Raw genomic sequence first — 288,358 nt, 5'->3', positions numbered from 1 at the left:
TGAACTAATTTTGAAAATTTATTGAACGAAGTGAGTATATTGGTAGCATAACCTAAGTAGCATACAAATCAAAAGGTTGTGTTTTTATGTGTAAACTAGCGGACCCGGCGCGCTTCGCTGCGCATTTCAATAAGTTTCCCGCGGCTTCGCACGCAATTTCCCGTTGAAAACAGTACACTATATTCACTTATTCATTTTCTATCACATTCTAAACATTGCTGAGATAATTGATAGTCGTTCCTTCGTGAGCTTCTTGGGCGCATTATGAAGGTATGTACCACATTCCTGATACTTCTGTCAAAAAAAAACAACTAAGGTTGATTTTATAACATTCTTTATATTTGTAGCCAACGTAAGATAGTAATTATGATATCTGCATTGCTCTTCTGATCAAGCATGAGCATGGTTTATATTAAATAAATATTGCAGTTAAAGGTGAATTTTTACGTCAAATTTGAATTGTATTATCTGGATAGTAAAGTCTATGTTTAACAGTGATTGCAGAAACAGTTTAAACAAAATTTGTCGTTTCTCTTAAGCTTACTCTATGCTTTAAAACTATAAGTGTAGTAATTAAATTATATATAAATATATTTTTTTGTCGCATTATATATATTTACAAAGAACAGCTGATTAAAAATTTGAAAAGACTCTTTCACTTAATAACATATGTTTGCTGCAATGCATTTCTTACGGGTATTTCTGTAACCAGTGGGGCGGAATCCTGAATCGGGAAAGGTATAAAAAGTATCCTATAACCTTCTACAGATCAAGACGAACAAATTTAAAAAAAAAATAGGCGAATCCGTCCAGCCGTTTGTGAGTGATGCTGTTACACACGAACAGTTTCATTTTTATATAATAGATAACTATTGTTAACAGTTTGGTCACATAAGTTCAAATTAAGTAGCATACAAATCACATGATTGAATAACTATTATTAATAGTGTAGGAATTGGTTTTAAATTAAATTCTGTTGGCTAATCAGATATAAATATATACAGTATATATATATATATATATATATATATATATATATATATATATATATATATATATATATATATATATATAAGTAGATAGTAATATGGGGTTCCTGGCGCACTTTCGGAGCCAACCGAAAAGCAATGTAAAATACTGTTCAATGTACCATAAAGGAAGCTGAGAAATAACACAGCAAATCTCAATGAAAAATTAACCGAATCTACAGTCGTTCGTCTCCAAAAGCGATCGGTACATTACTCTGTGGAATGAAAAATTAACCAAATCTGAGCTTCTACTTTCTTAAGCTGTGCTTTTGTAAAATGTCAAATCTGCTACGAATAAAGGATTTATCTTAATAAAATTTAATCAATTTAAAACATTTTTACTAAAAACATACTTTAATAAAAAACTTTTCTACTAAATAAACAACATGAACTCACCAAGCTCTCTACAATTTCTAGCATTAAAACAGTGCAACAAAGATGAATTCAGTGAATTGCCGGTTTATTCTCAACAACAGTTGATACCGTCTTTAAATGAAACAGAATTAAAAGAACTTGTAGAGTCTTTTGCAGAAAGAACGAAAACTGCACACGTGTACACACAAAAAACGAAAAAAATAAGGGATTATATATTTAATATAATTACGAAAGATATTGAAAAGAAAGTAAAAAATAAACAAACAGAGAGTTTTTCATCGTTTTTTTATGACATTTTTCATATATTATACGTCCTTTCAAGATAATCAAGACTTAATTGATGAATTTCTTAGGAATTTTTGTGAGTATCAAGATTTATCAACACAATTCATTAAAGAGCATTATAGAATTTTTCTTATAGAATATAGCCACATTTTGTGTGAAACAAAAGGTATTACTGTAGATAATATTCCATGTGATTCCTATGAAGAAAGACACCAACTATGGTTATCAAAACAGTACTATGACGTGGGGAGGGACTGCAAGTTTTAGAGTTAAGACTTTATTCTACAAAGTTAATTGTTATAATTTCTTTATCTTTAATAGTCTTCTTTCCAGTAACAATCAAGTGTAATTTTTCATTTTTGTTTAATTCTTTAATCTTTTTTTCATCCAAAACAAGTGCAAAACCATTTCTCGGTCGACCTTTTCTCCTCGGGAACACAATTTTTATTCTTAAAAGCAAATCTGCATTACCGACATTTTAGTTCCGAAAGATTGCGCTGTGTGTATCAATGACAGTCGAGGTGTGCTACTACTGACCGACCATCACGATAATCGCTTCGCCTGCGTCATATCCGTAGTGATATCACGCCGTGAGAGGCGCAATCGTTGTTTACAAGCACCATTTAGTTAAATAAATTTTTCTATCTAAATGGAGCGCTATAAAATATCATGTCCGTTCTGCAAAATAGAAATTTTAAGAAAAAACTATGATCGCCATTATAATTCTAAAAGTCATGAAAAAAACAAGCAAATTTACAATAATGAACTAAATTATTTAAGACAGTGGGCTAGAGAAAATAAAATTGCCGATCACGAAAACATGTTTAATATTGAGAAATTACGTGAATTAAAGAGAAATTTCAAAGTTGAAAAGAAAAATCTCGACCTATTTAATGATGAAAAACTTCATTCAATAGCTGAAAAGTTGGCTATCGGTACTAACGATAAAACCAAGTCTGAAATGATCGAAGAAATTGATAAAACTCTTAAAGTAAAATCCGAAAATATCATTGATGTAGAAGTTTTATCCTCAATACACGGTCTTTTCAAGCAATACATTTTAACAAACTTGAACGACAGTTCCATGTCAATTTACAAATATCTTTCAATTATGCGGTCAGAAATTAAAAGTTTAATCGAGAAATTTCAAGAAAATGTTAAAAATATGAAGGGCTATCTCTCTTTGGAATGTGAATACGAACGAACTTTAGTGAATGGTGAACCGCAAACATGTCTAATGTATTTTACTATCAAAGCAGACGAAATCTTTGACGTAAACGACTTTATTACTAAGCAATTTAATAAATTAACACATCGAGAACAAACGAATAATCCAAATAAAGGTTCCGGATGGACATTTAAAAGTTGTAAACAACTAGTTTTGAGCCTTAACAAACACGAAATGATGAATGCAGGATCATACATCGATTTACCAAAGAATATCAAAGATAAAAAAGCTTGTATAAATATAAAAAATAGAGATGATTTTTGCTTTATTTACTCAATAAGATGTGCTATTGAAAAACCAGAAAGAGACTGTGAACGTGTAAAGCAATACGAAAAATTTGTGAATGACGAAATATTTTCAGGTTTTGAGTATCCAATGTCTCTGAAAGATATACAAATATTTGAAAAACGAAGCTACAATTCCAAGTATAAGTATCCAACAATGTCTATCAATGTCTACAGTTTTGATGAAAATATTAACATTGTTCCCGTTACAAATTTCTGAAAAATATGACGCTGAAACAAACATTGATTTATTGTATGTTAAACAAGATGATAAATCTCATTATGTTTTGATAACCGATTTAAATAAGCTTGTTTCTTCGCAGTTGTCTAAACATAAAGAAAGAAAATTTTTGTGTAGAAGATGTTTTAAGCCATTTTTACAAATCTGGAGATTTAACAGATCACTTAGAAATTTGTAAAAATCATGAAGTTTGTAAGCCAATTATGCCATTTCCAGGTCAAACAACTAAATTTACTAATTATCAAAAGAAATTTAACCATCCGTACATAATTTATATGGACTTTGAGAGCATATTAGAAAAAATTCCGACATGCAAGAACAATCCACAAAGATCGACTACAACCAAGATTCAGAGGCACATTCCTTATGGTTTTTACTCTATATTTAGTGTCGAATGTGACCAATCGCATGTACAAACCGATATGTTATCGTGCCAAAAATGAAGAAGATTTGAAAATCGTCCCGACAAAATTGTTTGAAGAACTCAATAAATTATCGAAATACATAGCGAAAAAATATAATTCTAAGAACATGAAACCTATGAAATTGACAGAAGAAGAAGAAATTTCGTATCAAAATTCAAACGTTTGTCATATCTGTGAATGGTCTGCTTATGATGTTGGGTCAAATCAGTATGGTTTTACTCCTGATAGTTGGAAAGATAAGAGTTATAATAAAGTGAGAGATCATTGTCATTTAACCGGCAAGTTTCGAGGCGCAGCTCATGCATGTTGCAATCTAAATTTGAAATTTCCTCAGAATATTCCCGTTTTCTGCCACAATATGTCAAATTACGATACTCATTTGTACATAAAAGAATTGGCTAAACAATATGGAAATGTTGATTTGATTGCAAACACCGATGAAAAATATATAAATTATTCTGTAAATTCTGGATATGGCTATGAATTCGAAGGTGATAAGCCAAGAAAATTCGTCAAGTTTTCGTTTGTAGACACGTTCAGATTCATGGCCTCGTCTATAGAAAAGTTAGCTAAAAATCTAAAGAGAGAAGACTTCAAACATACAAATCATTTTATACAAGATGGACTGAATGAGATAATAGAAAGACAGCCAAATGACGACGACGAGATTTTTAAAATTCTATCTGGAAAAGGAATATTTCCCTATGAATTTATCGACAGTATTGAAAAACTTGATTACACAGAAGAATTGAGAATTCAAGATTTCTATTCACTTTTGACAGATGAGAGCATATCTGAGAAAGATTTTCAACACTACTTAAATGTTTGGAACAAATTAAAAGAGAAAAATCTAGGAAATTACTCTGATTTGTACAACATTCAAGATGTTTTATTGCTCGCTGATATCTTTGAAAATTTTAGGAATATTTGTTTGAATTGCTATAAGCTTGATCCAGCACACTATCTAACAGCTCCCAGTCTCGCATGGGACGCAATGTTAAAATTAACGAAAATTGAGCTTCAGCTAATTAACGATTATAATATGTATTTGATGATTGAAAAAGGCATTCGCGGGGGCATTTCTCAGTGTATTAAACGATATGTGAAAGCAAATAACAAATATTTAAAAGATTTTGATAAGACAAAGCCCGAAAACTATTTACTCTATCTCGATGCAAACAACCTTTATGGGTATGGTCTTATGCAAAAACTGCCGTTTAGTGATATCAAGTGGATGGATCCTAAAACGTATACAAAAGAAGAGTGGCAAGAAACAATTTTAGAACTCACTGGCGACGAAGATTATGGCTATATTCTCGAAGTCGATCTTGGATATCCAACAAATTTACACGAACATCACAAGGATTTACCTCTTGCTCCAGAACATTTTAAAAACAAACTTTGCACAACTCTACTGGATAAAACTGAATACGTTGTTCATTCGAGAAATTTGAAGTTCTATTTGGAACAAGGTATGATTTTGAAACATGTGAATAGAGTTATTGCATTCGATCAGAAGCCTTTTAATGAAAGAATACATTGATTTTAACACAAACATGAGAACCAAAGCTACAAGCGACTTTGAAAAGGACTTTTATAAGCTGATGAACAACTCAGTTTTTGGAAAATCTATGGAAAATGTGAGAAACAGATGTGATATTAAGCTTGGAAATGAAGAATTTTCAATGAAACAAGCTAAGAAAACAAATTTCAAATGCTTTAACATCTTTGACGACAACTGTATAGCGAGTCACATGTACAAACAAAAGGTTAAATTTAACAAACCGATTTACATAGGATTTTCAGTTCTCGACCTCTCAAAATTGCTAATGTACGAGTTTTATTACAACAAATTAAAGAAGTTTGATCCAGATTTGAATCTGTGTTACATGGATACAGACAGTTATTTTCTAGAATTGAAACGAGATCCTTTTAAAATTATTAAAGAAAATATAGATGACTTTGATACAAGTGATTATCCAAAAGATCATGAATGTTTCACTACTAAAAATAAGAAGGTAATAGGGAAATTCAAAGATGAGTTAAATAGCGAAGTTTTAGAAGAATTTTGTGGTTTAAGGTCTAAGATGTACTCGTACAAATATCTAGATAAAAACCCAGTTAGGTGTAAAGGAATTAAGAGAAGCGTTGTAAATAAAACAATAAATATCGAAAACTTAAAGAGATGTTTGTTCGAAGATAAAGAAGAATTTAGGGAGATGACAGTCATCAAAAGTTATAAACATGAGTTGTACACTGTTACCATAAACAAGCTGGCACTGAACGCCAAAGATGATAAGAGAATTGTCCTAGAAAATAAGATCGATACAGTACCGTATGGCTATAAAAATGAAGCGAAATCTGATATTTTAGAAGAGTTAAATAAACTTGGAAACTTTGATATATAAATGGAAGATGATTTAATTCACTGTCACAAGTGTAAAAAGAAAACGAAAAATATAGATTCTAAGATTGTTCAAACTCAAAACGGATTGTATAGAATTGCAGCAAAATGTTCAAAATGTAAGACAAAATAAGAGTAAATTTATAAAGAATCCTTATGAAAAACAAGTAAAGAAAGAATCTAAGAATAAGGAAGAAATCGAGATTGAAGCTAGAGAAATTCATGCACCAGTACGAAAAAAGTTTAAAAAGAGAAAAATTATAACATTAGGAATTGACGATTTATGGGCAGCAGATTTAGTTATAATGTCTAACTATTCAGATCAAAATGATGGATTTAAGTATATGTTAAATGTTATTGATACTTTCTCAAAATATGCTTGGTCAAGAGCTATCAAAAGAAAAAACGGCAAGGATATTTCAAAAGCTTTCGAAGATATAGTAAAAGATGCCATAAGGATCAATCACAAACCTCCTAACCTACTTCATACAGATAAGGGTTTAGAGTTTAAAAATAAAGAATTTAACGATGTTTTGAGAAAATACAACATTAAGATTTATCATACTGAAAACGAAGAGAAATCAAGTATTGTAGAGAGATATAACAGAACTCAAAATGAAAGAATGAAGGTTCTTTTTGAGATTAATAAAAACTTTAAATGGATCGATATTCTTCAAAAAATCGTAAACAATTATAACGATACAGTTCACAGCACAATCAAAATGAAACCGAAAGACGTAGATAAGGATGCAGAAAAGGAGTTATTAGAGACCGTTTTCAAGTATGTTCCACCTGAAATTCACACGAAAACTAAATTTAAAGTCAATGATCATGTAAGAATTGTTAGTAAAAAACAAACATTTTCGAACAAATATAAGAACAATTGGTCAAGAGAAATCTTTGTGATTTATCAAATTAATAACACAGATCCTGTAACTTATAGTATAAAAGATTTAAATAATGAAGAAATAACCGGAAAGTTTTATGAATATGAATTGAGAAAGTCAAAGCTGTAATTTTTTTCTATATAAATGGAGTCTCAAAAGAAATGTACAAAGTGTCAAGAATTTAAAGATTTAAATGAATTTTATAAAGATAAAAATAGGAAAGATGGAATGCATTATAATTGCAAAGATTGTGAAAGGGAATATCATAAAGAATTATATGATAAAATAGAAAAATTAACTTTGGAAGATAAAGAATGTCTTAAATGTAAAGAAACTAAAAAAATTTCAGAGTTTAATAGTGATCACTATAGTAGAGATAAGAAAGACTCATATTGTAAAGATTGTGTAAAGAAGAATCACCATAGATTTATATTATGAAGATACTCAATGTGAATGTGGAAGAACTATAAAATGGTTAAATAATTATCAAAAACATTTACAAACAAAATATCATAATTCAAGAGTTTAACATTTTCATCGTGTAATAATTTGTTCTATATAAATGGAGTCTCAAAAGAAATGTACAAAGTGTCAAGAAGAGAATAGAAAAGACTGTTATTGTAAGGAATTATACGTTAAAATGAACAAATTAACTTTAGAAGAGAAAAAGTGTTACTTTTGTAAAGAAATTAAAAATATTTCTGAATTTAATAACTGGCAGTATAGTAAAGATAGAAAAGATGCTTTTTGCAAAGATTGTGCTAAAAAAATTTTCAGCGAAAGTTATAAAAACGAAATGCCTTGTGAATATGAAAAAAGAATTCTACAATGGTTTACCTAGTTATGCTAAACATTTACAAACAAAATATAATAAATCGAGAGTTTTTAGTAAAATTTAGAAACATTTTCATCGTGTAATTTAGATATTCTATAAATCAGTCGAGATTCTGCCATATTTGTAGTAAAATGATTTCCGTTGTATAAAATATTCAAAGATTCTTTCATTTGGTTATACAGATTGATAGAATTTGGTTCGTCATCAATGAACAAAATCTCTAATTCAGGATATTTTATTTTTAGATGTTTTAATCGGTTTGGTATTTCTCGTTTCTGAGCTCTGATAACGTAATAAGGATATTCCCACATGTGATTCTTCTTAATTAACACAAAAAACATGGTGTTTTTTCTTATCAAAATCTTTACATACCATATCTCTCTTCATTAATTCCATTCGCAATTCTTGATTCTCTATTTTCAAGGATTTCATTTGACCTGAAATTTGTAACTGTTTTATTTCATCTTTTAACTGCTTATTTTCGTTTTTGAGTTTGTACTCACCATATTTTCTAATGGAAGGTAATACTTCTTTCGTAACCCAATTTTTAAACAATTTCGCTTCTGGTTTATGCGATCTCAAAATTAAAGAATAAAGTCCAGATTCATTAACGAAAACAGTGTTATTTTGGAAGTTTGAAGGTAAGCTATTTATAGCCCCCCTTATATTTAGATTAAAATAGAAGTTTTTATCATCTTCGTCAACGTTTATTCTGATCGTTTGCATAGTATTTTCATATTCTAGAATTTTTGCTACGTCTTTAGCCTTAAACCAGATCACATTGTTTTCGTCAACAATCGTAAAGATATGTTTGTTATTGAATTTTAGTTGATTATTGAGTAGGTCTACAACTGACTCCATTTAGATAGAAATAAAATTTAACTAGTAATTTTTATTTCAGTATAAAGTCCAGATTCATTGATAAAAACAGGGTCAGGATGAAGATTGTTAAGGGGTCTATGGGATAGACTCTTGTAATTTATACATTCAAAAGTTGTTTTCTTGAAAATTTGAAGGTAAGAACGATTCGTTCCCCCCCTTGATTCATCATTCTTTCGACAATCTTAAATATATTGTTGTTTTTACTCTCATTATTTAATAGATTTCCTTCAGAGTCTTGAATAGTCAGAACGATTTTTTGAATTCTTTTAATATTTTTTCTAATTGGAATATAATCGATTTCATTCGGTTTTTCACTGATTTTTGATCCATAAGCAACATTTGGGAAAAAAGTGTACAAAATTTCAGATTCTTTGTGAAGATGTTCGGTATGATTTTCAAAACTAGGTTCAACGAGATTACAATGTACTTCAATTACATCGAACGGTCTAAATTTTGGCGTTTTATTTCCTAAATATACCTGATTTGGCTCAATAGTTTCTTGAACAAACCCTAATAAATCTACAATAATTGCTGAAAACATTATTCTTACTGGTGATTTTATTTGAATTTTATTAGAGAGATAATTTTTTTGCATTTCAAACTTGTTTTCGTCAAAGTTTAAAGATTTATCTGATTGTTTGAATGTTTTCAGATAATTTTTAAGGGAATTTTTTATTTGATCGAAAGTATAATATCCTTTGTTTAAAACCATAATATTTTGTTATGTTTCTTCTCACTAAATCCTATACAATAAGGAGAACTTTCACTAATATTTATTACAAAATTGTCAGAATAAAAAAAAAACCGCTTAAACCGATAAAATAATTTGATTCTTCCTCTAAGTGTATAGGATGTTCCAAGTTTAAAACTAATTTAGAGCTTTTCTGAAGTCAACTTGAACAGCTTCATTTTCGCAAGCGTTGCTTCAAGATGAAAATCTTCTATTTAAATGGAGAAATTTTTAAAGCAAAAAGATCAGATAAAACTTCAAACGTTTGAAGAAAATAAGAAAGATCAACCAATCAGATTGTTAATTGTTGGTTCAAGTGGATGTGGAAAAAAACAACTTTATTATTGAATTTTATCTACAATAGGTTGATTCCTTATTCCAATTTGTATGTTTTTAGTAAATCTTTAGAACAAGACGCCTATAAAAAATTACAAGAAAGATTTGAAAATATTGAGAAAAACTTAAACAAAAAAATATCACATTTTTATAATGCTTCTGAGGACATAGTTCCGTTAAGCGAATGTAAACCCAATTCGTTAATCGTTTTTGATGATTGTATTTTGGAAAATCAGGACGTTATTAAGGAATATTTCGTAATGTCTCGTCACAAAAACATATCTTGTATCTATCTTTCCCAATGCTTTTCAAAGGTTGATAAAACAAGTTATAAGAAATAACCTGAATATGTTGTGTATTTTTAAGCAAGACGATCACTATTCGAGAAAGATTTACAACAATTATGTGGGATCTGATATGAGTTTTTAACCACTTTAATGAATTGTGTGATAAAATTTGGAAAGAAGACTATGGATTTTTAACTATTAATCTAACTTTGAAGCCTAAAAATGGTAAATATTTGAATAAATTTTCCAATATAAACGTGTGATAATCTAGTTGTTTTCATGTTTTTACGTTCACGTTTACGTTTCGTGTTCTCGTTTTTACGTTCCACGTTCACGTTCCACGTTCACGTTCATGTTTCACGTTCATGTTTCACGTTCGTGTTTTAAACGTTTCACGTTCATGTTTTACGTTCGTGTTTACGTTTCACGTTCGTGTTTCACGTTCGTGTTTTACGTTTCACGTTCGTGTTTCACGTTCGTGTTTCACGTTCCACGTTCACGTTTTACGTTCCACGTTCACGTTTTTACGTTCCACGTTTCAAAATTTTCCTAAATAAATAACGAACGTAACTTCTGAAGAAGCGAAAAAACTTGATCAAATAGAAAAGAAATTAATCAAAGAATTTAAAGAACAGATTCGAATTGATGAAAAAGAACAAGAATTTATTCAAAAAATTAATCAACCTGTAACTTCTGCAATAAAAAATGTTGAGGGCAAAATTGAAAATGTTTTAAGCGATAATCAAAATTTAATGAATTTGGTTCCAGTTGTACGACAATTTGCTGATATTTCGATTCCAGAATCTGAGTTTGAATTGCCAAAATTACCATCTTCAACACCATTTAGACCTCGAATCATTGAAGACTCTACCATAGTTGAACCAATAAGTCCTGGAACAACGGATATAATAATTGGTGAAATTGGTAAAAAATTTCTTCCTAGAGCAAAGGATGATAAATTTGGTTTGTATTGGGACAGAAAAAAGAAAAGTTTTTATGATTGGAAATTTGCCCGTGAATTTTGAGCATAATGATATCATTATTAATGAAAAAACATATGAAGGAACTCAAGGTTTATGGAGATTATTAACAGGCACTGATGTTCCAAAAGACGGTTTATATTCTGAAGAAGACTTGAAAAAGTATACAGAAATTTTATGGAAATCTGATTCAATTTACAAAAATAATGATCCATCAACTAAGAAACCAAAGTCAAGTAAAGGTAAAAAATATCTCAATTTGATTAAACCAATTTGGGAAAAAAGAATCGAAGGATCAGGTGTGAGAAAATACAGTGATAATAAGATTGAATACAGATATATCGACGATTTGACAAAACTCGATGGAATTATTAATTATATTTATGCTCAAGAAAAGGCTGGAAACAACAATTTTTTGAACGAAAAGAAAGCGATTAAAGATTTTATTTCGAACAAACTTGATGAAATGATTGAAAAACCTGATGGAATTAAATATTTAAAACGAGTTTTGCCGGCAATAAGTTCATCTATGATTGAAGGTAGTGGACTTTTGAATGATTTTATCAACAATTTACCTTTTGAATTACACGTACCAACTTATCAGTATCTGGGGCCTGGCACAAAACTCGAAAAAAGACTAAAAAGAGGAGATCCTGGTATAAATAAATTAGATCAAGCTGCTATGGAACACGATATTTTTTATGCAAAACATAGAGACACAAATTCCAGACATATCGCAGATAAAGTTTTGCAAGATAAGGCAATGGATAGATTTTTATCAAAAGATGCTAGTTTAGGTGAAAGATTTGTTGCGCTTCCAACAGCTGGAGCAATGTTTTTGAAGAGAAAACTAGGAATGGGAATCGAAGAGAACTTGAAATTTTAACTATATAAATGGAGGTGAACGTAAACTTCAGCGAAAATCAGAAAGAAAAAATAAAATCCGCTTTTAAGAAGAAAATACCCGTTAGTATTCAATTTAAAATAGATCAACTAAAAAATGGCGAAGATAAGATATTTTTAACAAATAGACAATACAATAAACTCGAAAAACATAAGAAAAACAATAAAGGAACCAGAATAGAATTTTCTTATAATCAGTTGAAAGAACTTAAAAATGGTGGACTTTTGAAAGATTTATTAGATTTTGGAGAAAATATTCCAGTTGTTAAAAGTGTTGTTCCTTATGTTCGTAAAGCTGCTCCAATCGTTAAAAAAGATGTGATTCCTATTGTTCGAAACATTTTAAATTGGTTAGATAAAGAGTTGGAAGATGTTACAGGATCTGGATTAGATGAAAAAACTTTGAATTACGTGAAATCAAACATTGAAAAAAAAATTTAAACCTTTAAACATTCGGGGAATTGGAAGAAATCTGCAAAAATATTAAACATTTTAGAGGAATCTTCATGAGAGATACATTACCTGAAAAAGTTAAGAAATTTAAATGTGGAATTGTGAATTTAGACTCGATTATGGGAAGTGGAACGCATTGGATTTGTTATTATAAAAATGATAAGAATGCATGTTATTTTGATTCGTATGGAAGAATTGAGGACAAACCACCTATAGAATTGATTAAATATTTGAAAAAATCAAGCGTCTACTACAATGATTCTCAGATTCAAGACTATAAAGATCCCCCAATTTGTGGTCATTTATGTGTTTTTTGTTTTGAATGAACTGAGTACTGGTAAAGATTTTAAAGAAGTTGTTAACAAATTATTGCTTAATAAATATGGATTCACAAAATATTTTTGACGTATTTGGAACACAAATTATTCAAAATGTAGATAATAGTTTGAATTTTGATAGTTTGAGAAATGAGTTTGATAACAAGTTAGAAAATGTATTACAAAACCTTCCAGATTCAGATATGTTTGCTGTCGAGATTGAAGATTTTAAAGCAGAATATGATAACAAACTTGCAAATTTCATGAGTTCAAATGAAGTTGCTGATAAAATAAAAACATTGGAAAAAGAAGTTGATGATGGTGTAAAAAAATTATTTACCAATTTAATGTCTCACATCGAAAAAAGCTGATGAAATTACTGAAGCGATCAAAGTTGAAAAAGAATTATGTTAGTTTGGCTAATAAAAAAAGAATTGTCGGTGTTCGACCTGGTATTGACAAACATGATGTTGTTGTTAAAGAACAAATTTTAAAACCTCTAAAATTATCAGAAAACATCGATATTGTTGATTTACATGATCCGAATGTTAAAAATGCCTTAGATTTTAAAGGAAAAAGAATTAGCGGTGTTAGTAAAGGAATTAATCCATTTGATGTTGTTGTAATGATTCAATTAGAAGATCCTATTAAAATGTTTAATGAACTAAAACAAAATTATGAGAATCATAAACAGCATGTTAAAGATTTTACAACAGAAGTCTATGAAAAACTTGATACAAGAAGTAAAAGATCAGTAGACGATGTTGGTGAATTACTTGATAAAGTAAATAAACTAGAAGAAAACTTTAATACATATAAAAATGATGTTAATGTATTAGTTGGTGAAGTAATTAACAAAATTCTGGAAGATTTTTATACACATTTCAATGAGGAAGTAAACTTTTTTAAAGATTTTGATACACGTTTCAATGGGAAAATAACACATAATAATGAATTACTTAAAAGTATAGATGATCGATACTCTTTATATCTCGATAAAGTAAATAAACTAGAAGAAAACTTTAATAAATTTAAAGAAGATGTCGATAAAACTTTTGAAAACATCGACAACAGATTTAATGGAGTAGGTGGTTACGATGACTAATTTTCCTTATATAAATGGCGCTCATATACTGTGTGAGGTGCAAAGAGAAAACTGCCACAAACGATATAAAATACTATGCAAACATTAACGGAGTTAAGAGAATTTCTGGAAAATGTGCTGAATGTAACTCAAAAAAGAGCCAATTTATAAAAACTTGATTTTGAAATTTTTTCTTAATAAATAGAGATGGCGGGACATTACAGTGCTTTCGATCTTTTTATCATGCAACACGAAAGAGATTTGAAAAAAGAACATTGGGATGACATTTCTCAAAAATATGAATTATCCGAAGATATGATGAGATTATACGTAAACAAATTGAATTGGTATAACGTTGCTAAATATCAAACTTTATCATCAGAGTTCATTCAAGAAAATATACATTATCAATTAAAAGATCATATGTCTGTTCTTTGTCTCTATCAACACTTGAGTATAAAGTTTTTTGGATGAAAATAAAGATACAGTTGATTGGAATAATATTATAGATAGCGGTTACTATCCTGTGCAGATTTTATTGAAATATGTGACCGAGATCGCAAAATTTAAGGAAGAGAATCCTGAATATGACGAAGTAGATCATTAAAAATGACTCTAATCTTTTTAATTATTTTACTAAAATTTATATCTTTTCTTATAAAAACGTACATTAGATCGATGAAAAAATGATACACGATGTTTAAAAATTTCTAAATTTTTCTCTTATTAAATGGCGGACTACAGAAAATATGCTAGTGATATTGAAAGGGCGGAGTTTAAAAATTTCTATCCAATTAGTAAACAACATTTGAATGAACCGAATAAAAGAACTGAGTTTAATATTGATTTTGGAGATAACTTTTGCTCGTCTAACTTCCAGTTTTATATTTCTGGAACTTTAAACAAAACAAGATGGTCAAGCATATCTTGGAACTGATAATGTTAGATTAATCGATAATTTTATACCGTTTTTATTTTCTAAGATTGAAGTAAGAAAACACAATAAATTGATAGAAGAAGTCGAAAACTGTGGCCAATTAAGCACAATTAAAGGAACTATTTCGTATTCAAAAAGTGATGTTATTTCTCAAACTTCTAATGGCTTTGAATCAGATTTTAAATTTGGTGTTTTTGAAGCAGCTGGAAATTTATCTCATTTTGGATTAGGATTTTTTGAAAATGTTACTATTCCGATCTATAAAGGAGGATTTTATCTAAGTTTTATAAGAGCAGAAGACGATGATGTGATTCTGAAGACTGCAACTGGAAATGTTATGCCTGTTGATGGAAAAATAACAATTACAGATTTTTTTATTAGAGTTCCAATGATTGATTATAAAATCACGAGTAAAATAAGGTTGATTGATGAAATTACAAAAAGTCAAAACATTATGTTTAATTTTCTAGATTGGCAATGTATTGAACAAAAAGGTATTTCCGGAACAACTTATTCGTTCGATATTACAAACATTTATAGAAATATCTTCAATCCCAAGTTCGTTATTATAGGTTTTCAAACAGATAGACAGAATAATCAAGAAAAAAATCCTTCAAAGTTCGATAGTTTTGAATGTAAAAAATATCAGAGTAAAATTGAACGGTTCTTATTATCCAGATGAATTACAAAATTTAAAACATTTCCGGAGGTCTTTTCAGAATCATGTATCAGATGTATCAAGATTTTAAGAAAGTTTACTGTAATAATAAGGAAATGTATTACAATCCTAAAGAATTTTTAGCGAATAGACCTATTTATGTCATTGATACAACAAAGAGTTTGACAAATATTTCTGGTTCAAAGAACGATATAATTATCAATATGGATTTTCAAAAAGCTGTTACAAACGCGATTTGTTATGTGGTTGTGGTTTCTGAGAAATTTTTAGCCTATGATGTGATTAAGAACGATATTAGAGAAATTCAGTAAAAATCACGTTATTTTCACTATTATTCATCGGATAATTTTAAAACTTTACAGAATTGTTAAAGACATTGATATAAGTATTCATTTTTAATTTCAAAAGAATATCTTAAAAAATGGGGATGATATTAACAAAAAACTATTCCAAGGTCATCTTAAGGGTTGGACCGGAAGTTATGATTTTAAAAAATACTTTAATATTTACTGATCCTATATACCAAATTTCAGCAAAAAAGCTCCAATAGTTCTCGAGATATAAGAGTTTTAAGATAAGGGATGATTGGGGTAGTTTTTGAAAATTTTGTTATTTTCATGAAATTTTAAGTTGAACTCGCTTGTTTTTGAAGTTTCAGATTTTTCTGATAATTTTTTTTATTTTTTTATGAATATTAAGAAATAGGGGATGATTTCACCCTTATGGATAAGTTAAGTCGAAAGAGTTAAGTATTTACTATATGTGTACCAAATTTCATTAAAATCGGTTGAGTGGTTTTTGAAATATAAAATTATTAATAAATTTGTAAACTAGCACTCCTAATTGAACAACTTATATAGCAGAGATATAGCTTATAACTTTCGAGACTCTCCGTAGCTCAGTTGGTAAGACGCTTGCCTTCAAAGCCTGAGGTTCTGGGTTCAAATCCCAGAGCTTCAGGCGCGCTTTTTATTGAGGAAGACATGGTTGTCGTTCAGTGGTTGGGGACAAGTCTTTACACGAGTGGCCATAGAGTAATGACTATAGAACAAGCCGAGTAATGACAACTGTGGTTGGCGCGCCATTTGCTTCCTCACCTTTCCACTTCATTCCTTAATTCCTTCTCTTCCTTAATTCGTACATTCCTTCTCTTCCTTAATTCGTTCATTACATTCATCATTCACATCATTCATTAATACAACATTACACTTACAAAACACCCGACACAAATTCCCTAATTGTATCTCTCCATCAACTTCTACACAGTAGTTACCAAAGAAAAATGAGACTTGGGAACAAAAAAATTCCAGAGTCTAAGACCCGAATTACAGCTCCTAACCATTAACTTGGTTGGACAGTAGCAGTGCAGGGCCAAGTCTCTAAACAATAGACACCGTAGAAGTTGAATGTGATGTGATTCCCCATAGCGCAAACACGCACACTAACAACACTACACCAAAGACACAATCATTCATTTTGTCTTTTACAATAATTGATGATGTTCATATTATTCTCTTTCATTCCTTCTAAAACTTCAAAAATATACTCTTTCGCTGATGAAAAATCTCGATTTCTTCCGGAATAATCTTTGTAATCGTACACATAATATCCTAAATAGTTGTACAATAGAATGAAATTATTTCTATTTATCTCTGTTGTAGAAATGTAAACACAAACATTTGCGCTGAAAAATTTATATCTCGGCAGACTTAGTTCCATAATCTCCATTTATAAAAAAATCTTTTTGTTTAAATGGAAGAGTATAATGCCAACTGTTACAAGTGTTCTAATAGAGGAGAAATTATCGATAAAAGATATTTAGTTTGTAGAGGTTGTAATTTAATTTTGTTAGAAAGACCTAAACCTAAGAAATTTCGAAATAAATTAACACATTTGAATAACCTGCTTACAAAATTGCAATATGGAGACAAGAAGCAAACAAAATTTGTTACAGAATTTAGAAAACAGAATAAAAATTTTTACTTATCTCTTGGAACCATTGACAAAATTATTTTCCTTTTCAAAGAATACATTAGGTTTGTAGGTATCGATACACACGTTTATTATGAAAAGATATTACCTGTATTTTTTCATTATCTGGATGTTGAATTTGTTTATGATTTTGAACCAGAAATCCTCGATGATTTTATAGTACATTTGGAGAAATTAAACGAAGAACCTCTTGAAAAGAATGCGGTTTTACTCACATTCTCCCCGACTTCTCGAGTGAAGGTTAGCTAATTTCATTTTTTCCGTCTTTAAATTTTTTCTATTTAAATGGAGTTCTTGAAAGAGTTAAATGATATTGGAGAATGTAAGTTTAAAGTGTATAAGAAGTTAAATGAATTGGAAGAAAGGAAGAAACATAGAATCTTGAATTTGGAGAAAATGAAAGATAAATTCGGGTTTACAATAATTGCCGAGTTGGAAGATTGTAAAGTACACTTGCCGAACAGATTTTTGACTGTTTTGGATGAAAAAAAGATTAAAGAATTAAACAAAAATGAAAAATTACACTTGATTGTTACTGGAAAGAAGACTATTAAAGATAAAGAAATTATAACAATTAACTTTGTAGAATAAAGTCTTAACTCTAAAACTTGCAGTCCCTCCCCACGTCATAGTACTGTTTTGATAACCATAGTTGGTGTCTTTCTTCATAGGAATCACATGGAATATTATCTACAGTAATACCTTTTGTTTCACACAAAATGTGGCTATATTCTATAAGAAAAATTCTATAATGCTCTTTAATGAATTGTGTTGATAAATCTTGATACTCACAAAAATTCCTAAGAAATTCATCAATTAAGTCTTGATTATCTTGAAAGGACGTATAATATATGAAAAATGTCATAAAAAAACGATGAAAACTCTCTGTTTGTTTATTTTTTACTTTCTTTTCAATATCTTTCGTAATTATATTAAATATATAATCCCTTATTTTTTTCGTTTTTTGTGTGTACACGTGTGCAGTTTTCGTTCTTTCTGCAAAAGACTCTACAAGTTCTTTTAATTCTGTTTCATTTAAAGACGGTATCAACTGTTGTTGAGAATAAACCGGCAATTCACTGAATTCATCTTTGTTGCACTGTTTTAATGCTAGAAATTGTAGAGAGCTTGGTGAGTTCATGTTGTTTTATTTAGTAGAAAAGTTTTTTTTATTAAAGTATGTTTTTAGTAAAAATGTTTTAAATTGATTAAATTTTATTAAGATAAATCCTTTATTCGTAGCAGATTTGACATTTTACAAAAGCACAGCTTAAGAAAGTAGAAGCTCAGATTTGGTTAATTTTTCATTCCACAGAGTAGATAGTAATGTACCGATCGCTTTTGGAGACGAACGACTGTAGATTCGGTTAATTTTTCATTGAGATTTGCTGTGTTATTTCTCAGCTTCCTTTATGGTACATTGAACAGTATTTTACATTGCTTTTCGGTTGGCTCCGAAAGTGCGCCAGGAACCCCATATTACTATCTACTTATATATATATATATATATATAAAGATATAATCATTTTATGAGAGACGCGCGAAATCTAAACATATTGACATTTTACTAAACCTCGTTCATATCTTTCTATTTTGCTATGCAATTCATGACGACAGCATACGATAACAGCTGCTATTTGGACGGCATACAGATTGAACGATCCAGTTTTATGGAAATTATTCTAATACCGCAGTCTTCTGTTGGAAATTTACAATTATGTCTGCTTGAATCCCTAGAAGCAAATTCTTGTGAGCTACCATTACAAATAAACTTCCCACTTCGTAGCCTTAACTTGAGAGAAATACATTCTCTAACTTAAAGTTGTAGATTGTTGAGTCTGGGAAACAGCTGGTTCGAATATTTAGAAATTTTCTTACACAATCATCAACTTCCATAGCACGGGTCAACTACAATTGATATTAAGGAAGAAAGAAATGACTTACTTAATTTCTATGACATATGGTGGAAGTTGTTCTGGGAATCTCTCGATTAAATCTAGATGAGAGGTAGTCAGATAATTTTATCAATTTTCTGCTCATAATTTTGTTCGGCTTTGCAACTGCTGACTAAATTTCGCTTTAGTGCGTACTAGGCCTCATCTCTTTAACTTATAATTCACGAGAAATGGGTGTGAAACTGGTGGTCATCTTGGTTCCCATCAAAACAATATTAAACCCCGTATTAGTTTTTAGAAATATTAGTCCAATATCCATATTCATTTTAAGTTTTTTAGAGAGACATTTAAATAATACAGTATTTATTTTTTTTTCATTACATTGCTGTCGTATTATTTTATGTGTATACATATTTCTCACTATCCTTTCTAAAATTTATGACATATAGACACATATACGGAAAAAAGTTTAAAACTACGTAAATAATCTTCAGTTTTGCTCTGAGATACTCAATAGCTGAATACAACTACTACATTTCAAAGCCTTAGAATTTAGAATTATACTGAATTACTTTCAATAACAAGTGTTGCTTTTAAATGACTTAGTATTAAAAAACACGGTTAATTTTCCCTCTTTACTGTACATTACCACAGGTAAAAATATTAAAAATAAACGGGAATCCGCCTCTATATTGAAACAGATTCCAGAAAGCAAGCCAAACACTTTATGAAGTTGTAGTCGTGTGTATACCGTTCCCATTCTAATTTTGAGCCAAATATATCATATTCTCTAAAAGTGTTTGTTTTAAAAGTTTTCAGTATGTGTTAAATAAGCTTCTGCCCCAAGCCCACACTTATACAAAAGTACATAAATGATCTAACTAGGGATGGTTTTCTTTACCCATCAGTTATAATTATTGACCGAGATATCCAATAACTATACAGAAATTCTGTAATACAATATAACTCTAAAACCTACCTGCAATAACTGCATACTAAAAATTCCAGTATAAATAATATTAGGAGTTTAATACAATCTGTGCATCGATATATTACAAATAAATAACAGTGTTAAATATATAAATTGAAAATTCATACATATTCATACCGTATATGGAGATTACTGTATTATTCTTGGTTTCTACCACAAAACACTGTATCTTTGTGGTTTTACACTTACTATTATACAATTACCTATTAGCTGTCTAAACACCCATGACTGCCTGGAAGCTAATAATATTCCGTGGAATTAATTGCATCTTTTTCGTTTATTTAACCTATTATTGTTATAAAAAAAATATGTAAGGAAAGTTAGCTAAATATATCAAGATTAAAAACCTTTTACTCATAATGTGTAAATAAATATAAATAAATTTTGAAAAATGAGAGTATTAAAAAAAGTCTTGAAAGATCCCTTTTTATTCATTTTGGTGTAATATAATCATGAATATGGTTTATAATATTTATGTAAGAACTCAAATTCCCTCAATATAAATAAGTAATATAAATATAGGGAAATATATTTTCTATTACCACATACTCTCCCTTTGTTAATATTTAATGCTTCAGAATTATTTAGGTACAATGAAAGTTGGAAACCGAATTGAATTTTGTAGGGCAGCATTCATAGGAATTCTTAGAATCGCCAAGCATCGGTAGAAGGGACCTTTACTCACTACATGAAGCAGGGGTGCGATGTACCTCATAACACTACAGGAGGATACCGTAAAAAGCGGAAATAAATGCAAAATAGAATATGAAATAGGAAAACGGAATAGGAAATTTTGGGAAATAGGTCCAAAATTGAATCAGCAGTTGAATTTATAAAGCAATTTAAAGAATTCGAATCCCATTACTCTAGAAAAATACTCATAGTTTATACTGTTATTCCAATTTCAGCATAGCTAAAATTTAGCGTATGTATAAAAACTCACTATGAAATATGTTTAAATTGGAACGAAGTTTTTATGTTAAGGATTTTGTAGGGAATATCTGGCCTTTTTGAGTAGTATGCAGGCTACATAAAAAATGAAGTAATTGAGAAATGTTATATAGGTTACGTAGCAAAACCCATTTATTTATTACCTCAGGAGAGCGCCGTCTCTACAGCAACTCGGTGTGTAATAAATTAGAATTATAGAAACACCTTTTATTTATTTATTTCTTTTTATATATAAAAATTTGCGTTGATTTAAATATTCATATAGAGTTATTTCTGGACTTAATTGTTTAAATCAGAGATCATTGAGTCTAGGAGTATCGCATTATCTATTCATACATACTGACCTGTATTTCATAAATCGGGAGTCCAGTTCTTACGACAGCTAACATTTCCATAGATAACATTTATGTCATAGAATTACAACTACGCGTCTAACCCAATACGTTTTATTGGAGTTAAACCCTCAAGAAGTTATATTGCTAAGAAAAGTGTTAAACTCCAGTTACCTATCATAACTACCTAACATAACATACAAAACGTGTTTGCTTTTATTTATATCCGAATCAAACCTGTCATATTAGTCAAAAAGCATTATTTCATGAAGATTATTCGCTTATTAATTTAAAAACAAACACGCCAATAATATAGGTTTTTATTTCAGTGAGGCCTTTTGTACTCAACGAGGACGTGCACGTGCCTTTCATTGATGGGAAGGCCTCACAGAACTAAAAACCTATTATATTGGAGTGTTTGTTTTAAATTAATAACTAATTTCCAATAAAAAGAGAGCTTCTAAATTGAATTATTCGCTATAGTTGTAAGTAACTTTAAAAAGCCACGAAATATTATTCATATTTATATCGATATCATAGCCAAGCAGTACAAATTGTCTTTTTAACTGAGATATTTCTGTACTCTGAACCCATCATTATTGGTTATTTTTAACTAATTAGACTTCCTGACTCTCTTTTACATTCCAACTCTGAAGAATATACCATATTTATATATCACATTTGAAAATTTAGAATTTTTGTCCCCAAAACGGTATTAAGGACTTCGTAATATACCCACAACAATGAATAATCCCCGTCAAAGAAGACATAAATATTATCCATGATCATGTTCTGTACAAGTACAGCGCATAAAACCGTGACCACGTGGCTATATTAGAGTTTTAAGGGTGAAAACCTGATATACTAGATAGTTGACATATTACGTCTGATGTTAATATATTCAATGATCATATTCCATTTAAGTACCTCGCAAGCAACCGTGACCACATGGCTAAATTATGGTTTTAGGGGCGGAAAAAATTGATACACAAGCTAGTTTACCCATTACATATGATAATATAGTCCATGATCATAATCTGAGAAAAACTTTCTTAACGAGTGTGTTTACCTACTCAGAACGTCATGAGCTTCTCGGAATCCTTAAGAAAGTCAATAAGAGTGATTCAAATCCTACTCTCCATCTGAGAAAGCAACATCGTTAACCTTTGATAAATTATTCTATACATTTATTCGTAACGCCAAATGGTTTATTTATAATCCGAAAACAAAAACATTCGTATGTTAGAAAAAATATATTTATGATGGATTATTTTATCTTATAGATGTTTCTACACACACACACACACATATATATATATATATATATATATATATATATATATATATTATATATATATATATATATATGTGTTTCTAGATCGTTCATTTCCAAGGTTCTGATGAATGATTTGCTGTTTCTATAATACATATTCCTTTTTTCTGTAGTTTCTGTGAAATTTGGAAACGTAAAATCAGTATCCATTAGGTATATCCTATTTACATCGTAACTACATGAGCTCCAAAAAACAATTTATGCCTGACGTAGGCTGTTTTTTTACCCTGTAAGTATTGTGTATGTATGTTTCTATATATATATTATATATATATATATATATATATATATATATATATATATATATATATATATATATATATATAAGTAGATAGTAATATGGGGTTCCTGGCGCACTTTCGGAGCCGACCGAAAAGCAATGTAAAATACTGTTCAATGTACCATAAAGGAAGCTGAGAAATAACACAGCAAATCTCAGTGAAAAATTAACCGAATCTACAGTCGTTCGTCTCCAAAAGCGATCGGTACATTACTATCTACTCTGTGGAATGAAAAATTAACCGAATCTGAGCTTCTACTTTCTTAAGCTGTGCTTTGTAAAATGTTGTCAAATCTGCTACGAATAAAGGAAAAATCTTCGAAATCTTAATAAAATTTAATCAATTTAAAACATTTTTACTAAAAACATACTGTACTTTAATAAAAAACTTTTCTACTAAATAAACAACATGAACTCACCAAGCTCTCTTCAGTTTCTAGCATTTCAAAAACTTACAAAGAAAGACAATTTTAACGAGTTCAACGAATTACCAAAACATTTTAAAGAACAGTTGATACTTTCCTTAAATGATACAGAATTCAAAGAACTTGTAAAGTCTTTTGCAGAAAAAACGTCTAATGGAGTGTTTTACTATCGGCAAAAAACTAAAAAAGTAAGGGATTACATATTTAATATAATTACGAAAGATATTGAAAAGAAAGTAAAAAATAAACAAACAGAGAGTTTTCATCGTTTTTTTATGAAATTTTTCCCATATTATACGTCCTTTCAAGATAATCAAGACTTAATTGATGAATTTCTTAGGAATTTTTGTAAGTATCAAGATTTATCAACACAATTCATTAAAGAGCATTATAGAATTTTTCTTATAGAATATAGCCACATTTTGTGTGAAACAAAAGGTATTACTGTAGATAATATTCCATGTGATTCCTATGAAGAAAGACACCAACTATGGTTATCAAAACAGTACTATGACGTGGGGAGGGACTGCAAGTTTTAGAGTTAAGACTTTATTCTACAAAGTTAATTGTTATAATTTCTTTATCTTTTATAGTCTTCTTTCCAGTAACAATCAAGTGTAATTTTTCATTTTTGTTTAATTCTTTAATCTTTTTTTCATCCAAAAACAGTCAAAAATCTGTTCGGCAAGTGTACTTTACAATCTTCCAACTCGGCAATTATTGTAAACCCGAATTTATCTTTCATTTTCTCCAAATTCAAGATTCTATGTTTCTTCCTTTCTTCCAATTCATTTAACTTCTTATACACTTTAAACTTACATTCTCCAATATCATTTAACTCCTTCAAGAACTCCATTTAAATAGAAAAAATTCAAAGTCAAAAAGTGCAAAACCATTTCTCGGTCGACCTTTTCTCCTCCCTCTGTCTCTTTCTCTCTCCCTCTCTTTTTATGCCTATGACACGATCACTTCTGCCGTTTATAGGCTAGGATCTATATTCAGGCTAGAGAGAGAGAGAAGAGCGAGATACGGATAGAGAAATGGTTCCGGAATACGATCTGAATACTTCTGAACTTGGTGTTTCTCCGCTATGGCCACTCGCATTGAAACAGTTCAGAAGTAAAACTTCCTAACCGACCAAACCGAATTCGCGGACATATATACTCAGCAACACAATACAACAGCCCATCGAGAAGTAAAAATTTAAGAAATTAATTTAAAATATAATTTGAAAATTACAAGTAACAAAATGTACGCATATTTAAAATAGGTAAAATTATCTAACATTTTGAAAAAGAAAATGTTATAATAGTAAACGGGAACACAATTTTTATTCTTAAAAGAAAATCTGTATTACCGACATTTTAGTTCCGAAAGATTGCGCTGTGTGTATCAATGACAGTCGAGGTGTGCTACTACAGACCGACCATCACGATAATCGCTTCGCCTGCGTCATATCCGTAGTGATATCACGCCGTGAGAGGCGCAATCGTTGGTTTACAAGCACCATTTAGTTAAATAAATTTTTCTATCTAAATGGAGCGCGAAAAAATATCATGTCCGTTCTGCAAAAAAGAAATTTTAAGAAAAAACTATGATCGCCATTATAATTCTAAAAGTCATGAAAAAAACAAGCAAATTTACAATAATGAACTAAATTATTTAAGACAGTGGGCTAGAGAAAATAAAATTGCCGATCACGAAAACATGTTTAATATTGAGAAATTACGTGAATTAAAGAGAAATTTCAAAGTTGAAAAGAAAAATCTCGACCTATTTAATGATGAAAAACTTCATTCAATAGCTGAAAAGTTGGCTATCGGTACTAACGATAAAACCAAGTCTGAAATGATCGAAGAAATTGATAAAACTCTTAAAGTAAAATCCGAAAATATCATTGATGTAGAAGTTTTATCCTCAATACACGGTCTTTTCAAGCAATACATTTTAACAAACTTGAACGACAATTCCATGTCAATTTACAAATATCTTTCAATTATGCGGTCAGAAATTAAAAGTTTAATCGAGAAACTTCAAGAAAATGTTAAAAATATGAAGGGCTATCTCTCTTTGGAATGTGAATACGAACGAACTTTAGTGAATGGTGAACCGCAAACATGTCTAATGTATTTTACTATCAAAGCAGACGAAATCTTTGACGTAAACGACTTTATTACTAAGCAATTTAATAAAATTAACACATCGAGAACAAACGAATAATCCAAATAAAGGTTCCGTATGGACATTTAAAAGTTGTAAACAACTAGTTTTGAGCCTTAACAAACACGAAATGATGAATGCAGGATCATACATCGATTTACCAAAGAATATCAAAGATAAAAAAGCTTGTATAAATATAAAAAATAGAGATGAATTTTGCTTTATTTACTCAATAAGATGTGCTATTGAAAAACCAGAAAGAGACTGTGAACGTGTAAAGCAATACGAAAAATTTGTGAATGACGAAATATTTTCAGGTTTTGAGTATCCAATGTCTCTGAAAGATATACAAATATTTGAAAAACGAAGCTACAATTCCAAGTATAAGTATCCAACAATGTCTATCAATGTCTACAGTTTTGATGAAAATATTAACATTGTTCCGTTACAAATTTCTGAAAAATATGACGCTGAAACAAACATTGATTTATTGTATGTTAAACAAGATGATAAATCTCATTATGTTTTGATAACCGATTTAAAATAAGCTTGTTTCTTCGCAGTTGTCTAAACATAAAGAGAGAAAATTTTTGTGTAGAAGATGTTTAAGCCATTTTTACAAATCTGGAGATTTAACAGATCACTTAGAAATTTGTAAAAATCATGAAGTTTGTAAGCCAATTATGCCGTTTCCAGGTCAAACAACTAAATTTACTAATTATCAAAAGAAATTTAACCATCCGTACGTAATTTATATGGACTTTGAGAGCATATTAGAAAAAATTCCGACATGCAAGAAACAATCCACAAAGATCGACTACAACCAAGATTCAGAGGCACATTCCTTATGGTTTTACTCTATATTTAGTGTCGAATGTGACCAATCGCATGTACAAACCGATATGTTATCGTGCCAAAAATGAAGAAGATTTGAAAATCGTCCCGACAAAATTGTTTGAAGAACTCAATAAATTATCGAAATACATAGCGAAAAAATATAATTCTAAGAACATGAAACCTATGAAATTGACAGAAGAAGAAGAAATTTCGTATCAAAATTCAAACGTTTGTCATATCTGTGAATGGTCTTCTTATGATGTTGGGTCAAATCAGTATGGTTTTACTCCTGATAGTTGGAAAGATAAGAGTTATAATAAAGTGAGAGATCATTGTCATTTAACCGGCAAGTTTCGAGGCGCAGCTCATGCATGTTGCAATCTAAATTTGAAATTTCCTCAGAATATTCCCGTTTTCTGCCACAATATGTCAAATTACGATACTCATTTGTACATAAAAGAATTAGCTAAACAATATGGAAATGTTGATTTGATTGCAAACACCGATGAAAAATATATAAATTATTCTGTAAATTCTGGATATGGCTATGAATTCGAAGGTGATAAGCCAAGAAAATTCATCAAGTTTTCGTTTGTAGACACGTTCAGATTCATGGCCTCGTCTATAGAAAAGTTAGCTAAAAATCTAAAGAGAGAAGACTTCAAACATACAAATCATTTTATACAAGATGGACTGAATGAGATAATAGAAAGACAGCCAAATGACGACGACGAGATTTTTAAAATTCTATCTGGAAAAGGAATATTTCCCTATGAATTTATCGACAGTATTGAAAAACTTGATTACACAGAAGAATTGAGAATTCAAGATTTCTATTCACTTTTGACAGATGAGAGCATATCTGAGAAAGATTTTCAACACTACTTAAATGTTTGGAACAAATTAAAAGAGAAAAAATCTAGGAAATTACTCTGATTTGTACAACATTCAAGATGTTTTTATTGCTCGCTGATATCTTTGAAAATTTTAGGAATATTTGTTTGAATTGCTATAAGCTTGATCCAGCACACTATCTAACAGCTCCCAGTCTCGCATGGGACGCAATGTTAAAATTAACGAAAATTGAGCTTCAGCTAATTAACGATTATAATATGTATTTGATGATTGAAAAAGGCATTCGCGGGGGCATTTCTCAGTGTATTAAACGATATGTGAAAGCAAATAACAAATATTTAAAAGATTTTGATAAGACAAAGCCCGAAAACTATTTACTCTATCTCGATGCAAACAACCTTTATGGGTATGGTCTTATGCAAAAACTGCCGTTTAGTGATATCAAGTGGATGGATCCTAAAACGTATACAAAAGAAGAGTGGCAAGAAACAATTTTAGAACTCACTGGCGACGAAGATTATGGCTATATTCTCGAAGTCGATCTTGGATATCCAACAAATTTACACGAACATCACAAGGATTTACCTCTTGCTCCAGAACATTTTAAAAACAAACTTTGCACAACTCTACTGGATAAAACTGAATACGTTGTTCATTCGAGAAATTTGAAGTTCTATTTGGAACAAAGGTATGATTTTGAAACATGTGAATAGAGTTATTGCATTCGATCAGAAGCCTTTTATGAAAGAATACATTGATTTTAACACAAACATGAGAACCAAAGCTACAAGCGACTTTGAAAAGGACTTTTATAAGCTGATGAACAACTCAGTTTTTGGAAAATCTATGGAAAAATGTGAGAAACAGATGTGATATTAAGCTTGGAAATGAAGAATTTTCAATGAAACAAGCTAAGAAAACAAATTTCAAATGCTTTAACATCTTTGACGACAACTGTATAGCGAGTCACATGTACAAACAAAAGGTTAAATTTAACAAACCGATTTACATAGGATTTTCAGTTCTCGACCTCTCAAAATTGCTAATGTACGAGTTTTATTACAACAAATTAAAGAAGTTTGATCCAGATTTGAATCTGTGTTACATGGATACAGACAGTTATTTTCTAGAATTGAAACGAGATCCTTTTAAAATTATTAAAGAAAATATAGATGACTTTGATACAAGTGATTATCCAAAAGATCATGAATGTTTCACTACTAAAAATAAGGAAGGTAATAGGGAAATTCAAAGATGAGTTAAATAGCGAAGTTTTAGAAGAATTTTGTGGTTTAAGGTCTAAGATGTACTCGTACAAATATCTAGATAAAAACCCAGTTAGGTGTAAAGGAATTAAGAGAAGCGTTGTAAATAAAACAATAAATATCGAAAACTTAAAGAGATGTTTGTTCGAAGATAAAGAAGAATTTAGGGAGATGACAGTCATCAAAAGTTATAAACATGAGTTGTACACTGTTACCATAAACAAGCTGGCAATGAACGCCAAAGATGATAAGAGAATTGTCCTAGAAAATAAGATCGATACAGTACCGTATGGCTATAAAAATGAAGCGAAATCTGATATTTTAGAAGAGTTAAATAAACTTGGAAACTTTGATATATAAATGGAAGATGATTTAATTCACTGTCACAAGTGTAAAAAGAAAACGAAAAATATAGATTCTAAGATTGTTCAAACTCAAAACGGATTGTATAGAATTGCAGCAAAATGTTCAAAATGTAAGACAAATAAGAGTAAATTTATAAAGAATCCTTATGAAAAACAAGTAAAGAAAGAATCTAAGAATAAGGAAGAAATCGAGATTGAAGCTAGAGAAATTCATGCACCAGTACGAAAAAAGTTTAAAAAGAGAAAAATTATAACATTAGGAATTGACGATTTATGGGCAGCAGATTTAGTTATAATGTCTAACTATTCAGATCAAAATGATGGATTTAAGTATATGTTAAATGTTATTGATACTTTCTCAAAATATGCTTGGTCAAGAGCTATCAAAAGAAAAAACGGCAAGGATATTTCAAAAGCTTTCGAAGATATAGTAAAAGATGCCATAAGGATCAATCACAAACCTCCTAACCTACTTCATACAGATAAGGGTTTAGAGTTTAAAAATAAAGAATTTAACGATGTTTTGAGAAAATACAACATTAAGATTTATCATACTGAAAACGAAGAGAAATCAAGTATTGTAGAGAGATATAACAGAACTCAAAATGAAAGAATGAAGGTTCTTTTTGAGATTAATAAAAACTTTAAATGGATCGATATTCTTCAAGAAATCGTAAAGAAATATAACGATACTGTTCATAGCACAATCAAAATGAAGCCTAAAGACGTAGATAATGATGCAGAAAAAGAGTTATTAGAGTCGGTTTTTAAGTATGTTCCACCAGAAATTCACACGAAAACTAAATTTAAAGTCAATGATCATGTAAGAATTGTTAGTAAAAAAACAAACATTTTCGAGCAAATATAAGAACAATTGGTCAAGAGAAATCTTTGTAATTTATCAAATTAATAACACAGATCCTGTAACTTATAGTATAAAAGATTTAAATAATGAAGAAATAACCGGAAAGTTTTATGAATATGAATTGAAGAAGTCAAAACTGTAATATAAATTTTTCTATATATAAATGGCGCATCAAAAGAAATGTACAAAGTGCAAAGAATTTAAAGATTTAAAATGAATTTTATAAAGATAAAAATAGGAAAGATGGAATGCATTATAATTGCAAAGATTGTGAAAGGGAATATCATAAAGAATTATATGATAAAATAGAAAAATTAACTTTGGAAGATAAAGAATGTCTTAAATGTAAAGAAACTAAAAAAATTTCAGAGTTTAATAGTGATCACTATAGTAGAGATAAGAAAGACTCATATTGTAAAGATTGTGTAAAGAAGAATCACCATAGATTATATTATGAAGATACTCAATGTGAATGTGGAAGAACTATAAAATGGTTAAATAATTATCAAAAACATTTACAAACAAAATATCATAATTCAAGAGTTTAACATTTTCATCGTGTAATAATTTTTTCTATATAAATGGAGTCTCAAAAGAAATGTACAAAGTGTCAAGAAGAGAATAGAAAAGACTGTTATTGTAAGGAATTATATGATAAAACGAACAAATTAACTTTAGAAGAGAAAAAGTGTTACTTTTGTAAAGAAATTAAAAATATTTCTGAATTTAATAACTGGCAGTATAGTAAAGATAGAAAAGATGCTTTTTGCAAAGATTGTGCTAAAAAAATTTTCAGCGAAAGTTATAAAAACTAAACGCCTTGTGAATATGAAAAAAAAAATTCTACGATGGTTACCTAGTTATGCTAAACATTTACAAACAAAATATAATAAATCGAGAGTTTTTAGTAAAATTTAGAAACATTTTCATCGTGTAATTTAGATATTCTATAAATCAGTCGAGATTCTGCCATATTTGTAGTAAAATGATTTCCGTTGTATAAAATATTCAAAGATTCTTTCATTTGGTTATACAGATTGATAGAATTTGGTTCGTCATCAATGAACAAAATCTCTAATTCAGGATAATTTATTTTTAGATGTTTTAATCGGTTTGGTATTTCTCGTTTCTGAGCTCTGATAACATAATAAGGCCATTCCCACATGTGATTCTTCTTAATTAATACAAAAACATGGTGCTTTTTTCTTATCAAAATTTTTACATATCATATCTCTCTTCATTAATTCCATTCGCAATTCTTGATTCTCTATTTTCAAGGATTTCATTTGACCTGAAATTTGTAAACTGTTTTATTTCATCTTTTAACTGCTTATTTTCGTTTTCAAGTTTGTACACACCAAATTTACGAATACTTGGTAAAACTTCTTCTAAAAACCCAATCTTGAAACATTTCTGCTATTTTCATTTTAGATTTCAAGATTTAAGAATATATGCCTGCTTCATTGATGAAAACAGTGTTTTTTTGAAAGTTTGAAGGCGGGGGCGAATCACCCCTACCTTCAGAATGTATGTTTTCGAAGCTTTTTTTTATATTTTTCTTTGACATGTTCTTTAATTGCTTTCTTCGTATCTTTATATTCTAACACCTCTGCAACATCTTTCGCCTTAAACCAAAATTCATTATTTTCGTCAACAAATGTTAAAATTTCTTTATTATTGAATTTGAGTAGATTCACAACTGACTCCATTTAGATAGAAAAAAAAATTTAACTAGTAATTTTTATTTTGAGAATAAAGCCCAGATTCATTGATAAAAAACAGTGTCAGGATGAAGATTTTGAAAGGGTCTATGGCATAGACTCTTGTAATTTATACATTCAAAAGTTGTTTTCTTGAAAATTTGAAGGTAAGCTATTCAATAGCTCCCCTTGATTCATCATTCTTTCGACAATCTTAAATAAATTGTTGTTTTACTCTCATTATTTAATAAATTTTCCCTCAGAGTCTTGAATAGTCAGAACGATTTTTTGAATTCTTTTAATATTTTTTCTAATTGGAATATAATCGATTTCATTCGGTTTTTCACTGATTTTTGATCCATAAGCAACATTTGGGAAAAAAGTGTACAAAATTTCAGATTCTTTGTGTAAATGTTCGGTATGATTTTCAAAACTAGGTTCAACGAGATTACAATGTACTTCAATTACATCGAACGGTCTAAATTTTGGCGTTTTATTTCCTAAATATACCTGATTTGGCTCAATAGTTTCTTGAACAAACCCTAATAAATCTACAATAATTGCTGAAAACATTATTCTTACTGGTGATTTTATTTGAATTTTATTAGAGAGATAATTTTTTTGCATTTCAAACTTGTTTTCGTCAAAGTTTAAAGATTTATCTGATTGTTTGAATGTTTTCAGATAATTTTTAATTTGATCGAAAGTATAATATCCTTTGTTTAAACCATAGTATTTTGTTATGTTCTTCTCACTAAATCCTATGCAATAAGGAGAACTTTCACTAATATTTATTACAAAATTGTCAGAATAAAAACCGCTTAAACCGATAAAATAATTTGATTCTTCCTCTAAGTGTATAGGATGTTCCAAGTTTAAAACTAATTTAGAGCTTTCTGAAGTCAACTTGAACAGCTTCATTTTCGCAATCGTTGCTTCAAGATGAAAATCTTCTATTTAAATGGAGAAATTTTTAAAGCAAAAAGATCAGATAAAACTTCAAACGTTTGAAGAAAATAAGAAAGATCAACCAATCAGATTGTTAATTGTTGGTTCAAGTGGATGTGGAAAAAACAACTTTATTATTGAATTTTATCTACAATAGGTTGATTCCTTATTCCAATTTGTATGTTTTTAGTAAATCTTTAGAACAAGACGCCTATAAAAAATTACAAGAAGGATTTGAAAATATTGAGAAAAACTTAAACAAAAAAATATCACATTTTTATAATGCTTCTGAGGACATAGTTCCGTTAAGCGAATGTAAACCCAATTCGTTAATCGTTTTTGATGATTGTATTTTAGAAAATCAAGACGTTATTAAGGAATATTTCGTAATGTCCCGTCACAAAAACATATCTTGTATCTATCTTTCCCCAATGCTTTTCAAAGGTTGATAAACAAGTTATAAGAAATAACCTGAATATGTTGTGTATTTTTAAGCAAGATGATCACTATTCGAGAAAGATTTATAACAATTATGTGGGATCTGATATGAGTTTTAACCACTTTATTGAGTTATGTGATAAAATTTGGAAGGAAGACTACGGATTTTTAACTATTAATCTAACTTTGAAGCCTAAAAATGGTAAATATCTGAATAAATTTTCTAATATAAATTCTGCTCAGTGGTCTGACAAATCTACTTGATAAAATATTTGTTACAATTATTTTTATATTATCTTTAATTTTTATTTACATTATGAAAATAACAGAAAAACGGTAAATCTGTTCACGTTCCACGTTCACGTTCCACGTTCACGTTCGTGTTTACGTTTCACGTTCATGTTTCACGTTCGTGTTTACGTTTCACGTTCATGTTTCACGTTCGTGTTACGTTTCACGTTCATGTTTTACGTTCGTGTTTACGTTTCACGTTCGTGTTTCACGTTCGTGTTTCACGTTCCACGTTCACGTTTTTACGTTCCACGTTCACGTTTTACGTTCCACGTTCACGTTTTACGTTCCACGTTCACGTTTTACGTTCCACGTTCACGTTTTATCGTTCCACGTTCACGTTTTTACGTTCCACGTTCACGTTTCAAAATTTTCCTAAATAAATGGCGAACGTAACTTCAGAAGAAGCAAAAAAACTTGATCAAATCGAAAAGAAATTAATCAAAGAATTTAAAGAACAGATTCGAATGGATGAAGAAGAACAAGAACATATTCAAAAAATTAATCAACCTGTAACTTTTGCAATAAAAAATGTTGAGGGCAAAATTGAAAATGTTTTAAGCGATAATCAAAATTTGATGAATTTGGTTCCAGTTGTACGACAATTTGCTGATATTTCGATACCAGAATCTGAGTTTGAATTGCCAAAATTACCATCTTCAACACCATTTAGACCTCGAATCATTGAAGACTCTACCATAGTTGAACCAATAAGTCCTGGAACAACGGATATAATAATTGGTGAAATTGGTAAAAAATTTCTTCCTAGAGCAAAGGATGATAAATTTGGTTTGTATTGGGACAGAAAAAAGAAAAGTTTTTATGATTGGAAATTTGCCCGTGAATTTTGAGCATAATGATATCATTATTAAAGATAAAACATATAAAGGAACTCAAGGTTTATGGAGATTATTAACAGGCCCTGATGTTCCAAAAGATAATTTATATTCTGAAGAAGATTTGAAAAAGTATACAGAAATTTTATGGGAATCTGACTCAATTTACAAAAATAATGATCCATCTACTAAGAAACCAAAGTCAAGTAAAGGTAAAAAATATCTCAATTTGATTAAACCAATTTGGGAAAAAAGAATCGAAGGATCAGGTGTGAGAAAATACAGTGATAATAAGATTGAGTACAGATATATCGACGATTTGACAAAACTCGATGGAATTATAAATTATATTTATGCTCAAGAGAAGGCTGGAAACAACAATTTTTTGAACGAAAATAAAGCGATTAAAGATTTTATTTCGAACAAACTTGATGAAATGATTGAAAAAACCTGATGGAATTAAATATTTAAAACGAGTTTTGCCGGCAATAAGTTCATCTATGATTGAGGGTAGCGGACTTTTGAATGATTTTATCAACAATTTACCTTTTGAATTACACGTACCAACTTATCAGTATCTGGGGCCTGGCACAAAACTCGAAAAAAGACTAAAAAGAGGAGATCCTGGTATAAATAAATTAGATCAAGCTGCTATGGAACACGATATTTTTTATGCAAAACATAGAGACACAAATTCCAGACATATCGCAGATAAAGTTTTGCAAGATAAGGCAATGGATAGATTTTTATCAAAAGATGCTAGTTTAGGTGAAAGATTTGTTGCGCTTCCAACAGCTGGAGCAATGTTTTTGAAGAGAAAAACTAGGAATGGGAATCGAAGAGAACTTGAAATTTTAACTATATAAATGGAGGTGAACGTAAACTTCAGCAAAAATCAGAAAAGAAAAAATAAAATCCGCTTTTAAGAAGAAAATACCCGTTAGTATTCCATTTAAAATAGATCAACTAAAAAATGGCGAAGATAAGATATTTTTAACAAATAGACAATACAATAAACTCGAAAAACATAAGAAAAACAATAAAGGAACCAGAATAGAATTTTCTTATAATCAGTTGAAAGAACTCAAAAATGGTGGACTTTTGAAAGATTTATTAGATTTTGGAGAAAATATTCCAGTTATTAAAAATGTTGTTCCTTATGTTCGTAAAGCTGCTCCAATCGTTAAAAAAGATGTGATTCCTATTGTTCGAAACATTTTAAATTGGTTAGATAAAGAGTTGGAAGATGTTACAGGATCTGGATTAGATGAAAAAACTTTGAATTACGTGAAATCAAACATTGAAAAAAAAATTTAAACCTTTAACATTCGGGGAATTGGAAGAAATCTGCAAAAATATTAAACATTTTAGAGGAATCTTCATGAGAGATACATTACCTGAAAAAGTTAAGAAATTTGAATGTGGAATTGTGAATTTAGACTCGATTATGGGAAGTGGAACGCATTGGATTTGTTATTATAAAAATGATAAGAATGCATGTTATTTTGATTCGTATGGAAGAATTGAGGACAAACCACCTATAGAAATTGATTAAATATTTGAAAAAATCAAGCGTCTACTACAATGATTCTCAGATTCAAGACTATAAAGATCCCCCAATTTGTGGTCATTTATGTGTTTTTGTTTTGAATGAACTGAGTACTGGTAAAGATTTTAAAGAAGTTGTTAACAAATTATTACTTAATAAATATGGATTCACAAAATATTTTTGACGTATTTGGAACACAAATTATTCAAAATGTAGATAATAGTTTGAATTTTGATAGTTTGAGAAATGAGTTTGATAACAAGTTAGAAAATGTATTACAAAACCTTCCAGATTCAGATATGTTTGCTGTCGAGATTGAAGATTTTAAAGCAGAATATGATAACAAACTTGCAAATTTCATGAGTTCAAATGAAGTTGCTGATAAAATAAAAACATTGGAAAAAGAAGTTGATTGATGGTGTAAAAAAATTATTTACCAATTTAATGTCTCATATCGAAAAAGCTGATAAAATTACTGAAGCGATCAAAGTTGAAAAGAATTATGTTAGTTTGGCTAATAAAAAAAGAATTGTCGGTGTTCGACCTGGTATTGACAAACATGATGTTGTTGTTAAAGAACAAATTTTAAAACCTCTAAAATTATCAGAAAACATCGATATTGTTGATTTACATGATCCGAATGTTAAAAATGCCTTAGATTTTAAAGGAAAAAGAATTAGCGGTGTTAGTAAAGGAATTAATCCATTTGATGTTGTTGTAATGATTCAATTAGAAGATCCTATTAAAATGTTTAATGAACTAAAACAAAATTATGAGAATCATAAACAGCATGTTAAAGATTTTACAACAGAAGTCTATGAAAAACTTGATGAAAGAAGTAAAAGATCAGTAGACGATGTTGGTGAATTACTTGATAAAGTAAATAAACTAGAAGAAAACTTTAATACATATAAAAATGATGTTTATGTATTAGTTGGTGAAGTAATTAACAAAATTCTGGAAGATTTTGATACACATTTCAATGAGAAAGTAAACTTTTTTGAAAATTTTGGTACACGTTTCAATGAGAAAGTAACACATAATAATGAATTACTTAAAAGAATAGATGATCGATACTCTTTATATCTCGATAAAGTAAATAAACTAGAAGAAAACTTTATTAAATTTAAAGAAGATGTTAATAAAACTTTTGAAAATATTGATAACAGATTTAATGGATTAGGCGGCTATGATGACTAATTTTCCTTACATAAATGGCGCTCATATATTGTGTGAGATGTAAAGAAAAAACTGCAACAAATGATATAAAATACTATGCAAACATCAATGGAGTTTAAGAGAATTTCTGGAAAATGTGCTGAATGTAACGCAAAAAAGAGCCAATTTATAAAAACTTGATTTTGAAATTTTTTCCTAATAAATAGAGATGGCGGGACATTACAGTGCTTTCGATCTTTTTATCATGCAACACGAAAGAGATTTGAAAAAAGAACATTGGGATGACATTTCTCAAAAATATGAATTATCCGAAGATATGATGAGATTATACGTAAACAAATTGAATTGGTATAACATTGCTAAATATCAAACTTTATCATCAGAGTTCATTCAAGAAAATATACATTATCAATTAAAAGATCATATGTCTGTTCTTTGTCTCTATCAACACTTGAGTATAAAGTTTTTGGATGAAAATAAAGATACAGTTGATTGGAACAATATTATAGATAGCGGTTACTATCCTGTGCAGATTTTATTGAAATATGTGACCGAGATCGCAAAATTTAAGGAAGAGAATCCTGAATATGACGAAGTAGATCATTAAAAATGACTCTAATCTTTTTAATTATTTTACTAAAATTTATATCTTTTCTTATAAAAACGTACATTAGATCGATGAAAAAATGATACACGATGTTTAAAATTTTTAAATTTTCTCTTATTAAATGGCGGACAACAGAAAATATGCTAGTGATATTGAAAGGGCGGAGTTTAAAAATTTCTATCCAATTAGTAAACAACATTTGAATGAACCGAATAAAAGAACTGAGTTTAATATTGATTTTGGAGATAACTTTTGCTCGTCTAACTTCCAGTTTTATATTTCTGGAACTTTAACAAAACAAGATGGTCAAGCATATCTTGGAACTGATAATGTTAGATTAATCGATAATTTTATACCGTTTTTATTTTCTAAGATTGAAGTAAGAAAACACAATAAATTGATAGAAGAAGTCGAAAACTGTGGCCAATTAAGCACTATTAAAGGAACTATTTCGTATTCAAAAAGTGATGTTATTTCTCATACTTCTAATGGCTTTGAATCAGATTTTAAATTTGGTGTTTTTGAAGCAGCTGGAAATTTATCTCATTTTGGATTAGGATTTTTTGAAAATGTTACTATTCCGATCTATAAAGGAGGATTTTATCTAAGTTTTATAAGAGCAGAAGACGATGATGTGATTCTGAAGACTGCAACTGGAAATGTTATGCCTGTTGATGGAAAAATAACAATTACAGATTTTTTTATTAGAGTTCCAATGATTGATTATAACATCACGAGTAAAATAAGGTTGATTGATGAAATTACAAAAAGTCAAAAACATTATGTTTAATTTTCTAGATTGGCAATGTATTGAACAAAAAGGTATTTCCGGAACAACTTATTTGTTCGATATCACAAATATTTATAGAAATATCTTCAATCCCAAGTTCGTTATCATAGGTTTTCAAACAGATAGACAGAATAATCAAGAAAAAAATCCTTCAAAGTTTGATAGTTTGGATGTAAAAAATATCAGAGTAAAATTGAACGGTTCTTATTATCCAGATGAATTACAAAATTTAAACATTTCCGGAGGTCTTTTCAGAATCATGTATCAGATGTATCAAGATTTTAAGAAAGTTTACTGTAATAATAAGGAAATGTATTACAATCCTAAAGAATTTTTAGCGAATAGACCTATTTATGTCATTGATACAACAAAGAGTTTGACAAATATTTCTGGTTCAAAGAACGATATAATTATCAATATGGATTTTCAAAAAGCTGTTACAAACGCGATTTGTTATGTTGTTGTTGTCTCTGAGAAATTTTTAGCCTATGATGTGATTAAGAACGATATTAGAGAAATTCAGTAGTTAATGATGTTCATATTATTCTCTTTCATTCCTTCTAATATTTCAAAAATATACTCTTTCGCCACTGAAAAATCCCGATTTCTCCCGTAATAATCTTTATAATCGTACACATAATATCCTAAATAGTTGTACAATAGAATGAAATTATTTCTATTTATCTCTGTTGTAGAAATGTAAACACAAACATTTGCGCTGAAAAATTTATATGTCGGCAGACTTAGTTCCATAATCTCCATTTATAAAAAAATCTTTTTTGTTTAAATGGAAGAGTATAATGCCAACTGTTACAAGTGTTATAATAGAGGAGAAATTATTGATAAAAAATATTTAGTTTGTAGAGATTGTAATTTTAATTTTGTACGAAAGACCTAAACCTAAGAAATTTCGAAATAAACTAACACATTTGAATAATCTGCTTACAAAATTGCAATATGGAGACAAGAAGCAAACAAAATTTGTTACAGAATTTAGAAAACAGAATAAAAATTTTTACTTATCTCTTGGAACCATTGACAAAATTATTTTCCTTTTCAAAGAATACATTAGGTTTGTAGGTATCGATACACACGTTTATTATGAAAAGATATTACCTGTATTTTTTCATTATCTGGATGTTGAATTTGTCTACGATTTTAAGCCAGAAATCCTCGATGATTTTATAGTACATTAGGAGAAAGTAAATGAAGAACCTCGTCAAACAATGAAGATGTTGGCAATTCCCTCGACTTCTCGAGTGATTGTTAGCAAATTTCATTTTTTCCGTCTTTAAATTTTTTCTATTTAAATGGAGTTCTTGAAAGAGTTAAATGATATTGGAGAATGTAAGTTTAAATAGTATAAGAAGTTAAATGAATTGGAAGAAAGGAAGAAACATAGAATCTTGAATTTGGAGAAAATGAAAGATAAATTCGGGTTTACAATAATTGCCGAGTTGGAAGATTGTAAAGTACACTTGCCGAACAGATTTTTGACTGTTTTGGATGAAAAAAAGATTAAAGAATTAAACAAAAATGAAAAATTACACTTGATTGTTACTGGAAAGAAGACTATAAAAGATAAAGAAATTATAACAATTAACTTTGTAGAATAAAGTCTTAACTCTAAAACTTGCAGTCCCTCCCCACGTCATAGTACTGTTTTGATAACCATAGTTGGTGTCTATCTTCATAGGAATCACATGGAATATTATCTACAGTAATACCTTTTGTTTCACACAAAATGTGGCTATATTCTATAAGAAAAATTCTATAATGCTCTTTAATGAATTGTGTTGATAAATCTTGATACTTACAAAAATTCCTAAGAAATTCATCAATTAAGTCTTGATTATCTTGAAAGGACGTATAATATGGGAAAAAGTTTCATAAAAAAACGATGAAAACTCTCTGTTTGTTTATTTTTTACTTTCTTTTCAATATCTTTCGTAATTATATTAAATATGTAATCCCTTACTTTTTTAGTTTTTTGCCGATAGTAAAACACTCCATTAGACGTTTTTTCTGCAAAAGACTTTACAAGTTCTTTGAATTCTGTATCATTTAAGGAAAGTATCAACTGTTCTTTAAAATGTTTTGGTAATTCGTTGAACTCGTTAAAATTGTCTTTCTTTGTAAGTTTTTGAAATGCTAGAAACTGAAGAGAGCTTGGTGAGTTCATGTTGTTTATTTAGTAGAAAAGTTTTTTATTAAAGTACAGTATGTTTTTAGTAAAAATGTTTTAAATTGATTAAATTTTATTAAGATTTCGAAGATTTTTCCTTTATTCGTAGCAGATTTGACAACATTTTACAAAGCACAGCTTAAGAAAGTAGAAGCTCAGATTCGGTTAATTTTTCATTCCACAGAGTAGATAGTAATGTACCGATCGCTTTTGGAGACGAACGACTGTAGATTCGGTTAATTTTTCATTGAGATTTGCTGTGTTATTTCTCAGCTTCCTTTATGGTACATTGAACAGTATTTTACATTGCTTTTCGGTCGGCTCCGAAAGTGCGCCAGGAACCCCATATTACTATCTACTTATATATATATATATATATATATAATATATATATATATATATATATAAGTAGATATGAATATGGCGGTTCTGGCTCACTTTTGGGACAGACAGAAAATCAAGGGAAAATACTGTTTAAAGGACAATAAACGAATCTGTAAAATCAAACAGTATGGCGGTTCTAGCTCACTTTTGGGACAGACAGAAAATCAAGGGAAAATACTGTTTAAAGGACAATAAACGAATCTGTAAAATCAAACAGTATGGCGGTTCTAGCTCACTTTTGGGACAGACAGAAAATCAAGGGAAAATACTGTTTAAAGGACAATAAACGAATCTGTAAAATCAAACAGTATGGCGGTTCTGGACCACTTTTGGGACAGCCCAAAAATCAATACAAATACTGTTCAATACACCATAAATATGTAAAAACAAGATAATAATATGGCGGTTCTGGACCACTTTTGGGACAGCCCAAAAATCAATACAAATACTGTTCAATACACCATAAATATGTTTAAAACAAGATAATAATATGGCGGTTCTGGACCACTTTTGGGACAGCCCAAAAATCAATACAAATACTGTTCAATACACCATAAATATGTTAAAACAAGATAATAATATGGCGGTTCTGGACCACTTTTGGGACAGCCCAAAAATCAATACAAATACTGTTCAATACACCATAAATATGTAAAAACAATTCACAATACAATTTACTTAAATAAAACTATGGTAAACTGTATTCAAGCAATTTTTCATGACAGTATGACAACATAAATTGTGGAATTTATAATACTCGAATGTTGAATTTAGAATATGTTGGCATTACCGTTGAGCGAGAAATGTTGGTAGCACTGCGCGGCACACAGGAGAGAACAGCCTTTCCCGTCCAGACCTCACACTAGTCAGTCATATTTAAATTTTACTCTATACTTTTGATCCAGGAATGTTAAAAGTTCACTGTTTACTGGTTTAATATCGCATTCTCTTCATCTTCAGCTCTATTTGGAACAAGACTTAGTGAAATTAATCCGTAGTGACAAGTTCAGTGCTTTATATTCTACAATTTTAACCACGTTACACCATCTTTAAGACTCATCCATCATAACATCTCTTCCTTCAAGACAGTGTGAATCATTCAGTTCATCAAGACATTTTCTAATCATGCCTATTTCATTACTTCAAGCGACACTATGATGTGGTCTACAGTCACTGATCTGCGTTGTGCAACATCTCGAAGCAGCGGACGTGTTATCACCATGACGTGATCTGCAGTGTTGTGCAACATCCTGAAGCAGCCGACGGTCAAGGACTTGTTATCAACCGCAGCCTCACACTCTGAACATCTGGCTACACTGCCTAAACACTCCGCAAACACCTTGTTTCATCACTCGACCCCTTTCTGCACCCTCCAACCACGTCATCGCAACCCTCACGAAGAATGAAGATCACAGATGAGTTCTTAAAGAAATTAAGCTTAATCTATAGATTTAATAATGTAAATAGCGCTTATCAACACCTTCATGAACTAATTTCAAAAACCTTTCTAAAAAATAACAAACCAAAATTCAAAATTCATTCAGATGACAAAAATTGGCTTACAATTGGCATTCAAACCGCCGTTAAAGTTAGAAATAAACTGTATAGACAAAAGAGATTTGAACAAGCAAAATTTTATAAATCGAAAATTAAACATTATAGCAATATTTTAAAAGAAAACTATTATAAAGAAACTGATTGAAATGTCATCTGATTCAAAAACCAAATGGAATATTATAAACAAATTTTTAAATAAATCCAAAAAACCTTGTAGATACACAGGTGATTTAAATACAATGAACAAATTCTTTGCAAACATTGGTTCAGAATTGGCTTCAAAGATTCCAGATCTAGAAAACGAAAAAAATGAAATCAAATCCGAACTCTATATATCTCTCTGAAATTACCAAACTATAAATTGAGACCAAAATTAAACTTTTAAAGAATGATAAAGCAAGTGGATCAGATAAAATTCCAATCAAACTAATCAAAAATCTTGTATACATAATAAGTGAACCACTAGCATACATTTTTAACTTAAGTATTCAAACTGGCATTTTTCCCGATAGATTAAAAATAGCAACAATCAGCCCAATCTACAATAGTGAAGGAATTTTATCAGATCCATCCAATTTTCGACCAATCAGTCTACTACCAATAATTGGCAAGATATTTGAGAAATGTTTGTATGAGAGATTATATAGCTTTTTGGAAAAATACAACCTGTTATCAAGAAAACAATTTGGCTTTAGAGTTAACAAAAATACAGAGGAAGCAATCAATTTAGTTGTTAACAGTATTGATCAAAATACACTAATCTCATTTCTAGACCTTAAGAAAGCCTTTGACACTGTAGATTTTAAGATATTACTATACAAATTAGAACATTTAGGAATTAGAGGTAAATGTTTAGATTTATTTGCTAGTTATCTTGATAACAGGTACTGTAATACAAAAATTGGCAACAAAATTTCAAATTTAGAAAAAATCACCTGTGGAGTTCCTCAAGGAAGTTGTCTTGGTCCTCTTTTGTTTATAATATATATCAATAGTATAACAACCCTTAATTTACATGGCGAATTAGTACTCTTTGCCGATGACACAGCCTTAATAGTTAAAGGTAACGATTTATATAAAAAAACAAACGAGGACCTGACGAAAATTAATAATTGGCTACAACAAAATAAATTAACTTTAAACTTTCAAAAAACAGAATATATAGATTTCTCCAGAACTAATGACCAATTACCAATAAAAAAAGGTAGAATGTTATAAGTACTTAGGCTGTATCATAGACTTAGACTTAAATTTTAATCAACATATTAACCATATAGAAAAACAAATTAAAAAAGCTTTGAAACCGTTATATGTATGTAAAGAAGAAAACTTCAAAAAGTCAGTATTTTCAGCATTTGTCATGTCTTTTCTAAATTATGCAATAACCATTTGGGGTAACAAAAATATTTCAAACCTTTCTAACATTCAAAAACATATTATGACTAGATTCAAGATAAAAAATATTATATCTTTAGATTCTTTATATACATATAACAGGATAAAATTAGCCCGTAAAAACAAAATAGATGTAAGTAGTTTAAGTAACATAGAATTAGATATTTTTAATAAAAATTTAAGCGATACCAAACTTAAGGCATATTTTAACTACGAATATATACCAACTAAAAGTTATTACAATCTGTAATTATCTTGTTTCAAAATTATCTTATTTCAAAATTATCTTGTTTCAAAATTCTTTAGGTTCAATTGGGATCACTTGGCCATTACTTTAAAACAGATTTGATTGTAGGAAGTATGGCCGAGTTTTTCTCATTGTATCTCCCTTATATTACTCCTGATTACATCATATTCAAGCAATTTATCAGAGACAACGACAACATAACAAACCGCATTGGTAACCGCACTCTGAAAATCCATATTGATAATTATATCGTTCTTTGAACCAGAAATATTTGTCAAACTCTTTGTTGTATCAATGACATAAATAGGTCTATTCGCTAAAAATTCTTTAGGATTGTAATACATTTCCTTATTATTACAGTAAACTTTCTTAAAATCTTGATACATCTGATACATGATTCTGAAAAGACCTCCGGAAATGTTTAAATTTTGTAATTCATCTGGATAATAAGAACCGTTCAATTTTACTCTGATATTTTTTACATCCAAACTATCAAACTTTGAAGGATTTTTTTCTTGATTATTCTGTCTATCTGTTTGAAAACCTATAATAACGAACTTGGGATTGAAGATATTTCTATAAATATTTGTGATATCGAACGAATAAGTTGTTCCGGAAATACCTTTTTGCTCAATACATTGCCAATCTAGAAAATTAAACATAATGTTTTGACTTTTTGTAATTTCATCAATCAACCTAATTTTACTCGTGATGTTTTATAATCAATCATTGGAACTCTAATAAAAAAATCTGTAATTGTAATTTTTCCATCAACTGGCATAACATTTCCAGTTGCAGTTTTCAGAATCGCATCATCGTCTTCTGCTCTTATAAAACTTAGATAAAATCCTCCTTTATAGATCGGAATAGTAACATTTTCAAAAAATCCTAATCCAAAATGAGATAAATTTCCAGCTGCTTCAAAAACACCAAATTTAAAATCTGATTTAAAGCCATTAGAAGTTTGAGAAATAACATCACTTTTTGAATACGAAATAGTTCCTTTTAATAGTGCTTAATTGGCCACAGTTTTCGACTTCTTCTATCAATTTATTGTGTTTTCTTACTTCAATCTTAGAAAATAAAAACGGTATAAAATTATCGATTAATCTAACATTATCAGTTCCAAGATATGCTTGACCATCTTGTTTTGTTAAAGTTCCAGAAATATAAAACTGGAAGTTAGACGAGCAAAAGTTATCTCCAAAATCAATATTAAACTCAGTTCTTTTATTCGGTTCATTCAAATGTTGTTTACTAATTGGATAGAAATTTTTAAACTCCGCCCTTTCAATATCACTAGCATATTTTCTGTAGTCCGCCATTTAATAAGAGAAAATTTAGAAATTTTAAACATCATGTATAAGAAAGATATCATTTTTTCATCGATCTAATGTACGTTTTTATAAGAAAAGATATAAATTTTAGTAAAATAATTAAAAAGATTAGAGTCATTTTTAATGATCTACTTCGTCATATTCAGGATTCTCTTCCTTAAATTTTGCGATCTCGGTCACATATTTCAATAAAATTTGCACAGGATAGTAACCGCTATCTATAATATTGTTCCAATCAACTGTATCTTTATTTTCATCCAAAAACTTTATACTCAAGTGTTGATAGAGACAAAGAACAGACATATGATCTTTTAGTTGATAATGTATATTTTCTTGAATGAACTCTGATGATAAAGTTTGATATTTAGCAATGTTATACCAATTCAATTTGTTTACGTATAATCTCATCATATCTTCGGATAATTCATATTTTTGAGAAATGTCATCCCAATGTTCTTTTTTCAAATCTCTTTCGTGTTGCATGATAAAAAGATCGAAAGCACTGTAATGTCCCGCCATCTCTATTTATTAGGGAAAAATTTCAAGTTTTTATAAATTGGCTCTTTTTTGCGTTACATTCAGCACATTTTCCAGAAATTCTTTTAACTCCATTGATGTTTGCATAGTATTTTATATCATTTGTTGCAGTTTTTTCTTTACATCTCACACAATATATGAGCGCCATTTATATAAGGAAAATTAGTCATCATAGCCGCCTAATCCATTAAATCTGTTATCAATGTTTTCAAAAGATTTATTAACATCTTCTTTAAATTTATTAAAGTTTTCTTCTAGTTTATTTAATTTGTCATGAAGTAAAGAGTATTGATCATCTATTCTTTTAAGTAATTCATTATTATGTGTTACTTTCTCATTGAAACGTGTACCAAAATTTTCAAAAAAGTTTATTTTCTCATTGAAACGTGTATCAAAATTTTCCAGAATTTTGTTAATTACTTCACCAACTAATTCATTAACATTATTTTTATATGTATTAAAGTTTTCTTCTAGTTTATTTACTTTATCAAGTAATTCACCAACATCGTCTACTGATCTTTTACTTCTTTCATCAAGTTTTTTCATAGACTTCTGTTGTAAAATCTTTAACATGCTGTTTATGATTCTCATAATTTTGTTTTAGTTCATTAAACATTTTAATAGGATCTTCTAATTGAATCATTACAACAACATCAAATGGATTAATTCCTTTACTAACACTGCTAATTCTTTTTCCTTTAAAATCTAAGGCATTTTTAACATTCGGATCATGTAAATCAACAATATCGATGTTTTCTGATAATTTTAGAGGTTTTAAAATTTGTTCTTTAACAACAACATCATGTTTGTCAATACCAGGTCGAACACCGACAATTCTTTTTTTATTAGCCAAACTAACATAATTCTTTTCAACTTTGATCGCTTCAGTAATTTTATCAGCTTTTTCGATATGAGACATTAAATTGGTAAATAATTTTTTTACACCATCATCAACTTCTTTTTCCAATGTTTTTATTTTATCAGCAACTTCATTTGAACTCATGAAATTTGCAAGTTTGTTATCATATTCTGCTTTAAAATCTTCAATCTCGACAGCAAACATATCTGAATCTGGAAGGTTTTGTAATAAATTTTCTAACTTGTTATCAAACTCATTTCTCAAACTATCAAAATTCAAACTATTATCTACATTTTGAATAATTTGTGTTCCAAATACGTCAAAAATAGTTTGTGAATCCATATTTATTAAGTAATAATTTGTTAACAACTTCTTTAAAATCTTTACCAGTACTCAGTTCATTCAAAACAAAAACACATAAATGACCACAAATTGGGGGATCTTTATAGTCTTGAATCTGAGAATCATTGTAGTAGACGCTTGATTTTTTCAAATATTTAATCAATTCTATAGGTGGTTTGTCCTCAATTCTTCCATACGAATCAAAATAACATGCATTCTTATAATTTTTATAATAACAAATCCAATGCGTTCCACTTCCCATAATCGAGTCTAAATTCACAATTCCACATTCAAATTTCTTAACTTTTTCAGGTAATGTATCTCTCATGAAGATTCCTCTAAAATGTTTAATATTTTTGCAGATTTCTTCCAATTCCCCGAATGTTAAAGGTTTAAATTTTTTTTTCAATGTTTGATTTCACGTAATTCAAAGTTTTTTCATCTAATCCAGATCCTGTAACATCTTCCAACTCTTTATCTAACCAATTTAAAATGTTTCGAACAATAGGAATCACATCTTTTTTAACGATTGGAGCAGCTTTACGAACATAAGGAACAACATTTTTAACAACTGGAATATTTTCTCCAAAATCTAATAAATCTTTCAAAAGTCCACCATTTTTAAGTTCTTTCAACTGATTATAAGAAAATTCTATTCTGGTTCCTTTATTGTTTTTCTTATGTTTTTCGAGTTTATTGTATTGTCTATTTGTTAAAAATATCTTATCTTCGCCATTTTTTAGTTGATCTATTTTAAATTGAATACTAACGGGTATTTTCTTCTTAAAAGCGGATTTTATTTTTTCTTTCTGATTTTTGCTGAAATTTACATTCACCTCCATTTATATAGTTAAAATTTCAAGTTCTCTTCGATTCCCATTCCTAGTTTTCTCTTCAAAAACATTGCTCCAGCTGTTGGAAGCGCAACAAATCTTTCACCTAAACTAGCATCTTTTGATAAAAATCTATCCATTGCCTTATCTTGCAAAACTTTATCTGCGATATGTCTGGAATTTGTGTCTCTATGTTTTGCATAAAAAATATCGTGTTCCATAGCAGCTTGATCTAATTTATTTATACCAGGATCTCCTCTTTTTAGTCTTTTTTCGAGTTTTGTGCCAGGCCCCAGATACTGATAAGTTGGTACGTGTAATTCAAAAGGTAAATTGTTGATAAAATCATTCAAAAGTCCACTACCCTCAATCATAGATGAACTTATTGCCGGCAAAACTCGTTTTAAATATTTAATTCCATCAGGTTTTTCAATCATTTCATCAAGTTTGTTCGAAATAAAATCTTTAATCGCTTTCTTTTCGTTCAAAAAATTGTTGTTTCCAGCCTTTTCTTGAGCATAAATATAATTAATAATTCCATCGAGTTTTGTCAAATCGTCGATATATCTGTATTCAATCTTATTATCACTGTATTTTATTACACCTGATCCTTCGATTCGTTTTTTCCCAAATTGGTTTAATCAAATTGAGATATTTTTTACCTTTACTTGACTTTGGTTTCTTAGTTGATGGATCATTATTTTTGTAAATTGAATCAGATTTCCATAAAATTTCTGTATACTTTTTCAAGTCTTCTTCAGAATATAAACCGTCTTTTGGAACATCAGTGCCTGTTAATAATCTCCATAAACCTTGAGTTCCTTTATATGTTTTATCTTCAATAATTATATCATTATGTTCAAAATTAACGGGTAAATTTCCAATCATAAAACTTTTCTTTTTTTTATCCCAATACAAACCAAATTTATCATCCTTTGCTCTAGGAAGAAATTTTTTACCAATTTCACCAATTATTATATCCGTTGTTCCAGGACTTATTGGTTCAACTATTGTAGATTCTTCAATGATTCTAGGTCTAAATGGTGTTGACGATGGTAATTTTGGCAATTCAAACTCAGATTCTGGTATCGAAATATCGGCAAATTGTCGTACAACTGGAACCAAATTCATCAAATTTTGATTATCACTTAAAACATTTTCAATTTTGCCCTCAACGTTTTTTATTGCAGAAGTTACAGGTTGATTGATTTTTTGAATAAATTCTTGTTCTTTTTCATCAATTCGAATCTGTTCTTTAAATTCTTTGATTAATTTCTTTTCGATTTGATCAAGTTTTTTCGCTTCTTCAGAAGTTACGTTCACCATTTAATTAGAAAAATTTTGAAACGTGAACGTGGAACGTAAAACGTGAACACGAAACGTGAACACGGAACGTAAAACGTGAACGTGGAACGTGGAAACGTAAACACGAAACGTAAAACGTGAACGTGGAACGTGGAAACGTGAACACGAAACGAGAACACGAAACGTGGAACGTAAAACGTGAACGTGAAACGTAAAACGTGAACGTGGAACGTAAAAACGAGAACACGAAACGTAAACGTGAACGTAAAAACATGAAAACAACTAGATTATCACACGTTTATATTGGAAAATTTATTCAAATATTTGCCATTTTTAGGCTTCAAAGTTAGATTAATAGTTAAAAATCCGTAGTCTTCCTTCCAAATTTTATCACATAACTCAATAAAGTGGTTAAAACTCATATCAGATCCCACATAATTGTTATAAATCTTTCTCGAATAGTGATCGTCTTGCTTAAAAATACACAACATATTCAGGTTATTTCTTATAACTTGTCTATCAACCTTTGAAAAGCATTGAGAAAGATAGATACAAGAGATATTTTTGTGACGAGACATTACGAAATATTCCTTGATAACGTCTTGATTTTCCAAAATACAATCATCAAAAACGATTAAAGAATTCGGTTTACATTCGCTTAATGGAACTATGTCCTCGGAAGCATTATAAAAATGTGATATTTTTTTGTTTAAGTTTTTCTCAATATTTTCAAATCTTTCTTGTAATTTTTTATATGCGTCTTGTTCTAAAGATTTACTAAAAAACATACAAATTGGAATAAGGAATCAACCTATTGTAGATAAAATTCAATAATAAAGTTGTTTTTCCACATCCACTTGAACCAACAATTAACAATCTGATTGGTTGATCTTTCTTGTTTTCTTCAAACGTTTGAAGTTTTATCTGATCTTTATGCTTTAAAAATTTCTCCATTTAAATAGAAGATTTTCATCTTGAAGCAACGCTTCTGAAAATGAAGCTGTTCAAGTTGACTTCAGAAAGCTCTCAATTATTTTTAAACTTGGAACATCCTATACACTTAGAGGAAGAATCAAATTATTTTATCGGTTTAAGCGGTTTTTATTCTGACAATTTTGTAATAAATATTAGTGAAAGTTCTCCTTATTGCATAGGATTTAGTGAGAAGAACATAACAAAATACTACGGTTTTAAACAAAGGATATCATACTTTCGATCAAATAAAAAATTCCCTTAAAAATTATCTGAAAACATTCAAACAATCAGATAAATCTTTAAACTTTGACGAAAACAAGTTTGAAATGCAAAAAAATTATCTCTCTAATAAAATTCAAATAAAATCACCAGTAAGAATAATGTTTTCAGCAATTATTGTAGATTTGTTAGGGTTTGTTCAAGAAACTATTGAGCCAAATCAGGTATATTTAGGAAATAAAACGCCAAAATTTAGACCGTTCGATGTAATTGAAGTGCACTGCAATCTCGTTGAACCTAGTTTTGAAAATCATACCGAACATTTACACAAAGAATCTGAAATTTTGTACACTTTTTTCCCAAATGTTGCTTATGGATCAAAAATCAGTGAAAAACCAAATGAAATCGATTATATTCCAATTAGAAAAAATATTAAAAGAATTCAAAAAATCGTTCTGACTATTCAAGACTCTGAAGGAAATCTATTAAATAATGAGAGTAAAACAACAATATATTTAAGATTGCAAGTAACTAGTTAAATTTCTTTCTATCTAAATGGAGTCAGTTGTAGACCTACTCAATAATCAACTTACATTCAATAATAAAGACATTGTAACGATTGTTGACGAAAACAATGTAATCTGGTTTAAGGCTAAAGATGTTTGTGAAATATTAGGTTATGAAAAAACAAAACACGCAATTAAATTAAATGTTGATGATGATGACAAAATTCAATATTTTTACTTAAAAAACAAGGGGCTATTTGAATGGCCCCTTAACAATCTTCATCCTGACACTGTTTTTATCAATGAATCTGGACTTTATTCTTTAATTTTGAGATCACATAAAAAAGAGGCAAAAATCTTCAAAAATTGGGTTACAAAAGAAGTTTTGCCAAGTATTCGTAAATTTGGTCAGTACAAACTTGAAAACAAGATTAAATATTTAGAGGACGAAGTTAAACACTTGCAAATTAAAGATGAAATAAAAACGGAAATAATCGCAAAACAAAGTGTAAAAATTGACTTAATGAAACCAGACCTTGTTTGTAAAGATTTTGCTAAGAAAAAACACCATGTTTTTGTATTAATTAAGAAGAATCACATGTGGGAATATCCTTATTACGTTATCAGAGCTCAAAAGAGAGAAATACCGAAAAGATTGAAAGAACTTGAAATTGATTACCCAGAAATGGAAATTTTATTAAGACATGGAGATCCAAATAGTATAAATCTCTACAACTAAATGAAAGAATCTTTGAATATTTTATACAACGGAAATCATTTTACTACAAATATGGCAGAATCTCGACTGATTTATAGAATATCTAAATTACACGATAAAAATGTTAAACTCTCGATTTATTATATTTTGTTTGTAAATGTTTAGCATAACTAGGTAACCATTGTAAAATCTTTTTTTCATATTCACAAGGCATTTCGTTTTTATAACTTTCGCTGAAAATTTTTTTAGCACAATCTTTGCAAAAAGCATCTTTTCTATCTTTACTATACTGCCAGTTATTAAATTCAGAAATATTATTAATTTCTTTACAAAAAGTAACACTTTTTCTCTTCTAAAGTTAATTTGTTCGTTTTATCATATAATTCCTTACAATAACAGTCTTTTCTATTCTCTTCTTGACACTTTGTACATTTCTTTTGAGACTCCATTTATATAGAAAAAATTATTACACGATGAAAATGTTAAACTCTTGAAATTATGATATTTTGTTTGTAAATGTTTTTGATAATTATTTAACCATTTTATAGTTCTTCCACATTCACATTGAGTATCTTCATAATATAATCTATGGTGATTCTTCTTTACACAATCTTTACAATATGAGTCTTTCTTATCTCTACTATAGTGATCACTATTAAACTCTGAAATTTTTTTAGTTTCTTTACATTTAAGACATTCTTTATCTTCCAAAGTTAATTTTTCTATTTTATCATATAATTCTTTATGATATTCCCTTTCACAATCTTTGCAATTATAATGCATTCCATCTTTCCTATTTTTATCTTTATAAAATTCATTTAAATCTTTAAATTCTTTGCACTTTGTACATTTCTTTTGATGCGCCATTTATATATAGAAAATTTATATTACAGTTTTGACTTCTTCAATTCATATTCATAAAACTTTCCGGTTATTTCTTCATTATTTAAATCTTTTATACTATAAGTTACAGGATCTGTGTTATTAATTTGATAAATTACAAAGATTTCTCTTGACCAATTGTTCTTATATTTGCTCGAAAATGTTTGTTTTTTACTAACAATTCTTACATGATCATTGACTTTAAATTTAGTTTTCGTGTGAATTTCTGGTGGAACATACTTAAAAACCGACTCTAATAACTCTTTTTCTGCATCATTATCTACGTCTTTAGGCTTCATTTTGATTGTGCTATGAACAGTATCGTTATATTTCTTTACGATATACCTAGAAATGTTTAGCATAACTAGGTAACCATCGTAGAATTTTTTTTTTCATATTCACAAGGCGTTTAGTTTTTATAACTTTCGCTGAAAATTTTTTTAGCACAATCTTTGCAAAAAGCATCTTTTCTATCTTTACTATACTGCCAGTTATTAAATTCAGAAATATTTTTAATTTCTTTACAAAAGTAACAATTTTTTTTCTTCTAAAGTTAATTTGTCCATTTTAACGTATAATTCCTTACAATAACAGTCTTTTCTATTCTCTTCTTGACACTTTGTACATTTCTTTTGAGACTCCATTTAAATAGAAAAAATTATTACACGATGAAAATGTTACTAAATTTTATTAAAAACTCTTGACTTATGATATTTTGTTTGTAAATGTTTAGCATAACTAGGTAACCATTGAAGAACTCTTCAACATTCGCAATGAGTCGGTTTATTTTGACTTTCTCGGAAAATTCTTATAGCAAAATCCTTACAAAAGCTTGTTTTTTATCTTTACTATAATGCCAGTTGTGAAATTCTGAAATATTCTTAATTTCTTTACAAACGCAACATTTTTTCTCTTCTAACGAGTGGAATGTCTTTTTGTTTAACGGAAATTATTTGCTAAATTCATATTATTTTCTTTCATTCCTCCTAATACTTCAAAAATATACTCTCTCGCTGCTGAAAAATCTCGATTTCTTCCGTAATAATCTTTGTAATCATAGACAAAATATCCTAAATAGTTGTACAATAGAATGAAATTATTTCTATTTATCTCTGTTGTAGAAATGTAAACATAAACATTTGTGCTGAAAAATTTATATCTTGGTAGACTTAGTTCCATAATCTCCATTTATAAAAAAATCTGTTTTGTTTAAATGGAAGAGTACAATGCCAACTGTTACAAGTGTTATAATAGAGGAGAAATTATTGATAAAAAATATTTAGTTTGTAGAGATTGTAATTTAATTTTGTACGAAAGACCTAAACCTAAGAAATTACGAAATAAACTAACACATTTGAATAATCTGCTTATAAAATTACAATACGGAGGTGAGAAACAAACAAAATTTGTTACAGAATTTAGAAAACAGAATAAAAATTTTTACTTATCTCTTGGAACCGTTGAAAAAATTATTTTCCTTTTCAAAGAATACATTAGGTTTGTAGGTATCGATACACACGTTTATTATGAAAAGATTTTACCTATAATCTTTCACTATTTGGATATTGAATTTGATTACGATTTTAAGCCTGAAATCTTTGATGATTTTATAGTACATTTGGAGAAATTAAACGAAGAACCTCGTGAAAAGAATGCGGTTTTACTCACATTCTCCCCGACTTCTCGAGTGATTGTTAGCAAATTTCATTTTTTCCGTCTTTAAATTTTTTTCTATTTAAATGGAGTTCTTGAAGGAGTTAAATGATATTGGAGAATGTAAATTCAAAGAGTATAAGAAGTTAAATGAATTGGAAGAAAGGAAGAACATAGAATCTTGAATTTGGAGAAAATAAAAGATAAATTCGGGTTTACAATAATTGCCGAGTTGGAAGATTATAAAGTACACTTACCGAACAGACTTTTGACTGTTTTGGATGAAAAAAAGATTAAAGAATTAAACAAAAATGAAAAAATTACACTTGATTGTTACTGGAAAGAAGACTATTAAAGATAAAGAAATTACAACAATTAACTTTGTAGAATAAGGATTTATTTCGTGGCTTGATCAATATACTTCCAACTCCTCGGGGCTCCAACCGCCATGTAAACGCTTGAATTTTTCAAGAATTAGATTTTCTCTTTCTTCTTTAGAATCACAAGGAATATTACGAACATTAATGTGTTTCATTTCATCCAAAATGTCATCAAAAATGAAAAGCAAGAATTCTTTGTTTTGTTTAACGAATTTTATTGATAAATCTTGATATTGACAAAGAGTCTCTAGTAATGCTGTATAATTCCTACATCCTCTTTCATAAACACTTCTGTAGCTCCAATCCTTCATAGTTTTGATCAAATTATGGTGGATGAAGTTATAATAGTGCCCAAAAAACTCCATACAAAATTGCTTACAATATTCTGTTTGTTGTTTTTCTTTTAAACTTTTTCCAAGATCTTTTGAAATTAATTCATACATGTCCGCTAGAGCTATCCGTGTTGAAATATATTTGGAATCCAAGTCCTTTAAATTTAATGCTGATATCAATTGTAGTTTGCAATATTCTGGTAACTCTTGGAACTCTTTATAATTTTTTCCCTTGGTAACTTCTTGAAATGCTAGAAATTGTAGAGACTTTGGAGAGTCCATGTTGTTTGGTGACTATTTAGTAGAACAGATTTTTTAAAAGAAATATCTGTTCATTAAAATTTGTAGAATATAAAGCACTGAACTTGTCACTACGGATTAATTTCACTAAGTCTTGTTCCAAATAGAGCTGAAGATGAAGAGAATGCGATATTAAACCAGTAAACAGTGAAATTTTAACATTTCTGGATCAAAAGTATAGAGTAAAATTTAAATATGACTGACTAGTGTGAGGTCTGGACGGGAAAGGCTGTTCTCCTGTGTGCCGCGCAGTGCTACCAACATTTCTCGCTCAACGGTAATGCCAACATATTCTAAATTCAACATTCGAGTATTATAAATTCCACAATTTATGTTGTCATACTGTCATGAAAAATTGCTTGAATACAGTTTACCATAGTTTATTTAAGTAAATTGTATTGTGAATTGTTTTTACATATTTATGGTGTATTGAACAGTATTTGTATTGATTTTTGGGCTGTCCCAAAAGTGGTCCAGAACCGCCATATTATTATCTTGTTTTAACATATTTATGGTGTATTGAACAGTATTTGTATTGATTTTTGGGCTGTCCCAAAAGTGGTCCAGAACCGCCATATTCATATCTACTTATATATATATATATATATATATATATATATATATATATATATATATATATATATATATATATATATATATATAGAAATCATGGTTCCTAATTGATGTCACTAAACAAATATTCTATGGTGACTTCTGTTGGAGTTCCTGCCGGACATTTCAAATGAGAACATGTAGTGACATTATAAGAATAGAGCAGATATCCCTCAAATATACCGTTTAAGTATCATTACAGAAAATCAATGTCGGCACTTCCTATCGCCTCGTGGCGTGTCATCTGAAAACAGTGAGAAATGAAGGCAATAGTCGGCATGGAAAAGGGTAAAGGCTGCCACCCCCGGCCCTATTAAAGATCCTAGAGCCTAATTCTATGGTGTGTGTGTGTGTGCGTGCGCGTGCGCGCGTGCGTGCGTGTGTGTGTGTGTGTGTGTGTGCGCGCGTGTGTGTGCGTGCGTGCGTGTTGTGTGCGTGTGCGTGCGTGTTGTGTGCGTGTGCGTGTGTGTGTGTGTGTGTGTGTGTGTGTGTGTGTGTGTGTGTGTGTGTGTGTGTGTGTGTGTGTGTGTGTGTGTGTGTGTGTGTGTGTGTGTGTGTGTGTGTGTGTGTGTGTGTGTGTGTGTGTAGTGTTGCTTGAGGTTTGTTTGATTTTTAACATCTATTTTGTTTTCTAGTTAGGTATTTTTTATACTAGTACGTAAATTGGTCTAATTTAAATCAAATGTTTACTTAATGGTAGGTCTTTTAATTTTATATACAAAGCCTTTATAATATGTTCTAAATAAATGGAGTATTTTGTTATCTCCATCACTTTTTATGTGATGGTTTCAGATTGCCAATTTTGAACAGTTTTAGAAGTTTAGAATTGTACACTAATTCTTTTTATTTGTTTGTATGTTCCTTAATTCTCAGACCTAGTCTTTGTCTATGCTAATTATTCCCCATTAACAGGTTTTTGAACCCTTAGTTGAGTACAAACCTGACGAATACAGTAAATGTCTATCCTCGTAAAGTAGTATTCTACATTATGAAACATATGATTAAAGACCTTAACTTTTCAGCTAACGCAACTTATGATACAAAAAATCACCCTATGTAATTTTGAAACGGGACTTAATGCTTAGGAGAGTTAGATGTTAAGTTAAATTGAGAATGGTTTTATTTCAGGCTTTGCACTTGTATGAGGATTTCTGGTTCCAATAAAATTGATTGTATTTAGTATGAGGTGATTTAGTTTGCCCTCTTGTCCCGACCTAGAAAATACATATTTGTGCAATTCTGAGATTCTTAATTTTGTAAAAAGATAACTAAGGTCGGATACATAACAGTCAAAATTTTAGCAATAATAAGATATTAAATATGTCTGTGATACCTGCATTACTCAAGAGATCAATGGCATACTTAATATATCATAAAATATATAGTTTGAAAGTGTACTACATCTTCAAATTTTATTATATGGATAACATTTCATAATTACATTTGATTACAGAAAACGTTGAAACAATAATTATTTTACTCGCTTACTATATTCTTGCAAGCTATAAATAGAATGAAATGAAACTGATATACACATATGATAATGTTTCTACATTTTAATATTTTAAAGGAACATTTTTTTTTATATTTTATATTTTAACGGGTTTTTTCAATAAATACCATGTAGTTGACGCAATATATATCTTATAGGAATGTTCACTGCCTTAGAAGCCAGTGGTGCAGAGCCCTGATTTCGGTGAAACTTTAGGTCACAACATAAACTTATGTAACTTATTTCATGTCTTTATCTTTCATAGTTTTTGCTGGATGTTTTTGAATCATACTTTTCATACATATTCAATACTTTTATCACTTGTATGATGTTATTTTATATGCCAAATTAAATAAATGTTCCAGAATTTCATATCATAAATCAATTATTCATTATGCGAATATTGAGTTTACCAGCATTCTAACTTTTGTTCAGAGTAGTGTCTAAAACGTGCCTCTGTCATACATATACTTAACACCTCTAATCTAAAGTCTACTTTACTCAAAAGCTGCCCCCAAAAGTCGACTACTAAAATGTAAAAAAAATAGTTTGACATATGAGACAAGTAAAATAAAAAAAAAAACTCTGTCTCACTTAATTGGAAGTCTCTTGGTGTAATCTAGATGGTGAGGTATTCTCATTGTCTGTTAATGTGCACAATTGCGTGAGATATCCTACAAATGTCAAAATTACAATAATTTGAAATAATATTAAATTTCAATATATATTATCTCTGATTATTATCATATTATCTGTATAATTACACAGTCACTTTGACTTCGGGAGACGTTATTTTGCGAGTTTTATCATACAACCATAATGAATTTATTTTTGGTATAATTATTATGTGTTGATAAATAATCAGGAAACCATACAACGTCCAAACTGTGCCAGGGACCAATAAAGATCAGATGTTTACCTTACTTGGCACCAATACACTTGAATGTTTTCTCCCCAGATCCACGTGGCCTGTGATACTCTAAATTAAATACAACCATCTTTAAGTGGCATGGTACATATATGAAAGGAAAGACAACAGATCGTGGCAAATGTAGCTATTGTTATCACAAACTACTCATAACGTTGTGTTACTTGTGTTTATTAAATGTTCCCATTCGTCATTCCAACCTAAAAAAGATTTAAATATTTTTCAATACTATCGAATAATTTTTGGAAAAGACTTCAAACCAAAGGTGCTGAATAAAATTCAATTTTGTTTTTATATCTCAATCGCAGGTATAACAAGGCATAAGTAGGCCACAATACGTGTTACGTGAAAGTATTTGATGAGGTCACTTGCATAATCTCATATGTATAGTTCATTTAATTGTTGAGAAATACGGAGGGACAGAAAATCATTTAAAACATTTTTAAATTTACCGGCAGGTGATAGATAAATTTCCATCAATTACACTCAGCGAAACTCTACGGCTGGCACCATCATAAAATTATATAATGTAAAGAAAGCATTATGCAAAATTTAAATTCTTCGGATGAAATCTTCTTTAATATCTTGCCTTATCATAAATTGACTTTTTGTTCATTAATATGAGACTCATACCAGTATTAAAATTATGAATATCCCTTTGAACTAGAAAGGGGACTACAAATCAAGAGCGCTTTAAAATATAAATTTACTACTGATTGAAATTTACAGTCTGTTATTGTTTTAATATTTACTCTAAAAATAAAATGTCAATTGTTAAAATATCGTATGCTTGGTTGTATTTGAATTGTTAGCACATTTATTTGATTTTACTATTATCTTTTTTCCATCATAGATACCAATCATACTAGTTTAAAAATATTTGTTAACATTTAGCCTAGTCCTATATAGTAACATGAGTTACCAGTAAATTTAGTATTACATATATAAATTAATCTTCATGTAACATTTAAAATTTATATGTCAAAAATATGTAATTGTTTTCCGGCATCATATTTGACACTTCGCTAACGCTCTACTAAAGAACCACTCACACTGTAATACAACATTTAGACACGTAATTTAGTTGAAGTGAAAACACTTAGTTTAAAGATTACATAGAAAGTCTCGCCGAGCTCCAGTTGTGGTAACAACTAAATAATAAGTTTTTCGACTACAAGTATAACACGAATGTCTTATTTTAAGGAACCACATTACACACATTCTTTGCGTGAAACTATGTATATATTTTTCTTGTTATGGAGCTTTTAAACGATTTGAGGTTTTCACAGTGCAAGAGAAGTGTGGGTAAAAATACATGTGTGTTTTAAAATATTTCGGAAATATGTATTTATATTCAGACTCTGGAAAGCTTAATAGCTAATTAATAATGTATCCCAATACTACAGTAAGATACCTCGATTGCTACGCACCCCATTCAAAGATCCGAAGAAAATATTATAAATACTGGATTCGCAAATTTATTTAATTTCTGTTTTAAGAAGAAGCAGCATAATATATTAAACTTAACCTTGTATAAGTATTACATGTGTTAGTTTATATTTTTAATAGGTGCAATAAAGATGTATATGAAAGGACTAAGTAAAAGTACCAGTGAAAATTATTGTAGAAAACGTCTTATTTTTAGCACAAACAGTAGCACGTTAATGTAATCCATATTATTTTTAATCTCTGTTATTTTTGTCGTAACGCACTTTATTGCTACTCATTTAAAAAATAAATATTTGTATGGTTAATACAGCATATGAAAATATCCTATTTGTCTTTTGTTTAAAATAGTTACGGGACTTTGCATATGAGATGAGCGCTACTAGTGAAAACGACGAAACATTAAATTAGTTTTCATTATTTATTGCTGTGTAAAATATTGTTGCTAGGATCTGTAGCGATAACATAAATACACAGTATCGTAGACCTTTTGAAATAAACTGTGTGCACATAGAATGTACAATATGCATTATTGTATAATTAATTATAAATTATTGCTAAAACAAGTTCTACAAGAAAGTATCTAGGACACGAAATCCAATTTTCACTGTATTACCCAAAAAACTGTGTTTCTTGATATCTACAAAATGTGTGCTCTTAGAAAGAATCAACAATAGTGCTCATGAAAATTACAAGAGGAGTATACAGAAAGGGTTCAAGAAGATTCAAACTAGGTTATCGATATTTTGAGCTGGTAAAGAATATTTGGAAAACTAATAACATTTTCACAGGTACTCCTCCTGCTATAGCTCTAAAATGAGTTGTTTAAATCCTTATAATTGTACAATTCTTGGGCATTATTTAGGAATAGCTGGAGGTATAAATTCTAGAACATTAGCTAGGCCAATAAATTACATACATTAAATTACTTCAATAACTCTCAAACTATAATACATAGAGGTTAAGTTAACCATTTTCTTAGTTCTTAACAACTATAATACATGTAGATAAACTACTGTACAAAACTTTCAACCTATAATACATTATTGTAAAAAACTGTCTAGCTTTAAACCATGCAGTCACAATACAGTATTTCATATCTACACGTCAATGTTTTTATTACATACATTGAAAAGTAGATATTAAACTTAAAAATTTGCAAGAAGCATCAGTTTTATATTTCCAATAGTGAGTTCGTCGTAAGATAGTATCCTCATAGAATATTTTACATTTGTTTTACGGGTAACCATGATTTTTAGATTATCCATATGTCTACAAATGAATATTTATCTGAACCTTCTCAAGAATGAAATGAGCTATACATTAGAAAACTTGCAAGCATCCTCAGCAAAAGCTGACTCAAGACACTACGTGTGGGCGTACTTCTGTGTTAGTACTGATAAACATATTATTTTTGGAAATTATTCAAATGCGAGTAAAGTAAACATAGCAAATACCAAATTATAAATTTTTTTAACACAATTTTTTAATTATACGTGAAGTTCCAACTGGCAGAATCCTTATTTATTGTTTTCATATGCGTCAGCCAACAAAACAGCTAGAAAGTCGTAATATTCAGCCACACTCTTCAGCCAAGTGTCTCTCCCTAATAAAGTTCATAAAATAATTCCACAAGTTAAACAATATACTTCTGGGAAATTATACATTAGCTCACTGTATTGATAAAACAGTTTCATAATTTTAAAAGTGATATTTATCCTTAGCAGTTCTTTGAATGAAAAATTTCCTCCATTGCCTATGAGAGTTCGGATGTTATTGAACTCCTTACTAGGTATCCAGCCATTGGTAGATCCATATATTAAACTATGTTAAAGAAATTAAGTTTTATCAAACAAGTAAAGGAGCCGAGCTGTTCAATATATCAAGTGGCGCGTCATGACAGGTTAATAAATTAGGTGACGTCACATGTGATGTATATTGAGTGACGTCACTGTAGTTAAGGTAAAATTTACACGTTACGTTATTTTTGGCCAATTTCAGTATATAAAAACACTTTTGTTTATTAAACTGTCCCGTTTATATTTAGTAACTGTTTTAAAAACATTCACATCCATAACATACGATAATTCTTCGGATGTATGGAGAAATCATAACAGTTCTAGATCAACTATCTGTTAGGAATTTATGGTGGAGTAAACACATAATTACACACGTTTAGCGGTTTACTTGATTACGTGTAAATTTACTGAAAAAGTAAGTACCTGTATGACGCAAATCAATTAGTGACTTCATTTTGGGAATTTTGAAATATGGCTAAAGATACGGCAGAATTTGTTTAGTAACTGCAGATATCTATGTTACGTAACGGTAGATATTTTTCGTTTACTTTCATTAAGGTGAACTATCCCATCTTCCTGATAAAGAAATAATGAATTGAAATGTAAATTTAAAATTAAATTCATAAAAAAATATTAGAAATAAACACATATACATGTATTGCAAAACGTATATAACTAATCGTACAAACACACAAAAACCATGCTTGAAACCATATGCCAGAACGTAACAATATGATACTTATACATAGGTAATTATTTCGTATTACATATAAACTATATATAACTTAGAAATTCTATTTAAATTCGAAAAAAATGTGAAGGAAAAGAAATTGTAATATAATTTGGAAGAGCATACTTGAGCCTAGGCCCTATTCGTAGGAACATTGGATTTCAATATTTATAATAGAACAAATAATATGTTAGGAAATATTATAAGAATGTTGATAAAACTTAATGCATTGTATACCTTTTAGCATGGTGGAGTGAGTTATAAGTAGGCCATATCCGAAAATAAATACTTTTGAGTTCTTATTATGAAATGCACAAGCATGTTTATACAGGTGGTAAACACATCACACAGTTTATGACCAGACGTGCATAGTAAACATAGCTACAAATGTCAGAATTTATTGCTTAATGTATTGTTGTACCTCATTGTGTAACTACCCCTAAGACTTGAAAATGTTATATCATGACCGTTTTAAGTGATACTCAAGAAAATTATGTCCTAGATTTAGGTACACAGTTTTAATAATGTTTTATATAGAACATAAAAAATATTGTTGCCGGAATGAATTTATTTGAAAACAGTATAAATTTTAAACATGCAGTAAAAATGTATTCCTTAATGTATAATAGGATACAATTTAATAATACAACATAAAAACTATTTTAGTAACTTACGAGTATTTATTATATAGAAAATTTTAGTCTTTTCTCTATGAAAGACAATATAAGAATCTTAATATACTATATTAAATAGAAACGGATGGACTTGGAATTTGCATTCTGTATATATGTTACATAAAGCTTTACTCTGGTTTATTTATATTGTATAAATATTTATGTTTTGAAATTAAAATATAAGCAACTTTAAAGGAACCACCACCTACCTGAACACATGAAAAGTGAATTAGGCATATCCCGTTAAAAAGCTGAAGTTAACGAACGCAACTATTCACGACCTGTCTAGTCAGCTCAATGGGGACAGTCCAAATCACCTGGGAAGCAATATAATGGACGGATATTGACAATGCCAAGCCGGTTGGATTACATGTGCAATTACAATTACTTAGTGATGAATTCTTATGTAAGCAATGTGCTTTATTTTTAAATCAAATAGTTATTTCTTATACAATTATGGAATACGAATAAAAAATATTTTTCTGATAAAACATTATTTACGGATATTAACAAATTTAGATTTTTTAATATTCTATACACTATTTATGTTAAACTATTATACATAATATCTTCAATTGATTTTAGCATAATTTTTTATGTTTTTTGCCTTTAAGTTTTTCTGAATTATACCATTACATTTATTAATTGAATTGCAAATATTACCCTAACATTTTAATGTTATAAACATATAAATCATAATGTGGAGTAATTTTATAATTTAGAGGGACAGATTCTGACACCAAGGAACATAAAAACCAATTCTGTACTAAATGATAAATTTCCAACACTAATACAAGGGATTACAATTGGCCACTTAAGTACAGTTTATGACTGATGGGTGTTATGTTTTATCGCAAATAATTCTTTCTCAACCAATAAATCAGGTTGCAAACATTCGATAAGGATTGTGTTTACCAATACATATAGCTTGACAATTCTTGGGAATAATCAAAAAGTCGAAATAAATTACTTAATTACAAATGTCTTAAACCTAGAAAAACTTCTTTATATTTTAAAATGTTCATCGCAACTCACGCAAAAACTAAAGCTAGAGGAACAATATGGGTATTGAATACATGAGTTTATGTTGGTAAATCGATCTGTATGTATTATATTTATATATATTTATCCCGATAAACCTTATTTGTTAGTCTAATGTTCGATACTTTTCCAAGTAATATTCTTATAATATATAATTCATATCCTACAACAATAATCCATAAAAGCTTATATGATGGTAGCTTTATAAGAGAGAATATAACACTTAAAATGCAATTAATGGTTTTTTAATTATTTTGTTTATAATCTTTTACTAAATTAAAAATATGAAAATGACAATTTTTGTATAATAAAAAATTTTATTTGAAATTAACTCGCCAATACAAAAGGTAAACATTCCCGTTTTCTAAAAGTAAATATTTTAGTAGCTCATACTAGTATTTTAATAGTCAATACTGGAGTTCTTGCAACGTACAATGATCTTTTGGTTTGGATGGATTTATGATAAAATAAGGTAGTCAGTGGACTGAAGAGGAACTGAGAGAAGAGTTACAGGGAGTGTTTGATCACAAGTCGTGGAAGGTTAGTCTATCTGCATATATTCAATATTCAACAATTTTAAATGGAACATTTTTCGTTTTGAACAGCTTAAAATTAATGTAATTAAAACACGCTCAAATATAATAAAAAATTGGATACACTACAACGTAAAATCTTTATACATTTTATCTGTAATCGGAGGGTCAGAATCTATTAATTAATTCATACCTTTAAAAAAAATCTACGCAATTTTCTTAAAATAATAATAATTATATATATATGTGTGTGTGTGTGTGTGTGTGTGTGTGTGTGTGTGTGTGTGTGTGTGTGTGTGTGTGTGTGTGTGTGTGACAGGTTGAAAAGAATGAATTTAAAGTCAAATAAAGTTAAATTACAAAGATTGTGTTGGAAGCCGGAGGACTATTTAACGAATCACACTGTCAACGAGTTAATACAGTCTACTTTGAAGAAAGCGATATTTATTTTTCCTCTGAACTATAGATTTGATTCACGTCAAAGACAGCAAATTTTAGTTAAACTGAAGCAATAAACTCAATATTATTTGAACTATGCATAGCAGGTAAAAACGTACCGGTAATGGTTATACTGCACGTTACGGAAGCGAGCTGCACACATATTGTTCTTATTATTCTCATCTTAGTTATGCTTACCACAGTTTTACATTTAACACAAGCACATTTTTAATTATTCTCTTTGATTATTTTCGTTCCAATGACAACTAGACTATATAAAAACGTATATTCCAACAACAATTTAACATATTTTGAATTTTATCATAAAATGTTACGATGCCTAGTTAACATTGTCTACTTGTCCAAGCGTAGCACCGTCCTGTGTTATTATATAAGTTGAGGAAATTCCCCATCGTTCAGTGATAGAAGAAAGTTAGAAACGTTACTAGATATAAAGCCTGGTCTCTTCCTCAGGTGGATAAAAAATATACAATGCATTTCAGAATTGCCGGCCTATATTATTATTAATATATAATAAATATATTATTAAGATAAAACTATTGTCAAGGAGTTCCATTATGCATTAAACCTGCTACACGTTTTATTCAAAGCTACTTATTGCACATAATACTCCCTCGTAGTAAGTCTATATACCAAAGTATTATGGATACCATTAAGTACTACTGTCTAACTGTCACCTTAATCCACTTAAGCACGGAAGGAATTATTATATACTATATGAACAACGGTGCTTAGTTTTTAGCAGGTTTAATGCTCTTATTTCTGCTTAAGTTTTATAACACAATAAATATGTACCAAGAATCTTTGTGTTTTGATCATAAAACTGTAATAAAGGACTGTGTCATATAAATATAAATCAAATCAACGGAGGTGTATCAAATGACCCTACGTAATGTTACGAAAGTCCACAGTGAAAAACATTTACCGCCTTTAGCGGAGACCTATGAAAAAGACATTGTACGTTAAATTCAATTAAAAACAAACTTTTTTTTAATCCCTTGAAGGTAAAGTATTTAATTCCTAAACACCTTGCATAAAATACGCCTATTTATCGGGATACTTATTTTTATATGGATTACCCCAATTGCCCCGAGATATTTGTTTAATGCAGGTAATTCATGTGTTCCATTCTTATCAAATTAAATATTTCAATAAAATAACTTCACCACAAAGTTTTTAACCTGTAACTTTAACGATCCTTATATTACAAAAATTTAACTCACTTATCTTTATTATTATTAATGTAATACTTAAAACAAAGATACACTTTAATTCCCAACTGTAAACTAAATTTAGTCCACGTGTTTAGTGCTTTTAGAATTTGGTGCCTGTTGAATTATCTAGATGTCAAAATTGAATAATATATTGTAAGGATAACAAAATCATCATGGCACATTTTAAAAAGCTTATTTCGTTCGACACAAATCAATTACGTCATCATCAACTATAGATATTTAAAGCTTGATTGGTTAATTTGAAGAAGATTATTTCTATATTAACAGTTTCGACCACCAGTAATAATTTCTGAGAAATTTGTACTTTTTCAAAGCTATTTTTGACAATTTTAATTAAGCTTTGATTATGGCAGATAATTGTTTTATTATTTAAATATCCATTTAATCTTTCTATTTTTACAGTCCATATCGTGCTCTTCCTGGGATTTAAATTGCTCTGCTAGAGAGCTGCAAATTTATTCATCAGTCTACAGAGGAGGATAAGTTTAACCAATAGTATTTACTGTTTTTCAGAAATTTGCCTCCACTAGTGATGCCATTAAAAATGCTCAAATAGGCTACTAACTCTTAAATTTAAAATAAAATGTATTTGCACGTGATTAATCGTAATGTGTTATGTTTTGCCCGTAACCTATTATAGTTATTGAAAACTCCTAATTCAAAATTTTACTGACTGTGATTTAGCACAATTTTCTGAAAACTACATTTTGGGATTCTTTTATACAAAAAAAGACAAAAACACGGAAACATTTTTCCATTTTGAGAATACGTTTTTACGTGTTTAATATTGTACATATAAAAATATATTATTACATTAAAATACTAAAATACTACATACTATTTATTTTGCTTGTATTTACAATATGTGCATTGTTCAGTATCTCTTGCTATTGAATCTCCTTAAGAATATATTGAATGGACATTAGGAATAGTATTGGCTCTTGAAATTTTTAAATTCTATTATTATGTAGCAGCCACTTTAGTATAAATTCATTAAAAGATACAACAATAGTATTTAACGTCAGAAACTTTAATCGTCGAAGACAAAAGAAGTCAAGTGCGCGCGTTAAATGACAATAATTGTTGCTAACGCTGTACAATAGCTTCTTGTCGACCATCGCAGGCAGACAATAACGAGGATTGTATTACGTCTTTTTAAACTTTTTTTACTTTATAGCTGTACAGTTTTAGTTGGCCTAGCTACTTATTGAAACTAATAAGATGTTGGCTTTCCAACGTTCACACGTGAAACTACTTTTTTCATAGGAGAGGTACCAAAAATGAGATTTATTAGTTCAATAATGAACACAAGCAGAGCTTGAGTTATATTTGCTATTAAAATAAGTATCTATTGGTACGATATATAAGTAAATTTTAAAATTTTCAATAACAATCCCTGGATACAAAGACGATAGTTGTTGACAACTCATTAATAATACTTCAGACTTAGTAACCCAATTTTTTTGAATTTAATCCCACCCAAACTCTTCAAGAACAACTCGGTTATCTCAATGATTTTAAGAATCAGTTGGTTTAATTAAGTTCTGACTAATGATATGATACACTGAATGATATGATACTTTTATTCACAACTAATGCTACTTGATGTGCATTGCTTGTATTGCTAGTCCACTGGCCTAGTGGTATAATCCAATAGACGTTTCATATTACAATTTTCCATCTACGCAGAAGTGCACCAACATTGAATTAATTTCCTAGTCAGTCGGTATACAGTGTAACAGACGTAGGGGATGTGTTTAACTATATTATGAAACGTCCTTATCCATAAAATGAACGTTACATTTTTTATTATAGGTATGTAATTTACATTATGAATTAAAAGCTTTGTTTAAAAAAACATAGTTATGAATACCACCACTTAAATATTACTACAGTAAACAAGCTTTCGTATTGATAACAACTTAGTTCAAATATTTAATATAGAAAAATACATTTTCCATCACATTAAATGATAATGGTACTACACTTTATATATATATATATATATATATATATATATATATATATATATATATATATATAAAGTGTACTGTTATCTCTCACATGTAACAAAGTACGATAATCTGGGTTTAACTACATATGGTCTTTTAATCTATATTTAATTTATCCTTTTATAATAAGATGGCAAACAAGTTCATCGGTTTAAATAATTTTTCACACTTAACAAGAAACTTTTATAAAACATATAATAAAACCCTATTCTTAAACATTACAAACTTTAAATAATATAGAAGTAAAAATTTATTTTTTTAAATTATTTTTGTAGTCGTCTCCTTAACCATGGTAGTTAAAAACCGAAGAAAATATAAGATATATGATGCGTTGGCTGCACATTTGAGCCTTCCGACTTTGGTTCTATATTAAATATTATCCAGTTTTAAAATTTTATGTTACATATAGTAGTAGACTTACCACTACTCTAGACTATGTGCAATATTTAATAACCATACACAATGCAAATCTTGGAACGTCTCTTTGAGATTAGTAACTACGCCGTGTCAATGATATTCACTAGTAGTTTCAAGATTTTACTATTACGAAATAATCTCCAGCTCTTCATTTTGATTACAAGGTTCAATACATAAACTTCAATATATTTGCGCTATTTCATCCCACCATACGTAAATTACTATTTATATTTGATTCCATAGGGTTGTGACTTATAGTATACGTAAAATGAGTATAGAAAGGTGACATTTTCTAAGGAAAATGTGGGGTTAAATGTGAATTTTTAAGTGTGGGGTTGTGTGTTGTTGTTCAGACCCTAGTGAAAGGGTTTATTCCATTTTTAGCTATATAATGATTCGTGTGATAAGTTTAAGTTTGACTTACTTTAACCTTCCACTAGTGAAGGGTCTAAAACTTGACATTCTCTTAATGTAAAATTTTACACGCTCCACTGAGTGGAATTTGAAATGGAACAAAACTCATGCTAAGCTTTGAATAAACCCATTCTACAATAGCGACCTTAGTGTATTATAAGTTTTAAAGATGGTACCAATTTAAACATTTGTTGCAGCAATGACCAATTTATCCGTTTTATATGTTATTTGTTATCATTAAGTAATATAAGTATCATTATTATGATATATATATAATACAACATTTTGTTAGAAAACATATATTGAAATTTATAAGTTAAATTAAATCATCTTAGAACCTAGATAGGATTTAGGAAAAGAGCTTCTTTTTGTTTTAATTTGAGCCTGCTGGTGACGTACATGCACTTGAGGAAACCGTATCCGGCACTGCGAACAAGTAATAAAATATAGTCATACATATTTCTAATTAATAGAAACTAGGTAATTAGATTTTAAAATAGTATTACGATTCTTAAAGGAAGGAGGGTTTTTAATATAATCCAACTTCCTTCACAAACCAATCATAGCTTAAAATGTTCCTTATGTCAAATGTCGGTGATTGTGGTTACCTCGCGTGCCTTTTCCGTAAGTAAAATTTACATTTTCATTTAGTTATTACTAGCCCTTTCATGCGAGATATCTATTTTTAATGTAATATAAAGTAAATTTGTAAATAGAAAAGAAACTTTACTATGATTATGTTTTACTTGTCAGTATAATACAGATATAGTTAAGGAGATGTCCTAACGAGATAAGTTGTCCTGATAATATGTTGTTTTGATAAAAAAGTTGTATGTAAAGCGTTTTGCCAATATACACTCAAATCTCATGGATTAACTTTCACCATAGTGGAATTCAATATTGACTTTATAAACATAAAGCCGAATTTCAAATCAAGAGGTGACTTTGTTCCAGACCACGATATCTTGCTGAGAGGCAGACTTGCAGAAATTAAATTTTTCAGCTCCTCTATATCTACTCATCACTAACATACAGCAAAATTTATGTTAACAAATTTTAAAAGACTTGTGGTATAAACGAACAGTTTTCAGAGTGTATTGTGTGTATTTAAATAACAAGTTACATGGAGATAACTTACCTCATCTTTGTCGCAATGCCGAGCAATAAAACGAGCGCTTTTAATAATAAAAAACTGTTAATTTTTTAAGTCCTGATAGCCGTATAGACAATGAAGAGTCTTTTTCATAACAATTTTACCCATATTAAAATGTAGGACAAATTGTTGAAATGAGAGGAAGAATTTGTGTATTTGAAATAGTTACATATAATATAATAATAAGAAATTGTATTTGTATTCTTTATCGAATGCCAAAACTAAAGGGTTAGTATATATGAAAATACAACTTAAACATAGCGATGATCAAACAACGTGAGTTTTCATTTGACAACAGAGGAAGCGCAAAAGATTTAATATTACACAAGACTATAGAAATACAGCACATTGCCAGATCATATATAAGTACTACTGTTATTTTGTGTAAATAGTTTACATAGCATAGATTGTAAGTAAGTTATATACCGTAGTATTTATTGATTTTTCGTTTTTTTATTAAACAATATTTCGGAATTTCATAAAATATATAATTTTTTGTTGATTCCGTCACCTATATATGTTTCACTTATCTATTTATTACATTTTAGTTGAATGGAATACAATCATATAAAATATTTATTGAAATAACAACATGACACGGACTCAACATGTATAATGTAGTCATATGGAAGTTGTTAACTATTCTTAACGTATATCACATTTTGAAATATGAACTGATGAACAATCATCAGTTTCTTTAAAAGGCAGTCATACTTTCAATACAGTACAAATGTAAATCACTGCTCCTGTTCACATCAGTAAACTTATAAATTATGATACAAAGGAAATAAATTAGTTCGTTTATTTATAATAACATGTACACAAAGTTTTTAATAGAAATATAAATGTTTATAGTAATTACAATTTATTTATTCTATTTATTGTTTGCGTCAGTTCAATAATACTTATTTCAAGCCAATTTCTAACATTACCATAGCGATATACTTAGGTTACACAAACACATTACAACCAAAACAAATAAACAAAAGCCTTAATAAGAGTTTTAAAAAAAGCTAACGCCATTGTACGACATTTACTGTGGTATGTCATATCTACTGTGATTTTATCATCGGTGATTAGCAGGCTGGGCTTCAAATATTACTTTTAAATTGTGTGTTTGACTATCCCTGTCACATTGATTCGAGTTTAGTGATACAGTATTACGTTAAATTTGTAGTAACTGATAGTGATCAGATCAAGTGAACCAAACCAATGAACGCAATATTCAGTATCAGATTTAAACTGTATCAAATCAAATATTGGAAATCGAGTACATTTATGAAGCAGGAGATTGAATTTAATACACGAGCCAGTGTTTATATATTCTATTTACATTATTTTCTTTCACACACACACACACACACACACACACACACACACACACACACACAACACACACACACACACACACACACACACACACACACACACACGCACACACACACACACACACACACACACACACACACACACACACACACACACACACACACAGTAGTAATCGTACAGTCGTACAGTGCGGACGTCTTATCGTTGTGCTCCGTTATCAACTATGAGTGATTGCGCTTCGTGTGGTGACTTGTTGCCAGATGGTAATGACTTCGCTGTATGTTCCGAGTGTGAATCTAAATATCACTTTCAATGTGCTGACATATTGGAGAGTACTTGGAACCGGATGGGAAGGGATCGTCGAGAGTCGTGGCGATGCAGGTCATGCAGCGGCAGGGGTAAGGGTGCTAAGGACACTGTTACAAAGAAATATTTGGATAAATTACATGAGGAGTTTCTTAGTAAAATGGAGAGAACCATCAAAGAGCAGTTTGTTTCGTATGAAAAAACATTAAACAACCAATTGGCAGATCTAAAAGCTTCAGTTGAATTTTGTTCCAACAAAATTGATGATTATGAAATTAAAATTGCTGAATTTTCTGGAAAGATTAAAACCCTTGAGGAATCACAAGAAAAACTTCAGTGTGAAAATAAACAGCTGAAGGAGAGCGTCTCTGCCTACCACAATCGGATTGAACAATTAGAGCAGTATAATAGAAATAAAAATGTCCAGATTGATGGGGTCCCTGAAATGCCAAATGAGCAAATGAAGGAAATAGTGGAAGCTGTGGCTAGTGTGGCTGGTGTTAATGTAAACTTTGCAACTGATGTACAAGCTGTACATAGAATTCCTACTAGAAAGAGGGATAGTCAAAAACCAATTGTGTTGCAATTTTCAAATCGGCAAATCCGTGATTCCTTCTTATCAAAGTGCAAAAAAGCTAAACTTAAATCGGCTGATGTCGTGAAGGGCGTTGGAGCTAGTACTAACGTCTATGTAAATGAACATCTGACCCCTTTTAGTAAAAACCTACTTTATCAAGCTAAGCAACTTAGGGATCATGGTTACAAGTATGTTTGGACTGAATCGGGCAAGGTGTTTGTCCGAAAGGCTGAAAATTGTCCCAAGATTCGTATTGCCACACTGGATGATGTGAAAAAGCTTATTACCGGTATCACTCATCAGTCTGGGGACAATTTGGGGGGTGTTAAATAATGCTAAAGTGCTGTGATCGTAAAATAAAATGGTTTATCCTGTTTCAGCGAATAATTTCAAAATATTTAATTTAAATATTAGAAGTTTAAGGAAACATTTTGACGAACTAATAGTCTACTTGAACAGTTTGCCTTTTCCATATAACATTATATCGTTAACGGAGGTTTGGATAAAGAGCGGCGAGGAACATCGTTATCAGCTGCCAGGATACGACATGATATTCCAACCCAGGCCGGACAACCAGGCGGGCGGCGTGGTGGTGTACGTGGATGTTGACCTTCCCCACACTCACAGCTGTTATCTGTTCGCTACATCGGAGCTCGTTAACGTTACCTTTAATCTCTCTGTTGATAATCATCTTGTTCAGTTTTCACTTTTTGCAATATATAGGCAATGTAAATTCAATTTTAATCAGTTTAAAAATGATTTTGAGGTTATTTTAAGTAAATCCTGTAATCCTACTATTATAATAGGTGATATTAATATTTGCTTGTTGAAGGATAAAGGCTCCGGGAGGGATTATTTAAACTTAATCTCGTCTTATGGCTTTGAAAGTTTAATAAGCAAACCTACTAGAATATTTAATAACTGTATATCCTGTATAGATCATATACTTGTGAGAAACTCAAAAGAAATTGAATTTGACAGTTGTGTCTTGGAGCTGAATATAACAGATCATTACGCTTTAGATTTAAGGTTGTTGGGAGTTGACAAGCAAAGATCAAAAATAATATTTTGTTCTGTTTTGGATCAGAAAATGCTCAAAAGACAATTGCATTTGGCTGACTGGAGTTCAATTTTTGGTAATAATGATGTAAATTTGACTGTCTCGAACTTTTATAAAGTCTATTACGATTGTGTCAATGCATCGAGCACTCTGAAAAAAATAAATAGCAATAATAGGAAAAGAAAAGAATGGATTACAGATTACGTTATTAACTTAGTACATGAAAAGAACCGATTATTTGAAATTTTTAAAAAAGACAGGGACAATTTAGAGAAAAGAAATTCATATAAAAGGTATTCAAGACATGTAGCAAGGCACATAAAAAGAGCCAAGCTTACTTATTTTTCAAAATTGATTAACAACTGTAACGGTGACTCAAAAAAGTACTGGGATGTAATAAAAAAAGTCGTAAAGGGGAACAAAAAGTCTTTAAATAATATCCAAGTGGGAGATGTGGTGTTGAATGTTAATGGTAACGAAACAATTGTAGCTAATGAGTTTAACTCATATTTTACAAGTATTATTCCGAGTCTGCGATCTGAAGCTTTTGGTTGTGATTTATTTAATGATAATATTTCAGAATGCAATGTGCACCTTGAAGGCCTTGATTGTAGCCTTGATGAAGTGGTACATGCCATTAAATCACTAAAAAATAAAGTTAGTAGTGGGGTTGATGGTATAAGTAGCAGAACAGTTAAGGAAAATATGGATATTTTTGCCCCTTTGTTGTTACATATTTTTAGAGAATCGTTAAGTTTAGGAATTTTTCCTGATACTTTTAAGGTAGCTATTGTAGTACCAATTTATAAGACAGGTGTTGTCTCTAGTGTTTCATCATACCGTCCGATCTCTGTAATAAACACAATAGCTAAGGTATTTGAACTAGTAATAAAAACCAAGTTACTAGATTACTTTTTTGAGAGGTCCTTGTTCTCCAGAAATCAGTTTGGCTTTCTGAAGGACAAAGGTACAGATATAGCCATAGAAAAACATATAAGTTGCATTACTAACTCTATAAATAAAAATAAGTACACACTTGCAATTTACTTGGATATTCAAAAGGCATTTGATGCTTTGGATATTAATATATTAATAAATAAATTAAGATTGTATGGTAGTGGAGGTAACGCACTAAAGTGGTTTGGATCCTTTTGCTACCATAGAAGACAGGTTGTCAGGGTGAACAAGGGTTTGAGTGATGCAATGTATTTGCGCTACGGCACACCACAAGGGGGGGTTTTAGGGCCTATAATGTTTTTAGTATACATAAACGATATGTTAAGTCTGAATTTTAATTCATCAATCTTTGCTTATGCTGATGATACAGCTTTGGTGTGCTCAGCTTACAACAGAGACTCATTAAAATACAAAATTCATAGAGATTTGGAACAAATCTCTGCTTGGCTAATTCAAAATAAGTTACTCATTAACTCATCAAAATCTAAGTGCATAATGTTTTTTGACTGTGATATTTCTAAGGAAACTCTAAAAAATACCTTTGATTTGGTTTGCCATAAACACCAATGTTTGTATTCTTGTACATGTGAAAATATTGAAATAGTCGCATCTGTTAAGTATCTAGGGCTTCATGTTGACCAATACTTAAAATGGGATCAGCACGCTAATTACCTGTCGAAAAAACTTAATAAGATTAACTACGGGCTGTATCATATGAAAAATTTTATTGGTGGTGACCATTTAAGAACTCTCTACTTGGCGTGGTTTGAGAGTACCCTGAGGTATGGTTTAATTCATTATGGAGGAACCTACCCAACCATAATCAGGAACATTATAATGTGTCAGAGACTTGCACTGCGCACGGTTTATGGGTTAAGGCGGATGGAGAGCATGAGTTATTTGTTTTCTGAACATAATATTTTGAAATTTGAACAGTTATATGTTTATAGCGCTGTAATGCATGTTTATAAATTTTTACAACAATATAAGTTTAGAGAAATTAATAGAGTTACTCGCAGTACACAATACATGTTTCTTGAAACGCCATTTTTTGTAAAGGAAGTTTGTAGAAAACAACTATGCTATCAGGGACCTACAATGTTTAATTCAATAGTGCAGTATTATGGAAACAGCATAATATTTGAAGCTAAGCCAAAGGTGAAGATGAAGGTAATATCTTTTGTAGTAAACACAATTTAATGATAGGAATATGGGATTTTTTAGGGCAAATTTGTTTTTGTTTAAACTTATGTGACTTATTCTCTTTGCATGTTCGTGGTTCTAGTCAAAGTTGTTGCATTGTTCGAGTTGTTCACTTTGGCCTTGTTATTTGTTATGCTGTTATTTATTATAGATATATTTATGGAGTATATAATATTTATTTTTGTGTAGGCTACTTGAGGAAGTTTATTGTTGTTGTTGTTATTTGTTGCACTGTTGATAAATATATATTTGTTGTTACACCTTATTGTTATTTGTTATCGATTATGAAGTTTATAAAATTGCTGTTACCATGTTATATATTTTATATCATATAATAATTATTTGTATATCTTGCTATAGCACACACACACACACACACACACACACACACACACACACACACACACACATATATATATATATATATATATATATATATATATATATGCTACATATAGTATAATTTTATAACTGTAATCAGCCAAACTGTAAATGCACTCTTTTTGTTATATAGTAGCTATTTTATGACGCCACTTCAAAAGAATCTGTTCACAGAAACTAGTTTAATTATTTTGGAAAATACTTTACATCGCCATAAACTTTACTTCAAACATTACACCACGTTACTTATGTTTAAAGGGCATTAATGACTGCTGCTGCTTAATAATTCTTTTTGTCATTATCCTGCACATAACATAATGCCTTGAGTCTTGATATCCAAGAAGATTACTGATACTATTTTCAGAAACATCGTATTTATGTTTTATAACCAAAAATGATTGAGAATTTCGCAAGATCCTGTTGTACTTTCTAATCTTCATCGCCAATGATGATATTTAATCAAGAAACCGAAAGGTTTTCCCTAAAAGTGGTTTATTATTATATAGTTTAATGAAATAACCGTAATTAATGAATTAATGTGCAATGAATTTGAATACATAACAAGAACGTAGTTCCGTTTTGAGTTTAGTTCATTTATTTCAAATATTAATTTACAAATTTTTGAAAAATAACTATCAACTTGTATTTGAAATAAATGTGCATAGTCATTTAAAAGCTCCAGTTATAAGATTCTTAAACACTTAAAAATATTTAATTTGTTACTTTACTTCTAAATTCACTCTAGTACCCTATTAGTACGATGAAAATATTTTTTTCATCGCAGCGATAAGTTGTGAACTTATCATTGAAATAAAAACATTCGGCTCTGACAGACTTCTTAACCGAGTTCTGAAACATTTCTTTGCAGCCAACTCTTTGATACACTCTGGGATTCTGTTGATTACTTTTACACCAATTTGAGATGGAAGTAAGCGATCGTTCTCCGAAACTGAATTCTTACGTTTTCCTCTCTTATAATATCAGCGAGCATCACTACCATGTGTCAACATACATTTTTAATATTTCTTTCGACAATAAATGGCCGCCTCTACGATAGTGATGAAAAGCCAATTTAGTGATCCTAAATTACTGAAGGAACTTCTGAAATATTTGCCCGATCTTAAATATAAAATGTGACTACGTTCCTTGGTGCTCAAAAACTCTTTCAAATTTGGCTTTTGTGCAGACACCCCATAATCTTCTTCTATTACAAAAGTGGTCAAACAAGCTGACGAATGTTACATCGAAACATCTTGCAGAAAAAGATGATGTCGGCAGTCTTCTGGAAGATTCAACGGTGTAAGGAAGACATCGGGAGTGTAAGTGAGATTGTTTGATTGGAGGATGAAATTGATTTTGGCGAAATAGTGTCATATGTTACTGTCAAATGGAAACAAAATGTAAGTTAAGACATTTTTATTTAGTTTTAGGATCATTACATAATATCAGGATTTTATTAATCGTCTTAACATTTAATTTTCCAAGGTAATTGTACATAAATAATTAATTTAATTAATTAACCGTTGTGTAAAGATCAACGGTTTACTACTGTAATACATATTTATTATGTTAGTATATACAATGTTAATATTAACATAATATATACTAATGTTAACCTGAAAAAGTAACTCATTCATAATAATCAAACAAAAATATAGTGTAAAGTTTGACATTTAAAACAATGATTTTTCACTCTTAATTCATGATAAAAATAAAGTTAAACAACACAATTTTTAGAGTAAAATTTAATTATAAATTTTTTTATTAAAATCAATTAAATATAACTTATCAAGTTGTATTCATGCCTAATATTACAAATTGTATGTCCTAATTAACTTAAAAGAATTGGATATTGCTATAAATAAAATATGTGCTGTTTAATTTTTGTGTATTGTACTGCCAAACGAATCTACTAACTAAATACTCTCAAAAGAGCCTTAGGTTGAAATTTATTTTAATTCACACCTAAACCTGCCTTGGTGATCCAAAAATACCTTTGCGTCTAACCACAATCCACAGTGGTTATTTTGGCCAAATAAAAGTTATTTTGATTTGTTAAGCCCATCTATTATGGCTTTTAAAAATTACAATAAATGCGTTGTCGGGAAAGCATGTATGCCACATCAAGTTATATGACATGATTTATTAACAGATACATTTTAAAAATCTGTTACACTAAATCAAATTGAAATTATTCTAAACTTGAAAGACAGTAAAATCTTATAGACCTATCGCACCCATTGATTTTGCTAAAGTAGTAAAAACCTTGAGCAAAATAATTCAGTTTGTGTGGATATCGTTTGGCAAAATGTTGTTTGTTGTATCATATTGCACAGGAAACTTCAGAAATTGCAAATTGTGAAATAATAAAGACAAAAAAATGTGATAACGCTCAAACTACAATGGTCAATAAAAGAAACTTCATAGAAGATAATTTTACGTTTTGGACACCTAGGATATCTTTATTATACTTCTTATTATTAATATAGTCAATACTTTTTAACAAAATCCAACAATAGTCTTCATAATATTTAAAATTGATATGATATCTACAATTCATACATATAATTGATATCCAAACTGAGTACATATCTTTAATTCAATAATATATTTATTTTTGTACTTTATCTCTAGAGAGGTTCCATGACATTTAGGTGAGGCTCCTTGCGATAGTCTGGTAGTAGGATATCCTGGCCTGTCCGCCCGTGTAACAATTTGCAGGTTGTTCCCGCGCCGGCGCTTGAGCACGCGTCGCTCGCAATTCACAGCCATTTTCCTATAACCGGCAACAACTAGTTCTGCCAACTACTAGCAGCTTATCAAGTTTATACGTAATATACATATTCACGTAATTCAATATAACTGCTAACTTATATTTATATTTGGCAATAACAGTCATTATGTATAATAAAATGAACAAGTGGTGCACCGTGATATATTCATTTGATAAAATTTAATTTAATTGTGATTAAATATTATTTTAACTAGGTAAACTTAGTAATACGTTAAAAGCGTCGTAGCTAGCAGATGTGGTGGCAGCAACACATTGTGGCTGTGATATCACTTAACCAGAATACCAGGATACAGCTCTCATTTGCATAGATATGAGATGCAAGGTTCGTGGTACGGAAATCGTTAGTAAGAATTACTGCATTAACTATCGTCACTGCTTAACCAACAAGATTAGATAATACATCTAAATATTCTTATATCCTTTTGATGATAAGCTTAGTATTGATAAACACCAGAATACATCATTTCTAAAGTCAATTATAAATTTTGTAGCAATTAATACCCCTTTAAATTTGCATCAATACGTAAATATTTATTTTATTTTCATCTTGTAATGCAATTTCATAAGTAAAAAATAATAACTGTTCATTATATGAACAATTGCACAAATAAACAACGTGTGTGTATACGAAAATTCACAGCATTATGCAGTATTGGTGTTACATTATTCTAACTCCTATAGGTCTAACATTACAAAAATGATATATGATCAAATATGTTTTGAAGTAATTTTTTCGGGTACTTACAGATAATAATTGTGCATATTTCATAATTTCTCGGTAAAGGAATAGCTGAAAATACATGGAATGATAAAAATGTTTTATTCAAAGAATTCTCATTAAATCAATGTAATTTACACACAAAAACCTAGCATGAACAATATTCAGAATGGGAGTGTTGGGTTTAATGAAAAATTTTAAATCATACTTAAATTGAGCTTAGAGTATTTTGTAAAACTACAATATTTCATCTACACTGATCATGTATATAAATACTTACACAACCAAATAACAGTCCCCTTTAGCTACTATAAATCTCACAGGTACATGTTAAAAATTTTGTAAATAAGAAAGTCCTGTATGTCACTGGAGTTCAGGTAATGAATGGAATCCATGTGTAGAGAAACAATTAAAACCCACAAAAACCCTTTGCATAAAGTTTTAATCATTTATCTGCACTGTTTCCTGTTTTACAGGTAATGGTATGGATAGAGAAAATTTTCTGGAATTAGTTTTAAAAATGTATTGAAAAAACTTTAAAATTAAAACGTGTATAAAAATAAACAATCCTTTTATAAGTTAAATGTTTAGATTTAATCACGAAATGAGTACCCAACCACTTATCTTGTAAATAGCTTTTCATGAAAAAGGTTTTATTGTTTTCAAAATAAAATGAATAACATTATAAAATAATAATAAAATTCCAATAAAATAAACACTTGTAATCTAATTAAAAGCCTCCCCTTTCTCAAATATGAGCGACGCTGAATTAAACTGAACTGAAACTTCCTTAAAAATTACATCGTAATAGTTGTGCCACTCTCTGTTTCTCAACGTATGGATTCAAAGTTAGAACTTTATTATAAAGCTATATTCCTGAAAAAAGAATTTTTAAAATTTAGATGAATAATATTTCTTAAAACTTAACATTTATATTTGGTAACCTTTAACTAATATGAAAATTTAAAACCTTGCTTGAATTAGTCTTGCTGCAACTTGTTCTCTCTAGTGAAGTTACGTAAATTATTTATTATTCTTCTAATCGTTTTAATTCCCTTTGTATCAAAATAATACTTGAATCCCTGGAAAAGACAGCTAACATTAGTTGAAAAAAATTCCATATACGAAAGTTGAAATTTAAGTACAAAACTTAAATTTGAGGGATTTGAGTATTACACGTGGGAAAACATTTATCGTTAAACAATCAATGCTTATTGCGAAGACATGTTTTGCATGCGTTGTAAAAGTTAATAATTATAGTTAAGGTCTAAAATGTTGTACTTTCTCCCTACGTCAGTATGACACTCAAAAATATAAATCAACATTTATACATTCTTCATCCATTACCAATTTCCCAACTACAGCGTCGAAATCAATCTCCTAATTGGGTGATCTCCCAGTCAAATGCCAAAACTCGGTAACATTATAAAATGCTTGTGGCGCCTTTTTTATGAACTGAACACCAGCGAAGACAGATATTTGTAAACTACCGTTCTTGGCTTACGTGTTCGGTAGTTTCCTTGTCTCTGGTCTTAAAGGAATTAACGTCTTGGCTAGTTGTCATGGCATTTTAGACATAGAGAACAGAGTTGTTTCGAAAATTTAGAAACATGCCCTTAACAATTGCACTATCAGATCATTTTCTAATGAATATAAGTCCATATTCCTTAGTAGTTTCTTGCAGGTATTTTTCTGTAGCCCAAATTTAATAAAATAATGTAACAATGCGCATTTCTCATTATTATTGACCAATTGTCTTCACAGCTGTAAAATTTCCGGAATTTTGGGGAACAAAAGTCCGCCAGGGATTTAAAACCTTCAAAAAACTTCTGTAATTAGCATATCCTATAACTCACAAACAGCTTCTTAAAGAAGTGAACACCTGCCTGTGATTTGTCATGGTCAGACATACAGAACATAGAAACTTTTTTTAACTGAAAAAGATTTGATAATTTCAACAGCCTAAGTTGTTTTTTAAGGTTCACAAGACTCTCTGAAATTCAAATGAGTGATTTTTCGAATCGCACGCTTCTGCCAATATAAGACCTTATATATATATATATATATATATATATATATATATATATATATATATTTGCATAATACGTCTATTTGTTGTAATTATTCTATATAAAAATAATCCTGTAGTGACTAACAATTTTTAATATAACTTTATTGAATTATCTGGAGGTAAAATGCCATATTATCTAATTCTTCATTCAATAAAATTACTCTAGTGCCCAGTCAAAGCTGACGATACAGCTACAACAAACCACTTATTGCTCACGAACATGTAAATAATGACGCCATGATTCAGAAATAATTGGCTCTCTTCCAAAACCACTGCGTGGTTACTGAAGTGATATCAGTGGAGAGATGACGTTCAGATGATTGACGGAAAACCAGTGCCGGCGTTTCCATTGTAATACAAGTAGGTATTGTTGTAGAGTATGCATATTCAGAGATAGATACTGCACAGCACAAATATTTCACAAAACCTTCCAGGATTGTGAATAATGAATTTTCTCTGAACTAGTGGTCAAAAACTTCCTTAAAATATATTTCCATTCAACCTTATTTATTGTATTGCTTTCTCTTAAATAAGAGGAACATTTACAAATAAGTATAGTTTTTTGTAACATTTTGACTGAATGATTAAACATTTTAAAGTTGAAAAGAATCACTAAAAATACATTGAGTAGTGTAATAACCGAGGTATGGTATTATATGCAGCATAATAGACAGCTACATCCAATTATAAAGCTTTATAGTTTTCTCTCTTCAAATTAATATTTTGTAAACGCGTCAACAATTTATGGTGATTTAATTAGTGTTATTTTTCATGCCATACAATGGCTTTTAATATGTTCTTCAAAATAAAGGAAAAATAATAGATTTCCAACTTAACTACTAAAATTGATAAGCATGTGAAATCAAACACGACTCGTTATAAGATTAGAATATTTTACAATAAAATATAGCTAAGTTTTCGCTCAGATGAACTTTTGCTCATATTATTTTTTTTCAGTTTTCTAAGCATAAACGGTGTGCAAACACAACATTTAACAAAAAATAAATTTGGGTACCTATCCAACAAATACGATCTAACACTGTAAAGTCGATTTTTAAATCCACCATAAGCATGTTACGTAACTTATAGATCGGTTTTAGGTGTAAGAAAAAGACTTTTGTGACATGGTACCGTAGGAAAACGCATACTACATGTACAGATTGGAAAAACTTTGTAAGTATTAAAAATCGTGCCTTTGAGAATCGTAACAATATTTGGTAACATATACCAGGTGTTCATTTGAAAACTTCAAACTCGTATTAAAAGACTAGTAACCCAAGTATCAATATTCTGTAAACGGGAGTGTATAGTACTAATTGGGGAACATAAAAAGGGGTTCAAAATGCCCCCTCCCCGTACCCAAAGCCAACATTTTGAAAAATGCCATCTACTCGAAGGAATGAAGCGCGTCGCTTTGGTCTGGTGTTTTCCAATACTTGTCGGGGAGTAATAGAAGCACAATGGTAAATATGTACAAATTGGTAGCGATTAGTATGAAACGATCACAATGTTGTAGAAAACTCCAGTCAACAAAAATGGTACAAAAAACATACTTAACTTGTTCGTACAAGTTCAATCTTACGAGGATTTTATCCCAACGGTACTGAGAAAATTAATTTAGCACATGCTTTGTTGGTATACAGCACTAGAGCATCAACATTTCCGGACTGCACAAGCTAACCATGCCTTTCCGAGCATGGATGGAACTCTCGGGATTATTGTTACTATAAATGTTGTCATAAATTCTCAGAATGTCTGGTTGTCTGCAAACAGACACAGTCAAATTGTCTTATGGAATGGTTATTTTTACAAATAGTTTTATGGAAATGTTATATCTGTTAAAATACAAACTTTTCAAAACCTTTTGTCTAACTAATACATATTCTTAAATACGTAAAAGTGTAAAGGGTTATCCATATGTTCTAGTGTAACCTAAGTAATCTATAATTCCAATATATTAAAACAAAATCCTCAGTGCTGATTTAATGAAAATAAGTGAATTCATACATTTTAGGGACGAATGAATAAATTATATACAGAATTATGTATGTGCAAGTGTAAATTATTAGTATGGAAATAAGCATATACAGTTTAATAGAGCACTTCATCTCATGAGAAAACAGAGAAAAAACACATATTCAAGTCAAATGAATGTGTTTAGTCTGTGTAGGTAGCAAACACTTTGTCACAAATAAAGTTGTTTTTCTCCTGGCAGGACTATCTGACTAGGAATGTCACCAGAGACTGGACATGTTCGTGTAAACTTTTTAACCCTTTGTTTTAAGTTAATTATGTAATTATTTCTTATGTTTTTACAATACTCTCAGATAGTGTCATTAAAACTGCAAGTTTTGACTCAGTCGTAAATATTGTCACTGCTTAAAAGACACCCTTGGGAGATGTTAATTGTCAATTAGTTTTAAATATTGCACCAGAAATAATGAAACTTTACTGTGTTAATTCAAAACTCTCAGATATCATCAAGAAAGCTGGAGCTTGACTGAAAAGTAACAGCGGACATAGAAACCTGGTATCGCAAACATTTAAAATTAACAAGGCTGAGTAAATTTTGCTTACAGTCAAATTTTTACTGACTACTAATGTAAAATACGAAAACAAGATATAAATTTAATATTGAAATACACACAAGACTTGAAAGTTATTGCATTTATAGAAATGGGAATAAGTAATTATTTAAATAAACGTCACTTTTAAGTTGTTTCTATGCGCTTGAGGTTGTATAGCTTATTTAGATCTAAACTGGTTCTGATTAACTACTGAAATACACACTACTCCGTATTTACAAATCGTATACTCCGTCACCATGTACTACTCCTAACTCCTAACCTAAGGTAATCTTTTTTAATTTAAATATATTGAAACATCTTATTATTGATTTAATTATAAACTAAATATAAATACTATAAATAATGTTTTCAATGTATTCGAACATATAATGTATTTGAATACAACGTTAGTTTCAATTTGATCAACGATATTGATTGAGGGAAATTCTATTTGAACAGTAAACATTTATAAAACCAGGAACAAGTGACATGTTTTAGTGATTTAATCAACTAAACATGTGTTTGTGCTGGTATAATAAGTATACAGAAACTTTAATTACATTTAACAGCTCTTTCAATTAAAATTGAGATACCAGTGGCGTTTAGCCTGGAGAAATGACATAAAAATAGTCTTTTATATTATTCTGGTACCATAAAATTGTCCAAAAAAATGCTAGAATAATCGGTTGAGTAGTTTTTAAGTGATTGATTGATACTCACACACACACACACACACACACACACACACACACACACACACACACACACACACACACACACACACACACTCGAACTGAAACTATACCATTAGATTTCTTAGGATAATATAGATATTGAAGACATTATTTATTCCAGTATTAAAACATACTGAAACTCAACTCGTTAGATATGATTATCGTGACGTGGTTACATTATGCCTCCTTGTATGTTCGAATATTACAACATGGAGTATAAAATCTTACACGTTTTTAGTATTCATCCTATAAATAATTTTTAATATACCGTAAAAGTAAGATTAACTGCTCAGCCTATCTACATAGAAAACAATCGTAACCATATTAAATCTCTTTACATTAATTAAGTTATGGTAAAAAAATAATGAAAAAGTTCTAATGAAAAACAAAGTAAGTTTTTTTCTTTAAAATTTATAAATTGGCCCGCATAAATCCTGAAATCTTTGCACAATATCACTAGAACTGTCAATCGTATTGTTTATACAATTACATTTGTTGCTGTGGTGGTGAGGGTTTATTTTATACGGTAAACATAGACGTATTCTTAAAGGAATATTACAATATACAAAATAGTTTGTAATTACATAGCCTTTTTACTAGAACTAGAACGTTTAGACGGTTTTATACTGGAAAATTATTGCAGACCATCCCACAGAATAAAGAAATAAATGTATAGTACAGGATATAAAGAAAAATGTTACATTATGCAAGTTTGTTAATATCAAAGGCATCTAAAAGTTAAACTAAAACTAATTATGAATTATGTTATAATTGGATTTTAAGTAACTTTGCATGTTTAATGGAATAATTGTAATGTGTATTGGAATTAATATATTTAAAAAGTTATAGAAAGCAGAAAAATCTTCTTATGTTGGAAGTTTATATTATTTGTTTTGGCAGGTAAGATAACATTGCGTTATTTATTTTAAATTTAGGCACTATTGTACATATCTAAAATATAAAATAATTTATATTTATACTTCATTGATTTTGGTCGACGTGCACGTACTTTGTAGTTTATTTCAAAGTGTTATATTACAAAATAATTAATTGAATCTATACTTTTTTGGATTGCGTACTAATTTTGAGGCAAACCATATATTTATCTATTCATATATTTATCTAAACTCTTACTTTTTTGTTTTCGATCATCAGATTTTCAATACATCAAGTTGAAAATACTAATGTTGAAACAAACAACAAGCGAATGTTAATTTTTAGATTGCATATATATATATATATATATATATATATATATATATATATATATATATATATATGTGTGTGTGTGTGTGTATTTGCGTTTAAACATTTATGTGAAATTTAAAATGAAAAAGAAATTAAACTTGCTTACTTTGCCTATGCCCAATCGTTGTTCTCGTTTAGAATAATAGCCTGGGGTGGAGCGTATAAAACTCTTTTACAGCCACTGCAAGTGGTTCAGAAGGCAATCTTAAAAGCCGGTTTCAAAAAATCTAGGAGATACCCAACTGACACTTTATATCAAGAAACTGCCATTCTATTATATATATAATTATGATTCTATTTCAAAAGTTAAAGCAATAACCTCGTGCTATAATATTTGTATGAAATAAAAATTCAATATGCCAAGATCGTTGCTTTAGACATTTATAAAAATATACTTAAATAAAGTTTATGCATGTGTGTTGCTTATTATTTTTATACATTATTGATTATACTTCCAAAACATGTATAAGTGGGCTAGTGTTATTCCAGGGTCTAAGTTGCGCACTAAAGAAAGTCAACGTAAACAAACTGGGCACCCTTGCCTGCACACATACATTTTTCCTTCAGCCCTTTTTATAAATTCCAAAAGTTGGTGTAAAGCCACCTTTAGTTAGAGGTGTTTTTCTTTTCAGCTGCAATATTTACGGTGTAAATACCATCGAACATTTGCCTTTCTCAGTTTATCTGATATTTACATAAGCTTTGGGTTTAATTTAAGCTAATAATAAATCCATAGTAGCGTTAATATTACTGTTTTTGACAATATCATAATTCAGTAAGATTTTATAGAACTGTAAATTATTTCAATATATATTATTGTTAAAACGTTATAGACAAACTTGTTTTATTATTATTAATGACATTCATTATGTAAAACATAAAAGATAGTAAATATTTACTTTTAATTTAAACCTTAAAACTTATTTATATACTGATAATTAATTGATCTCTTGGCTATTGCATTAAGGTAAATTAATTAGTAACAACTTTTGAATCCCTTAAGTTATTTAATTCTTAGGAATAACGAAACAATCATAAACTACTGGCCTCTAAACTTAAATACCATTAATCACCATATTGTATCCTTGAACTAGTTTCTCTGAATACATATGATCCCCGGTGTTGAAAAAATTAATTTGGAGTCTCTAAAAAGAAGGTAGTTTTGAATCTTTTCTTGTGACTCTACTATAGCTTTATAAGTGTTTACTCCCTAGAATGTCCTTACCATAAAACTTTTACTCTTGTGGAACGAATCTCACCAACTCCAACACTAACCTCCGCAGTAGACTAGGCAAATAGAATTACTCTGTTACTCCAGAATCTCGACATTGCCTTAGTCATGTTCTGCTTCTGGATATCCATAAGGTTGCCCTATTTTAAATGATACGTCGGTTTTTGCTGTGCCTAGTGTGTGTTCAACTAGCAGGTATAAGCCAGCCAGAAGGGATCCCTACTGGGTGAAATGTTTTACATTACAAACTAACATGAGCTTTTTTTAAATCTTATGAATTAACAAATACTAAATTTTAAAGTTAATATTTTAGTATTTTATGTGTAATATTCGTAAGCTAACAGTTCAGACTTTATAAACATAATAAATAAATGTATAATATATTATGCCTGCGAGCTCTAGTTACAGCATTGCATATTCTACAGAATAATGGCTTAATTTATCTTTAGTATTATTATTTCTAACGATTGATATAGATTTCCACATGCATGTGTGAAAGATAACTATCCATGATCGTGCATGTCTATCCAATAGATTTGGCTAAGCGCCATTGAAGCCTATCACTAATCAGGCTGGCTAATATTTCTTATTTATGCCGGGGGGGAATATAAAGATTTCATTTCTGTATGATGCTCTGTATGTCTATTCACAGACATACTAAATTACTTGATATTTTGTCATCTTAGCTAAAGCTGTCACTCGACACTCCTACCTTGTATTGAAAAAGATTATATTATTCAATAACAAAATTTAATAATATTCTAATGCTTAATAACTGCATGTTCAAATTATACATATAACGGTTTATAAACAGTTATTTAAAGAAAATGTGATTTAAAATTAGCTATAATAATAACTTATTCCTTGAAATAAAGTATTAGTTGCCTAATTGTATCTTAAATATATAAATACCTCTTAGAAGAAATTAGCACGCTATAACCCTAGAATGCGAAGCATTTGAACAGTAATGAACGGTATTGTAGGCTGATCAATAGACTGAGTGATGACTGGCTGCATGAAACGCTCACTAATTGAACACAATTGTAATACAAGCACTTAAGCCAAATAAACTAGCTAGCATTGTGATACCTTTAGCCTATAACTAGATGATTGATGTATGTTTTAAACAACTGATTAGAAATGGAATAACTCGTCTTTGTGAAATACTGAGATAAAGTAAATAATTATAAGTAAATCTTATTTAAAGTAATGGAATTTAATGTATTATAATTTCTTTTAACGTGTTAAACAATTACGTTAATTCCACTGAGAATAAAAAAGTAACTTCAACTATTAATTGAATCAAAATGAGTAGCATAGTTATAAGTTAATTGCATTTCCCTACTTTAGACACATTTCCACTACAGAGCTTCGCCACACGAATAACTAATACAAAATGTGAAGCAGTTAAACAAATTGGAATTTCTTTCATCTTAAACGCTGCCTTAAAGATTTTTAATATTATGGAAACTAAACCATCTCACGGCTGGTAGATGGATATCGTAAAGTATGATTATTTGCAATGAGAAAGACGTAGCAACCCTACTTATCCTTCACTGTACTGAGGCTATAATCCAGCCACTGCAAAGTAGCATCTCTCTTATAACTCTAACTAATCAGCAGCAACAATTAGCTGCACTCAGTGCTACTAGTTAAGGGTATCGATTAGTTTCCCTTAGGGAAAGATGTCAAGCTGGTTTACTTCTACATATGGTTACCAGTTAACAGTCATTGTAGTTTTACTTATGTATTATAATGTTTATATCTAACATTAGGTTTTATCTTACGCTATTCTGCTTTATATAATTTTACATTTCTAACACATACTAACATATATTACTTGCTAAATATCTTACTGACTAGATATTCTGAATATTAGTTCCTTACAGACACTAAGATATTTTCAGAATTAGTTAGCTTTTATACATAAAGATATCTTAAGAGGTATTTTAAACTGAATGTAAATTTTCCGTAGAACGAAATTCACTTTAATCTTCCTATATATTTCGAGTAAACCTAAATGTGAAGTTTAGTTCAAAATTATAAAATAAATATATATTTATGTATTTATTTGTGTGTGTGTGTGTGTGAGTGTGTGTGTGTGTGTGTGTGTGTGTGTGTGTGTGTGTGGTGTGTGTGTGTGTGTGTGTGTGTGTGTGTGTGTGTGTGTGTGTGTGTGTGTGTGTGTGTGTGTGTGTGTGTGTGTGAAAATTTCATATAAAAATCCATACGATTATTTAAATTTCAAACGTTATGGTCTCCTTTAAAATTAACTGTTAAATATTTGTTGTATGAGTTTTTAATTGCCGTTATCATCAATATATTTTGATAAAAATGTTGTTAAATATATCTCTTGAAACTGTAATCATATTTTGGAGTAGCCTTTCCATAAATGGTCCTCCAAGTTTATTTCAGCACAAGATTTAACAGACGGATAAGCAACAAAGAGTGTAATACGATTTCTAACTTCTATTGTCAAGATCTATTCATCCTCAACTTTGGAGTGAAACTTGTATTGGATAAAGTTATCTTTCTATTGAAAGACTTACACAGGCATTTAGGATTGGTTCCAAAGCGGATTATTCACCGTCGAAGTTTATACTTTACTCAGTCAAACGGTTTGTAGTTTTTAATAGTTTTAAAATAGTTTTTATCAGTAAGAAAACAGAAGTATGACTACACATGGACTATGTAATGTTGTTTTATATGGTAGTAAATTTATTACACAATGAGATTTTATTTTTTGTCTTCAAATAGATTTTGAAGTTTAATAGGTTTACCAACGATAGTAGATTTTCAATTCTATTTAGATTTGTTATACAGAATAAGGGATAACATAAAAATAGTTGAGATATTAGAGAAGTCACAAATAAATTTTTATCTTATACCAGAATATGGTATTTAAAACTTACTGCAGAAGTATTACAAACTAATAAAATATTAAAAATATTCAAACGTCTTGTCCCAAATTCATTTTATTTAGATTATATTGTATTTAGGGAATATCATAAATTTGTTAAATGCTATTTGTAAATTTTTGCCCAAATACTATAATTATAAAACACTGCATATTATTAAGTATAAAAAATACATCCACATACAAACAAACAAATGTGAAAATACATACGAAGTGAGCTTATTGTCCACAAGAGAAAAGTTAATAGAAACAGTGCTACGAAAAAATTTAAAAGCATTTTATATATATAGGAAATATAACAAAACGTAAAATATTTCATATTTCTAAGATAATGCCCAAACGCAAATGTACAAATCGTGTTAAGGTACATGAAATCTTAAATAAGACCGTCACATCTAAACGATGAAAATTCGTAAGGAATTAATAAAAAAAATTGCCCGTAGGCAAATATTTATAACGGATATCGAATAGAAGAAATTTATAATTCCAATGTAAGAATTCACCAGTTCACGTGTTGCATAACAGGAGTCTCTAGAGTTGAGTGCTAAAAACCAAGTCATAGCTCATTTATTTTCAACAGATCATTTAGACAGACAAATGAAAATAAGACTGAGACAATATAAACTGTTCAGCTTCCCGACTGGCAGCTAATCAGCCATACACCATGAACTGACGTGCACCACCATAGAATTAAATAATATGTATGAAGATAATGTACGTAACGTTATTCTACGTTAACTTTCAGCCAAATCCCATGAGTTAACATGAAACTTTAAATTTGATTAAACAAAATTTTGCTTATACAGAAATATACATGTAGAATCTATATTTCAATGAGTTCTCTAAATATCCAGTATAACACAGATACATAGGCAGGTATAAGATACATCGTACCCGTCCAATGACAGATAACTATAACTAATGCTAATCATCTTAACTAATTTGAGAATAAGGAACTGTTTTTATTAAATCACGAGATTTTTGGTTAATTTCAAGCTTTTATTAACGGTATTAAATATAAACAAGTCAAACCTACTTGATATATTTGAACGTATGTATATACTGTATACATCATAACTGAACCCTATATCACCGGTATAAAATCGAAGCAACATGCAAAATTGCACGTGTTGACGTTTATAAAATATTAAGAATTCATGCAGATAGGCAAGCAGACAGAAAGATTTTTGGGAGGTATCTTCGGTAACGCTAAGCCAAAATATTATAGAGGAAATTTCCAATGAGATATTGTTTTGTAAACCGAGGTAACTCCTATACATAGTCCAAAAGATGTCCCAAATTTGATTACGTAATGACCAGTCTAGCTAATCTTGTACAGTGAATTTTCTGAACATAACATTTTAGCAGGTATAGTGCATTTAGGGGGTTATGGTGAGTGTGATCGTAACAATAAGCGATGTTATCACACGATCGTATAAGTGCACTCCGCCACATCAATATAGGGAGTCCTCTACAATGGAGCGTTTATGTTTTCTTTCACTACACGTCATAGCTTTCTTAAAGTTAATACTTTACAGATATTTTTTGTTAGTGGATAAGTCATGTAGAGTAATTGCATATAAATGTTTGGTTGTATTTTTAGGTGACTTACGTGGTAATTTAATATTTCAATATACTCTGTTGAATAATTTAATGATTGTATTTTTTGAAACTACATGGTAAAACAGCTTGATTAAAAATATCTTCTCCGAAAGGTGTATGTAATATAATATTTGTTAGCTGCTAAATATATTTTGTCTAACTGTACTAAAAACATATATTTTTTTAATATTAGTAATTAAAAATACCTACGAAGTTCAAACTAACGTTTATTTCTTATTAATTCCTCAACAGTGTTATTAATTTGAATCTTTTTATTTTATCTTTAAGACAATGGCAGTAGATATGTGCACAAACTAAACATATTTTATTGAAATCTTCTTAGTCTGTGATGTAATTAATATTTGACAAAACTGCAGCGAACGATTTCATTCGTGGATTACCTATAATCGATCTTTCATTGTAAAACCTTTATATGAGTGTGTGGGTATTGCATGCAATACTATTATAATTCATGTTAATAAATAATTAATTTTATCAAGGTATAGTAAAGTTATTTCTAGATTTTAATTGTCTATCATATAATTAGCCTTGAAATCTACTAACATTATACCAACAACAATTTAATAAACGTTGACTCTTTTATTTATACGAAATAGACTGTTTCCTTAAAATATAGTAATAAATACGATTTGAAATATCCATTCATGTTAATTTTCAATGCTCTCTTTTAAAAGAGTACATTTAATAGGGAGATTTGAGAATTTAGTAAAGTTAGTACCTAACTATGATTAAATAAAACTTTAAGATATACATTATATTTATCACTAGTACTTTGTCGTATATTTTATGCAACAATATATTTAACCTTCCCATTTGTTGAAATACATATACAAATTAACAACTACACTTGAATAACTACTCAAAAGTTCTATCTAAGGCCATAATCTTCAGAAAGAAAAGACAAACAAACTGTTCAAAACGGAGTAAGAATGGACGTGAGGAGGTTGACGCCTAGATTCCAATATCCGGAAGGAAATGGCTTTGCCCATCAACTGGTGGTCGTCATCTGTTGTTTGACGCAAATGTTTACAGGTAGATGTGGTGGAAATATTCCTATTGAACAACCAGGAGAATGCTTTTATGTTTTAACTGAGACAATATAGACAATTCCCGATAATAAACGTCCCGTAGCTTAAATATTTTCAGATTATTGTAATAATTGACGTCTCCATCGAATTTTTGAGCATTAGGATATCGTAGTTAGAATATATAATGCACTTAGGATAGCTACTAGCTATTATCCACGGCTTCGCAACCAATTTAAAAAGAATACAAATCCGTAGAATTCTTAGTTATAACCCATGACGAAATATAATGGAGCCCTTTGATCTTTTTCAAACGTAATTAGTCAAATATTCATTATATATAATTTCAGTGTTAATGGTTGAAGATTAGAGGTAAACCAAAATAGCTATGGACTCTTATATGAGGTATTTTGCGTGCACGAGCATTTTTAAAACACCAGGAATTTTTCAGTGTAAGCAACATCAAATTCTAAGTGTCTTTCCTCAAAAATAAAGCGTAAAACATTACCCAAATGAATTTTTGGCCTTCATCATATGCCAACCCTCAATAATTACTTCTTTAGTTTAAAGATATGTTTGAGGCTGATATTACAGTTAAAATGTTCGAACCCAAATGCAGAGTACGCACAATGAAATGCTTAATTTACCTATATTTCTTTTCCGTAAGTATCGTAGTAAATTTTTCTCTTACATGTAATTTGTGGGCACATTTTAGTTAAACACTTTTGTAGTTTTAAAATAATAAAAAAATCTATGTAATTGATCCCATCATAATGGGCTCCATACACCCAACTCTTCAAAAAAATATTTTAACTTTGATAAGATTCTGTAATACAAAATCCCCTAATATTATTAAATAATAATTATCTGTTACACACTCACGTTAAATGCACCAGTCTAAAATGTAACAACAGCAGCCAATCCACTATTGTTTATGGCAGTGTCTAAAAAACATTGTCTGAAACTCGATCGTTGCAAACTTTGGCTCAGTTGTACAGGACAGCGAAGCTGTTCAGTCAGACAACATGGATATTAAACAACAGCTGTGGAGATTTATGTATTGAACTCGGAACAAAATCACTGCGGTTTCAATGAAAAACTACTGGTACCAACTCTTTTGTGACTCTTTTCGTCAGATTTTATAGTAGAGTAGCGTTGCTTTCCCCAATTAATTGAATTTGCACCAATTTCTTCAAGATGTTTATTACATATCGTATACAAAAATCAACCTGATCTAGTACGAATGAAATAAATAAATATAGCAACTTGCAAACACATCCGTAAAACAAATAATAATGTATTATTTTATATGTATTAATATAATAATTAATAAAAAACACTTTCAAGACTGAAATCTTGTATTGTTATAGCAACTACACTTTTTAATAATAATGTAAGCAATTAAATAATAATGTATGTGACATTTAACGAATTTAAGACATTTCAATTACAAAGGTTTCATGTTCAGAAAATTTAGTAGTTTTATAATATTTTTATTAATGTACGAATTACAATTAATTATTAAAAATATGGTTTTCTTAGAGTTTTTAACCTCAAAATTAAAAATTCTATTTTTCCATTACAGTTTAGGTTAGGTACAGAGAAAATACATTTTATTACGGTAACTTAAGAATTTTTCCAGTTAAAATTGTTTTTTTTTAAGTGCAACAAAAAATGTATAAAAAATTATTTAAAAAGTTAAGAATGAAAAAAGTATATATATATATATTCGATGTGTTACTAAAAATATTTTTGTAAAGGAGGCAGTGGAAAATTAACTGTTTTTTAATGTTAGAGTACAACCCATATCTAATAATTACTAAAATATATATATATATATATATATATTATATATATATATATATATATATATATATATATATATAGAGGAATTAGCCTATGCAACATAATGTATGGCCAAAATGTAAATAAACATGCTCGCCAAGCGTTTTAATTGTCCTATAAAATTCAATCCGCCAATTATAAATTAAGAGATCGAATTTTTAACTATATAAATTTATACATAAATGTGTTTTACTATATACATAATATATCCACAAAAAATATATAACATTTTTAAATATATCAATAAAGTTTTATGTTCATGATAAAAATATTTATGGGGATGGGAAATTTTTGACGTGTTATTGCCTCTTCATTGTTGTGAGATCTGCTGTTCGAATACTCCTAGTTTCAGTACCGACAAATTAAACAATGCCGCAGTGTTCTCGTGCACTTAGCGAAACTGATATTATTTCCTTGAACACTCACCTCAATACCGCTACCTATTTGAAACGATGTATTCACAATAACCTACTATTCTATTAGTATTACTGTATTCCCAGAAGTTAACGCTGTTTAAGACCGAATTAGAACTAATAACAGTTTTATGATAAAATAATCCTATGAATCACATAGAACCACGAGGGTAGGGTGAGAGACGACGGCACGTATACTGTAAGTAATAACATACAATGCTGTAGACGTACCGTAAACTCAGGGTATTGTCCCTGGAGAACAGTAACAGATTATAAGCTGTCCTTAGTTGAGTGTTTTTACTGACCCTGGTCTAAAGTGACGCTGTGATAATGAGTAGTAGTGTTTGGAATTAAATTTGAAATACTTGAATCTATAAAACTGTAATAATACGTGATTAAAAGAATGTGCAATACTGTAATAATTTAAATATTTCTCTGCGTAAGTGATATCCTTATTAATTAAATACGTTACTTGTAATTAATTAGTAATTATGTAATATAGCAGCTATGTCACAGCTTATTGGTCTAAACATTTTTAGGTGAATATTATTATTAAAATCTAAAAAATGTATCTTAATTGCAATAGAAATAGTTAGCATGTAAGAATTAAATTTTAAAAGACATAACCAATAGAGAAAATAGCTAATAATTCTGACTCTATCATCGCTACTTGAGCTTAGGAATTAATTATTTTTAATTCCTACAATGATTAATTTTTGCACTCTCAATACGGTTTGTGCCATTTAAACCGACGCGTCTTTAAAACATTGCCAGTATGTATACTCTAAAAACTATGCCATTGCTCAAGAGTAGAATTATTGATAGGATAAGATACTGAATTACGAACATATATGAATTTTTTATGCTAACCATCCCATAAACCCATCTCAATTAGTATAACTTTAGAGCACTAATTTTAATTTTTCTGTAATTATGAATTGATTAATATATTATTAACGATTCATTTTTATGGATACATTATATTATTAACGCAGGGCTTAGGCACAGTACTTTTATAAGTCTTTAGGTAAGAGGTAATACAAGTAATATATAATATGATCACCCTGACCTCCATTCTGGAGCCAACAATAATCTTAGAGAATGTCCTGCCTCCCGTAAGACACTAGTCTCATTGTTTTCATTGCCATATGTTTCTTACATTTTTACATTCTTCCCTAAAAGATTTAAGTAATTATTTTTAAAACAAGCATACTTTGTTATATAAATAATATGAGTTAGCACTATGTTATAACTTAATTATGACCGATAATCTAAATGTATGGAAATTATATTCCTATTATTCTCAGAAGTACTCATAATCAAGTATAGAAACCTTGATAACATTTGTTAACACATTTTAATATACAGTAAGAGTAGGGTAAATAGATTGCTATTAAATAATTAAGACAGCAACGAGGTGGTGTTACTGAGCTTTATGTAGGACTTTCGACGAAGACTCGATATGGTAGATTAAATCAATAATATTTCTTCAGTCGATTGCAGTGACAGCACACTAGTCTGAATAACAAAAAGCTATGATGGTCCCAATCAGAACAAGTATAAATCATATAAAAAAACCAAAAACACACTAGGTCTCAATCTCAAATACTATATCTTAAGAAATACGTAGCAAACCAAGAAACAGAGTAATTTAGAGGAACTTGTGGGGAGGAGTGGGAGGAGAGTAAAACCACTACGGGAACGAATCGCCGTGTCTCGAGTACAGCTAATAGTCAAGAGCCGATAGCTAATTTCCAACGTGCTAGCTCACAATTTGGGACTTCCTACAATGGATAGAATGATTATTTTCCTAGAAATAAACGGATTATCAATCACGACAGTTTTAGTAGTAGTTAAATAGGAGAGTATTTAATGAGTTGAAATAATAAAACTATGGAATTTTTCTCCTAATACAGGGTGATTCAAAAAGAATATCACAACTTAAAAAATTTGTATTTAATGGAAGAAACATAATAGAACCTTCTGTTGCACACCATTACAAAGAGTATTAAAAACTATTTTTCGCTCAAAAAGAAGTTCAGAGACATTCAATACGACCACCTCCAGTCACTCGAGCAAAAAAACCCGATACTCAAACTTATTCCAAACTCTCAGTAGCATATCAGGCGTAACAGTTTGGATAGCTGTTGTTATTTCTTGTTTCAAGTCATCAATGGTGGCTGGGAGAGGTGGCCAAAACAACCTATAAGAAAAAATCGCAGGAGGTAAGGTCAGGACTTCTTGGAGGCCAGTGATGAAGTGCTCTGTCGCGGGCTGCCTGGCGGCCAATCCATCGCCTCGGGTAGTTCCATCCATCGGACGTTCAGGTAGTCACGGACAGATAGGCAAAGTGCCAATGTGTTGGCGCTCCATCCTGCTGAAATATGAATTGTTGCGCTTTTTCTTCGAGCTGAGGGAACAGCCAATTCTCCAACCTCTATAGATACTGTAGTCCAGTTACAGTAGCACCTTCGAAGAAAAAGAGACGTAAAACTTTATTGGCTGAAATTGCACAGAAAACTTTCACCTTAGACGAGTCACGTTCATGCTCAATTTTTCCCCAGGATTATCAGTACCTCATATACGGACATTCTGCCGGTTGACTTTCCCGTTAGTGTGGAAAGTAGCTTCATCACTAAACATAATCGAAACGGAAGATTGATATGCTTCCATTTGAGCAAGGATAAACTCACAGAAATCGATTCTTTTGATCTTATCAGCTGCAGAATGGGCTTGAACCAATTTCAGACTATAAAGTTTCATTACTAACCTTTTTCGTAGGACTCTCCATACAGTTGTTTGTGGAACTTGCAGCTCTCTGCTAGCTCTTCGAGTCGATTTACCTAGGCTGCGAACAAATGCTTGCTTTATGCGTGCTACATTTTCATCACTTGTGCGCGGCCGTCCAGAACTTTTCATTTGCACAAACACCCATTCTCTATAAACTGTTTATACCAACGTTTGATACACCACCTATCAGGAGGTTGAACACCATACTTCGTTCTAAATGCACGCTGAACAACTGTCGTCGTTTCATTTCTGCTTCTTCTCAATAACACAAAAGGTTTTCTGTTTCGCAGTCGCCATCTTGGAATCAACTGACGCTGACGCCTTGTGAAAAGCGCCTCAAGTGTACAAATAAGCAACTAAATTAAACTTTAGAGCTTCCTTAATTCGCCGACATATAGTGCTTAGCTCTCCTTTTATTCCCTGCAAAGTTATAAATTTCAAAATTTGTGGAATTCTTTTTGAATCACCCTGTATTTTGTACTAATCCCAACTTACAATTTCAACTGTCAGACGTGTATATAAATTAAATCAGCGTCACCTGACTATGTACAGACTCTCTAAGTGGTGACTACATCTGTTTATCTAGTTTTGCAACTTTTGGTATTAATTATTTTACGATAGAAAAAAGTTATATCGAAAATATTTAATTCTTTAATTTGGGGTGTACACAAAATAAGTAAACAACTTTAACAGTTTCAGTGAAGTTTTAGTAACTGAGAAAGAGTAACATACACCATCAGTAAGATAAAAACCTCAAGATTTTTGCTATAAGGTACAAGTTTTCAATGTGTGAAACTCTGCTTCATTGCAGACATCTATTCTAAAACCAAATTCTAACCAAACTTTTTGAAGAGTGGCCTCATAAACAATATGCACTGCAGCAGTAATACGATGGCTGAGCTCCAAGAGATTCAACGGCAAAGAAGTAACACAAAATTCACTGTTTTACACAAAACAACCACAAAAAATCACGCGTATTTAAGTCTTGGCTTCGTGGAGGTCAACGTAAGAGGTACAAATTGTCGTCAGCAGTACGTCCAATCCAGCGGTGCGGCAGACTCTCTTCAAGGTAGTTTCTTACATCGTTCAGCCCATGTGGTGGTACACCATCTTGCACCGTAACAAATTCATTAATGTATTCCTTGAGTTGAGACATCAACCATTGACTCGGCATGCCTAATTAAACAGTTCCTCTGACGGTTGCTTCTTAAAATTAAATGAACCATACACCTTCTTCGATATATCAAAAAACACGTTCAGCTTATGTAAATTTCTCTGATGTTCAATAGACTCTCAAGGATTGTCAGTCTCCCAGATTCTTACATTATATTTGTTTTTGTTTCCTTTTCCACTAATTTCGATTCTTCGCAATAAAAGAGTATTTCATAGAAACTATCTTTTTGGTTCAGTTCTTGTACATCAACACAAAACTCAAAACGTTTCACTTTGTCGCCATAATTTAGACTTTGCAACAACTGCAGTTTGTATGGAAACATTTGTCAGATTTGTTCTCATAGTTTTAACATCGTGGGATGCGGCATTTGAAGCTCCATACCCACCTCCCGTGTTCATATCCTCGGAGTGTGTACAACAGTTGCACAGACTAACTAAATCTGAGCATCAGATGTCGCTATTCTTCTGGAGCTCTTTCCTTTTCTTAAGCAACCGGTGGCCTTGAACTTCCGATGCTAATCGTAGATTGATTTCCTGTTTGGAAAGTCTCTATGATAACGTGTCTGCAAATGAAATAGAACAGTGTTAACAGATTGAATTTTTGTAAACTCCAGCACACAAAAAGACTTTTCTGTAAGAGTACTGACCATTTTTAAACGAAAACATTAAGACACTTATTTTTGCTACTAATTTCGACAACAGTCAGCTGTGTGGAACAAAACTTGAGATATTTTCCAACTCATTTATACCAACTGCAACGATGTCGGACCCGTAGGTTTTGTTAAATTGACATTCAAAGAGTGTTAATTTATTTGTTTACACTCACTATTTTCAACCCTTTTCATATACTCTCATTTGAGCCTTCACCAAAAATACCGTTTGAATGATACTCGATTTATTTCTCACGAAGTTACTTTACTGATTTTAATATTAAACATGTTTTATGATTATAAAACGAAAATTGACTCCCCCAACTTCTATACCAAAGACGTTCAACGAAAATTAAATATTATTGTTGGAATTTAACTTAACCTACTACATACGTCAACTAGTAAACAGCTGTGCTAACAAATGTTTAAACTTCCGAACGTATTCCACTTAATTTTACAAGCTATAACTAAAATATGTTATATATTAATTATTAAAAAGTTGCATTCACGTAACTTTGTTGCCAAAAATATTACATTCAAAGTTATGTTCTGTATTTCATAAAAAAATATTTCTTCTGAATATTTTAATAAACTTAATTAAATGTGAAAATTTGTATGTAACTCTACACATAAAGAAGCTATGGTGGAAAGAGTTCATTCATACGAATGTTCAGTTTAGCTCCTTTTCACCTTTATTTTAGTGCACACCTTAGTCTCTGTCACAGAGGTGACTCTTGGAGTAAAAAAACTCAGTATTTGTATGTAATTATCGCACATATGACAGGATGAAGGGTTAATGAGAAGTAAAAACCAGTATGTTATTATAATGTGATTTTTACGAAATATAAAATATACTTAAGAAACAAACCATGTACATCTTTAACAAACCACCTTTTGTAATTGTGTATAAAGTGGGAGATATTTATGAAAATAAACAGTTACTTTCTAAAGCAGAACATTTCCCCTGCAACAACTCGATGCCTTCTGTAATTTCCTTGAGGATATGACTAGAGGAGAATAAGAACCAAGATTGCCATGACTTCGGCTGTAATGACCGAAGAAAAACATTATCACTTTGATTTCTGAAGTAGTGTTTACACGTGTTCCAAGTAAATGTAACATTTAACTGCGTCCAACTTGTAAATAAATCACATCAACTGGAAATTATTTATATCGCGGCATATTAAATCGACTGTCATAAACTAGCTTTGGGGATAGGGCGGTTTTTTATTATTACTTTCTATACGATAGGAATTAATAAATATAAATTTATATGATACATTTTGTTAGAATCGTATAATTATGTAATCGAAACCGCAACTACATAGAAATCCTAGAACCCATCCTACTTATGTGATGTAAATTATATATAAATTTATATTTATGTGATACGTTGTATTTACTTATGAGAATATTTTGTTTCCAATGGTAAATATCCCGTATATTGAAATTTACCTAAACCATACTTTAAATTCTATATCTGTGGTTAAGCGGTAATAATTGAATTGAAATTTTCTCGAGTAGACCAAAAATGTAGAAATTTATGTTTCGACCTTGTTCATTTAAAAGTTCATTAATGCATCAAATTTAAAGAAAACCCTTATGTTGTATGTAACTCAATGGAGTCTTATATTATTGTTGAATCGGAAGCAGACATTGTGATACGTAGTATATCAGTATTCATTTTTAAGAGTTTTAAAAGCTAATATTTCGTAGGCTTAACGTTTAGCGCGTGCAGAAGCAGCATTTTAGGTTGGAATCAATTATATTTTAAAACAGAGTAGAGTTTGCTTTATTGCCAGCGCGAAACAATCACATATTTTTTTTATTCCAACGATTCAGAACGGTGGAAAGACAACGGGTCTTATAACGGGTGTATTGTGGCCCCGGTCAAGATAATATTCATAAATATTCTCAAATATGTAACTCAGTCAAAAAGATCATAAATTCTGACATTTTATTCTATTTCCAGTCTAGGTAGGTCCAGTGTCTTAATATCGTTTACCTCCATTCAAAGAAGTGTTTGCATTCGTCGATCTGAAAAGTCTACTTCGGTTATAAATTGACTGCTCCCGACCATTGTAATCTATTTCGATCTTAGGAGTTTGCGAAGGGGGTAAGTCGTCTGTTACAACTGCAATACACATGTGTGTCAAAGTTCACCTTTTTAGTACATCGATAATTCTTCTAGGGATTGCAAGTCCATTGATCGAAGTGAAAAATAAGTTTTTTTCTATTTATAGAATAAGGTATACATGTGTTAAAAAAACTTCATTTTTGTATAACATCGGGAAAGTTTAAAAACTATGATAGTTCTTCTTGGGCTTGGAACCCCATTTTCATCCTTATTGGTTTTTGATCTTCCTGAATAGATTTTTTTGCTATTTAAGTGACTAGGAACGTGGGTTTTAAATTTTCTAACCTTTAGAACATCGGGAGACTATATAAAAATTTGAAATACCATTTATTAATAATAATTTATTACATTTCTCCATTAAATTGAAAGATACTTCATAAAGTTAAGTGAATGTTTTGGATGATATGTTCCTTGAAAAAAAAGAGCTGAAAAATTAAAATTCTGTGAATATTGGAGTGTATGTTTCAAAATGAAATAGGCAGGTATGATTCGGAACTGTATGGGGTTGAGGTATTGTTCCACTGACTACCGTTTTTAGACACTATTAAGAGTTTTTATATTGCAAAGGTTATTGGTAAATGCTGTTTTTATCATCAGTCTCACTGTCAATAACCACACAAATATATCACCAGTACTGACCTGTAAGAAAACTCTCACAATCTTTAAAGGATAACAGAATCACTGGTCACAATTGCAAGGTAGTCATTTTTCTATAGTTTGTAGTAAGAGATCGGGCAATAGGGGTTCCCTGACTTGCGCTTGACTGCGTTTTCTGTTCCATTCAAATAGATAGCCATACATTCTTAAAACAGAAATTTTTATGCACAAACATGGTATATAGTATTAAAATAACCAAGCAGAATCCTGGTACTTAGTTTAGTTTCATAATTTTACCCTGCTGAATTTTTTTCCTAAGATCATGACTAAATGATTTGTATAAGAAAACTCTACGTAAAAATGAAATTTGAAAATTTTTTATTTTTAAAACAATAAAATAGTTTTACGTAATTCTGGTGTACTCATATGCACAGTATTGCAATAAGCATAGATAATCCTCATATAATTATTAATTTGAAATACCATTTATTAATAATAATTTATTACATTTCTCCATTAAATTGAAAGATACTTCATAAAGTTAAGTGAATGTTATTTAAAAGATTCATTAGTCACTGTCAAGTGGCGGTGAATATTAAAAGCCCCTTACAAGCTAAATTACCCAATCGATCAAAGTCAATGAAATACGTAGAGAGAGCTAAAGAAAGGCGTTTTTGCCATTTTCTAGTGACCTTAATTACGAGTTCCAGGAAATTGTTTGTGAATTCAATGAGATATCCACCTTTTGATTAACTATACACCTAATTAACATGAACTCGGTTAATTACAATTATGTCTTATAAAACAACGTACATAGATTTGATAGATATATATATGTACACACACATACACACAAACGCACGCGCGCACACACACGCACACAGACAGAGGATGTTAATGGTGATAAAGAGTCCAAATGTAAACATTATTGCATGTAATTGTAATATTTAGCGTAAAAGGATATTTTCTCGTATTTCAGCTTTTCGTAGGTTCAAAATTAATTTAGTAGAATATGTACGAGGATTTAGGAATTGCCTTCATTAAACATGCTGATATAATATTATCAAGGCGTTGTTTAAGAATCGAATATGACGTTTTCCGTTTGCTCTGCGTCTTAATGGGCAGCCAAGTTCCAGCCCTCTAGAATAAGATGGGATTGTTGGAATTCCACACATTGCACATCACTGTCCCTAAATGTGCTCGGATTCATCTCACTAAAGGCTGAATTCTTTCCAAAATACTCTTCGGAGGGTTACATATTACTGAGATAAATGGAGATAATTGTGATCTTCATGTTTTATCCTATATTTTAGAAGCTATTTTAATGTCTTCGATAACGTTGTGCACCTATACAAGGGTATTAAGATAATTATAACTGAGATCGTTGTCACCTATTATAAATCTCTCAACTCCATAACATATTTTTAATGAGATCCGAGAACTTGTGGCTTATGGCTCTACCATAAATATCTTTTGACAAAGTCATTTTAACGTCCTTAGATAGATTGTTGGCGGAATATTCTAGTCCTCACTTCGTCTTGATATACATACAATACCAAGAATCAGTTCAGCCCCAACTAAGGCGTCATCTGGTGTTCATATTTTGAAATATTTATGGATATTTGTGGCATTCCCATTTCTTCAACTAAACTTTTAGCTTATCAGACCTGGGAGCTCAAGGGGTGCCAACATAAAATTCATCGGACATGTATGGTTATATATGTCTTTATATATGTAGGCAGCGACTGTATTGGGAATTTTTCAAGGTAAAGATTTCTGCAGACGTGATGAGCGTTAAATACCCCATTCTCTAACCCTTGACGTTCACCGAAGAGAGTCTTTACGCATCGAGTGTCCAAACCGTACATTGTCCCATCCGCCAAGCAGGTGTGATCACTGTAGTCATACTAGTGCAGTATAAGAAACTAGTGCGCATTCTGCGTTTTACTATGGTCTTTATCGCCTGTGGGGAAGGGTGGGAAAACCATTTTAACTAGATAAATATCTATAAAATCGTAATATCATATGACGTCTTCTAGTAATATATTTACAAATGAAAATATTCATTTCGTTTAATAACATGAAATAAGGATAGAAATGAATAGTATATTATCGTTTTCGTAAATAAGCTAAAAACATTTTCTACCTATATCTAATGTATCTTATTTAAGCATTGACTTGACGTTTAAGCGACTGTAAAAATAATACACATTAAAAAATATACATAAAAATAACAACGTAAAACAACGTAATCAAGTTTAATTTTCTAAAGGACACTGTTTTGCTCTCAATAGACTTCAACAAGATTTTCTCAACCTTGGAGTGGATGTGAAGGCCTTTCTCCCGAAGAATCGGTCATTATGAAGGAAGCCCATATACCACTCGTATCGAATGCTTTAAACATGTCGAGCAATGCATTTTTAAAACAATTACTTGACATTATAGTATAATTTTAGAACACATAGTATTTTGAGGCTTATTTATATTTTAAATTGTGTCTGTGCAATGTATAAAATTATTGTTATGAGTAATTTTTAACTATAAATATATCAAAAAACTATATTGATTTTATGCTCTAACGAAAATTTTGTATAGAATTGCATACACTTACACTCAAAGATAAGGTTTAATTTTTAAAACTAAAAGTGCTCATATATACCCTATTTTTTAGTTACTTTTGTCCCATAGGTGAGTTATACATAAAATATCAGCTTTTGTTCAGTGGAAATTATTTATTTAGTATCAAAATTTGATCACATACAGTGAATAATGTTAATAAAAACTAAAAATGTAACTAAAAATTACACAAGTATCATTACTATTAAATAACCAACTGTAACTAACAAACGTAAAAACTATTACTGTTATGTATAATTACTAATATATTAGAATTACGTACTTTACCTTTCAAGTAATTACGTGTATTTAATTCGAGTAAATATAAAGTAATTATAACTAGACACTATCCTAACTAAGAAGTATAGCTTGTTAAATGCGGCTAAATAGCGTAACAATATTGTGTATTTAACACGGCAAATACAGTAAACTTGTTGGTATAATGATAATGATTTCTACTAGCAATAATGATCCCCATAGCGTGAATAACGTTGCTATCTCTATAATGATCGTAATTTATTTCTGAAGTTTCTGGAAAGTGATCTTTCCTTGTTCTATCCAGAGATGTGATATTTTAAGAAACAGGGTATAGAGCGATAAAGATACGTTTCAATATTATTGACTCAATTTAGCTGAAAATGGTAACAACTTACTTCTCGAGGACCACTCTCCTTGTGTTTCTCCAGTTATAAACTTTGAAACTGATCTGGTTTTAATCAATATATGGCCAAATTGCTACTACACAAACTATTGCAGGAAAACCCCTTTAGGAATACAATTTAGGAACAGGCTTTTTCATGCCAGAACTTTGCAGATTCGATTTGCTATCAATAAGTTATTATTTTTACGAATATTCAACATTAATACAATTTCAAATAATTGAAAAAAGTTTAATATGTGTGAATATAATTGTTAAGTGGTAAATAGTTGCAGTTTATTGTCAGTTGGAAAATGGTCTAATAAAAGACATACCTTATAAATAGTAAGAATAATTGGACTGCAATGTCTTAAAATGAGCCTGCCGCTGCTATAATAATAACGTTGGATGGTGGTAACATGTGGCGGTAAACATATCAGACTGTTCACCTGTACTTCATAGAAAGCACAGCCTCCGCATTCTCAATATAGAATGAAAACAATAACTTATTATCTTTTCTTTTTAAAGTAAATGTGGACATTTCTAAAGAAACACTAAAATTATGAAGCGGTTTCTTAAACAAAGTTTGGGACGATATGCAGAGGTGACATACTGATCGAATATAAAATTTAAACTTAATTAAGAATCTCTATATTGAAAACGCAAAGCTCTCACTAAATCATATCTGATTTTTCAAATTCCATAGTTATAAGAAATAACAATTGCACCCGGATGCCTCATAGAAAATTTGTGTTTTCAATTAAGATTGTACATCCTTAGGGGTTTCATTGGGATTATAACAACTAGAAGGACTATAATTATATGAGGATTATCTATGCTTATTGCAATACTGTGCATATGAGTACACCAGAATTACGTTTAAAACTATTTTATTGTTATAAAAATAAAAAATTTTCATATTTCATTTTTACGTAGAGTTTTCTTATACAAATCATTTAGTCATGATCTTAGGAAAAAGATTCAGCAGGGTAAAAGTATGAAACTAAACTAAGTACCAGGATTCTGCTTGGTTATTTTAATACTATATACCATGTTTGTGCATAAACATTTCTGTTTTAAGTTTGTGGCCCTGCAATACAGGCTACAAATTAAAGCTATATATTTTAACTGTTTTTATTTCTTTCATTCAAGTTTATTATGGTATATATATATATATATATAAAACTATTCAGATGTATTTAGCATTCTCTAAATCACTTATTACGACTGGAAATATATACAATTTCCAAATACCTATGATCTTATGATCTTCGATAATATATTTTAACCAATAGTTCAAAGATGGAAACAGATAATATTACTGAAAAAATACTATAAATTTACTTCTAAGATGTGCAATAAAAAAACACGGTCATGGCATCTCTAAATTGACGACTCCTGTCGGCCTTTTTCGTTCAATGAATAACACAAACAATATAATATGTTGCATAAACATTCATATTATTTCAGAGTTGCTCACTAAGAAATATTTTCCTCGAACAAATTTTGAGACATGCTAAGATTGACTAAATTAATGTATTCGTTAACAATAGTTTTTTTCTAAATTTATGCAAATATTACAAGACAAATATTACAAACAGTTTTATGGTATTGCCATGGGAAATCCACGCTCACGTTTTATCCCAAACATATTTTTCAGTAAATTTGAAACATGAAAAATAAACAACGAATTATTTTTTAATAATGTGGAAGCGATAAGCACACACACACACACACACACACACACACACACACACACACAGCGCAGCGTTTTGCTGTTTTTTGTAAGAAAAAAAAATTCAACATTTAATAATTCTCGAAACTTATTTAACCCTTCCATAGAATTCACTTGTCAAATAGAATATAACAATCTAGTCCTATCTGGAATTATCAAATTAAATGTGAGAACTATAATTTAAAATACATTTTCCAAACAATAAGGAAGGTAACAAAATGAATCATGGAACATAACGCATTTCTACAATTTCAACAAGAAGAAAAGTCGGCCATAGCCAAACACGCACTTCATACGGGACACTGCTTTTATAAAGTAAAATTATGGCAAAAAATCTAAAATAAAAAAAGTCCTCGATGCTTAAGAAAAGATTTTTATACATAAAAACCAATATCTTTTATGTTTTGGATGATATGTTCCTTGAAAAAAAAGAGCTGAAAAATTAAAATTCTGTGAATATTGGAGTGTATGTTTCAAAATGAAATAGGCAGGTATGATTCGGAACTGTATGGGGTTGAGGTATTGTTCCACTGACTACCGTTTTTAGACACTATTAAGAGTTTTTATATTGCAAAGGTTATTGGTAAATGCTGTTTTTATCATCAGTCTCGCTGTCAATAACCACACAAATATATCACCAGTACTGACCTGTAAGAAAACTCTCACAATCTTTAAAGGATAACAGAATCACTGGTCACAATTGCAAGGTAGTCATTTTTCTATAGTTTGTAGTAAGAGATCGGGCAATAGGGGTTCCCTGACTTGCGCTTGACTGCGTTTTCTGTTCCATTCAAATAGATAGCCATACATTCTTAAAACAGAAATTTTTATGCACAAACATGGTATATAGTATTAAAATAACCAAGCAGAATCCTGGTACTTAGTTTAGTTTCATAATTTTACCCTGCTGAATTTTTTTCCTAAGATCATGACTAAATGATTTGTATAAGAAAACTCTACGTAAAAATGAAATTTGAAAATTTTTTATTTTTAAAACAATAAAATAGTTTTACGTAATTCTGGTGTACTCATATGCACAGTATTGCAATAAGCATAGATAATCCTCATATAATTATTAATTTGAAATACCATTTATTAATAATAATTTATTACATTTCTCCATTAAATTGAAAGATACTTCATAAAGTTAAGTGAATGTTATTTAAAAGATTCATTAGTCACTGTCAAGTGGCGGTGAATATTAAAAGCCCCTTACAAGCTAAATTACCCAATCGATCAAAGTCAATGAAATACGTAGAGAGAGCTAAAGAAAGGCGTTTTTGCCATTTTCTAGTGACCTTAATTACGAGTTCCAGGAAATGTTTTGTGAATTCAATGAGATATCCAACTTTTGATTAACTATACACCTAATTAACATGAACTCGGTTAATAAAAATTATGTCTTATAAAACAACGTACATAGATTTGATGGATATATATGTACACACACATACACACAAACGCACGCGCGCGCACACACGCACACAGACAGAGGATGTTGATAAAGAGTCCAAATGTAAACATTATTGCATGTAATTTTAATATTTAGCGTAAAAGGATATTTTCTCGTATTTCAGATTTTCGTAGGTTCAACATTAATTTAGTAGAATATGTATGAGGATTTAGGAATTGCCTTCATTAAACATGCTGATATAATAATATCAAGGCGTTGTTTAAGAATCGAATCTGACGTTTCCGTTTGCTCTGCGTCTTAATGGGCAGCCAAGTTCCAGCCCTCTAGAATAAGATGGGATTGTTGGAATTCCACACATTGCACATCACTGCCCCTAAATGTGCTCGGAATCATCTCACTAAAGGCTGAATTATTTCCAAAATACTCTTCGGAGGGTTACATATTACTGAGATAAATGGAGATAATTGTGATTTTCATGTTTTATCCTATATTTTAGAAGCTATTTTAATATCTTCTATAACGTTGTGCACCTATACAAGGATATTAAGATAATTATAACTGAGATCGTTGTCACCTATTATAAATCTCTCAACTCCATAACATATTTTTAATGAGATCCGAGAACTTGTGGCTTATGGCTCTACTATAAATATCTTTTGACAAAGTCATTTTAACGTCCTTAGATAGATTGTTGGCGGAATATTCTAGTCCTCACTTATATATATATATATATATACCATGTTATATAACTATATATAAAAACTATTCAGATGTATTTAGCATTCTCTAAATCACTTATTACGACTGGAAATATATACAATTTCCAAATACCTATGATCTTATGATCTTCGATAATATAGTTTAACCAATAGTTCAAAGATGGAAACAGATAATATTACTGAAAAAATACTATAATTTTACTTCTAAGATGTGCAATAAAAAACACGGTCATGGCATCTCTAAATTGACGACTCCTGTCGGCCTTTTTCGTTCAATGAATAACACAAACAATATAATATGTTGCATAAACATTCATATTATTTCAGAGTTGCTCTCTAAGAAATATTTTCCTCGAACAAATTTTGAGACATGCTAAGATTGACTAAATTAATGTATTCGTTAACAATAGTTTTTTTTCTAAATTTATGCAAATATTACAAACAGTTTTATGGTATTGCCATGGGAAATCCACGCTCACGTTTTATCCCAAACATATTTTTCAGTAAATTTGAAACTTATGAAAAATAAACAACGAATTATTTTTCAATAATGTGGAAGCGATAAGCACACACACACACAGCGCAGCGTTTTGCTGTTTTTTGTAAGACACATTTAATAATTCTCGAAACTTATTTAACCCTTCCATAGAATTCACTTGTCAAATAGAATATAACAATCTAGTCCTATCTGGAATTATCAAATTAAATGTGAGAACTATAATTTAAAATACATTTTCCAAACGATAAGGAAGGTAACAAAATGATTCATGGAACATAACGTATTTTTACAATTTCAACAAGAAGAAAATTCAGCCATAGCCAACTTCATACGGGACACTGCTTTTATAAAGTAAAATTATGGCAAAAAATCAAAAATAAAAAAGTCCTCGATGCTTAAGAAAAGATTTGTATACATAAAAACCAATATCTTTTATGTTTTGGATGATATGTTCCTTGAACAAAAAAGAGCTGAAAAATTAAAATTCTGTGAATATTGGAGTGTATGTTTCAAAATTAAATAGGCAGGTATGATTTGGAACTGTATGGGGTTGAGGTATTGTTTCACTGACTACCGTTTTTAGACACTATTAAGAGTTTTTATATTGCAAAGGTTATTGGTAAATGCTGTTTTTATCATCAGTCTCACTGTCAATAACCACACAAATATATCACCAGTACTGACCTGTAAGAAAACTCTCACAATCTTTAAAAGGATAACAGAATCACTGGTCACAATTGCAAGGTAGTCATTTTTCTATAGTTTGTAGTAAGAGATCGGGCAATAGGGGTTCCCTGACTTGCGCTTGACTGCGTTTTCTGTTCCCTAAAAATAGATAGCCATACATTCTGGCTATCTATTTCAATCTTCACCAGACACTACCCTGTCTTAAAATTTATTTCTTTAGGTAAATTTATTTATGGATTAAAAAAAAAGTTTTTGATGTTAGATAAAGCAGTTTGGCTCTCGGCTCTTAGACGACTATTGTGCTTCGACGTTTTAGTGACCAACAATAACATCCCATGACATAATTGTAATGGTAAAAAACCATATTGGGTACTTCAAATCTGTAAATATTAAAAACATTAGCTTTTAAGAAATATTATTAATAGTCAAAATAATACTGAAAATAGGTTCTTACTTTCATAGTAAAAATATTAAGGAATATAAATAGAAAATGAACACTTCAGCCTTTACCTCCCACATTTATATTTAGTGAAAAATTAAAAGTTTTACTTACACGACCTGTCACTAAAAAAGTAGAGGGAAATCAATCAATGTCTCAAGAAATTAAAAAATGTATGGCATCAAGTCCTACTTCTTAACTTAAAGATGGTATTCGTAGCAACAATAATTAATAAGTAGTAGTATATTTTTCTCTATAATATTGACTGTGCGTTAGCGCTGGACTGAAAAAAGTTATGTTTTTTTCTGTAAGTGTCTTTACATGATATCTTCAAAATAATTTACCTCTATACTCGAAAGTTTACATAAAACCTATTTTATATATAAGCATCACTGATTTCGATGATCGTGCATGTCAACCCAAAAGATTTCGCTAATCATTAGCAAATATTTTAATATTGTCCTTAGGGGTAAACATGGATGACTCTCCTCCAAAGGTTAGTAACCAATCATTGTTAAACAACAAGAATGTAATATCAGTTCAAGTTCAAACGATTGGACGAATAACCAAGTATTTGTATTAGTTTCTGTATTCAGAAATTGTATCTGTTTTTTTTATCCCCCTGTTTCATATTCGAATAAACCTTGACTTCAAATCTGGGATCAATATATTAACTACTCGAATATAAATCTTCATTAAAATGACTTAACAAAGGACGAAATCAAAATAAGTGGTATTGTATTCTATCGTAGTTATATCTAGTTGTGTTCAATATATTGTGAATAATGAACATTTCTTGAGGTGGCCTAAAAATCCCCTTTAAGCTGTTTGTCCCCAAGTTAAGTGTAAGAAAGGGCTTCTTAGCCCAAATCTTGCTTGATAAAATAAGACATTACTTTTATACACGAACTATACAAGACAAATTCTAAAGTAAAACTGGATGGGTAAATTGATATTTATTGCTTTACATCAATACGTGAACTCTATTACTTTCCGACAGACATAAATACAAGTGGACAGGAAAACAGATAAAAACGAGTTGTTTTCTTGCATTTCAAGGGTTTGATTACAATACGTTTAGCTAACTGTATAAACAAATTTTGAATACACAAAAATGTATAGCCGAATATAAATTTAATAAAAAGGCTAAACATTAGTCAATACTGCCACTCCATTACCAGCTATTAACTTCACTGCATCATAGTCCATGATATGGTCACGTTGGTAATAAGAATATTGGGCACATTTCAAAAGTTAATGCTTGTTTTAGCTAAACAGTAAAAATGTAAACTAAGTTTTACAGCCTGTCTGAAATTAAACAAAATTATATAGTAAAAACTTAATTTTTAATATGCTGGCTACAACAGAACATACTCGACGCATTCTTATGTATTTGAATAAAAAAGTTTGATACAAAAATATATTGTAAAGTAAATTTAAAAGATTAATCCAAAAGCGTATTCATTTTTTATGCATACTAAATTTTAAGCTTTAAATTTTCAAGGTATTTGTAGTTAAAACCTCAGGTTTGGCCACAATCGAGTTACGAATAAAAGCTCACACTTTTTCTGGGAGACTCCAGATTAGTCCCTTGATTTACTGCTTACTTCACCGTAGGGCTCATCTTCTTAGGATACAAACGTGTTTTTTATGGATCCGGATTATCACACAAAATTCATGCCAAGTTTCAGCTTTATCCGTCCAGTAATAATGGTTCAGACTATTTAATTGATGCACTTCTTCCATCAAACTGCATCCAAGTGCTTCGCATTCTCTGGTCACATTAGTTGAAATTATGCTACATTCTTTGGATGATAACGTCACTGTACTCAATATAATGGGATCGCGTGAATATACGACCCGTTGTATGATAATCTCTGCATTCAATTTATATCAACTGCTATATACCTCCAAGGGTACAATTTGGATGAACAACTGACTATTGTGTAAGGATACAAGAGAAAAACTTTGGTTTGCCTTTGGATAATAACGAACTGAAATGAGGTTTCCAAATAAAATGATTATTTACAGAAACTCAACAGATTATTTATTTACAGAGCGACAAAAAACTATAAAACCTGTTGATTTTATAAATATTAGGAACTATTACGTTCAGCCAGTTAGATTTACCACTTACTATCTGTAAATGCATATTAATGTATTCTAATGTATTAATGTATTAAGGATTCTTGCGCTAAAATGTGACAACCAACCATTACTAAACTTTTGGAATATTTGTGTATATGAAATTTTAGTTTTTTCTTTCGTTAAAATTTATATTCAGATTTTAATCCTCTTTATTTTGGTAGAAAAATTATTACAAAAACAAATATTGTTGCTTTTGAATTAAACTGTAAGAAAATCTAAATTAACTATTTTATATTATTTGGGCTAAGCGTTTAGTGCTCTCATATGGAAAACTGTAAGTGATTTTCCTTATATTTTAAGATATAAGAAAACATGAGTTATGAAGGAAGTGAAAAATCTTGCTTGAATATATTATAGTAGAAAGGCGTTAAAGAACAAAATTAAAATTAAACACCAATACAAAGTATATCTTTATGATAATAGATAACGAGTTATCCTAAAGACTTCGACTGTGGATATTTGAAATATTTATAAACTTCAAATAGGAACCGATGCTATTACTCATTCCAAAGTAATTATGAATAAACTTTAATTTGTTTTCAAGAATGCTCAGTAACTTCTTAATTAGTTTCTTTAATGTACGCATTAGTTCCAAGTGACTGGTTCCCTTGTTTTTGAACTGTCCAGATTCAGTTACACAATATTAATAATGTTTTATATAGAACATAAAAAATACGATTGCATGAACGTATCTCCTCACCAACATTATTCACATTCTTATGGATAAATGCCTTTACTATTCTAATTTTAGCTGCTCTTTTTCAACTATTATAATTAATCTGACAAGTAGTGTCCAAAAATGTTGGTAAGGAATGATCTAGTCGTTTTTAGAGTTAGATAAATTTTAATGATAACATTTTTTATTAAAATCCTTTTGTTTATTTCTTTGCAAATATTGAACGAATAAATTAAATAAATCCATATTCGTTAATAGCGTTAGGTAGTAACACGGTATTAACTATGTTGAATTCAATAAACAAATTGTCAATTTCACGTTTACACATATATGTAGCATTAGTAAAGAAATTAATTTTATCAGTGCTTACAATTTGAATATAAAAATAATGTGACTTGTAAAAGGAATATTAAGTTTCTTATGTTGCAAATAGTCTGATTACGAAACAAACATAATAGCATGAAGTTCTAACCATACAAATGCCTTCACAATCTGCCAAACATTCGCTGCAAGCCTTCATTTTAGAGATATTCAAAATTTAGGAAACTACTGCCTTTGAATTTAAATAGTGAATAAAAAAGGGATACATTTCAGTTTTCTCATGAAATGCGTTGTTATTAAAAGAAACATTTAACTGCTGAAAAAATAAGGACACAATTCATCAATATTTAATGCCCATTGGACTGTACACCCAGCCATTGTGTTTGAAAAAGGGACAAAATCCAAAAATATGTTTATTCTTCCAACCAACTCAGTGCTAGTACTTCAAAATAGCTAAATGTTTAATGTATTCTGTTATAGTGTTTGTTATTCAGTAGGGATTTTTCTTCTACTGGATCATTTGAAACTATATGGTACTGGCACATTGACATTATTGAAGTACGGAAAAAGTTACGCCAGCTTACAAAATTTAGAAATAAAAACATTATGATAATAATGATTGCAATAAGTGGTCATAAAATTTCTTTATAATATATCTGGGTTCACAGATTTTCCAGTTCTGATGAATTTAGAGCCTAATAAACTAAACATTTTAATATTCTAGCTATCTACACTAGTCCCTTACTAATAGTCTAAATTAGAAAGTTAACCCCACACAATGTGAGCTTATTATAATTGTACAGTATACAAAAAATATTAACAATACAACTTATATTGTGTTCGGTAGGATTTCGATTTTAACACATCTTTTCATTACTTATTAACGATGAATTCTTCACTGAATTTATAACTTAATGTCCCGATCAAGGCAGAGAAATTTAATGGTGTGGAACAGTTAATTGAGTAAGATTACATTCCTTATGATTACTTGTAAATGTTAAAGATGGAGCTTGTATTGAATACTGGTTAACTTATTTACATTCAAACACATAAACCAATATTTAAAACTTCTATTTTTGTGAGGCCTATCGATAGCAAGGCTATCTTCATCAGACACATCACAAAAGTAAATAAAACATTTAATTTTTGTATTTACTTTATCCATTATATTTTTTGACTTGGCTTAATAAGCATCTCTATTATATGTTTTTTTTATCAATTGTAACGGTCAAGTATAATTATAATAATTTATACAGGTTTAAACATTAAATGTTTTTTTTTGTTGTTATTTGAATGTGTAAAAGATAGTTACATTTTAAATACGTCATGCCATGTGTATTTCTATGTTTGGTCTTTTTAAACGGATTTTTATCCATAACAGTAAAATGCCATCTAGGTGTGTTTGACTTCAGCGTTACTATAACTTTAGACTTAGGATTTCTCTACGCTGTCCTAAAATATTTTAACGATATTGAAGCCGTTGGAGGTATTTATTAAAATATTATGAAATGATTTAGATAAATTGAAGAAAGTTTAAATGTTTTTATAAAAATAGTTTCATATTCCAATTTCAGGTCACCAATAAAAAATGGTACTGCGTGCAAAGCCATTCAATCTGCTAGTGACTTAATAATCTGAACTATCGGTCGGGCTTATAATAAATGATTTATTTACCGTAAAAGATTGTTTTGTGGAATACATTCATATTTCTATTTCATTCGATCGCTCTCTACTTATATTGTTAACGTGTACCGTTTTTATAGCACATATATTTTAAATTTATATGGAGCAAATACTTTATAAATTAAAGAACTGTTCGGAAATACTTGCTTTATTCCGAAATTTAAGTTCACCCAAAAGTTTACAAAGTTTACAAACTTTTGATTCAATTTTCTTCAAATGTCACTCAATCGAACAAATCTAATTAAGAGTCTGATTAAAAGATATTAAAATTAAAATTAAACTAAAAATGTATACTTCTCCAAAAATGGTTTAAATTAACAAAACTAAATAAAAAGTTCTCTTCTCAAAATACTCAAAATTAATATAACACAAAACTTGATATTTACTTTATGACCAAAATTTAATTCACAATACTTCAAAAAATTGAATTAAATTTTCAGACTCTGAAAGATGGGAAACTTTAGAAATTTTAATTACAGTATTATAAAATAAAAGATATTAACTATACGCTGGTACGGGACTTACTACTTTGAAGATTACGGAGGCAGATCGCAAAATAAAACGCACTAAAAATTTAAATACTTGAACTTGAATTTACACGCGATAAATAATTACTCTAAATCCCAACTATAGGGTTAGAGGAACTTCGACCGGTACACCTTCTCGTCGTGGCTTCAAGACTCGACTGACTACTTCTGACCCTCTCCAGGCTTGCCGGGTCGGAACGTAGACCGATCAGCTGATTACCGGTTCAACTAAACAAACAATGTCCACGCACCGCGTCTAGTTAACAGGAGCCTACTTCCTACCGCGATTCAGCATAAAGAATTACAACTATGGTACAAACGAATGGATATGAACTGGAAAGTCTCATGTTATCGGATAACAATGAACATCGTTGCTATCACACTAAACATCGAAAACCCATTTAGCCTATTCTAAACCTTCCACCGATTTATTTCAGTATGCCACTATTATTTTTTATGCAACAGTATAATGGTAACCATGGGTATCGGTTTAATTACATGTGTAACGTTTTAGAGAGAACGGTAGGATGTAAGTAAAGAAGAATTCCTTAGTAATCAATAAGGTTTTCCCAATATGTAATTCCTAAATTGTTTTATTTTTTTTATTTTTTATAGGCTCTATTAAACATAACAAGTGTTATACATTAAGTAACAATTATTGTTAATATTCAAAGAAAGCCTTTATCTAGGCTCTACGTGCATTTTTATTCGTATCTAATAAGAGAAACATTTATAAGAGAATAATTCATAATCAAATAGCGTTCTTTAAAGGACTGTTGCAATACTTTATGTGTAAAAAAGTATTTGTATTTGAAAGTGTGCATTTCGATGCAAGGCATTAAGTATTTAACTTAAAATATAACTCTAAGTAGTCAATCGCTTGCAGCTATTTATCACCTACGAAGGATGTTGTCTTGGATTATCACCTCTGGTATTGTTCCCCAAATGACGCCATTTAGTAATAATTGCAATTGATTCTACTGACAATTATCTATCAAAACTAGTAATAATAATTTGCCTATTGGTACAAATTCCTGACCTACATGGTGGGAAAAATACATGTTGAATTGTCAACACTTACTTTCTTACTCAACATGTCCTGAAGATATGTATACTTACACAAGGACTTATAAATATAAAAAGTAAAGAATTTTAATTGGACATAATTTTCTTGAGTATCACTTAAAACGGTCATGATATAAAATTTTCAAGTCTTAGGGGTAGTTACACAATGAGGTACAACAATACCTTAAGAAATAAATTCTGACATTTGTAGCTTTTTACTATGCACGTCTGGTCATAAACTGTGTGATGTGTTTACCACCTGTATAAACATGCTTGTGCTTTTCATAATAAGAACTCAAAAGTATTTATTTTCGGATATGACCTACTTATAACTCACTCCTTTCTTATAATATTTCCTAACATATTATTTGTTCTATTATAAATATTGAAATCCAATGTTCTTACGAATAGGGCCTAGTCTCAAGTATGCTCTTCCCAAATATTACAATTTTTTTCTTTCAAATTTTTTCGTATTTAAATAGAATTTCTAAGTTATATATAGTTTATATGTAATACGAAATAATTACCTATGTATAAGTATCATATTGTTACGTTCTGGCATATGGTTTCAAGCATGGTTTTTGTGTGTATGTACGATTAGTTATATACGTGTTGCAATACATGTATATGTGTTTATTTCTAATATTTTTTTATGAATTTAATTTCAAATTTACATTTAAATTCATTATTTCTTTATCAAAAATATGGGATAGTTCACCTTAATGAAAGTAAACGAAAAATATCTACCGTTACGTAACGTAGATATCTACAGTTACTAAAAAATTCAGCCGTATCTTTAGCCATATTTCAAAATTCCTAAAATGAAGTCACTAATTGATTTGCGTCATACAGGTACTTACTTTTTCAGTAAATTTACACGTAATCAAGTAAACCGCTAAATGTGTGTAATTATGTGTTTACTCCACCATAAATTCATAACAGATAGTTGATCTAGAACTGTTATGATTTCTCCATACATCCGAAGAATTATCGTATGTTATGGATGTGAATGTTTTTAAAACAGTTAGTAAATATAAACGGGACAGTTTAATAAACAAAAGTGTTTTTATATACTGAAATTGGCCAAAAATAACGTAACGTGTAAACTTTACATTAACTACAGTGACGTCACTCAGTATACGTCACATGTGACGTCACCTAATTTATTAAAATGTCATGACGCGCCACTTGATATATTGAACATCTCGGCTCCTCTACTTGTTTGATAAAACTTAATTTCTTTAACATAGTTTAATATATGGATCTACCAATGGCTGGATACCTAGTAAGGAGTTCAATAACATCCGAACTCTCATAGGCAATGGAGGAAAAACTTTTCATTCAAAGAACTGCTAAGGATAAATATCACTTTTAAATTATGAAAGTGTTTTATCAATACAGTGAGCTAATGTATAGTTTGCCAGAAGTATATGGTTTTACTTGTGGAATTATTTTATGAACTTTATTAGGGAGAGACACTTGGCTGAAGAGTGTGCCTGAAAAATACGACTTTCTAGCTGTCTTGTTGGCTGACGCATATGAAAACAATAAATAAGGATTCTGCCAGTTGGAACTTCACGTATAATTAAAAAATTGTGTTTAAAAAAAATTTATAATTTGGTATTTGCTATGTTTACTTTACTCGCATTTGAATAATTTCCAAAAATAATATGTTTATCAGTACTAACACAGAAGTACGCCCACACTTAGTGTCTTGAGTCAGCTTTTGCTGAGGCTGCTTGCAAGTTTTCTAATGTATAGCTCATTTCATTCTTGAGAAGGTGCAGATAAATATTCATTTGTAGACATATGGATAATCGACAAATCATGGTTACCCTTAAAACAAATGTAAAATATTCTATGAGGATTAGTCATATCACATGAAGTAAGATGCACTATCTTACGACGAACTCACTATTGGAAATATAAAACTGGTGCTTCTTGCAAATTTTAAAGTATATATATCTACTTTGCAATGTATGTAATACAAATATTGACGTGTAGATATGAAATACTGTATTGTGACTGCATGGTTTAAAGCTAGACAGTTTTTTACAATAATGTATTATAGGTTGACAGTTTTGTACAGTAGTTTATCTACATGTATTATAGTTGTTAAGAACTAAGAAAATGGTTAAATTAACCTCTATGTATTATAGTTTCAGAGTTATTGAAGTAATTTAATGTATGTAATTTATTGGCCTAGCTAATGTTCTAGAATTTATTCCTCCAGCCATTCCTAAATAATGCCCAAGAATTTTACAATTATAAGGATTTAAACAACTCATTTTAGAGCTATAGCAGGAGGAGTACCTGTGAAATGTTATTACTTTTCCAAATATTCTTTACCAGCTCAAAATATCGATAACCTAGTTTGAATCTTCTTGAACCAGTTCTGTATACTCCTTTTGTAATTTTCATGAGCACTATTGTTGATTCTTTCTCAGAGTACAAATTTTTTATAGATATCAAGAAACACAGTTTTTGGGTAATACAGTGAAAATTAGATTTCGTCTCCTAGATACTTACTTGTAGAACTTGTTTTAGCAATAATTTATAATTAATTATTCAATAATGCATATTGTACATTCTATGTGAACACAGTTTATTTCAAAAGGTCTACGATACTGCGTATTTATGTTATCGCTACAGTTCCTAGCAACAATATTTTACACAGCAATAATTAATGAAAACTAATTTAATGTTTCGTCGTTTTCACTAGTAGCGCTCATCGCATATGCAAGTCCCGTAACTATTTTAAACAAAAGACAAATTGGATATTTTAATATGCTGTATTAACCATACAAATATTTATTTTTAAACTGAGTAGCAATAAAGTGCGTTACGACAAAAATAACAGAGATTAAAAATAATATGGATTACATTAACGTACTACTGTTTGTGCTAAAAATAAGACGTTTTCTACAATAATTTTCACTGGTACTTTTACTTAGTCCTTTCATATACATCTTTATTGCACCTATTAAAAATATAAACTAACACCCGTAATACTTATACAAGGTTAAGTTTAATATATTATGCTGCTTCTTCTTAAAACAGAAATTAAATAAATTTGCAAATCCAGTATTTATAATATTTTCTTCGGATCTTTGAATGGGGTGCGTAGCAATAGAGATATCTTACTGTAGTATTGGGATACATTATTAATTAGCTGTTAAGCTTTCCAGAGTCTGAATATAAATACATATTTCCGAAATATTTTAAAACACACATGTATTTTTACCCACACTTCTCTTGCACTGTGAAAACCTCAAATCGTTAAAAGCTCCATAACAAGAAAAATATGTACATAGTTTCACGCAAAGAATGTTGTACTATTTAAAATCCAAGACAGATTAAATTTGTAACCTAAAAGGACAAAATAACGTGGTTCCTTAAAATTAGACATTCGTGTTATACTTGTAGTCGAAAAACTTATTATTTAGTTGTCACCACAACTGGAGCTCGGCGAGACTTTCTATGTAATCTTTAAACTAAGTGTTTTCACTTCAACTAAATTACGTGTCTAAATGTTTTATTACAGTGTGAGTGGTTCTTTAGTAGAGCGTTAGCGAAGTCTCAATCATGATGCCGGAAAACAATTTATATATTTCTGACATATAAATTTTAAATGTTACATGAAGATTAATTTATATATGTAATAATACATTTACTGGTAACTCATTTTACTATATAGGAATAGGCCAAAACTTAACAAATATTTTTAAACTAGTATGATTGGTATCTATGATGGAAAAAAGATAATAGTAAAATCAAATAAATGTGCTAACAATTAAAATACAACCAAGCATACGATATTTTAACAATTAACATTTTATTTTTAGAGTAAATATTAAAACAATAACAGACTGTAAATTTCAATCAGTAGTAAATTTATATTTTAGAGCGCTCTTGATTTGTAGTCCCCTTTCTAGTTCAAAGGGATATTCACAATTTTAATACTGGTATGAGTCTCATATTAATGAACAAAAAGTCAATTTATGAGGCAAGATATTAAAGAAGATTTCATCCGAAGAATTTAAATTTTGCATAATGCTTTCTTTACATTATATAATTTTATGATGGTGCCAGCCGTAGAGTTTCGCTGAGTGTAATTGATGGAAATTTATCTATCACCTGCCGGTAAATTTAAAAATGTTTTAAATAATTTTCTGTCCCTCCATATTTCTCAATAATTAAGTGTACTATACATATGAGATTATGCAAGTAACCTCTTCAAATACTTTCACGTAACACGTATTGTGGCCTACTTATGCCTTGTTATACATTCGATTGAAACATAAAAACAAAATTGAATTTTATTCAGCACCTTTGGTTTGAAGTCTTTTCCAAAAATTATTCGATAATATTGAAAAATATTAAGATCTTTTTTAGGTTGGAATGACGAATGGGAACATTTAATAAACACAAGTAACACAACGTTATGAGTAGTTTGTGATAACAATAGCTACATTTGCCACGATCTGTTGTGTTTCCTTGTATATTTGTACCATGCCACTTAAAGATGGTTGTATTTAATTTAGAGTATCACAAGCCACGTGGATCTGGGGAGAAAACAGTCAAGTGTATTGGTGCCAAGTTAAGTAAACATCCGATCTTTATTGGTCCCTGGCACAGTTTTGGACGTTGTATGGTTTCCTGATTATTTATCAACACATTCTGTGCTGCATTAACAACCAATGCACAACGCACAACCAAATCATTATACCAAATCAACCAACTCGTAATATTATAATTTTCTAAATGTAAAATTTTCTTATCCTTTTCGGTATGGGAACACAGCCTAGATAAAAATGTATGCATGTCAAAATGTACTACTTTGCAATAACCTTTTTATTTAATAGTTAATAGTTTGAAATAATATAAAAATTTAGAAACTCTTTTTTACTTATACACTAAAAATAATTATACCAAAAATAAATTCATTATGGTTGTATGATAAAACTCGCAGAATAACGTCTTCCGAAGTCAAAGTGACTGTGTAATTATACAGATAATAAGATAATAATCAGAGATAATATATATTGAAATTTAATATTATTTCAAATTATTGTAGTTTTGACATCTGTAGGATATCTCACGTAATTGTGCACATTAACAGACAATGAGAATACCTCACCATCTAGATCACACCGAGAGACTTCCAATTAAGTGAGACAGAGTTTTTTTTTATTTTTACGTGTCTCATATGTCAAATTATTTTTTTTACATTTTAGTAGTCGACTTTTGGGGGCCGCTTTTGAGTGAAGTAGACTTTAGATTAGAGGTGTTAAGTATATGACAGAGGCACGTTTTAGACACTGCTCTGAACAAAAGTTAGAATGCCGGTAAGTAAACTCAATATTCGCATAATGAATAATTGATTTATGATATGAAATTCTGTAACATTTATATAATTTGGCATATAAAACAACATCATACAAGTGATAAAAACAGTATTGTTTCTTAAATTTTTATTTTAACGAATATTTTGGCACTTTTGAATTATTATGTTACCCCCTTTATTTTGCATGGTTATGTAAACTAAAAATTTACATTGAGTTATACATTACTTTAGTATGAAAAATCTGACTTAGGTAGTTGTAAAAATTGTACCGTATGACGATAACACATGGGGGTTAACTTCGGGTGGTGACTTCTGAGGTCGTAGTAATAAATACTAGAAATACAAAGTGTACTTATAAGTTCAGTTTAATTACGAAAACTTAAAAGCACCACTTTTAGATGGTAAAGGAAAAGTTATGTACTGCCACTAGAATGTTGCCTGCTATGTTGCTGCCAATTAGAATATAATAACTAAAAAGTATATCTTCTAGGTGGGCCTAAAATATCCAATGTTCTATTGAATTATGCGTACGACGTTTTACTTTACAAAACAATAATATTTCACTTCCCTTCACAATAGGTAGACTCACAACCCGGGTGTCGGCGTCTTGGCACAAGACATTGAAGCTGTAGTCTAAGAACGGTTATTTCTAGAAGAGGAGTAGAGTTGGGAAGTGGTAGCCATCTATTCAAACAACACGTGAGATACATCAGCTACGTATACTCGCCTAAAACAAATTCGCGACGGTATTATCCATTTAATGATACAAATTACTATTTATAACAACGTGCTCGTCGCCATAAGGACGACGCCACAACCTTTATCTATCTCCATCAAGCAAATAAAAGATCTTCAAGGGTAAGTTACTTTACTATTCACATCTTTACTTTACGTTACATTCATTTTATACGTTTGGCATCAAAGGGCTAATTTAATGATACGAAAAGATGAATTTTACTTACGGACAAAGCGCGCGAGGTCTGATCGGTTACGTAGTTGGGCTGCTACAAAGGGTTAGAAGAAAAAAATTCATACGCGTGCCAATTAGGTAGTTACTCCGCCCAATAATTTAGTTCCGGAACATTGGATGTAAAATAATATTATATTATACTGGCTGATTAGGTTGCGAAATTTACATTGTATGAAATTTAATTAAATAATTTACGGTACAGAATATCCCCCCTGTTTTGATTTCGCAACCTAGTTAGTCGCTTTACTTTAAACATATTCTAAATAACAAACTTAATTCAATCTTTTATTCATTACATAAATTCAAATTCAACCATAACAATACGATAGCGCGGGGTTTCAAAAGTTTTCTATGAAATCCGCTAGATCGCATGCCAATGCAGTTCTATGACTGCTCGCTTAGGGACCAAAAATAGAAAATCAATTTAGGCAAACTATTTTCATGCAGTGCACGTTGCAGCGTTTTAGAATTTGCGGGTCGTTGCAAGAATAAGGGCATTTAAGGCGATTAAATCGTAAATAAGTGTAGTGTAGTGTTTTGTTATATAGGCGCCACATTCATACTTTTTTTTTGCATTCATACCAGTGTTTTGTGTATAGTGTTGTGCCATTAAATACCCTGAGACTTGCGGACAAGTTACCAATATGGATCGAATATTTTGGAATGAAACGTCCCCTCACGAGAAGCTAAGTCTCACATTTCGTATTAATACTGCATCACTCTTAATATATTTATTTACATACAACATCCTATACATCTTACATCTACACGAATTTTAACACTTCAAATATATCTACAAAATTCAACTTTTCGGCATACCTACAAAACACAGACAATTTTTCATATTTGGTTCCCTCATTACAAACAGTCAGGATCAACTTTGTCTCATTTCTTTACACTAAGTCTATTTACAAATTCTTTTTCTATATTTTATTTCCATTGACACATTCTTTAAGAATTCACCAAACAGTTAACTTCCTGGATTTTATCTTATCTTTTAAATTTGGCAGCAAGTGGTTCCTTAAGCTAGGGATGCTACAATTTTTTTTTTTTTTATACAGAACAGGTCTTAATTTAATTTTAAATCTACAATATGAACCTTTTTTACATTCAAAACATTTTCAGTGTGTTGTATAATACAAGTTACAGGGCTTAAAAAATATAAAATTCTATAAATTCCTACATATTTTGGTGCTAATTTTGCACAAAACTTTTCTACCTTATTGCTTAAATAGTGGGTTCTAATCCATACTAAGAAATGCAACTTAAAGGGATGTTTTACATTTTGCTCTGAGTACTTTTGTCTATTACTGTTATGTGCTATACTCCTTTTTACATTTACCACAGCTCTCTTTAAATTGTTTACAACAGTTTCCTTGGACAAATTCTCACCAATTAGATCATTTAGCTTCCATAAATTAGATAAAGCATTATTACAGGAATGATTAAACATTAAATCAAAGGCAGCAAAACCTGTGCTTTCATTATGGGCGGTGTTTAAACTTAATTGTATATAGCCTAGGTCATTATCCCAATTACTATGACAGTTGTGATAGAAACTACGTAATAATGTAGATATGTTTCTAATATGCCTTTCTGATTGATTTCCATTAGCCCTGTAAGGCGCTAGTCTACGGTGTTCAATAAAATTCTTAAATAAGAACTTCTTAAAATACAGTGATGTAAAATATGCGGCATTGTCTGACACTATTATTTTAGGTACAGAAAAGTTGTTAAAAAATTATGCGGTCTAAATTATTACATATTTCAGCACTCTTACATTCCCTCAAAGGGATTAGCCATTGAAATTTACTAGCGGCATCTACAACTACAAGTAAATATACATTGCTGTTTCTAGTTCTCACTAAGGGACCTAAAAGATCTATGAATAAACAATCCATATTGTTCTTAAATGGCACAGATATTAATTCGCCTTCATATTTTCTTTGGCACACTTTACTCATTTTACAAACATTACATGCTTTCACTTTTGCCTTTATAATTTCGTTTAAATCAGGTCTATAAAAATACTGATTAATTTTTCTTTGCGTTCTGGCAATGCCTAAATGACCTCCTATTAAAGAACTGTGGAAGAATTCATTATACTAAATCAATTAACTTTACAGGCAAAAATATCTTACTCTTACTTTTTACATTCCTTTTGTACATCAGTAAATTGTTTTTTATAAAATAACATAAATTGTTACTATTGATTTTTACAGATTGAATGATTCGCTGAGTTTCTTTATCTTGAAGTTGATATTTTTCTAAATCTTTAAACGCTAATGGCAAATCATTAATTAACAACCACAAATTATCCTTGTTATTGCACTTATTATTTATCTGCATTTTAGGCTTTACATTAGATGTTCGTTTACATGTTTGCCTTCGGGAGGAGTTTGAATGGCAGAAGGAAATCGATAATCTATTTTTATCCTGGTCTGGAACGTTCCGGCAGTTACTGGGGCTCGGATCAGCTGTACCTGTCGACTCGCCCTCAAACATACGTGAAAGGGCGTCTGCCAGCGCATTATCGGTGGAACTTTTAAATTCCACCTCAAATGGAAAATTCAAAATCCTCTCGATCCACCGGGCAAGTCTTCCTACCTTCCTTTTGTGATTGAGGACATAGGATAAAGCTTGGTTATCAGTTATTAATTTAAAGGTTCTTACTTCTAAAAATTCGTGCCATTTTTCTATGCAAATTAGTGCACCCAAAGCTTCTTTTTCATAAACAGTATATTTTAATTCGGCATCAGTAAATTTCCTAGAGTAATAGGCTATTGGCATTAATTCATTTTGGTCGTTTTCCTGTAACAAACAACCACCTGCGGCTATTCCACTAGCATCTGTCATTACTATAAATTGCTTTGAAAAATCGGCTAACTGGAGTACAGGAGGATTCATTATAGCTTCTTTTAACTTTACAAACGAATCTTGACATTCACTTGTCCAAACAAATTTAGCGTTTTTCCTTCTTAAACGATTTAAAGGATTACATAATTCGGCATAATTATTTATAAATTTTGAAAAGAAATTGGTCATACCTAAAAACTGTGAAATTTGTTTGGCGTTCTTAGGCGGCATAAATTCTCTTATACTCCTTGTTCGCTCGGGATCTATAGTTACTGTATTATTTTTTATTAAGTTCCCCAAAAAGGAGATTTCCTCAAAACAAAACTTTGCTTTCTCTAGGTTTGCCGTTAAGCCATGTTTGCTTAGTCTATTTACAATCTCTCTGACATGTACTAAATGCGAATAAAGGTCTTTACTGTACACTAAGATATCATCACAAAAATTTATCACATATTTAAATTTTATATTGTCTAGGACTTTGTCCAGATAGGCGGACAATACAGCACTACCAACATGTAAACCAAAGGGTACTCGTTTAAATTTATATTTACCAAATATAGTGCTAAATGAGGTAAGATCTTGACTATCAGGTGATAATGGACATTGCAAAAAACTTTTTCTTAAATCTATTATTGAAAAATATTTGGCTCCACTAAGATGTTGATAATAATTATTTAAATCACCAATGGGAAAATCAATTTTCGGTAACTTTTTATTTAATTCGGTATAATTGACTACAAGTCTGTCCTTTTTGGTTAAAAAGGCTGGACTGGAGTAGGCTGAAGTACTGGGTTCAATTATTCCTTGGTCCAACCAATCCTGTATTATTGTTTTCATCTTATTTACAGTAGGAGGGCTCATAAAATAAGGCCTAATATTTACAGGTGTGGGGTCATTTAGAACTAATCTCACTTCCAAATCTAGAGCCTCTCCTAATTTTGGATTAAAAACATTTGGAAAATCCCCTATAAGGTTTTGTATCTCAGCCTCAGCTCTAGTGCACCCTATTTTTACATCAATGCTGTTTACTTCATGTTCAAAAGGCTGTTGTCTGACAATAGTTATTTTCTCATTACAATTCAATTTAAAATAACATGAATATCCATCAAGATCTAAAATTAATTTGCTATTAGATATAAATGGGTTTCCCAATACAATGTCCCATTTTAAATTATCCAATACAATAAATTTTACTTTCCAACAAAATTTAGAAATTTTTATCTTAGCATAACAGTAACCAAAACATTTTATTTCAGTGTTATTGCAGCAAACATTCTATCATCTGACTTCATTAATTCAGAAACATTTTTATTCAACAATAGGCTATCATAAAATTCTTTACTAATTATATCTCTTGTAGCACCAGTATCTAATAAGCAGTTTGTTTTTACATTTTTACCCACTATAGCTTCAATTAAAGGCACATTGTTACACTGTCTAACATTTAGTCTTAAATTAGGTTTTCTATAGTTTAATTTACTCCAATTTTTAATTACGTTACCATAGACTCTCATAAAATAGTGTTTTTCTTTTCTTACTGTAATACTATTTATAAAATTATTATTCTTAAACTTCTGAAACCGGGGAGGGATATTTTTAGGTGTTGTGTGTAATACCACTCCCCTATCGACTAGTTTTTAGGATTCCTAAAACAATTTTTTGCTAAGTGACCAGGCCTATTACAATTGAAACATAACTTTGGGTTTTTGACAGTAGGCCTACTTTTTCTAAGTTCAACATGTGGTGGATACATGTTGTTAACATATGTCTTACTTAAATTGTCCCTCAAGTTATCATTAAAGGTTATATTGTTACTAGCTATACACACATTTTCCAAATCTGTAAAACAAATGGGATTGTTTTCAAAAATTAACTTATTTCTATCTGTAGGCTTAATACCTCTTTTTATACAAGTTACCAAGTCCTGTTCACTTATGTTACACAATAAAACTTGACTGAGCTCTTTGATGTCATAGATGTATTCATACAGTGGCTCATCAAACCTTTGTGGCCTATAAACTAAATCTAGTCTCAGTCTTTCAATTAGGCCTACAGGGATAAAAGCACTAATTAATTCCCTGTGTAGATAGTTTACATTTGGCAAGACAGACTTACACTGTATTATTTTGGCTAAAAGTGGACCTTTTGCATAACATGGTAACAATGCTAAAATTTCATTTTCTGATAGGCTAGTTTCACATTTTAGTTTTAACAAAGTTTTCAAAAAGTTTATTAGCTCAGGTACTACTAAGCCATTTGTTACTGTAAAATTTTGTAAATAACATTCTACAGGGTTGTTTAACTTATTAAACATATTTAAACCAGACATAGGTTGACTAATACAATCATTGTTTGCATTATAAATAGGCATTATAGGCAAAGTGGGGGTACTGGCAGTAGGCTGTGATATTGTTGGTGGTTGTACAGAAATAGGGCCTATTTGTTCTTTCACTGCCTGTTCCATAGCCTCATCTTGTTCTAATGATTCATTTAAATTGGCTTCTAACACTTTAAGCTGTTCTAGGTTCACTGTAGGTAGCAAGTTTTTAGCTAACTTTTGTTCAACATTTACTAGCCTACACTTTAAAGGTGATAAAGTTTCACTATGTACAGAACTTAGTTCTAGCTGGTTGTCTAAAAATAAACGGTTTATTAAATGTTTACACTTTTCTTGGAATTTGGTGATTTCTAAACGTGAACTAGCACTGTTCAATTCACTGCACCCATGTTCTAATAATATCACTTTTTCACTGAGAAGTTTTACTTCCTGATTGTGGTCTATTTTTAATAGGCTACTAGGAGTAGGTAAAATATTGTTTCTCAAACACTGTCTTAAGGACTTTCTGAGTTCATTTACTGTACTGTCACTATTTAATTTAATACCTCTAGATATCAGTTCAAATACCAACTCATCTTTAGACAAATAATCTATTTTAATGGCAGGCATTGTGGCGTTTTCACTCAGTTTCACCCAGTTGATGGCAGAGTAGGCACATCAATAGCAGATTGCGCAATAGAATTGTGTACCGTATGACGATAACACATGGGGGTGGTGACTTCTGAGGTCGTAGTAATAAATACTAGAAATACAAAGTGTACTTATAAGTTCAGTTTAATTACGAAAACTTAAAAGCACCACTTTTAGATGGTAAAGGAAAAGTTATGTACTGCCACGTTGCTGCCAATTAGAATATAATAACTAAAAAGTATATCTTCTAGGTGGGCCTAAAATATCCAATGTTCTATTGAATTACGCGTACGACGTTTTACTTTACAAAACAATAATATTTCACTTCCCTTCACAATAGGTAGACTCACAACCCGGGTGTCGGCGTCTTGGCACGAGACATTGAAGCTGTAGTCTAAGAACGGTTATTTCTAGAAGAGGAGTAGAGTTGGGAAATGGTAGCCATCTATTCAAACAACACGTGAGATACATCAGCTACGTATACTCGCCTAAAACAAATTCGCGACGGTATTAGCCATTTAATGATACAAATTACTATTTATAACAACGTGCTCGTCGCCATAAGGACGACGCCACAACCTTTATCTATCTCCATCAAGCAAATAAAAGATCTTCAAGGGTAAGTTACTTTACTATTCACATCTTTACTTTACGTTACATTCATTTTATACGTTTGGCATCAAAGGGCTAATTTAATGATACGAAAAGATGAATTTTACTTACGGACAAAGCGCGCGAGGTCTGATCGGTTACGTAGTTGGGCTGCTACAAAGGGTTAGAAGAAAAAAATTCATACGCGTGCCAATTAGGTAGTTACTCCGCCCAATAATTTAGTTCCGGAACATTGGATGTAAAATAATATTATATTATACTGGCTGATTAGGTTGCGAAATTTACATTGTATGAAATTTAATTAAATAATTTACGGTACAGAATCTCTAAACCTTAACTCTTTTTTACCTAAAAGTTTCCTTTAACTGTTATAGATATCTTATTCATAATAACTCCGAAACAGTTTTTTTTGTTTCAATAAAATAGCACAGTAGTCCGTAATTAACTTCAATATTAGCATAGTTATGATAAAACTAGAAATTCTATCTAATAAATGCCGAAGGGGAATTTTCTATCACTGTATTAATAGATTACGAAGCCTCTCTAATTGCACAAACTAGTGCATATCTCAGTCCTTGTTTCCTATTCAATATCAATTTTAGTGACGTAACAGTGATGAACTCGAAAGCGCACATTCCGCTATAAACTATATGAATTTATACATGCAGTGACATCGTTTTAGCTTTAAAATGACTGAACCAATAACAATCACGGGTGCATGTTGTTAAACTATATTGTTTTTATTAATCATTTAAATATATCTTAGTAGTTGTCATGACGACGGCATTATAACAATCTATACTGTATATAAAGAGATGCCCTCAATAACTGACTGACTGATTCAAAAACATCCAGCAAAAACTATGAAACATAAAGACATGAAATAAGTTACATAAGTTTATGATGTGACCTAAAGGTTTACCGAAATCAGGGCTCTGCACCACTGGCTTCTAAGGCAGTGAACATTTCTATAAGATATATATTGCGTCAACTACATGGTATTTATTGAGAAACCCGTTAAAATATAATAAATGTTCCTTTAAAATATTAAAATGTAGAAACATTATCATATGTGTATATCAGTTTAGGCATTTCATTCCATTTATAGTTTGCAAGAATAGAGTAAGCGAGTAAAATAATTATTGTTTCAACGTTTTCTGTAATCAAAAATGTAATTATGAAATGTTATCCATATGATAAAATTTGAAGATGTAGTACACTTTCAAACTATATATTTTAGGATATATGAAGTATGCCATTGATCTGTTGAGTAATGCAGGTATCACAGACATATTTAATATCTTATTATTGCTAAAATGTTGACTGTTATAGATCCGACCTTAGTTATCTTTTTACAAAATTAAGAATCTCAGAATTGCACAATTATGTATTTTCTAGGTCGGGACAAGAGGGCAAACTCAATCACCTCATCCTAAATACAATCAATTTTATTGGAACTAGAAATCCTCATACAAGTGCAAAGCCTGAAATAAAACCATTCTCGATTTAAATTAACATCTAACTCTCCTAAGTATTAAGTCCCGTTTCAAAATTACATAGCGTGATTTTTTGTATCATAAGTTGCGTTAGCTAAAAAGTTAAGGTCTTTAATCATATGTTTCATAATGTAGAATACTACTTTACGAGGATTGACATTTACTGTATTCGTCAGGTTTGTACTCAACTAAGGGTTCAAAAACCTGTTAATGGGGAATAATTAGCATAGACAAAGACTAGGTTTGAGAATTAAGGAACATACAAACAAATAAAAAGAATTAGTGTAAAATTCTAAACTTCTAAAACTGTTCAAAATTGGCAGTCTGAAACCATCACATAAAAAATGATGGAGATAACAAAATACTCCATTTGTTTAGAACATATTATAAAGGCTTTGTATATAAAATTAAAAGACCTACCATTAAGTTAACATTTGATTTAAATTAGACCACTTTACGTACTAGTATAAAAAATACCTAACTAGAAAACAAAATAGATGTTAAAAATCAAACAAACCTCAAGCAACACTACTCGCACACACACACGCACGCACGCACGCACGCACACATACACACACACACACACACACACACACACACACACACACCATAGCATTAGGCTCTAGGATCCTAAAATAGAGCCGGGGGTGGCAGCCTTTACCCTTTTCCATACCGACTATTGCCTTCATTTCTCACTGTTTTCAGATGACACGCCACGAGGCGATAGGAAGTGCCGACATTGATTTTCTGTAATGATACTTAAACGGTATACTTGAAGGATATCTGCTCTATTCTTATAATGTCACTACATGTTCTCATTTGAAATGTCCGGCAGGAACGCCAACAGAAATCACCATAGAATATTTGTTTAGTGACATCAATTAAGAACCATGATTTCTATCTATATAGAAACATACATACACAATACTTACAAGGTAACAAAACAGCCTACGTCAGGTATAAATTGTTTTTTGGGGCTCATGTAGTTACAATGTAAATAGGATATACCTAATGGATATTGATTTAACGTTTCCAAATTTCACAGAAACTACAGAAAAAAGGAATATGTATTATAGAAACAGCAAATCAGTCATCAGAACCTTGGAAAGGAACGATCTAGAAACATGTATATATATGTAGAAACATCTATAAGATAAAATAATCCATTATAAATATATTCTTTCTAACATACGAATGTTTTTGTTTTCGGATCATAAATAAATCATTTGGCGTTACGAATAAATGTATAGAATAATTTATCAAAGGTTAACGATGTTGCTTTCTCAGATGGAGAGTAGGATTTGAATCACTCTTATTGACTTTCTTAAGGATTCCGAGAAGCTCATGACGTTCTGAGTAGGTAAACACACTCGTTAAGAAAGTTTTTCTCACAGCTGAAAAGTTCTAATGTGTGTTTTGGACTTACCAAACTGAATCCATAACAGACGATCGTAGCTATATGGACATAGTTTTACGCTCAATGCTTACGCAGATTATGATCATGGACTATATTATCATATGTAATGGGTAAACTAGCTTGTGTATAAATTTTTCCGCCCCTAAAACCATAATTTAGCCATGTGGTCACGGTTGCTTGCGAGGTACTTAAATGGAATATGATCTTTGAATATATTAACACCAGACGTAATATGTCAACTATCTAGTATATCAGTTTTTCACCCTTAAAACTCTAATATAGCCACGTGGTCACGGTTTTATGTGCTGTACTTGTACAGAACATGATCATGGATAATATTTATCTCTTCTTTGACGAGGATTATTCATTGTTGTGGGTATATGACGAAGTCCTTGATAGCGTTTTGGGGAAAAAATGCTAAATTTTCAAATGTGATATATAGATATGGCATATTCTTTAGAGTTGGAATGTAAAAGGGAGTCAGGAATTCTAATTAGTTCAAAATAACCAATAATGATGGGTTCAGAGTACAGAAATATCTCAATTAAAAAGACAATTTGTACTGCTTGGCTATGATATCGATATAAATATGAATAACAATTCGTGGCTTCTTTAAGTTACTTACAATTATAGCGAATAATACAATTTAGAACCTCTCTTCTTATTAGAAATCAGTTATTAATTTGAAACAAACACTCCAATATAATAGGTTTTTATTTCTGTTGAGTACGAAAGGCCTCACTGAAATAAAAACCTATATTATTGGAGTGTTTGTTTTAAATTAATAAGCGAATAATCTTCATGAAATAATGCTTTTTGACTAATATATGACAGGTTTGATTCGGATATAAATAAAAGCAAACACGTTTTGTATGTTATGTTAGGTAGTTATGATAGGTAACTGGAGTTTAACACTTTTCTTAGCGATATAACTTCTTGAGGGTTTAACTCCAATAAAACGTATTGGGTTAGACGCGTAGTTGTAATTCTATGACATAAATGTTATCTATGCAAATGTTAGCTGTCGTAAGAACTGGACTCCCGATTTATGAAATACAGGTCAGTATATTGGAATAGATAATGCGATACTCCTACACTCAATGATCTCTGATTTAAACAATTAAGTCCAGAAATAACTCCATATGAATCAACATTTAAATCAACACAAATTTTGATATATAAAAAGAAATAAATAAGTAAAAGGTGTTTCTATAATTCTAATTTATTACACACCGAGTTGCTGTAGAGACGGCGCTCTCCTGAGGTAATAAATAAGTGGGTTCTGCTATGTAACCTATATAACATTTCTGAATTATTTCATTTTTTATGTAGCCTGCATACTACTCAAAAAGGTCAGATATTCCCTACAAAATCCTAAACATAAAAACTTCGTTCTACTTTAAACACATTTCATAGTGAGTTTTTATACATACGCCAAATTTTAGATATGCTGAACTTGGAATAACAGTATAAACTAAGATTATTTTTCTAGAGTAATGGGATTCGGATTCTTTAAATTGCTTTATAAATTCAACTGCTGATTCAATTTTGGACCTATTTTCCAAACTTTCCTATTCCGTTTTCCTATTTCACATTCTACTTTGCATTTATTTCCCCTTTTTACGGTATCCTCCTCTAGTGTTATGAGGTACATCGCACCCTTGCTTCATGTAGCGAGTAAAGGTCCCTTCTACCCAATGCTTGGCGATTCTAAGAATCCCTATGAATGCTGCCCTAAAAATTCAATTCGGTTTCCAACTTTCATTGTACCTAAATAATTCTGAAGCATTAAATAATTAACAAAGGGAGAGTATGTGGTAATAGATAATATATTTCCCTATATTTATATTACTTGTTTATATTGAGGAAATTTGAGTTCTTACATAAATATTATAAACCATATTCATGATTATATTACACCAAAATGAATAAAAAGGGATCTTTCAAGACTTTTTTTAATACTCTTATTTTTCAAAATTTATTTATATTTATTTTCACATTATGAGTAAAAGGTTTTTAGTCATGATATATTTAGCAAAATTTCCTTAAATATTTTTTTTAATAACAATAATAGGTTAAATAAACGAAAAGATGCAATTAATTCCACGGATTATTATTAGCTTTCATGGAATCATGGGTGTTTAGACAGCTAATAGGTAATTGTGTAATAGTAAGTGTAAAACCACAAAGATACAGTGTTTCGTGGTAGAAACCAAGAATAATACGAGTATAGTAATCTCCATACACGGTATGAATATATATGAATTTTCAATTTATATATTTAACACTGTTATTTATTTGTAATATATCTATGCACAGATTGTATTAAACTCCTAATATTATTTATACTGGAATTTTTAGTATGCAGTTATTACAGGTAGGTTTTAGAGTTATATAATATTACAGAATTTCTGCATAGTTATAGGATATCTCGGTCATGAATTATAACTGATGGGTAAAGAAAACCCTCCCTAGTTAGATAATTTATGTACTTTTGTATAAGTGTGGTTTTGGGGCAGAAGCTTATGCAACACATAGTGAAACCTTTTGAAACAAACACTTTTAGAAAATATGATATATTTGGCTCAAAATTAGTATGGGAACGGTATATACACGACTATAACTTAATAAAGTGTTTGGCTTGCTTTTTGAAATCTGTTTCAATATATAGGTGGATTCCCGTTTATTTTTAAAGATTTTTATCTGTGGTAATGTACAGTAAAGAGGGAAAATTAACCGAGTTTTTAATACTAAGTCATTTAAAGCAACACTTGCTATTGAAAGTAATTCAGTATAATTCAAAATTCTAAGGTTTTGAAATGTAGTAGTTGTGTTCAGCTATTGAGTATCTCAGAGCAAAACTAAAGATTATTTACGTAGTTTTAAACTTTTTTCCGTATATGTGTCTATATGTCATAAATTTTAGAAAGGATAGTACAAAATATGTATATACATAAATTAATACGACAGCATTGTAATTCAAAAAGATAAATACTGTATTATTTAAATGTCTCTCTAAAAACTTAAAATGAATATGGATATTGGACTAATATTTCTAAAACTAATACGGGGTTTAATATTGTTTTGATGGGAACCAAGATGACCACCAGTTCACCCATTTCTCGTAAATTAGAAGTTACAGAGAAGAGGCCTATTACGCACTAAAGCGAAATTTAGTCAGCAGTTGCAAAGCCAAACAAAATTATGAGCAGAAAATTTATAAAATGATCTGACTACCTCTCACCTAGATTTAATCGGGAGATTCCCAGAACAACTTCCACCATATGTCATATAAATTAAGTAAGTCATTTCTTTCTTCCTTAATATGAATTGTAGTAGTCCCGTGCTATGCTTGATGATTGTGTAAGAAAATTTCTAAATATTCGAACCAGCTGTTTCCCAGACTCAACAATCTACAACTTTAAGTTAGAGAATGTATTTCTCTCAAGTTAAGGCTACGGAGTGCGAAGTTTAATTGTAATGATAGCTCACAAGAATGTGCTTGTAGGGATTCAAGCAGACATAAATGTAAATTTCCAACAGAAGACTGCGGTATTAGAATAATTTCCATAAAACTGGATCGTTCAATCTGTATGCCGATGCCGTCCAAATAGCAGCTGTTATCGTATGCTGTCGTCATGAATTGCATAGCAAAATAGAAAGATATGGACAAGGTTTAGTAAAATGTCAATATTTTTAGATTTCACGCATCTCTCATAAAAAGATTATATATATATATATATATATATATTATATATACATATATATATATATACATATATATACTCGTATATACATATATATATATATATATAAATTTGTTATCATCATACAGTTAATAAATCGTGCACCTGTAGAGAAATTCTACAGAGAAACCAGTCTTTCAAGTTGCTCTATTCCTAAAATATCTTATGGTTACAATTAATCTCATCGTCATTCAAAACAGTAATTAATTCTAGTTAAATAAAGAAAGTTTTTGTTTATGTAAATGTCAAAAACTTTATGAGTATGGAGTGATAGTTTTTAAAATTAAGTAATCTTTTCCAATAAGAATGAAGCTGCTACAATGTATTTAATATTGATTTATAAATAAACAGCTGGGACAGAGACAAAGTGGTTTATATCAGTCACGTCAATTTTTAATGAAATTTTAATATATCTAAATATCTAAATTTTATTAAGTATCACTAGTAGCTTAGTATTAATATACCTCGCTCAATAAATTGATGCAAACAATTTGTATTTAAGCTCCATGCTTGTTTCATGTGATTCCTGTCATATGAATATCAGCTTTTTTATATAAATCTAGATTTTTTAGGAGTTTTGATAGGATATTTGTTATTCACAGGAAGAAGATATACGATTCCCGACATTGAAACGTAAAGTTACTGATGAATTATGTCACCGAACTTTGGAAAATATCTGGAAAATTCACTGTCTTCTACGGTGAAATGAAAATTTCACTTACTGTCAATAATAGTGCAGTCATTGAAGCGAAAAATACGGTCTTACCTCCGAATTTTTTTACTGTGAACCGATTTGCATGAAATTTTGGAATTAGGCTCATCTTACCCTTAACTTCAAAAGTGAAAATGATCTGAACTCCGCCTATTATTTTTAAGGGGTGTAAACAACCCCTTAATGGAAAAATCGACATTGAGCCATTTTATCGCTAGAAAACATGTTTAATAGTAAGTGGTGAAATTTTAAAGTGTTTTCTAACCCAATTACCTCATAGTAATGAATACATATAAGAAAGTTGGTATGTATTCATGCCTACGTTTCCAAAATATATGAGCCATATTATGTATATATATACACATTACAATAGCTTTGGGTCTCTATTATACTGCGTACTTTCACATTGCTCCAAATATTCACAGTCCGAAATTTTCAGTTACTAAGTAGAAAAAAATATGATAAGTTTTTTGACCATAACTCCTTCAATTTTCATGCTATCACAATTTATAAAACACCATTGTAAAGGTAATTAAGAGAGCTACAACATTCTTCATTGCAATATATAGTAAAAAACCTTTTTCTCAAACAGTGAAGGGTTAAAGGGCTTAAGAGAGGCTGTGATTGCGCTGCCACGCGCTCTTTAAACAATCATATTTCCGTCAATTTTTGTTTTACAGAAAAATCAAAAAATTCAAATTTTTTGTCAGAAATATACCTACATTTTTCATACCTACACTTTTATTCGTATATGTCGTCATTTTTAAGATATTATAAAAAAAGGTGGTTTTTTAAAAATTTGAAATTATTATATCTAACTTAATATTGCACTTAGAATACTTTATAAAAAACAAAATTGTTCATTGTTTTACCTGCTACAATTGTGTTTTTTTTATAAAATTTTCGATAAACGTATATTTTTGGAGATATTTGCAAAAACCCGATTAAAAAGTGAAACAATTGCGAATTTTCAATTGCCAATAACTTGAAAAGTATTGGATTTTTCGAAAAACGTTATAGATGACTTTTTGCTTAAAAGTAGGCCTTCTATCGATATCCGAGGTTATTTTGAAAAAAAATAAATTCACTCCCGAGAAGGGGTGGCAACGGAGGGGTTGCGGAGTTCAAATCATTTTCACTTTTGAAGTTAAGGGTATGATGAACCTAATTCCAAAATTTTATGCAATTCGGTTCACAGTAAAAAAATTCGGACCAACAATGCTTCAATGACTGCACTATAAATGGCACTAAAAAAAGGGGAGTCGCGTAATATAATATATCAAATTTGACAGGACGTCCCACATGCGATACAATGGCACTGGCATTAGCTGGTGACAATTGTTTAGTGAATGGTTACTTTCAAATGGAGTTCTGCAGTTAACGATATATAAAGTGCATAGTTTTTATCCAGTTCGGTTAGATTGTAGCTAAAAGCTTCAGAAGTGGGTCCATTGAACTAAAAAAATAAATAATGTACAATAATCTTGTGACCTTAAGTGTTCCTATATTATTGGTTCAAATGTTTTTTTTATTTAATATTATTAAGATATATTTAATATATTCTTAAGTCAATTACTTCATAAAATTTATTCATAAAATATAGTTTCAAATGCTATAAAGGCTGGTTCCTGCCAAAATCCCCTTATTAGTTAACATTGTCAATAGTGATCTGACATAAATATATATTCCATGGAATCTATAATGAGATATATTTTAATAATAATATATACATACGTTACTAAGTTATATTTGGAAATCCTTTAAACAAATTCGAGTTGGGAACCTCCTCCTCTAACTCCTGATCACTCGGTTGAACAACTTATTAACATAGTTCTGTTTACTTTATCCTACCCTGAGTTCATAAAAAGTCATTACATACAAACGATAACCTCAGTCCACACTAATTTAAAACAATAAAGTCATTAAAAACAACACAGAAAATCATAATCCTAACAGCCAATAATTGAAACAAAATTTTTATTTTAACTTTAGAAGATTATATTAAAGAAGAAAAAAAGCAGTTGTCAGATATCACGTCTTAGATGACGACCCAGCGATTAAATTTAATGAATTAACATAACAATATTTGGAGAGAAATGGTCCAGATCAAGATTTATCTCCTAACATCATAGCATTGCTGAAAAATAACTCGCTCCCCCATTTTTTATACACGCTCTGAAATTCATGAGTATTCAAAATCCCCGTGGGAGACCATTTGAATCCAGGTATAGGTCACCGGCTGAAAGGATATAGCCTTTTGTTGATGATCAATTACAACCATCGTAAAATCTTTTCCATCATACGTAAAAATGTCAATGCATTTCATCGATCAAATTTCCGTTATCAACAAAATATTACTTTATTTTAGTAACAGTGGATGTCAATTCCCCATACAGTAACATCCCACATCAATATTGATTAAAAGCTAGTGAATATGTTGTAAATTGACGACAAAATATTTCTAAACCCACTACACATTGTATTATTTTTTTAATCAGAATGATACTTTCTATGATAAATATTCAATTTAATAACCAAAATTACTTATAATTATTCGATACTGCAATAGGAACTAGAATGGCCCCATCTTAAGCAAATATGTTTATAAATTTATTTGAAAGAGAATTTCTAGATACACAACGCTTATTACCTCTGAAATGGCTACGTTACATAGAATATATATTTTTTCATCTGGAATCATGGAGTAAATGTTTAACACAATTTCTTCAAGATATCTCTTCCTTAAAATATTTATGGATCTATTCAAAATCCCAAGTTACGTTTCTTGATTTAGATGTTTTTATTGAATTACGATTTCTCCACACTAAATTCTATATAAAAGAGACTAACACTACGGATTACCTACATTTCTCCACCTGCCACCCAATGTGTGTCAAAAAATAAATTCCAAAACCTTTGTCAGTAAAAGCAAATTAATGCAGCAACCAATCTGATTTTATTAAAATACATTGATAAATTAGGTAAAACATTCAAAGATTTATATTACCTTGAGAAATTTTCAGCAATAATATTAAAAGACCAAAAATTTCAAAATGTTTATATGATAATTCAAAAGAACCTAAAATTGTTAACCAATTTTTCCATGGTCTACATATAATTAGTTCTATCATAATAATTGGTTTAAATTAACTTCACATTTTCTCTGACACTTCCAATTTCATTTCAAAAGCAGAAAGTGTGAATTTAGAAGGTCTCCAGATCTGAAAAATAAGCTGCAAAGACACGAGTTCCAAAATATATGAACTATACGAAAAATGGGTGTGATCAGTGTAAAAACCCACGATGTTAAAAGTGCAAAATTACAAATTCTTCAAGAGAATTCACTATCAGTAAAACTGGAATGACTTATCCCATAATTGGCAACATCGAATGTAATTCTAAAAATCGCATGTATAAAACCAATTGCAAGTTTTGCTCCAACAAATATATTGAACAAACATTTAACCATTTAAGAATCCGTATGACAGGACACAGGTTAGACATTTTCCATCAAGGTAAAGAAAAAACCATTTGCAAGACATTGTATAGAACATAAACAAGAAAGGATTGATGAGTGTTTTACATTAAAAGGAGTACACCAAATACCACCATGTCCTGATTATTACAATCAATGAAACAGATTATAACAGATTAAAATTAAAGCACATGGAGCAAGCTCATTAAATCATCTTGAAGACAAAATATCCGTTCAAAATTTATCAAAAGTTACAAGTGTTATTCCGTCCTTTACAAAAATCAACTGTTCCACCAGATTAAATTAGAGTTTTCTTGATAGTTTTTTACGTTTTATAATAATTATAAAACGTAATTTACAATTACAATTATTGTATTGTTATGTAATAAATTCTATTTAAAACTTCCTGAAGACGGGGGTATTATATTCCCCGAAATTAAAAAGTGAAAAATTGTTCTTTTATTGTACTATACTTAACACATTGATTAGTAAGTTATAAGGTGTATTTACATATACTTTTGTCATGCTACTAAAACCTATCCCTGTGAATTGAAGACAATATGAAAATCATAACATGTCAGAATGAATTTATTTTACTGTAAAGAGAGTTTATTACATACACATGTATAAATCTAACACAGCTGTACTATATATTTTATTGAATTAAAACATAATTATTGAGGTGTTGGTAAAAATGTGATCAGCTTTAATGAGGCAGCCAGCTGCTTAAATATATTATAATTTTTAATTTAAATTATATTTTCAGACCATAGTACCTGCGTTTATTACTTAAAATTAGTTACGTGTATCCCATTACTTGCCAAACCAATAGAGAAACTGCGTAAGAGGGTCATCGATAAGTAAAGTAAAGCTAGTAAGTTTACAATAAACAATTTACTATGTCTTAATTTTAAATTATTATAAATATAAAATGAATTTCATGCATTGTTTAGTTTCATAAATTCGCAGACAATTGATTTATTCAGATTATCTTAAGAAATGTAAGTAATATTTAAATAACTGTAACATTTCCAAAACCAAGTCAGCGGGTAAAAGAGACCACGAGAAGATATGCTGCTAGTTGTTTATGACTGGTGGATGGATATTTGATGGTTTCATCTTAATGGATCTTCTCAAACCTCAACTCAGCTAGCGAACATTAACAGTTGTGATAACAAACGTGTTTAACGACACAGAACGCTTGGAAGTTTATAGAATGTATCACAAGGTCGACATAAATTACTCATAGATTTATATCTTAAAATTTGAACACCTTATTCGTATTATCAACTGTTCTTCGCAACTCTGTGAGATTTAAATTAGTTCAAATAATAGTGTTTTTTCATTTGTATATGACTATACAGAACAAATATATAGGACTATTTAAAACTTATCTGTACTATCACTATGATATGCTTTCTTGATGTGGAGAATATTGGATATATTAAGTTAAGGTTATTAAGATAAATTCTTTTAGATTAGTTTTAATTTTGCTTTTTCAAGATTAGTGATTACAATAATTTTCGATATTTTACCAGTAGTATTCGTAAAATATCAACGTATTGTACGTAAGTTTGTTATGTAAGTTACGTTATTGTAACGTAACTAAGGTAGGTAGGGCTCTTGAAATCTGGAGTCATGTTCGTCTGAAGGGTTCCGAAAATATATGGCGACGAAGACTGAATTTAATTCTTGATAAAAAAAGCTCCCTAAAACCTTCACCAACTTGTAAAATGTTTTGACTCATGATCATAAGCTGAAGGAAGTGGTTGTATGCCGGACTAAAATTTAGAAGAAATCTTTCAGTTACATGATATATCGGCCAACTGAAAGTGCTAGAAGGGATTCAACGAAATAAACTAAAAACAGAACAACTCAATAAAGGTCTGAAATAGGCTAAATAGGTTTCTTTTAATATTAACCTAATTATTATTCGCTATACATTTTCTGGAACTCTTCTTCATGTTCACTTTCGTCTTATTTCGATCATAAGAACATTTTAACAATGCTAAATATAAAATCTCTATTTTTCAATTTATTAGTACAAATATAATTGATCCAAATTGTTTATTTTAACTTGTTTCGCTTTTTCGAAATGAAATCTCATAATCATTATTGCCAAAGGTGTTCTTTTTTCCAAAGAAGCAAGCTTTGAGAATCATGGCCCGTTGCTCAAAGGCAAAAACAAGTGAAGATGAATATTTACATTTCAATTTCAAATTAAATCCCTATAGTCTTACAGATAAAAATATGTATAACTCCTTGAAATAACAAATAAAGAATACCTATGATTTAAAATAACCCATATAAATTATTTATACCTGTGTTTATCATATCATGATGAATATTGAACTAAATATATTCACAATACTTTCATCCTTTGTAAATATTTTAAAGTGCACGGTGTTTCTAAACCCATTCATAAAAAATTATATTTTAAGTAAAAGCCCAAATTGTTATAAATCATAATGGATCATATCTGAAAAGTGTGCTAATTATTCTTATCCTACTACAGTTTCTTAATGCTAAACATTATATACATACTATATAATTCTGTTTGATTTTTTCCTACCTTCAATATTATCTACATCAGATTAACAAATGTGTTTTAGGCAACACTTGAACTTGATTTTATTTTATGGTAAAACGTTAAGTTACCTAATTGAAATCTTACCTTAAACACAAATATATTGACCCAGATCAGATGGTGCTGTAATTGGTCAGGTAATCCTGCCCACTAGTTGGAGTCAGGTAAATATGAGTGAGAATATTTGGTATTAACTCACGGTATATATACTAGTATGAATAGCCCATCTTCTATGTCACACCCTTACCATTGTTACCACTTAATATCTTGTCAATTTTAAAATTTATAGACTTAAAAATTCGATACACAATCAATAACAACTTTTAATAAGCATAATGTGTCTTTAAAACATTTTTTTGTTTAAACTATGTTTGTTTTTAAATATTCGAACTTAAAAATTTTAATAATTGAATTAAAGACTTCCAGGTATCCCGTGATTATAAATTTGCTTTATAAAAATCTAAAGATAGTATAGATTAAATTATTATGTATTGTTTGGAGAGGTGGATAGATTGATTGACAGACCGAGGACGTTCGACACAGTTCTAATATTTTATAGTCAGCTCGGGGAGTGAGCAAAAAGAATTTGGTAATGTTGAAGGTAATAGCTTATATTTATATCTATCCGTAATTGTATTTTAAATGTAAAACTTTAGTATTTCTCGGATATAAAAGAGGCAACTTTATCGTGTATTTGAGAATTTCCGCTCAACTTTATATTTGAAAGTATCCAACAGGCTTCTAAAATGAATGCCCTTAGAAAGATTGAACATCTTTTCGTAACCTCAGAATTTTTAGCATCATTTTTGAAGTAAAGCAAAATAATATGAGTTGTAAATGTAGTGCTGAATATATTTATTAATTTGAGGAAAAGATTTTTTTATGTGAATTAAATATATTTAATTCACATATTTTGCACGTTTAAGTCACTGAATGTAAATCAATTAGAAGACTAAGTTTCACTGATGGTCGAGTTAGCGAGAGTAACGAACAATGTCGGAATGTACATCGCAGCCTTTTTCGAGCAATATACCACAGCTGGATATCATGTTGGGCCCAACCCCATGCTGCGAATTTATCGGAGCTCTTACTTGCGTTTAGTTAACTTGTATTTTACCAAAATTCGATTTTAAAGAGTAATAACTATTAATTAAAGGCTTTTCTTTGATAGCGTAGACTTTGATACCAACTTTATAGCTTAGCATGCAGGAATGAATAAAATATTAGTTTATAAATTTAGGAGAATTTCATGCAAGTATATGATAAACTGATAATTAATCATCTTCCAAGAAGGTTCTACGTACATATAAATATTTATTATAGTATAGAGAGCTATTGTAAATAAATACCAAAGTATCATTACTTACGAGGATATTATACTAAGCCATATTAATTTTAACGTAATAATATTTGTCTGTAACTAGTTTACATGGCCATAAAAAATACTAATCTTGAATTCATAATTCTTACTTGTAAAACAAATCTTGTTAAAATAACTTTTGTGTAACTATGCGTTAGTATTCGATAATTGTTCTACCGTGCTGAGATTTTCCAAGGTCTTCCAGTCCTGTTATAGAAACACAAATCGACCAATTTGCTAGAAAAGCTTATTATTTTTGATAAAACACTCACTCAGGACAGACGCCCAATAAGGACGTCACAAAATGATTACGCAGAAATGCTTTAAAAATTCACAATAAAATTAAATATAATTATACTTTATGCTATCCTTTTTAATCGGTTGTAACTTTACTAATGCTTGCTTTTAAAGTTTTAAAACATATTTATTGTCAAGTTAGATAATTTGTACATTTACAATTTTCAATTATTTTCAAACAATGTATTTTTTTAATATATAGAGGCTGTAAAAACAAAAACAAAATTTAATGTTCACTCAGATTTTAATACAATGTATAAATCTTAAAGACTGCTATTAAAAAAATCTCACTTCAATATATAAAATTACATAATATAAACAGCCAACATTTAAACAGGTTACGGCTTAGTATTACAGTAAAAAACACGTCACTTTTCAGTCAAACGCACCTTTCAATTTATACTCTGTTATAGGACAGGACAACATGCAAACTTTCAGATACGTCTTAACTCAATTCCTATATTTTACACAGCCAAAGCCTGTTAAATTAATAAATAATTTTACAAATTTTATTATTGACAGAAATTTTAAATTCTTGCGAAGAAACACTAGCTAGAGTCTTAAATATATTTTCTGGTATAAACTATTTGTAAAAACACATTTAAACTGTCGTCATACATGATTAATAACATTTGTTTTAATATTGCAAAGGAAGGGATATTGATACCTGTGCGTTTATATGACGTTAAGCATACGAACACCTGTGACTTTTTCATGATTTTTGAGCTCACATTTAGTATTTCATTAAATGCACTAAAAATAAATCTAAATTTATTACAATTGTAATTTGTACATGAATTAATATTAGAAAACTACTACATTTTCTGAACATGAAACCTTTGTAATTTAAATGTCTTGAATTTATTAAATGTCACATACATTATTATTTAATTGCTTAATAGGTGTAGTTGCTATAAAAATACAAGATTTCAGTCTTGAAAGTGTGTTTTAAAATTTATTATATTAATACATATAAAATAATACTTTATTATTTCTTTTAATGATTTTTTGGCAAGTTAATATATTTATTTATTTCATTCGTACTAGATCAGGTTGATTTTTGTATACGATATGTAATAAACATCTTGAAGAAATTGGTGCAAATTCAATTGATTGGGGAAAGCAACGCTACCATGAAACCTGACGAAAAGAGTCACAAAAGAGTTGGTACCAGTAGTTTTTCATTGAAACCGCAGTGATTTTGTTCCGAGTTCAATACATAAATCTCCACAGCTGTTGTTTAATATCCATGTCGTCTGACTGAACAGCTTCGCTGTCCTGTACAACTGAGCCAAAGTTTGCAACGATCGAGTTTTAGACAATGTATTTTAGACACTGCTATAAACAATAGTGGATTGGCTGCTGTTGTTACATTTTATACTGGTGCATTTAACTTGAGTGTGTAAATGATAATTATTATTTAATAATATTAGGATATTTTGTATTACAGAATCTTTTCATAGTTAAAATAATTGTTTTTGAAAAGTTGGGTGTATGTAGCCCATAATGATGGGATCAATTACATTGATTTTTCTATTATTTAAAAACTACATAACTGTTTAAAACTAAAATTTGCCTCCAAATTAAATGTAAGGGCAAAATTACTACGATACTAACGTAAAAGAAATATAGGTGGATTAAGCATTTCGTTGTGCGTACTCTGCATTCGGGTTTGAGCATTTTGACTGTAATATCAGCCTCAAACACCATGTCTTTAAACTAAAGCCGTAATTATTGAGGGTTGACGTATTTTGAAGGCAAAGAATCCACTTGGGTAATAGTTTACCCTTTAGTTTTGAGAAAAGAAACTCATAATTTTCTATTGATCGCACTAAGAAATTCCTAGTGTTTTCGAAATGCTCGTTAACGCAAAATACGCAACATTACCTCTTAAAAGAGTACGTAACAATTTTGCTCTACCACAACCATTAACATTGAAATTATATATAATTTATAAATGATTACTTACGTTTGAAAAAGGTCAAAGGGCTCCATAATATTTCGTCTTGAGTGTTTTAACTAAAAATTCTACAGGTTTGTATTTTTTAAATTGGTTGCGAAGCGGTGGATAATAGCTAGTAGTGCGTTCTATTGCTTACTAGTGGATACTTTTGAGTTTAAATTATTTTATGTTTTTAAAATATACTTTAGAGTTAAATTTGATTGATGAGTGAACTACTTATCAGTTATCGAACAAGTTTGTACGCGCGTGTGTGTAAACAATCACAGAGGAAATAATTTATAAACATAGTTATTATATATAATTGCTTTATAAAACATAAATATATTTGTATTATATACTATATCTCTAACCATTATATTATATTTAACATTCTAATAAGAGCATTATATATTCTCATTACGATATTCTAACACTCTGAAATTCTATGGAGTCAATTATTTCTATAATCTGAAAGTATTCAACAAGCTATATGTGTTTATCGTCGGGAGTTGTCTACATTGTCTCAGTTAACACATAAAAGCGTTTTCCTGATTTTTCAACATTAGTATTTTCACTACATCTACTTGTAAACATTTGCGTTAAACAATAGATGACGAACGCCAGTTAATGGGCAAAGCCATTTTCTTCCGGATATTGGAATCTAGGCGTCAACCTCTTCACGTCCATTCTTACTCCGTTTTGAACAGTTTGTTGTCTTTTGTTTCTGAAAGTTATGGCCTGAGATTGAAATTGTGAGTAGTTATTCACGTTTAGTTGTTCATTTATATAAGTATTTCAAAAAATGAAACGGTTAAATTTATTGTTGCATAAAATATGACAAAGTACTAATAATAAATGTAACGTATAACTTAAAAATATATTTGATTATATTTTAGGTACTAACTTAGTACTTTTAATAGGCAGCATTGAAAATTAACATGAATGGATATTTCAAATTGTATTTACTACAATATAAGGAAATAGTTTATTTCGTATAAATAAAAGAGTCAACATTTATTAAATTATTGTTGGTATAATTTTAGTAGATTTCAAGGCTAAATATATGATAGACAATTAAAATCTAGAAATAACTATACTATACCTTGATAAAATTAAATATTTATAAACATGAATTATAATAGTATTGTATGCAATACCCACACACTCACATATAGGTTTTACATTGAAAGATGGATTATAGGTATTCCACGAATGCAATTGTTCGCTGTAGTTTAGTCAAATATTAATTATATCACAGACTAAGAATATTTCAAAAAAATATGTTTAGTTTGTGAAAATATCTACTGCCATCGTCTTAAGGATAAAATAAGAAGATTCAAATTAATAACATTGATGAGAAATTAATAAGAAATAAACGTTAGTTTGAACATGAATTCATACTTAATCTTTTTACTAATATTAAAAATAATATATGTTTTGAGTACAGTTAGACAAAAGATATTTAGCAGCTAACAAATATTATATTACATACACCTTCGGAGAAGATATTTTTAATAAAGCTGTTTTACCATGTAGTTTCAAAAAAGACAATCATTAAATTATTCAACAGAGTATATTGAAATATTAATATTGCCACGTAAGTCACCTAAAAATACTAACCAAACTTTACTGTCTACATGACTTATCCACTAAGAACAAAAAATATCTGTAAAGTATTAACTTTAAGAAAGCTATGACGTGTAGTGAAAGAAAACATAAACGCTCCATTGTAGAGGACTCCCTATATTGATGTGGCGGAGTGCACTTATACGATCGTGTGCTAACATCGCTTATTGTTACGATCACACTCACCAATAACCCCTAAATGCACTATACCTGCTAAAATGTTATGTTCAAAAAATTCACTGTACAAGTATAGCTAGACTGGTCATTACGTAATCAAATTTGGGACATCTTTTGGACTAAACATAGGGGTTACCTCGGTTTACAGCCCCCACAAAACAATATCTCATTGGAAATTTCCTCTATAATATTTTGGCTTAGCGTTACCGAAGATGCTGGCCAAATTTCTTTCCGTCTGCTTGCCTGTATGCATGATTTTTTTATATTTTATCAACGTCAACACGTGCAATTTTGCATGTTGCTTCGATTTTATACCGGTGATATAGGGTTCACTTATGATGTATTTCTACATAGTACGTTCAAATATATCAAGTAGGTATGACTTGTTTATATTTAATACCGTTAATAAAATATAACGTCATAACGTTAACATTATATTATAACGTTAATGAAATTAACCAAACATCTCGTGATTTAATAAAAAACCAGTACCTTATTCTCAATTTAGTTAAGATGGTTGAGCATTAGTTACAATTATCTGTCATTGGACGGGTACGATGTATCTTATACCTGACTATGTATCTGTCTTAATCTGGATATTTAAAGAACTCATTGAAATATATATTTTGCACGTATATATCTGTATAAGCAACATTTAGTATAATCAAATTAAGGTTACGTGTTAACTTATGATATTTTGCTGAAAGTTAACGTAGAATAACTGTACGTACAATATCTTCATACATACTATTAAATTCGATGTTGGTGCACGTCAGTTCATGGTGTTTGGCTGATTAGCTGACAGTCGGGAAGCTGAACAGTTTATATTGTCTCAATCTTATTTTCGTTTGTCTGTCTAAACGATCTGTTGAAAATAAATTAGCTATGACTTGGTTTTTAGCACTCAACTCTAGAGACTCCTGTTATGCAACAAGTGACCTGGTGAATTCTTACATTGGAATTATAAATTTACTCTATTCGATGTTCGTTATAAATATTTGCCTACGGGCAATTTTTTTTATTAATTCCTTACGACTTTTCATCGTTTAGATGTTCAGGTCTTATTTAAGATTTCATGTACCTTAACACGATTTGTACATTTGCGTTTGGGCATTATCTTAGAAATATGAAATATTTTACGTTTTGTTATATTTCCTATATATAAAATGCTTTTACATTTTTTCGTAGCACTGTTTCTATTAACTTTTATCTCGTGGAAAATAAGCTCACTTCGTATGTATTTTCACACTTGTTTGTTTGTATATGGATGGATTTTTTATACTTAATAATATGCAGTGTTTTATAATTATAGTATTTGGGCAAAAATTTACATATAGCATTAACAAATTTATGATATTCCCTAAATACAATATAATCTAAATACTATGAATTGGGACAAGACGTTTGAATATTGTTTATATTTTATTAGTTTGTAATACTTCTGCAGTAAGTTTTAAATACCATCTTCTGGTATAAGATAAAAAATTATTTGTGACTTCTCTAATATCTAAACTATTTTTATGTTATCACTTATTCTGTATAACAAATCTACATAGAATTGAAAATTTACTATCGTTGGTAAACCTATTAAACTTCAATATCTATTTAAAGACTTGTAAAATAAAATCTCATTGTGTAAGAAATTAAAACTAAGACTATCATATAAAACAACATTACATAGTCCATGTGTAGTCTTACTTCTGTTTTCTTACTCATAAAACTATTTTAAAACTATTAAAAACTACAAACCGTTTGACTGAGCAAAGTATAAACTTCGACGGTGAATAATCCGCTTTGGAACCAATCCTAAATGCCTGTGTAAGTCTTTCAATAGAAAGATAACTTTATCCAATACAAGTTTCACTCCAAAGTTGAGGATGAATAGATCTTGACAATAGAAGTTGGAAATCGTATTACACTCTTTGTTGCTTATCCGTCTGTTAAATTCTTGTGCTGAAATAAACTTGGAGGACCATTTATGGAAAGGTTACTCCAAAATATGATTACAGTTTCAAGAGTGTCTTACATATAACAAAATGTTTTATCAAAATATATTATTGAGAACGGCAATTAAATACTCATACAGAAAATATATACTCCTTCGTTTTTATAGGAGAACATAACGTTCGTATGGTCGCGTGAGTAATGTCAGGTTATACAGGGTGATTCAAAACTAAACGGCAATCTCTCGGCAGCTTATTCTATAGCTAAAAACAAGTAAAAAAGTTCATATAACCATATGCCCGGAAACGCTTCGTTAGCGAGTTACGCCTAGCGAAAGATTTCGCCCGGATTTCAGAACCCTTGGTGAAGTCAGGCCGTATAAAAATGGTAAAGGTACTTACAAAGATACAAATACGATTTTTTTATGTTTTTATATCTGAAAAATTTATTAAAATTCGTCCCAGAGCTGTAAATGCAATACTTTCAGAGATATCTTAAGTAAAACACAAGAATTGGTGCAAAGAAATAACACATTTTTGTGTTTAACGTAAGATTACTTCCATAAATGTTAAATAAAGGTCATTTTTTTCTTAAACAGATTTGTAGAACATTTAATTCTGAAAAGATTCATGTGAATTACTTCGGAAAAAAATTAATAATAGGTATTGAAATTTAGCTTTATTTAAAAATAAAACAGACGCACAAAAATGCATATTCTTATCTGCATAAAATATTAACTAATGTTTAGGTTGTGAGTAACAGCTGATCATTTATTCTAGACTGAACATTAACATAAAATGTATTTACCTTTATAAAACTGTAATAATCACCTATAATAGTTGCTCAAAGTGTCCTCCGTTGTTAGCAATGCACGTTTTCGCACGACGAATCCACTCTTTTCTAGCGCGTTTCATAACATTTGGAGCATTCTTGATAGTTTCTGCCGCCTCTGTAATGCGATGTAAGTAGAACTAAACATATTGGTTAGAATTAAAACATGTATTACTAGAAGATTATTACACACATTCACACACACATACACACACAAATAAATAAATAAATAAATATATTTATATATATATATATATATATATATAATTTCAATAAACATTATATCGCAAAAAGAACTTGCTCCGCCGGGACTCGAACCCGGATTTCTCACTTGCCGGGTGAATGTGCTACCATTACACCACAGAGCCCTCACATTCACGATTCAATTATTTTGTATTTGGCCGTATCTGTCACATATGCGTTTAAATAACCAAACTAGAGATTTACTTATAATTTTTTACTTTATCTCAGTATTTTAAAAAGACGAGTTATTCCATTTCTAATCAGTTGTTTCAATAAAAGACATCAACCATATAGTTATAGTCTTTAGGTATCACAATGCCAGCTCGTTTATTTGGCTTAAGCGCTTGTATTAGAATTCTGCTCAATTAGTGAACGTTTCATGCAGCCAGTCATCACTCAGTCTATTGATCAGCCTACAATACCGTTCATTACTGTTCAAATGCTTCGTATTCTGGGATTATAGCGTGCTAATTTCTTCTAAGAGGTATTTATATGTTTACGATACAATTAGGTAACTAATACTTTATATCAAGGAATCAGTTATTATTATTGCTAATTTTAAATCACATTTTCTTTAAATAACTGTTATATAATTCGAACTTGGAATGTTTTTTTAATTTTATTATTGAGGAATAACATTATTTTTAATACAAGGTAGGAGTGTCGAGTAACAGGTTTAGATGAGATTACATGCAAAATGTGAAATAATGTAATTCGTGAGATGTTCATGAACAGACATTCAGAGCATCATACAGCATAGAAATGTTTATATTCCCCCGGCATCGTATATATTCATTTACAAGCAGTTCTACACAAAAGTCATACAGTATATTTAAAGACATCATGTGAATTAAAAAATATGGTTTATCAAATTCCATGCAAGTTATGCCCTAAAGATTATATTGGCTCAACAATAAATTCTCTTAGAAAAAGGATGACAGAGCACAGGTATGCATATAAACATAAGAAGACAGAGCAACCTGTAGTGGCACGTTGCTTAAAACATAATTTAAAGTTTGAAGAAACATATTCAGTAAAAACAATTGGAAAAATATCAGAAAATTTAAGTACAAACAGTCTTAGAACCATGGAACAAGCCCATCAGTCCGTCACTAAATCAAAATTTCCTTCAATTTTGTCTTTTTTGTGCTCAGCAGCATGTTTGGCCAATGGGTTCTACTTGTCTTTATGGAAAATATCAAATCTGTGCCCTGTTATTCTGACTCTAAGGTGGTTAGATATTTGTCCAATGTACTGTTTGTTACAATTTTACAATTAATTGATAAATTACATTCTTACCGTCACAGTTTACTTTGCCAATGATGGAATAAGTTAAACATGTTACGTTACTTTTGAATTCCCTAGAGTTTTTCATAATTTGTCAAGAACCGCAACGTGGTTTTTTGCACGGTTCACATTCATTTATTATTAATTACACACACACACACACTCACACACACACACACACACACACACACACACGCACGCACGCACACACACACATATATATATATATATATATATATATCATTAATCCTTAATTTTCATTTTCTGTGTTGATGTTTTATGTTTATTTCATTTTATTCTTATAGCCCTATTTATAACTTGTAATTTTCTTAAGACGGCTTAAGCCGAAATATAGAAAATGTTAAATTTGAACTACTGAATATTTCTGATTATTATATTTCTATATTATATTATAATATATTTCTTATTATATTATATATATTATAAACCATTTCAATATATATATATATATATATATATATATATATATATATATATATATATATATATAATATATATATATATATATATATATATATATATATAATATATACAGTTCTATAAAATCTTACTGAATTATTTTATTGTCAAAAAACAATAACATTAAAGCTACTGTATATTTATTGTATTTATTATTAGCTTAAATAAAACCCAAAGCTTATGTAAATGTCAGATAAACTGAGTAAGGCAAATGTTCGATGGTACTTACACTGCATATTGCAGCTTTTCAGAAAAACACCTCTAACTCAAGGTGGCTTTACACCAACTTTTGGAATTTATAAAAAGGGCTGAAAGAAAATGTAATGTGTGCAGGCAAGGGTGCCCAGTTTGTTTACGTTAACTTTCTTTAGTGCGCAACTTAGACCCTGGAATAACACTAGCCCACTTATAAATGTTTTGGAAGTATAATCTAATAATATAATAAAAATGTATAAAAATAATAAGCAACACACATGCCTAAATTTTATTTAAGTATATTTTTTATAAATGTCTAAAGCAACGATCTTGGCATATTGAATTTTTATTTCATACAAATAATATAGCACGAGAGTTAAGTATTTATTGCGTTAAATAACTTGTTTTTTATTACCTAATATGAAAAGGCTACTTTTATTGAATAATAATTATGTATATATTTTTTGGGCAATTTATACTCTATATTTGGCTTTATTTTACTAGACTGTATATACTACATTAATTTTATATCTCTTTCTGCGGCCTAGTGCCTACAATACCATTCCTTACTGGATTAAAATATTCACGTACAGTGACAGACCAATGAACCATTTTTTCCCGAATCAGCTGTTTACTGTACACTCACCAACCAATCACAACGGTTGACTTATCAATTGCCCACCTTGCAAGCGTAGGCACGTTTGATCGTTATACTCTCGGTCCCGCCTGGGGCACTTATGTACTCTCTAGCCACTGCTTACCATACTTACTCTCTCCCCCATGTGTTACTCTCTTATTTAAATATTAGTTTATCTCTATTTGTTGTACATTTACATTAACATTAAAGTCAGTGCTCTGGATTGGCAATCTCTACCAGAACGTCTCTGCTCCCGGACACCCGCGTCTACCGAGCTCTACAGGACTGGCCACAGTGTTATGAACTATTCGTTTGCGGTCGTATTGTGCGTGAGTGAATCCGTGAAGGACATCTTCCGTCTTCACGCCTGCCGACAAGACAGCAGCCTATTTCCACACTTACTGATCACATCCTGGCCCTCAACAACAGCAGACTACGGTTAGGTACCTCTCATGAAAACAAAGGTAACTGTTTATTTTCTGCACTTTATTTGAATATGCACTGTTCATAAACTCATTATGTGTAACCTAGTGAACTCTTGTTAAAATCAGTGTGTTCGGCGTCTTCACTGCCTAGTGTGAAGTGGTCCTTCTTAATCGAGCCTCTAAAATATTATCTAACGGTTCTCATAACCAAAATTCATTTTTTTCAACGAGGTTATTGCTTTAACTTTTGGAATAGAATCATAATAATACATATATGTGCAATATAAAAATAAACATTCGTTTGTCGTGTGTTTCGAGTTATTAGTATTATCAACTTGATGTATAGAAAATCTGAGGATCGAAAACAAAAAGTAAGAGTTTAGATAAATATATGAATAGATAAATAGATGATTTGCTTCAAAATCAGTACGTAATCCAATAAAAGTATAGATTCAATTAATTATTTTGTAAAATAACACTTTGAAATAAACTAAAAAGTACGTGTACGTCGACCAAAATCAATTAAGTATAAATAGAAATTATTTTACATTTTAGATATTTACAATAGTGCCTAAATTTAAAATAAATAACGCACTGTTATCTTACCTGCCAAAACAAATAATATGAACTTCAGATATAAGAAGATTTTTCTGTTTTCTATAACTTTTTAAATATATTAATTCCAATACACATTACAATTATTCCATTAAACATGCAAAGTTACTTAAAATCCAGTTGTAACATAATTCAAAATTAGTTTTGGTAAAACATTTAGATGCCTTTGATATTAACAAACTTTCATAATGTAAAATTTTTCTTTAAATTCTGTACTATACATCTATTCCTTTATTCTGTGGGATGTTCTGCAATAATTTTCCAGTATAAAACCGTATAAACGTTCAAGTTCTAGTAAAAAGGCTATGTAATTACAAAATATGTTGTATATTGTAATATTCCTTTAAGAATACGTCTATGTTTACCGTATAAAATAAACCCTCACCACCACAGCAACAAATGTAATTTTATAAACAATACGATTGACAGTTCTAGTGATATGGTGCAAAGATTTCAGGATTTATGCAGGCCAATTTATAAACTTTATAGAAAAAAAAACTTACTTTGTTTTTCATTGAAACTTTTTCATTATTTTTTACCATAACTTAGTTCATGTAAAGAGATTTAATATGGTTACGATTGTTTTCTATGTAGATAGTCTGAGCAGGCAATTTTACTTTTACGGGATATTATAAATTATATATAGGATGAATACTAAAAACGTGTAAAATTTTTATACTCTATGTTGTGATATTTGAACATACAAGAAGGCATAATGTAACCACGTCACGATAATTATATCTAACGAGTTGAGTTTCAGTATGTTTCAATACTGGAATAAATAATATCTTCAATATCTATATTATCCTAAGAAATCTAATAATATAGTTTCACTTCGCGCGCGCGCGCGTGTGTGTGTGTGTGTGTGTGTGTGTGTGTGTGTGTGTGTGTGTGTTTAATCACTTAAAAACTACTAAACCGATTATTCTTGCATTTTTATGGACAATTTTAGGGCACCAGAATAATATAAAACACTACTTTTATGTCATTTCTCCAGGCTAATCACCACTGGTATCTCAATTTTAATTGAAAGAGCTGTTAAATGCAATTAAAGTTTCTGTGTAAACATTATTATACCAGCACAAACACACGTTTAATTGATTAAATCACTTAAACATGTCACTTTTTCCTGGTTTTATAAATAATGTCTACTGTTCAAATAGAATTTCCCTCCATCAATATCGTAGATCCAATTGAAACTAACGTTGTATTCAAATACATTATATGGTCAAATACATTTAAAAATGATTTATAGTATTTATATGTAGTTTATAAATAAATGAATACTAAGATGTTTCAATATATTTAAGTAAAAAAAATAACCTTTGTAAATTTGTAAGAGTTAGGACTAATACATGGTGATGGAGTAAACAATTTGTAAAATGCAGAGTATTGTCAATTACAGTAGTTAATCAGAACCAGTCTAGATCTAAATAAGCTATAAAACTTCAAGCGCAAAGAAAGAATTTAAAAGTAACGTCTATTTAAATAATTGGTTATTCCCATTTATATAAATGCAATAACTTTCCAGTCTTGTGTGTATTTCAATATTAATTTATATCTTGTTAAATTACATATATATTTTACATTAGTAGTCTGTAAAAATTTAACTGTAAGCAAAATTTACTCAGCCATGTTAATTTTACATGTCTGCGATACCCGGTTTCTATATCCGCTGTTACTTTTCAGTCAAGCACGAGCTTTCTTGGTGATACCAAAGAGTTATGAATTAATACAGTAAATTTTCATTGTTTCTGGTGCAAATATATAAAACTTATTCGCAATTAACATCTCCCAAGGGTGTCTTTTAGCAGTTACAATATTTACGACTGAGTCAAAACTTGCAGTTTTAATTACACTATCTGAGAGTATTGTAAAAACATGTTTCCAGATAATTACATAATTAACTTAAAACAAAGGGTTAAAAAGTGTACATGAACATTTCCAGTCTCTGGTGACATTCCTAGTCCGATAGTCCTGCCAGGAGCAAAACAACTTTATTTGTGACAAAGTTTTTGCTACCTACACCGACTAAACACACCTATTTGACTTGCATATGTGTTTTTCTCTGTTTTCTCATGAGATGATGTGCTCTATTAAACTGTATATGCTTATTTCCATAGTAATATTTTACACTTGAACATACATAATTCTGCATATAATTTATTCATTCGTCGCCAACATTTATGAATTAACTTGTATCCATTAATTCAGCACTGATGGTTTTGTTTTAATATATTGGACCTATAGATTACTTTGCTAACCCTGGAAAATATGGATAACCCTTTACACTTTCACGTATTTCAGAATATGTATTAGTTAGACAAAAGGTTTTGAAAAGTTTGTATTTTAATAGATATAACATTTCTATAAAACAATTTGTACAAATAACCATTCCACAAGACAATTCGTCTGTGTCTGTTTGCAGACAACCAGACATTCTGGGAATTTATGACAACATTTATAGTAACAGTAATCCCGAGAGTTCCATCCATGCTCGGAAAGGCATAATTAGCTTGTGCAGTCCGGAAATGTTGATGCTCTAGTGCTGTATACCAACAAAGCATGTGCTAAATTAATTTTCTCAAGTGATAAAATCCTCGTAAGACTGAACTTGTACAAACAAGTTAATTATGTTTTTTGTACCATTTTTGTTCAGTGGAGTTTTCTACAATATCGCGGTCGTTTCAAACTAATCGCTACCAATTTTTACTTATTTACCATTGTGCTGCCATTACTCCCCGACAAGTATTGGAAAACACCAGACCAAAGCGACGCGCTTCATTCCGTCGAGTAGATGGCATTTTTCAAAATGTTGGCTTTGGGTACGGGGGGGGGCATTTTGAACAATTTTTTTTGTTCCCCAATTATTACTACACACTCTCGTTTACAGAATTTTGATACTTGGGGTCTTTTAATACGAGTTTGAAGTTTTCAAATGAACACATTGTATATGTTACCAAATATTGTTACGTTTCTCAAAGGTACGATTTTTAATACTTAATAGTTTTTTTTCTAATGTGTACATGTAATATGCGTTTTGCTACGGCACCATGTCACAAAAGTCTTTTTCTTACACCTAAAACTGATCTATAAGTTACGCAACATGCTTATGGTTGATTTAAAAATCGACTTTACAGTGTTAGATCGTATTTGTTGGATAGGTACCCAAATTTATTTTTTGTTACATGTTGTATTTGCACACCATGTATGCTTAGAAAACTGTAAAACATAATAATATGAGCAAAAGTACATCTGAGCGGAAACTTAGCTATATGTTATTATAAAATATTCTTATCTTATAAGGAGCCGTGTTTGATTTCACACGCTTATCTATTTTAGTAGTTAAGTTGGAAATCTATTTTTCCTCTCTTTGGAAGAACATATTAAAAGCCGTTGTATGGTATAAAAAATAAAACTGATTAAATCACCATAAATTAATGACGCGTGTTCAAAATGTTATTTTGAAGAGATAAAACTATAAAGCTTTGTAATATTGGATGTCGCTGTCCACCATGTTGCATATAATACCATACCTCGGTTATTACACTACTGAATGTGTTTTTGGTGTTTCTTTTTAATTTTAAAATGTTTAATCATTTAGTCAAAATGTTACAAAAAATCTTTCTTATTTGTAAATGTAATAATCCTCTTATTTAAGAAAAAGCAAGCAATAAATAAGGTTGAATAGAAGATATATTTTAAGGAAGTTTAAGACCACTACTTCAGAGAAAAATTATTATTCACAATCCTGGAAAGTTTTGTGAAATATTTGTGCAGACCTGTGCAGTATCTATCTCTGAATATGCATACTCTACAACAATACCTACTTGTATTACAATGGAAACGCCGGCACTGGTTTTCCGTCAATCATCTGAACGTCATCTCTCCACTGATATCACTTCAGTAACCACACAGTGGTTTTGGAAGAGAGCCAATTATTCCTGAATCATGGCGTCATTATTTACATGTTCCCGAGCAATAAGTGGTTTGTTGTAGCTCTATCGTCAGCTTTGACTGGGCACTAGAGTAATTTTATTGAATGAAGAATTAGATATGGCATTTTACCTCCAGATAATTCAATAAAATTATATTAAAAATTGTTAGTCACTACAGGATTATTTTTACATAGAATAATTACAACAAATAGACGTCTTATGCAAATATATATATATATATATATATATATATATATATATATATATATATATAAATAAGGTCTTATATTGGCAGAAGCGTGCGATTCGAAAAATCACTCATTTGAATTTCAGAGAGTCTTGTGAACCTTAAAAAACAACTTAGGCTGTTGAAATTATCAAATCTTTTTCATTTAAAAAAAGATTCTATGTTCTGTATGTCTGACCATGACAAATCACAGACAGGTGTTCACTTCTTCAAGAAGCTGTTTGTGAGTTACAGGATATGCTAATTACAGAGGTGTTTTAGAGGTTTAAATCTCTGGCGAACTTCTATTCCTCAAAATTCCGGAAATTTTACAGCTGTGTAGAAAATTAGTCAGTAATAATGAGAAATGCGCATTGTTACATTATTTTATTAAATTTGGACTACAGAAAAATAACTGCAAGAAACTACTAAGGAATATGGACTTATATTCATTAGAAATTTATCTGATAGTGCAATTGTTAAGGGCATGTTTCTAAATTTTCCAAACAACTCTGTTCTCTATGTCTAAAGTGCCATGACACCTAGCCAAGACGTTAATTCCTAGACCAGAGACAAGTAATCTACCGAACACGTAAGCCAAGAACGGTAGTTTACAAATATCTGTCTTCGCTGATTTTCAGTTCATAAAAAAGCGCCACAAGCATTTTATAATGTTACCGAGTTTTGACATTTGACTGGGAGATCACCCAATTAGGAGATTCATTTCGACGCTGTAGGTGGGAAATTGGCAAATGGATGAAGAATATATAAATGTTGATGATTTTTGAGTGTAATACTGACGTAGGGAGAAAGTACAACATTTTAGTCCTTAACTATAAATATTAACATTTACAATACATGCAAAACATGTCTTCGCAATAAAAATTGATTGTTTAACGATAAATTTTTTTCCACTCAAATCCCTGTTTCTGAAAACCGTATTTTTTATTTCCTCTATCAACTGATTTATGAAGCACATTTTCTTTAAATTATTATTCTGTAAATTACATAAAATGGTAACCACAGTTATTAAACATAATGTTTGACTTTATGCTCAGAGACAGGCTCAAATATAACATTTAGACCACGCTAAAGTAGCAACGAATCAATAAATAGTCATATTTAAACTCTATAAGCTGCATTATTTTTTGCACCCAATAATTTTGGTATTCGTATTAGTATATAGGCACAATAAAGTACCAAAACCAGATATAACGGATCGAATAGAACGGAACGAATACACAGATTCGGTTATAACTTAAATATAAGGTACAAAGAAAGTATCTAAAGTTGTTCGGTATTCGGGGGATTAATTATTTCCTTGTGTACTTAGTATGCGAGAATACTAGGTGGCAGTTCTTTTACAACTAAGTTTACTAAAATATTCTCAATTCCGTAGTTATAGAAAAATTAATTCACCAATGACATAAAATGGGTTATTTTTTACTGTCTTTGTAAGGTTCTAGCTCTACCATGTAAGGTTGGTGTTGGAGTTTAATATACAAAATCTGATTTGGTGATCGTCAAGTAAGGCTTGGGTGTGAAGTATTAGGCTTGGCTATTGTGAGAGGATTTATCAGTAGATTTGATCCGCAATACAACACACACAAATGAACCAGCACATATTTGATGTACATTAAGATTCAATTACTTTTTGATCATTTCAAACGTTATAAGAGATCAGAAATATACATTTAGCACGTACAAATTATGGTATTATGCATAAATCAATTTTAATATTGGTTTCTGTATTACACGTTAGACCTCATTGATTTTATTGACAAGATTAATACTTAAATATTATATTCAATATTATTTTTCTTTTATATTTTACATTCAGAAATTAAGCAAAAATAAAATAAAAGGTAAATTAAAATTATTAAATTGCTTAATCTAATTAGGAACATTAAACTATATGAATATTATAAATGTGATTTTCGACAGAAAACTGTTACTTTTATCTCTACACACGATAATTTTATTAATTTCTTTTAGTTATAAAATTAAAATGAAACATATTAAGATAGTTGACAACATCCTTATTTTATCGAATGATATGTTCTTATAACTTATTACGAAATTTCTTAACTTACATATTTTTAAAGCACCCTCACACAAGGCACTATAACGCTTAAAGTATATTTTGCTAAACACAAAGACCCTCTCGCACACTCTCGATTTTTCGTTATCGCCTTCGATTGGAGGAGTGCACCGCTGAGTTGCTGTGCACTCTGTTTTTATAAGTTCTCCCGCCATGTACTCCCAACCACACCTCTAGCGAAACTCAACGTAGTGATTGGTGAGTACCAATATTTTAGGTATCAGCATGTTTTGTGTGAGTTCTTATAATGCTGTTATATTGTTTCCTGTTTGTTTAGCATGTAGTTTCTGAGCGGATGTGTAATGAATTACATCCGGTGGATGTTTTTCACTTTGTATTACGAAAATTCCTTTCCTACAGCAATATATTCTTTAATCATGAATTTTTACTGATAATTAAATCTCCCTTACACCTTTAAATTATTCAATTATTTTAGTAGTATCTTAAACTATGTTTGCTATCCGGTACTACTTGTTGCAACCAAACAAACCTAATGCCAAAACAGTAGGCCTCCAACTGCCCCAAAACTATACAATGAAACTATTTGTGTTCCCGAAATAGTTCTTACTAGAATCAAAGAGATGACGTATATTTTAAGCCGAATATGGTATATAACATTGTGCACGTCCTTAAACACACGTCTTAAAGTTTCGTATAATATTATTAGTTTGTTATCGATATATAAAATCGTATAGCCTACTACTTACTGATAGTTAAGTATATATATAATATTTCAAATTGAATACTATTGCGAGTGTAGTAAAACCTTTTTTGTGTACTCAAATAAATAGGCTCAAACAGATTGAGAGCGGTTTAGCTGGAAGTCGAATTTGATAACTCGTTACAATAGGGATTGAATAGTTGACAAATAATTTCTCTAGCCTTATCATTGGATAGTCAGAGGCCAATCAAGAGTATTAACGATGAGGTAGTTTTGGTTAGAGAAGGGGTCGGTATAAAAACTCCGACACGCGAATCTAGATGTATTTTTATTTATGTATCATAAATCTTATTACTGTGCAACGGTTTTCCTTTGTGATGATGTATCCCATTGTTCCATTTCCAAAAGAATCTGCGCAGAATTTTGCGTAAAGTACTGTACAAAGTTTTGTACATTTCGACTTTCGAATATGAAATTTTTTCAACTAATGTTAGCTTTTTTTTCCAGGGATTCAAGTATTATTTTGATACAAAGGGAATTAAAACGATTAGAATAATAATAAATAATTTACGTAACTTCACTAGAGAGAACAAGTTGCTGCAAGACTAATACAAGCAAGGTTTTAAATTTTCATATTAGTTAAAGGTTACATTAAATATGAATTTAAAATATAACAGTTTTAAGAAATATTATTCATCTAAATTTTATAAATTCTTTTTCAGGAATATCGCTTATATTAATATCGCTTAATATTACAAAGTTCTAACTTTGATTCCATACCAACAGAAACAGAGAGTGACACACCTAGTACGATGTATTTTTCAGGGAAGTTTTAGTTCAGTTTAATTTAGCGTCGCTTATGTTTGAGAAAGGGGCAGTTTTTAATTAGATTACAAGTGTTTATTTTATTGGAATTTTATTGTACCGTAGTCGTAATTATTTATGCTGAATCGCGGTAGGCAGTAGGCTCTTTGTTAACTAGACGCGGTGCGTGGACATTGTTTGTTGGTTCGAGACCGGTCAATCAGCTGATCGTGTTATCTACGGTGATACGTTCCGAACCTGTTGGGTGGAGAGATGGAGCGCAGTCTTGAAGTTTCGACGACAGGGTGCAGTCCTCAGTAGAGAAGCAGTATTTCTTCCTCTAATCCTATAGTTTTGGGATCTAGAGTAATTCTTTTAATCTGGTGTAAATTTAAATCAAGTTTTAATTTTCTTTAGTGCGTTTTTAGTTTCCTATCAGCCTCCATAGTCTTCATAGTAGTAAGTCCCGTACCAGCGTTTAGTTAATATCTTTTATTTTATACTGTTGTGATTAAATTTGTAAAATTTCCTATATTACAGAGTCTGAGAATTAATTCAATTTTTGAAGTATTGTGAATTAAATTTTGGTCGTAAAGTTAATATCAAGTTTTGTGTTATATTGATTTTGAATATTTTGAGAAGAGAAATTTTTATTTTATTTTGTTAATTTAAACCATTTTTGGAGAAGTATACATTTTTAGTTTCATTTTAATTTTAATACTTTTTTTAATCAGACTCGACTCTTAATTAGATTTGATCGATTGTGAGGATTTTTTGAAGAAAATCAAATCTAAAGTTTGTAAACTTTGCTAAAATTTTGGTGAACTCTAATTCGGAATAAATCAAGTATTTCCGAAAAGTTGTTTTGATTTATAAAGTATTAGCTCCAAATTAATATAATATATGTGCTATAATAACGGTACATTATAATGTTATTAATGTTATTTTGAAAACAATAAAACCTTTTTCATGAACAGCTATTTACAATATAAGTGGTAAGTGTACTCATTTCGTGATTAAATCTAAACATTTAACCTATAAAAGGATTGTTTATTTTTATACACATTTTAATTTAAAGTTTTTTTAATAAATTTTTAAACTAATTCGAGAAAATATTCTCTATCCATACCAATAACTGTAAAACAGGAAACAGTGCAGATAAATGATCAAAAATTTATGCAAAGGGTTTTTGTGGGTTTTAATTGTTTCTCTACACATAGATTCCATTGATTACCTGAACTCCAGTGACATACAGGACTTTCTTATTTACTAACATTTTAACATGTACCTGTGAGATTTATATTAGCTAAAGGGGACTGTTATTTGGTTGTATAAGTATTTATATACATGATCAGTGTAGATGAAATATTGTAAATGTACAAAATACTCTAAGCTCAATTTAAGTATGATTTAAAATTTTTTATTAAACCCAACACTCCCATTCTGAATATTGTTCATGCTAGGTTGTTGTATGTAAATTACATTGATTTAATGAGAATTCTTTGAATAAAACATTTTTATCATTCCATGTATTTTCAGCTATTCCTTTACCGAGAAATTATGAAATATGCACAATTATTATCTATAAGTACCCGAAAAAATTACTTAAAACATATTTGATCAAATATCATTTTTGTAATGTTAGACCTATAGGAGTTAGAATAATGTAACACCGATACTACATAATGCTGTGAATTTTCGTCTACAAACACGTTGTTTCTTTGTGTAGTTGTTCATATAATGAACACTTATTATTTTTTACTTATGAAATTGCATTACAAGATGAAAATAAAATAAATATTTATGTATTGATGCAAATTTAAAGGGGTATTAATTGCTACAAAATTTATAATTGACTCTAGAAATGATGTATTGTGGTGTTTATCAGTACTAAGCTTATCATCAAAAGGATATAAGAATATTTAGATGTATCATCTAATCTTGTTGGTTAAGCAGTGACGATAGTTAATGCAGTAGTTCTTCCTAACGATTTCCGTACCACGAACCTTGCATCTCATATCTATGCAAATGAGAGCTGTATCCTGGTATTCTGGTTAAGTGATATCACAGCCACAATGTGTTGCTGCCACCACATCTGCTAGCTACGACGCTTTTAACGTATTACTAAGTTTACCTAGTTAAAATAATATTTAATCACAATTAAATTAAATTTTATCAAATGAATATATCACGGTGTACCACTTGTTCATTTTATTATACATAATGACTGTTATTGCCAAATATAAATATAAGTTAGCAGTTATATTGAATTACGTGAATATGTATATTACGTATAAACTTGATAAGCTTCTAGTAGTTGGCAGAACTAGTTGTTGCCGGTTATAGGAAAATGGCTGTGAATTGCGAGCGACGTGTGCTCAAGCGCCGGCGCGGGAACAACCTGCAAATTGTGACACGGGCGGACTGGCGGACAGGCCAGGCTATCCGGCTACCAGACTATCGCAAGGAGCCTCACCTAAATGTCATGGAACCTCTCTAGAGATAAAGTAAAAAAAGAAATATATTCTTGAATTAATAACATGTACGGAGTTTGGATATCAATTATATGTATGAATTATAAATATCATATCAATTTTAAATATTATAAAGACCATTGTTGGATTTTGTTAAAAAGTATTGACTATATTAATAATAAGAAGTATAATAAAGATATCCTAGGTGTCCATAACGTAGAATTATCTTCTATGAAGTTTCATTTATTGACCATTGTAGTTTGAGCGTTATCACATTTTTTTGTCTTTATTATTCCAAAGTTTGCAATTTCTGATGTTTCCTGTGCAATACGATACAACATACAACATTTTTCAAAACGATATCCACACAAACTAAATTATTTTCGTCAAGGTTTTTACTCCTTTAGCAAAATCAATGGGTGCGATAGGTCTATAAGATTTTACTGTCTTTGAAGTTTAGAATAATTACAATTTGATTTTGTGTAACAGGTTTTTAAAATGTATGTGTTAATAAATCATATCATATAACTTGATGTGGCATACATGCTTTCACGACAATGCATTTATTGTAATTTTTAAAAGCCATAATGGATGGGCTTAACAAATCAAAATAACTTTTATTTGGCCTAAATCACCACTGTGGATTGTGGTTAGACGCAAAGGTCTTTTTGGGTCACCAAGGCAGGTTTGGCTGTGAATTAAAATAAATTTCAATCTAAGGCTCTTGTGAGAGTATTTAATTAGTAGATTCGTTTGGCAGTACAACACACGCACATATTTTATTTTTTAGCAATATCCAATTATTTTGAGTTAATTAGGACATACAACCTGTAATATTAGGCATGAATACAATTTGATAAATTATATTTAATTGATTTTAATAAAAAAATTTATAATTAAATTTTACTCCAAAAAATGTGTTGTTTAACTTTATTTGTATTATGAATTAAGTAACAGTGAAAAATCCTTGTTTTAAATGTCAACCTTTACACTATTTTTTGTGTGTGATTATTATGAATGAGTTAGCCTACTTTTTCAAGTTAAAAATATTAACATTGTATATACTAAGATAATATATGTATTACAATAGTAAACAGTTTTTCTTTACACAACGGTTAATTAATTAAATTCATTATTTTATGTACAGTTACCTTGGAAAATTAAATGTTAAGACGATTATTCAAATCCTGATATTATGTAATGATACCAAAACTAAATAAAAATTTCAACTTATATTTGGTTTCCATTTGACACTAACATATGACACTATTTCGCCTAAATCAATTTTATCCTCCACTCAAACAATCTCACTTACACTCCCGATGTCTTCCTTACGCTGTTGAATCTTCCAGAAGACTGCCGACATCATCTTGTTCTGCAAGATGTTTCGATGTAACATTCGTCAGCTCGTCTGAATATGCCCCTGCAAATCTTGTGATGGTAATTGGTGAGAACACAATATCTTTTTCATCAGCATAGCTGCCTTTCTTTGAATTCTTTGATCTTGTTATTCTAGGGTTACTGCGAGTGTTAATGGTTTCTGCATATTTGTTGAAAGTGACGTGTTAGAATTTCCTGTTTGTGTATCAGAGGTGTCTGGGCGGACATGAGTATCCACTTACATCCAGAAGGTGTTTGTTTCGATTTGTAATGCCTCTCCTGTTATGAGCTGTTGTTGGGTCCAATACATTTTGATGTACTACTAATCACATGTCCCTTACACTATGGTTCAAACACTTATTCTATAGCTCATCACGATGAAGTTTTACTTTATCAGAATCTAGATATACGTACTGTAACTGTTCCTAAGTCTATTGTACATTGAAGTATTATTATTAAGTTATGTGTTCTATTAACCGAGGTTGATGGCTAACTTTTAGAGACTACTGTACCGGGTGATAGGACATGACTTTGGAGTAACAAAAGTAAAATAAGTACGGAGTTTCTTGGATCTAGCGTCTTGGTATAGGCAATGTATAGAACATTTTGCAATTGCAATTACTGATGTGATTCGTAAAAACGGGAAATAAATGGGAATTTCCAGACTCTCAGGAGCGAGCAATCAATTCCCTTAAAGGAAAACCTTTTACCGCACCGGTCTTATTAATCTCTGGCTTAAAGAAAACTTTTGTGCTCCACGTGGTTAGGGGCCCCACTTACACAAATTATTGGCAAGAAGGAAAAGGTTATTCAGTGTGCGAGTCGTCTTTAACATGAGAACGAAAAGAAATTGCCGTAAAAAGGTATTGGCGATTACATGTGAAATTGTCCAGGGTAATAATTTTCACAGTTATAGAGCTGTAGTAATGGACTTTTGGATCTCTTAAGGATTGTTTGTTGGCCTCGTTCCCTTTTTATTTATGTCAAGAATTTACAAGAATGCATTCAAAGTTTACTTATTCTAAGATCCAAGTCTATAATGACTTTGAAATGAAACACGTTCCTGGAAATATACAAACGTGTTAATTCTTTGTTCAATAAACCTCACATCAAACAAATAATTTTTATTTTTTTCCAGCAAGAGATAAAATTTGACAAGCGATAATATTATGTGACTCACTAGTAGAATAATTCAGCTGTACTGCATTACTAGGAATTTACATCGACAGAGGGTTGACATGGAGTGATCACACTGATGTGATATAGTTTAGAGTTGCCAACAGTAACCATGCGAAAGTGTTTTATGTTAGGGTTTAAGAATTACCTATTATGGACTTTGATTACCTCACGTTTGTAATAGAAGAAGATTGTGGGATGTCTGCACAAAAGCCAAATTTGAAAGAGTTTTTCAGCACCAAGGAACGTAGTCACATTTTATATTCACAACACATATTTTATTTGTGATCGGGCAAATATTTCAGTAGTTTATTCAGTAATTTGGGATCACTGAATTGGCTTTTCATCGCTATCATGGAGGCGGCCCTTTATTGTCGAAATAAATATTAGAAATGTGTGTTGATACACGGTAGTGATGTTTGCTGATATTATAAGAAAGGAAAACGTAAGAATTCAGTTTCGGAGAACGATCGCTTACTTCCATCTCAAATTGATGTAAAAGTAATCAACAGAATCCCAGAGTATATCAAAGAGTTTGCTGCAAAAAAATGTTTCAGAACTCGATTCAGAAGTCTGTCAGAGCCGAATGCTTTTTATTTCAATGATAAGTTCACAACTTATCGCTGGGATGAAAACAATATTTTGCCAAATAAATCATTAACTGTAATAATACGGTACTAGAGTGAATTTAGAAGTAAAGTAACAGATTAAATATTTTGAAGTGTTTAAGAATATTAAAACTGGAGCTTTTAGAGGACTATGCACATATATTTCAAATACAAGTTGACAGTAATTTTTCAAACATTTGTAAATTAATGTTTTAAATAAATTAACTAAACCCAAAACGGAAGTACGTCCTTATTATGTATTCAAATTCATTGAACAATTATTCATTAATTACGATTATTTCAATATTTAAACTATATAATAATAAACCACTTTTAGGGAAAACCTTTCGGTTTCTTAATTAAATCTTATCATTGGCGATGAATGATTAGAAAAGATTACAGGATCTTGCAAAATACTCATTCATTTTTGGTTATAAAACGTAAATACGATGTTTCTGAAAATCGTATCAGTAATCTTTTTGGATATCAAGACTCAACTACGATGTTATGTGCAGTAAAATTACAAAAAGAATTATCAAGCGGCAGCAGTCATTAATGCCCTTTAAACATAAGTAACGTGGTGTAATGTTTTAAGTAAAGTTTATGGCGATGTAAAATATTTTCCAATATAAATAAACAAGTTTCTTTGAAGAGATTCTTTTGAAGTGGCGTCATAAAATAGCTAGTATATAACAAAAAGAGTGCTTTTACAGTTTGGTTGGTTACAGTTATAAAGTTATACAATATGTACGTGAAAGAAAAAAATGTAAATAGAATATATAAACACTTGCTCGTGGATCAGTAATTTATTGAACTTGGAGTAACAAAATCAATCTGCTGCTTCATAAATGTACTCGATTTCCAATATTTGATTTGATACAGTTTAAATCTGATACTGAATATTGCCTTCATTGGTTTGGTTCACTTGATCTGATCACTATCAGTTATTACAATTTTCACGTAATATTGTATCACTAAACTCCAATCAATGTGTCAGGGATAGTCAAACATACAATTTAAAAGTAATATTGAATGTGCCAGGTTGCTAATCACAAATGCTAAAATCGCAGTACATACGAACATACCTCAGTACATATTGTAAATTGGCATTTTTTTTTACTTTTATTAAGCCTTTTTTTGTATCGGTTGTAATGTGTTTATCTAACTAAGTATATCGCTATCGTAATGTTAAACATTGGCTTTAAATAAGTATTATTGAACTGACGCAAGCAATAAATAGGATAAATTAATTGTAATTAAAACATTTCATTTTTATTTATGGACACAACGTTGAAAACCTTTATGTAAATGTTATAAATAGACGAACTACTTATTTGCTTTGTACCATAATTTAAAAGTTTACTGATATGAACAGGAGCAGTGATTTACATTTTTACTGCATTGAAAGTATGACTTCCTTTTTAAAGAAAATGATTGTTCGTCAGTGCATATTTAAAAATGAGATGTACGTTTACAATATGTAACAACCTCCAAATAAATGTTCCACTCGTGTCATTTATTTGTTCCATAAATATTTTATATGATTGTATTCTATTCAACTAAAATGTAATAAATAGATAAGGGAAACATATATTGGTGACGGAATAACAAAAAAAATGATATAGTTTATGAAATTCTGAAATAGGATGGAGTGTCAACTACAATACAAACGGAAAACCTTATATAACTTACTACGCTATATAACTTACTTACAATATATGCTATATAAACAACTTACAATAAATAACACTATTTACTTATATATGATCTGACAATGTGCTGTATTTCTATAGTCTTGTGTAATGTTAAATCTTTTGCGCTTTCTCTGTTGTCAAAAGACAACGCACATATTGTATGTCACTCTGAAAACAGTGCGTTTTATACAACAAATCATTTAAAATGTTTTAACCTAAATTTGACTGAATGTTAGTAAAGAGTATATTATAGAGGAGCTGAAACATTTCATTTCTGCAAGTCTGCTTCTTAGCAAGATATCGTGGTCTGAAAGTCACCTATTGATTTGAAATTTGGCTTCATGTACAGAAAGTCAATATTGAATTTCGATATGGTGAAAGTTAATCCATGAGATTTGAATGTATATTAGCAAAACTTTTTACATACAACTTTTTTATCAAGACAACAAATTATCACAACAACTTAGTCTCGTTAGGACATCTCCTTAACTATATATGTATTATACTGACAAATAAAACATAATCATAGTTAAGTTTCTTTTCTATTTACAAGTATACTGTATATTACATTCAAAATAGATATCTCGCAGGAAAGGGATAATTTATAATGAGAAAATGTAAGTTTTACTTACGGACAAGGCACGCGAGGTAACCATGATCACCGACATTTGAGATATTGGACATTGTAAGCTATGTTTGGTTTGTGAAGGAAGTTGGATTATATTAAAAACCCTCCTTCCTTTAAGAATCGTAATTGTATTTTGAAATCTAATTACCTAGTTGCTGTTAATTAGAAATATGTAAGACTATTTTTGTTATTTGTTCGCAGTGCCAGACACGGTTTCTTCAAGTGCGTGCACGTCGCCAGCAGGCCCAAATGAAAACAAGAAGAGGCTCTTTTCCTAAATTCTTTTCTAGGTTCTAAGATGATATAATTTAATGTGTAAATTAAATGTATTTTTTCTAACAAAACGTTCTAATATATATCATAATAATGATACCTATATTAACACATAGCATATAAAAACGGATAAATTGGTGATTGCTGCAACACATGTTTAAATTGGTACCATCTTTAAAATTTATAATACACTTATACACTAAGGTAGCTGTCGTCCCTCAGGGGCGGTCTTACTTTCGAGGCTGTACGGGTAGTGGCGACCCCGAGGTACCCTAGCTAATGCTCCAGATCCCTTCTCTTCTTGTTCTGGAGGCCTATGGCTGGCACACTTTTCTATGTGTCAGCCTATCTTTTTTCTTCACTCTCTTCTATCTGAGGTAAACTTCCTCAACCCTTCGATTTAGTTTTCCTTTCATTTCTCCCACTAGGGGCCAAGCCACGGTGGAACACCATAGGCCAGGGCTGAATGGCTGGTGGCAAACCAGTCGGACTATGCGGACTCTGGATACCGGCGACCCTCCAGTTTAAAGCAGCTTACCCAGGCATGCGGGGCTCTGTCTGGGTCGACCTTCCATTCCCTAGCTACTCGTGGGAACAGCATGAAGAAAAATAATAAAAACCAAAACCAACCAACCCTTGAAACGGTTCCCGAAGCTGTTTCTAACCTAACTCTTCCTGCTGAGGTAGCTCCTGAAGCTACCTCGCATACACTCTCACCTGGTAATACAACTCAAGAGGTTGTTATGCAAACATCCCTACCTTCTCCTCAACAAAGTGCCTCAGGAACACAGGAGGTTCCAACGCACACTGAAGCTCCCATACATGGCAAGGCTTTATCTGAGGATGGTAGTACAAGCGCTGAGGAAGCAAAAGCCTTTCAAGACATGGAAGATCAGCTCCTCAACAGCCCAGGCACTCCCAAGTCTACAGGTACGCTGGATGATGCCACAGAGCAACTTGGAAACCTTAGAATGAAGAGGCCTTATCTTACCACAGCTCAAAGGAGAGAAGCACTCAAGGCTAAACTTCTTGAAAAGGGTGAAGCTTTTGACCCTTCCAAGTGGAGGAAGGGGGAAAAAGAAGAAGAAGAAGAACAAAGAACGGCAGGCGGTCTCAACTCCGGGCCCAACTGCGGGTACCAAGGCAGGGGAGGGGTCGGACAAACGCCCCAGAGGCACCTTGGCCACCCCACCCTCTGCTGAGGGGCCCGCAAAGAAGGCTAGGAGGGAAACCCAAAAGCCGGAAGCCCATGATCCCGAGGCCTCTGGTAGCACATCCAAGGCTACCTACAGAGAGGTCGCAGCGATCAAAATGGCCATAGCCCTCGATGGATACCCTGATGCGAAGCTTAGTGAAGAGCAAGGAGAAGGCATCGAGGATGCAATTATGGAGGAAATCCAACCCCTGGAGGATGGTTCCGTTCCATCGTTTGCGGGCACCTTCCTAGAGAAAGGTGTTTTAATTGATTCCTGCATAACGGGCACACCAAACGTTGGCTGGAAGAAGTAATCCAAAGAATAAAACCTCTGGGAGACGACATCTCTCTGAGAGTGGGTCTGCGTAAGGACATCTTGAGGTCCACTAGGGTGTTTTTCAGAGCTCACCCGAAGCTTCTGAAGAAGACACCTGAAAAGGTACTTGAAATGTTTGAAAAGCAGAATCCCAACCTAAACGTAAACGAGTGGAAAATCCTTCCATCCAAGCCAGATCCGAAAGGTTACGGATTCGTCTGTTTCCTGGACAAGGTCTGCTACAAGGCTGTGAAGGCTTCCAACTGTAGAGCCAACCTAGGACTCTGGCAGGTCTCAATTGTCTCCTCGACAGGCAAGGACAATGCCACGAGTCCTACAAATCAACCTACAGCACAGTAAGGCTGCTTTGGCAGCCTTCTGCCAGTTCTTCCTCCAGGAGGGATTTAATCTGGCACTAATTCAAGAACCATGGCTTCACCAAGGGAGAGTGGTGGGCCTAAACGAAACCAAAGGTAAGTTAATCTACTGTACCTGTCTAAGGAATGTCAGGACCTGCATCCTGTTGAAGAGAGGCTTGGATTTTCTAACCCTCAACGAATTCTGCTCTAGGCACACTGACCTGGAAGAATGGAGGCATAGTACAGAGCACAATTGTAGGCTCCGTATACTTGCCATATGATGCCAGGGAACTCCCTCCATCAAGAGACCTAGAGCTCCTGGTGGAAGAAGCACAAGCCAGGCATCAACAACTACTTTTAGGTTGTGACGCCAATGCCCATCACTCTGCTGGATGGGGCAGCACCAACACTAACCCCAGAGGTGAGGCACTTTTACAATTTCTTCTAAGTAGGGATCTATTTGTATGTAATAATGGTAACCGCCCAACGTTCTTAACACGAATTAGACAGGAAGTTATTGATTTAAACAATCTGCACACAAGGTATACTTGGAGTGGTTGATAATTGGCACGTAAGCGAAGAGGCCTCATTATCAGATCACAGGTATATCCGCTTTAACTTGCAAGGTGAAGCTGCAGAGGTCCTTTATCGCAATCCCAGGGGGACTGACTGGTTCGGCTATAAGTCTGACCTTCAGACACAGTTGGGATCGGTAGGTGGAAGGGTGTGATGCTTCACAGACATAGATCAGATAGCTTCTGACCTGCAGAAATGCTATAATCAACTGCTTCCACGACAATTGTCCATTGCGACGGGGGAAGAGTCGAACCAATACGAAATGGTGGACTGCGGACCTCGCTCGCAAAAGGGCTAATGTTAGGAAGCTGCACAATCAATGCCAAAGGAGCCGTTATCTGTGAGCCCTATCATAGAGCTCTAACAGAATACAGCTTAGCAATCAAAAAGGCTAAATAAAGTTCCTGGTGGCAGTTTACACAGGAGGTAAATGAATTAAGCGCGGCAGCTAGACTGCAACGTTTATTAGCCTCAGGTCCAACCGGTCACTTGGGATCTTTAAGGTCCCAGGGAGGTCAATACACTTCCGGGTCTGGTGACAGTTTCAAACTTCTCCTTGAGACTCACTTCCCTGATTGCATCTTTGAGAATGACGACACTGGAACGTCTGGTAACCATGAGGCAGGCTCTTGGCCAAGAGCTGATCGTGGTAGCTGGGCCATTGCCAGAAGGATTGTCACTCTCTCTAAAGCCAAATGGGCAATTTCTAAATTTGCCCCTTTCAAATCTGCAGGAGGGGATGGAATCGTTTCTTGCTTCAGCTTCAGCAAGGGCCGGAGAATCTCCTCACTCTTCTGTGTGAACTATTTAGGGCGAGCCTAGCTTATGGGTACATACCACAAGTCTGGCGTCACAACAGGGCGGTCTTTATCCGTAAAAAAAGGGAGAGCGGACTATTCTGTCCCTAAATCTTTTCGTCCCATCAGTTTATCTTCGTTTATACTGAAAACATTAGAAAGACTGGTGGAGAGGCACTTGAGAAAGTGAGTTCTCTCAGACACTTCCCTTCATCGCAACCAACATGCATACCAGCAAGGCAAATCCTGTGAATCAGCACTGCACCAACTAGTCAGTAGGATTGAGGATAGCCTGTCCGCCAAGGAATTGGCGTTGTGCACCTTCATGGACATTGAAGGAGCTTTTGATAATGTTAAATTCACTGCGATGGTAAGTGGAGCACAGCGACGTGGCCTCGAGCCAGCTCTGTGCAGGTGGCTTAGGGCCATGCTGTGCTCCAGACTGATCAGGGCCGATCTCAATGAAAAATCGTTTGTGATCGCACCCACAAGGGGATGCCCTCAAGGAGGCATCCTGTCACCTCTACTGTGGAATCTAGTAGTAGATGGTCTACTTGAGAACCTTACTAACAATGGAATCTATGTCCAAGGATATGCAGACGACATAGTCCTTATGGTACAGGGAAAATATACAAATGTTGTTGCTGATATCATGAATATCAACCTGTACACAACTGGTGTCTTAGAGAGGGACTGAAAGTAAATCCCTCTAAGAACAGTAGTTGTACCATTCACTAGGAAAAAGAACCTAGAGTATCTTTCCAGGCTGAAACTCGCATCCACACAGCTTGAGTAGTCAAAGACAGTCAAATATTTAGGACTGACTCTAGACCATAAGCTTACGTGGAATGACCATCTTAACAATATCCTGCACAAATCAAAGTGGGCGCTTATGACGTCCAGGAGACTTGCAAGAATCTCATGGGGCATAAAACCCCATATAGCACAATGGCTTTACAAAGCAGTTGTAAGGCCCCAAATCACTTATGGTTCATTAGTCTGGTGGACAAAGGTGTATCAGGTAACTGCTAAAGCCAAGCTTGAAAGCTTACAAAAGGCTTGGCACAATCTTTGCAACCGGAGCATTTAGGAGCAACCCTCGAGGTGGCTTTAAGACTTCCGCCTCTTGATGTCTACATAAAAGCTGAAGCACGCAAGTCAGCTTATCGGCTGATGGTTGCTGACTTGTGGAGGAATGGCACGTCTAGAACGGGCCACGGCACCATCACCGAAGCTGTAAACCCAAACGCTATTCTCGAAATGGTCTCAGACATTATGAGAACGGAGTTCGTATTCAATAAGCCATTCTCTGTTGACTTCTACTCCAGAGATGAGTGGAAATCGCAAGATAACATCCCAACAATAAGAAAGAGCTTTGTCTGGTACACGGATGGCTCGCTTATTAAGGGCAGAACCGGATATGGAGTGTTCAGTCATTCCCCTAGAACTGCCCTTTGCGGCAGTTTGGGACGGAACTGCTCCATATTTCAAGCCGAAATCTATGGCATCCTGGCCTGTGCCAACCTAGGCCTCTCCAGAGGGTACGAAGGAAAGAACATCTACATAATGTCAGACAGTCAGGCAGCTCTTAAAGCTCTTGACTCCAACAGCATTTCATCCAAGCTTGTGTGGGAGTGCTTCGACACTCTCTGCAAGCTTGGATCACGCAACTTTGTGCGTCTTGGTTGGGTACCGGGCCATACAGGCATAGGTGGCAATGAATGCGCTGACGAGCTTCCCAAAAGCGGAGTAAGCATGCCATACACTGGTCCAGAACCGAGTTGTGGTATAAGCAAGTCAGCTGCTTACCAAAGTATAAACAAATGGTCCAGGAAGACACACCGCTTGCGGTGTCAGAGTCACCAAGGACAAGCACTCGGCAAAAAACTGCTTACTGACTCTAGCTCCGGCTTCACCAGATGGCTGATGGGGCTGGGCAGGGATCAGGTTAAGCAAGTGATTGCCTTGATCACTGGACACGGCCACTTCAGGAAGCACCTAAACACTCTAGGTTTACGAAATGAGGACTTGGAGTGGAGACTCTGCAATAAGTCTGAAGAGACTGCAAAACACATAATACTGGACTGTGAGAGACTGGGAGCAAGGAGAAGGGCTCTTTTCGGTGATAAACAACCAGGCGACGAACCAGATGCTAGTATCGGGGAAAAGCTTCTTAGCCTAATTAAGGGCACAAAGATAGGCTTACCCCTCTAACATCAAAGGGGCACACAATAAGCTAAGGTTGACGTGTGAGGATCTTTGAATCCACCCCAATATCCCAACGCAAAAAAAAGAAAAAAAAGTTAGCTGTTTGTTGTAGAATGAGTTTATTCAAAGCTTAGGACGAGTTTTGTTCCATTTCAAATTCCGCTCAGTGGAGCTTGTAAAATTTGACATTAAGAGAGTGTCAAGTTTTAGACCCTTCACTAGTGGAAGGTTAAAGTAAGTAAAACTTAAACTTATCATACGAATCATTATATAACTAAAAATGAACCAAACCCTTTAAAAAATTATTTACACCGATGAACTTATTATAAAAAGGATATATTAGATATAGATTAAAACAACAATATATAGTTATATCCAGATTATCGTACTTTTATTACATGTGTGATATAACAGTACTATACACACACACACACACACACACACACACACACACACACACACACACACACACACACATATATATATATATATATATATATATATATAACGTGTAATACCATTACCGTTTAATGCGATGGAAAATGTTTTTTCTATCTTAAATATTTGACTAAGCTGTTATCAATAGCAAAGCTTGTTTACTGTAGTAATATGTAAAAAGAAACAATGCTTTTAATTCATAATATAAATTTCCATACTAATAGTGAGAAGTTTAACGTTCATTTTATGGATAAAGAGTGTTTCATAATATAGTTCAACAAATCCCCCACGCCTGTTACACTCTATAGCCACTGACTAGGAAATTAATTCCATTTTGGTGCACATCTGAGTAGATAGGAAAACTTGTAATGGGAAAACGTCTATTGGATTAGACCACTAGGCCAATGGACTAGCAATAAATGTTATCGGTAACACCGACGAGGCCAACCAAGTAGACTAAAATAAGGAGCTCCATGAATATTGCTTGTAACTTTCTCAACTTCAAAGTTTATTAATAGACTAAACGACTAAACAATAATGTGAAGCCAATGCACATAAAGTACTATCAGTTGAGAATATAAATATAATAGCATTCAGTGTATCATATCATTAGTCAGAACTGAATTAAAACAGTTGATTCTTAAAATCATTAAGAGAACCAAGTTGTTCTCGCAGAGATTGGGAGGGATGAAATATAAAAAATTTGTTACTAACTCTGAAGTATTATTAATGAGTTGTCAACCACTATTGTCTTTGTGTTTAGGATTTTTTATTTGAAAACTTTAAAAACTTTCCAGGGTTTTACTTAGATATCGTACCAAAAGATACATATTTTAATCACAAACATAATTCAAGCTTTCCTTGTATTCATAATTAAACTAGTAAATCTCCCTTTTTGTACCTTTACTATGAAGAAAGTGGTGTCACGTGTGAACGTTGAAAAGCCAAAGTTTCAATAAGCAGCTAGGCCAACTAAAACCGCACAACTATAAAGTAAAAAAAGTCTCGAGAAAGGTAATACAATCCTCGTTATTGTCTGCCTGCGATGGTCGACAAGAAGCTATTGTACAGCTTTAGCAACAATTACTGTCATTTAACGCGCGCACTTGACTTCTTTTGTCTTCGACGATTAATGTTTCTGACGTTGAATACTCTAGTTTTATCTTTTACTGTATTTATAGTAAATAACTGCTACATAATTATACAGTTTAAAAATGTCAAGAACCAGTACTATTCTTAATATCTTCAATATATTCTTAAGAGCATTCGATAGCAATATATACTGAACAATGCACAAAATTTAATACAAGCAAAATAAAGGGTATGTACGTATTTTAATATTTAAATGTAGTTATATATATTTTATATGTGTATTTTGTAAGAAACACGTAAAAACTTATCATCAAAGTGGAAAAATGTTTTTGTATTTTTGCCTTGTTTTGTACAGAAGACTCCTAACATGTAGTTTTCAGAAAATTGTGCTAAATCACAGTCAGTAAAATTCAGAATTCGGATTTTTCTATAACTATATTAAGTGACGGCCAAAATATAACACATTACGAATAATCACGTGCAATAAATGTTATTTTAAAATGAGAAGTAAGTATTTGAGTATTCTTAACGACATCACTAGTGGAGGCAAATGTTCTGAAGAACAGTAAAAACTATTGGTTACACTTATCCTCCTCCATAGACTGATGAATAAATTCGCGGCTTTCTAGCAACGAAGTTTAAATCCCGGCAAGAGCACAAAAAGATGGACAGTAAAAATAGAAATATTAAATGAACATTTCAATAAAAAAACAATTATTTGCCATAATGAAACTAATCCTCCTCCGTAGACTGATGAATAAATTTGCGGCTCTCTAGCAGCAAGAGCACAAAAAGATGGACAGTAAAAATAGAAAGAATAATGGACATTTAAATAATAAAACAATTATTTGCTATAATCAAACTTATTCTCCTCCGTAGACTGATGAATAAATTCGGAGCTCTCTAGCAGAGCAGTTTAAATCCCGGCAAGAGCACAAAAAGATAGTCTGTAAAAATAGAAAGATTAATTGACCATTTAAATAATAAAACAATTATCTGCCTAGTTAATAAAACAATAAAAGCTTAATAAAAATAGTAAAACATAGCTTTGAATAAGTGCAACATTCCTCTAAATATATTACTGGTGGTCGAACTGTTGATATAGATATAATCTTCTTCAAATTGACCAATCAAGCTTTAAATATCTATACTTGATGACGACGTAATTGATTTATGTCGAACAAAACCAGCTGTTCAAAATATGCCATTATGATCTTGTTATCCTTACAATAAATAATTTAATTTTGACAACTAGATAATTCAACAGGCACCAAATTCTAAACGCACTAAACGCGAGGACGAAATTTTGTTTACGGTTGAGAATTAAAGTGTATTTTTGTGTTAAGTATTACATTAAGAATAATAAAGATAACTGAGTTTAGTTTTTTTTATACATGAGCTTTAAAGTTGTAGGTTAAAAAATGTGTATTAAATTTATTTTATTGTAATACTTGATTTGATAAGAATAGAATATATAAATTATCTGATATAAAGATATATATCGGGAAAATTGAAATAATCTTTATAAAAATACGTAACCAGTTTCAAATATGTAATTTGTACTTTTTGCAAGGTATTTAGGAATTAAATATTTTATCTTCAGGGGATTCCAAAAAATCTGTTTAATTATTTTCTGTATTGAATTTAACATACAATGTCTTCTTTATTGGTCTCCGCTAAAGGCATTAATTGTTTTTTACTGTGGACTTTTATAACTTTACGTAGGATCATTCGATACGCCGCCGTTGTGTTGATTTATTTTTATAAGACACAGTCCTTTATTACAGTTTTATGATCAAAACACAAAAATTCTTAGTACATATATATTGTGTTATAAAACTTAAGCGGAAATAAGAGCATTAAACCTGCTAAAAGCTAAGTACCGTTGTTCATATAGTATCTAATAATTCCTTCCGTGCTTGATTAGATTAAAGTGACAGTTACACAGTAGTACTTAATAGTATCCAGAATACTTTAATATATAGATTTACTACAAGGGAGTATTATGTGCAATAATTAGTTTTGAATAACAAGTGTAGCAGGTTTAATGCATAATGGAACTTTTTAAAAGTCGTTTTAATTTTGTCGTATATCAATGCAAGGCAATCGAGTTAAAAATGCCTTATGATGACTTGATTTTTGTTCTAGTACCTTTTACGTTTATCTACAAAAAATATCTATCCTGATTTCTTTGTTTGAAGGTTATTTTTACGATGGAAGGATTGTGAAGGAAAAAGGATTTTTCCGGACATTTGCCATCATTCAGTGAAACAAGAAATCAGTAATACTACGTTTCGAGATCTGCAATCTGATCTCTTCTTCAGGTAAAGAACTAACCTAATCATCCTGATTTAGTTCTGAAAACAATGCAATCACTCTATCATTAAATTACTTTGTTAAGTATGATATGATATAATAGTAGCAATTAATACCTATTATGGGGTTTGTGGAGGGAGGGTAAGAGTAAACTGAAAGGCGAAGAAGTTACGAAAATATATGTACATACAATATGAAACATCCATGTTGACTGTACCATAAGTGGAGGCGGTGTATTGATTAACTCACAAAATATATGAAACAAGTGAAATAGTATTATATAAAGCGTTATAGCAAGGTAATCTATTTTATTTAAGAGGTTTAACACTACATATACTTTGATGAGGTCAATATGATATGGCAAAGGTGATAAAAGAGGTAGTGACAAAAAGAGAGCAACATATCTAAAAAAAAAAGCTGAGAGATAAATATTCAGATATGTCACCCACCCTCAAGGGACATCCATAGTAATGACAAGGATAAGGAAACGCTGTTCTGCTGATGAGGACGACATGAACATACTAGTACCTAAGCTCACTAATGGTCGGTTGACGTCAAGATTCCATTTTTGTCATGAATTAAAATTAATTATGAATCGAATCTGGTAACTACTCCTGTTGATACCTTTCACGGCCAATATTGTACTAAGTTAATAATGGTGTTGTTTTTATTTTGATCAATCCTATACTTTCAAACGTTTCAGTAAAATGACATGAATTTTCTTCGTTATTAAATTACCTTTACAGTATTTAAGTTATATATTAAGAATTTTAATATCGTTTAATTCAGTCCATAGGTTTAGATAACCATTTAACGTCCATAGGCCGTGTTCTAATATTACGCATATGATTAGATTCTAATCTGGGAGTGCCTAGATCTTGTCGGAATGAAAATACTATAACCACAATCGAAACTGTTCCAGATAAATAAAGCTCGAGCTCCAAAATAAATTATTGAATAGTCGTATTCTATAGGAGGATCTAGGTTAAAAAATATGTAGTTTAAACTAAAATTAATAGAAAATTCAATCATGATTGTGGTATTTTCATCAGAGTACTGTTCATAAAAGAACACCACGTAATATTTTCAAGGGTACTAGGTTAAGCTGATTGAAACCTCGAGCTAGATCACCTAAGGCTTAAGCGGGATTAATAGCTCATTAGCTATCTAATTGAAACAGATTACAAGCCATAATCTACAAAGTGGACGTTCCATCACAAATTGCTCCTTAGTAAAAATATTGTGAAGCTCACATTACACAGTCTGTCCTCAAAGTAACTTATTGTCTCAGTAAATTTTACTATAAGGTATTATGACGTTGTTTACGGGAAATGTATTTTAAAACCGTATTATCATTACTAACATGAAGATTCTTGAAGTAGGTTAACTGAAGTGGTTAACGGTTGGCAAAAGTATTTTGTACAAACATTACACAGAGCTTCTTACCTTGACATTAAAAATACAGTTAATAATTCTGATAAAAGTTTAATTTTTGCAACTGGAACTGACTCTAAAATATGCTTCATTCTATACTAAAAGTAAATGTTTATGGGTCCTACAGTTGCTCATTTTGAAACGCACTTTGCATTTGTATAAGGCCTTCTTCGAAGTGACCTCTAATATTGTAACAATAGCGACATGTTCGTTCCTACGGTTACCTAAATATCTTTATTCCTTTTTAACACAAGAAGAGACAATAATATAGGGCTTCTTATCTTTATATTCTTAAGATCATTACTATTTCATTTTCAACACAATCGGAAGAATTTAGTTTGATTTGTGACTGCTATCCTCAAATATTAAACTGAATGTGAATTATTGGTCTACTATCTATTTTATAAAGGTTAAAAGTATAAAAACTCCTTTATTTATGGGTTGATAATGTAATATTCTGAGTTTGAAAACCCTATCTTAGTTGTAAGGTTGCTACAGCATATGAAGGTTGAACTGTGAAAGTTCTAACGCGAAACGTCTTGATCAGTAATTGACTAATGCAGTACATGTTAACTTAATGTGTGACCTATTGCCCTGATATTATAGTAATGAGATATTTCCCAACAAGCGATTTATAACATTTCTGATTAATAAAATAATATTTGGTAATAACTCTAGCCGTATTTGAACTTAAGAATAATTTTTTCTCTAATCACAACGGGGGATATTTTTGTTCTATTGCTGCCAATTCTGCAAGAATAACATGTGAGTTGGTTTTGCAACTTCTTTTAATAGTTTTTCTACTAAAAACCAGAATCCAATGGAAACATTTTAAATAATCTACAATGTCAGCATGTAATATATCATACAGTTCAAATACAAGCATTCAGAAACAAGCAATGATATAATATATCTAAATAATATAGCTTATAAAATCAAAATACAGTGACTTAACAAATAAATTAGAACAGTTTAAGTTATTTTGTTGTTTTACAATCGGTACTAGTGTTTAACCGGAATAACGAGTAATCCCTTTTCTGAAACATAGCACTTATGCCGTAAAACACCGTGTTTTAACCAACTTAAAAAGGAGGTTGTACAATTTTACCATTTTATTATCCTTATTTTTTTATGTGTGTTCACCGATTTTTTGCCCGAAACTACTACATTAATTTTGATAAACCTTTTTTAATGAAAGAAGGCTGCCTCATAGTGGTTCCATCCACATTGTTGTTTTATGCATTGAAGAAATATCTGGTCAGGAAATCACTTGTGAATCCTTACGTGTTAAACTATATCGATAACCCAAACAAATTAATTTGCAGAGATGCAACTTGTAGGCAATTACCACATTGTATCTGGAAAATTCCACAGAACACCACATTTCAATTTTAGCTCCGAATGGTGTATATATTGAAGGAAACATAAAAAACCCGTACAGAAGAAATGGTACAGGATTTTAGGTGGAGTTTGGAGTTTGCAAATCATTATAAGTTACCTCAGAGATATTGTGGGAAGTTTCCTAGCGTACATGAATACTCCAGAAATCGTTCCAGTGAAAATGACATGGAGCAACGAGACAGAATTTTATTCAGATGTCTAATATTTTACAATAATCATAACTTACCTCACAGACGATAGGAGCCATATTTTATTCATGGTAATGGTCATTGTAGTGTCCTTTTAAGGGGGAATATAAAAGTTTAATTCAACATCAGCAGAACAGGAGTTAATGCAGGGAATGAACATTTACAAATAATTTTATGGTGCGATGAGGCAGAATAGGTTGTTGAGATGAATCATTCGTTTCAACGATGATAAGTTACCTGCATTACTAAGAAATACAACGTTATTCTCGAAGATAGGAACCTTCCTCTCGTGATTACATAAAAGGTCTGACTAATTACAAAACACACTACTACAGTTAACCCAAAATGTGTCATGTGTCTCAGGTGCAACTACAAAAAAATTAAAACAAATTAGTAACAACCATAATTTAAATAACTACCAATTCCACCCGGTATCCTTCGGCTAAGGGCGGGCTCCTTATGAAAACCAAGAAATAAAACTAAATAGCATTTAAACTAATCTTAAAAACTAAATAACAAAATATAAACTATAATAACTGGCAACAATAACAAAATAAATAAGTTAATTAATTAAAAAGTAACAAATAGCAGAGTATCACAGATGTTGACTAGTGGTGTTCAGCTCATCATGGAGGCCAGTTTTCCAGCAGAGCAGGAAAACCCTGGAAGCCGATGTCTGCGACCACCCATGATGATAGAGCAGCAGGAGGCAAGAGTTCCTCTCCTGGACCTCGTCAGTGCGAAACGTAGAACTTACGCCAGCATGTTAGTGGTAAATTTTAAAAGAAAATAACACAAATTACTTGAAAATGTAAAATTTACTATAAGTACTTCCATTAATGTGCAAGAATTTCAGAAGTTCCTTGCCACTCGGAAAAGGATGTGCAGAGTGTTCTGAAACAGTACAGTCAGTGCCTTCTGCAGCCACAACGAATAACACTTACATATACTATATAAATATACAACATAACTAGGCTCAAGACTTTGAACCGGCTCAGTGTTTCTACATATATCAGAATTCCTCTGGGAAAAATTTAAAACGGTGAAAGGAGCAACGAGAGGTAACATAATTATTCTAGGTATACCCATCATTTACCTGAAACATATGAATAAATATTTCACTTGAAGCGGTTTTGAGTACCAGTTTGAGTTACTTGAGTGATTTTGAGGTAGATTTGGAACTAGTGTGGGTACTGTAGTTAAAAGGGATAGAGTACATATATTGAGGTTCAATAAATTAAAAATCCCTCGACAGTTTCTGTTTGAAAACTGAGAAACATATATTTATTTTTAGGCCTTCCTAACCGACACGTCACAAATCACGGAACTGTTCGTGTAAGACATTATATTTCAATCTACATGTAATTAGTAACTGACAAGTATTTTTCTAAAACTCATAATCTAAGTAATTTAAGGATTGTTGTACTATATACAAAAAATATATATATTATATCATGAAATGACATGCTCCTATTTTGGAGCATTATTATGACATGTTATGTAAATTATTTTCATTAACGAACCAATCCTTTACGTTTATACAAAACTTTAAACCTAGATTTATGGTGGGTACTGTGAAAATATGACAGTATAATGTCATACTAAATCATTAACATCAATTGGCAACGCGATATAAATTTGCTATCCAATATAAGGCTGTCACCGTTAAAAGCCATAATAAATTTGATAAAGCTTAAAAGTTATGTAATATATTTACAGCGAGAATACGTACGAAATCAAATTGAAACTTATAAATTGTTGCAATAAAGTAATGTACTGGTTACACAGCTGACATATCTACACCACTTAGTGATATATAATATCTAATACGTGTAACTCAATCTAAAATTGTATAATATAATTAAAAATAATTATGATAGAAAAATAACAGGAGCTGAAAATATCCAATTTATCTTACCATAATTAATTTATAATTGTATAAAAGATATTAATTGAACATAAAGTCATTGAATCAGACAGATAATGCTTATGAGTAAAACGCACTAAAACAATGTAATTATTTTTATGTGTAATACATAAATGTATATCACGACCAATATCAAGTTAAATATTATTTTAACTGTTATTTTATTACATGTTGGAATAAAAAGTAAATACTTCAATATTAAATTACCCTCGTCAATTAAAATGAACAATAAAGATATATGTCCATAATCTGTAAAAAATTTGGTTTTTGTGAAAATATAACGGATTTTGTTGCAAAATACACAACTTAAATAATACAATCTGTATATTAAAATAGCTATGGTAATTTAACACTAAAGCTAAAATTATTATAATAATCTATTAATTGATAATGATAAATAAACTACTTCTACAATACCAAAATCTGGTATTTTGTTCACCCACAGAAATTCTTCACTAGTCAAATAATAATTAACGCGGCCATAAAGGATCAAGGTTTCAAACTTTGATTTCTTTTGTTAAGGCATTAAAGCCGTTCCATTTTATATCAAATTGATATTCACTTTGACAAATAATGTAAATTGATGTAGTAATAAATTTTGTTTTATATTACAAGCATTATATGAAATACTAGTTTTTAAGTAAGCTTGCAACAGATAAAGTCAGACTTGTGCACTCAGCATGTAAGCCCAAAAGTTTTTTTTTATATCATTTGTGATACACCATCATGTTCAGTCATTATTGTGATTCACAGACTAAACCTAGATGACATTGTCAGAATAACAATAACTTCACCAAATCTATTGCTGGACAAGTATTTAAGCTTTAACTGAAAATATTAAATTTAATATAAATTTAGTACCTATGTGTATGGAGAAAAAACACGTAAGCCATGGAAAACTGTCCATTTTTCTAATAAGAAATAAAAATGGTTTATTCCACAAAAGACTCTAATTTAAAATAGGAAGCCAAGTTTTGTCTCTAACTCTTTAGTCAATGAGCTGTAGATGTTTCTATTTTTTTTTATTGTCATTTACATCGTTATGTGTTAAACAATTATAATATTTCAAGTTATTTTGTAAGAAATTTAAAGTTGTATGGCATATGATTTCAAGCAATACGATTGAAAAGTCATTAGTCAAACTTACAGACTTCAACTGTAGTATTTAAAGAATTATTTTTAAACGTAGTAAAACTATCTGTAATGGTACTATTTGACATCAAAAATCTTACAAATATTTGTTATGGTTCGAAACACACACCATAAAAACTGTTGAAAACTGTAAGAAATTAGGTCCAGATAGTTAAGTATCATGTAATATAGAATTTTGTATGTAATTTATTAATGTGCCACGCATTACAGAATCACCTTTTTCCTTCAAAGAAATATTCTTACAACACATAGTCTGTTTATATTTGAAAATCACAGTAACGCGTTAAATCTTCTGTGCCAGGAGCGTTACTTAAATAATAATAATAATAATAAGAGCTGGTGTTTAAACCATGTGTGTTTATTCAGTTGCTAGTAAATACCTGTAAAACAAAGAGAAATGTGACATTTACTTGCTCGCGTGAGCATAAAAGTACTCTCTTTCACTATTTACGTGCAAATATGCTTCTGAATGAGGTTTGCTTGTATTCCAGTAGTTACTTCATCCAAATTTACATTATAATCTAACGTTTTACTCTATCTTTTAATAATTTAATTTTCGTGCGTAATTAATTATTTACAGAATTATAAATTTTTTTAAGTTTTACTAAAACTATTATATTTACAAGAAGTTACTCATTACTGTTACTCAGAGATTTATGAAGCTCTCATTAAACATTTTTTTCTAAATAAAAACCCTACAATTTATATATAAAGATTACAACTGTTTGTACATAATATACCTTAATAATAAAGAGTTTTATAATTGTTCTAAAGTATTTTTACGAATAGTTTACATTGAAAATTATATCTAAGACTACATTAATTTTCCATAGAAACGAAGTAAAATTTACATTTGAAAATAATATTTAAAATTTGGTTAAATATATAAATTTTAGTTTTTAAAATTAATCGTGTGGCTGTGTAAGTTCTGGAACTGTAATAAGAATTTTAGCGTTTGCATTTTCTCCTATGTAAATAATGTTATAACATAAATGGTGCTTAGAATAGAGCTAAGTAGAGTAATTTTGGCAAATATGATATTAAGACGTTGGCTATTAAACTTTTGGTGGTTTACTTCATTTACTTATCGATATTAAAGCGAAATTTGTTTAATATAATTTCATGTGTAATAAAGTGTTTAAAAGCATTAAAATTAAGCTTTAATGAAGTTAGAACCGATTAAGTAGGTTAATACGTATGACGTATATTCATGTTAAATAACATTTTGTGAAATTTTTATAGGATTCCTGCATACTCTTTTTCTGTCGTCCTCATTGGGACACTCTAGCTTAGAGTGAGAATTTCACCGTAAAAATAAGCTGTACATGAATGAAAATCAATCAGTTGATTTGTCTTGTTATATAAAATTTATGAAGCGTAGTTAATCTCATAGCAGTAAAAAATACATGGAAATATACCAACAGATCGTTATACTATTAACAAAATATATTAGTGACAAGAAATAATTATGAGTATAAGATCGGTATTTTTACTACCACACAAGGTACTTACAAAGAAATATTAACATTTTAACTAACTTTGTGTTAAGAGTTGGCAGAGTCAATAACTCTTTATTTGAAAATCTATCAGGCTGTCTGTAATACTAAATTTAATTCCTTCTCACAGTCATGACTAGCATGAAAATCTCAATAACTTATATTTCAAGCAACCCTGTATAAAAAAAGCTATATATGTATATACATGTATATGTGTTTCATAAACCAATTTTCTCTAATGAAATAAAGCATTTGTAAGACACGTTTTTACTCTTTACAAATCGACTTTTTGTGAAATATAAGTTAGCTAAACAAAGGCAAGAGCTCAGAAAAAGCCACAGGAAGCATGGGTATCACTACAACACGGCATTCAGGTGAGGCGTATTGCTCGACAACGTTTACAGAGTGGAGCGGTGTATACTCCGACATTCTTTTTTTTACTCTCGCTAACTCGACTTTCACTGAACCCTACTTTCTACTATCAGTATACACTCAGTAATTGGGAAGTGAAAAATTATTTTCCTTAAAGCTTTATAAAAATTTTTCTATGTGAAAAGAACGTTTCCACAAAAATATAAACATTTCCAACACTAAATAAACTATTCCTTTTTTTCTCTTCAGTAAAAAGTCGTGAACAGAAAGTCCTAGGGGACAAAATAATTTTGCTCTTTATTAAAACGATTCAATACATTTTTATTTGGCCGGCAATTCTGAAATGCATTGTATATTTTTTATCCACCTGAGGAAGAGACCAGGTTTCATATCTAGTAACGTTTCTAACTTTTTTCTATCACTGAACGATGGGAAATTTCCTCAACTTATATAATAACACAGGACGGTGCTACGCTTGGACAAGTAAACAATGTTAACTAGGCATCGTAACATTTTATGATAAAATTCAAAATATGTTAAATTGTTGTTGGAATATACATGTTTATATAGTCTAGTTGTCATTGGAACGAAAATAATCAAAAAGAATTATTAAAAATGTGCCTGTGTTAAATGTAAAACTGTGGTGAGCATAACTAAGATGAGAATAATAAGAACAATATGTGTGCAGCTCGCTTCCGTAACGTGCAGTATAACCATTACCGGTACGTTTTTACCTTCTATGCATAGTTGAAATAATATTGAGTTTATTGCTTCAGTTTAACTGAAATTTGCTGTCTTTGACATGAATCAAATCTATAGTTCAGAGGAAAAATAAATATCGCTTTCTTCAAAGTAGACTGTATTACCTCGCTGACAGTGTGATTCGTAAAATAGTCCTCCGGCTTCCAACACAATCTTTGTAATTTAACTTTATTTGACTTTAAATTCATTCTTATCAACCTGTCACATGCACACACACACACACACACACACACACACACACACACACACACACACACACACACACACACACACACACACACATAATTATTATTATTTTAAGAAATTATTATTTTGAAAATATACTTTGTAGTGTATCCAATTTTTAATAATTTTGTATTATATTTGAGCGTGCTTTTAGTAAATTAATTTTAAGCTGTTCAAAACGAAAAATGTTCCATTTTAAAATTGTTGAATATTGAATATATGCAGATAGACTAACCTTCCACGACTTGTGATCAAACACTCCCTGTAACTCTTCTCTCAGTTCTCTTCAGTCCACTGACTACCTTATTTTATCATAAATCCATCCAAACCAAAAGATCATTGTACATTGCAAGAACCTCCAGTATTGACTATTAAATTACTAGTATGAGCTACTAAAATATTTACAGTTAGAAAACAGGAATGTTTACCTTTTGTATTGGCGAGTTAATTTCAAATCAAATTTTGTATTATACAAAAATTGTCATTTTCATATTTTTAATTTAGTAAAAGAATATAAACAAAGTAATTAAAAAACCATTAATTGCAATTTAAGTGTTATATTCTCTCTTATAAAGCTACCATCATATAAGCTTATATGGATTATTGTTGTAGGATATGAATTATATATTATAAGAATATTACTTGGAAAAGTATCGAACATTAGACTAACAAATAAGGTTTATCGGGATAAATATATATAAATATAATACATACAGATCGATTTACCTACATAAACCCATGTATTCAATACCCATATTGTTCCTCTAGCTTTAGTTTTTGCGTGAGTTGCGATGAACATTTTAAAATATAAAGAAGTTGTTCTAGGTTTAAGACATTTGTAATTAAGTAATTTATTTCGACTTTTTGATTATTCCCAAGAATTGTCAAGCTATATGTATTGGTAAACACAATCCTTATCGAATGTTTGCAACCTGATTTATTGGTTGAGAAAGAGTTATTTGCGATAAAACATAACACCCATCAGTCATAAACTGTACCTAAGTGGCCAATTGTAATCCGTTGTATTAGTGTTGGAAATTTATCATTTAGTACAGAATTGGTTTTTATGTTCCTTGGTGTCAGAATCTGTCCCTCTAAATTATAAAATTACTCCACATTATGATTTATATGTTTATAACATTAAAATGTTAGGGTAATATTTGCAATTAAATTAATAAATGTAATGGTATAATTCAGAAAAACTTAAAGGCAAAAAACATAAAAATTTATGCTAAAATCAATTGAAGATATTATGTATAATAGTTTAACATAAATAGTGTATAGAATACTAAAAAATCTAAATTTGTTAATATCCGTAAATAATGTTTTATCAGAAAAATATTTTTTATTCGTATTCCATAATTGTATGAGAAATAACTATTTGATTTAAAAATAAAGCACATTGCTTACATAAGAATTCATCACTAAGTAATTGTAATTGCACATGTAATCCAACCGGCTTGGCATTGTCAATATCCGTCCATTACATTGCTTCCCAGGTGATTTGGACTGTCCCCATTGAGCTGACTAGACAGGTCGTGAATAGTTGCGTTCGTTAACTTCAGCTTTTTAACGGGATATGCCTAATTCACTTTTCATGTGTTCAGGTAGCTGGTGGTTCCATTAAAGTTGCTTATATTTTAATTTCAAAACATCAATATTTATACAATATAAATAAACCAGAGTAAAGCTTTGTGTAACATATATACAGAATGCAAATTCCAAGTCCATCCGTTTCTATTTAATACAGTATATTAAGATTTTTATATTGTCTTTCATAGAGAAAAGACTAAAATTTTCTATATAATAAATACTCGTAAGTTACTAAAATAGTTTTTATGTTGTATTATTAAATTGTATCCTATTATACATTAAGGAATACATTTTTACTGCATGTTTAAAATTTATACTGTTTTCAAATAAATTCATTCCGGCAAGCACCATTACTTGTAACTAATTTTAACTTAAATTGATGCCTTTAAGAATACAATATTAAATATCAAACATATGCTAAACTAATAAGAGTAGGAAACATATCCAATTGACAGTAAACTGAATAAATTTGCACTAGTCAAATAAACCCGTTGGTGAAGTTATTTTTCGCCGGATTTGTTGCTTATGTTTTACTCTGGTCCTTTATTGTCTCCTATAATTAGTGTAAATATTGAATTGTTGAATTATTTGACTATATTGAATTATTTCAAAGGATAATAATAAATGTTTTAGGTTATTTATATTTTTCTACGTTTCTACAAGTTGAATAAATAATAATCGCGAAGATGATAAATAAAATAAAATTATGAATTAATTTTATTGCAAGTACCTGTAGAAACGAACTTAATTACCAGTAAAACCAGTTATCGAGACAGTCAACAGTATGAGAACTCAATTGTAGGAAATCAAGTGTAAGAAAGTAGTAAATTAGGACGAGATAGATTTTGTTACTCTAAGCCCAATACATTACCGATCTACTGCTTTAGGTCGTTGATCCCTCAGGCTTTTTTGAATCTTTAGTTCTATGAGAGGAACATAAATGAAATTACTGAGTTTAAAATTACCGATTTGAATATTAACTTTCATAACTAACAATACCTATGGTCATTGTATGTATGAATACATATTCTGTTTAAACTAATTAAGATCATACATAACATGGAATTTACATCAATTCAAAGTTGAGATGGAACCCTTTCTCTTGGAAACCAATATTTGTTTGTCAGAACGAATTGAAAAGGCTAAATCCAAACCAAACTGGATATGCATTCTCTACGGTACATACAGTATCGATAATTGCATAACGACATTTGAAGTTGTTCATTTACCAGTTGTCAGCAGCTAATGCCATTGCCGTTGCTATCAGATTAAAACTAACACTTCGGATAGTCCCAGGCGAATAAACAAAGCTAACACATAACAAGTACGAGGGTAAAATTTCTGTTAATACAATCAGATCATACCTAAGCTTTGTGACACCCAAAAGTCCGAAAACACAACAAACAAGTATAGACCTTAAATACTAGAAATTGTACTACTTTTTAATGGTTAAGGTTTATTACAGACGTATAAATAGTATATTAATAAAATTATATTGTTTCCTTTTACATCACAATCATAAAAGCAATGCTACATATCTGCTTTATGGACCAAATAGTTCTCAATGCCTCGATTTAACTTTAATCTCTTTCAAGCGAACATTATCTTGTGACAGGACATAAAACTTATACATTACAAAACGTTTATTCCAAAACAACTTGGGGTTGATATGAACTTTCTTGTCTCCACTCAGAATTTGTATTCTGATTGCAAGATCATACTATATTCAAGTTATTTTAAACCAAATTGTTTGGATTGTGTGTTGTATCTATGATGAGTTGTTGGTTACATTTACTATTCACACTCCTAATTATAGTTTTTAAAAGCATTACTAACCTTATGGTAATGAAGTAAAAATTGGGTTCTCTTTATCTGTTTGCCACTTAATTTACGTTTTGTGGTTGCTTTTATCGACAATTAAATACATTACTACTATTTTTAGATTGTTTTACCCTTTATGAATCTAGGAATCACTAACAACTCTCTAGTATTAAAACAGTAAATTACGTAGCTACTTTATAAGCACAAGATTCTGATTATAATGTATATGTAGACTCTTGGAGCAATTGGAAAAATTCTTTAAATATTACTAAATGTTAATAAAAACACAACTTTTTCCAAATTGTTTATTTTTATTTTATTTATTTATTTTTTTTTTTTTTACGAGGCCTTTCGAAACCAAAGGTTTCATCTTCAGGCAACTCCACAAATAAATATTTACACATTGTTTGTTATAATTAATATTTAAATAACATATGGTGTAAAAATGTAAATACAAAAATTTTGGGAATATTTCAGCCAGTATGAAAAATTAGATTTGACTAGAGTTTAATTTTTGAATAAATTGAGAAGAAAGAAGATTGGAATTTTCAATAGGGCCCTCTTCATTGTTCATGAGTTTTTCTTTATTTTTGTTTATATATAGTGTTTCCCAAGCATTCAAGTTCATTGGTTTTGTTATTTCTTTTATTAGTTTTAGATTTTTAATTGATGTTCTGTGTCCTGATTCAATGCAGTGCTTGGCTACAGCAGATTTGTCGACTCTTCCATATTTTGTGTGTGATAAATGCTCTTTAAATCGTGTTTTTATTGTTCTTTTTGTTTGTCCAATATAAATTTTGTCACAGTCATCACATCCAATTTCATAAATTCCTGATTTAATATCATTTGAAATTTTGTCCTTAGGGTTTCCTAAAATTTGGGATAATTTGTTGCTTGTTCTGTGAGTGACAGTTTTATTTGTATGCTTTTTAAAAGTTTTGCATATTTGGTTTGAAAAAGTGCTGTATGTTGTGCAAATAAATTCATGTTTTGTGTCTTGAGGTGGTCTTAATGTTGTCTTATCTTTTCTACTTCTTCTTTTTAAAGCTTTTTTAGTATATTGTCAATGAGTTGTGTAGTGTAACCATTGAACATAGCAATAGATTTGATGTAATTTAGTTCTTTCTTGTAGTTTTCTGTTGAAAGTGGTGTATTTAACAGTCTATAAGTCATTGAATTAAACGTTGCTCTTTTTTGTGCTGATGGATGGTTAGATTCATTGATGATGAACCTATCTAACCTATCTATCCTATGTAAATTATCAATTTTTATGCATGTCAATAAGATTCATAACATAGAACTACAATATAATAGCCAATGTGAAATTTCAAAGTGATAATAATAACGTCTGAGCTGATGTCGTGAAATGATGGTTTATGGTTTGGTTAAATGGTGTAACTTATTCCACAAACTTTTGAATTAAACCTTGGTGAGAAATAATCGTAACGTAAATCAGTTTTATGTTCGTGGTTCGGTCTGGTCATGGCAACTGCTGCCAGACTGACTGCTATTCAGGCATGCCATTGCGATTTCACAATTCTGCCATCACTACACGATGTGATAGTTGGACATGGCCTCGCCTCTATGATTTGACTGTGGAGAAATCTGGCTGTACTTTCAACCATGCTAATTTAGCCATATAATGACAATATTAAACATCAATCACTTTTAGACCCCAATTGTTCGTGGTATAGTGGTTCTGGTGAGTTAATTAGCGATCGATCAGTAAAGTTACTGACAATTTTACTTTAAACGCTTGAGGATCTACATTGACACATTATAGAAGAACTGGCCGTTCGGCACAACTTTCGGGTGCTTGAAGTTCCACGAGTTAAGCCGGAGGTATTTCACGAGGCACGGTCAAACACCTCTCCATGCGAGGTAAACGGGTGCTGGCTGAAATTATTGTGAAGAGCCTCACAGCCACTCAGAGGCCCGTGAAGACTGTGCCGCCACCGTTCGAGCCCACTCCGGCAGCCACCAGACATCCAGCCATCAGGAGGTCTACATCGAACACCAGGACGTGTCCTATGCAGAGGCTCTCAGTGGGAGCTGCTGCTTCGTCGACTACGCGAGACCCCGGCCATGCATCTCAACTGGATGAAATTAACATGCAAAATTTTTTTAGGGACCCCACTCATAGCACCGCTCAAAAATTTGACAGGAAAAAACAAAAAAATCAAAAAAATCCAATCTGAAAAGCCAATTATCCTCAAAGAAGGTCACTCTGGTGCATCAAAACGCACAAGTGGCTACAAATAAGGGAGACGAAACTGTCACTCATGTGTGAAGAACTCAATCCCGACCTGCTGATTATAACCGAACACGGTTTCAACAACAGCAACATTGACAGTTTCAAAATTCAAAATTACCAATTGGCAAACTCTTTCTGCCGCAACTCCTCCAAAGGAGGAGGTGTAGCAATTTTTTTTTGAGAAACAACTTTTCCTTTACCCCCTCGCACGTTTGGCACAATCCATAGACAAACATTTTGAATTTACAGGGGTAAAGATAAGAACAAGTCAATCACAATTTGATGTGATTGGCTTGTACAGGTCTCCAACGGAAACGATGAATCTTTTTTTCAAATTTCGAACAAATTTTGTCTGACGTGACGAAGAAAAAGCGCAATTTCATTGTCATGGGGGACTTTAACATCGACATTTTAGATGATAACAGTCCAATGACTAGAACACATCGCTGACTTGTTGGGGTCGTTTGGCCTTAACTTGGTCGATCACCTCTCCACGAGAGTTACGACCACTTCGGCGACTGCGATTGACAATGTCGTCACAAATTTGTCAGACACTGAGGCTTTAGTGGTCAACACAGCCATTTCAGATCACTATGGCCAACAGGTCACAATCAGATGGTCATGAACCAGCAAGGGATCCAGTCAACAAAAAAACAATCAGAAACACAAGGCCCGCAAATATTAAGCTCTTAATTTTTTTTCTCGCTCAAGAAAATTGGAGCTTTCTAAATTTTCGAGATCCCCTTGAAACACAATTCAGGTTTTGAATCGACCTTTAACTACCACTTAAACGTGAGCTGTCCCTGATAAAAATTTCAACAAAAAAAACGAGGCAACAAAAGTACACATGGGATCACCAAAGGTATTCTAATTTCGATGAGAAAAAATTATTGTTTCTCTCAGAAATTAATAAGCACTCATTAGATGAAGAGTTCAAAATCTTTTTTCAAAATTACAAAAGAATTTACAGAAAGGTTATCAGAGCTGCGAAAGCTTATGATGTAAACAAAGCATTGCTCACGTCCAAAAATGTCTCAAAAACCACATGGGCCATAATAAACAATAAATCCTCACTGATCGACAAGAAAATCGATCTCCAAATTGAAAATGAACATATTAGTTACCCAATGAGGATTCGCTAAGGAGTTCAACAAATTTTTTGCCTCGGTTGGGACTGACCAAGGACTTAGTCCGCATCAGAACCAAAAATCCCCATCATTGATACCAAGTCCAGCAGCCTCAATGGCTCTGACCCCGGTCACAGAGGAGGAGATCGCCAGAGTGATAAGAAAAACTCTCTTCGAAAAAATCGAATGATTCAAACTATGTCTCAACGTGGGCTTCTAAAACTGTGCTCCAAAGCATTTTGTTGAGGCCACTCGAGCATCTGATTAATCTCTCTTTTCACTCGGGAACGTTTCCACCCTCTCTCAAAATTGCGAAAGTTACCCAATTTTTAAGAAGGGCGACCCCCTTTCAACTCAAAATTATCGCCCAATTTCAATGCTGCCGGTCTTCAGCAAAAATTTTGAAAAAGTTTTTTTCACTCGATGTGTGATTTTTTTTGAAAAACACACAACCTACTATCAGCAAACCAATTCGGGTTCCGAAGTGGAAAGTCAACAACTGACGCAATCGTTGGTCTGGTCGACATGATAGTAGAAGGAATGGAAGATCGAGGAGACACGTTGAGTGTATTTCTCGACCTATCGAAAGCATTTGACTGTGTTGACCACCATTCCCTCATTCCTAAATTGGAACATTACGGGGTGCGAGGAGTGCCACTCAAGTGGCTCGAATCGTACCTTAGTGATAGGAAAAACAATTTGTTGGAATTTCAGACGTTCGATCTGAAGGAGAGGGCTTTATTATGGAGTTCCCCAGGGCTCCATCCTGAGTCCTCTACTCTTTTTGATCTACGTCAATGATGTTGGTTCATCGGTAAGCCGCGGACAACTCGTCCAGTATGCCGATGACACGACTCTATGCTTCAAAGCGAATTCAAAAAACAGAACTCGAAGAGATTACATTCATTGAACTCAACAATGCGATCCAGCATTTCAATGATCTCAACCTCAGAACAAACCCAACGAAATCAACATTCATTCAATTTTGCCTGAGACAAACGAACTCAGGATCTAGTCCCACTGTCATGTTGAATGAGACTGAGATCGAAGAATTCTACTCAACAAAATTCCTTGGAATACACCTCGATCAAGGGTTGACATGGGATTTTCATGTAGACAGCGTTTGTTCCAAGGTATCCTCAGGCATTTATGTTTTGAGGAGACTGTTCGAGTATTGCCCGACTCAGGTGCTGATGACGGCGTACTATGGACTAATCTACCCACACCTCTCCTATGGATTGGTTTTGTGGGGGGGGGGTTGCTCAAAAACAAATGTTTCCAGAATCTTCATACTGCAAAAAAGAGCAGCAGTCAGAATCATTGCCAAACTGCAAAGGAGAGAGTCGTGTAAGCCAGCATTCAAAAATCTGAAACTGTTGACACTACCCTGCCTCTACGTATTAGAGACATGCCTTTTCTTCATGTCAAAATGCGAAACCCATAAGAGGTAGTAAACATACACTCTTACGCAACAAGGGGCAGGGAGAACTACCGAACTGGGAGACACAGAACGGCAGTTCATGAACGTTTTACCGTCACAGGCGGGAGTTCAATTCGTCAACAAATTTCAAATTCAATCAAAAATGCCCCAATGCTCAAAGCATTTAAAACCCGTCTGAAAAACTTCGTTTGATTGCAAAAGCATTCTACAGCACAGACGAGTTCATGGCACACCATTGGGAGACCACCGAATTGGAAGACTGATTAGGTGAAAGAGTGGGACAATTCGAATGATTGGGAATGGATAAATGTTGACAATTGTATGTCTAAAAGGGATTGAGATGTAAGAATGAGTGGAAAATTTTTAGTTTTAAACAAATATAATGACGATTGCCATATACAGTGTTATATAGTCTAACGCAATAAAATCATTTATTTATTTATTTATATTTATTTATTTATTTAGGATAAAAGGTGTCAACATTTTTAAATTGTAAAATAACTTTTTTAAACTATTTAAAACCATTTCATGCAGTTGATAAGTGAATTTGGTTGGTGGTCGTAGCAAATAGAGTACAGTTGTTCCTTTCGTAATATTGTAGGTAATATGAAGATAAGTATTATTTTGTCACATTGCCTAAAATTAAGTCTTCGCATTGAAAATAATAATCTTTTATTTTCCTATAAAATTTACGTAATTGTAACTGTTTCAACTTAGAGAGTGTTGCTGAAATACAGTGTCTTGAGTTCAAATGTTAAAAAGTGTATACATCTTTCGAGTACTCGCCTGACCTATTTTAAAGCTCATTTCAAGTTTAGTATTTTTAGAGTTATTCTACGTTTTTCCTACTTTGTTTCGAAATGGTGACCAAATATATCCCAACATGAACTTTTCTATGTTTCTATGCAAAAATTATGGTTGTTGTTCTCACTCGAATTCGTTTAGTTATTGCTTGGCAAATATCTTTATCAGCATTTCTTCAGAACTATTATGATGTAGGTTTAGATAGTTTATTAAGTAACACTACATTCTAATAGTTATTTAACTATTTTATTATTTATTTAACAATAAATGTCACTGTTTTGTTTTTTTTGCAATTATTTGTACAGTAATGTTCTAATAGCAATAATGCCTTTTAGATTTATTTTTACTTAAGGAAGAATTAAAACACAAAATTGTTTTATGTCCACAATTTTTGTGTAACTACTATTGATATATCACAAAGTTAAACGCCGTAGTTGTTTAGTATGTTAGTAGGTTTAGTTTGGACACAAAGCGGCCACTTTTTTATTTAAAATTATTTATTTAAAATTAATTTTGATTTCCTTAATTATAGAGTAGAGTGTTGTGCCTAAAAATATAGTAATCTTGCCCGGTAGTGTAAAGTTTTAGAGGTATGTTTATGTATTTACTCTATAAATTAACCCAAACCGAATGATAGTAGCGACTATAAATGGAGAATAAAGTCATTATATTTTTTATATATCATCCGTTTTAAATTGGTGGATAAATTTAAAACGGATAACGTTAGAATCAGAAAATAATGATTTAATTGTTTAGTTTATGATTTATAATTTGTCATAAGAAATTTTCTTTGTCCTAACCCACGAACGTTAATTTTAAGAACACTCTGTCATTTGAAACAAACTTAACATATTTAAACGGTTGGTACAATATATATATAGTGTGTTTGCGTTTTTTTGGTAGTTCTATCTCATACCGTTCTCCTTATTTGAATAATGGACGGGTGGTCAAGGGACACTCTGTATAATTGGAATCATTATAAAAATATGGTATATTATAAGTACCACCTTGATGAAAAGATGAAGAGATTCGAATCCATGACTTTAGTATTGGACGTTTAATAAATTAAAAATTTTAATAATTTTGTGAGAGACATTTTATTCAGCGAAATCTTTACCACAAACTCCATTAGAATCATTGATTCATAAAATATCATAGATAGAATCATAAAATTCAATGATTGAATTATTGGACATTAATGTACTCAGATTTCACAAGTAAACTATATGGTGCTCAATTACGAGTATATGACAATTTATTGTAAGTGAAATTCTCAGCAAGAGGAATTCCAAGAGGATCTGATGACTGCGCACAGGGCATCCGCTGCCTGGGGCAACTTAGCATCAACGTCTTCACCAAGGTGATCAGAAGATCTGTTGGCAACATAGAGACAGATATTGAATTAGTATGTCACGGTGTTGAAGTTGTAGAAATAGATTTATTTTGGGAGCAAAAGTCACGGGAGTAAAGGAATCTACTGCTTATCACATGAGAATAATCGCCATAAGTCCTGAACTGTAGCCCTAGTTTAATTTAAAAATGTTGCATTTTTAACACCACAACGCAAATAGTGATTTTTAATCCAACATTCTTAGAAATGATTGATTTTAAGAAGGATAAATTCACGACTCAAGTCTGAACTGCTCAGCTCTCAGAACAACTTTCTCAACGAGTGTGTTTACCGAACGTCGTGAGATTGATCGAATCTGAAGAGGGATTCAAATGCTGTTCTACTTCTGAGCAAACAACATCTTTATGATTTGATGTATTGTTTTGGATAGTTATTAATATTTTAAAATGGGTTTTTACGATTTGAAAATACACGGCATGTTTTATTTAAGTTTTGGAAGGTAACAACGAAATAAGTCTAGCATACATTTTTATGAAATCATAATAGACGGTTTCTTTATATTCTTGTTTAGTAGAACACTCTAATAATCATAAAGATTGTCCTTCTGAGTTTATTATAAGATTTCGGCATGTTATAATAAACAGTCTTTTTCTCTGTCATTTAAATTTATATTCAAAATGTGGAATAATTGTCCCTTCCGTTTTTGTATTCAATTTTTTATACATAACTTAACGTCATTATAATAACAAGAAGAACCAAAGATTATTGTTTTCTTTAATTACAAGGGGGTCTCCCTTGCAATTATTGGATATGTATATACACAAAAAATGATGAGGCCCAAGAAATATTACTAAACACATAATCCACAAGGTGTAAAGTGATGATAGCTTATGATGGCATACGTACCGGAAATTTTGCGAATGGTAATGTATTTTTCGAAATGTACCAAATGTAAAATAATATGACAAATATCTTTTAATTGCATCATTTCTATGAGAAATTTAACTATACTATGAAAAATAAAGGAATTCTTGCAACTATTAAAAAGTACATAACCTGTTGAAACCCATGAAGTTTCACAATGTGTAGTGTTGCAAATTTTGATTATAAATTTTTATAGCTCCTCATTGTTCAAGACAAGGTTTGTTATCTTAGTTCTTTCCAAAATATCCGGAGAGGTATAAATCATGGAGTATTAAGTGGATAGATATTTATGTAAAAGGTGATGACTGACAATAAATAATTTCTTTGTAATATTTGCTGTAATAAATTTTATAATTGTAAAATGCAAGTAAAAACCTAAATGTATAACTTCCTTTGAACTTCTTACTCTCAGGGAAAGTTGCCTACAGATTACGATAGTAAGAAAAAATTTAATAAATCAGTTACAGTAGAGTATAATAAAAAAGTACGGATATATGTCGTTCATTCCTCACTTATAAATGTTTTTTCCGAGCGCGTATAATATACCCCTTTTCTAATTTTTATCCTGTTTTACTATTACAAAATAATTAATTAATGTCAATAACAATTACAAACTTACTTATAAAAACACATGTATTTCATTACTTTCTGTTGCTATAAATTATTTAAAAGAAAACTTTAACATTGTTAAGTATAAAGTTTGACAGTACTTATCGCACGTGTTAATAACTATAGCGACACTACTGCCTAGTCCTAAACCTGGTCATGAAGCCAAAGTTCAATCCAGAGAAAGTACTTCAAAGGTAAAATCTAGCAGAAGTACTAAAGAATGTCAGAAGTTTGAGCATAAACAATTTAAATATGTTATCATAGTCCTATGTACTATAAAAAAGGTAATTTCTGAAAAAGCAAATCGTAGAACTACAGGCAATTGCGAACGATCCAAATTGATTGCACTAATTGAGTAGGTGTGTGACTTATAATTTAAAAACTTATATAAAGTAAGTGAAGTAGGATTCAATAAACCGTTTCGAAATGGAAATGAAATATAAATATAAACGTATATTTATATTATATGTATATATATATATATATATATATATATATATATATACATATATATATATACACACAAATAAAAGAGATCGAACTACATATACAATGATAATTTAATATATGAAATAAAACAATTTGATGAAAGATTTAGTAAAAATAAAAACAGGGACCAAAATGCTTCTTTCTGATTATATGTCACCCACCTTGAAGGGACATCCACAGTAATGATATGGATAAGGAAATTATGTTCTGCTGATGAAGTCGACACTAACATACTGGTTACATACCTCAGCACACTAATGCTCGGTTGATATCTAGGTTCTTCTCATGAATCAAAATAATAAACCAAATTTGATAAATATTCATATTGCTACCACCACTATCAATCTCGTACCTCGTTATTAGTGGTATAGGTTTTATTTGTACCAATTAGTATCAGTTCCCAATTTTATAAAAAAATGTATAAGTCTGTGTCTTAAAAGGTTTTTTTTCTGAAATGTATATGTTACGAACTTTATTTAATGGACTTCTTTAAGTAATAAATAATTTCTTACAATAAGATTTATAAAATCATATCATTTCCCAGTAACTGTTATGTCGTTAAGTATATGATGACATTTTCATCTGAGATCTTGTGAAACGAAAATTGTGAAAGGCCAATCGAAACCGCTCCAGTTATTTTACTTAATAGATACCAGTTATTTTACTCAATAGATATTATTTAAAGCTTCATAATAAATTAATCAATTTATATACCCAACAGGTTGAATAATGCATGCTAAATTTAAAATGTTAAATAAAAAAAATATTCCTAATTATGAAATTAAAAAGATATATATTATTTTAACTAGAATAGACCATAAAATACCGTAACATAATAGTTTCAAGGAAATCAGGTTGAGCTGAGTAAAACCTTGAGCCAGATTACGTAAGGCTTAACCTGGATAATAGAGTAACAGCTTATTAGCTATCTAATGGATACAGATTACAAGCTTTGATCACAAAGTGGACGATCCATATTGCTCATTAAGTGAGTTTACTCAAAATAACTACAATATTTTATGTAAAAGACATTAGTTCAGTCAGTTGAATTTAGGGTTAAATGTAAAATATGTAGTATTGTATTTATATTTGTTAGTGAATTCTATAGAGCTCTTATAGTTATATTAGTTATCTTCAAGTCTAAAATTATTGTGATATATAGTCTACATTTCAAATCAATAAGTAATTTTTTTTTACAATAATTATTTGATTTGATTTATATCGTTCGAGGGTAGACCTGCAAATGCAGATGATTTTATTGTTTCTATCTTATCGTCGGTCGTATAAAATATAAACTATGATCATTAAACTATTCAAGGCATAAATCTAATTATAATCCTCCATCATTGTTACTTGTAATGTATGACAAATAAAGATATCCTGTATTAATGCGCAACAAATTATAAGTAAAGACGAGTGATGTATTATAAATTAATGATAGCAACGCAAAAGGAAAACGATAAATATATTATATGGCTTACATCAAAGATGAGATATTTTGTTTAGACTATTGCAAATTTATAACTTTACGTTGGCCTCATTTCTTGAGAATGTTATGTTATCTCTAAAAGTGGTTCCTTAAATAAGAATTATCTTAAATGATTGCTTTGTAATGTTTACTACAGATTAATCTTGAACATTGTTTTTCGAACTAACGTTTAATTTTAATATGGATACGTACAAGTGACGTATTTTGATGGACTTCACAATATTATGTATCAGTATAAATACGAAAGTCTTATTCATGCTCGATATTACAATGTCCTATAGTTTTTATGATATTATCCACGCACGAAAATTTTCCCGGAACAGTGATACGCGTAGAGAAATTTTCGTCATTAGAACATGTACTATTCTTATATCGATATCTTATATATTTTTACACTTCCATCCTGTCAAAACGAACATAAAAAATTGTTTTGTATTCATTGACTGTGAGAGCCATTTATAACGTATGAAGTGTTGCGTCCCTTGACCTTTTAACCGCGACATAATTTTCATCTCAATTTAATAACAATAAAATACGATAAGAATGTTACATGAAATACTACTTTTTAAGTAAGCTCACAAGGACTTATTATTACTACATAATAGAAAAACTCGTCAAATTATTAACACAGGATGCTCCTGCACTTTAATGCACAATTCTCTATCTTGTTAATAGAAATGTAAATAGCAATCTTGAATGCGTTTGACCAACAGACCGTGATTATCGGAACTCGCTTGCAATCTCTTTTGGTAAATGAACACCTTGGCTGTACTTTTATTGGAATTCTTTTAGGACGATAAAAATCGAAGTCAAAAAATTATTAGGATGACTATATTTATGTTGGTAAGTTTACAAAAAGTGAAAGGAAACGTTTAATGTGTAATCTATAATGTTTTATGCCACACATAAAGACCGGAATACATTAATCTGGTGTCTTTCTTTACCAATTATTTATGATATTGAAGTAAATATTTACAAGAGCTAACAACTCTTATGCACACTTCATAAGGAAACTAATAATTAGATCTTGCATTGTTTAAATGTTACTACTTTTAACAAGGATTAAAGCATTTAAATTGTTGAGGAGTAATGACATTCAAGAAATGTCTTACTTCTTTAGGAACATAAACTTTGCATTCCTGTTATCTCGAGGTTAAAAAAATATTAGGAAAGTATGGCAAAGTGGCCATAATAAAATAATGTATGAATAACTAGTGTGAAAATTCTTAGTACATAGGGAAATAATTATGACTGTACCGAATGACGATAACACATGGGGGTGGTGACTTCTGAGGTCGTAGTAATAAATACTCGAATTGCAAAGTTTACTTATAAGTTCAATTTAATCAGTGAAACTTACAAGCACCACTTTTAGTTGGTAAATTAAATGTATGCCTTGCCACGTTGCTGCCAATTAGAGTACAAGAACTAAAAATGTATATCTGATAGGTGGGCCTAAAATATCCAATGTTCTATGGAATTATGCCTACGATGTTTTACTTTATAAAACATTAAGATTTCACTTCCCTTCGCAATGTGTAGACTCACAACCCGGGTGTCGGCGTCTTGGCACGAGACATTGAAGCTGTAGTCTAAGAAAGGTTATTTCTATTCGGTAATTACTAGAAGTGGAGTAGAAGTGATGAAACTGGTAGCCATCTACTTAAATAATACGTGAGATACGTGAGACACGTGAGATACGTGAGACACGTTAGATACGTGAGACACGTGAGATCCGTGAGACACGTGAGATCCGTGAGATACGTGAGCTCGCCTAAAACAAATTCGCGACGGTATTAGCCATTTAATGATACAAAAAACTTATTACAACAACGTGCTTGTCAGAAGGACGACGCCACAACTTGTATCTATTTCAATCAAGCAAATAAAAGTTCTTCAAGGGTAAGTTACTTTACTATTTACAACTTTACTTTACGTTACATTCATTTTTATATGTTTGGCATCAAAGATCTAATTTAATAATACGAAAAGATAAATTTTACTTACGGACAAGGCGCGCGAGGTCTAATCGGTCACGTAGTTGGGCTGCTACAAAGGGTTAGAATAAAATATTCATACGCGTGCCAATTAGGTAGTTACTCCGCCGATAATTTAGTTCCGGAACATTGGATAAAAAAAATAATATTAAATTGTACTGGCTGAGTAGGTTGTGAAATTTACATTATATAAAATTTAACTAATTAACGGTACATGACAATATAACTATTAATAAAGTATTATTATTTGTCACCACCTAATGCCCATACCATTCTATCGCATGTGGGATGACATGTCGAATTTGATATACCACACCAGATAAGTCTTCTTGGTCCAATGGCTATTAATGGCAATAGGTAAAGACTTTTATTCACGATGGAATATTTTAGAACGTAATATGATTTCTAGGACATTTTTGAAAGTTTAGTAACACAAAACATCACTAACACAACGTTTAAATATTTGCTATCTCTTGTCTTCCTCAGATAAATAACAAACCTAATACGCAACAACAAAAACCTAGGTTATTAATGTAAGGAAGATCAATATTATAAGGTATAGATTATACGAAAGCGTTTTGACCCACAAACGTCAGAAAACACAACAAGCAAGCATAGACCTCAAATGTAGTAAATGTTTGCAACATGTAAATGGCTATATTACATATTGTTAGTATTATGTTCTGTTTTACTTTACATCATAATCATGAAACAAAATCTTCAGCGTGGGTTTCATAAAGCAAAATGTTCTCAACCTTTCAATTTAACTTTATTCTCTAAGAAAAATAAACATTTCAAAATTTTAATAAAGAAGACGGCAATTTTAGATATTAAAGGTTTTTGAAATAAATTAAATGTGGAAGAATAAAAAATGTCTTTTGTATTAAAACCTGGTGACTTCCATCAAGAATGCAAAGCAGAAAACTAACGGTTGTGTTGTTGTTCCATCTAACTATTTATTACAATTACAATATTAAACTATAAAGCATATTTAAAACATATGTTAAAATAAATTATTTTGGATATATAATGTATATAGGGGGCATTTGCCGCCAAATATATTACTCATAATCCTAATTAAAGTTTCCAAAAGAGTCAATAAAATTACGATAGCTAAACAGTACATAGGTTCGGTTTATGTGTGGTTTCAACCCATCACAAGTTTTGTAATTACTTTTATCGATAATTAATCCATTAGTATAATATTTTAGATTATTTTAACCGTATGAGCCCACACAGTCAGTATCGACCCATTACTAGTACAACAGTATGTTATTTATCTGCTTTATTAGCTGTAGATTATGTGTATGCATGGGTTAATGGTTTTACAGCAAATGTATTATAATATTATATCACAGTTAAGTGTTAATGTAATTTTACATCATTATATTGAAGATTTTTTTTTAAGCAAAGCTTGTATATGTAAAGTTAGTTCCAGAGATTGGTATCTGTGTAGAATTTTTTCCGCAGATGCACCACTTAACCGTATATCAGTAGCAACGCAATATGGAAGTAAATTTATGAATTTTCTCTTTATTAGAATCATATATAACTTACAAACATGTTTTTATTCGGGTATAAAACAGTTTATTGTACATATTAAGCATATTTTGCACAGCTTTTTAACGACATCATACGGTTATTGTAGCGATTTTGTCGATGTACAATTTGAACGATTCAGTTTTATGGCAGTTCATCCGACACTGCAGTGCTGTCTTGTTCATTAACACATATGTCTGCATGTATCCTTAACTACTTTGGCGTGAGAGTGATACATTCTCAAATTTAGATATAGAATTTTTTCCTTGGTGTGGAACTATTTTCAATCTTTTGAAGTTATTTCTTCAAATAAATCATATTTGTTTTCAACTGCCAATTAGAGTGATACTAAGATACTACTAAACTATAGCCATTCTGTAGTCAAGTGATATTAATAAAGTAGTAACACCTGAGCTGATTTGGATGGTTTATGCTGTCACTCGTTCAGCAAACTTCTGAGGGGTAGTAATAACGTTAAGTTACTTTTCTGTTCGTGGTTCGGCCTAGTTATGGTCATTGTTGCCTAATTACTAGTAACTGTGCTAATCGACTGGGCCTTGCCTCCGTGATTTTCACTATGGCAAGAGCTGTGTATACTAGCAACCATGCTAATTTTAGCCATATATTAACAATGTCAAACATCAAACACTTTTAGACCCCAATTTTAGGTCTTATGGTTATAAAGAACGTCTAACTTTAAAATTAATAGTCCCATATAAAAAATTTGAAAGTTTGTAGCTTACTAAAGAAGAAATAATAAAAAAATGGGTGTAATTCTTTTACAAATATTGCGAACCATAATAATCTCATATAAATACAAAATTTAGAACGTATTATAGAGAAAATTACACTTATATATAGTCCTGGCCACAATGGATCGTCGTGCGTCGCAATAACTTGTTAAGCTGCCATCTAATTATAACTGTAATATTTGTTTATATGATATAATTTGAATAACTAAATGATATTGTGAATTCTAATTCTAGACACGCAGGCCTCTTTTAACAAATCCTCATAGCCCACGCCATAAACTGTCCATTCATATATAAAAAAACTACTATGAAGAGTGTTTAGAAAAAAATTATTTGTAGCTGGAGCCAATATTGGGCAACGCACAACAAATCCTAGATCTTTTCGGTTCTGACGTAATTCCTTACTTCAACCTAAATAGTTTTCCTCTCTCTAAATTCTTACAGTTTAAGAAAACATAAATTGATATTCTCTAAATTGTTTTTTATAACACCACTACCTTTGAAAGTTAATAATAACTTTGGTAGGCTATATTTAAATTTGGAGTAGATTGTTGTGCCTAAAATGTAAGTAAAACATAGAAATGTTTTGTAAATAGGAGATTTTACTGATCTATTATTGCTATGTTTCATGACAAATTCATACTTTCTGTATAATAATTACAGTATAAGTAATGATGTTTGCAGCAAAGATATAATAATATATTAATATTATTGTAATGTAAAATTAAAAAAGAAATATATTACTTTGCATACATCAAAGATTAGTTACATGAAAATTGCTCAGACTATTACAAAGTTAACACTTTATGTCAGTCTTCTTTCTTGATATATTAAAAGTTTTATCTGCCTAAATGGCTTGTTAAGTCAATTTAATCCTGGAGTAATTGCCTTATAAGTAAAACTTCAGTTCAATATTGAGCATTATTTTTTTAACTTTCAAGAATAATTTGGTAGCGTACAATTTTTTATTTTTGTCGACTCTATATGCAATATTATTTATCATTAAACAATACAAACATCATCCTCCTTTAGTCATTCTCGATATTGAAAACGTCTTAAAGTCACATGAGACGATTAAAATACGAATATTTCTCTGAATTGAAAAGTTTCAGCAATTATAGAGAACTAATCCATAGCCAGTGTTATTGTCTGTAATTTATAATCGTTATAATTTATGAAGATTTGAGTATGTCCTGACCACAACAAATTTTAAGACCATAATTTGACCACAACAGATTTTAAGACCATAATTTAATAAGAATGAAGGATATTGATAGTTCATTGAGTCCTTCACTCAGAGACTTAATACGATACAATTTAGAATAGACACATTCTGATATTTACCAAACAAAAGTAATAAAAACATTGTTTTAAATGTAATTTTTTCCGTACACAACCGTTAGAAACCTTCACATTACTACCAAATAATAATGCCAAGAAACAATGACTTGGTCAGGTGAATCGTTATATTCAGCTCATTGTTATCTAAATAACCTTTTAAAAAAACAAATATGTAAAATGTTTTAAATTATATTTTGGCTCTAAATTATATATATAAAATAAATATTATATATTATATATAATAAATATAATAATATAAATAATAAATATATATTTATATATACAGCTGAGAGATTTTGCTCACGCTGTTTAGTTTGTAGTCGGCCGGCAGGAACTGTCTTCAGACGAACATTTAGCTTCACAGATTACATCAAATAAAAGACAATAAACGAATTTTTTTGAAGGTTTTTCTTGGAAATTTTAATACAAATATTTTCTGTTACTAGTTATTTTATTTTTTGATGGATTAAATGTGCTTTATCATTCAATCAATCTTCAAACAGATATAAGAATTAAAGTATAAGTCCCTAAGCTATCACATATAAGATTTAAATCAAAATATAGTTTATTATGTTACTACATTAAAACTCATACTCTGTATGGCAAGATCCTCGCTCCGCGCAGTAACCAATGGTGGAGAGAATACTTATATCAAGAAAACAGGGTTTCCTTAGAAAATAACATTATAGGCAATAAAAGCATATTTTGTTTATAATTTGAAAATGACATCAACGCATGGAATCTACTGTGACTGCAGGGTGCCTTTAATTATTTGGGGATTAATAAAGAGTTTTTATTCATTTGCTAGTAAATCTCTGCAAAACAAAGTTAAATACGAGAAATGGGACATTTACTTGCTCTGATGACCATGAAAGTACTCTCTCTATTTACGAGCAAATATGTTACTGAATCAGCTTTGTGTAGGTTCCAGAGTAGTTGTATCATCTGAATGTACTTTCGTGTTTACGTTTTGCTCTATATTTTAATAAATTCTATTTCTACCTGCATTAATTATTTGCAGATTTTTAAAACATAATTTTAAAGTTAAGTGCAATCTTTATGTTTACAAGAAATTACTAATTACTGTTGTCAAGTTATGTCTCAAGATTCCACACAAAATGTTGGCATATAACAACCACCAGAGTCGTATATAAAATTATTGCACAATATGTTGATAATATACCTTAGACCTAAATTGTACTTCATTTAGAAACGCAAAACAAAATTTCTTCTATAATAATTCCAATAGAACTTAATGTATACAAAAATAGATGCAGTAATAAAATATATTTGAAATTAATTTATATAACAAACTATTACAAAACTATAATAGAAGAGAGTATGTCTTATACTTATTATCAAATTGATATGACAAAACAAAATTTAAAAGACTGATCTAATTGTTTAAAAAGAGTTTATTTTAGAAATATTTTATCTTAGAATACATATAGTTTATAACTTTAGTTTCTTACTGCACAAATATCAAACTATATATATATATATATATATATATATATATATATATATATATACATATGTCCTAATTATTAAGAAAGGGTAACATAATCTCAGAAAACATTAAAATTAATTGTTTTTACATACTATATATTTGTAAAAATATATGATATTTGAAAATTAGTAATATATTTGCTTTTATAATAACAGTACTAATGTTTAAGAATCGTAAAAGTAAATTTAGGTAATGTTAGATCATATTAAATAGACTTTGGGGAGTATATTTATATTTAATATTTTTGTTAAATTGTTAAAGAATTTCTGCATATCGTTTCTCTACCGTCCTCATATTTTGTATAGCTGCAGTGAGGATTTTATTGAAAAGAATAAGCTATTCGATGATAAAAATCAATGGGTTAATTTGTCTTTCTATGTGGACTGGATTGCCGTAAGTAAACATCATCGGAGTAGAAAAATCAATGAAAATTTCTACATAAATATTCAAACATGATATTATTTATATGAAACAATTTTAAGTAAAGGATTGTTATTTTGTGCTGCCATTTAAACTTGATACAGACAAATATAAATGTAAATATAATGCATTGTGTAATAATCTGTTAATCCAATCCGATTTGGGTATTTATTTAGAATAGGTCTTTGATAAGACTGTGAACCATTAGGAGATTTTTTTTGCCTATCATTAATGTTAAATTTTAACTACTACTCGCCATCATAGACTAGTATGACATTTTCTTGAAGTAATGCTTAATCCAACCTTGTATAAGAAGCTCTAGGTGTTACTTCCCATACATCAATAACTACTTTAAAGAAGTAAAGCCTTTGAAAGTTTGCACTCTTTAAAAATTTACTTTTGGTAAGATACTAGATAGATAAACGCCGGTAAAAGCTCAGTTAATGCCATAGCATGAAGTACACCACAACATGGCATCCAGCTGCGTTACATTGGTCGACACTGGCTGCGGAGTGGTGCGGTGTACGTTCCGACATTGTTTGTTAAGGGGAGCGGGAAGATCCTATACCGACCATGTTAAATTCTACAAATTCAGGTACACTTTTCTCAGGAACCATTAAATCTATAGGCCTACAATTTGGTGTGTTTATTGTTATGATATTTATCTAACTACAGAAGCACAATGGTAAAAATTGAAAATAAATTAATAGATAATTTAGATTTTTTTTAGGTTATTTAAAATTTCTAGTTTTTTTTAGAAAAATATTTTTTTGAAGCTAGTGTGTTGTGCTACACTATTTATTCTGCTTCCATGGTTAGGTAATTAGGTGTTTTATAAGTGCAAAAAAATTGGTTGCTATACCTCCATTGGTTTTTGAGAAAAATTTACCTTTGTTTAAAAAAAAAATTATGGTTGCCTGTAAAGTCGGTTTTACGGGCGAAGATTTTACGTGACAACGTCTTTTTCTCGGTAGAATATTTATTGATATGAATATTATTAAATTGCACAATAGGAACAAGGAATTGAATGAAAATAAGAATTGCACAAATTTTAACTATAGAAATATATTTTGTTTACTAAAACATTGTACATAATTTGAAATTAATTAAAATTTGTTATTGTAAATGGTAAAGTTGAATAAAACATTTACTAAAATTGGAATTTGAAATTCTTGCTAAACACAGTTAAATTCTAACTCCGCGCGTGGTGATTGGTCGGTTTAGTTCGTTTGTTTGGTCGCACTGTTATGACAGGTTAGAGGTTATAATTTGTTATTTTAAAATGTTTGACTAGCAATACGCGCTGTTTCTTCTCAATCGACTGAATTACGATTGATTGCAGAGTGATTTAAACTAATAATTTACTTAACACTATCAACATTTGTCAATAGTATGACATAAACACAGTTTCTCAACTTTTGTATCAATCTAACAATTAATCAATCAATCATAGTTTACGATAATGAAATATCAGTGTACAATTATTTACCTTTATTGTTGTAGTTGTTGTAAATGACGAATCTAAGCACTCCACATATTCACGAATAATAAACATAGTTATCTGCTTTATCCCGTGCGGCGGACCCACTGGACGGGCATCGTAACGTTACCGGGCGTTACACTTTTTCATGAGTGACTCCGAGCCGCAACCTAATTTAAGACGTTGTCACGTCAAAAAACACAGTTTTCGGGAAACGACGGTTATATTTAAAACTAGGTACTGTACTTACTTTAGCTAGCTTAGAACATCCCAGCATCATAGGCAGGGCCTTCAGCATGCTCCTGATCCTCCTCTAGAACCAGTCTTCTCTTTTTTCTAGCTGTTCTGGCTTCCTTGGTCATTAGTTGTGCAGCTTTGTCGGCTTTCTTGAGTCGCAAAACATCAAAACCACGAAGCGCGAGCACTGAGTTTTTACTCAAAGTTAGGCCTAATTCATTGTACATATCCAACTTACTGGCAAATCCATCGTTGAAACTTAGCACTGCATCCAGCACACCTAACTTCAAAGTGTTCAGTCTCACAAACACATTTTTGGGGACTTTATTCCACACTACGTTATTAAAACTTTCGTTAGGATTTTGAGTTTTTTGGTGAAGGCACTTTTTTAGAAGTTCGGGGTTTGCTAAATCCTTATAAATTTGTTTAATTGTGGCCATTATGTCACTTGGTAAAAAGTGCTTATAATTGTAGGGCTGATTTAGAGCTAACCCTTTGTTATAGCCGCACCAAGAGTCGGCACCCTTTGGGCATAAACCGTGATGCGGTTCCGAGTCATTTGAAAGTTCATGGAAGAAAGTAGCCCACACATTTCTTTTCATATCTTCCAGATTCGACCCACCTCTTCTAATGGCCAATCCGTAGTACTCCTGTAGTTTATTAATTTCTTTATTAGTTAGCCTATTTCTTCCGCCTAATGTCTTACCGTCTTCAAGTTTTTGGTTTCCACATTTTTTCTTCAGTTCTCTGAGTCTTGAACCCATTCTTTTTTTCACATGGTTGACACATTCCAGTTTTAAAAACATTCACATCATCGCCATAGGGTTTGGCATCACTCACCTTCTTTAAACCATTACTGTCTCCGTCGCCCAAGTACTTCACGTACCTTACACCCCGCGCATTGGAGTTGCGAAAGACTTGCAAGGCTCCGGCTACTTCCATGGCTCCAGAAGAGCCTGTATAATTCTGAGTGCAGTTGTGTTGTTCTATCTTGTTTTTATCAGTAGCTGTTGTACACTCCTGGCAATACTTAGACATCACCGCTACGTCTAATATTTTGCCAGTGTCGAATGAACACACACTTACAAATCCGTTTAGTGACGAGTGACCCCTTTTTTGTCAAGAACCGTCCAAGCATACAGCCAAGTCAGTTTTAGGCATTTCTTCTTCTAAGTTGTCAGCTACAGCTTCATTGGTGGCCAATATCATTGATTTGTTGGCACATTCTTCAACTCTTTTACAAAGTATTTTGTTGTAGGGCTCAAATTTTTGCGGTGGTGAAGGCAAATCTAGAAGAGGGCAAAACACATTACCCGCTGACAGGCCTTTACCTATCAATCTTAGGGCATAAACAAATTTTAAGTTTATATCATACTTTCCACTTGGTCTACAGGTTGAATTAAAAAATGTTGTACACTCAGAACAAAGGCAGCATTTCATCTCAACGTTTACTGCCAGTCCATGTTTGGCTTTATTCGTAACAAGGAGATCGATACAATCCTCACCGTTACAAAATTTACATTTTACAAACTTTTTTAGGTTAGTACTTAGAATACTCACATAAAAAATGCAGTTACCATTTTCTGAAGACTGGTATTTGTCAAATTTATCAAAAGATAGCTTTTTGGAAGAAGAGCTGTTTGGAGAAGTCTTCTCTATCCTAGGCCTAGACTGAGTTTCATCAGACACATCACTAGAAGTAAGCCTAGGTTTAGTATATTGATTGCCACAAAAGTGTCGCTTGGTTTTGTAGGTAATCTTTGCCCTTGGCATTATTGCAAGTTAACACTAGTAACCCACTAAGTTAAAAGTTATTTTTCACAACTAAAACTGCACTCATCCAAAGTGGTAAAGTAGGCCTACTTTATTTCACTCTTCACAAAAATTCACTAAATGTAAACAAAACAATAGTTGTAAACAACACTGTACACACCACAACACCAAGAATCATCAGCTGTCATATTTACAGGTTAGCCAACCAAGAAGTCAAAAATATCAATCAATACTGCACCAGTAACAACACAGGTTGTACTATACGAAAGTTGTTCACAGTGTGGAGTAAAATTTCATGCCAAAAGCGCCGGTAGTTACTTCGTAAATAATTTTTTTTGCGTACTTAGGATAATCTTGCAACAAAAAGTGTTATATTTTCTGAAACTGTACAAGTCTGAGTAAAAAAAAACTTAAAAAAAACAGAAAACTAAAAAAACATTCAATTTTTTGCCTTCCCGCTCCCCTTAATCTTCAGTGAAACGTACTGATCAGCTTACTTTCAGGAAGTGAAAAGCGAACATTATTTTAATTTAAGGGATTTTAATTGTATAATTTTTCAGAAAAACACTGTAGCCAAAATATACACATTTTTAGCATTAAATATACTATTCTTTATTTATGTGCACTACAAACCTTTATCCTCACATTTATAGGGTACAGAATAATGTTCAGTCTTTATTAAATAATCCATTGCAATTTGAAACTCAGGCGTATGCCGTCAGATAACACCTTGAGTAGAAGTGATCAAATACCTGTTTAATTTTTTCCATTTGAAGAAGAGGTCAGATTGCGGATCTTGAAACTTTGTGTTGCAGATGTATTAACACTGGAATATAGTAAATCTCTATAACTTATAAACACTGTACGCTGCTTCGCTTTAGCGAATCAAAATTTCATTTAGGTATCTTAATATCTTACAATACAATTTTAAACGTGTTAAATTTTGGTGACAAACATACTTTTAACTACTTTTAGTGTTAATTGAGGTAGAAAAAAGTTAAAGCAAGATTATAAAGTGGTAAGCGTAAGTAAGATGAAAATTAATCACACAAGTCAGGTATGATAGTTTTGATTATTTTATTTAACCTTGATAGAAACAAGAATTTTATAAAAGTACTTTGGTTTCCTATGTTTTTATCTAGATATTCTACAGCTGTGTTTTTTAGTATTGTCGTGTATTATTTTTAGCAGAGAAGGCTCTATCCTGAAATGGAAATGCAAATTGATTTCTGCCTTTGAGCAACGGACCGTGAATCTCGGAGCTTGCTTACAATCTCTTTTGGGAAAAAAACACCTTTGGCTTTAATGTTGATGGGATTTATCTAGCACAAACTAAATTGTAGTTTATAAGTTATTAGGTTCAATAATATTTATGTAAAATAATTGAGGTATGTGAAGGGATAAGTTGTAGTATATAATGTCTTATACCACAGATAAAGACCACATTATATTATTTTTGAGGTTTGCTGTCTACCCATTAAACTATAATATAAACAATCCATAAATTAAACTTTCACAAAATATAAAACTTTATATGCACATTTGATAATAATGATAATGACTCAAAATATTTTTATTATATGAGTATTTTATATACATTTAAAAATGAGTACTTATGGCAAGGGTTTAATATTAAATTGTTCAAAAGCAAAGACATTTAAGAAACGCGTCACTCCTTGAGCACCATACACTTTAACTTTCTATTTACTAGAGGTAAAAAGGAATTAAAAATATTAGGGAAGTATTGCTAAGTGGATATAAAAAATCGTGTGTACCTTTATAAACCGTCATAGGAAATCAAATGTTTTAGGTTGATTAGTGGATTAAGAATAATTGTATGTTTTATTAATAAGCCATTATAAAAAAAGCTTTCTGTCATAAAAAGGATCTCGCTTCAAGGAACTTTCAGCCTATTAGGTGTTTTAGAACACTTGACAGTTGGAGCTCTTGGCATATAAGGATTTCCTCCTTCTGAACCTTACAGAAGCCCAGGATATCAGGAACGTTTTAGTTATTTAAGACTTCCATATTCTCACAGCTTTTTTTAATGAACTTCCGTGCTCTGGAAGTTAAAACGAAAATTCTTTTAGGTTATTGGCAGATTTCGGATTGTAAATATTACGGCAAGTGGTATTTAAGATCTTGATATGTATATTCTAGTTAATATGTTTACTAAAGCCTTCCATTCACATTCTACCCTTAGTTCATGGGGCAGTTTCTGCTTGAGCAAACGTTTCTATTATTGAGAGCCACTCTCTCTGTAAAAGTACTTTAGTTATGTGTATGGTATGGATATATTACATTATCCATACATAAACTAGTGTTAGCTTTAAATAATGTTACAGACATTACTATGAGATTGCATTGAATTATCCTCAAAGTTGAATTAACTTAAGTTACAATGTAAATTATTCGTAAATAATTGTTACCATTAATTAAATGAAACAATAATAGTAGTTGGATGAAAGATATCATGAATAATTGTATACAAATAAAGCTAATAACTATAACACTGTCTCTGAGTTCGGAACAAGTGGGCTGCCAAACTCCATTAACCATGTCAGAAGGGTTTCACCGCCCGTCAGAGTCACTGAGTGAGTGCGAACTTCTAACGTTGTCATGAACTGTGAAGCTCGCCTCCGTGAAGTTCGATATAACCATGAAGCTGTTACCTATTATATATACTTAGTATTATTAGTAATATTCACGTTTAATTTTAAAACAATTATATTTGAAATTACTTGAATTTATAGTTCAAACAAAGAAAATGTATTGCTTTGTTAAGACCCTATTGTATTTATCTCGCTGACATACTGATTCAGTCTTCTGGCTTTCCACACATTTTCTCTGTACCTGAATTTACTGTACTTTTACATCATTATTTCGAAGCTATTCCTTGCAATATGGTACAACAATGTATTCTCTATTATGCGTAAAAAGTCCTTATATAGTGCTTTAAAATCAATTTAATAATTAACATAATTTTAAGGATAGAAATCAAATGAACTAATATAAAAAGAAATATATGCAGTGTTAGCGGGTATACAATATTTGTGTGCTGCAATGTTACCATTTGTTTGGATATCCAACTTTCTAATTAACCTATTCATATTCACCAAACATATTCTGTTGTCTTTTAAGATTTTTCTATAATTTGGAATAATAGTTTGATGTTTAAAATGGTTAATTTTCACTATTTTATTCATAAAGAATAATAATGTTTCACTTTATAATGCAGAATATTGACTAAAGGCAAACGGAGTAACCTTCAACCACATCCAATCAAACATTCTCTGTACCTCAAGTCTCAGCCTTCCTCAGTTCGCTGACTGACTCTCTTAATCACAAAACCACCGAAACCTTACGCCAGATAAATACACTAATTTCATCACATGAATTACTCATTAATTTACGATTAGGTATTAAAAGACTGAAACATTTTTTTCACCTTATTTTGGTGATTTCTTCTTAATTCCAATTATATCTTAAAATGACAATTAATTGTTATTTTTATACATACACATACAAACACACTTAATACATGCATATACAAATTGTATTTTAAAAATTGTATTGTTTGTAAAAGAGAACAACAAACCCACAATAATGTCACGGTTAAAACAAGCTCTGTTTAATCTTCTGTAGATTTTTGTAGGCTATACAAATCCTAATCTTATTAATATTATAAATGCGAAGGTGGATTTTGTTTGTTTGTTTTCCTTTCACGTATTCGTATTCAACCGATTTGACAGAAATTTTACCTGAACTTTACTAGTGTTCCTAGGATGAACTTCAGATCCATTCTTATTTTCGTAAATCCTTCCAGGCTACACACTACTAGAGTTTAAAGCAGCAAAAACCCCTTTCTTGGTCACTAAATTTGTGTAATGTAAATTCAAAGAGCTAGTTAAATGCACTCTACTGTTATGTGCAAACCTTGCATTATGACAGCACGACCGACTTATACAGGGAAAGCATAACAAAAGTATCACTTCTTATTTCAACATCTTAGCCAAACGAATTTATTTATTCTGGGTCACAAAACAATACAAGAGACACTAATTGCAACATATATGACATGAAATCGTCTAAGTATTTAAGTATACAGGGTGTCAATTAAGTCTGGAACCTCTTTTTTAATTTTTGAACCATAATAGAAAGAAATACCAAAGTTCACACGTGCTTACTGGTGATAGTAAACGCACACATCTGCCCAATTACCGACCGGATAATCCCTTTGGGGGATGGTCCACAAGGAGTCGGACAATATTCTTAAATAGCAGCATAGGTCAAATTTGGTATCAAATTAAAGGTCTTACTTAGCAGAGTACAATGCCGCAAACCGGACTTCAAAAGGTGGATTCATTCAGTAGTTATAGCTATTTGAATTTTAAAACAATTGAACAATGTAAATTATTAAGTATTACAAGTAAACACCAATTTTTAAGTACCTGTGATCAAAGTAAGTGTTCAAAATGTTCTCCTCCCATCATCTGACAATGTAGTAATCGAAGCCAGGAATCAATAATTATTACCAATAACACAAATACTGTTAGAATGTGAAAGTGGCAGATTGAGTAATACACAGCATCCACAGAAACTTAACGTTTGGGCAGGTATTATAGGAAATCAAATTATGGGCCCATTATTTATCAATGGTATTTTAAATGGTGACTCGTATCTAGCAATGCTCCAAAATGAGATAATTCCTGCACTACAAGCTGCTCTTGGTCGACAATTTCAAAGAATTTATTTCCAAGAAGATGGCGCGCCACCATACTTTGCTCTCCTTGTTAGAGAATACTTGGATACAATATTCCTTCACAGATGGATTGGAAGACGTGGTGCAGTAGAGTGGCCTGCTCGTTCCCCTGATTTATCTCAGCTGGATTTATTTCTTTGGGGATACCTCAAAGATAAAGTTTATCGTACTAAGCCTCGAGATTTGGCGCATCTAAGAAATCTCATAGTCCAAGAAGCTCAAGATATTCCTCGTGACTACCTTCAAAATGCAGTGGATGGCTTTTACAACTGCTTAGGACATTGCCAGACGATGGTAGGGGAACATTTTGAACACTTACTTTGATCACAGGTACTTAAAAATTGATGTTTACTTGTAATACTTAATAATTTACATTGTTCAATTGTTTTAAAATTCAAATAGCTATAACTACTGAATGAATCCACCTTTTGAAGTCCGGTTTGCGGCATTGTACTCTGCTAAGTAAGACCTTTAATGTGATACCACACTTGACCTATGCTGCTATTTAATAATTTTGTCCGACTCCTTGTGGACCGTCCCCCAAAGGGATTATCTGGTCGGTAATTGGGCAGATATGTGCGTTACTATCACCAGTAAGCGCGTGTGAACTTTGGTATTTTTTTATATTGTGGTTTAAAAATTAAAAAAGAGGTTCCAGACTTAATTGACACCCTGTATAAATACTGATACAATTCTTAGACCGGACCAAGGAAATATTATTATATAACAAACTTGGATTGGGAAGCAAGAACTTTACTTTATAATGTATTATCTTTACATACGGATGGGAACTGTCATAATGTAAGTATTGAAATGTGTCACTATTATTGATGTCGATTTTCGTTTTTAATTTTCATTAACAATATCTATATCCATACAATTCAAACACCATACTGTTTTGAATCTAATCTCATTACGTAACTATGTATAGATCTAATTATATTGTTTCTTAGGGAAAACTAGCAAATTCTTATTTTGCGTTGGAAATACATATAATTAATTTAAAATAGAAGTTCAAAACCGAAAATAATTATTACTCACATTTTTTCTTAAATTCTGGCCCTCTTAATCATGAACATTGTAAAATAGGTACCTGATGCATGATATATAACTAATTCCACTTTAAAAATATTATGCCCCTGTGCTTTCACTAAGAAAACTATGAACTTAGACTTTGGAGTTCCTCTAAAGTTCTAAATAGTTCAAGTGTTACTGATATCGTGGGAGCTATTCAAACAAGTATACGGCAGTTGCATAGAAATTGTAGGCGAAGCCTCGGGTATGTGTTAAGGGCCTAAAAGTAGATAAAAATCCCATCTTTGTCTTACAAGTTGCGAAATAACACTTGAAAGAACTTGTTTTTTTAAATATAATCAAATGTTCTGTTAAAACATTGTTTTATGGCAGCACAACTACACTTTTAATTACTTTAACCACTATTTTCAATTTGCTTACACTTATAGCGTTTAAATTGTCTAATGAGTAAATATAATTTTTAACTCCGTATTTTGTTTAAGCAGGTCCTAAAGCAGAAAATGGCTCGAATTGGTCTCCGAACACTCACTCCGAAGAGTTATGCTAGATGAATTTTCGCTGAAACTAATGTACCAATTCCATCTCTAAATGTTCTAACATATTTATTCATTTTATGAAGAAGCTAACACGTAAATTGTTTCATTATTCATGTTTTTTCACTGTATAGTTTCTTTTAATGTTAAGCACTAGATATAGAAGTTCATATCTAGTATATACCACGAATTTTAAGACTATTAAAGCGAAACTTAATTGTATTGCATCTCGAAAGAAGTATGCATCTCTGCTACTGGTATATATTTTCTTGATCGGTAAACAAGGAAAAATTTACTATGGAAAAAATACTAAAAATTACGTAAATTAATATAGTAAAAATATCAACTTTTTGACGTGTTTTATCGATCGTGACACCAAAGAAAACTTAGATTAGGACCGGAATTATAGTTTGTTCTAACCACAAGGGCAAAGCCTACTTACTTAGCGAACTTTAGGCAAATAAATGCCCTTAAAAGAGGTAAATATATGTAATTCAAATTTATCTACGTCAATTTATTTTTCAATTCCCATATTTTTTACGCCGAGAAGGCAAATATGTGACTTAGGTAAATTTAATATATTCCTATTGTTTTATTTTTGTATATAAATACGCAACGAGAAACCTATTCAAACTAAGAATAATGTTATACAGTTGTGCCAACGATTTACCGTTAAAGGTGTTACATAAGGTTGAAGATATATGTACTCGAGTCATATATATATATATATATATATATATATATATATATATATATATATGCAGACACCATTATAGATTCCAAGAATCTCTAAGCGTTCTGTGTGGGTACACACGATCGTTATGATAACTGGTAACGTTCGCAAGATAAGTTGAGGGTTGAGAAGAAGCCATTTGGGATAAAACCATCAAATATCCATCAGTCATAAACAACGAACAATATATATTGCCACGTGGCTACTTCTACCCGTGTTATTGGTGTTGAAAATGTAACATTTATTTAAAAAATCGTTATTTTCTTTTAAAATTGTGTAGAAATGGACTGTCTGACGAAATTTTAACTCTGTTTAACACATGTTTCTCTATGACAATATTTTAATGATACAGTAACGTTTTACTATTCAGTTGTTAAATGTAGTGGTAAATATTTCTAAAATTACGTAAAAGATAAAGCACATAATACACTTAACTAGAATCAAGTTATTACGTCAAAATGTTTAACCTAAATTGGATATAAGAATGGTAAATAACCTAGTAAATATGAATAAATAATATTTTTTCTTAAAACAATATTATTGTAGTCAGCAATTTCATAACTTTATGCAATATGACTATTTTCTTTAAATATAAAGAAACTTTATACTTATGTAAACATTCCATACACACAAACATGGCAATTGAAAATCGTAATAAAACTGGCACGGCATTGTCATATCTGCCTCTTGCGCTGCTCTCCAGGTGATTTGTCCTGTCTCCATTGAGCTGACTAGACAGGTCGTGAATAGCTGAGTTTGTTATCTTCAGCTTTGTTATGGGATATGCGTAAATAATTTATTATTTTATGCAGACACCATGTTCTAAGGAAATAAATGTATTCTTGTGGATGTCTGTCTCATTAAAGTTGAACATATTTTTAATTATACATTAAAAATATACTAGTTACCAAAGCTTTGTTATATATGTATGACAATTAAATTCCAAATCAATCCATTTAAGTTCAACATAGTACATTAAAATTGTTATATGGTCTTTATTTCATTAGGTTTTGATTCCTAATGTAAGACGAAAATTATCCATATAATATATAACTTAATAAAATATTATTTACATACTATTGACATGCATACTATTATACACTCTAAATGGATAATTTATTACCATAAGTTTGCACATTACACCGTAATCATCAAATAAGGTAATTACGGCAGGTAATAATACTGGAAAAGATTTGAACTTAAATAGTTGACTCTAGAATACACTAGTAAATAACAAACTTGTACTTAACTATTAATATTAAGAAACTCACTGGACGGACAGTGAAATGAGGATCTTAGAACACGCGAATATTGTATAATACTAATTTATTTAGCTGTATAGAGATTGCTACAGATTTTCTTGACCGAATTTGTTAATACTTTATTTTTATTGTTTATTGTTCCCTATATGTATATAAATAATAATATTTTTAGTAAATCTAAGGATAATAAAGATTATTTTAGATGAGTTATATTTTATTTCAGTTCCTGGCAAGTTTGAGAGTTACTCAGTATTCACGAAGATGAGCATGAGAATGAAATTAATGATCAAATGAAGAGCAAGTTCCTGAGGAAACACCAGTACTTGTGCCAGCTCTTTTGCGACACAATTCCTAAAATCAGTCGTAAATATCTATGACATTGATTGACAAGATTTATAATGAACTTTAATAATAACAGTTCTAGGTAACAATTAAAATTTATTCTCAGTAGCTGTTCTACCATGTGATTTATTCAATAGTGAATAAGCAACAGTTAGTTTTGTTATTTAACTGATCCACTGTAACAGCACATGAATTCCTTATCAGTTTCAAATTGTATCAATCTGTAGTTTTTATTAGATGAATGTAGATAGAGATGAGAAACTAACGTTTCCCGTCTAAAAATATAATAAAATACGTTACGATTCAAATTTTTATAAGGATGGAATACACACACTCTGGACTATATATAGACTATATATTGGTATTTGCAGAACGCCATTTGAAAGTATCAATTCATTAACCAATTGTCAAAAGCTAATGCCATTGTCATTCTATCGCATGTGGGACATTTTGTCAAATTTTGATTTATTATACTACGCAAGTCCTCTTTGTTCAATGTTCATTAATGACAATAGGTGAAGTTTGATTTTAACAATGGAATATTTACGAAGGTAATATAATACTTCCGGACCTTTTCTAAAATGTCAGTGACACACAATATCAGTAGCACAACTTTTTATTATTTGCTAGCTGATGTCTTCCTCGGGTGAATAACATAAGTTATAAAGAAATCATATAAAGCGTCTGGATACGTAAAAGTACAAAACACACAGCAGACAAGCTTTAAGCTACAACGGAATGAAAACTTTGAACAATTCATTCAAATTTATGATAGGTAGGTGCGACATTTAAGATTTATTACAAACGTATAAGTGTATTGATAACATTATATTATGTTTTATTTTAAATCACAATCATAAAAAATATGTTTCGTCGTTGGTTTCATGAAACAAACATTTCTCAATGTGTCAACTTAATTTTAATTTCTTTGAAACGAACGGTCACTTGAGATACTAGATTAAACATACATTTCCAAATGTTATTACAACCACGTGACGTTGACATAATGGTTTCGTCAAATGGTTTTTTCCGATTACAAGATTAAACAATATTGCAAGTTGTTTTTAAACCAAATTTTTACGATAATCAAATAATATATGGGTCATGTTTATCTTTGGTGCAAACCCAAATCAAGTTTGGCGATTGCTTTTATCACTAAATCGGATAGTACTTTAGATTATATTAACCTGTACGAGGTCGCGGTGTTTGTACTGACCATCTGCCAGTATGGCGGTGTGTTACCTAATTGCTTATCTGCACCAGACTAAAGGTATATAAGGGTCAATGTTTCATCTATTTTTACAATACATGTTATAGTAATATTATTTATAAATTTATTTTAATGAGATTTTTGCTCATTACTTTGACAAATTCACAGTACGAAACCCTCATTTATCTAGATAAAAATTCATTCTAATAATAATCGACAAGACTAGGTAATTGTCACAATATTATATTATAGAAGTATAGGTGAATCTATAGATTGATATCTATATGACATTATTGTGTAATTCTAAAATTATCAAATTTGTGACAATAGTAAAGCAGTATAAATATAAATTACTAAATCAATTTCATGAAAACAACTTACAATTTACAAAGTCCTTTATAAAAATTTGCCATATCTTGTTATTAAGATACATAGTAGTTTATATTTTTTGTTCTAAAAACCAACAAAGAACGGCGTAGAATCGTAAACTATTGCTGTTTCAATAAATAACGATCGCGTAGAATTATTAAAGCTTCAACGTCAATAGACGAATTTAATTATTCAGTTTCATGGCAGTTCTTTCCATACTGCAGTTTTGTATTAAGAACTAACATTTCTGTCTAGCTTCATCGTTAGAAGCAGTTCTCATAAGCATTCGTTATAACTGAAGTCGTGGGTTTGATGTGAGAGTAACAAATTATAAAAGTTAAGGTTAAAGGTATTTTAGTATTTGGACTAACTATTCCAAATCTTTTACAGTTAATGCTGCAAATCATGTATTTTTGTTTTAAACTAGACTACTAGTAAGATTTCTAACATGTGGCGACTATACAACAACCAATGTGCAGTCAAGTGATATTAATAAAGTAGTAACGGATGTCGATGGTAGTAAGCTGATGTCGATGGTTTATGAAATCACTATCCTAGCCCAAGCCAATACTTTGCATATATTTATTAATCTATGATAAAACTATACTCTATCAAGATTGTTTTTAAAAGAATACTATGCTAATGCTAGCGTACAATTCAAAACTGTCCTACATTTCCTGGAGATTGTATAAAGAACATAAAGAATATTGCCCAGCCATCCATGGCATAAAATCCAAGTTAATAAATGATTTAATTCAGCGCGCGTGCCTTTAAAAACCAACGAAATATTAATATACGCCCTATTGTAATAGTTTGATAAATATTGAAACAACAATTTGGGGATGACTATGCTATTATTCTTGGTTTATATCTATAACGTTTTATTTTTAAAATTACTATTACACAATTACTAATTGATTGTCTTATGAACACATAAGATGTTTTTAACACAACAATTAGTGGCATAACGGTTATTATCTCAGTAATTAATCTCGTATGGTTAATATAAATATTTAACCCATCTTCTCAATATATAGTTATCAAATGAAATAATAAAGTTAGTGAGGCTGTTAGAAAAAGGCTTAAAAGTTAAACTTTTATAAATTTTAATGCTCGTTATACGCTATAACAGTTTAATTTTTTTTTATTTAAGACACATTTATTATTATACAACATATCCGAATGTTTATTTAGTTCACCATATACACAACTATCATATCGTTAGATTAGCACAATAATTTTAAGACATTGAGCTTGACTATATATTATTAGGGATTGTAAAATATGACATGTTTACATATTTGGTTTTTTAAGAACTCTAAAATATTATCTGGATTTTTCAGTTCTAGATTCAAAACAGTTCCAATATACTTTTGGACTTATATTTAATATACGCAATAATATCAAGAGTATTATACAAAACACTATTTTTTAAGATTTCCGTAACAGCTCAAGTTCTCTCAATTTTAAATTCAAATGCAATACAGATATAAAGAAAAAATATTTCCCATTAGCATATAATATTGCTGTTATAAGAATGTAAACAATTAATTATTATTTAGGTGCAATACTTTGAAAGTCTACTATTTCGCTATGTAATCTTATCCATTACCTCTGAGCTTCTGTCTTAATTCATTACTTCTACCTGAATAAGCGAGCTTTAAGAATTGTTGCAGCAATAAAGAGAACATTAATTGTTTCTTGCGTTTTTTAATAAAAAAAGTATAAATGTTAATCTTAAAATTTATGCACGTGAGTTTTCAGTAAATTTAATGACGTCTTTACAGTAAACTGTCAAAGTAAAATATGTCGCTTTTGTATGCATCTATAAGAAGTAGGAAAAGGTTAATTATACCACTTGATGCATTGTACTTAATTTAGATCATAGTTGTTTAACCACTAATTAAATATAATTCGTCACCAAAGCCCTTAGTGTACTGTTAAAAAGATAAGGTAATTGATTATACGAATGGAGTAGAATGGTTTCTTTAGTAGTATTGTACGTAATTTGTAACTAAGTCTTACTTTCGCTTTGACTGAATCTTGTGGTATTGCTTTGAAACTCAATAGACTATTGGCTAGTGTTAACTATTTCAACTTACAGAGTGTTCTTGAAGTAGATTGTCTCGAGTTAGAATCTTGAAATGTAACCATAGGTCAGTCAAGTGATGCATAATTTTAAAGTTCTCTTAAAGCTAAGCGATTTGGAGGTTATTATACATTTTTAACACTATCCGTTTCAAATTAGCGAGTAAATAGATGATTCTTTTCATTTTTAAGTCTCCAAATTATGGTTTCACTTGTCATGCTGATGCGTTTTATTTATTACTTAACAAAATATAATTTCCAAAATTTCTTAATTAATAACAGCAATAGCTCATACAATTTACTTAATCAAATCATTGAAAACAAATTATTTTTGTATTTTTAAATTATGTACACTATAATTTTTAATTAAAATTGTGTAAGGCATAAACTGTCTACCTTTGCATTTAAAATAAAATAATTTCATTCTATAAAAGAGTAGAGTGTTATGAATAAAAATTATATAACTTTGCCTGACCGGTATGGTTCACATGATAGTTTTGTGTAGCGTAACAAATTATACCAAAACGTAAGTTACCTTACTTTACTCTTGCTCCCATATCACTAAGGGGAAAAATTTAAAACATCATTTGGTTATATTTGGCTGCCTTTTTGATACGGATAAACTTACAAACTAGAAAGAAATGTTAAACTGATTAGCTTTAAACAGGCTTTAAATGACATTATTTAACCTATAATTAGAATTTTCAAAATCCAAAGCCTAGACTCTCAATTTCAGGAATACTCCGTAAATTGAATAATTTAAAACTAATTTTACCTTGTGGCCGATATTTTATTTAGTGGGAATGCAATTTATTTGGTAACTCTAGCTCATAACGTGTGTCTTATACAATATGATATAATAATGAACAGGTAGGTTAGCGAAAACCTGTGTAAATTCACTCTTTATAAATATACATCATATTATCTTAAAGAAAATATTGAGAAACTACGAATCAATAAATCTAGCTAATTTCCAATTAACGATTGAGAGTTTAATGCACTATAAGGTTATAAATTTTTTAGCCATATTTTCATGAAATAAATTTTAAACCCAAACACTATTGAAATAGGTTAAAAGTCCATATACCTTAGCTCCAAAAAACAACTCAATGTTGAAAAAAATGAGACAAAATATCTTCGGCAAGCGAAAGGTCAAGCAAGAGAAATTCCATAATTCTACGTAAATCTTGGTGCACGGGACATCTACTGCCTGGGGAACGTCTACATCAACGTCTTTACAAAGCTGATCGGGAGATCTGATGGAATATAGTGAAATATATTGAATTACGTTATAGTGTTAAATTTTATAGAAAATTTAAAAGTTTTTTTTTTTAGTAAAAGTTACGGTATAGAAGGAGTCTGCCAGATTTCACACGAGAATTCAATTCCATACGGCCTCAAATGGAGCATGGTATTGCATACGTCTCCATCTAGCTCACAATAAGCACGCTATCATTGGGAGATGATACTGTGTATTTGCCGTAGCATGAAATACAGTTTATTAATGTTACTTATCTTGAAATATCTTTTTATGGTGCAGGAGATAGTGATTATAAGTTTCGTCGAAAGGTAATGTTTCATTAACATGCCCTACCTTTTTTTTATATATATTTAAATTGACATATACACTTTGTAGAAGGAATATATAGTGTGAAATTTATTTGCATGGGAGGGAAACCTCGTCAGTTTAAAATTGCCACATAATTGGGCTAGTGGCTATAAATAATTTAAAGAAATCCTGTTGTAACCATTTTGTGCAACGCAAATAAATCCAAATCTGTATACGAGCTCTTTTTAGAAAATCGCATACATTGTTTTCTGTAATATACAGGGTGTTCTGAAAAAAGGTGCCCATAAGTTAGGGTGTGATTTCCTCACATCAAAATAAGAAAAAAAAGGTCTAATTAACATAGGTCCGAAAATGCTTAGTTACCAAGTTATACAGGGTGAAAGATTTCGTCTGAATTTCAGTTCCCCTGCTGCAAACGAAGCCCTACGGGGTATTTGTTGGCTGTTAATTAAGATGTACAATTTAGCGTACTTTATGTAAAATGAACTGAAAAATTGAATAAAACCGTGTCCAGACCTGTAGCTACAGTAATTTTCTTTAAGATATGTGACGAAAATACGCGAAACTTGGTCCCGAAAAAACAAGTTACATTTAGGTTTGAAGCAGATTTACTATGTTAAATGTACAATAAACACAAAATATTTTTTCAGGGTACTTGTAGAAAATTTAATTTCGAAGAGAAAGATGTAAAATAAGTCTATAATAGACAAACCGAAAACTTTAAAAAAATAATCCTTAATTACATACAAAACGCATGAAAAATAGACAAAATTTGTTAAGCTCTCTACAAATGTAATATTGAAATTAAAACAGCTGTTTTATTTAAAACAAATTAATGAGTTACTATTATTTTTTATCAAGTAAATATTTTTAACAAATCATACATTATCATACATACAAAGTTATCTGAATTATCATTCAACAAAAAAGTTACACTTGTCCTAAAAAACTAACCACGTCACAGTAGATGTTCAAAATGTTTCCCCCTCATTCAAAATACAAGCATCCAGCCGTCTTCTCATAGACTGCCGAACTCTTTCGAAGATCCCAGGTGTCTCACGTAATCCTTTGAATCCCGTTAACAATCCTTATTCGCAACTCTTCTATGGTATCCACAGGCGAGTCGTAGACAAGCGTCTTTAAATGTCCCCATAAGAAAAAGTCTAGAGGATTGAGGTCAGGTGACCTTGCAGGCCATGCTACTGGGGCTCCTCGACCAATCCATCTGTTTGGATATGCTTCATTTTAAAAATTCTCTTGTAAATGTGTAATGAGCTGGAGCTCCATCCTGCATGAACCACATGTTGTTGCGTGTGTATAGTGGCACATCTTCGAGTAACCTCATTCAGATTAGTCGTCAAGAAATGTAAATAATTTTCACAATTGAGCGTATCGGGTAAAAAAACTAATAACAATTTTATCACCCAGAATAGCAGCCCATACGTTTATTAGAAAAACTGATATTGGTGACGGTTCTCTGAAATAGCACATGGATTTTCAATTGCCCACATGTGAGTATTGTGGGTGTTAAGAATAGCCATTCTTGAAAATTTTGTGCTTCATCAGTAAAGATAATGTAATTTAAAAAATGTGGATTTCTGCACCTTTGGATAAAGCCATTGGCATAGCTGAACACGAGGAAAGTAATCTCGAGGCAAAAGAGCCTGGACCCTTTGATAGTGATAAGAATGCAACTGCTGCTCGTGTAAAATCTTCCAGACAATTGAATTACTAACACCGAAATCCAAGGCTAGTTCTCTAGTACTTCCAGGATGATTCTCTATTTCGTCCAAACACGCCCTCCTCCAATTCAGCTGTACACGTTGTACGTGGCCGTCCTGATCTACCAACTTTTCCAGATTTAAAGGTTCCCGTCTCGCTTAGCCTTCTATGAATGGAAGAAAAACATTTTATGAGTCGGTAAACTGTCTATGAGGAAAATGTTCCTGATAGAGTCGTCTAGCCTGACGACTGTTGCAATGTGCAAGACCGTACATTAAATGCGTCTGCCATTTCACCATTAGTGTACATAATATTCATATTACCTGCCATGATGAAATAAGATATTATTAGCTATCAAAAATTAACTTCAACGGCACTCGCACTAACTTGTATTAAAGTACACATCAACACACGCACTTAATGAGCAATGGAAAAATAGCTGCTTGTAATGTTTATTTAAATTATTATAAACAATGTTACATTGTTAAAACATTATGTTTTAAATTGAAATTATTTTGTTTCTCAAATCAAATATTTTAATAAAACAGCTGTTTTAATTTCAATATTACATTTGTAGAGAGCTTAACAGATTTTGTCTATTTTTCATGCGTTTTGTATGTAATTAAGGATTATTTTTTAAAGTTTTTCGTTTGTCTATTATAGACTTATTTTACATCTTTCTCTTCAAAATTAAATTTTCTACAAGTACCGTGAAAAAATATTTTGTGTTTTATTGTACATTTAACATAGTAAATCTGCTTTCAAACCTAAATGTAACTTGTTTTTCGGGACCAAGTTTCGCGTATTTCGTCACATATCTTAAAAATTACTGTAGCTACAGGTCTGGACACGGTTTTATTCAATTTTTCAGTTAATTTTACATAAAGTACGCTAAATTGTACATCTTAATTAACAGCCAACAAATACCCGTAGGGCTTCGTTGCAGCAGGGGAACTGAAATTCAGACGAAATCTTTCACTCTGTATAACTTGGTAACTAAGCATTTTCGGACCTATGTTAATTAGACCTTTTTTTTCTTATTTTGATGTGAGGAATCACGCCCTGACTTATGGGCACCTTTTTTCAGAACACCCTGTATGTCCTTTCATGATTAGCTCTAGGATACAATATGAATCTAATCATCAAAAATGTAATATAGGTTGCACAACAAACTCACTTACTCATAACCTCGGGAGAATACTGTCTCCACAGCAACTCGACGTATACTTAGAAACACTTTTGCACACCTTTATTATTTATTAAAAAAAACGTGATGTAGATCTAGATATTTAGCCGGATTTATTTTAATATTTACATTTACTATTGCTACTTCGATCACAGAACATGTCAAAGTTCATGTCATTATGTATCGTTTCTGTTGACCTGTATTCCTTATAATACGGGAGAGAAGTTCCAATTGTTACGTCTGCCAACAGTTGTGATGTTATTAATATATAATGACGCTAGAAGGTTTACATTTAATGTAAAATCTACAGTACATGTTTAGTAAAACTTGCAATATTTATAAAAAGTTGAACAACAATAAAATAACTGATAATTTTACTATTTAAATTTTTATCTGCACGATATAATCTTTTTATTGGCTGCGTGATAGTGAAGCCTATTCCAAAGAGGGTTTTTAAAAATTTTCATTTTTGTTTGTATTTCTACACGATATATCATAACCAATGACCTGTACACTTGCTATTTCTCTTCAATATTAAGGCTTGGAGTTTTATAGGCAACACTGAATTCTGTGATGGTGCATGTAACTCCATGGGACTTTACTGAGCTATAACGAATATTTTCACGTTGCTCTTATGAGTAACTATGATAGCAATGAGACAATAGTAGAATAAACTAATTGTAACCAATCTGAGTAATTAATACCAGTAGCCTAACAAATTTCAAATCATGCAACGCATTCTTCAGGTGACTTGGGTGCAAACTTTATTATGTATTTAAATACTGGTGTAAAACGAAACTAAATTAACAAAAATATGTAGACATCACTTAGTAATATATCTCTAGAAAGGTTTAATCTAAAGACTAAATTTTGAGATATGAGTTCAATGATAGTACCATCTAATGTGGCTGAGCGTTATTGAAGTAGGCTGACACAATTTGTATTTTTTCCTGCCGGGTGACATAAAATGTTCTTTTTTGAATGAGTATCCGTCTTTCTATCTACCCGCTCGTCAGAATAAATGGGCTGTAGAATTAGATGTAATGTTAATGAAAGCTGTGGCGTACTCCTTCATCTTACTAGCCAAATTATTACTTAACGAGAATGAGTAGTTTAACTATGTCAATGTCTTCATTTCAAATAACATGAGATACCACAATTGACATTGCCTGTATATACTATCGATCTAAATATGAGCGATATTCATTGGTAGACTTAAGTTAGTTGCCTGTCATGTGTAAAAGTTTTTAATTGTGTAATGATTTTTCTGAGATATAGATAAGGTTAAAATCTTTTGTCCGGTGTTGTTTAGACATATTTAATACATATATGTATATATATATATATATATATATATATATATATATATATATATATATATATATATATATATATTAAAAGAAAGTTATCCTTTAGTTGCAACACAAAATAAATACATCTTCTTTCTAATAAAAATATTTAATTTAACATGGATAAAATATTTACTTTTTAACTCGGTTGGAGACTATGCTAAACACTTTAAAAATTTATCTTGCTTCACATTGTCGTCAATACCTCATTTAAAAATATGTTTACTGTAATATTTACTCAATAATATTGAAATACATAGTGGGTAAAAGATTAAGGAATAAATTAAAATAAAAAATAAAAATCAAGTGAGGAAAAACTTTTTTTTTAAGTGAGATTTATATTTTTATTACTACCGAAAGTACAAGACCTCTATTCTAACCATCCAAGGCAGTATCCATTAATCGGTAAAAATTAGCTTTTTACATAACACGTTCCTATTCTGCTGCTATTTCTGGTAAACTGTATGTCGCGAAGTAAAATAACATCTAATTATTGTTAAAGAAGTGATTTCTGTATTATGTATCACCACCAGGTTTATTTTCCCAACTTTTTGGTTATCTTAATTTCTAAAACTTAACGATTACATTTATTGATTGCATTAACCCCATCTGTTTATTTAGAAAATGTTGCATAATTTTCGCCAAGACATAGATATGGTATTTCGAAACTTTCTAATTCCGCACTCATTGTAATGTATGGTTCAAGTTTTATAAATTCACAATTCAAATCTGAACTTCCCAGCTCTCAGAACAACTTCTTGAACGAGTCTAATTACCGACTCAGGATGCCTGGAGATTTTTAAAATCCTTTATAGTGACTTAAATTCCATTATTATCCAAGAAAACCACATCTTTTTCGTTAAATACTTTATTCTGGATATTTATTCATAATTTCAATTGATTTTGTACCATCTGGAAGCACGTGGGCGTTTCTCAACCTAGTATTAGAGGGCCACAGAGAAGTAAATTTAGAGTGAGTTATATAGAAAATATAAGGTTAGTTTTCATGTAAACGTTACTAAGAAGAACTCACTAACAACCATGCAGATTTTATTCCAGATGACTTTTCAGGTTTAAAATAAACGGACCTTTACTTTGTCATTTTAATTTGTACTCTAAACATGGACTATATTTCCGTCACGTCCATTCGTACTGCTCTATTAAAACATTGATGCATAGCTTTATTTAATCATAATACAAGGAGTCTCAAACATTCGTATGTACAGAAACATTATGATGCCCAAGAAATATTACTAAGCACATAATCTTTACGAAGTGAGTTGCATCTCTGCCGGAGTTACGAATGTATGTATTTTATGTAACGATGTAGAAGAAAGGAAAACACTTTGTGTGCAAAGCATGAAGTTTGACAGTACACACCGCACACCCGTACGGCTGACAAGATGTTAACCGCTAGTGACAGCTGATTGATAAAGGGAACTTTTACACATGGCATTCTGCTACTGGCGTTATCTCAAAGCACAAAGAGACTTTTCATTCAGATTGTATACATTTCTGAGATATCTCAATGCCTTTATAATATACATTATTGCAATATACTCAGAGAACTGTTCGCGTTTTTTGCCAGATTATATAATAAGAGTAATAAATATTTGACTATATATTATGTTCTTAAATGTGTAGAGCTTTTTTTCACGTTTATTGTTTTTCATAATACCCTATGTATTTAAATTTAATTTATTCTGAGAGATACTAAATAATGCAATTTCTTTACTAATTATAAAGTGTAAAAAGTTAAAGATTTAAACTTTCTAGTAATATCTTATAGTTGTGTTGTCTAAAAACAGGGTGACACTGGCCGCATAAGCCTGACAACAATGTTTGCACTTTTTAGCTGAATGTCTATAAATTATTATTCTTACCTTAAATATTATGACAAACCATTCATTATCATAAAAATATAAGCCATAAAAATCTTTTGGAACATATAAGAATATTGAAATTCACATTGTGGAACAAGCCCAATATTTTATAAATCATACTATACTGATTTATAATTGCCCTTAGTATACATTTTATTAATAATCAAAATACATGCAAATTTAATTCATGTTGGCATTAAAAAAAAGAACTGCTCTGTCATTACTACTTGGTAAAAACTTTATGAGTAAAACAAAGTATTAAGTTGTCTTTGTATACTCATGGATTCTTATATTACTTTAGTATTTTATTAGTATTACTTTAGCCTGTCTGCGATCAAGAACTATTTATAAATGTAATAATACTTTAGTTAGTTAATAGTAGGCCTACTGTTAATTTTGGAACATGATTTTGAACTAGCTAATAATATTACTGTTGTACAAAATGCGAGCCACTTATTATATGTTAAGTAATATTTTTACTTATTCCTACATTTCAACTGGCATATACTATTATTACGTGTATAAGAATCAGCGGGTTTGTTTTGACTACTCCTCCGATATTTGGACCAACATTAGTTTAGTTTTAAATAAGATGGTCGTTGGCTCAAAGATCTGTGATGTAATCGAACCGATTTGTTTAATAAAGCAAAACATAACCGAAACAAGTCCTTGGCTTATTTATATTAAAAAAGTAAATGTACACTCGTTACGTGTATCATATATTGTAATGGTAATTTTATACGACTTTAATCCGGAAACGAAATGCATCTATTAGGCCTATTATACAAATAATAGTCTATAGTGTAATTCTTGATAAACTGCTATTTTAAGAATACATAGTATTTTGAGGGTAGATTCTTGTAGCAAGGCCCAATATATTTTAAGCATTTAATTGTGTAAGTATCGTTTGGACGCAGTATGAACTGCACAAAGTATGTGTTTATCAAAGTATATACAAAGCTCGTGTCTTAGTATTTTAGGTTATTGTAATCGTTGTAGCAGTTGCCCATTGCTTGACACGCAATTTCGTAGGGTTTGCACCAGTATAAGCACTTCTGGTTTGAGTTAGATATCCGACTTAAAGTAAAGTTTCCCTTGTGATCAAGAAACTGTCAAAAACCGTATATTTACTGTATTTTATTATTTCACCAGTCCTAGCATCGCTTATTCCATAGTTTCCCGGTCAAGTATATACACAGGACAGAGAAGCCTACTTCTGTCTAAAGATAACTAAGATGGATTTTATAACAGAATTTGAATTTATAGTGATGTACCGAATGGACAAAATACATGTTATTGAATACCGCTCAGGTCATAGTAATGAATACTCGATTTGCAAAGTTTACTTATATGTTTGATTGTGGCAAATAAACATAAAAGAACTACTTCTAGATGTTATAATAAAATATTGTATTGCCACGTTGCTCCCATATAGAGTGGTAATTAAATACATGATATCATGGGGTGGGCATAATGGTTCCAATGTTCTATGGAAATTTTCCATACGAAATTAATAATTATTAAAACTTTAAAATTGACTTCCCTTCATGTTGATGCCGACTCACAACCGCGGGTGTCGGCATCTTGGCTAGACATTGCAGCTGTAGTCAGAAAAAGTGACTAGAAGTTTAAAACATAAATACTGAAAACACTAGGAGTTGAACTCATAGTTAAAATCAAAGTCATTGATTTGAAGTTGAACTCGCCTAAAACAAAATCATAACGGTATTAGCCATTTATCGAGATGACTTAAGATCCATGCAATGTAGTCTCGTCAGAAAGACATCAAAACACTACCATCTGCCAAATACAACATCAACCAAGTTAAGTTACTTTACTATTTACAACTTTACTTATTACATTCAAAATTGGATATCTCGCATGAAATGACTAATTTATAATACGAGTATATTAATTTTTACTTACGGACAAAACGCGCGAGGTGTTGCTCTCTAGTAGGGATGACAGCTAAAAAGTTCACGAGAGAAACAAATAATACGCGTACCAATTAGGTTATTATTCCGCCAATAGTTTAGTTCCAAGAACAACGGATGTAACTTATATTAACTAGTAATGAGTAAGAGGGTTGAGAAAAGAGGTATTATATAAAATAGAACTAAATAACAATACAGTGAAAGTCGATAGTAACTTTGACTTTATATTATCAGCATTACACTACTGGCCAAACCTGAATGTTTATTATTTACTCGAATGTACAGTAAAATTATATTTTTACTCAAATATTTAGTTTATTATCTGATAATTTTCTTAAATTGTGTCCAACAATGGTAGTAGAAAAGTTGAATTATGAAGAGTTGTTATAAAGCTTTCTCTTTGATTTCACACTATAAATTTAAATACTTAGAAAATATTGATCAAATTAATTAACAATATGGTTGTGCTGTCATAAAATAATGTTTACACAGAAATATTGTTTGTATTTAACAGGGTCTATCAATTAATATTCTACATCTTTAGAGACCAAGATGGGAATTTTCGGTAGTTTCGTGAACGGTGGGACGTAGCCTGGTGGGAGCAGTTCTTGCTATTGTTTTCAGCTTTATGGGTAAACATATTTTTTATATAATTCATTTTATGAAAATGCTATAAAAAATTATCAAGTCACTTAACATCTTTCACAGGAAAACCACCACGGCTATATATGTTTACTTTTCCTACTTTTTCATATTTTTCGAAATATTTTTCCAGGAACCCTTTGATTGGAAACATAATGGATTCAAACAACTTCATGTGAGGCTAAAAAGTGCATGAGTGTATGAAGGACAAGATGCTTTCAATGTAACCAGTGCACCATCACTGGACAATCGCCGGCAGATAAGCAAAATTTGATAGGCATTCGAAATAGGATAGCAAAATAAATGCGACTTTGGTCAAACCACGACCTGTTTGCTCTTTTGTCCAAAATATACAAATTTGGTTTCTCGGTCTTAGAAGTATCGGTTACACAAACGTTATATAGTACTAGGTATCTAGCTGAAAACGCTTGTCAATTAAACATTTGCGTGTCGAAAGATACAGTTATTTTTTCTTCTCGACCTTCTTACATTTAGTTATATAAAAGCACTTCGCCCTTTTTTGTGTATTCCTTTTTCAACAAAAAGAATCTGTTTCTGTGCCTTTGAAGGATTTGTTATCTAACTGTCCAGCATTGCACAATACCCATGAACAATAACTCTGCTGTTCTGTAATCCTTGGGTTTTTTTAGTTTCCATAGTTTCAACCTCTTTTTCAATAATTTAACTCATTATTGTTTGTAATGCACACCATAGCTGCACAATATTTTACTTAACTAGACTATTCCATACTATTCTATACACGAAAAAAATTATAACAATAAAAACAACAGTTGCATAGCAGACACAGGTCACGTGGCTCCAGTTTCTGCTTCACATTCGACGAACAACTGATGTGGGGTTTTGCTATATTCAACGTAGATTATTGTAGAGGTTACGCTTTTGACAGCAATTTCTTACATTGTTTCTAAAATAGATGTGTGGTGTTTTGCAAGTTTCAGCACATTTAAATAAGTGTGGTTTCTAACTCTAAACCGCGAGGAAGCATAAACTCTAAAACAAACACTTTGACATGTGGATTAAGAAAATTACATTAAATTTTAAATCCTCGCAGAATTACCCACTGTGATAAAGGGTGAAATAGGGAGATGGTTTCCTCTCAAAAACAACATTTTAAAATGAGAAAGAAAGAAGTCATCTGGTTTTACGTGTCATTTTTACCACGTAATTATGATATATGTTGTGAATTATGTCCCCACAATTAATGACAGAAATTCAATGAAAAGCAGAGATATGAGGCATTACTGACGGAATAATTACTATGAAAAAAATTCTTTATCATTATACGATTCTATTAATCAATTAAGTTAATGAGTTAATCAAGCAGTTAAGTAGATAATTAATTTAATGAATTAATCAATCCAATCAAATTAACAATTAGCAATTACATTTCAATCAGCTGATGTTTAATATTTCGCATTACTTTTTTATCCTTATAAATAAATATTTAAAAGTAACATTCATTGTAAGTTTGAAATTGTTGATTAGTTCCACTTTGTTTTATGTACAACTTTAATCCTTCAGCTTGAATCAGAATTTGTGAAATACTTAAATTGTAATATTCCCTTTGTATGGTTTAAATATAATTTGGAATTATTGATGGTTCTATAGCATGTTGCTTTCTCTTCATATTTGATAATAGGTTCTTCTACGTGAACAAAAAAGTAGAGGTTTTCACGTGCGTTCATAACTTACGTACATCTTTTCCATTTTACCTCTTAAGATTTTTTTCTTTTAAGAATTCTGTTTTGAGCTATATCACAATTATTGTTTCCCTTTATTCTTTTAACAGTATACCTATTATATAAAAACACTGCTTTTTGAATAGTAGAATTGATGCTGGCATATGTTATTAAACCTATAAGTAAAGAAAGAAGCTCTAATTAATGTTTATTCAATGGGTAGTTTGGCCTTAGCCTAGACGTAAATTTAGCTAAATCTTGTTTTGCTATTTTTACAAGATTCACTCAGCTCTACATCACTCTTAAAAACGAAACTCCAATCCGATAAACACTTCGACGCTTCCTTGCAATAAGGAGTACTGAAAATCAATTCTGACAAATAGCTGTATTTGACTCTATGTCTTTGTATCAACTGCATTCACAGGTAGTAGAAGACACTGCTCATATCAGTCCAGGGAAACTTAGGAATTTTCTAAAAACACTTGTCGCGCTCGCTTATAAATAGACGGATTTCTTTGAAACAAGAACCGTTGGATATGTGATACATTTTTGAAAATATTTGATGCCTAGTAAATCTTTTATAACTATAATGTTTTCTTTAACTTAAAAACTGAAAAGACGCCACTTTTTAATAAGAAATAAAATAACACAATTATTGTGTTTTTTTTTTACTTTTCCTTGTCCTCATTCCATCCTATGTGCCAATTTTGGTTTTTTTAGATTAACTAGATAAATAATAGTCTTTTTAATAAAATACTAAATGGCGGCTAGTGGCTAAACGATACATATCTCTACCTATGTTAGTACTGCATTTTTAAAATGATTATTTATAGCACTGACAAAAGTTTGTGACAGCCTTTTGTGAACGCCACGTATATTCATCATTCAAACATTTCAAATCCATTCTCTATATTTAGACGAAGTATGTTTTTACTCTATTTCATCCGGTGAAAGTTATTTTTTTAATACACAGTATAATCTTTCAGAAAGATAAGAAACATATGTGGATAGGAACAGATAGGTGTACACAGAGAGAAAGGGTTGAATAAAGGGATGATTCAACTCATCAAAGTCGTCACCACCTTCTAAACCTAAAGAACAGTACCGTTGAAATGTCTCATCTTCTAATAAACTTTCTCAAGGTGAACATCTGTCTATAGGCATATTTACAGTTAATAGTAGAGTACATCTCAGTTTAAACTACAGTCCTCAAGAGTAAAAGAGCAGAAATATCAAATTATATCCATACCTATCCAGGGTTGTGAAATACAAAAATAAGAAAGAGTTTAAAGCGACATATATTGGCCCGAAACGACTGAATCGAAAACTAATCAGTAATCACGCAATCAAGAGTTACATTTTGTAAAACGTTGAAGCAGATCAAGAGGGAAATTAGTTTACCTTGTGTAAGTTAAAATCACGTAGTTTAAAAATAGAAGGGTAACGGACACGTTTCTGACCCAAAACGAGCAATGAGATTGAGACCCACAAGCTTCAGAGTCCCATCATGGAATTTCGGCCTGAGCAGCAACGCAACACCCACTCGTTGATGTGAATATATTTGCTAACTAGAAGGATTATTTAAATACGTTGACAAATTAAAAGATCAGACACCCGATTTTACTGCATCTCGTATAGCCAGTTCAAACTGTCCTATTCAGTATTATAGTTAAAAATATAAATGTAATATATGCTTAATGAAAACAGTCAAATTTTAATTTTATACTGTAAGGAAACTACTCATAGTAAAGACATATTAAGTAAGCCCTATGAACTGACGGTAGGGCTTTACTGATAGGCTTGAGTAACAAAGCAGCTGTCGCATGCAGAGCTGACGTGTGTACCTAGAAGATAACAGTGTTTTATTCATTGAGAAAAAATGTTTATCTGAATAAAGCTTCATTGATTGATACGTTAACTCAAATATGAACTACAAGACGTGTCATAAGCTTCACTGTGGTAGTATTCTAAACTTCAAATCTATAGCTCATTTAATTCTTGTGATGTCTTGTAGACATATTGAAAAAAAACATTCATACGAAATAAAATTTACACCACAGTTAAAATCATAGGACTCATTCGTAAAGAATAATTAACCAGTATTATTTATCATTATCCAACATATGAATTATTTCTTGACATATCTTGTGTGATGATACAGTATTGTTTTTTCATTACATTATGTTTCACAACACTGTTTAAATAATAAAAGCCTAATCCCCAAGGCACTGTAAAATAAATTTGCATGTGTTGGAATAGTTAATAGGCTGCATAAGTTAAAGTCGTATGATTCAATGTTTTATCGGTGTATTGATTTTCATTAAAAGTTTTTCTATTCAAGTAATTTATCTTTGCTACCATGGTTACCCATAACACTTATGTAAACTTATACGCTAATGCTCAGCCAAACCCCGTGTGGTGACATTCACCATCACCAAACTCAGTGTCTCTTATATATTAATGAAGATTTAAGCACAGTTTCGCGTCTATAGGCCACTTTTTTTTTAATATACCATGCGACAGACAGACCTATTGACGGACAGGTGGACAAACAGACAGAAATAAATTCTCATAAATTTTCCAACCCCACGAGTGATAAACTTCGCTAAACCTCAGCTATCAAATATTTCCCTGATCGAATATTAATTTTTAATGTGATAACTAATATGCATGTAGTGTTTTTTTCGACATTCACAGCTCAACGTAACTGAGAATACACACTAGTTAGAGATGCATTATAGATGAGCTTCTCTACTTTGACACTACGGAAGCTCTTTAGTCAAAGGATGTTCATAAAACGGGGAATAAGGCACATAAAATAATCTTTACAGGATACTTTTGAACAGAAAACACAACATAATATTTTTATTTTTAAATTTTGTAAGGTGTTAGTATTATATGAAGTACAATACTATATCTAATTATAAAATCAATATCCTGCTATTCAAATTAGAGATTTACACAATTCTCACAATATATAGATAAGGAGTGCAACAGTATCAAATAAGGCTTCTACATTTTTTGAAGACAATTAAAAAAGCCAAATTAGATTAACAATAAAATATTCGTTGTACTTTTAATGTCTTAAAGGTTTTTCATGACTTTAAGGTTGTGATATCCTTACTATGTGTCATTTTTCACGTAAAATTCACAGAAATTTAATAAACGTAAACATAATTTTATTAATATAGGAAACTCTGACTAACAACTTATAGCTACAATTGTTCACTGATTTAAATTTTTTTACTACGCATAAGTAAATACTTCTTCCTGCTCCCTTAATTCTGTTTAATAGGTTTTGTATTGTATGGTCATGATGGCTACATCATATGTATAACAATTGCATCTACCTTCTACAAAGTTTCACCTATTTGGTGGATTGAAAGTTATTTAACAAATGTTTCTGTAGAAGTCTGAGAGTACGAGCGATATCACATCCTGTGCAGTACAAACCAATGAGTCAGTTTAAACACAAGGTGTTGTTAGATGTAACGTGTTTAAATGTAGTTGCAACTACTCTGGAAAGCAGTTGGAAGGTATTAAACCCAGTGCTGTTCAAATTTACTTATTACTATAAAATGCTAAAGTCACATATTGCAAGGAACTATTATATTATCAACACTTAGACAGCAATATTAAAATGTTTTGTAGTTACAATATTAAGTAAGATCAGTTACCAAATACATAATTTCAATCGTAAACTGAGTAAGGTACAAAGCGTCTACTTAACATATAGGCAGTGATTACAGAAACAAGGAGTAAAGTGATTTTAGATTAGACTTACTTTGTTGTGTAACAGTATGTTATAAATTAAAATTCAGGTTCTGTTTAAATTGATCTAAGTAATATTATCGTATGACGTAAGGACTTTTTCTCTAATAGTTAGTTTACTGAATGTTATTGCTCCCTCTTGGTCATAAAACTTGCATCAACTTAACATCTTTTAATGCTAAAGTAGTTTTCTCTTAAACCCCATATAATACGGGTTTCATAATCGCCCCCTCTTTAACGTAAGGGTTGTATGGTACATATTTAAAGGTCTGAAATTAATAGCAAGAACAGTAAAAACTGTAAGGCCCCTATATATAATGCCTGAAATGAATTGACTAAAATTTTGTTTAGTACAATAACATGCTATATTTGGTTTGTGATTAATTCGTTTGATGAAAATAATATTAAAACACGTAATAAGAAAATCATGAATAAAATATTGCAATGTACAGTGGAATACGTGCAACCGGGTACAACAGAGTAATTCTGCTTTATTCAGTTACATGTCTTCTACGTCACTAAAAGTAATACTGAGGCGGAAGTAGGGACTGAGATATGCATGAGTGTATGCTGCACTTGAGACTGCGGAATCATATAACACGCAGATAAAAGTAACCATTCCCCTTTGATATTTGCTTTAATTACATTTTATGCTTGAGTTGTGCTAATAGTCTATGTTTTATGTTTCTTGTACTAAAATTTTTAATTTATGGGTGAATAAAAAGTTATGGTATAGACCTCTTTCAAAATTTATTAAGTTCTAAAAAATGTTAAATTTAAAATAAGAGAAAGTAAAGTGATATAATTAAAGTAAATTTTTAAACATAGTTTCCTATAAACAACCTAAACTCTTAATGTAAAACCTCAGATATGCCTACGTGGGTATCAACAATTATTTTAAATTTACTACACCGCTTATTTTGACTTATTTGAAATCATTTTACTCAAAGTCAAGTTAAACAACTCTTTTAGTTTCTTTATTAAATATTAATCCTTAATACTCTAAAGAAATATATCATGATGGTATCATGCAGTAGCGGATAATTGAAATTTGGAAATAGTAAACTAGATAAACTAGGATTCGAATGAGTAGTTTAATCACTAAATTTCACACACAAAAATAGATGCGTAATCAATGGAATGTTTTGAATTTTTAATATATTCACTTTATATAAAATCAATTATAATTTTTCCATGTATACAAATGAATAATCATTAGTAGTGGTTTGAAAGGTACTTCACATACTGGTTGCATGTTAGTTTAATTATTCAACTCATATTTTAGAAAAAACACTGAAACTACAGACATCATAAATTAATATTTTTTTTATATTAACTGACAACATCTTAGTTTAAAAACTAAAAACTTATGTGAGAAAACTTAAATTGCGACTAACATAATATATTCAGTTCATTAAAGAAATTCGATTCAATGATTAGCCTCTTTCTCGACAGTGGAGAATCCAAATCGAATTATGCTCGAAAAATTCAATTGTGTGTGTGTGTGTGAGCCAGATTTGAATTTTATACAATAAAACTCTCTATTTTAACTTTTTCCCAGTTCCGTAATATTATTTCCAGGTATTATTGACATATAATATTACCAAAACATTCCTTACAATTTAACATATAGCAGCAAAGTGAGAACAAAATTATGAAACTGCAGTGTTATTAAATGTGATACTAATTATAAAAATGAACTTATTTATAGATCTTTTAACTGAAAATGTTTAATAAATCGGTAATAAAGAAAATATAGCAACTGAACCGAAGAATTTTATTGCTACAAAACCCAAGTAATCTCCAAGTAGAAAACAAAAACTTTAAATCCAAGTTTGCTGCTTCTTTAGACATTGATTGATCCCTGTCTGCCTTGTTCGGACAGGTGATTTAAGTACAAGAGCGCTTCTTTATGTTTTATTATCTAGTAAAAAGGTCAAGAAATGTCACAGAAATACATTGTTTAAGGTTAATTTTCACTCCATGCCCGGTATATATTTTTACTATGATCAAAAGAAGTACGTTTTAATACTGTTATGTTTCCGATTGAAGAGTTTTTTAACAGGTTAAATTTGGATATTTATGGCTTTGGAAAACCCACTTATAACTTGCCCATTTCTGGCTATCGTTTATACATCTTATAAGTATTTCAGTCAAATGTCATGCCAGAAAAAGTGCAAGAGCCGGGAACCGGTTTACGTTGTGTATTTACACAGACTGACTTTTCTTGGAATTTAATATTCTAAAGAAATATATAAATTTACCCTTAGAAATAAATTAAATAGGACTAATTAGTCTTGGTGAAGGTCTTTATGGCTCTGTATCAAAAGTATGGGTTGGTAGAAATATTAAATGATGATTTGTGTTTGAGATTTTACTTTTTTTTAACTTGACTAACAACCAACCGTCAGACACGTAAGTCAATAATAAATCATAAAGTATAAATTTAGTATAACTCTTTACAACTCTTTACTTGGCAGCATATAGTGAGTCAAACGGCAGAGAACTGACGGAAGATTTATATAAAAGAATAAATACTTTTTTAAATGGTTAATTTATTTTCAGTGTTTTTAAAAATAAAAATGTAGTATGTCCAAACCTTTCTCAAACAACTTTTACTTTTATTGTAATACATTCTTAGTAATGTTTTTGGTAATATGTGTATTTAGTAACTAATAATTTTTTCCTTATAATCACAAGTGAAATATGAAAGGAGTACTTTTCCAATTTTCTTATAATAACAGGTGTATAGTGGATATACCTGCTAATATCGTTCGTTAAGGAAGAACAGCAGGTAGATATATCAGTATAAAGGGTATTACCATAACAATGAAAAAAAGAAATTAAGTTTTACAGTAAAATGGTCCTAAATAACGCGATTCTGTTAATTTTTTTCATTAGGACCCTAAAAATGAAATTTTTCACGATCTTCAGCATTTATTGGAGTGTTAAGTTAAATGTAGAAAGGATATAAATACCATTTCTAATAAACGTGCGATTCACACACTTTATGTTTATGTTAAAATAGTTTAATTATGCAATGCACCTACCTAACTGGTTACAGACTATGAACATGTGAATATTGTTATTTAAATATAGATTTACTAAAACATTAACGCCAAAAACATTTTATTTGTTCTAAAAATATACAACCAGAATGAAATGAAAAGGGGTCTCGATTAAGTGACTAACTATAAAACGATATATGTAGTAAATGATCTCCTTGAAAGGTTAATATACAGATAAAACCAAAGTCTGATGTTACAATGAAGATTTCAGAGACGAAGACGAGAATCATAAATGGCAGATATTATTGCCATGACGGCCTGACACCTTATCAATATTTCCATGCTATCATATAAATATCATTCTCTTGTTTACGATATTTTTGTTGCTGTTGCAATTTATTGGGGCATCATATGTAAACTTTAACACCGTAGATCCACTCTTCCTTAACTATGAATTGACTGTTCATTTATGCACCATTATATTTTGATCTTGTACTGTAAACTATAAAGTTATAAGTTTTATTATGTTTTTAAGTGTTTAGAATTATAAGGTCTTTAACAATAACTTTTGTTGTTACGTGTTTTTATGTTTCGTAGGATTTCCAAATAGAGAGTTTAACATTTTTAAGTAGTATTCCACATAAAGGGATGTTATGAACGCGATAACTACCTTAATAGTTCCATTTTTACTCAGGCTAAACTTGGTACAGTGACAGTAAGGGCAGGTAGCTTGAATGAGTATGTTAATCAGTATTAACTTTTTATTAACCAATACAAAGTTTCAAGAATATATATGAAATGCAGGAATCATTTTAAGTAAAATAAGCCACAACTTACTACCTGAATTATACGAATTTTAAATATATTATTAATTATTATATTAATTAATAAAAAATAAAAAATATAAATAATATAAATAATAAATAAAAAATCACAAGGTTCATTTTTTAATATCCTAAATATTTTTGAGATATAAGGCTGTATCCAAAGATATTTATAAGATAACGCACTTTATAATTGTGGGATAGGAATGGTTTTCCTTAGTTCTTATGAATCTTAGAGCAAAGAAAAACGTATTTTCTCATTCTGATATAATTTAAAATAATGATTGTACTAACGTGTTTATTGATATGTCGTAGTATTTTCAGATAGCGGGCTTAAATTTCAAGTAGTACACAACATTGCGGGAACAATTTTGAAAACGATAACATCCGTATTTCCGTTAATATAGATTGAGCCTAAAAGTTGTAAAAAGATGGTATTTACATATAGCTTAATAAAGTACGTTAGCCAGCCTTAATCAATAAAACATTTCAAAATGGCAGTCTTTAGTATTTGGTTGTTGTTTTTGTCTCAGTATTTCATAAAATAAATTAAAACTAAAACATTACTCAACATGTTTAAGAGAGTCCAAGCAACATTTGTTCTTACTTATTGTTTTATTATTCTTAACGTTTAACGAAAATGGGTAAGGTATATTCAACCAATATACTTAAGCAATATTTATTCTTCCTTATTTTTCTAATAATCTAAAAGTTTTGATTTGTTAGCTGTTTAGATTTATAGAAATATAACATTAACTATTTTAATTCTACATTTGTGTTCATTATTTATAATTAGTTGTAACTATATCAAGTCAACGCATTTTATTAAGGAATTTATATGCGTATAATATATTTGTCCTGTCAGATTTTAAGATTATGGATTTTTCAAATGTTTTAAAGTAAGTTTACACTATCATGGCAATATTGAGATTTATTTTCTCTCAGTGTTTTTCTAATTGAACATCTAAACCAATAAAGAATATTCAATTAAAAATTTAGAGTAGACGGTCACATGTGATATCAACATATCTTTTGGCTGAGCTAGAATGGATATTTACATCTTTTAAACCTCCAAAATAATCAAGTCAAATTAATTGAATTTAATTGTGTGACTTTATCATGAGTTGTTCGTCTGATCCAAACTAAAACAATCTGATTGATATAAAATAAAATATTATGAAATGCTTTCGATAAAAACCTTCTAAATAATAACGATGTTTTCTTGGATGGAAGTTAGCGAATCCTATCATTTTAGGGGCTTGAATACAATTCATTTATGTCTGTCTGCTTGTCCATATGAAATCTTGAGAACAAAATGGAATATAGATTTAACATTTTGTCTGAATCTTCATTCTTATGTAGGCAGGTTTTATGATGGCGCATGTCACATAGATGTCATATGTCATAAATAGGTGTTTAAATGAACTGAGTTAAACTATATAAAATTAACTATATACTTGAAGTTTTTCATACATCAGCGAAGTCCGCCATGCGGCATTTGGTGTAAAGTACATGGAAACATATAAAGTTTAGACTTTACTACGCTTGTGGAAGAAGTTCATATAAAGACAACTATTATTATTGTTATTTATGTTATATAACTAAATATTTTATGGAGCTGACATTTTATCAAATATGAATACAATTCTACATGTTGTGATTAATGTATATTCGTTTTTTCTTTATATCCTTTTTAATTACAAGTCCTAAAATATACTCTCTTTTTCAAAATGGTATTACTTTAGAGGTATAATCATTTAAGTACTCATAGAAGGTTTAGAATTTCAAGGTAAAAAGTCCACTTTAATCAAGTAAAACTCAGCTATTGTACAGAAGTTTCTGTACTTTTCCCGTGAAAAGCAATTAATTAACTCTCTAATTGTTCTCCTGAAATGTCGGATTAAGTCACGTACCTCACTTGGAACTTGTTGGAAATACCTAAAGGATTTTACTGTGCGATACTTTTTATGTTCAGTAGCTACGAGGAGTAGAAATATAATAATTATTCTAGTGCGATCTATATAAATAAATACGATACAATAACTCTGGATATATGCAATTATATATTTAATATGAAAATATAAAAATTAAAGTAAATTTTAAATTTAATCCTAGACTTTAGAAAACAATGTATATAAAGTAAAGTTTTAGAACTCATTTGGAACCAACAAGTGGAAAACTTACATCCTTAATTCTGAACTGGATTCCTTAAATATGCAGGGAATAATCCAACATTAGCATTAATAGTTTTAAATATAAAATTGTGAATATTCTAGACATTTACATTTTTAATCATAGTCAGCCCCTGTAACAAAATCAGGAGTTCTATATAAAGTTACATTAGGCATTTACATTCTAAATGGTTTTCAATGATAAACATTTTTGTGGAAGATACCAAAGGATTGTGTTCAATATAACAGGTTGAATGCTCCAAAAGCTTTCATATATCCAAGAAATCTTCCGGGCGGAAGCTTTTAAAATTTATTAATTTTGGAAGCAGGGAGTTTCAAGAGGTTAAAACCTTTTAGATGTGGTAAGTTTCCACAAATGTGAGAGCTTTTGAAAACTGGAAGGTTTAGATTTCTGAAGCTTGTACAAGTCTCAAACCAAATGTAGTATATATATATATATATATATATATATATATATATATATATATATACAATACACACATATATACAAGTAATATCAATATAATTTTAAACAGTCTAACGCAAAAAAATAAAATATACTTGTAAATTTTAGCTTCAAAAACGATAAAATCCAGTTTTTTATTTCTGTTAAAATATTTATTTTAATTACTTTGAAGCATAATCTTTTAAATCCATAATTTTATTATTCATTGAATTTGTCATGAGTCAAGTTTGGTGGATTTTATAGTAATGGCTAGTACAGAACTCCGGGAAATCATACTAATAAAGCATAAAACTTGTACAAACTAGGGTAATGGTAAGAAACATCAACCGAGGATTGTATCATAAAGATATTGGAGTCCGCTTTCTTTTGGCAACCTGCGCGACAGCTTGGCCAGAAACCACTGTAGTGTATAAACTACGATGTCACATTTTATCGGAGTGAACGTATTCCAACAATAACTGTATTAAAATATTCTCGGAAATTTGTAATGTGATGGAGTCTTTCTGTGACACATTTTACTTACATATCGTAATCTCAATTTGTCAAACGTTTATTGAAAAATGTACCAGTTACTCTGGTACTATGTACCAGATATAAATCTTTGACAAGCATAGAGCGCCTTTAAATAAGCCAACATTTCCCAATTTGTGCCGTTTTTGATTCAACGAAAAACTAAGGAAACTAAAATACCGCTAGTTCAACTATTGCTCTATATCAATACTGTTGTAATCTAAACTATTACTTCATTAAATCCCATATGTGATTTATGTTAAAATAAATTGCTAGTAATAAAAACTAAACTTTGTTCAACTACCAATATTTGACAAAACAATTTGGAATTATATAAAAGTATAGATTTTTGTTAGTTTTTAGCCTATTTATACTCATTCGTTGGACATAATTTATAAAATTTTATTTTATGGTAGATATATTATATTATCTGGTAATAAGAGGTTCTTTAATGAAACTACCGCTGAAATATTACAAATAAAAGCAACCCTAATAAGACATAAATTTAACTTTTTATTCCAGAGTGATCAAACTTTACTTTTTCTTTGTTTTTATATATATTGGTTGAGAAAATTCATTCACCATTTTTGGCAGCTTACCTTTACCCAAGTGGCCTAGTTTAATTAAATATTGGTTTAGAGATTAACTACTATTTTATTTAAGTTGGATAAATGTGTATTAATTTAAAACTGTTTACTTTGTTAAAGCATAGCCTACAACGAAGTCATTTTTTTAAAAATAAATTGTATTGCGAAGAAATAGTAAAAATTTCATTAAATAAATTACATAATAAACTCAACCGTCTTTATTGCATTCCGTTATATTCAAACTTCAACTTAATATTAAAGAAAGAGTCGGTCAATTACTTATGTGGAATAAATATGGCTAGGCGATATGAAACCCATCCAAGTGTGACATATAACCATAATATCTTTATATATATATATATATATATATATATATATATATTGTAAGGGGGTTTTCCTCTCTCTCACTAAACACTTATATTCCGCGGGAAAACCCACCTCCGCACTAGTCTTTTGTAAGGGGATTCTATCCTGGGTCACTAAAGTAAAATGAGAAACACAGTTTAAGTGAAACACTGGTCTGCTTTATTACATCTATCCCCAGTCTATGTACACTATATACAAATGAGCTCTGATTCCTTAATTCTAATATTTACAACTTGGTGTTCCCTTGAGAACTCCCGCACTGGACCTGGAGCTGGATGGCCGAGCTGGGTATCGAACCACGATCTCGTCAGGTGCAGTCCTGGGATCGACTGGTAGCCCCCGTAAGCTCCTTAACCTCCGTTGAAGTGCTCGAGGTCTAGTAGCAGGCTTCGGAGATCAGCATAGCTGTCATGACTCTATGGTCCCCGGTTGAAACAGCGGCGTATGATGTCCCCTAGCTCCGTGTCCTCTCGACTGGCTGGCAGACCATCACATCCAAAATCACGACTCCTACGAGTACTTCTGATCAGGTAGCGATCCTGCATCAGAATGAATCTGAGAACATACAAACTCTCTTTATATGTATCAGATAACATGTGGAAGGAGTGGGGGGCCATCCCCATCCAACCACATCTGTTATTAATGACATCGGTGGCTCAATACGCCCTTCCGATGTTCCGCGGGCTCAACACGCCCCTGCGGAGATGCCGGTGGCTCAACACGCCCGTCCGGTGTCCCGCGGGCTCAACACGCCCATGCGGGGGTGTCGGGGGCTCAACACGCCCGTCCGACGAGGTACCGGGGGCTCAACACGCCCGTCCGGTGTCCCGCGGGCTCAACACGCCCATGCGGGGGTGTCGGGGGCTCAACACGCCCGTCCGACGAGGTACCGGGGGCTCAACACGCCCATCCGGTGTCCCGCGGGCTCAACACGCCCATGCGGGGGTGTCGGGGGCTCAACACGCCCGTCCGACGAGGTACCGGGGGCTCAACACGCCCATCCGGTGTCCCGCGGGCTCAACACGCCCATGCGGGGGTGTCGGGGGCTCAACACGCCCGTCCGACTGGTCAGGCCGCTAGGGCCCGACTGCCTTGCCAGCTCCACGCCTCCTGCTTATCTAGTAAAAGAGTTGTGGTGGGGGTTGCCTGTTATGGTGGGGGCTGGCAAGCAGTAGGGCATTGCTTGATTTATTATACATTTCTAATCCCACCCACACAAATTGTCTCATCTCTTTCGACCTTCCACGTCCAAGTACGGCCTTTCCCCCGTTACTACTTGGGGACTCAAACACTTCGTTACACTCTCCCATTTCTTTCTAAAAAAATTAAAAGGATAATAAAGAACTCAAAAATACTTTTTCTCTTTATATAAAATTTTTTTCCCCGTTTTTATCTCTTTTTATACACACACAATCTAAGAACTTTTTGTCTGTCTAAGAAAAATAGAAACCAACATAAGATACATAAATTAACCAACTTTTGCTTAACAATATCAAAGAATAAAAATAACATCTTAATAGTAATAAAAATCAACAACTTCTTAATAATAATAATAAAAATCAATAATAACTTTTTAATACTATAAACACAAAATAATAACCAAGAATGTAAGGTTATTTCTTCCAGTACTTGGATCCTGTTTGTCGGTCCCTGTACTTCCTAGTACCTTTCCCCAGCCGCTTCACTTTTCTGGTCCGCTGCTTCCTGTCTCTTTGCCTCTTCTTCGTTGTTTTCTCCGTTGAAGATGGATCTCTGGGTTGGGTTGAGTTGGGTACCGTGATGGTCATTGTATCCTCGTCCAAACGTCCTGCCTCTCCTGAGAAGGTTACCTCTCTGGCATCGAGCGATATTTGCTGAATTACGGTTGGTCTGTCTGAGGATGCCGTATGTCCCCCGAGCACTTCAATTGGCTTCCCCAGCTGAATAACTGTTGCTCGGTGCTGTGGGTTGACCTGGTCTTCTGCTTCCTTGAGGTCAAGGGACTCACTGTCGTGTATTGATAGGACGTCCCAGTCTGTCCCCAGTTCTTCCTGGATGTTGGAGGGTTGATGTTTGGGTTCTCCTGTGGTCACTTCCTCTATGATTTCCTCTAGGTCTTTTAGAGTCAGAAGCCTATCCTCTTCCTGAAGACACAATTCCAATGTTGCGGCGGCATTGTTGCCTTCCTCCTCATCTTCTGACGATGAGATTTCCATATAACGTTCCTCCATTTTAATCATCGGTTTTCTTGGAGATGGCCCTTCTGTATTTTTTATTTCTATTACCTGTAACTCCGGTTTGGGTGGATCGGCGTCTGTCGGAGTCTGGGAGGGATTGGGCACGAACATCGGTGAGGTGCTGCGTACTATTTTCTTTCGACCCTTCTTCACTGGTGGGGCTTTAACTCCAGGGATATGGGGAGGTGGTTTTTGGTGAGATTGCAGTTTGCCGCTCTTCAGCTCCTCCGCAATTACTCCCCTTAACCAGGGGATGTCACTTTGTGTGAAAGTGATTGTGCGGTCAGCTGTGTAGGCCTCAGCGGTTATACACAAAAATACTCCGCAGTCCACTGTGTTATATTGTTTGGGGCCTGCCTTCCCCAGCAGTTTCCACTTCTTGGTTAGTAGAATCTCGTTTCTTTTGTTCAGTGCTTCCGCACTTAAGTATTCTGTCAATTTCTCTATGGCTGCTGTGTGGTCCCCATGAATGCTGTCGAAAACGGTAATTTGTTTTGTTCGCATGTCTATTGTTATTAATACCCAGTGTCGAATGTTCTCTACAAAATAGGGCACCAAGAGCATCTCGAAACGAAAAATGTCTACCTTCTTAGTCCACCTGGCGACTGCACTGTACTTCTCGGAGAGAACTTTCTTCATGAAGTTGGTGTTGTACACAAAGATGGTGGGCCATTGGGACCTGGTTCCCCTCACTTGTAGTAAGTTAAGGTAAGCCGTAATTACCTTATCACTAATTCTCTCGTTGTTAATGATCGCCGCATAATCCTCACTGGTTAGCTCCATTGATGGTACTTGTAGTAGCTCCAGACTTAGACTGACTGTATTTCGTCTATGCTAGTTTTAATCAATCCTAGATTATCAGTTTCAGGTCTGGACAGGAATGTTCTTATCTGTTAATGCCATGATAAACCAGATGCCACTAGTTAAACAAAGTTTATACTTAAAATTGATTTGAATACTTTCTGTTTTCTTTGTGCTCCATTTTTTTTAATTTTTTTTTTTTTTTACGTGGATTTCAAATCTTTGACATGTATTTTCACATGCTTGCTATTTTTATTTACTTCGACGACCACCGGTGAGAGGATTTTGGTAATAATGTGGGGACCTGTATATTTTGGTAGGAGTTTGGCATTAATTGACTGTTCCGCTGAGGACAGGTGTCTTTCTCTACAATAGACTGGGTCTCCGACTTTCGGTTTGTACGGACGTCGGCGTAGGTTGTAATAGTGTCTTTGGTTATCATAGGACCTTTCGAGATTCCTTCTTACCAAACCATAGATGGTTTTCATTTCCGGTGGTAGTGATGTAGGCTCCGTAGATTCCCCGTAAAATTCTGGTAGCGTCAACATTTTTGGAGTCCTTAGTTCTCGACCGAAGTTCAAATAGGCGGGTGAGAATCCTGTAGATGAATGTGTGGCTGTGTTCATAGCGAACATAAACTCCCAAAGCGTAAGATAACCCTTTCCTTAAACGCTTGCCCCACTGTTTTGGCGGTGGCTGATCTAACTGCAACACATTCGATCCATTTAGTAAATGAGTCCTGGAACATCACTAGGTACTTGTTGCCTTTGGTCGATCTTGGAAAGGGACCAACGAGGTCCGTGCTTACCGTTGTCCATGGACCGGAAATATTTCTAAACTGCATTTCCCCTTGTTTTAAATGTGTCGGATGCTTGAACATTTGACACTTGTGACATTTCCGGACGTATTTTGAAATGTCTCTAAACATTCCCGGCCAGTAATACACTCGGTTGACTCTCTCTATTGTTTTAGCTATGCCTAGGTGTCCTGCTGTTGCCTTATCATGATTGTCTATGAGGATTTCTGTGTCTTTTCCCGTGGTATACAGAGTTTCCAAGGTGAAGTGGTAGTTTGGTTATTCCTTCCCACATTATTCCAAATGTGCTTATACAATTTTTCATCTTCAATTTTATATCGTAAGTATTTATCAGGCCACTTTTTAACTTTTTGTATTGTATGATAGTACCAATCCTTTTGTACTCCATCTTCTGATGTTTTTGGGATATTGTCTGTGGTAGAAAGGGCTTCGATTACAGTCTGTGAATATGGAATACGTGACAGGGCGTCTGCCACTTTGTTTAATGAACCTTTACGATATTCTACCTCAAAATCGAATTGTTGTAATTCGAGAACCCACCTGGCTATTCTTCCGGAGGGACTTTTGAGATTATGTAACCATTTTAAGGCTTGGTGATCGGTAATTACAACAACATGATAACCTTCGATATATGGCCGGTATTTTCTCAAGGCATATAGTACAGCGAGACATTCTTTTTCTGTAGTAGAATATTGGCGCTTATGAGGCTGAAGACTCCTACTGGAAAAAGCTATTACATGTTCCTGATTTCCGTATTTTGAAATAAAGTTGCCCCTAACCCGAAGTCTGAAGCATCAGTTTGTATATAAAACTGTTTGGAGAAATCTGGACAGGATAAAATTGGTGATTTCGGTAAGAGGGACTTGATTATTTCAAAAGATTTATTTTCCTTTTCAGACCAATTCCACTTAACGTTCTTTCTAAGTAGACGATTTATTGGTGCTGCCAGTTTAGAGTATTCAGGGACGAACCTCTTATACCATCCGGCAAGTCCCAAGAAACTTCTCAATTCTCTTATCGTGGTTGGAGCAGGGAAATCTATAATAGACATGACTTTATCTGGATCTGTTAATATTCCTTCGGAGTTTACCACATGACCTAAATACTTTAATTCTGTTTGTCCAAATTTACATTTTTCTAGGTTGAGACGAAGATTTGCCTTCCTAAGTTTTTTAAACACTTTGGCCAAATTTTCTAGGTGTTCCTTAAGAGTTTTTCCCAAAACAATGATGTCATCCAGATATGCAAATGCTATTTGCTCTAAATCTGGGCCCAGGACTGTGTCGAGGAGACGCTGAAAGGTTGCGGGAGCAGAGTGTAGTCCAAAGGGCATAACCCTAAATTGGAAGAGTCCTCTTGAGGGAGCGGTAAATGCGGTTAAGGGACGGCTTTCTTCTTTTAACGGAACTTGCCAGTAACCATCTTTGAGGTCAATGCTAGAAATATAATTGGCTTCCTTTAATCTGTCGAGGATAGCGAGGACCTGTGGCAAGGGATAAGCGTCTTTGACGGTGCACATATTTACCGCTCTTAAGTCAACACAAAAACGGTATTTTCCTGATGGTTTCTTTACCAAAACCACTGGAGAACTCCAGGGACTTACAGATGGCTCAATGACTCGAGCTTCAAGCATTTTGTCTATTTCTTCGTTTATGATTTTCTGCATTGCTGGGTTCTTAGAACCATATCGATGTTTTATGGGCTGAACCCCAGGTTTCAATTGTAGCACATGTTCTACAAGGTGAGTTGGGCCCGTAATTCTTTCGAATTTTGGTAATTCTTGAGCGAGAAACTCATTGATTCCCTGTTCGTCTTTATCTGATAAAGGTTTTATTGCTGAGAGGTGTTTTTCTCTTTCTCCTCGTTGGTTTACGGGTTCGTCTGATCCCCAGCTCACTTCGATTTTGAGGATATCTATTTTTAATCCCCAATTCCTCATGGCCTCTAATCCAATAACTAACTCGGACGTGAGACCTGGTAACACATATACTTCTAGAGGTGATTTATGCCCATTTATTTTACAGTCTATACGATATGACTTTTTTACTGGTATACGAGTCCCATTGGCTACTCTTGCATAATGTTCACCTTCTTCTCTTGACTGTAGTCCCATTTTCAAAAAGTTACTTGCGGTTTTGTTACTTATATAACTTTTACTAGCACCAGTGTCCAGGAGCGCCTTAATGGAGATATTACCTATTTCTATGTTAATATATATCCTGTTATCACCTTCATTGCTTGTTTCTCCGGGTATTGATAATTTGTCTGGTAAAGCCTGACAGGGGTCCAAGTATTGGTTAATCACGGACTCGGGGTGCCCCCTTTTCTCCAAGTCCTTTGGTAGTTTACCGCTTCCGTACAAGTACATGTATTAGTTGGTCCGTCTTCCCTGCAAAACCTGCACGTGATCTGTTTTGGTAGTCTACAGTCGCGAGCAAAATGACCTGTTTTACCGCAATTCCAACAGGTACCATTGGTTTCTCGGTCTGTACTTTCCTGGGGACGCGGATTTTTCTTTCTTGTAGGAGGGTAATTCCCTTGTGGTCTGGGTAAAGGGACTCTTCTCTGTTGATTTCTTTGATACGATACTTCTGGGTACATAGCCTGAGCTGGATCATTAGGTGGTCTATAGCTAGCTGCGGCCTGTTTTATAGCCTCATAGTCACTTGCTGCTTGGATCAGCTCTGGAAGTGTAGTTATGTTATTCCTTAACCCGTATAGCTTATATTCCGGTAACATATTCTCAAATATTTGGTTAAACTGTTGGACCGGGGAATACCTTCCATGCCGTCGCATTAGTGTCTGAATAGCCACCGTATAATCTTTGAAACTTTCATTTTGACCCTGGGTCCTACCTCTAATCTCGATATCTAATTTTTCTCTGAACCTCCTCGGTAAGAACTGTAGTTCAAAGCACTTCAAAAATTCGTCCCAAGTATTCCACATGGATTTAGAATTACGGTACCAAAGGAGTGCTTTCCCTTTTAATAGTTCAGGTAAAGCTACAAGGAGATGTTCCGAATTAGTATTATATGATTCTTTGAGCTCATTCAGTCTTTCAAGGAATAGCATTACATCTCTATCGCCATCATAATTCAAGTTCCATTTCCGTACCATATTGCATATACTTTTGCTATCACTGGAGGGCAAAGAGCTTGAGTTTTGTTCCGAATTGCTTGGATAATTGACTCTAGGTGCTGGAGTAATGTTTAATTGATATTCTCCTTTTAGGAATTGACTAAGGATCTTTCGTTGTTCCTTTACGGTGTCAGCGGAGGGAAGGCGAAATTTGTTCAATTCTTCAGTTAGTTCGTCTTTCTTTAACTGATAAATCCACGAGATCCGTGGATTCTTTTTATTTTGGGCGGTCGCGACACTCTCAGAATCCGAGTCACAGTCTGACATTTTTGAAACAAGTTTTAGAGATTTCACAATTTTCATATAACTAGCAGAAACAAATCTTAACGTTCTTAAGTTTATGTGTGTTAATATTATAGGGGCAATGTCCTATAATGTTCTTACGTACCAATAATAATGTTCTTATATGTACAACCAGTGTTTCATTATAAATCTAATATATACAACTAATCACAATCCAAACCAGTGTTTCAAAAAATTTTTAACAGTTTTTTTTTTAATTTAGCAAACACAATGTCTCACAAACTGCACCCTAAATACTTTAAACAGTCCCTGTTCGGGCGCCAAAATATGTAAGGGGGTTTTCCTCTCTCTCACTAAACACTTATATTCCGCGGGAAAACCCACCTCCGCACTAGTCTTTTGTAAGGGGATTCTATACTGGGTCACTAAAGTAAAATGAGAAACACAGTTTAAGTGAAACACTGGTCTGCTTTATTACATCTATCCCCAGTCTATGTACACTATATACAAATGAGCTCTGATTCCTTAATTCTAATATTTACAACTTGGTATTCCCTTGAGAACTCCCGCACTGGACCTGGAGCTGGATGGCCGAGCTGGGTATCGAACCACGATCTCGTCAGGTGCAGTCCTGGGATCGACTGGTAGCCCCCGTAAGCTCCTTAACCTCCGTTGAAGTGCTCGAGGTCTAGTAGCAGGCTTCGGAGATCAGCATAGCTGTCATGACTCTATGGTCCCCGGTTGAAACATCGGCGTATGATGTCCCCTAGCTCCGTGTCCTCTCGACTGGCTGGCAGACCATCACATCCAAAATCACGACTCCTACGAGTACTTCTGATCAGGTAGCGATCGTGCATCAGAATGAATCTGAGAACATACAAACTCTCTTTATATGTATCAGATAACATGTGGAAGGAGTGGGGGCCATCCCCATCCAACCACATCTGTTATTAATGACATCGGTGGCTCAATACGCCCTTCCGATGTTCCGCGGGCTCAACACGCCCCTGCGGAGATGCCGGTGGCTCAACACCCCCATCCGACGAGGTACCGGTGGCTCAACACGCCCGTCCGGTGTCCCGCGGGCTCAACACGCCCATGCGGGGGTGTCGGGTGCTCAACACGCCCGTCCGACGAGGTACCGGGGGCTCAACACGCCCATCCGGTGTCCCGCGGGCTCAACACGCCCATGCGGGGGTGTCGGGGGCTCAACACGCCCGTCGGACGAGGTACCGGGGGCTCAACACGCCCATCCGGTGTCCCGCGGGCTCAACACGCCCGTCCGACTGGTCAGGCCGCTAGGGCCCGACTGCCTTGCCAGCTCCACGCCTCCTGCTTATCTAGTAAAAGAGTTGTGGTGGGGGTTGCCTGTTATGGTGGGGGCTGGCAAGCAGTAGGGCATTGCTTGATTTATTATACATTTCTAATCCCACCCACACAAATTGTCTCATCTCTTTCGACCTTCCACGTCCAAGTACGGCCTTTCCCCCGTTACTACTTGGGGACTCAAACACTTCGTTACAATATATATGTTATAAGCAACATTAATTCAACATTTTATCGTATGGAAAATATTATAAACAATTGTTACATTTTTTGTAGATAATTTATAAAGATAATTTTTTTATATTTAGATGTTTAGAGATTTTATCTTTTCCACTACTGTATTTAATTATCTCCTGTTTTAATTGCTATGTACTTTATACCTCAAACTAGATACGGATCTCATGAAATAGAAGAAATTTGGTCATACTTAAAGAGGTAATGTGTTATTGTCACTGAGTTCCAGAATACGTCATTAAGAAGAACGGATCATATTGTAGTAGGGTTTATACGATAAACAATCGTGTGATAATAATAAGTTACTTTAGATGGAGATACAAGTAGGTACGTAGTTCAAAGTTACTCAATAAACTGTAATAAGCACGTAAAGATGTGATAATAGTTGAGCTAGCTCCACTGTTTCTCACAACATAGGTTTAAAATGATTACCAAGGTAGTCTTGGTTCAAAGTTTAGTATGAATCTTGGAACCATGGAAATTTAGTTCTTTGTTTTACAGGTTGCTGTATTAAATAAGATACTACTTCCAATTTGATTTAATCTCTTCCCAACGGACATACTCAAAAATCTTCAGAGAAAGAATTAATAATGATATCATGCGTCATATTTTTCATAGGGAAATTAAAGGATTACAATGTATTGAGTAATAACTTATATGAGTGAAAGACGTTGTTAGTAAATAGCAGAAAATCTTATTTTCTTATAAGGAACCAATATTTTATAAATCTTCATTATATAAAGTACGAATACAACGATTTTCTGAATCAAAGTATTTAATTGACATATGTTGTATAATTTTTTCTAACACTTGTAATCTTATATACACAATTATTCCGTAAAAAACTTATTAAAGGCATGATATGAGTAGTAAACATGCATTTAAGTGGAACTAACTTAATTATTACAATTTTTTTGTCAGATATAATAAAATTATTTGTTTGCATTCTAGCAGTTTTGTCATTTCTTGTAATGCTAGCATATTTGCAAGCTAGATATATTAAAATGTTATGTACTTTATGGAGAGACGAACAAATGCAATTCTGAAAATGAAAGTAATAATGTGTTTTCCGATTCATTACTTTTGAAGTCACGTAAAACACTCGTGTCATGCTAAAGGATATTACAGTCATCGAATTGTATCAGAGGAAATATCCTGCTTTATAAATTGACTTTTTATTTTCCAAACTATCTCCCATTTTTATACATTACTATCAAAATGCCGTTTGGTAATTTTAAACTTAAATTAAGGGGTTTATTCTTTAAAGTATTACTTTATAGAATCTGCAATAATTATTTACAGATTATTAAAATTTTATTTAGCAATTCGAGTCTACTGCTTATTTTTATGTCAACAAATACAGAAAATAATAGTAACATTTTATTAAACAACTACACAACCTAGTCTTTTTTGAAATCGATAGATTCATTTTTCTAAAAAGAGTAATCGATATCAACTATAATAGTTTGATTGGAGGTTGAAACCATATAGTATTAAAAGTGTGACAAATTTAAAGCGATAAAATGTTACTTAGATTTTATTTTCGCTATATTGTCTTACCTACCTAGCTTGTACATAAATAATAGTTATGACATCGGCAGATAATTACGTACAGTGACCAAAATTCGTCAAATTGTGTATACGTCTATGGTTAACCCATGGTATTTAATATTTATAGACGTGTCTAACGAACGGAAGTAAAAATTATCACACAGCTTCAAAATATTATGTTATAAATGAATTAAACTAAAAATGCAACGCAATTTATTTTGAACATTGCTTGTGATATTGCGAATGCTGCCGTTATATTATATTCTTTTGAGTGTCAGTATATATATATATATATATATATATATATGAGTACTAGAAATGTAAATTTCTAGGTACTACTTAAAATACAATTTGGTTTAAAATGTCTTAAAAATGGCCCCACATCCAAACAGATTTACAATACATAATTTTATAAACGGATACCTACGGTAATTTTTCGCTTAAATGTGCAAAAGGAAATGCCAAATTTGATAGTTTTAATTATCATATACTAAGCAATAATGTTATAGCCCTTTTAATTCTCAAGTCAAAATAGTAAGCATTAAACATTTTCGAATAGAATATAACAACACTTTTATGTATATAAAATGCATAATTGTTAGGGAATCAAGATTAATATTGATATCACATACTATATCAAAGAATCAAGAACCCTTATCCAACATAATATACCGTGAACACTTCTGAGAAGCTATATGAGGTGTGTACTTGTGTTCCCCTAGCAACCAGTCACCTTGGCGTTCCTATTGAATCTGCACCATCAATGACGTGCCCATTAACCGCAAGAACGATTGAAACCTGTTGTATCAAGCGTTGCTATCTTGGGCCTGTCTTCCCCTAGCAACCAGACTATTTCGCGTTACTCTTGGATTTGCGCTATCTTTGATGTAGCCCATTATCTGCAAGAACGATTGAAACCTGTTGTATCAAGTGTTGCTACCTTGGGCTGTCTTCCCCTAGCAATCAGACTATTTCGCGTTATTACTGGATTAGCTGTATCTTTGATGTAGCCCGATATTTGCAATAGTGATTGAAACCTGTTGTCTCACGTGTTTCTACTTTGGGCTGTGTTCCCCTAGCAACTAGACTACATGGCGTTACTAATGGATCTGTAGTATCACTGCAGCTCGGCATCTGTAAGAGTGAGAGCTGTTGTACGATGATTATCACTGTAAAATTATTATTTTATGTAAACATAATGTTATATGTAAACCACAGCTACATTGAAAATCAATTTAACTATTGTTTTCAATTTGTTTTAATTTTATAGTTTGTACATTATATTCAGCTTAACCATTAGTTTTCCCGCAGTTTTTATATTTTAGTGATTGGGTTAATAATATAGAAATCTACCTTACAAATGCTTTCCTTCGAAACAGTCGGTAAGAACTATGCCAATTCAAATTTCGCTTGACTGTGCTATTGAACTAGTATAGCTATTCCAGCTAACATCAATAGTATGTTTTAATAAGCCAACGTTAATTCTGTCCAAACTGTAGATTTTTTAAAATTACAAACAATAACTTTGTGTTTGTCTACAGTGGTAGGGACTACAAAGAAAGACTCATTAAGGATAAGGGTAGGAAGTATTTCGATTAATATTGTTCTATGCTGATCAGACTGTACCAAGATAAGGTGCCTGTTTATTTCCTGTGCGATGGAGCTCGGCTCCGTTATCATTCTCCTGTTAGCAAGTTCAAGTCGGTCTAGGCATCTATTCTGGTTGCCTCTTATTAGATTATATTTATTTTCAATTGTTGGGAAATGTCACCTTTGCAGTTTTCTAGCTGATTTGTATAATATTCGTGTTTTACAAAGTCAATTTCTAGTTTTAAGTTTTGGTAAATTTTGATGTATAATTGCTAAAGCCCGTATCAAGTTTTTTTTTTCATCTACTTTTTTAGAAGATGACGTAATCCAAGGGCTCAATGACTTGGCTTTTCTTACTTTACAATTGAAAGAAATAGGTTTACTACCACTATTTATAACATTAATAAAAAGTTCATTAATTTTTCATAACATCTGTTGACATCGCTTTTAGAATAATCCTTCCCCCAATCAATGTTGTTCAACTTATTCTTTATTATCTCATAATCAATTGTATATTTAATTGGTACATGGTCATTACAATTATCTATAACATTATTTGAGTGGTTATTAAATTTTAATACCAAGATACAATGATCAGTAATACCTAAATCAAACACCTCACACAAAACATGATTTATAAGTCTATTTCTAACAAAACTATGATAATTAGAATACTTATATCCGTAGTAATTCTAGTAGGTTTGTTTATCAAACAGACAAAAGCATTAGTATTCAATATAATTATAATATAATTGTGTTATTTTATTGCTTGTAATAAGTTAATATTAATATCTCTGACATATATTACGTTATTATTTAGTTGTGTAACAAGCTGTGTAAGAGCAAGCAAAGAAGAGTTTGCATATACATTTTGTAATCTATATAAAGTTTTTAAATGCGATTTGTGTATTCTAGCATTGAGTAAAAGAACATCGGTTAAATACTAGAATTTTTTTCAAACTCTTTTTCACAAACAATAAACCCAATTTTAAGACTAATACAAAAATTACGTTTCCAAAGGCTTTAAAGACATATATTGTAGTTTAAGTTATTAACATTGACGATACTAGGAGAAGAAAGCTTCTAGAATACTAATATAGTAAGATTATATTCTTTTAACATGTACTGCTAATTTTATATCTGCATATTTTGAACAATTACATCATAACACTACTATATGTATTTATATGTAATTCCTGCCCAAATTCAGTGCAAAAAAGAGCAGTTACTCCTCAAAAAGACAAAACTAACCTGAACTTACTAATCGTCTCCAGCGGTGTTTGGTATTACTTACCCGCGCTGTCTCTCACACTTCCATCATATCTGTGTTACTTAAAAAGATTTATTCTGTCATTAACTGCTTTAACTTTGATTAAATCTTAAGGCAGGTAAACCTTTGAGAGTGCAATAGTATTTATATACAGTATAATATCATCAGGTACATAGAATTCAGTGTTTCCAATATTGGTATAGATTCTGAATGGGAGTGTCCTGGAAGCAATATCGTTCCCGCCACGTGCCCAAGACACTGTGGTATTGTTTAACTTGTCTATATTGAAACTGGGAGTGTTCGAGCAGCAGATATCACAGTAATGGACAGGCAACGTATCCAATTTCCCAACACGTTCAGTGTTTATATTATGACGTATTTAAACTTATTCACAGTCCAGATTTGTTATGTATGTTTGTTGATTTTGATTTGTTATTTATTTTATTAATTTAATTTAAATTTGTTATATGTTTCAATTGTATAATGGAAGGATTGATTTTATTATTAGTTAAACACAAGTGTACTAACATAATGGATTAAATCGCTTAACGAATTTTGATATTTTGAATTTTTGTGAAACATTCGATGTGTACCTTGATTTATATCAATTGTTTTTAACTAGTAAACATAAGTCATTAATTTAGTTTATAACTTCTCATACTGACAAATTTAGGTAAGTTTTTGTCACTCCACACACAGATTCCCGATGCGACATTATTTTTAGGAAAATATTTAATACAGGTATTTCTTCAATATTGGACTTTTAATAAATAAAAGTTTTAAGTTAAGAAATATTGTAAGATGTAAATTTGTATTCATCATGACGTTAGAATACATAAAAGCAAACGCGACGTAAGTCTTAACAATTTATTCCAACATTTTAGTCAATGTTTTAACAATATTACACATCACACATAGTAAAGAAACATTTAAAACTTCACCTTGCCATGTTTTGTGTCTTGAAATGCAACATAAAGGAACGCTTTTGTACTCAAACTCTTTGTCGGAACATGGCTGTAAGGTATCGATCAGTGTTTTAAGAAACGATAAGCCCTACTACAATTTTCCTACTTGCAGAAGATCCTCCTAAGAAAGGTGAATCTTTAATTGTACTCTCTTGTACTGAAATTGTATTATTCCTTAAAATTCTCTAAAATGTCTTTTTTATAAAGCATATATAGGGTATAATTCGGTGCTTTTTTATTTGTTGATAACTTGACAGAATGGTAATTTATCTTTTAGTAATTTCTATTGATTTTAATATCCATGCAAATATTTTTATTTTTACCTGCGACCAAATATTTGTATAGAGCTTATGTGTCGTAACTTTAAGTAAATAGCCAATTATTACTACACAGCTATTCTACGCAGCTTAAGGCCTAAAATCATGGGTAATAATATAAAAGTATAAATTGACGTATGCCAATAAAAGGGACAATAATTTTATTGGCATACGTCAATTTTAATCAACTATTAGTTTACTTATTTATCGACCTTACCCTATAGTACCTAAAAATGAATTCTTTAAATATGAAATGTACTTGCAAATATAAAAACTTTAAAAGTAATAAATATTGCATTTCTTTTACTTTATTAATTTTTTTTATCTCTCACCTATTTTATTGCTTTAAGACTGATTTTATTATTATAAACGTTGTTTTGTTCCATAGTAGTTGAATGATTGCAGCACTTATTACGTGTGAAAGTTATGCAATGGCTCCATGAGATGTTTGAAATGAATCATTAAAGGCCGTTATACGGGGTCCTGAAGTTGACTGAATAGCTTTCTACAGGAGCTCTGACGTAACTTAGTAAAAAAATTGTAATCTCACCACACGATCCTGTACTATGTTATCCTGCATATTTCTGGTAACTTTTGAGAATTAGTGCAGTACGTTCCTTTATTTTCAAAAGCAGTTTGTTGTATTTGGAAAAATGTTATTTATTTTGTTTATGTATTGCTTGACATCTTTTTCGAAAATATATCTCCACAACAATAGAATAGGAAGAAAGAGAATTCGTTCGTTCTTTTAAGTTGTTTTTGACGATGGAAGGATTGTGAAGGAAACAGGATTTCTCCGGACATTTGCCATCGTTTAGGTCAGTAACACTGCGTTTCGAGATCTGCAATCTAATCTCTTCTTCAAGTGAATAACTAATCTAACACATATTTACAAACTAGATTAAAATAAACAAATCATACTATAGCGTTGTGACACTCGTAAATCAGGAATCACAACCTCCATGTTGTGTATCAACTTCACTTACTCTAAAACATGTACTTAATAAAAAACTAAACCTAACACTAATTATTAAAACTGAACTGACTATAGGTATGCACTCGCAAACCAACCACCTACGACTGTACACATACGAAATACATTCGATCAAAATATCTTGGTAAACATTTCAACAAAATTCAATAATCATTTTAAAAACAATTATATCAATTATAAAGTCACACATTCTAATAATATTGGACTTATAATAAAATATAACTGTAACTTAACAAAACAGAATGAAAATTTAATATTTAACAAAAGTGGATTATTCAAACTAAAATGTTACGAAGGTCAAAACCTATATTGGACAAACCGGCCTATCGTTACAATTAGATTTAATGAAAAATAAAATCATAGAAGATATCGTAAAATTCTAAATATGGTAGCCGTTTTTATAAGACCAGCCATACATAGACAAATATCAAAAACAATCTTGACATTGGTGTGTGGGGTGGATACTTATAATCAGATATAGCATATGGTGATAATGAACCTCAAATCTGCTTATTCATATTCAGGGTATTCATATACGCATAAATATATTCCTATATAAACAGTTTCAGATATCGATGTGGAACCTCCACCATATGTAATAAAATAGCACAAAATGGAGTATAAAAATATTCCCCTCCCCTTTTTAAAGGGGTTAAAAGGGATAACTTTAAATGTTTAATCGCAACCCTTATCTTTGACATATTGTTTCAATGGTCTATTCAATAGAAACAAAAATAAACTATTCTTATAGTTGACCCAGCAGGTGTCACTTTTAGCTGGTTTATACCTTCCAGTTGAACCTACCATTGGGCACAGCAAAAAACCGATGTGTCAATTAAAATATCTAGGCAACCCTATGTATGTCCAGGAGTGGCACATCATTAACCGCAAATGTCAAGATTATGGGGTGCAATAGCAATTCGATAGGTGTAGTCTACTGCGTAAGATGGCTGTTGGAGTTTGGTGGGTTCGTTCCCTAACTATCAGAGGTTCTTGCTAGCATTAACAAGGATGTACCACCCCTGCCTGCTTTGACTTGAGAGGCTGGATCATAGCTGGCCTCCCCTTCTTCCGGGGGAACATGACGTTGAGATTAGTGAGCTAATTCTTCCTCGTGGATCTCGATAGGTGGCGGCCCCTACCCCGTAACATTACCCATCCTGAATATCCTGTCACTTTATTTATTAACACAAGGCAGAAGAACCGTGTGTCAGGTAATAGGGTTTGCTTAAAATTGCATTAAAAATTGTTGATCTGTATCTCATTTCATTAGGCTAGATATTTCATTATGATTGTACTCAAATTACTGTATTATTCAACGATTGTATCTTTACCATCATTGTTACCCGTAAGACCAATGTAAGATTTTGCACTACGCTCAGCATAATTTAACGAAATAACATGCATTAACATCAAAGCCTATGTTTTTATACAGAAATAAAGCTTCAAGCAAAACTTAAACTAATATAGTTCGTTCTCAAAATATCGTGCGTAAATACACATAAAAAGAGAAATTACATTTTTAGAACGCCTCTAGTGTTTTTCAAACGCTTAGCCAATAACTCCTAATTTTTGACTGGCTATAGAATACAATATGAAGCTTAATAGAATACACAAATCTTATGTTATTTTAGAGTCCTTAAAAGTAGTAAACCATAAGTTTTAAGAAGTCGTAAGAAGACAAATAAGAGGTATGAAACATATGTCTTGTCACTCTCACATACCTGCCACTTGAGTCGTCTACGATGAATGTTTCCTGCACTCGTGCTTATGAGATATGTAAAATAACACAATAGTTCATTCCAAACAATATGCCATTGTTAACTTAAACCTGTTATGGTCATTAATTGCTTTAGGAATACCGATCTGACATTTACAGTTACATTGAAAAAGGTCTAAACGAAGTTAATTTTGGAGGAAAGTTAAAATTGTAACCTGACGTTAAAAATCGTTGTACCTACTTTAAAATGTAAAACACTGTGGTTTCTTAAATGAATGTCTGAGATTACTTAATTCAAAACCATATCTCTATGCATACTGAATAGCGTTTTTTTCTATGTTTTCAGGAAAACATTTTTAGATGCAATATCCAAACCCTATCCTCTTCGATGTTTAACGTCAATATGTCCTAAAAAAAAATATTATCTAGACCCCTGATTTAAATAGGAAAATGTTACCTACGTATTTCTTACTGATATAAAAAATTTAATTAGTCTAAAATCAATAGTAAAACGTGTGGTATCCCAAGAAACGCAACAATTAGGAAACGTTTAGTCATCAGGGGAGTTTAAATTCCTACAATATACCATCTGTCCACTCACAATATAATTTAATAACCTATTTTCGGTTTTTCTAAAGGAAACATTATTTTTAGAATAAAAAAAATATTTATTTATTCAGTAATTGATAAGTTGTAAAATACCCTTTTACTATACTTACTAAGCGTCGATAAAATAAAACAATTTAATTTTATGTACAGTAGTTGGATAAATATCATTTACATTATTTAAGCATGAGTTATTAAACTATTACAGATAAACATATAGTCTACAATGGAAATTAGCTTACATGGGCAAGCAGCCTGTGCGTAAGACATTATTTAGCAATAACATAAAGGAGGAATTGTTTTACTTCTTCAATAGTTTAAAACGTACATATTGAAGGAATTTAGCCTAAGTTTCTTAAATCAGTTACACTTTACTTCTGTAACAAGTAAAATTAATGGTATTTCGTTTTAACTAATGTTACTCTTAACATTGTTATTTCAGAACAGCGACCATTAGTAGAATTAGAGATGAGCTGTTAATGGAGATTTAGAGCCTCCGCGATTCAGGACGGACCATTTATTATACTGATGATACTTGGTGTGACGCTATCCACTACATGAAATGGGGATGTCAGGGACAAAGCTTTACAATACAGATTTTTCAAAGCATTATCCTTATGAACAGCTAACATGCTGATCAATGTCACAATTGTTCGAAATGAAAAAGTTTCAATCATTGGATCTGTGAACATACAAATAATATTACACGAAGCAAGAAAGTGGGGGGTTTTTCAAAGTAAATATTCGTTTTACATTAGAAAATTAATATATTTAATTATAGCGATAATATTCACGCAATACGATATAATAATGTTATAAAAGGTTTTTAATAGGTTTTCAGGGAATTCAGACATCATATTATATCATGTATCTGTAACATCTATAAACATAATATATGTTTAGAACCTCAGCACTTGTTGGTCCAGTAGCGTAGATCTTGGGGACATTGTCATCGTGGCTCATGCTGGCCAACGGTATAACTGTTGGTCCGGACCCGCAAGTTATGAGGTTTTGTATAGAGCGTACAATATCCTGGACCAAGAAGTGCTACTTGTCTATAAAGTCATCTTGACAGTCTACTACTGTCATTTTACAATAGCTCTCTTGGCGTGAGTATAACGAACTAAATAGTTGAATGAGGCGAAATTCCCCACCATTCTCGGACCAGGTTTTAACGAGATTCTTTACAGGGCATACTGTCGAACGTTGAACATATGCTTTATAGACGGTATACTTCTATTATTAGTAGGATATTAACACGTATAGTTCCTATAGTTAGTTTTTATAGTGTCTAAAAGGAAGTTATTTTTCTAAAATTATTTTTCAAAACATGCAGTTTATTTTAATTCTTGTTGTAAATAAGACGAGTTCAGCTAGACTAAATAGGAATTACTAAATATATTGTTGTAAAATTATTTTCTTTCAGTTTCATTCCTCTATACACCTATTTCAATACGCATATAAGTATTATTTTTGTATCAGAACCTTATTCGATATTTACCCGGTATAAATAAATTTATCTCTGATGATAAATAGACAGTTGAATCGACACTATACGCTAAAATTACGATTGATTATTAAGATATTAGACGGGTGTATACTATTTATGCCGATAATTATAATTTTAAATAGGGTACTTTTATAAACGAACTAACCGATAAAGCAAAAACAATACAAATTGACAAAACCTACAATACAACCAATGTCAGTTTTTTCTAACTAGTAATTTGTCTACTAGTTTAGACAACAGTGCTGTACATTATCCCAAATATTTAGCATGAATATTGTATTGAGTAGGTAAAAAGATTTTAAATTTTTTATGTTGTAGGTATATCTATCCTTTTATGACTCTATGCACTTATGAATGTTTCTATTTTCTTCAATACTAATTAATTAATTAGAAAGGTTGATCGTTACTTTTTGAGATTTTTGTAATGTATTTTCCACTATTAGTGTTTTTGTTACACAATACAATGAAAGATTACAAAGCAAGTAATTACCAGAATATTGTTAAAACTATTATAAGTCTTTTGAACTCATAGTGCAAATAACCTGAGTAATCAAAACTACAGAAATTTATCCTCCAACGAACGATAGGGCTTGATTCTCCTTGACCGTATTTTTAGGAGAGGCCGACAACGCTTTCACGTTCTGATTTTAGTAAATCTTACAGTGTTTATGGGTATAATTTACATACAAATTCTTCGTTATCTCAGTTTGATGAATCCTAAATACAGTTCCTAAATACAAATAAAGGCCACTTGGTGGGAGGGAGGTGGATAAGTAATCACAAAAAGAACTGTAACAGTTATACCTACAAACATTATAACGGCAGCTCAACCTAGTTAGTATAAAAAATAAATGTTTCATTGCATATCCACCAAAGGTCTTATTAAATTGTAAAAGATAGTTTCTTAGATGTTCTGCTCGATAATCTCCATAACTCGGTTCCAAAGGTTATTGAAAAACTTCAATAACGTGTATAACCAAGCTGTAAAAACTCTTTGTACACTAACAGAATGTCATGTGCCAGAGTCCCCTTTTTATCAATCACCTGTCAGTAGTGTTTGGCAGCTTGTCTATTGTATGTGGGATGTGCGTTTTCAAGTTCCATATCTTACATAACATGTCATTCCAGCCTCTTTGCTCTATATATTTTTTAATCTCCATAACTCGGTTCCAAAGGTTATTGAAAAACTTCAACAACATGTATAACCAAGCTGTAAATATTCTTTGTACACTAAGAGAATGTCATGTACAAGAGGCTCCTTTTATCAATCACCTGTCAGTAACGGTTGGCAGCTTGTCTATTGTATGTGGGATGTGCCTTGTCAAGTTCCATATCTTACATAACATGTCATTCCAGCCTCTTTGCTCTATATATTTTTTTACAATGATAAAACAAAAGGCTACATAATGCGTTAGACTTGTTATGTTACCTAAAATTAATGGTAAATTGGGTTCGTCAAGAATGATAATCAAAATATCCTTACCGTACTCTTTCCATACAAAGCAAAAATTTCCTTAAATTACAATTTATTCAAAAATATTTACTTTTAAATTAAATTTCAATATGTTTTATACATATTGGTTTGTTATTATCATATCATAATTATACGTTTACAATAATTTTTAACGCTTATAGTGTAATGAAATCTTTTTATTACGTATATTTTTAGTTTGTTTTACAGTTATAAAACAAAACTAGTGCTGTTTAAAAAATTTTATATTACACACACCTAATATTTTTAGGAATATATTTTTTACATTTATATTTAACAAAACATTAATGTTTGCATGGATTTATTTGTGTAATTAACCAGAATGACAGCTTTATTAGCACCCAAGTTTGATGGATACCTAGTGGGGAGATAAAATTACGCCTTATAAAAACCTCTCTAATGGAAAATGACTTGTCAATCCAGAAATGCTGAGACCTCATCGTTGTGGATGAGATACGAGTTTCAACTTTGTACTTCTTCAACCCTATTTCACGCTTAAGTAACTTGCTTTCTGGATTACAAGATGCTGCTATTTCTTTACATATTCAATGTTATAAACTGTCGAAAATTGAATACGAGGAATACACTTTTATAATAACGGTTTTGCTTGGTGTCAGTACATGTGAAACATGTATATAAGCAGGTAATGGAATCTTGTCCATAGAGTATAGAATAGTATTCCTTCAACAACTCCGTCTAATTTAATATGCTTAGAAATAACTACTTAAAAACACATCTAATTATTAACATTAACCAATAATCCCTACGTGTTGAAAAAATAATTTAATTTACACATTTTATAAACTTCCCTATCAGTTTAAAGAATAAATTGTTTTATCTTTTTTCATGGTTTCTTTTTGTTATTCCAGTCCTGTAACACATACTAATATTAATCGGATTATTGTAGCTTTTATATGCAATGTTTAATTTTGTGCTACTATTTTAATAATGCAAACTTTGCGTCATATTTACAACTCAACCTTTAAAACAATAATTATTTTTCGAAAATCCTATAATAGTCTCGAAAAAAATATTGAAAATATGTAAAGTTTAAAGCGTATGATTCTTCTTCTAACACTTATTTACACTAATTTCTAAGTCTTACTATTTTTAAATTGCCGTTTATATAATATATTTCATTTACACATTACGTATATTTCATACATAATGTGCTCTGTAAAAAATTATGCAAGGACCAACAACCAATCACCTATAGTTATGCAATAACTATTGACTTGTTAGACGATAGAAAATTTAGTTTTGATTATACATTTATTGAAATCCTGAAACAGATTCTTAAAGGAAAAATCTTAGAAGGAGTGTAATTATTCCTTGGCAACTGTCAAATGTGATTAAGTGTTGGATAATTCATATTTAATTATTGTTTTAGCTATTCAGAAATACATACTAGGCAATTATTATTAATTAAGTAGTAATTTTTTTTACTTATAATTTTTTTAGCGTATCAATCAGTAAGAGGTTTTTATGGAATTCACAAACAATACTAACAATTATAATTTATTGTTAATATTACAGTAAGGATTTGATGCTAATTCACATAAGTGCTACAACTGTATATATTTGCTGCGTACATATTTTTAGACACACTTAAAGTTGATGTAAACAACTCTTTCTACTCTCGGAAAAAGAATTAGTAGAAGCTATGTGAAAAATGACACCTATCTAAATGAGATTTCCTATGATCAAAGGCAAAATACATCAAAGAAAGGTGGAAATTAAATCCGGAAAATATTCTCTTCATCAAGTAACAAGTAATAAACCTTTTGAAACGAGTACATAATTAAAAATAAACACCAATTTGTTGTGGACAACTCTCACCAGAGGTTATAATTGAATGTTGTTGCGAAACCTATATTACATTGTTTATTTACCTGATTTCTTTTTGTACCATGGAGTGAATTCAAAATGGTTACCGATTAATTAAAGCTTCCCATGCGCCAAGAGTTTTAAAATTTTCCGCCTAAATCATTTTAAGTGTATATACAGGGTGTTCTCAAAAGGGTATCACAAACTTCTGTGGTTGGTATTATTTATTTATTCGAGCAAAAAATATCCTATAAATATAATGTGTTGTGTAGCCGCTAGCCGACATTTGTAATTTTATAAAACTTGTATAGAAGTTTTTTTAGCTATGGAAACGAATTTGGCACATATATTCGAATAAATAATATAATAAAATTGTGTAACCTTTTGTAATATTCACAAAATGGCTTCAGTTAAAAATATTTAAAGTCAAATAACAAAAACTCCTGTATAAAATTATAAAAAAAGATTAATAGAAACCATCTATTTCATTAAAATTCCAACGGTACTTGTTTCAGCGAAATCCTTCGATTTATTAGCGAGCACGACCTCTTTAAAGGTACGCTCTTTACAAGCCGGGAACGCCACACCTATCACAGTAGAGAGGTTATCAGTTGTTTGTTGAAGTGGCCGTTCTTGCTTAAGTGTAGACAGATTTCCTTGAAAAAGTACCGTTGAAATTGTTATAAAAATTTAAAAATGATAGTATATTGCAAGATTTTTATAGCCTATTTGAAACAGCTATCCATCAAAATACAAAATATTTGCTGATCGTGGCTAGTGCAAGCGAACCATTAAAGTGGTCGTGATATACATGGATGGAATTCGTTGAAATAAATACCGTTGGAATTTTAATGTAATGTTTTAAATAGTTGGTGTCTACTAGTTGTTTATAAATATACTGGAACACTGCGGAACCATTGAAATTGGTGTCAAGTATTTATGAAATAAAACAGCCCACGTAATTAATGATTATGACACAAAAGACACAATTTAAAAAGTTCACTAAATTGCGTAATTAGGCTACTTACAAATCATTCTTTCACGATATATTCTAGTTTTTTATGTAATTGAGTCAATTCATTGAATACTAAATTGTATATTATTTTTAATTTTAAGTAGAATTATAATTAATAACATATTTGGCCAAGGTTGAGTAAATAACGAATATGGAAATCATAGATTTTTGAAACAATAATAAGAGAATTCACACGGTTACAGCTTCTTCGTTTAAGTGATTACGTATACTTGTGATTACATATACTAAGTGATTTATATACTAAAAACAAGTAACAATTTGACTTGTTATACTTATTTTTTCATGAAACAATAAGCTGGGGATTATTAAATAAAAAAATACTATCACAAGTGAAGAAGAAATACTGCAAAGGATTCATAATTTTATTACTAGAACCATTAAGTTTTTTAACTAAAAAAGAGCCTTAAAGTCTCATAAGTAAACAAATCTTTTGCTCTTATAATTTTTATATACAATGTTAATTACATAATCTAACCTATGATACATAGCTTTACATAACCTATATTTAATATTTTTTACAATATATTATATATAATGTATAATTATTAAACATTATAAAATCTTCTGAATCTGTATACGTTTGCACAAACTAAGGAGCAAGAAATAACTGATACCTCTCAACTGGGACATGTTTGGTACTTCTGGCTTGTGTTTAAGCGTACCTTTAAAGCGTCTGTGCTCGGTTATGCGTTAACGGGTTTCGATAGTACCATAGGAAATGTTATACAAATTGAAAGTTATTTGGTATATTTTTCGTCTTTATAAGTTAATTATAATTAATTAAAGAAAGTAAATTTAGTAAGCTTTTTAAAACTATTCATTCTAAACTCTTTTTATATTGGTTTGTCATTTATAGTTTGATTTATGAGATTAATTAAACTAATAATTTGCAGCCAAAAATTTGTAAAAGTTTGAAATTTATGTTTTTTTATAATAATTGGGAAAGCAATTTTATTAGTGTCTCCTGTTTACTTGATAAATGTGCTTTGTAATTCCAATAAGTTTTAATCTTCAGGTTTTTTAATTTTGTTTAAAACATTTTTCTTTGGAAACTGTGTATCCAGTATTAATGTAATTTATAATGGTTTGCATCTGCAGATTGCCACTCCATGAAACTTATGCTCAGTAGTCTCAAGTCTTTTCTAACGACCAATTATTGAGGTTTTGAACTATTACGAGAATTTTGTACCGATTTTGAGAAGTATAATATATAATAACGGTAACACACATGAACATTACCATTACCACATTTCGTAAGTGATTAAAACCCAAAGTTATATCACTTTATTAACTATGACACTTACGAATTTTAGGCATGATATCATGACCATTCTATAAAAAGTTTCAATGTAGCAGGCTGCTTTATTAGTTTGTAAAAATTTGTCTCTTTTAATTTATATCAAAAACTCATATGCTTAAACTATACAGATATCATGCAAGGTTTTAACTATGTGGAGTTACTATTCAGAAGAATAGTTTATAAACACGCTAACTATTTAAATCGTTGGTAGGGGTTACGTATTAATTCTTACCTTTGTTTAAACTACGACGGAAGAGATCATTCTTGTTTTTCAGAGTAATGTGAACGTGACGTTTCATTAAAATAATTGCAGTACCAAGCGTACAAATTAACATTGGAATGTTTAGTGGCAAAATTGAATGAAATGGTATTACATGGAAATATTAGGAGTGAAGCCTCAGTCTTGTTGTTACATTAATTCTAAACGACCTTCTGGGAAAATTTAGAAACCCCGAAAAGTTGTCAGACAACCTCATGGATTCATTGAATATTCAACGGTGTTTCAATTATGGAAGCTACTGAAATGAGATAAAATATGACGAGGCTCTAGGGAATATTCAGTTTCCCAGAAATCGACCCATTAGGAAGAAGTGTAATAAATCACTACTACGTCTGGCATCTAGCTAGCAAGATGAACTCGTTACTAAACGACCGCGGGCTTCAAGTGTTTTATGGGTTACCATATTGTCCATAAAGCTGCTATCCAAATCTGTATCTGCTCTGAGTGAATTTCATTTTTATAAAAAAATATTTAATAATTAATATATTTGAGTTGTAAAAAGGAAGGAACCTTTATCAAAATTTGCAATATTTAGTATTTTTTTTTAGTTTTAGTTTTTATTTTAAATGGAAATAAATACATTATAAGAATTTATATATTCGATATAAAATGTAGTTAAATTTTTAGCAATTAATTCAAAAAGCACACACTATTTATTATATAACTATTGAACTTTTGTTTAATTTATTGATAGGAAAAATGGAAATGAGATGAAACATAGTCTAATCCACGTTCTCCAACTAATGAGACTACAGTTCAAAACACAGAGGTTAATGTATAAAGACCTCATTTGATATATAATATTATGGTAGTTTAATTCATTGAAGTTAAAATTAGATTATTGATTTGCTTACGACTGCAAAACCCATGTAATAGGTCATTATTATTTATGATCATTTGAGTCTATTGAAAAAGATTAAAGTGTTAATAAAATCATCACTTACATTACAGCCATGGTTAAGACCTAAGAGTTAGCTGGATAATAGTGTCAGAGTTGGGGCTACCGACATTGTCAGCTTAATAATCTACCAGCTTCGTTCAATATTCTGTGTTTTACATAACCTAGGAGGGTTCCCTTGTAGCTGGTTTATACCTTAAAGTGTACCTACACTTAAATTTAGACAACCCTGAGGATGTATACGAGCGGCAAATTCCTAGCCGTAAATGTCGAGATATTGAGGTGCAAGAGTAGATCAATCGATTTAGTAGATTCCTGTTGGGAGTTGCTCCCCGAGTGTTAAAGTCAGTTTTTGGCCTGTACATAAGGGCGTGCCATTCCCTGCTTGCTTCGAGTAGAGAGGTTAATAGAGAGCTGGGCTCCCCTTTTTCCAAGAATGCAAGACCGACAATAATGCCCAAAATACTTCCTGATGAATCCTGAAAGGAGGCAAACCCTACTCTCAACCTCGCCCTTCCAGAATATAATGTCACTCCTTAAGCAGCACAAACGCTTTTTTAGGAGTAAGTTAAATTTCTAAACTTCTTGTCGTAAGAAAAGTTATAGCCAATGTTGTTATTATATTTTTGGTTTAAAATAATATAAAAATGGTTCTTTAAATTGTCGTATCAATAAACCGTTTGAAATGAGATTAAACAACTGACATCAAAGTGGTTGTTTCACTTGGTTAGCGGATTAACATTGAACGTTAAAATGTCAACTTCCCCTGATCATATATTTGTAAGGAACCAGTTTATTTACAATGTAAGTTTGGAAACGTTTACATAGGAGCTACGTCCATAAAGTAAGTGTACTGGTACTCTTACGGTACACTGTTACCCTTCACAACGAGGTAGCGAATGTAAGCGTGAATTTCGCACTTGGCGGGAAGTACGATCGACATTTTTCGCGAGGGATGTTACTGCGTCGAGAGTTTTCAACACACTAACCTCGGATTGGTCTCGTTTTGAAGGGGATGATCCTGGCTACGCGGCAGTGTTGCCAACATGTCGAAAAAGTATTCCCTACAGCTGTGAGAGTACCAGTACACTTACTTTCAGGACGTGCCTAAATGTTCTATCTAGTACTTAAAGATATTGTTGTTTCAATGAATAGCAAGTTGTATTGATAGTTTTCAAAGTGTTCTCTGTAGGCGTCTCCATTCCTCAAATATATAAGAACCTCATGATATCAGTGAAAATGAAGTAAAACATAATGCATGTATTTGTCTCATTTTCATCTACTTAGGAAATATAATACTTTATTTACAATTAAGTAGATTGTATAAGATATTTTATTACTGATACATCATAATGGTAAGAGCAGAGCAAAAACATTTACTATAACTGATCAATAAGGCAATGTTTTAAACAAGAGTCTCGTTGGAAGAATATTCTGTTAGCCAAAAGTATGAAATCAGAACAAACACGATAAATATTTAGGAGTTTAACTATAACATTTATCTACAAAGGTGTAATCCAATTTCTTATTATCTCTATATTTAGTTTTTTTTCCTGAACTAATTTTTTAAAGTTTTATTTTCATTTCTTTAAAGCCATATAATGTAACTGTAGTTATTTACTTAAGGTTTGACATAAAACACACAAATTTGTACAAACTCAACGAAAAAAGGAAAACAAAACATGTTTCATTTACATTGTATACAACAATTTTAAATTTAAAAGATTACTTTAATAGTTTACTTAGAGGATAAAGACAAATTCAATTTCATAATAGCACTTTCATCTTACTAACAAAACTCAGCGTTTTAAACAGTATGTTTAGTGTTCGTATACGCAAGGAATCTATAGATTGCTGTTCTTCTCAGTCCGAATAGTCCCAAGAGTATTTTATAAACTCTAATTTAATGTATATAAAACAGATAGTTAAAAACGGTTTAAAACAGCTACAGATATTTACTAGCCAATTAAATCCCCTGTTAAATATAAATAAACCTCAAAAGCACGTTTAAAATTTACATAATTAAAAAAATATATTAATAAATAGAGATAAAGTTATGTTTGGGCCTCTTTGAGCCTACAAATCATGCAGTGTCGTATTTCTAAAGGTCTGTATGAATCCCACGCATTTCTAAAAACTTTTTGACCAACGTAAAAAGTTGTACGTAAAAGAGTACTGTTAATGCAAAAAGTAATAATTTGAGTGTAAGATATTATATCATAGTTTTGCTAACGGACAATAATTTCTAAAGAGAAAGATGCAAAATATGGATGGTTAATATTAAATCATTTATCATCCGGAAGTCATACCCACAGTACAACTTAAGCTGTTAGGAAACTCACAGTTTCTTTCTTAAAGGTAATTAGGATGTGGGGAAATATATTTACATTTCATTTCCAGGATAGAGCATCTAATCACTGTCATTCTAAATCGACCTTAGATACTGAGACAAATACAATATTTTAAAACATGCTTTAAATCTCTGAACAAAAATAGTTCAATACACGTGTTTAGAAAAATTGTTATTTAAAGTTTTTTGAAAACGTATTCTACAAAATCTCGTTATGAAGCTAAGGTAAAAATCATTTGACATTTATATGCGATATGATTAAACAGACGAGTCTCACATCTTTTTAACCAGATATTACCATAGAGAAAACCCCCTCTCTACTACTCAGCCTCTCCTCCTTTAGACTATAATGATCATGGAATTCGGTAACAGCGTCTTCCAACACTCATGCATGTACAGTGAGTTCAGACTACCATGTGATCACTTATTACTATTGAATAATTACTAAAGCTATATTGCCTCAATTTAATTTTTCTGTCCCATGAAGTAAAATGGTATATTACATCAAATATTCAATGCTTCCGGATCTTTAAAATGTGTGATTATACTAATTTATCTTAATTTATTATTAATTTATTTATAGGTGTTATTATTTTTTATTGAAAAATGCATATATTGCGTTTATAAAAATGATAAATACATTACACAAAAGACATTGCTACGTGAGATCATGCTATACAAACATGTAGGCGAAAGGTTTATTATATGTTTGATAACGTTATGACGAGGAATATAACCTATTATTTAGATATATGCATATTATGTGGATTATAAACACAATTTTATGCTGTATAAAATGATTATTGTCAAACTCCAATATTAATTGACCTACGCGGGTAGCAATGTCACGATTATAGTGGGTGACGTAGGCGAGCTCCAGTTTATGACAAAGTTACAAGTTCATTCGATTACTGTAATGGCCCATGAAAGCCTTCTAAGACAGTTAATAGCGTTTGGCAGTTCACTTCTGCCGCTCTCGACGCCTATGTAAATGTATAACCTTTTTATCTTGAAAGGAATATGTTATACTATTTACTACTGACTAGTTTTACTATTAGCAACTTTAAATCTTATGAAACGTTAGGCCATGTAAATATTATAATAAAAAATACAATAAATAATATTTTTAAATACAACAAAAACATATACAAGGCAATATTTATTAAAAAAATGTTTATTGCTCCACAATTGTAATATACTTTTGTCTTTTATATTAACACCTGGCGACTTTCATCAAGCATACAAAAAGGTGATATTACTTGATTATTTGAATTTGTAAAAAGTTTATGAAAATCAATTTTTTGATTAATTGACACAGCACTGAGTAGTTTTTCAGTTTGACATAAAAACCCCGCTAAACTAGTTTATAAACTTAGTATATGGTTCTTGAGACAAATAGCCTATCTAGTAACTTAGGATCAAAATACTTAAATTTCCGTCTATTGAACCAAAATTAATTTAAATGCAAAACAACATCTATTAGATATTATACATATAAAAGTATTAATGTTATCCTTGGAATTTAATTTCAGTAATTCTATCACGCAACTTGTTATTAAAATGATGAATATGCTATTAGTGCTGACAAAGGCAATTATTGTATATTACTTTAAGAAATTTCATCCACCATTTCATGAAAAAAGATGTACCTAATTTTAGTCACATAGAATACGTTATGAAACGTAAAATGTATTTGATGTGGCAATAAATCACTGGATAATTGCTCATTACCTGTGTTTTTAACAAAATTCCACCATTTTCTATCGTAAAAGGACGCATCTTAAGAAATCGTAGCTTAAGAATTCATACCTATCTGATTAAGACAGCACATTTAGTTAAAAAGTTTGTATTTGTTAATAAAATGCTTATATGAACGTTTAATACAATGAATTCATCATTTTATTAGGCTCCAATAAAATTCAACATATTTTAAATAGAATTAGGTTTTTAACATGGGTTATGGGAGTTATTTATTGCAAGAAAATGTTTTAATTTTTAATTTTTTTCAGTTGTATGTAGTTTAAAAATGAATTTACTCATTAATTATATTAAAATGTATATTTTCATAATTAAAGAGTTTGAATTAGGTTATAATTATTTAAATTAAATTGAAGTTTGAGTTAAACTACAGATTTTTTTAAAGATATAGGCTAGGACACTCTTCATACCTTCCATACATGACATTGGGTCTCGTGGCTTTCTATATGGATACATTATTATTAAGTGGCCATGTGCACTGCGAATTATCAATACAATTTCTAATTATCTTAAAAAAATAGCATATTTCTGAATAATAAGGTCAAGATGGGCGAATATAATAGTATTGGCAAGAGGCATACAGAATAAATGTTTTGTAAACCATTACATTAGACGGGTTATGGTACGTTGGTACTTTGGATGAATCCTGAAAAAAATTAATATGGTTTGGTTCTATAAAAAAGTTTACCAGAGAGTAATTCAAAAATAAAGCTCATGGATTCAGTTTGCATATTTTTGAAATTCCAGTTTTTAATTAGAAGTTTTTAAGTATTATAGTAACTTAGCATAAAAATAGTATATTGCCTTGCTGACAAGGAAATGGAGTTCAAAGGCGCGTATGTCTGGAGCTACAAAACGCAACTAACCCCATTATATGTATATTAATCCAGGAGGGATGCAAATCAGTTTTCATTATACCTACAATAACCTTTCATGAATCAATAAACTTTGATATAAATTAAAATGAGCATTAGTTTGGACACGTATTAATTAACTAATGATACTTTAGATCAGCCATTCAACTCTCATAAATCTATATTTAAAAGAAATTGGAAAAATTATTATTGGGAAAATATGATATTTAAAGGTAGAATGTGAAAAACTTTTAACCACACCAGTGGACTTCCTAAATCAAAACTCTTCACATAAAACTGTTATAGTTAGAAGATACCGATGTAAGAAAGGTTCTAGAGGATGCAGTCTTTGGAATAACAGGACCTTCAAGTAGTAGAAGGTCTCTGCAAGAGAGAAGTGTTTAATAGCTGTGAGACCCTTTTTATAGAGTGTGTATGTTGGAAACTACGAAACATCTAACATACTGGAATCCTGTATACGCCAGGAATTAAAGATATGACAAACTCATATCGGCTGCAAAATTCCTGGATTCAGATTGTTTAAAAGACTAAAACGTTATAAAAGCTGTAATCGCCTAGAGGATGTTCCCTAATCGAAATTTTGGAGACCTAAACCAGAAAGGAGTAGTCAGCCACCAGTATGATCAGAATATCCAATATTTTTGAAAGCTCTACATTTGTGTATTCTATATTGAGCTTCAAAATTGTAGGAGCTAGGTAGGGCTAAGAACCTCTAAGTGATATGAATTTTACAGATATAAAAGAGTTTCTACGGGTTATAAATTTCTAGAGGCAAACATTTTTCAGAGGCCAAAATTTCTCTGTCACCTAAATTCCTAGAAGTTTGTACACTTGAGAGTCCGGATTGTTCTAGAAGCGGAATCTCCCCTGAGACCAGTACCTTTCAGATTTTGAACTCATCAGGAGGGAGAGAATTTCCTCTAGTTGGGAAATTAAGAGGCGAATATCTTGAAAAGTCCACACCATTAACAAAACGTTACCAGTTACTGAAAATATATTAAATTTTCCATAAGCTTGCACATTTTAAACTTCTACTAAAGCTCTAAAATACAAATATCAATAATCTACAAAGGTTAAAAGCTCTTAAATAATAGCAGTCATCTTAGAACGTCTTATAATATGGAAAGTTTATTCACATTATTATTAAGTGTAATAAACTAAGAAATCTCACTTTTAATATAATGTATCCGAAATTTTGGAATCTTTTTTAAATCTTCCATCGTCAATAAGGAGCTTTGAACAAAGATAACTGTTGTTTTATAATATATCAATCTTGACAGGAGATCCCACATACAATAGACAAGCTGCCATTAGCTAGTGACAAATGAGTGATAAAGGGGTCTTTCACACTCTCTATAATTTTACTCCCTAACACAGCGTCCTGCTACCAGAACAGTATTATGTATAAATGCAGTCATTACCCTCGGGTATATTTATGAAGCTGTTAGTAACTTTTTGAGAAGCAAATAATTACTATAAAGAAAAGAAAATTATTTGAAATTTCCATTAATAATTTCAGTCAGTTTATTATCTGTGAAACATGCAATAATAATATATACAAATGACAATATCCTTCTATATGGTTTTTTGAAATGGTTTTCATATTAGGCAAAATAATGTAAGAAATGTTCGATACCTGATGTTATAAAACTTATCTTATTTTCTAAGTAATTTGTGGTGTATATTTATTAAAATACTACTTATGTTTGATTCGTGTTCCCTCAGCTGAATTTGATACTGTAGGTTACGTTACGGGATACCTCAGTACTATTGTTCATTTCAATTGGATGCTTAAAATTGTATAGTTAAACTTACCGTAAAGCAAAACAAATCAATCCCGGTTATGAAGGTTACAAAATCGTTCTTCGTTGATTGAACCAGTATAAAATGTTGGGAAAAAAACAGAAAACTGACTGGAGGTTTCCTCATCAACGTGCCCAGACTTCCAGTGTTATTCAATTTTCCTTGTCATCTCTGTAATTACTAAACCTTTTCTCTGGTGAAAACTTACTAAAAAGCAAATACGATTACTCTAAAACAACTTTTTGTGTCACTTATGTTATTTCTAAATAGCTATATATCGTGATATAAGCACGGAATTTCAAAGGTTAATTAGCAAACATAATATTTCCCAATATGTGGTTTTGCTATAATTTTGAAAACATTTGTAAATGGATTAAAAAATCAGGGTCGAATTATGATAAATGTTTAAATTAAATAATGCTTCTTCCTAAATTGATATATTACTTAATAACTGAACAGGTTATCCAATCAGAGAGAATCATTATTCTTTACTTTGACTGAGTTAAAAGTTAAAGAAATACTATAAGTATAAAAAGTTGTAATTTTTAAATTTGTAACTATGAAAACTGTTATATAGTTGTAGGTATAGAATAATTGAATTATAAACATAGTACGTCAGAATATATGGGTGTATTGATGAGGAAATTTGTAACAATTCTAATAAGTAGAAACAAAATAGATGGAGAGTAATTATAGGTGAGGGTGGTAGGCGTTACATCATAATAAACGAGACAAGAGAATATTAAATTAATTATTTCCTCAATTAAAGCAGTTGCATACAGATATTTCAGTATTAATGCCAGAAGTATACTCCAGATGACAAAAAATGTCAATCCTAAAATGTATAAACATATATACACACGATAATTACTGTTATCATACCGAACGGTGTATAGAAATATTTACTTATAAGTTCTTATACACAATAATTTTACCGATGGTGTCCATTTGCGTATACCGTTATCTCACTTTCTTATCAAAACATCTACATATTTCCTCTTTATTTTCTACGATAAATACCTAAGATAAGATTAAATATGAAAGCGTTCCTAATTCAAGGCAAGTGGTATACTTCTATGCTCTAGTCATGAAAGTGTTATATTTCAGCTATGAAGCGTTGTAAAAATTTTAACTGACTTCCTGGGTCTGCAATACCTTGCAAACACAATGCTCTTTCAGATTCACTTTGATGTCTCAACGGCAACAAGTTAAAAAATAATCTCAGATACAGGTTTGCAGACCATGCTGACATGGCAGAATTCTTTGACTTAGTTGAACAGCGTCCATGAACATTTATATGATTTTATTCAGCATTTTTAATTTGTTTTAGCACTGGCATATATAAGAGTTTATTTCATAGGTTGAAAAAATATTTTAGAAACCATAATTTTATTGCAATATTTTATGCTATTTATACTGGTAAAAGAAAAACATATTTATTTATTTGTTAGATTATATGAAATATTGTGTCCTGATTTTGTTGCTCTGTGTAAGAGTGTGGATGGTCTGACCACATCGTCATTGCCGCGGATTTCGTTGGCCGCTCGTAATGACAAAAGCATCGTAAGAAAAGGAAATTTGTTAAAAGCATGTATCACAATCTGAAGTTTCTTTTACTAAGTTGCGTTATACTCAATTTACTTGGTGCTAAGTATTATTATGATGTCTCAATGAACAGTTTTATCATAGTCACAATACTTTAATTATGAATGATTAACAGTTTATTCTTAGTATATGTTTTATAATTAGTAATTATAATGCCATTTAAGTGATATAATAGATTGAATAGCTTTTCTAAATTCAATCAGTGGAAGTGATCCTCAGGGCTTAGTAATGATGAATATCCGTAATACCTCCTGAAGCAGTAGAGTAGGACTTGCCTGCCTCTCAACGAGGGATGAATTTTTATCAGCAACAATTAAATCGTTTTAGTGATCATAAATATACAAATTAAGCTCAAAAATTATTGCTCTTGATTATGTAAACTAATTTATAATCTACCTATCGCACGGTGTAAAAGATTACTACGTGTTTTTTGTAAAATATGAGAAACCCGAGGTCATTGCCCACTGGCCTATGAAAGAATCTTACCAAACACTATAAAGAGGAGAACCGGTACTGTACAAGTTCTAAGAGGTAGTATGGATTTAAAAAGTATTTAAACCAACAATACTAGAGCTTCAGTGTAAGAAAATTTTTCTATTCTAGAAGTGTCTTACTCGTCTTACGAATTTAGAGATAAAAAAAACATTTAAAAGAATTTTCTATGAAACCAGTTAAGGAATATTTAAAAGAATTTTCGTTACCAAATGGAAACTGTTCTAGGGTTAAAATCCTATTGCAAAATTCTCATTACAGGGTACTTACGGAGGCCGGGAGTTGTCAAAGTCCAGAAGGTTATAGAGGATGTAATTACAAGTTTGCCGAAGGCCAAAAATATCATAAAGAGCTAAAAGATCGATCATCAAGAGTCCTAAAACTAGAGTCACCGAGACTTACCAATAGTGTTTCAATAAACAATGCTACTCCAAATAATTATGTTTTATCGCTATTGATTTTTTTTTGTATAGCCTTGTTCGCCATACTGATTTCTCAGAGTTTTTTCATGCCACCAGCAGTGAATCCGTGGTTTGAAGTCATTTCACAAAGACTGATCACTCCACTAACCGTTCCATCATGCACGCTGGTCTATGTACTGTTATCTTATATGTCATTTTCAACCGATTTTCCAAGTATAACATTTAATTTTAATGGAAAGGGAGATACTAGTTTTGGTACTATACTATTTTTTTTATTTTTTTACGGTTTTTCCAATTTTTTTTTTTTCAATAATTCTGTACTTCCAATTGACAAAATATAATAAAATGAGATAATAAAATCTTCCTATAGATAACATAGTATTAAGATAGAGGCTATTTTTATTTATAATACCTTCCGGAAACATCTCTTGGTAGTGTTTCCTACTATATATGTCAGACATAAATATTGATTTAGAGGAGAGAGTCTTTTTTCTATGTTAATATTTTAATTTGTAGTTTACGAGATAGTTTAAAAAACCACAGTATCCCAATATACCATAAATGTTCAATCTATTTATATAGTTTTCAAGTTCTCGAATTCATTTATTGTCTCTTTTAATTGCTTATTATGTACATTCCTGTAAGTTATATCTACATGCTTAAGGAAAAGAAAAAATTAAAATAGAACCTTTTTGACAATAATAATTTACTTGAAAAGTAGCAGAATCTAACTCCTCCTTCATAAAATAGGCAAGAAATCCAACATTTATTTCCTTCAGTGAATTCTGAAATCTTCAGATTGTCTTATATGATATTACAGTTGAGGGAACTGATTTGAAATGTTTACTAATCCATCTTAAAAAAAAATAAAATCATAAACTCCAAAAGAAGATAGGACTCTCAATAGCATAAAATTTTACAGCCAAACCCTTAAAAATTTAGATTGATTCTGGTAATCAGTTCTATCGTTAAGATGGTGTGGAACACAACAGAACAATGACTGAATTGCATTGTCTGGAATTTTACACCAGAATTCCTACTTTTATTTAGATTTTTCTAGCTATCTCGTTTATTAGTCTTTCCAAAATCTTTGAATTTACAATATTTCCCCTAAAAGACCTTATTTCTGATTTTATTATTATTTACATATAATACTTTTGATTTTAAAAAATTTATAGGTCTTAACTTAACAGTAACACTGGTTCAATTTTAAACATATTTCTTCATTTGCATTGTAATACGGGGAAATATAAAACATTATCAGTTAGAGAAAATTAAATCACATAATGTGGGACGTAATGTCTATATAATATATACCAAATTTTATATTGGTACGCTATTTCTTGTGTTTGTGTGTATGTGACAGAACTCCCTCCAAAAACGAACTGGAACCGTTTTGATGACATTTGTGTGTGTGTTTGAAGGGTATTTCGAAAATGGTTTAGTATCATGAATTGGTATATTTACATAATGATTTATTAATTTATTTTAATAAAATATATGTTGTGATGTTGGAATGTTTTATATGAGATCCGACAGACTGCGTTACGACACGTAATACAAAGCAAAATGCGATACGTAACAGCTGTTATCGCTTTGCAGCTGAAGTTAATCAAGAG

The sequence above is a fragment of the Homalodisca vitripennis genome, chromosome 5 (assembly GCF_021130785.1).
Source record: "Homalodisca vitripennis isolate AUS2020 chromosome 5, UT_GWSS_2.1, whole genome shotgun sequence".
NCBI lineage: Eukaryota > Metazoa > Arthropoda > Insecta > Hemiptera > Cicadellidae > Homalodisca > Homalodisca vitripennis.
This window is presented reverse-complemented; position numbering follows the sequence as displayed.